Source organism: Triplophysa rosa, linkage group LG2 (assembly GCF_024868665.1).
Source record: "Triplophysa rosa linkage group LG2, Trosa_1v2, whole genome shotgun sequence".
Taxonomy (NCBI): domain Eukaryota; kingdom Metazoa; phylum Chordata; class Actinopteri; order Cypriniformes; family Nemacheilidae; genus Triplophysa; species Triplophysa rosa.
Genome location: NC_079891.1, coordinates 3536681 through 3825038, shown reverse-complemented (window position 1 = coordinate 3825038; position 288358 = coordinate 3536681). Strand labels below are relative to the sequence as shown.

At 37.8% G+C, this 288358-nt stretch overlaps 19 protein-coding genes and 1 long non-coding RNA gene across 33 annotated transcripts in view; 11 read left to right on the top strand and 9 right to left on the bottom strand.

Annotated features, from left to right (window-relative positions):
- Window positions 1-4754, top strand: part of LOC130547395 (uncharacterized) — a 7176-nt gene extending 2422 nt beyond the window's left edge. For 3 of the 4 annotated variants that reach the window (XM_057323337.1, XM_057323355.1, XM_057323330.1), the window contains 2 exons: window positions 368-589; window positions 671-4754. In XM_057323337.1, coding sequence (XP_057179320.1) covers window positions 368-589; window positions 671-2136 — 1688 coding nt within the window. In that variant the 3' untranslated portion in view covers window positions 2137-4754. The remainder of the gene's footprint in view (window positions 1-367; window positions 590-670) is intronic. The other variant, XM_057323345.1, reaches the window with a different exon arrangement.
- kcnt1b (potassium sodium-activated channel subfamily T member 1b) lies at window positions 2870-63574 on the bottom strand. Its single transcript, XM_057323317.1, is given in 35 exon segments — window positions 2870-5130; window positions 7578-7662; window positions 7988-7999; window positions 8580-8609; window positions 10106-10168; window positions 11851-12142; window positions 13412-13540; window positions 14048-14131; window positions 15146-15247; window positions 15532-15643; window positions 15718-15852; window positions 16030-16101; window positions 16859-17031; window positions 17445-17550; window positions 18369-18582; window positions 19288-19308; window positions 20582-20817; window positions 21444-21593; window positions 22940-23048; window positions 23466-23574; window positions 23817-23880; window positions 26749-26885; window positions 26969-27133; window positions 27955-28135; window positions 30480-30574; window positions 32014-32097; window positions 32551-32625; window positions 33298-33357; window positions 34279-34327; window positions 34464-34556; window positions 35488-35590; window positions 35889-35968; window positions 61269-61436; window positions 62048-62093; window positions 63067-63574. Coding segments are annotated over 35 exon segments (3783 nt in total). The 5' UTR covers window positions 63098-63574; the 3' UTR covers window positions 2870-5012.
- An 849-nt stretch (window positions 63575-64423) lies between these two features.
- Window positions 64424-71682, bottom strand: si:ch73-29c22.1 (kelch-like protein 20). Its single transcript, XM_057320715.1, has 8 exons — window positions 71000-71682; window positions 70549-70703; window positions 69173-69356; window positions 67217-67360; window positions 66602-66735; window positions 65395-65606; window positions 65106-65212; window positions 64424-64999 (listed from the first exon to the last, which is right to left on the bottom strand). Exons 1-8 carry the CDS (start codon window positions 71020-71022, stop codon window positions 64975-64977), a joined length of 984 nt encoding a protein of 327 aa, XP_057176698.1. The 5' UTR covers window positions 71023-71682; the 3' UTR covers window positions 64424-64974.
- A 27665-nt stretch (window positions 71683-99347) lies between these two features.
- col27a1b (collagen, type XXVII, alpha 1b) lies at window positions 99348-171541 on the top strand. 2 transcript variants are annotated; one of them, XM_057325030.1, is made up of 61 exons: window positions 99348-99781; window positions 101142-101212; window positions 105136-106382; window positions 111034-111087; window positions 115886-115939; window positions 118364-118417; window positions 123688-123741; window positions 133330-133374; window positions 134105-134158; window positions 136020-136064; window positions 136922-136975; window positions 137488-137532; window positions 139624-139677; window positions 141979-142023; window positions 142576-142629; window positions 143422-143466; window positions 143920-143973; window positions 144112-144165; window positions 144279-144332; window positions 144559-144612; window positions 146653-146706; window positions 147625-147669; window positions 148683-148736; window positions 149094-149138; window positions 149226-149279; window positions 150033-150086; window positions 150774-150827; window positions 151544-151597; window positions 155641-155694; window positions 157673-157717; window positions 158026-158070; window positions 158156-158209; window positions 158622-158675; window positions 160337-160390; window positions 160699-160752; window positions 160849-160902; window positions 161232-161339; window positions 161604-161657; window positions 161786-161893; window positions 162190-162243; window positions 162409-162462; window positions 162789-162845; window positions 162955-163008; window positions 163266-163319; window positions 163423-163476; window positions 163628-163681; window positions 163766-163873; window positions 163965-164072; window positions 164201-164308; window positions 166230-166283; window positions 166839-166901; window positions 166978-167031; window positions 167118-167153; window positions 167378-167395; window positions 167498-167533; window positions 167637-167663; window positions 167872-167937; window positions 169345-169513; window positions 169723-169832; window positions 170226-170444; window positions 170690-171541. In XM_057325030.1, the coding sequence occupies exons 1-61, from the start codon at window positions 99690-99692 to the stop codon at window positions 170834-170836; spliced, it is 5085 nt and encodes a 1694-aa protein (XP_057181013.1). In that variant the 5' UTR covers window positions 99348-99689; the 3' UTR covers window positions 170837-171541. The 2 variants fall into 2 exon arrangements, with proteins under 2 accessions (XP_057181013.1, XP_057181019.1); XM_057325036.1 differs by lacking the exons at window positions 170226-170444; window positions 170690-171541 and having other exon boundaries at window positions 166961-167031.
- Window positions 171542-173517: 1976 nt separating this feature from the next.
- Window positions 173518-176776, bottom strand: cfap157 (cilia and flagella associated protein 157). The gene is made up of 8 exons (XM_057325048.1): window positions 176502-176776; window positions 175858-176129; window positions 175269-175422; window positions 174653-174920; window positions 174412-174542; window positions 173998-174148; window positions 173755-173924; window positions 173518-173677 (listed from the first exon to the last, which is right to left on the bottom strand). Exons 1-8 carry the CDS (start codon window positions 176717-176719, stop codon window positions 173530-173532), a joined length of 1512 nt encoding a protein of 503 aa, XP_057181031.1. The 5' UTR covers window positions 176720-176776; the 3' UTR covers window positions 173518-173529.
- Window positions 176777-177305: 529 nt separating this feature from the next.
- On the top strand, window positions 177306-183633 carry sh2d3cb (SH2 domain containing 3Cb). 2 transcript variants are annotated; one of them, XM_057357829.1, is made up of 11 exons: window positions 177306-177509; window positions 178834-178873; window positions 179524-179652; window positions 179817-180250; window positions 181078-181154; window positions 181246-181697; window positions 181967-182082; window positions 182163-182334; window positions 182435-182546; window positions 182630-182839; window positions 183082-183633. In XM_057357829.1, exons 2-11 carry the CDS (start codon window positions 178847-178849, stop codon window positions 183243-183245), a joined length of 1893 nt encoding a protein of 630 aa, XP_057213812.1. In that variant the 5' UTR covers window positions 177306-177509; window positions 178834-178846; the 3' UTR covers window positions 183246-183633. The 2 variants fall into 2 exon arrangements, with proteins under 2 accessions (XP_057213812.1, XP_057213804.1); XM_057357821.1 differs by lacking the exon at window positions 177306-177509 and adding an exon at window positions 177729-177979.
- Window positions 183634-184194: 561 nt separating this feature from the next.
- Window positions 184195-187071, top strand: tor2a (torsin family 2, member A). Its single transcript, XM_057320087.1, has 5 exons — window positions 184195-184366; window positions 184814-185079; window positions 185263-185438; window positions 185534-185661; window positions 185870-187071. Exons 1-5 carry the CDS (start codon window positions 184219-184221, stop codon window positions 186112-186114), a joined length of 963 nt encoding a protein of 320 aa, XP_057176070.1. The 5' UTR covers window positions 184195-184218; the 3' UTR covers window positions 186115-187071.
- A 5110-nt stretch (window positions 187072-192181) lies between these two features.
- Window positions 192182-195298, bottom strand: ptrh1 (peptidyl-tRNA hydrolase 1 homolog). 2 transcript variants are annotated; one of them, XM_057322730.1, is made up of 6 exons: window positions 195014-195298; window positions 194644-194902; window positions 194023-194242; window positions 193767-193866; window positions 193632-193677; window positions 192182-193552 (listed from the first exon to the last, which is right to left on the bottom strand). In XM_057322730.1, the coding sequence occupies exons 2-6, from the start codon at window positions 194818-194820 to the stop codon at window positions 193292-193294; spliced, it is 804 nt and encodes a 267-aa protein (XP_057178713.1). In that variant the 5' UTR covers window positions 194821-194902; window positions 195014-195298; the 3' UTR covers window positions 192182-193291. The 2 variants fall into 2 exon arrangements, with proteins under 2 accessions (XP_057178713.1, XP_057178705.1); XM_057322722.1 differs by having other exon boundaries at window positions 194644-195298.
- Window positions 195299-195696: 398 nt separating this feature from the next.
- On the top strand, window positions 195697-201609 carry inpp5e (inositol polyphosphate-5-phosphatase E). The gene is made up of 11 exons (XM_057322699.1): window positions 195697-195805; window positions 196189-197063; window positions 197851-197974; window positions 198052-198149; window positions 198235-198359; window positions 198631-198750; window positions 198849-198956; window positions 199041-199196; window positions 199287-199402; window positions 199489-199625; window positions 199788-201609. The coding sequence occupies exons 2-11, from the start codon at window positions 196249-196251 to the stop codon at window positions 199921-199923; spliced, it is 1935 nt and encodes a 644-aa protein (XP_057178682.1). The 5' UTR covers window positions 195697-195805; window positions 196189-196248; the 3' UTR covers window positions 199924-201609.
- Window positions 201610-201716: 107 nt separating this feature from the next.
- On the bottom strand, window positions 201717-206149 carry pmpca (peptidase, mitochondrial processing subunit alpha). The gene is made up of 13 exons (XM_057322710.1): window positions 206069-206149; window positions 205287-205489; window positions 205125-205204; window positions 204948-205030; window positions 204685-204779; window positions 204500-204600; window positions 203794-204057; window positions 203619-203711; window positions 203409-203527; window positions 203218-203308; window positions 203075-203137; window positions 202851-202995; window positions 201717-202437 (listed from the first exon to the last, which is right to left on the bottom strand). The coding sequence occupies exons 1-13, from the start codon at window positions 206128-206130 to the stop codon at window positions 202268-202270; spliced, it is 1569 nt and encodes a 522-aa protein (XP_057178693.1). The 5' UTR covers window positions 206131-206149; the 3' UTR covers window positions 201717-202267.
- Window positions 206150-207019: 870 nt separating this feature from the next.
- LOC130550700 (uncharacterized) lies at window positions 207020-208193 on the top strand. Its single transcript, XR_008962475.1, has 3 exons — window positions 207020-207241; window positions 207396-207449; window positions 207611-208193. It is a non-coding gene; the product is annotated as an uncharacterized LOC130550700 (long non-coding RNA).
- Window positions 208194-208374: 181 nt separating this feature from the next.
- On the top strand, window positions 208375-226267 carry LOC130568277 (hemicentin-1). 3 transcript variants are annotated; one of them, XM_057357029.1, is made up of 19 exons: window positions 208375-209723; window positions 212267-212448; window positions 213494-213645; window positions 216707-216860; window positions 216998-217187; window positions 217286-217380; window positions 217460-217646; window positions 220081-220178; window positions 220480-220633; window positions 220708-220826; window positions 220989-221180; window positions 221745-221858; window positions 221959-222011; window positions 222309-222429; window positions 222535-223036; window positions 223127-223287; window positions 223361-223430; window positions 223528-223717; window positions 224757-226267. In XM_057357029.1, exons 2-19 carry the CDS (start codon window positions 212334-212336, stop codon window positions 225180-225182), a joined length of 3093 nt encoding a protein of 1030 aa, XP_057213012.1. In that variant the 5' UTR covers window positions 208375-209723; window positions 212267-212333; the 3' UTR covers window positions 225183-226267. The 3 variants fall into 3 exon arrangements, with proteins under 3 accessions (XP_057213012.1, XP_057213025.1, XP_057213018.1); XM_057357042.1 differs by lacking the exon at window positions 216707-216860; XM_057357035.1 differs by lacking the exon at window positions 223361-223430 and having other exon boundaries at window positions 224757-225053.
- Window positions 226268-226433: 166 nt separating this feature from the next.
- Window positions 226434-237961, bottom strand: ptgs1 (prostaglandin-endoperoxide synthase 1). The gene is made up of 11 exons (XM_057357055.1): window positions 237762-237961; window positions 237580-237669; window positions 235940-236056; window positions 235248-235388; window positions 232840-232983; window positions 232498-232679; window positions 231541-231624; window positions 229816-230062; window positions 229226-229512; window positions 228527-228674; window positions 226434-227751 (listed from the first exon to the last, which is right to left on the bottom strand). The coding sequence occupies exons 1-11, from the start codon at window positions 237766-237768 to the stop codon at window positions 227408-227410; spliced, it is 1791 nt and encodes a 596-aa protein (XP_057213038.1). The 5' UTR covers window positions 237769-237961; the 3' UTR covers window positions 226434-227407.
- Window positions 237962-239486: 1525 nt separating this feature from the next.
- lhx6b (LIM homeobox 6b) lies at window positions 239487-246415 on the top strand. Its single transcript, XM_057320279.1, has 8 exons — window positions 239487-239519; window positions 240610-240702; window positions 240862-240983; window positions 241873-242084; window positions 242225-242319; window positions 242541-242636; window positions 242856-242985; window positions 246329-246415. Exons 1-8 carry the CDS (start codon window positions 239487-239489, stop codon window positions 246361-246363), a joined length of 816 nt encoding a protein of 271 aa, XP_057176262.1. The 3' UTR covers window positions 246364-246415.
- Window positions 246416-246425: 10 nt separating this feature from the next.
- krt1-c5 (keratin, type 1, gene c5) lies at window positions 246426-251230 on the top strand. 3 transcript variants are annotated; one of them, XM_057323514.1, is made up of 10 exons: window positions 246426-246508; window positions 246882-247303; window positions 247440-247522; window positions 247619-247775; window positions 248032-248196; window positions 248327-248452; window positions 249336-249553; window positions 249632-249657; window positions 249744-249852; window positions 250193-251230. In XM_057323514.1, the coding sequence occupies exons 2-10, from the start codon at window positions 246908-246910 to the stop codon at window positions 250233-250235; spliced, it is 1323 nt and encodes a 440-aa protein (XP_057179497.1). In that variant the 5' UTR covers window positions 246426-246508; window positions 246882-246907; the 3' UTR covers window positions 250236-251230. The 3 variants fall into 3 exon arrangements, with proteins under 3 accessions (XP_057179497.1, XP_057179506.1, XP_057179490.1); XM_057323507.1 differs by having other exon boundaries at window positions 246428-246508; window positions 249741-249852; XM_057323523.1 differs by lacking the exon at window positions 250193-251230 and having other exon boundaries at window positions 246427-246508; window positions 249744-249979.
- Window positions 251231-254477: 3247 nt separating this feature from the next.
- On the top strand, window positions 254478-256849 carry zbtb26 (zinc finger and BTB domain containing 26). The gene is made up of 2 exons (XM_057323534.1): window positions 254478-254589; window positions 255598-256849. The coding sequence occupies exon 2, from the start codon at window positions 255604-255606 to the stop codon at window positions 256843-256845; it is 1242 nt and encodes a 413-aa protein (XP_057179517.1). The 5' UTR covers window positions 254478-254589; window positions 255598-255603; the 3' UTR covers window positions 256846-256849.
- A 67-nt stretch (window positions 256850-256916) lies between these two features.
- Window positions 256917-259530, bottom strand: zgc:101858 (uncharacterized protein LOC449555 homolog). 2 transcript variants are annotated; one of them, XM_057323557.1, is made up of 8 exons: window positions 259229-259530; window positions 258924-259079; window positions 258668-258846; window positions 258258-258351; window positions 258075-258144; window positions 257962-257998; window positions 257820-257883; window positions 256917-257723 (listed from the first exon to the last, which is right to left on the bottom strand). In XM_057323557.1, exons 1-8 carry the CDS (start codon window positions 259250-259252, stop codon window positions 257565-257567), a joined length of 783 nt encoding a protein of 260 aa, XP_057179540.1. In that variant the 5' UTR covers window positions 259253-259530; the 3' UTR covers window positions 256917-257564. The 2 variants fall into 2 exon arrangements, with proteins under 2 accessions (XP_057179540.1, XP_057179531.1); XM_057323548.1 differs by having other exon boundaries at window positions 256919-257723; window positions 258924-259094.
- A 102-nt stretch (window positions 259531-259632) lies between these two features.
- On the bottom strand, window positions 259633-261163 carry ppil3 (peptidylprolyl isomerase (cyclophilin)-like 3). The gene is made up of 6 exons (XM_057323570.1): window positions 261051-261163; window positions 260749-260823; window positions 260524-260617; window positions 260338-260405; window positions 260069-260187; window positions 259633-259863 (listed from the first exon to the last, which is right to left on the bottom strand). The coding sequence occupies exons 1-6, from the start codon at window positions 261051-261053 to the stop codon at window positions 259737-259739; spliced, it is 486 nt and encodes a 161-aa protein (XP_057179553.1). The 5' UTR covers window positions 261054-261163; the 3' UTR covers window positions 259633-259736.
- A 658-nt stretch (window positions 261164-261821) lies between these two features.
- Window positions 261822-271730, bottom strand: lrrc8ab (leucine rich repeat containing 8 VRAC subunit Ab). Of its 3 annotated transcripts, XM_057319632.1 has the most exons (5): window positions 271716-271730; window positions 269226-269278; window positions 266322-266616; window positions 263994-266115; window positions 261822-263910 (listed from the first exon to the last, which is right to left on the bottom strand). In XM_057319632.1, exons 4-5 carry the CDS (start codon window positions 266106-266108, stop codon window positions 263635-263637), a joined length of 2391 nt encoding a protein of 796 aa, XP_057175615.1. In that variant the 5' UTR covers window positions 266109-266115; window positions 266322-266616; window positions 269226-269278; window positions 271716-271730; the 3' UTR covers window positions 261822-263634. The 3 variants fall into 3 exon arrangements, with proteins under 3 accessions (XP_057175615.1, XP_057175632.1, XP_057175623.1); XM_057319649.1 differs by lacking the exon at window positions 271716-271730 and having other exon boundaries at window positions 266544-266616; window positions 269226-269528; XM_057319640.1 differs by lacking the exon at window positions 271716-271730 and having other exon boundaries at window positions 266322-266612; window positions 269226-269528.
- Window positions 271731-272669: 939 nt separating this feature from the next.
- lix1 (limb and CNS expressed 1) lies at window positions 272670-280416 on the top strand. Its single transcript, XM_057319662.1, has 6 exons — window positions 272670-273261; window positions 275015-275178; window positions 276504-276644; window positions 277131-277226; window positions 278598-278675; window positions 279179-280416. The coding sequence occupies exons 1-6, from the start codon at window positions 273219-273221 to the stop codon at window positions 279560-279562; spliced, it is 906 nt and encodes a 301-aa protein (XP_057175645.1). The 5' UTR covers window positions 272670-273218; the 3' UTR covers window positions 279563-280416.
- The last annotated feature ends 7942 nt before the right edge of the window (window positions 280417-288358 follow it).

Below are 288358 nucleotides of genomic sequence, written 5' to 3'. Positions count from 1 at the left end.
ATTAATCGTTTGACAGCCGTATTCTATACTAAAGCTTTATTGTATCTTTGTATAAGGAAAAGAGACCAACTATCCCATTTAAGTTCGTACAATTGATCCTATAAAGTAGCTTTTAAAATACCATTCTCGCTTTGTTAAACCTACTTTTACCAGGCTTTATAAAACTGAAGACAAGATGAATAAGCTGAAAACGGAATAAAATGGTTTCTTGCATAATGTTATTTCTAAACACGTCCACAATGGACATTCTGCTAAAACTCTATCAAAGTAAAAGATGACAACAGCATTTTTATTTTGGGTGAACCATCCATTTAACTTCGAACAAACCCTTTTAAATGTCTAATAGCACGTTTATAAATACATTCAGGTCTGCAGAATGCCTCTCTGTTGGAGAATGAGATGATGGTGTCCTGCAGAAGCCCTCCGGAGTTGAAAGATAAACCTGTTTGGCAGGTGCCAGAGTGTAACATCCAAACAACTGAACATCCCACCACTACGAACCCCGTCACCGGCCGCCCCGCCACCGGAGGGCCTACCAGTACAACCAAATCACTTCCAATGAAACCTTCCACTTTAATCAGTTTAATTGGTAGGTGCCATTGATTCAATGCTTGTTTTTACTCCTCACCTGCATTCAATAATGTTGATAACGGTTGCTCTTCTTAACCAGTGGTACTTTGTGCCCTGGTACTTGTCATCTGTGTCCTTTCAGTGTTGTATCATCGGAAACGAGAGAGGAAACATCTACAAGCCATTAAACCTTCTCCAGCGACCACAGAGAGAGAAACAACAAAGAACAACAGAGGAGGAGTTCAATCTAAAATTCTTGAACCAACAGAAACCACCACAACACAGATGTTCCCGAGGTCACACCAGACCAGAGCTGCAGATGAGATGATGTCCCAGATTAATTACATTTATTCTTCAGGGATCTATCAATGCAGAGAACCCATTAAGCGCGTCAGCTCCGCAGGTCCAATTCTCTGCATGACGGAGACGTTTTGGAAAGAGATGGAGACAGACGCGGACACTGAAAAAGTCCGCACAATGAAGCAAGATGAGTATTACGATGGATGCGTGAGATCAGAACATCGGGAGGAAAATGTGAGAGGGAATGCTGGTGTGTGTGACGGGGTGGAGCATAAGAATGATGGACAAATGAGAATAGAGTTGGATGAGCAAAACACAAGCTTGAAGGATGAGGTCAGTAACGCCACGGAGAAGCTGGGGTCACGTGACGATGGACTAGATAAAGAAACTGATGAGACTAAAGCTGGAACAAGTATGGACAGTGAGGTGAATACTTATGAGGAACGACTTGATTGTGACTTAATAGAAGGTGCAGAAGCAAACCGAGCTATTCCACATGGAGAACGTAGCACTGACCAGGTTATGGAGAACGCGGAGAACTTACCTTACCTCACCATCGGTGCAGATCTAGAAAAGCAGACCTCTGTGGTTGAACGAAACACCGCTCCAGACGGGAACAGATCAGGACCTTTACGATCCATTCGACGTGTTCTTACCTGGCCCCCGACTGCAGTTCAATGGAAGAAGCAGTGGGTACAAAACCAGCACGTGCTCAATGTCTTTCCCAAACTTATATTTGTAACCGGTTACATGCCGTTTCAGCACAGCGTTTATCCCACAACCCTCCCCATTGCCCCACAGTTCAACGCTCTCGAGTTTTTACCAGAAAACGCACTCCCACGAGATGATGTTATTGATGGAGACACTCGCTGGGGAAACGTTAAGTCCTGCACTCGGAAAATCCTACATTTCAATGCCCAGGAGTCCTCCTTGTCTGGGAATACATCACCAGGGATGGATGTCAGAACCATATCAACAGCGGAAACTCGGAGGTCAGACTTATTTTCCCAAAACTCACCTATTGATGAGAGTGATGCCCGCTCTCAACTGTTCACCGTCCTTCATCCATCATCTGGTGGCAGCGATTCAGGAGAGAAGATAAACAATGCAGATGATGTGAAGAAAACTCCGAGCATTGCGAAAAAGAGACGGCGTGACCTGAAAAGGTCAGAATTGAGAAAGCAGTCCAGGCGAGATGAGAACGCAGCGAGGGCTCAGAAGAACGATCAGACGGTCCAGAAGAATGATACCAGACCTCATGTTTGAGATTCTCCAAAAGACGCCAGTCTGGAGCACACATCCATAGGCCTGTTACGCGAGGTGGTGGAAAATCATGGGCGTTGGACCCGGGCGAGGTGGAGACAAACACAAATAAATAAAGATAAACTCAAACAGCAACGCCAGTCGACGGTTGTTGAGAGTCGCTAGATGGTGGCTGTGTATTTCATATTCTTTGATATATCTGTGTGCAAGACATTAAAAAATGAAATTATGTAACATATGGTATGATGATCTATGGCTACTGTAATAACAAGCAATTATTCAAATTCGTCATTTACTGTAATGGGGAAATCTGTTGATCCTGTAATTACAAAATAAAGCTCTTAATTTATAAACTGGGATTTAAAATAAAACACAAAAATATATATAGAATGAAAAAGAAATAATATTGTCCAGTTTCCCAAACTAGGAAGTGTTAAAGAAATATCTGTACCGGTGTACTTTTATAAAAGTCTTTATAAAGTAGTTTTTTCACGTGGGCCACCACAAAAATTGCTAATCATGTTCTGGTAAAGTTAGGATAATATAGTTTATCAATACTGCATACTATTTACATATGACATCTTCCTGCAGTAAAAATCACAACTACGCTTTTATTCGAATCATTTAATATTTTGATACAGCCTCGTTGCAATACCGCTAACGGCCACCGGGGGCAGCGGCAAGCACGAACACATTCATTGATTAATATCCATTTGTAAATAATAATACAGCCACATCGTTTCTGGCTGCATGCAGCATTTATTCATTCTAACACGTTCGTACAGAAATTGTACAAAATTTAGAAGTCTGTGAAATATTCAGCAGATCAGCACAATCCAAAAAACAGGAGCCAGCAAATGTAAACATGAATCTCTGACACATTTGGCAAGATTAGGACATGCATGGTCCGAGTTTTTTCCGTCACTACTGGAGAGAAAACAAACGAAACACTTGTAAAGTACGACAGCTGTGATCAGCTGATAAATACATCTGTATTAAATACTAGGGAACTAGTAAAAAATAGAAGATATCTGCAGGCTGTCATTTTAACATGCAAATCTTTTTCAATATGATGCATGGAAAATGATTAAATGTTATTAAACCAAAAACATTCCCAAGGCAGTTTGCATGAGAAAGGTTGATAGAAAATGTAGGCCAACAGCTTCTGTTTTCTACTGACAGACTGGTGAACTCATAATACTGCTATAAAATAAATAAACGGATATGCTAAAACAAGGCAGAAAACACAATAATGAAATAAACGCAATAGCTACAAAGATTTCCAATTGTATCACATCATTAACCATCTACCCCCTTCCCTTTTACAGTATATATGCAACATTACAGTCGTTTCTGTGAGTGGAAATCCATGTTTTCTGTTCTATTATACAGATGAATAAAAATGTATATAGGCCTAATAAATAAATAAAAACAATTGTCAGCTCTACATAATAAACATCAACTCCTTATACACGTTCACATAAAAAATGACATAATGGAATACATCTTACAAGCAGGCAAAAAAAAGTAGCAAACAAAAGATTTGCTAAATCTGTGTCAGACACCAGAAAGTCCCCTGAAGTCACAAAACTGTTTTCATATCACCTTTCAACATGGCTCTAATTGTAACTAAAGGCTTGTTTTTTTTACGTAATACTGTATATTAATTGTGTGTGTGTGTGCGCGTGCGTGCGTGCGTGTTAAAGGGTTACGGTGTACTGCTCTATCAAGAGAGCTTAGTGCAAAAGTGGCAAATTCAAATAATTTATATTGTAGTAAATATTTCATAAATGATCGGTAGCATAATGTTGAAATTGACAAAATGAACAAAAATTGAAACTGAACAAAAAACAGATAATTGAATATGATTCAAAATGCTGTTGATACAGCAATAAAACAAACAAATGAAAAACACTTGTTAGACAATTCAAACACATAAAATCTATATTACATATCCTAATATTTACTATTGTATAACTCACACACTCAAGTCATAATTCATGAGTTTCAGATCAATACTGTACAATAGCATTTAAACAACGTTCATTCAATACTTCTGATGCTTGTGCGTTACCTTCATGGATGATGTGTTTGCCTTAAAATATTCCTTACTTTTTTGCAATAAAAAGCATGTTAAATGTTACGGCAAAGGACATGATCACAGCTGAGATCATGTGATGGATCAACAATATGTTTAAACAGTTGCAGTTTGGGAATACCAATAAATAAACAATATCCTTTGTGCTTTAAGGACAAATCACGACAAAATACTGTGAATACTTAAGAGGTCACTGCATGAGCATGTAAAAGAATACGTGGTTAACTTATATGTACAAATATACTGTATATATACTATGTGCTCTGTTCAAAATATAGCACTGATGTAAACTAGTTCTGTGTGTTACAGGGCTTTGACATCACCAGCGTTCTGGTCCAATCAGATGAACTGACTGACGTGACTGTGTTTGTTTTCTTCTGTCCGTAGCTGCGCACATGAATACTGCGTTACGTAATGCTCTGTGATGTATATACTGCCCTACTGTATATATCCAAAGTGCTTGGACGTTGTGTTTGGTCCAGAGTGACTCATAACAACCCAATCTTACACAGTCTTAAATATATATATAAAAAAAACGTAATAACCAGCCATGTTCAGAAAAGTCTGAAATGGTAGATTGTGTCTTTGTAAAAAAGAGGAATCTGTAAAGAGTTAAGGTTTGGAAGGGCAGCTTGTGTTGGCACGCGAGTGCTGACAGTCAGTCGGGTTGGTTGGTTGGTTTGGCTGTGTCTCCTGGCATCGTTCATGCAGACTGTCCTGTAGCAGCGAGGGGGGCGTGGGGGACAGAGAGGAGCGGTGTGTATGACAGGACTTCCGGTTCTTACAGATGAGTCTCATCCCGTGTCTCTGATCCGGAATCCTGCCGTAGTTTCCCTCCAGCCGGTGCTCCCGATAGATTCTCAGGAACATGTGCCAGCGGATCAGAGCGAATGATGTAGCTACAGTGAGGTACAATAAATGAATGCTGTGCGGTTACAAACCAGGCGGCTCAACACAGATAACACATATAGCTATGGAAAAGATTAAAGGGACAGTCCACCCAAAACTGACAATTCTGTCATCATTTACTCACACTTTCAACCCTGTATAACTTCTGCAGAACACAAAAGACGATATTCTGAAAATGTTGGTAAACACGTTTTTGTGTCCATTCAACAGAAGGGATTTCGGTTACCAACATTATTCAAAAGATATGCTATTGTGTTCTGCAGAAGAAAGGAAGCCATGCAGGTTTGAAATGACAAGAGGATGAGTAAATGACGACAGAATTTTCATTTTGGGTGAACTATCACTTTAAGAGACAACCCATCAAACAAAACCAGGAGTGGCACGTGAAAGACTAACAAAAAAAAACAAATACGATTTTTTAAACTCTTCACAAAAACAATATTTTGGAGTTTAAAATGAATATGAACTTGTCTTTGCATGATTCGAGGTCTGAAAACACAATACAAAAATGATTTCTTTGCATTTTTGTCTCGTTTTCCAGTCTACAATATCTAAAAATTCGTAAATTAAGTCTTAAATTCTTAAATCAAGATTTTATTCAATAGCAAAATGGCCTATGACAATAAGTCTTGTGTTCTGAAGAAAATAAATTAATAAAAAAATAATTAAGTTCTCAAAATAATATGTTTTTGAAAACAAAAATAAATATATGCATGTATAGACAGTTTCATCGGACGCGCACACCGGGACAAAGCTTGGTATCGCAGTCTAAATTCAAAATATTGGAGTTTAGCCAAGTAAAGGTGGTTCTCGGTTTCTTTTGCTTGTTATCAGAAATAATCTACAGGCACTCTATTGTTTGTGAATGTGTATCAGAATTTAAGGGCAGTCCACTAATGCGCAGAAACGTTTGTTTATGTTGTCACTTTGAAACCGTCCATGTGTCTAAATATTAGTGGTGTCAATCGATCAAAAAAATTAATCGGATCAATCAAATATTATGTGATTAATCACAATTAATCGCACATAACATTAATGTTTTTAAATATACTTTTACAATCTAACAATTTCACATTTAATCTCCAAATTAATGTAGAAACAACAGATTTCGTTAACAGCATCAATTTATGAATGAAAGCCAACATTCTGATATTAGTACTGCAACTGATGTCTACATTAAATTGATCATTTTTTCTTTATGTTAACATTAATTATAGCCGTTCAACATTGAAATACAGTATAATTGAGATCTATCATGTCTAATAGGTAGGACATATACAGAAGTTCTCAAACACTTTACAGTCTTTAATGCTAAATTGTAAATTAAATACAGAATTAAAGCTCCAGAACACATAGATTTCCCTCTTTTCTTTTGGTCTTTTATTACATTAGTAACAGGAGTCACAGCAGCAGGTTTAAGAACGCGGCCCCTTTAAGAGCTGCCGCTCTACGCACATCTGACGCCCTTTCCCATTTTCACAACTCCTTGCATTCAATTAGGATTTTATTTAGCACGTTGAAATCTGTGCTTACGAAAATACTGTTTCTGTTCAGTCATGCACGAAAGAGAACTTAATACTGGTGCATCTGACAGATTCTGACAGAGATTCACTAATGCAGCCTTTAGCCCGTGACTGTATACAACAGACTGGACGCTGTCACGTTGCGTTTTGCCGCGTCCCACAGCAAGAAGCTGTCTATATATACTGAACGCGTCGAAGCATCTGTTTCAAATCGTGCTTAAATGGTTTAAAGGCCTTTACATGAACGAGAGCGTGATTATATAATGTAACGCTTAGACAAAGGATGACAAAATAAACGGATGCTGCGTTAATTGCGTTAAAATTTTTATATATATATTAACGAATTTTGTTAATCTGAAAAATACACGTTAACTTCAACAACCCTAATAAATATAAAAATATGTAAAAAAATATTTTTAAAAAGGCTATGTATTATTACATTTTTCTTAACCCACATTGGCAGATATTTTTGCTTATTTTAAGCATAAACTCGCTTTTTATTATAACTTTATTTTGATTCTCAAGTAAATGTATCTTAAATTTAAGAATTTTTAGATATTTGATACTAAGCAAGAAATTCATTCTTTGCAGGGCACTGCATGTTTTTTGAGCAGTTTGTCTAGTTTTATTTATTGCAATAAATACAAATAAAAACTATATTTTTATTTGGAATTTGGGAGAAATAATGATAATTATTTGTAAAAACCTACGTATAAATCGCTAATCAAAATGAAACACAATTTTAACAAAAGAAAATTTTGTATATTAACTTTGCTGTAGTTGTAAAATAATAAAATGTGTAATAACTTTCTTGTGGCCCGGTCTTCTATTGTTTGGATGAAACAAACGGTTCTGCCCCAGACTCATCCCATTGGTTGTAAAAGAACAGCAGAAACATTATCTCTGACACTTACACAACATCATTGAGCTCTAGAATAGTGTCCGGAGGCGGGTTTATCAGCACATATGACAACGTGTTCTGATTGTCATTCATTTCATCTGTAAAACAAACAAAACAAAATGTCACTGCCACACTTCATCTAAATACACACGTAACAAAAAATGAAAACAATCTCTCTGTACCTACAACACATAATGAAAACTACTTCGTACGGTTGACTATCCAGAGCAGATGAAGCAATAGCAAAATATATTAACACTTTCAAAATGAAAAAAGTTGTGTGTGTCCCCGCAGTGTTATGGATTTTGTTGGCTGGGTTTCTGGGTTTCTTTGTTGCATTTTACCTGCTTGTAAATGACTGAGAAGTGTGAACCTTTGGCAGTTCAAGACTGGGCCAAAGTGCCTGTGGTTCTCCAAACCCACCTGTTTGAGCCACTTAAAGTGCCAGCGGGCCAGGTAAAAAAGAGAGAAGTGCTAACCGTTACTGACAGGGCATGGCTGCATTGACGGAACGCCCATGCAACCGCAAGCACTCCCCATGCGCGGACGCATGCAGACAAGGTCCGCATCCACCCTCGCATTCTGTCTCTCAATCCATCCATCGACCGTCCAACCGTCCGTCGCATAATAATCACACTTTATCCATGAACGTTGCTAGGTTGCCATGCCAACACACAGCCCGAAGTCAGCAAACAGTACAACCAACACACACAGATAGAGGCATGCTTAGAGTTTCCGACAGGCCTGACAAGCCAAGGCTCGACCAATCAGAGTGAAGCAAAAAGCATTAGTAATGTGGAATTGGGAGAACTCGATGCCTAAATTCGAACGAATCGTTTATACCGGCGTGACGTAAAAAGTGTCCCACTATCACCCCCAGATTTACAATACCCAAAGACCTCTGGACCCTTCCGACAAATACCGAATGCTTTCTACTTCACTCTGACCAAACATCCTGGAATCAAAATCCCTCACTCATCATGTCTTATATCAATGCTCGGATGCCAGCGAGTACCTGCAGTACCCCCTGTTACGCAAGAACCCTCTTCAGTTCGTATCGGAGGAGAAAAACACAACTACATCACTAATAGAACGACATCAGATTTCACATACAGATTGTGAAACTCTAAAGTGTTAGTTCACCTGAAAATGAAAGTTTGCTGATAATTCTCCTCAGGCCATCCAAGACGCAGGTGACATGGGTTCATCAACAAAACCGTAAAGAAGATTTGTAGCTCAAACTGTAACGTTAGTCCTTGGTGATTCATAAAATGTTCAAAAAGGATATACGGGCAACAAAAAAGCAAGATGATATATTGAAGATTCGTGAAGCGACTCGAGCGTGAATCGATCGCTCTTTGCAGGAAACGGTTATTTACAACATTAAGCGTCGTATGCGTCAGTGATGCGCCAGGATCGAAGGGTGGGTTTCAAACATTTTTTGCACTCTTGAAAGACAGCGTGCAAAACACAAAGAATCGTCTCAAATAAAGAGAAAAGAATTGTTTTTGATTACTTCATTCGCAAAACGGCTATATTACGAGAAAAACGTAATATAGCCGGGGGAGTGACCAGACTCAAACGGGAGGGCCAGTTCTCCTCTGGCATATTAATGTAACACTGCTGAATCAATAACGTAAGATGTGAGATTCTATGGCAATAAGTCAAAAGATAACTTGTGGAAATAGGTCTGTCGTAGCTGATTACCAGTAATTATGTTATTAATCATGCCCAGGGATTCATTTTGCGTTGCCCGTATCTGCTTTTTAGACTCTCAAACACACCTTAAGACCTGGGCCCGGATCGCAAGAAACCCCTTAAGATAAGAAAACCTTCATGACAATACTGTGACAATTAGAATGAAGGGTTTTCTTAACAGGGGGCTCTTGCAACTGGACTGGCATTTTATGAATCTCCAAGCACCAAGGTTCCATCCAAAAATCTTCAAAAAAACTACCACTGATTTTGGACGGCCTGAGAGTTATTAAATTAACAGCAAATTGTTATTTTCGAGTGAACTTACGCTTTAACAATGTTTTTGCAAAAACAGGACAAAATAATGAGCGATTATCTGAATGTGTGATAATACTGAGTGGGGTGAAAAAACAAAACATTCTCATTTTCATTTTGTCCAGCGTCATATTGCAAAAAGCCAGCAGTTTCCCAAGGTCCGTTTTTAATCCAATTAAAAGTTGTGGGACAATGAGACCCATGGGATTTAAACAAGCTTACACAGATCATGTGTTCTGAAAAAAGTTGAAAAAGCAGACCTCAGACATTTTCAAGAACTTGCTGGACTGCAAATATCCGCCTAAATGAAAAGAAAATGAAACGAAATCCAGTCATCAGAAATCATCCAGCGTATCCTATTAACTACAGACTGCTGATGCTGTTTCAATGCCACTGGACAATCTGAAGAATGGAACGTTCCATCTCTTTCACTCTTGAGAACATCATGATAAGCAGTTTCATTCATCTCAATATTCTCTGGACATGGAATGCCTTCAGGATTACAAGAACAGTGTTGTTGGGTGGATTTACCTTGCAAATATCCTAGATTTACACGGTTCATCACATCGCTCGCGGTTAAATTAGCTACGTCCTCTATAGCGAGAGTGGGAAAGGCCAAAGTAGAAAGAGACAAAAAAGTAAAGATCAAGCAAGGTCAAGCGAGTGGCAGAGAAAGCAGAACTTTTATAAAGAGAAAGGTCAGCATAAAAAAAACACATTCTCAACTTATTATTAACAATGAATCATTTATAGAGATTATGGCTAGTTACATGAACGTTAACCTTTTTAAGAGAGCGTTAGAAACAGAGAACTGTGCTTTGTCTAAAGATTCGATAAATATACAGTTATTCTAGAGATGATGACTTTAGTGATACTGTTATTAGAGCAGTGGTTCTCAAACTTTTTTGTTGTAAGGTACCCCAAATAAAGATTTATAATCTTAAACTTAAAATTTTAATTAAACCAAGTAAATATTCAGTTATACAATGCTAAAACATCAATTCTTTTGGTTGGTGGTGTTGTTTTTCTGATGTTTGATTGCACAAAATGTATGATAAATATCTATATTTCTAAAATGCCACAAAATCTGTGGCCCCCCTGGAACCATCTTGGGGCCCCCCAGGAGGCCACGGCCCCCAGTTTGAGAACCACTGTATTAGAGAATGATTTTTTTCGCAACAAAGAGGATAGTAGAGAGTTAAGTTAGTATGGAAAGGTTAGTAGGAAGTAAGAGGCAAAACGTGAAAATCAACATGTATAATGATGAGGAATGGCTACTGCACAAGAACAATAACAGCAGCTAAGCTCCTCCTCCACCTATCTTTCAACAATACTCATCATGACCATATACACCCCACCCCACCCCACCTGTGGAAACCAACACAATCTCACGGCAAAACCGTAAGTATTTTACGATGGGGCTAATTTTGGCTAATTCGTATGAATTCATTCGATCTCATTCGTGCATTTTAGTACGATTTTGTTCCACGCCAGTGACGTTAGGGGCGGGGTTAGGGGTGGGGCTTCAGTATTGCTTTTAGTAATCATACGTTTTTGTACGATTCACAACGTCCGAATCCATATGAATAAAAAATTTTAAAAATTAATTTTTACATACAGTAGTAGTGTAATCATCAGAGGTCATGGGTTTTTTAGGATAAAAAAAGAAATAAAATAAAAACATGACTAAGAAATAATGTATTTAAAGGCTTTGCACAAACTTTGTTAACAGTGCATGCTGCCATCCAAAAACACAATCCAAAACTTTTTAAGTTAAAAAAATAATATATATATATTTTTAAATAAATATTGCATGAATAAGCAGTGTTGAAAAATGTCTCCATACCCTACTTGTTTTTTGTCATATATCATTATTATTATTCACCTTTTATGTTTGTCACTGGGTTTTGCACAAATCGAACAGTTAAAATGTTTTTAGTATATAATTATAAAAAATCAGTTTTTTCCATTTTCTGAAAAACAGTGAATTTGGACATCACCGATAAACATGAAAACATACAGTAGGGTATTTTTGTTTTTCCCATCTGTCATGTATTTCCTATTAATCCCTGATGTTTCTGCAGAATATTTATTGGAAAAAGTGGACAAAAGGAAATGATATTATAAAGGAAATGATAAAGACTATGAGGAAATATTAATGTACATTCACAATGTCCTCAAAACACACCGATATCAGGGGTTGATGGTCACAAATGATGGAACCTTAAGAATTTACACCAACGTCAATATCGACTTTCCTTCTGTGTAAAGCTTACCATATCCCACAGTGGGCAGCCCCAGATGCTTCATGCGGTTCTTCACCAGCTCTGACAGCTCTTGTCTCTCGGATCGGCAGTAAATATTTAGCCGCTGTTGATTAATGCGTTCGGCTCGACTGGGCGGTTTGGTGTTTTTCCTGCTCAGCCGTCTCGCCCACTGCATGCTCTTCTTGCGTAGGAGCGGGTGCTCGGATTGGTCGCTCCCCGTGGAGTTTCTGTGGGCGGTTTTCTCCTTCCAGGATTCCCCGCGGTCACGCGTGTCCTCGCAATCCTCCACGGACACCTGAGACTGTCGACATGGCAACAGGTTGTCAATCGATTATGAGTGTTGAAAAGGTTTCAGCTACTTTTATTAGTAACATTTTTACTAATAAAGGGAGGAAAACGATTACTAAGTGCAGCTTTAAAGGTCAGTTGAAGTTGAAGGTTTGTTTGTGTTTCTTAAATTGCAAGATAAGATTCATATGGAGAATCAAAAGCGTTTTCAAGGCCACTGATCAAGACTGCAGTCATACTGTAAATGTCAAGGTTTCCTTTCTTTAGGTTTAAAATGCTTTGAAATAGGAAAATGACTTGGGTTTTGTTCAGACAGGCAAAACCAATTTGATTTTTTTGCCGAACATGATGGAAAATGTTGTTGTTGCCTTTGCTTTTTTTCACAAGGACACAAACAAGCAATGTATATACAGCCACAGAAAAATTAAGAGACCATTCCATATTGTGGCCAACTGTTGATGATGAATATGATGAGTGAATATGAAAGTTTTTTTCTTTGCAGTATTTAAGTCTGAAAAAATATAGAGCATCTCTTCTGTTATTTTGACCTGTTTCTCCAGTTTTCATTTTCTGCAAATAAATGCAAATAGAAATAGAACATTTGGGAGAAATATTGTTAGTAGTGCACACAGTGAAACAAAAATGATCATTTTACCTAAACACATACAACTCAGAAAAACTAAAAATGGTTTCTACATTTTTTTCTGTGGCTATATCAAATATTGATCTATTTGCACAACGGTTTATATCACTAGCAAAACGACTGATTGCAGTGTGAGCAAAGCCGGTTGTGCACCTTTACAAAATAAATCTATAAAAGTTCATAAATGTAAAGATTCTAAAATCTAAAAAAACTTATAAAACAAGCTTTTGAAAATAACCAGCATGACATATGATGATAGACAAAATAAATAATGGACAGACATTCCATAAAACATAATCAAACACACGATGCAAACAAAACCAAAGCTTTCAAATAATGTGGCATAGAAATGGGGCAAAGTCAACATTCTTACCTGTCTGCAAACCTCCTTAAACTGGACAAAGCCATTAATGTGAATGATCAGAATGAGAAATGATTAGCACAAGAACTGCACGAGCAAAATCACAAAACATCTAATACGACAGCCAGCGAAGCCACGATATAGACTTCAACACGGCACAGGAGCAGAGAAAGACAAAGTGACAGATTGTATCTGCTGTGCAAGCGTCTGAAGTCAGATGGGCCGTATAAAATGAGCGATGTCCGAACTTTCAGATCTTCTGTCTAACCTCATCTTACCTCTGAGGTGGAGAACATGTGAGATTCAGTGCGGTATATCCCGATGGGAATTTCTGCGCTGGATGAGCACAGTTTCTGAAACAGTCTCCCGTACGTCCGGATCCATAAGTCTTCTTCTGTTACTTTCATCTGTTTCAAAAGAGTTTCATGCTTCATTTATATACAGACTCTTTTGTGAATCTATAGAATAAAGTGTCTTGTTTTAGCCCAAAATTGACTTGTTTTTGGGGGGGAAGGGAATGTATAAAAAAAGTAAAGAAAAAATAATGGTGCTAAATTGTTTTAATTTATCATCCATCCATTCTCTATACTATATTTTACTCTTATAATAATTCTATTTTTATTATATACCGTATTACTTCTTTTTTTCAAATATTATTTTTATTGTTTGGCGAAATGTGACACAATAATCACATATGATCACATATTACTGTGCTTTTAAAACATGTAATCATATTTTTACACCATCTGCTTAATTCTAACACTACTGTTAGCACAGATAAAGTGTGTGGGTAGAGGAGGTCAAATAATCAGATTTATGCGCCTAGTCTAAAACAATGACTGCGTATGTGAAATGATGCTACAAAACAGACAATTTGAGTGTGTGTGGGTGTGTATGTTTATGGTCACACTTACAGCACAGAGGTAGCCAGAACCTGGCGTGGTGTCTAGACCCAACAAGAGCCTTGTGATGAGAATCATATAGTCCTTCACAAAAGACTAGAAGAGAAATAGAAGAGATAAAAGTCACAATCACACATATGATCTTCAGACTGTTTCATCCAGAATCAATGAAACATACTGTAAATGTTACGCGTAAGAGTGTCTGTTTCTATTTATCTCATTGTAGATGACTGTCTTTCTTTATCCAATTATTAGTAATAACTAATATCTATTATTGAGAATATTAAGCAACAAATTATTACAAAAAAAAACATAATGCTTTGTTGTAATAATATTACATTTACATTTATGCATTTGTCAGACGCTTTTATCCAAAGCGACTTACATTGCATTGTATTATAATATATAATAGTATAATATATTAGTAGTATAATAATATTACAATATATACACTACAATAGCAATATATTTGAGTAAATGCAAAGTGATAAAAACTTTATTTACCTTAATAATAATATAAAATACAATTTCATTTACATGTATTCATATATTTTTTATCTTCATATAAATATATATTTATATTAATTAATATTTTTATTTATATATCAAAATTAAAATAAATTCATAAAACTTTGGTGACATTTTTTCTTTGATTGTTATACCGAACATTTGTCATTTATAATGAAGCATTTGTATTAATGGCAATAAAAAAACTTCTTTTATAATAATAATAATAATAATAATAATAAACATTTACATATTTATTTAAAATGAACACATACTGAAAAACTTCAGTTCAAACTTCAAACTGTAATTCAAAATGAAAAAAAATCGAATGATTAAATATTACTTGTGTTTTTTAATGACCATTATTGATATACAATATATACATATATATGCATTTTTAAATGCATAAAGGTATTCATGGGAATTACTGATCAAAAGCTACATTGTTTATTTGGTGTTAAAACATTAAAAATGTTGTGTTTCTGAATATATTTCTATAATTATGTGTGTGCATATACATCAGAGTGCCACAAGGAGGCGCATGACTTCTCTTCATTTCTCGGAACAGAATGTGCAGAAATGGGATGTGATCTATAATCTCACTTGGTAGAGGAGAGTATCCAGCATACTGATACTAAACACTCTTCCGGCAGCAAACGGGAGGCGGAACATGAATGCCAGATTAGAGCCCTTATCTCTCTCTATCTGGAAAAAAAGGGAACACAGACCAAACATAGATTGATGCTTCCATCCACGGCTGGTTAATTGAAACAGAACCATCTGGCAGTTTGTTATGCTGCATTATAGTTTCAATATTTTCAGCCTTCTGAAACATGCGCAAAAATAAATCATCTCGGCGTGGCTCGATGAATGATTCTTAATGGACCGTGTCATAATAAATGTTATCAAATTTGAAAGTTTTAAACTGTGTTAATGCAACAGGTTAGAGTGGTTACTTCTAAAATAAAAGAAAGGTGAAGATGGGAGACCTTTTCCAGTTTGGAGAGAGCCAGGGAGTAGCAATCTTTGGCACGGAACTGCATGAATCTCATGTTAGACGGATGAGTGAGCTCTGTGATGATGCTGAGACTGGGAAACAACCTATCAGAGGACAGAGAAGTCAAGAATGAATTTGACATCAGTTAATGCTGGAAAATAGATCTCTTGAGATGTACCTGAACATGGTCTGAACGTTCACGATGGTCTTAGCATCTGCCATGTAGTCTTCTTCTGCGCTCATTGTGCTCTCTTTATCCACCACCACCAGATTATCGGCGTAGATGATGCCAGACTGCAGCAGGTTGTCCAAACTGACAATACAGACAGACGGCTCAGAATCATCTCAAACTCAACACACATGTACGAGACCACTAGTGAAAATACTAATGCAATAAGTATTATGGTATTTAAATGTTTGTTTTAAAAAAATATTTCTAAATCCCTGATTTTCGCCTAAGACATTTGGACGTGTATAACAATACACTTACTTGTCGATGGTACCAGCCATGTAGTACACCATCGGGAAACAGCAGATGGCCTCTAGAAAATGATTATCAGGCCTGGAAAGAGACATTTGAGCAGTAATCCACCCACAGCTGCAAGTTTTTTAAAGGTTTGGCATTGGCAGAGCTACCTTACAAACATTTATTCCTAGTATAAAAGCTTGCTCATATGCAGGTAATTGTAAAATGGCTTTTGACACATCTCAGAGTTGCCATGGAAACGCTGAGAGAAGAAAGACAATTGCTTAAACAATTCTGCGTAATGAACAAAACACTTCTGAAACATTCCGAAAGCATTTAGAATTGGAGAGCAAGATGTAACACGTCACAAACTGTGGATGTTTATGTCCATCAATACATATTTTTATGTAGATGCGCCCGAAAATACTTTGAAGTTGTAAAATTAAAGAATGATTCTGCCTGGTGAAGAAATCCTGTCATTGTTCACTCACCCCCATGCCATCTCAGCTAAATTCAAGCAAAGATTTTAGAAATCGCCTTGCTGTATGTCAACATAATGCAAGTTGAGCGTGACTCAAAATGTTCACATGCCAGAAAACACATTATGCCATCATAACAATGAATCAATACATATTTTTATTTTTAAACCAATTTTTAATCAATTAAGAAAAAGCTTACAAATCTTTACTTGTCATCTACATCTAGGACTGAATGAGGGTGAATAAATGATGAGAGATTTTGGGGTGAACTGTTACTTTAAAAGTAGGAAACCATCACCCTGACAGCTGAGTTTGCAAACCCATCGGTCTAAAGAGTAACATGCTGTGAAAAAGCAATGCGGCAGCTCGCTCACGGATTATCCAACAGCAGCACGATGGGGTTCAGCTCCTTCCTCGGTCTGTAATAGGCTCGCAGCGGCACTATGAAGTTGTACAGGCCGTTTCCAGCTGTTTCAGCAGAAACGATGATCAACTTGTTCTTGAAGCCATACGCCTTGGCGTCCTCAAAACTGTTGTGCCGACAACCCTGAATGAAAATGGAAATAAAACTCTTGATAGATTTAAACAAATTAAAATAATGGGATATCACCTTTAAATATATTCGAAACATGGACGCTGACTTCACAGGGAAATGTTACGCAGAAATCAATTAAAGCAGCAATCTGTAATCTTTTCGGATACATGAAGGTACAACAAAGCGTATAGCAATGATTTTTAAATTAAGCTGTCATGTTGGATTTTGTAGGAAATGGCAGTTTGATCTCATCTGAATTACAAAAAGTTAACGTGCACTTTTATGTTTCAAACAGAGATGGCGATAGAGAGGCAAAAGTTACAGATTGCAGCTTTAAGATGTTTCTAGGACAATTTTTTACATAAAATATCATTTAAATCCATGCCAGTCTTTCATGGTGAAATAAAAGACGCAACATCACTGACCTTGTCAAGTCGCAGGCAACAAAACGGTGCCTTTTGTTGCAGAAGGTGGCAAAGTGTTGGGGAGCTTCCGATGTATGGTGAGTTGGGTGGATAGCCTTTAACACACCTTATAAACATAAGCATAAACACAATGTCAAATAGCTAACTAATAAATACAACACAAATACCCCTTTAATAACTGACCACCTCTTGTTCATTGAGCATGTTATATGGCACACATCACTAGAGGGCGCTATGAGCACTGCAATTCATTCTGTACACCAGAAAAAAGGTTCAAAGCCTCAGCAAGCACAATGAGACACAAGAACTGAACAGACGCCTGGGGTGAGAGAGAAATGCTGTTCTGTCAGAGCTTTGGCTATGGAAAGTCCTTATCAACTGCATTGTGTGCGTGTGTCCTGTTAAACCTTACAGTGTGGGGACCAAATGAAGATAGTAATACCAGTCATTTCTGACCTTGTATTGACATTTTTAGGTCCCCATGAGGTAAATAATGTTTAGATCAAATTGATCATTGGCTGTTGTACAACTGTGTGTGTGTGTGTGTGAGAGAGAGAGTCGAGAGAGAAAGAGATGGGCACAAAATAGAAATAACTAGTGGTGTCTAGCTATGGTGGCCGGTTGCCAGGGTGTTGCTAAGATTTTCTAAATGGGATTTTAGTGTGTTGCTATGTTTCTAGGGTTCTGTGAAAATCACTGATCGATTAATAAAGTAAAAGCACCCCCAGGGGAAAACCATACAAACCATTCCACCACACAGCTATTTTCAGTCCAGGTCATAAACACGCAGGTACAGTTGATGGGGAAAGACATAATCTAGCAGAATCGTGCAACTGGATCTTTTAACAAAAAATACCATTAAAACCACATTTAGATAAGATTCTTCATAATGATTCCGTATTTAATTGTCAAATAAAAAATTACTCTAATGCCAGGGCTCCCTCCTCATCTGATTGGTTGGTCTCATCTTCAGAGGGGTCACTGAGGAGGTCACAGGGGAGGATGGCAGAGGAGTCAGCGATCTCCAGCACGGGGGCGATGCTGGGTCTGCGACTCCCTGCTCCGTTTTCTGTGGGCAACGTCAGCTTACTGCGGTCAACGGGTGGGTCTGGATTCTGCAGGTCGATGGCCACAGTTCCTGTAATGCAGGACAAATGAAAAATCTTTTGAGTTTCTTTTGAGTTCAATTCGATCAGCAGAATAAAAAAGGTCAAATCTGAACCGTTGCCAGGTCTGAATGCTATTATTTCTGTTATTTATTTTGTTGCAATGGAAATGGCCAAAGAAATATTGCAGTGTGAAAAACGTTTTTTGGGATTCAGAATTTAGGTTAATTCCAGTCATTTTCCTACTTAGACGTACAGTATAAAATTAAATGAATGTTTAATCACTGAAGACTGAAGTTGACCTCAACCCTGATTTTCTGCGAATGATGAATAAACACTGATTTGCATTCATATCAAATCAGTGCTTGGCAACTAAAATCTTTAAGCACTGCATGGTTTCAATATTAAAATTATTTCTACTGTTATGCGCAAAATCTGGTTCCTCTGCGAAATGTAAAGGGAAATTGTGTAAAAAACGATGGAATAACAGGTCTTTATGTCAAAAAGGTAGCCAGGGGATCTTTTCATACATGCAAGTGCAGTTTCCAAGCAAAACTGGGAAAGAAATCGTCCATCTCCGCAAACGAGACTCGACCCGTGAGGTCTTTAAAGTAACAGGAATGAACGTGACAGAGGAAGGTTTCTGTAAATGTTAACATTTACACGGACATCGCCAGACAATGTCTTATGGTTTAACCGTGGCTCTGTCGCTAAGGAAACCACATGCTCACACTTACCATATGAAGCAGACTGATCAACTTCAACAAAGGAGAAACAATAAAAGATAAAGTATATCATGAGCATGACTTTTTGCGTGATATAATAGTTTGATAAAAGCAAATACTTTGTTCTCATAACAGCTTTGATAAAAGCAGACAATCTCCATATGGCAGCGCTACTTTAAAACCAACAACACTTGAAAGCTGACATGTGTAGTTTGTGGAGATGTAACGATTCACTCAGCTCACGATGCGATTTATTCACGATTTACTCACGATTTATTTTTACAAAATGAGTTGAAACAAATTAGAAATGAACAACTTCCCTTGCATTATTTCTTAAATGCTTCACGTTTCTTTGTATAATATTTTTTTTTATTTCAAATAACAAAACTAAACTGCAATTTTATAACAAATTAATAATAGAAAAAGTCTCTTTAATATAAACAAACTAATACTGTCTGTGCTTTTCTTGGATTTTTTTGCATTTAAGTAATATCAGCATGTCCACGTTTAGGTTTGCAGTGAACATGGCGGCCCCTGCTGTTCAAAAAATGTATTGCGATTCAGTTCACACTTCAACCGATTTGAATCGTCACACATTATTATCGATTTTCAACCGGCTCACGGCGAATCGTTACATCCCTAGTAGTTTGTTTCTTTTAGTAAAATAGATTTTGTCTATAGAACTATAAATAAGTACGGCAACACTGAACAGCAACTTCAGGCACAACCAATGCGCTGAATTTGGGGGCGGGGCTATCTGTCCAAACAACAGAAGGTGGTGGAGTTTTGAGATTTTGGGTGTTTTTAAAGGGATACTTCACCCTAAAATGAAAATTCTGTCATCATTTACTCACCTTCGAGTTGTTCCAAATCTGTATAAATGTCTTTGTTCTGATGAACACAGAGAAATATATTTCGAAGAATGCTTATAACCAGACAGATTTTGCCCCCCATTGACTACCATAGTAGGACTATGGTTTGCTGTCCTACATTCTTCAATTAGTCTTCTTTTGTGTTCAACAGAACAAAAAAAGATACATTAATTTTCCTAATATGGGAGTCAAGATCCGTCTGGTTACAAGCATTCTTCCAAATATCTTTCTCTGTGTTCATCAGAACATATAAATGTACACAGATTTGGAACAACTCAAAGGTGAGTAAATGACAGAATTTTCATTTTTGGGTGAAGTATCCCTTTAAGGTCACAACTACACCTCGTAAAGAAATCAGCATCTAGTCTTTCTTATCTATGCTTAAGGTATACATTATCCAGTACACTTCTAACAGACACTGCTTGTCTCCTCACCCATGCTTGCGATGATGCTTTGCACCGGGAGACGTGAGGGCGCGTCTTACACGCCGGTGGCCGAATTCCCTTTGCTGTGTTTCTCCTCCTGTTTGAAGATAAAGGCCGAGTTCTCTTCTTTAGTGATGTTGATGTAGTAACAAGTGTCTGTGGCAGACATGATGTGACGTGGACCGGGGTTCAGAAGGATGCTCTTGTTGTCTTCTCGCTTTGTACCGATTAAGCAGACGCCGTATCTAAAGACAACACGACTGTTTAAGTAAAAAAGTACGAAAGGCATGACCGAAGGATGTTGTCAAGGACGACACGAAAGGGAAATCTACTTAAGTATTGGCAATTTAAGTAAGAAGAAATGTATTAATTGTGGGTAAAGTATGTCAGAGAATGAACCCATACATACTATAATGGTCAACAAGTACATTTAGTCAATGGTTTTTTTAAAGAACCATCTCTTTTTTACCTTTTCATAATCTGAAGAAGCAGAAAGGTTCTTCGGATGTTAAAGGTTCTTTATGCAACAAAAAAGGTTCTTCTATGGCATCAAAGAACCTTTTGAAGCACCTTTATTTTTAAGAGTGTACATACTTCATTTAATTCTGTACATTGTGCCACGTATGCAATTTCGAAATTCAAAATTAAATGTCACATTTTGCATTTTTATATGGTTATAAAAATCTTAAAATGGATTGAAAATGTAAAAAATGACAATATTTCCTCTCAATAAAATCCTCTCATTATTTGAGAGAGGCTGCACTCCACTATGGTAAACTACTTTGGCTTATGGTAAACTAATGACTTACACGCCACATTCTGTCTAATAGTGAGTCATAAAGATGAGAGTCAACGTTTTCCAATTGCTCACTTTTTATGCGCATGGAAGGAGGCATAAGTGAAGCTCTTCCCGTCGTATTCGCCGAAGAACTTGCTGTCCATCATGCGGATGTGATAAACTTCATTGCCCGAGCAACGGCCGTAAGTTCTCTGCCACTGTTCTGGAGACATCTGCCCTTCTCTGCAACATCAGAGAAAAGTCACATGTATAGGATTATTTTGCAGAAAGATCAAATATCTCGCTCTGTCTTTGTTAGGCCTCAATTACACCGAGTATTACATAACAACGGCCTCAGGTGATCTTAAGTGGGCAGTGAGGAACACAGGTGCACACGGGGTCCGACGTCTTTGAAATTCTGAGCCGACCACTCAAAACACAGGAGGTGGTATACATCATGCCAAAACAAAAGAGTAAAAAGAATTTTATGGGTTTCAAAAACAACTGATTGTTTGAAAAATGTGAGGAAAACTACCGAAGAAATATTCATCAATACGTATTTACACGCTGACATAATATACACTATACAGTCATTACAACACACAGCCAGTCCTTTACTATTCACAAACATGCACTAAATAAGTGTAAATAATGTGGTGTAAAGTAATTCCAGTTAATCTGTGAGACTCCTGAAGCGAAATTATAAACTTGTGAGAGAGAAAAGATGAATACTGTGATCATATTTAGCAATTAATATGCATTAAAATAAACAAACACAGCAGTGCACTAAATCTAAACGTTAAACATTTAATCTCACTGGTTGACGCATGTCTCGTCACTATTTGTCATACGCGTGTTTCATTACCGGTCTCGCAAGAATCAATGATATTCTAAGTTATCGACGTGGTGCCATATTTACACTAAGAGCACTGATCTATTACTAAATATGTGTCAAATATTCATCGTTGTCTTTCACAAATGCATCGTTTCACGTCAGAACACATTTATTAACTCAATGGAGTCACTGGGATTATGGATCGTGATATTTGGATAATGGATGTTTGCCTTTTTTTGGGAGAGTCAACATTTTAGATCATATATAAAAAGATAAAGTAACAAAAGTTTTTTTTTTGTTTAATTGGGATGACATAAAGCACATTTGCGTGAACTTCTCCTTTAAACTGGGCCTTTTATTTCCAATTGGCTTATCCTGAACGTTCATTGGTGATTGACTTTGTCACAGGGTGTTTAACTTTGCTCTGAAATCCGCTGTAAAGTACTTATTTGTCAGTGACATAGGGACCATATAAATAAATAGGAGAGCCATTAATCTTTACCAAACCAGATAGCAAATAACCTTTGAGCAAATGCTTCCACAACGACGCAGACACACAACTGAGGAAACCCATAATCTGCATTAAAAAGAGACACTGATTGATTTGTCTTTAACCCAAACTCTGTTCTGATATAAAGCAGATGAGGAAACACACTCATGCACAGCACAATACACCACCAATGTATCCCGCGCATAATATTACTTCATACGTAAAATGTATAAATTGATTTAGGGACGTCTGAAAAGTACTCACTGTCCACGAGACGTGTGAACCAGAAGGGTCACCAATGTAGAGGTGGCGGGACACACACAGTTCAGGGCCAGCATGGCATACTTGAACTCCTCTTCACACACAACATGATCTAACAAACAAAACACACAAATGATCTATGTGACTATGGATGATCTGTCAAAAATGGTTAAAACTGTTTTCACAGTAGCTTAGTTCACCCAAAAATAGACAGTCCGCCATCATTTATTCACCATTATGTTGGACACAACCGTTATGACTTTGATTCATATGTGGAACACCGAAGAAGATATTTTGAGAAATGTCTCAGTGGGTTTGTGCCTGTACAATGGAAGCAAATGGGGGCCAATGTTGTTTGGTTACCAACATCCTCTTTTGTGTTCTGCAGAAGAAACTCGTACAGGTTTGGAAAGAATTCAAGAATTTTCATTTTGGGGTTACTGTCCCTTTAACAAAATCATGAGGCTAGGTTGCTAAGAACAGATGCGTTACTAACGTCAGTAAATCTCAGGGTGACAAAAAAACTCACCGGCAAATTTGACGTGGAATTTGTTCTCGGGTTTGAGAATCTGAACGTACAGAGGACAGTTCGGCGCGAAGTCCTTCACAGCCCACGCTCTCAGAATGGTCTGATGATCCTTTCACAAGAACACGCAACATTCTCTCATCTGATGATGATAACCTTCAACATGTATCTCGCCTATAATACTATTGCATATTAGGTTAGGCATATTTTTATATTCATGAAGCAGATGTTGCCGCTTGAATAAGTGCATTAAATGGATGCGATCTGGCACAAACAGTAATTCAAAGCAAATTACAGTGCATTCAAGGCCGACCGTATATTTGATCAGTTTAAAAGCATGGTGTTTGTATTTACAGCTGCCGTGCGGTCCACTTCGTTTCGGCTGCTGAGTATGAAGCACGCCTCTGCATCGTCCATCCTGCAAGACACACAACATCATTACACACCTGTGTCACTCAAACAGCAAACCTCATTGTGTTGCTGCGATGCCCTGAGGCTTGAAACTGTCATGCGAGTTTCTCCTGAAGCAGGGCGCGTGTGTTTTCTGTGTGTACTGTATGTGGTGGCAGGTCATTACTGCTGTGTTTTTAAGATGGACACAGTCAATAGTCAGGGTCAATTTCACGGTGTACTGACCCCAGGTCCAGAAGATAAGGCTAGTTGGTGTCTATACAAGTCTTAATTGTTAAAGGAGGAGTTCGCCTTCAAAATGAAAATTCTGTCATCGTTTACACACCCTCTTGTCATTTCAAACCTGTATGACTTTCTTTCTTCTGCAGAACACAAAAGAAGATATTTTAAAAAATGTCGGTAACAGAACAGCACAGCCCCCCATTCACTTCTATTGTAACCGATGCAAGTGAACGGGGGGCTGTTAACTACATTCTTCAAAATATCTTTTTTTGTGTTCTGCGGAAGAAAGAAAGTCATACAGGTTTGAAATGACAAGAGGGTCAGTAAATGATGACAGAATTTTCATTTTGAAGATGAACTATTCCTTTAATACAGCCGCAGAAAAAATTCAACGGCTATTCAAAAGTTTCATTTAATCAGCATTTCTAGATGTATTTTGGCCATTCCAACTCACTCAACTCAACTCATCTTTATTTATATACTGTAGCACCAATAAAAACAACAATTGTTGACCAAGGTGCTTGACAATCAGAAAGAAAAATAAATAAATAATAATAATAATAAAAAAATAATAAGAGAAGATACAACACAACATAACATAGATCCCAGCACACATCACATTCCAGTCCAGTGTCTGTTGAATTTCAACAAAATCAAACCTCAAAAGTGACATAAGATCATCCAACAGCAATATGAAAGACTGACAAGATGCATGAAATCCGACTATCACAAAAAAATAATTTTTGAACTTTTCCTAAATACATGTACAAATATTACTGTTGGATTGCTTAAAAGTGAATATGAACTTGTTTTCTTTGCAGTATTTGAGGTCTGAAAAAATCTTCTCCTTTATGTTGGCCTGTTTCTCCAGTTTTCATTTTCTGCAAATAAATGTTTTTATTTGAAATTTGGGAGAAATACTGTCAGTAGTTCACAAAATGAAACAAAATTTTTAATTTTTAATTCACCTAAACACATACCTAGAAATAGCAAATTCAGAAAAACTGAAAATAATTTCGAAATTGCCTCTTCATTTTTTCCACAGCTGTAAATGTAAATTAAAGGCAAGGTGAAATGTGAAGAAAGTTCTTAAAAGTGTCAGACATGTTCAATTTTACCGTGGTAATATGTAATACAGAATGAGGCCAGGGCTATGGGTTTGTTTCTCTAAGCCAATATCTGTAAATGCACATACTGAAAATCATCAAAAATTGCTCTTGTGACAATCTCCTGTATACATGATTATATAAATACACTTCCCCTTGTTTTTTAAAATGTATTATAATATATATTGTACATCCTGTGCTGTTAAATATGTGCTCTTTATTTCAGAGAAACTTTTCTATAATATATAAAAGATATTTAATATACAAAAGATTTTTTTTATTTAGCAGAAGCCTTTCAAGGTGATTTTAAAATGATGAAATATACAGGTGATGAATCACATTGCTTCCATAATATTAACAGTGCAGCAATACCACAGACACAAAACTACAAAACTATCTGCAAAACGGTAGAATAAAACAAGTATATATTTTAAATGCTCATAGAAAATGGCCTTTAAATAAATATGATGGATTAGGAGTCGTGTTTTCATAAACACAAACCAAACACTGAAGAAGCAAAGAAAGAAATATCTACCCGTGTGTCTGTTTATCTATCCATCTGTCTTTTTAATAGTGGCTTTAAAAAATACAAGCATCACATTTCTGCTTTTAGCCCTCTAGAATGTCCTGCCCTATTCATAATGTATTCCTTTAAGGCCCAAATATGCTGTGAACAGCAAATGTGGGTGAAAAACTGAACATGCATAATTCTACCAGCATTATGCATCGAGCTTTAAAATTTTCAAAAATAAGAGAGACTTTTTACAGAAAGTGCAATTCACCTTCAATTGTAGCCTTCCCGTTACAATTCTAGATATGGGAGAAATCCAGAATGTGCGTGGGTATAGTAAGATTACCATGGGATTTCAAATAAAGTTACATTACAAGAGGAAAGACATATTTGAATAAGTGACGGATGGGGTTTTGAGTAAGCACGAGGTTTGGCTCTGGTGGTGGAACTTGCTGGTTGGTTGTCTCTCTAAATTTTCACACAGACTAATGAACGAGTCCAGATTTTGCATTACAATCACTGATCAATGCCACTGGTTATATTTAAACCATCAAATGACATCATGCTTCAAAGTCATGCTAAGAGCAGATGTTCCTTCATTCATAAATTATGAAAACATGCATTAAAAGCATAACGAAATATGCTAATTTAATCACCTAAACCACACAGCATGCTATCAAACCAAGTCTTGTGTGACTCACAGGGCATTCAATGTATACATCTTTTGTTTTTATGCCTCCTGCAAATCAAACCTATGACTTTGGCATTGAACATATGGGGTCTCTTGTAAACAGAATAAACGAAAAAAGTCCCTGAGACTATTAAAGGAAATGGAATTGGTTGTCACGTGACCACAAGAACCAATGAGATTCAAAGCTGAGATTCGCATAGCCTGTGTTGTGTGTCCATCAATCTTTTATGTATACATCCAAACGTAACAAAATAAGCTTAAAATATGAATCGTTTTTACTCACAAATGTATTCTTTCGCTTCATAAGACATGTATTAGAGAAGTTAAGCATTATAAAACACATACTTGGCTCTCATCAGGTCCTGGTCCTTCAGCGCAGAGCCTTGGAGGTAGATCACTCTTTGGGACCACAACGGGATCTGCAGGATCCTCCGCACCTGAATGTCCATCTCAGTGGGACAGAGTATAACCACATAATAATCCTGCAAGACATTTCAGAATTGATTGTGTACCTCCATCACATACTAAAGTACATTACAGGCACTGATATTCGCATGCCGTGTACCTGCAGTCTCGGGTGCGCATAGAACTCATTGAGGAAATCCATAAGCAGGTCTATTTTGAGAGAAGTGACGCAGAGAACCACATGTTTCTCGGTCTGAGCTCGATGTCTGCTGTAGTTCCCACCTGACTTCTGTCTCTCCATCCATAGATATGCCAGCTCCTCAAACTGATGTACAATACAGTACAGTATTAACATAACGTTTCATATAACCATCTGAAAATATGACCTGAGCAAAATAAAAGTCCTTAATAATAGCTATAGACGGTTTCAACATACAACAGACTTTATGTGGCTCAAACTTAACTACCACTAGACCGCCACAATGAATCAGTTTTCATTTAATTTCATACAATTAATATACAATAAAATATGAATATAAATGAAATATAAAATATTTAGACCGGAATCTAAATAGGCCAGGCGCGTTTATGCTGTGAAACCATCTCTACTTCAGATCATAAGTTTAGGTTACTTGAATTGAAATGGAATGAAGTATGAATGAAGTATGCCTAAATGTTTAAAACTAGTTATAATTGTGCCAACATAATATTTGATTACAAATCTAAAATGGTCATCTTTTTTAATCTTCAATATTAAAAAAAGCTTTTGGATGATGAATAATAAAAAAACTATCCAATAAAGGGCCAGAATAGATGGAAAGTTCTTCAATGCTGTTTAAAAAGCATTTTAGGGTGACACCTCAAGAAACTGCTTGATAAAATGCTATTTCTAGGCAAAGCTACTTTTAAAATGCTAAAAATATACTGTATACGTTTTGATTTATTTTAAGTTTATTTTTGGTAACACAATTCCCATATATAGTTAGATTTGAGGTATTTCATAGTTTTGAGGAGTTTACTATTAGAGCATTCTAAAATGTGGAAAATAATAAAAAAATGAGTAAACTTCTGACTGGTAGTGTATTGTTCATACAAATGAATTAAATGATATTTCAGCTATACAGTAGTAATTGTTTTAATAGACACCTGCAGTGGCAGCACCACCAGCGCCACACAGATCATGATGACCACCAGTAACTGAGACGGCCAGATTTTGGGCGTAACATCCCCATAACCAACAGTGGAGAAAGTGACGATGCAGAAATATAAAGCGTCAAACAGCGTGAGACTCTTCCCAGCTCGCTCCAGGTGCTGAATCCCACAAGCCCTGCGGAGCGTTACGAAACAACTTCAGAAAACATTGTGAAAAAACATTTCAAAGCCGTTTCTACCCTAATTTCATTTTTACATTAATATGTTCCTAAATTTCTTAAATTGCTCTCTTATAAAAAAATATCATCACACACATTCTGGTTCTAAAGTCTATTCATGTCCATATATGCTAGTGTCAAGTACATATATAACTACATTAGGGCTGCAACTAACGATCATTTTTTATTGTCGACTAATAGCGATTATTTTTTCGATGAATCTAATCATGATTTTTGGATTACCTTGTTAATCCTTTGGCAAACTTTCCAATAAATAATAAGTTCTAGTATCATACTTCATACTTTTTACACTACATTTCATAAATGTTGTTGTTTTAACATTTGAATCCTTGATTACATTAAAATCACAATTTTCTTTAAATTAAGTATTTTTAATTTTAAAAGTCGAAAAAGACTGGATTTTTAATGTACTTAAGTACTGTATAAAAGGTAAAAAACATTTTAAAATGTGTTTATGTAATACTAGAGCACGGTATATGCTTTACAATGTAGCATGGTATTTTTCACCAAGAAAAACTGTATCATAATGTACATGAGTAAAAGTAAAATTACTACTATCTATCTCTGTTTATTGCACAAAAAATGACCACCGTATAACATTCTCCAATGCTAGACACAAAATGATCCAGAATCCAATGATACGCTTAAAGTATAAGTTTTGCAAAAGAAAAAGAAAATTTTTGCATAAATAAATAAATCTGCAAACAAAAATAATGAATTGCAAAAGAAAAATTAGGTAGTGAGAGAAAAAAATTAGTTTTGAAAACAAAAATAAAGTTTTGCAAAAACAAAATACAGTACTGAGAGATAAAATAAAGTTTTGCAAAGAGAAACTTCATCAGCAATGATTTTGCAGATCATCTTTTCCTTTGCAATACCTACTAATTCATTTGCACCGCCCCTTCAATTTTGCGTTTCAGCCAACTGTGCGCTTGCAACTCGTGCTGTGTCTGTAACCGCTCCCTCGCTCACTCCGTCACTATTCCCTATATAGCGTATGACATTTGAGTCCACTATATGGGGAAGAAGTGAATGAAAATGAGCGTAATATAACCTGAGTCTGACAGTACTGTCACGGACATTCGACATAATATATATTACACTTGTGTGGCTTCATGGATTGCTTAATAAAATTGTTAAGTTTTCTCCTTATTTGTCACGTTTTATATTACTTTTTAATAAAGAGAACAAAACAACTGTTTGCCACGTTTATTTACTTTAACGTTTATTACGTTTAATAAAATTATTTAATATATTTAAAATAAAGCACCAGTGTCTATAACATTCATTTAATCTGTTTATTCTCAAAAACACGAAAATAACCGTCAACAAGAACCAACACAAGTGTATAAACGTGCATTCGTGGCATTAACGGTCACTCTCCTCTGGCTGATTCTAATCAAGCGATCGTCGCGTGTTGCATCATGGGAAATAGTGAGTAAGCGTCGAATGTAAACTCAAAATCAGAGTGCATCGTGGGTAAAAAAGAGTGAACGAATGTAGGGAATGAAGTAGTTCACTCAGGTTTCGGACACCACTACAAAATGGCGGACACCCAATATAGTGCACGTACATACTTTCTCTTGAACTACTGATTATACACGCCCGAGAACAGAAACTGCCATTACAGCATATAAACGTAAATAATATGACGCATTTCACGCACGTTGCAGCCCTAAACTATATAAAAAAGTACTATAAGTGCTAAGAGTTACTCTAATTTGACCTGAGGAGGCCATTCTATTGACTCTTTTTATGGTAATAAAAAGGACATTTTTATTATATATTTACCATAATAAATATTTTATGGTAAAAAAAAAGTAATACATAGTACATTTTGTCTTATTTGTATACTTTAAAAAATGCATTTTGGTAACAATAATCCTGTTATAAGGCAAAATCTGGTTACTTTAGACCCCGCCCAGGTTTGGGGGGCCTCAGACTCCCCCCCCAAATAAATGCCCCGTTAACAATTAAACATTAAATATTTCTTGTTTGTATTATCTATTAAATAATGTTCTGTCAATTTCATCACGGAAAAATGCAAAAATGATGCATTGAGCTATGATTACATTACTAGAAAAATTGCCCATCCAGAATATCAATTGCTCCCCAGTCCAGCCAGCCTAGTATCAGGCCTGTTTCGGACTCACTTAGATGAACATGCCCTATAGCCAGGATGAGTTAATTCAGCAGATTCTGAGAGCTTTAGATCTGTCTTATTAAATCCTGTACAAGCCTGAAGGCCAGTCAGAGGTACAAGAGATAAAATAGCTTTACCCGGTGAAGACCAGACACAGCAGCGTACAGATCAGAACCAGGACTTGGTTAAACATGGCTGAATGTGTGCGCTGAATGGCACGGTGGAGATCATTCTAGGGGGAACAGAGACAATACATTTCTTTCTCTGAGAACGTGCTAAGGCGAGAACAAGAATAACGCATGTGGTCACACTTATGCCAAAGATTTTGAAAAAAAAAACAATGATGATAAATCTTTCTTATGCTATATTATATTTTATATATTATAATGTAAAATAATATTAAAAGTTTGTTTTCTAAATTCTGTGTCAACTTCAAGTGTGCAGGAAAGCATAAAATGTGGAGTAACCGTAAAAAAGCTCAACTGTTAAAAAAAAACCTTCCTTAAAGTGACAGTTCACCCAAAAATGAAATTTCTGTCACCCTATTTCAAACCTGTATGACTTTCTTTCCTCCGCAGAACACAAAAGAAGATATTTTGAAGAAAGTTGGTAACCGAATGGCACTGGCCCCCATTCACATCTATTGGACACAAAACCAATGCAAGTGAATGCAACATTCTTCAAAATAACTTATTTTGTGTTCTACAAAAGAAAGAAAGAAAGAGAAAGAAAGAAAGAAAGAAAGAAAGAAAGAAAGAAAGAAAGAAAGAAAGAAAGAAAGAAAGAAAGAAAGAAAGTCATACAGGTTTGAAATGACAAGAGGGTGAGTAATTGATGACAGACTTTTTATTTTTGGGTGAACGATCACTTTAACTACAAAACTTCATTTAACTTCACTGACTTCATTGTAAAACATTGGCTTGATTTAAATATGAAATGACTCTATTCCTCTAACCTTAACAACATAAACAAATGTAAATCATTAAGTATCAATAATTGTAATGCGCAACTAAATGCGAGTTACATGATAACTAAAGACATTAGTTATTTGATTGTTTTTTATTTGATTGCTTTTTTAATTGTATTATTTTTTCTTATTCTTATTTTGATGACTAGCTAATAAAAAATTGGTTTATAATTTATTTTTACAGAAGATAATATAGAAAGATAAAAATGCAGAAAAGTTAGAGTAAAAGCATTAAAAAAGTTGCTTTATAAGTCCATATACAATAGTTAGTTGCAGTTTTATATTAAAATTTCATTTTGTTATATTGCTAGGGTTTTAGCAATATCTCTTCATAAACAGACATTTTCCTGCCATGTCCTCTCTATTCATTTCATTTCAGAGGTTGAGAAATAAATGTTAAAGTTGTCTTTCACCATCATTTATCGACAGGGGTCCTGCTACTGTTCTGTAAGGGTTTAACACATCCCGACACTCTTATTTCAAGTAGTCTTTAGAAATGACACAAAAACAAACTACATACATCAACCGTGCTTAAAGATTGCACATAATTTAGGGACGCTGATGCCTCAATGCTCAGTATATAATACTATAGTACATTTACGTATACAACAATATACAGCGCTTTAATGCTATCTATACCGATATTTTATTGTCCTAGATATCCTGCAGTATGAGTTCATAAAAAAAATCCAAAAAGCACTTACAATCATGTTTTCAAGTGCTGATTTGGCAAGCCAACAGTTAAGAAACACAGGAACAAATATGTTCCTCAGTGGAGGCCAAAATATCTGCAAAAAAACAAGATATTCAGAGCAAAGCATCATTATATCTCCGTTCTCCATCTGCTCTGTGGAAAAAAACATCCTAAGGAAAAAAATAGAACATTTTCTCCAACCGTGAGGGTTTTTAACCAAATCACTGTTTTGCAAGAATGACTGACTAGAACTTTCTAACAGAAAGGCTCATTTGTCAAGTGTTATGAACCACCTTCATAGCATTTGCATTTGAAATTTCATGGGCACAGAAGTGATTAAACACGCACTTCCCACTTAGACCGATTGTTGGCATCACTTGACTAATTGTTACGTTTGTGTGATCATCCCGGGCTCTCAGAAGTGCCTTTCAGATGTCAATGGCTACTCATATAATTACGATCACTCTCAACAGTACTCGACAATTACCATCAATAATGGATAACGAACAACAAAAACCGCCAATGTGCTTCTGTAATGTTCACTTACTGTGATTATAAATGGCACTGTATTGATCATCTCGATGATGAAGGAGATTTGGAAAATCTGCTCCCAAATGTTCCCCTAGGAATGAGACATAAGCACTGTCATATGTTTCATCCCGTGATTTAAGTTTAAGATTGACTGTCTCTCTCAACTGTACTATAAATATTGCCATTATGTAGAAATGCAATTCTTCGGATATAAAAAGTAAGTGTGAAACATTGGACTAGTTATGCCCTTAAAGGGACAGTACACCCAAACTAATGAAACTTCTCTCATGATTTATTCACCCTCATGTCATTCCAAACTTGTGTTACTTTCTTTCTTCTGCAGAACACAAAAGAAGATATTTTCAAGAACGTTGGTAACCAAACAACGTCAGCCCTATTGACTTCCATTCTGTGGGCACAAAACCACAGAGACATTTCTCAAAATATCTCCTTTTTCGTTCCACAGAAGATAAAGTCATGTACTGTTTTTGAACAACATGAGGTGAATAAAAGATGAAAGAATAGATTTTTGGGTGAACTACCCCTTTACGATTTCTACAAGCATATGAGAGAAAGCTCAACATTATAAAGCTAGAATGGATTTATAGATGGCTGAGTGGATATAGTGTGTACTGTATAGTATACAGTACATGTAGAGTGCAAGTAAAGGCTCGGTGCATATGCACAGAATAAGTATGCAAATTGGAATTCAGTCTTTAATAATAATCAAGTTCAGATTTCATTTCAATAATAATGACGTTACCTTGTAACTGAGATACACCAGGAGCATCGCTTGCAAAAAGCTGATTAAGGCCACTGTCACCTGCGCAGAGAATAAGACACAAATCCAAACATGTTAGATCAACGGCAGAGTATATTGAATTTTCAGAATATCAGTTTTAAATCCTGTCAGATTCTCAATACAGAGTCAGAGAACAACATTCAATTATAAAGAAATGAATGTACATCTCAAGTTTTGTGTCACGTTCTCAACTTTATTCCCTTCTTCTTAACTGTCAAGATCAATATCAAGTACGAAACCTTCAGGGATGATTGTAACCACTTTTTAAAGGGACGTCTGCGCTCTCATTTTTATCTACTTAAAAATCTTTTCACCTAATTTTATTACTGTATAGGGTTATTGTTGGTTGTAATGTTTTTGGATATTAAAAAGTGGTTTACATACTTACTCTCTTGTCATTTCAAACCTACATGGGTTTTTTCTTCTGCAGACCACAGAAGAAAATATTTCGAAAAATGTTGGTAAAAGAAAACCGTCGGTCCCCATTGACATGCATTGGTTTTGTGTCCATACAATAGAAGTCAAAGGGGACCAATGGTTTTTGGGTACCAACATTCTTCAAAATAGCTTTTTTGTGTTTTGCAGAAGAAAGAAAGTCATGCAGGTTTAAAATGACAGGAGAGTGAGTAAACGATGACGTCATTTTCATTTTGGGGTGAACTATCCCTTTAAGAGCAACACTGTATAAATGATCGATTAAATGACCTAAAAATGTGCTTCATATTATTAACTGGTTTTATTGAAGTTCTCTATTCAAAAGTGATGTATTTTGCCTAAATCAACCTGACTACAGTAGGTTGTCATTTTTCCACATTCCTACTTTTTATAGTGTAGAGATTCAACGTTTATTGCAAAACTTAAAACCCGTCTCCTAAGACAGCGCACTATAAAACCCGTTCGCCTCTAAATGGAGGCTTTTTTCAAATTCATAAAGAAATCTACCTGTATCGCCCATACAGGAACTCTTCTGTTCACCCAGAATATTAACTCCCTATATGAAACAACATTCAATATCAATATATAGAAAAGCATGTGGATCAGAAAATGAGCATTATAAAATCACATTCACTACAGTATATAAAAATGACTAAGTCAGATTTAGTGATGAATCAGTGTATCAAAGGTACCAGTTGATTTGCGTGGGGTCTGCGCTCAGGTTTGATGTGTAGTTGGCGCAGGATTTGCTGCACAGGGGGTCTGTGATGTTTGTGCAGTGTTTCCTACAGTCATGATAACAGGGACGGTCAGTACAGCACATTCAAAAAATGTCAGCATGAGATGACTTTTATATTTTGATTGTTGTTAGTCGTGTCTCTCTCGCTTTAAGCTTCCGCACCAGCACACGTCACACTGTTTTATTGTCCCTGAATGCATTCATGGCTGGTATTGAGAGCGACTCTAATGGACACTTCAGATCGAATCTCCTTCGAGTGTCTGGGTCCCGAGAGACGCTCTTGGGCAATCTGATGTATGCTTGTGAGATATATTCGGTAATGGCCTTTGCTTTGGTGCGCTGCGGCTGCTGTTGCTGTCCGATCTCACGTTCATACTATTCTGTCCTTAACAAGTAATTCGGCCAGAAGTGAAACATTTTGTTCACAAGAGTGAGGCCAAAAAAGTTGAAAAAGTTCAACTTTACGCAAAGAGCAGCAAAGTAACGTAGAGACGAATGGAAGTGATGACATCGTCGCGTGATTCGTCTCCTGTGAGATATTGTGGTCGAGTTTTACTGTGAGCGATTTCACCGTTCTAAATGATTCGTCTCGGCCCACGTATGGCACTATAATACAAACTGATGCGTGTCGGAATCCGTTCTCAGCGAGTTTGATTCCAGCATTGATAATAGATGCATTACAGCCCGCAGTTTATATGCAACCGCACAATGTGAAAGAACTGATTGTCATCTTATTTTTTTTACCGGCAATGCGTTTCATCTGTGCCCTGATTTTCAAAAACCGCTTACAAGTGACTACAGCATTGCGACTTCTCTATGCGAAAATTCACAATGGTTTTACTATAGTAAAAGTGTAGTAACTAACAATGGCTGATTGATTACCATTTGTGCCCATATACGGTTTGCAAAACCATGGTTAATTTGTGGTTACCGTGCTTTAACAAAAGTAACTATGGTTCGAACTGGGTTTTGCTCACCGTGCACACGTGAGTGTAGTTGGGTCATCCAGTGAGACTCTGATGATATAGAGGAGGCATGTTAACAGCTTCAGCGAAAGGTTGAAGAGGCGGATTCGGAGACCTGCAATACATTCAATTATATATGGAGTTTCCTAGAAAATCTGTAGGGAAAATGCATTAGACATAATTCAGTGGTCAGGAAAAACCTGCAAACCTCTTATTATACTGTAAATACAAACAAGCGGTTAACGAAAAGTGAGCTGTTGCAATGATTTAATATGTGATAAGCAATGCGCGTCTTTTCCATGTGCACATGAGCCATAACAATCTTGAGTATATTTTATGTACCAATAATGGATCTTTTTTGTTGGTTCCATCGTGGTTGTAAGTTGTACAGAAGGTTAAATGGTTTTACTTACTTGACCTTTGGTTTTTGATGAAGAAAAGCTTCAATCTCTCCTTGAATTTGTTTTCGTTGACGTAAAATTCCACATGCACCCTGCGGAAAGAGATTTAAACCATGCTCAATAAAATGTATAAAGTTCTGTACAGTGTAGTTAATGTCCCAGAAGATATTTGGAGAGTTTATTTACACCTAAAAACAATTTTTCCTTTGTCCAATTTGACAATGAATTGATTGACTTTTTTCTATTGTCAATAAATTGCATCATCTAATATATACAGTATGTGCAATATTGTACATGTTGTGCAGATTGTTGTACATATGATTCTATATTTTGTAGGTTTAATAGAAGTGTGCGATGTTGTAAAATAAAACAGAGATCAGCTTCGTGCATATAACAAAGTGTACAATTACAAATGAGCATGTACGTGGCATCGTCGGACTATTGATCTTAAAGGTGCTTAGTTATAAAATGGCACTTTTGACCTGTCAGATATCACATAAATAATGCAGATGCACACAAATCAATCCCATAGTGCTTTTTATAATAACAGCAACCCGCCACTTGAGTCAGATTTTAATCTCATAAGTGTCTCATTCAGCGCTCATCAGTATGTTTGTGGACTCTTGTGACGGGCCTTCGCTGGTCCGCAGCTGAACAATCTAAAACATCTTCACACCTCATATCTCTGGTGTTATGCTTTAATCCGAAGCATGTAAAACTTTAAGCAGCTGATCTGAGTTTACTGCTAAAATGTTCCTCAACTCCCAGATCCATCTTAAAACGCAAGAGAGCGTTTCAAATCTAGGAGGACATCTGACAGGGGACATTAACGGTGACGCCTCGGATGAACTCTCGATAGACCTCCGTTTCTTCATCTGTGAGTATATGCTTCACTTAGAGCCATTTCTGCTGCTGCCACATTTGAATTTCTGTATAATATAAACACACTGCAACATTTGTCACGCTCAAATGAGAAGCACATTTGAATTCAGTCCAAACACATAATCTGCAGTCACACCCGCGCAAAGCTGTAAAATGACTAATAATCATGTTGATGCTCAACACTCATAATACAAATAATAAAAACTTGATTTTAACATTTTGGTGGTAATCCATTATAGAAATCTAAAAATGAATCTAAATGAATAAAAATCTAATAAAACATGGATATGACTCTTTTCTTCCGTGGAACACAAAAGAAGCTATTCTGAGAAATGTCTCGGTGGTTCTGTGTGCATACAATGGAAGTCAATGGTGACCAATGATGTCTGGTTACCGACATTTTTCAAAATATCTTCTTTTGTGTTCTTCAGAACAAAGAAAGTCATACAGGTTTGGAGTAACACGAGGATGAGTAAATGATGAAAGTATTTTTATTTTGGTGATAAACACTTGTAAAACTTCTTGATCCAAAATGTTTTATAATATATAACCCTGACAGAGTTTGTGACAGTCAAGCTTGCTTTTCAGACCTTGCTTCTAATTATTTCACAGTAATAAAAAATATTAGGTCATAAAACATGAATTATGCATGCCTTCGACAATAACACTTATAATTTCCTTTGAAATCATTGGGGTCCAGTCATTATCTGGAGTTTCATTGCTCTTTGCGTTACAAGCATCATACTAACAGCAGATGAGAGCTTCCCAAAGCCCTTTACATTTAGTGCAAGACATAATGTGCATCACAGCAGCAATTAAAACCCCCCTGTATCCAACAGAGAGAGAGAGCTATAGTTTCCTGCATCGCTTGCCCTGTCTCCATGGTGATGCCTTTAAAACGGCAGTGATGACAAATGTATAATCATTTTATAGGGATGAGTGCAGTTTTGCCAAAAGAAAAAAATATTCAGTCCAATTTTGTAAATAGTCCCAGACTGAATTTATTTTCATGTTCTGATGTTTGGATTTGCGCCACGGAAGATTGACGCCTACATACACACCTATATGGAAACAAACGCGCGCATACGTGCTCTCGAAAGTTCGTGTCCGCGAGCCTCCTCTGTGTCGGATATAATTGCTCTGCCTGACTGTCAAACTGTTTCTCACATTGGAAAAGACTGAAATGATAATTGCAGGGAAATCCATTACACCCAGACTTCGTGCCAACGCGTAACAATAGGGCTGGTCAATAATAGCCGAGCTGAAAGTTCTAAGTCTCTGTAAAAATCCTTATCCTTTGATTGGAACAGCCTCACTCATACCTCAATCCCACCCACGTACGCTAGCGCTCCAACAGACGAATACTGTGAGCTCTATTTATAGTGCATGCAGCCACTACTGCCTGTGTGCTCATGTCAGCCCACTTCATAGAGCAGTGGTTCTCAAACTAGGGGCCGTGGCCCCCTGGGGGGCCCCAAGATGGTTCCAGGGGGCCACCGTTTTTGTGGCATTTTATGAAATATAGAAATTTATCATATAATTTGTGCAATCAAACATCAAAAAGATATCATCAAAATTTATGTTTTCAGAATTGTTTAATTGATTATGTCTTTGCTTTAATTTAAATTCATAAGTCTTTATTTGGGGGGCCACAAAGCAATGCGACCCACACAAGGGTGGTCCTTACAACCAAAATGTTTGAGAACCACTGTCATAGAGCATTCTGATGGGAAGTAAGCGCGACAAACGGGAGGATATTTTGTGATTTTTGTGCCCATCTCTATTAATTCCTTTGTTTATTGACCATACACTCAAAACAAAACTACGGCACGTTTAAATGTAAGCCTCATTTTTCTCTTCAAGACTGGTCATAACTTCTTTAAATCAGTTACACAAAAAGATAGATTGGGCTAACTTAATTATGAAAAGTAAGACTAATTAGTCCTAACTGCTAGTCAGTGAGACTAGTTGTTAAGATGAGGTCTTAACTTAGCGGCTAAGTTTATGCAACTGGGCCCAGACTGCGAAGAAAATGTCACATGGAACTATAGTAGCCTACGAGAATGATTGCACGTCGGAATGTTAATTGAAGCGGAACTAAACATTTTAATGTGGAGAGGCGGTGGCAGGTATAAAAGTTAGCAATCGATAAGTTTGTGAATGAAAAGAAAACTGGAAATTCGGCACCAGCACACAAAGACAGACAGTGCACCTAAAGTTTACCATTTTATTTGGGCGATTGGGGCTAAAGCAGAAAAACTTTGAGAAACACTGCCTTTTGGTTACATGAAACAACAGAAGCCAAAATATATACTGTATATTTAAACCATTCTTTTTTTAATTCAAGACACATGCACATTACTGGTGTTACAATCAGCTCACAATCCCAAAAATAATTTGGAACGAAATTTGAAGAAATTGATCTCGTTCACATTGCTGTTGGATGACTTTGTCACTTCTGAGGTTTAATTTTGTTGAAATTCAGCAGACGCTGGACTGAAATGGACACAATACATCGCCGACCGAGAGCAAAGACGGACTACTTGTTGTCACATTAATGCTACACAGTATTTACGATACTTAGTATTTAATGCTAAACTTGCATAACATGACAGCAGTTTGAAGTTATAGCTGCACTCAGTTGCATTATGCCATTACTTTTTCCCCTCCTTATAACATTCCTCTGTTGTCTGATATCGGTAACAAAATGAGACAAAATAAGACCTTAAACCGTTTCAACAAATGAAACTTCCTAAATCACAACTAATAAGCTCCCCCTGTTATTCATAAACATTTACTCAGTAACTTTTAATCGAAGTCACTGAGTGCAGCTGGGACACGTCAGAGGGGACCTGGCCCTCCCGGCTGAGACTGGATCCTCCTGGGTTTTTTTTCACCATTTATTTATCATAGGAGTTTGGGTTCCTCGCCAATATTAGATCAGCTTTAAGGTTCATAAAATGCTTGCTTTATTAGAATGATCTCGCTTGTTTCCAAAACACCATGCACTGTTGTGTTTTACCTTTTTTGTGTTTTTATTTTTAATTTTCTCCTGTAAAGCTGCTTTGGAACAATGCACATTGTGAAAAGCACTATATAAATTGAACAATACATCTAAAATGCTGATTACATGAAAATGTGAAATCTTATTCATTTAATCTGTGGCTGTATATGAAGAGTTTGGTTCCGAAACGAGATTACTCTGTTTTTAAAATTGTTCAAAAATCATGTATTATGTTATCATGTTTTTATTGTGTTTTATTGTGTTAGTTAGCTGTTCTTTTTTGTTATTATGGTTTAAATCAACTGCATACCAACAAACCGACTGCAGTTGAATTGATATTAATTGGAATGCAATACAGAAAAACTTAATTTTTGAATTTTTTTTTTAAAACGGAGTTATCTCATTTTGGAACCATTTTGGCAGGTCACATGTTGGCAACTCAACAAATAGAGGGTATGCATGTGACATTACTTTCCCACGTGAACACGCCAAAACAAGCTACCTTGAGTGGCAAAACACAGCAAAATGGCTGCTTACAATATCAGGAAATGCAATTCCGCGCAACATCATGGAAACCTGGTTCCTTTGTAAGTCGTAAGGATCACCATCGAGTCCAAACGCTTTTAATTCCAGCAAATAATTGCGTGTTTTAGTCCCGGTTTCTTCGTTTTTCCTATTTACCACTCAAGTTAACGTGTCCCGGCATGTTCACGTGGCAAAGTGACATCAATGCATACCCTCTATAGGGAAAATTGCCATACTTCAGCTCTTCAATACATATATTCGCTTTTTTCCTCTCTTTTTCTTTTCGTCTCTCAGAAAAGCAAATCTCAGTAAAGTTGTTGGGTTTGATATCAATGACTTGTTACACTTTTAACATGCAGAAATGCAAATAACGTTTGAGAAGTAAGAAAGAAAACCATGAAGATTGGAAATCATGTTATCATTCTCTCGCTCTAAACGCTGGCGTTTCTCACACAATGCCTCTGAAATATCAATAAGAATCTCTGAAGAGCTGTGCCGTCACATCCATTCTGTCTCCAGTCTCAAACTTGACACTGGCAAAGAGAAAGTCACGAGTAACTGCTTCAAGAGTGACATTTAGAGGCTGGAGATTTGTTACAGAGCAAAATGTGCTTTAAAGAACTTTACTGTCTTCGTGTACACTCGCAACTAGACTTTCAACATGTGCAAATTCACATTGTAAATTCAAATGCTGGTTAATATCATCGAAAACATCACTCACATCTAAATGATAACAGCTCGATTAGATTCAGAAAAGATACAGAAAGACCTGCAGAACAACACATTGTCTCTCACAAGGGAAGCTATTAAGATCCTGGTACCGGTTCTAGTTTGATCTAAGACGTCTACTGCTCACTCCTGGTCAGATCCCCAATGTATTAATCAAAACCAGAACACAGTAGCCCGGCTAACATCATACCTTAACAAGATCTCACACCTCTCCCTCCAATGGAACATACTTTATATTGTACGAACGTTACGTCTGCTTGGATCAAGCTCAGAAGACTACCAAAACAACCCATTTGTATGTAAGATCTTTACATGCCTGCCATCTCTCACACATGTGAAGCGACAGCACTGTTTATACCAGTGGTTCTCAAACTGGGGGCCGTGGCCTCCTGGGGGTCCCTATTTTGTTTCTTGGGGGCCACAGATTTTGTGGCATTTTAGAAATATAGATATTTTTCATACATTTTGTGCAATCAAACATCAGAAAAACGACACCACCAACCAAAAGAATTGATGTTTTAGCATTGTTTAACTGAATATTTTCTTGGTTTAATTAACATTTTAATTTTAAGATTATAAGTCTTTATTTGGGGGGCCGCAAAGCAATGCACTCTACACAAATGGGGCCTTACAACAAACAAGTTTGAGAACCACTGGTTTATACAACGTACTAGCAGCCAACTAACAGTCTAATAAATGCTGTAAATGATGAGCCATAAAGAACCCGCTGTGAATTAAAGGCGTCAGTCCTCAGAGGTCACACACTTACTGCGCATTGGTGGAATCCATACTGTACTCCTCTGTGTACCTGGACGGGGCAGGACACGGGTGACATAACGGGAGAGAGACAATCTTTAAGAAAGGTCACATCATGTACATAACATTCACGTACAAAACACAGGAAAAGATCGACCTTTTTTGACAAGCTGTACAGTAGATGTGCAAGCTTCGTCAAATGTCGGTCACTGCAAAGCACGGTGCATTTCAGTCACAATGGGTTTGGCTTGACACTTTCAAGTGTACTACTACTTTTAGTACCTAAACACACAGCATAGATGCAAACCACAGAAAACGCAGGTTTGCTCTGTGTGGCCACCGTTGACATAATGATTGAAGGTGAATTATCATGTCAACCACATGCAGTTGGATGGTAATGGCATTTTCACGAACAACCCAAAGATCATAAATAAAAGGTGATGATGATGATTGATGTAAAAGAATATTGCTGTGTTTCGCAATTTATATTTTAACAACATGCACAGTTTGACCTTTCAATGCGCCCGTTTCATTTCATGAAGTTGAAGTCGCTTTGATCTATTTGGAGTTTTACCTAGAATATCGAAAGCATCACACACGCATGCATTCAACCATCTTCCTGTTCTGCCCTGTTCTCAACGTTCTGCAGAACGTCCTGTCTCGCAAACATCGCGCACATGAAACCACAGACTTGACGCGGCTCTGCGCAGAGCGATCGTAAGTAAAAACAGAGGGACAAAAATTCAACATATACTAGAAATCAATAACAACAAGATAAAAACAATCAGATTAAAACAAAAACGAGAAACAAGCAATTTCACTTAACAAATTATACATGTCACTGCGCTGTATGAACTGCATATTCTCTCTGAATTTACGGCCTTAATATTGACTGGATTGCATTATATATTCTCTCTGTGTGTGAAGAGGCGTAATATTTCACCTCAGGATTCAGGATTGTGAGTGAACACTGACTCAGCACAAACAATACACTGTATCAGATCAATTTAGCTGGACGGAAATTTATGTTGATAGTCCAAGGCAGGAGTCCATAACCTCAAATGACTCCAAATCCCAAAAGAATGCATTGCGTACAGTATATGTTCTAAAATGTCTTTATCCTTCATTCACCACATCAAAGAGCATTTTTAGGCGCCGCTATTTCTTATTTTGCTAATCACAAAAATATAAAATAATATTTGATCTTACATATACTTAACTATGAACTAGCAATACACAATATTGCACTTGGCGATTTCCCTTCTTCAGCTCACAACCGTCTCTTACATTAGATTTTCATTCAGTGCAATGTGCCCAATCACTAAACTCCATTTAACTGAACTCCATTTAATTTGGGACTATACATTATTCATTACACATCACACAAGCTAGAGAACATTAACCGAAAGTGGAAGTTCAGCTTTAGTTTGGAGGAAGCCTTTCAAATCCTTTTCAGCGTCTGAATGACACAAAACACAGAAATATGCTCTAGATCTAACTGAAGACTAGTACACATATGACAACAATAATAAACATAAAAACCAAACAAATATACTTTTTTTGTCATTTTAGATGAAAAAAGACAGTATATTTATTTTTTATTGTTTGGAACCATCATCATGAGCTCAACGATATCACCACGTACCAGTTCAGATATCATTGACAAAAGTGTTGTTAATTTATTAAAATGGGCTGTAAGGTCCGTTCTGGAAGTAGCTGACAGTAAATTAGCAAAATGCATCTCTACAACTGACACCAAAGAATAAGCCCAAAAGCCTTTTGCAGTTGTGTCTGCCAAAAAAGTGTCAGAACTTTGGACCTTAAACACCCACTCTATTCTGCAGGGAACTGCTCCGATTTACGTACTCAAAAAAAACCCAGCTTTAGAGATAGAAGATACTATCTCTAAACTATCTATCAACGTAAATGAGTCAGCAAGCTATTCAAATATTTGTGAATTAGATAAAGGCGTAGGAATCATCTACACCAGTGGTTCTCAAACTGGGGGCCGTGGCCCCCTAGGGGGCCCCAAGATGGATCCAGGGGGGCCACAGATTTTGTGGCATTTTATGAAATATAGAAATTTATCATAGATTTTATGCAATCAAACATCAGAAAAATGACACCACCAACCAAAAGAATTGAGGTTCCAGCATTGTATAACTGAATAAGTTTTTGGTTTAATTAAAATTCTAAGTTTAAGATTATACGTTTTTATATGGGGGGCCGCAAAGTGATGCACTTAACAAAAAGGGGGCCTTACAACGAAAAAGTTTTAGAACCACTGTTCTACACAGCACAACGTGGAGAAATGTGTAATGATTATACTGTATCCTATGAAGTGAAAGGACAATCTCCATCCCCATCCTAACACACATGTACAGATATCACAACATTCAAAACCCTTTAAGTGATCATAACACTATCAAAATCACACTAAAATTTGGAGTGTGTTTATAAATCCTTACAGAACAGCTCAAGATAAAAACAAGTCTGGCACTTTGTCCTGAAGTGTCATAAATGTGTTTTTGCTTGGACACAGGTAAAATTAGACCTCTGATGATATAAAGTCTTTGCACAATTTCTATTACAGCAAACAAACAATAACATTTCAAAATTAAGCAACCGACCCTAAAACCAACCTGAAACTTACATACACCAATATAATATAATATAGACGCATGCGCCTGGCCCGAAGTCTGGCTAATGGCTAACAACATTACTATTTATATTTAATTTAATTTATATTAATATTACTTTATAGTAATATTTTATTGTACAATAATTGTATTAAATAAGCAATTTGTTAATATCACTAAATAAACAATTTGTTGAATGGGTCATGCAACTTTGTCGTATTTAAGTTTAGCCAAGTACCGGTTCTTTTACTGGTAACCCAAAATAACACTGGCTAGACATACTTTTAACTTGCTAGCTAATGTCATTTACTTGTTTTTTCTTTTGCCTGTTTTCAGAAATAATCTACAGGGACTCTATGCTTTGCGGATGTGACGTCTATGTATAATATAGTTGTTGATTTATAAAACACATTTTACGCAAAATTATCAATTATAAAACAGTTCGTTCTGGTTTTTTGATTCTGATTGGTTGGTATTCCGAGCCGCTGAAAACTCCCAAAAACATCCAACTTACCACATTACATAAGTAGGACTGCGGTCTTGGCTTACAGTGATTTTCTAACAGCTTTAAGGGACTTTGAGGCGCTCCGCTTCGCACCTTAGCTGGTATAAAATCACAGTAAACCATGGCTGCTTGGGGCTTATTGCTTTATTTTACAATTATTCTATTTATGTAATCCCCAAAATGAGAACATTGTAAGTCTTGCTGTAAGTCTGCTCAAATAAAACACTGTGTGCAAAAAAAGAAAGCTGGTGTTTAGCCGTGTCCTGATTTCACTCGGCTGTTGAGACGGGTTTCAGTCTAATGCTACACCTACATACTGTAGAATACAAACGCCCGCACTGCAGCACAAGATCTCACAGCGCTCTCACAACCATCTCACCCTCGAACTAGATTCTGAGAGAAAGTGCCACACACCGATCTGTCATGATCTCCACACGATCTGTGTGCATTCTAATTGTGTGTCAATCAACTCATATTTTGTTTCACGGTGCTTTAATATTGCTAATAAAGAGCTCATGGATGATTCATTTGCAAGAAACGGTTTACTGAGTGCATCAATCGTCTGTTAGTCAAAGAGAGATCATTTATAATTGATGAATCAATGTCAGGCCAGTACAATGAAGCACAAATGCTGGATTTGTTTGTACATTTGCTGCCAGTTTTGCTGGGATAGGTCTGTCATTTGACAGCGTTGCAGGGATTTATGAAACACGTTACAATTATGAAACTTTCTAACATGACGAGAGGAAATGTGACTTTATACTAATCATCTCATAAGGAGAGACAGATAGGCAACCGATTTTCTCCCTCTCTCCTCCCTCCATCACTAAGTGCTAAAAGAGAAAGATCTGACAGGACAGAGAAATGTCCTTTGGGTGTAATCGCAGCGCGAGAGGGAGTGAAAGCGAGTCACCTCTTTTAAAAATATTTGAAGGACTCCCTTCAAATCGTGAAATCACAGGTGGCTATTTATAAAAAGGAATCTGCGTCAGTCATAAGCAAAGGTGCAGTTCCTGCTTTTAAAAAATCCTTTTGAAATCTAAAGTCATTTCCAGATTCAGACCGCAACACTGTGAACACAATCGCACACTTTCAATTCCAGAACCTTCCGAATAGCATACTAAAGACTTCACAAATAAAGGTGACTCAAAAGGTTCTTCGATGCCATAGAAAAACCTTTTTTGTCTAAATGGTTCCATGAAGAACCTTTAACATCCGAAGAACCTTTCTGTTTCACAAAAGATGCTTTGTGGTGAAAAAGGTTCTGAAAAGATAAGAGAGATGGCTCTTTAAAGAACCTTTGACTAAATGGTTCTTCGTGGAACCAAAAATGGTTCTTCTACGGCATTGCTGTGAAGAACCTTTTAAGCACTTTTATTATTAAGGGCCCTATTTTAACAATCTAAGCGCATGGTCTAAACTGCAAGGTGCAAGTGCACCTAGCGCGTGTCCGAATCCACTTTTGCTAGTTTAACGACTTGAAAAATGGTCGGACAGCTATTAGTTTTAAATGTGGCACTTTTACAGTCAACGGTTTTTCTAAACGTCTGTTCAATTCATGCTGTATGTTACATATGTCCAATGACATTTTGCCTTAACAGGCTGTAATACTGTATTTGTTATCTAACAAAAAGACAATGTGTTTAGTAGAATTTGTCTACAAATGTGAGGTATTTGATATCACAGTTGGTTGAATTATATTTAAAAATAATATTTACATTTAGAATAATACTTAAAAGCTGCAATTATTAATAATAACGGGGTAGAAATCAACACTATATGGACCAATTATATATCAGTATTAAAGATATTAAGGACTTTTTCAATTATACACATAAGGACCTGAATGTGACTTTACAGTTTGTTTTATGAGCAAGACTAATCAGCAATCTCTTTATTTTTATTATCTTTTATAATTGGACCTTTTCATCAGGCCTCACCAGTTTTCTCAGTACTGGACACCATGTGTGTAAAACAACACATTCCTAATCATTCTTCTGCCCCCTCTCCCCATTTATAGCCTGCTCTTGGCAACCAATGCCAAAAAAAGACTAACAATACATCTACTTTGAGCGGATCAATAGAGAGAGACAGAAGGATTGATATTCTTCATTCTTTTAAGCCCTGAAGGTCTATATACACACCGTGTTTAATTTATATGAGCTAGAAATGCTAATGACATGCCATCAGACCGTCTGAACCGTTTACCTTTTTCACAACGCAAATGCATTGACTGATTTGAAAAAGAATGACACATTTTAAGCTGTTCAAGTGACATCAAGACAATCAATAAACATTCTCTCTCTGTAATCTTAAAGGAATAGTTCACCCAAAAATGTCAATTTCCATCATTTACTCCCTCATACGAAGTATATGAGTTCCTTTCTTCACAAACAAAACCAATCATGTTATAAAATCCTGTAATGATATTTTATTTTATGGTACTCAAAACAAAAAAATCATATTGTTGTCACGTCTCGTGACTACACTGTAAAAAAATTCAAACTTTTTGAAACAGTTTTGAAACAGTTTTCCCCTGTAAAATTACAGGGTATAAGGATATATACTAAATTGTTTTCCCCATTTTTCTTGTAAATTTGCTGTCAGTTTGACCGTATTTCAAAAATAATCTGTAAAAATAAAATCTTGTTAAAAAACAGAAGTTTTCTGGGGCTCCAAAAATAACCTATAAAATAACGTTTTTCCCCGTAAAATTACATGTTTTCCCATTTTTCTTGTAAATTTGTGGTCATTTTCTGTAATTTTAAGTTTATTGACCATATTTCAAAAATACATTAAATTTTACGTGGAAAATCTGTAAAAAAGAACAGAAGAAGTCTGTAAAATTATGTTTACAGTTGTCATATGCATGTTTCATCACAAGATATGTAAGAACCAATGAGATATGAAGCAGGGCTGTCACGGTATCCGATTGGCAGTTATCGTGGCCAAAATCCCCAGTAGCGACATTTTCACGATATTGGATCATTTAAAAAAACGAATCAGTCAAGTATCTTTCATTTGGTTTATTTTGCGTTTTCTCCTTTTTCGGCCAACAAATGACACTTAAAATTTGAGTATAAGAATTAGAGAGAGAATCTCTAACCATTGTGGCTCTTAAGGCTGAATTATTTACGATATTACCATTGCCACGGTATCGATAATCGTGACTTTTAATATCACGGTTATACTGGAATATTGTGGCACGCCGCAAATCACAATTTCTCAATAAGCCACCACATTTTAAACTAGTGCTCGGATCCGCTTGTTCTCATTTCAATTTCAAACAATACGCTCAAATCGCAAAATGTATCGTTCAGAAGACATTATTCACCCGAGTATAAGAAGAAAACAAATGTTTGGATTATTTGTACACTCTTCAAACTCTGCACAGCTCTCCCTGCGCTCTTCCTGTATGCTCAGTTCAGCTGTGAACACAAATGTCTTTGTGCACCGTTATCACAATCACAATAGGTTGAATGAGCAGTTGGAGTGGATTGCATTAGAGGACATCAGTGAGTACACAGATATCCGAGCGACTCTGCAGAATGCTGCATTAGACCTGTGGAGTCTCCGCTCTCGAGTGAGATGAGAGCTGGGTGTGGACTGAGAATAAAGGATATCATTGTAAATGATTAATCGGTATCGCCAAACCATAATAAATAGGCGCACATACATATTTCATAGTGATTGGCACATAAACTGATGTAATAATTTATTCTGTCTGAATAATTTACAAGTCCTAAGAGTTTTACAGCCTCAAAAGTGTGCCCAGCAAAGGTTTACTTTATATTAACATTAGAAGATCATAAGGTCAAATTTATTTAACTGATGATTATGTCATCATTTCAAAGAAAGTTCAACCACTGCTAGACCTAATATGCAAAACTTGAAAATGAGATTTGAGGTTCATATTGCTTACCTCATTTGTAAGTCTCTTTGGATAAAAGCGTCTGCTAAATGACTAAATGTAAATGATATGTATGAATATGAAGGGCCACACAGAGCAATGGCACAACGAAAACACATTTCTATGCTTGTTTACTCGTTCTCAAATATCCAAAGGCAAGTCATTTGTTTATAAAAGCACAAAGTGATTTGCACAATGCACCGCATTTGACTGCCAAATACAATAAATCAGCAGAGGTTACTACTGGTCTGAAATGTTCAAAAAACGAACACCGGTGGTTTGCATTAGGACGTAGTGTAAAATCAATGATCTATACAAGTAAACCCACGTTTCATGCATTAATATGATTAAGAGCTTTTTAGATGATGGGATAAGCAGAGGTAAAAGACTTAAGCGAGCTGCAGCATCCTCCAGTCAGCCCTATTACATTATATACGCTTCACGTGGCTTTATGTAACCTTTGTGGCAGACACATATACAGTAACCACAAGCTGTACTCCTGTGTAATCTGATTAAATTCACATGGGTGAGAGACGGATGTCTTTCCTGTTATTGCCATAGCCTATTAGATTGTATTTATATGATCGAAACTAGCAAAGCCGTAAGAGAGCGTTGATGTAATTCACACAACATGCCTTCAACAAAATCTCTCAGCATGCTCCAAAATCTGCACTCACTTTTCGCATCAGTGCTCACGAATCTCTCACTTCTCACATGAATGCTTAAAAACCCCTCTCACCTTTCACATGCATGCTCCAAACACTACAATATATGGTTTATTGATGCTTTCATCAATAGTAAATCGATAGTCGGCACGTTCTCGTGAGGCGCGTGCTGGAGGATGCTGCAGTTTTGTTATCAAACAGTGTTCGCACATGCTGCTTGAAACGGGACTGCGGTACCTTTGGCCAGCATCGCTCTCCAACGAACCCATCGTCCGATCCGGCACCGCCGTATTAAGCCATATGTGCTCGAAGGATTTCCTCGCTTCGGTCTTCACGTCAGGGTCGATTTCGGACGGCGACTCGGTTCTTTTGGCACCGGCCATTCTCCACAGGGTTACAAGTTACTAACAGCAAATGCACAAGCGCTGTCAACGCGAGCCCATGGTTCACTTTTTTACCGCGCGTCGCGTTCGCGTAGTGCACCTGCTGCTGGACCTTGGTTCTTGACGCGGGCACGACGCGAATAAGCGCGGTTGCAGATGGAGAGACTCACGACTGACAGACCGAGGCGCGCTCAATACGTTTCTCCAGCCTACAGTCTCAACTGCGCAAGACGTGATCCTGCGCGCGCGAAGCGCATTACCACATCAAAACCAAGAGCTCGAGCTTACACGCGCGTTTAATGTTATTAAACAAAACAGCCTGTTAAAAGGATAAAAGTATAGATGAAAGCTGTAGGTAATGGATTGTACAGTATTATGAATTTCAATAAACACACCACCATTATCTGCATCTGGGTTTCTTACTGGTTCAAGTTAAAGAGCCATTTTTGTATCAATATACTGTATGCCTTGGGTCCCTCCTATAACTTAAGTATTTCATAATATAGCATCTACAAAGGTAACAATCATAACTTCATTTTCTCAGAAAAGTAATAGCGGTCCTCTTTTTGCCAATCTATGTTTTGTCCAGTGCAGGACGAATTAATAGTAAAGTAAAAGTAAAATACGCATTTACCCTTACATTTACTGCCATGGTAATAAACACAATATTATTTGGCAGTTTCAAGCAATGCTGTAGCAGATATTGCAGACCACACATTTAAACTGAGTCAATGAGGCATGTCAGATAGAAAGGAAAATAAGGACATTATCCTTTTAATACTATAGATTTTCACTTACTCAACAGTGATTTGCATTGCAGTATATTGTGGGATTTACTACGACATTCGTTATGTCAATAGTCCAATAATTGTCCACTGTTTGCTTGTAGGCTATTCAAACGCCCACACCTTCAGAGATGTATGTAAATTACAACAAAACATGTAAACAAGAAACATACAGTACAGCAGTGAGTCTTTAAATGTTCACAGATGTGGAGTACAGCCCCCTGTCGGCACTGAAGTGCACTAGCACATCTCTGTTCTCTAGTATGTGATGGCTGTTATGTAACATTAGATTATGAGAAGTGCAGACAGGAGATTCCACCAGTGAAACATCACAGTGACATCCTGTGGCCAGCAGAGGAGCTGCAGCCCACACTATCAATAAAAACAATAATAAAGGAAGCCTAAAACTGAAATAAAATAAATTAAATTAAACTGACATAACAGTAGAAAAAATAAATAACAAATGCACATAAAAAAATGTAACTAAAATGAATATGAACATGACTAAAAACATAAAATTATAAGCCAATTCAAAATAGTTATAAAACTTTAATAACAATAACAAAAAAATAAGCTAAAACAACTCTTACAGACAGTGTAAAAAATCAACTTAAAAACTTACATTTTTTAAGTTCAAATTGGTTTTACAAGTCACTTAAACTTAAATTATATTAAACTGACTTACAAATGCAGTTGAAATGAAACTAAGTTCATTAGAATATTTTAAATTCAAAAGACTTGTAAAGCCAATTTGATTTAACATAAAAATTTAAGTAAGCTTTTGAAATAAAACGTTGAAATATGTGAGATTTTTCCAGCTGTAACAAAGTGATGACAAAATGTTTTTAATAACCCTTTTTAACTTTTGGATCAAAGGTAAAATGTTCACAGCAAAAAATATTTTCTGATTCATATTTTTGTTAACACCAAATACATTAAAATCAGAAATATTTATAAACAAAAATATGTACTTAAAGCTTTTTTTATTTTATTATTTTATTTTATTTACTTTTACCAAGCAGAACTTGGATAAGGTAATAGCGTTGTTAATAGCGTCGAGAATACATTTTAATTTTAGGCTTATAATACTTATATATATTATAATTATTTACTATATTTATAACAAATAAATCACAAATTATCCGTATGAGCAAACAAATGTACCACAAATGTAAAATCTCTGAAGCCATAGTTTTTCTCATCCATCCAGAACAGCAGATGGAAGTCTCGAGCGTGAGGATGATATTCTGTCAGAACACATTACAACAGGACTGAGACCTACAGATTCCCACAGCAGCAGCTGAATCAGTGTTACAGCCCCACAGGGTTCAGTCAAATGAGAGCTCCAACCAGCAAAAACAACATCTCCTCACGCTGTTCTACAGCTTGCTCTGATATCGCATAGCCACAAAAATCATTTTCTTAACATCATAAAAGGCAAACATAAGAAAACACAATATTGTGCTCTTCATGCACAGCATTCGTAAAGAGTCTTTATGGTGTCTGTGTAAGATAATGAACTGTCAGGAGGTCTGGAGGGAGAATGTAACAGATGCATGATTCAGAATATTGCTCAGCATGCCACACAAGCTATGCATGATTGCTTTTCATTAAAGGCAAGACAGATAGAAAACTGGAAAACAAATGACGCAAGACATTTAAATAAGAGGATGCGCTGATGGATGAAATTCCTACAATTTCATGGCATGTTTCACAAGGCAATTAAGCATCATTCTGTGGACAGATCTGTTACAAAAGAAAAAAGCCTAAATAAATGATGTTTTAAAAATCAGATATGAAATAGTTGGGTAATAACTGATTATTTTTGCATGATTTTGTTTTTATTATTATGATTTTATTTTATTTTATATAGGACCAAAATATTTTTTAAATTAAAGGTAAAACATTTACAGCAAAAAGTTATTTTTGTTAAACATATTTATAATATTCATTTAACAAAAAAGCATCTATTTATGAACAAAACATGTATTTCAAGTTTTTTGTATTTTATTAGAAAGAAATCTTTTATGTTTTAAAAATCTGGGATTGTTTTATTTTATTATATTTTATTGAAGACTTTTGTCAAAGAAAGAAATATTTTGTATTAAAAATGTAAAGACCTTAAATGCCTAATCAGAGCAATTACTCTGGGATTAAATTCATTTCAACAACATCAATAAGAAAATGAAGATACAAACTGAGTTTTAAGTGAATATTAAACAGGAATGAAATGACATCTTGTTATTTAGTGCAGAAATGCTTGCCAGTAATTGCTATGCAATCATCACAATATTCCAAAAATACATATGAGATTTCTTGGCTAATCCCTTCACAGGCTCTCATTATTCATAAGGAGGATTGAATAATTAATCAGAGACCTGATATTGCACTGTTGTCTCCACATGAAGAAAAAATAAAGCAAACGGCCGCTTACACAACCAAGACAGACCAGCTATCACATTCATTAGCGTCTTTGCCGTTCAAAACAGCAAGCAAGGCAGGTGCACTGTTTAAACGGAGATAACTGGACACACAGAGGTCTCCCTAATACAAGTTGTCATGGCCACAACACACACTTGGTGACCACCACATGGTTTATTCATGGTCATGATATGTGATGTGTACACACAACTCCTATCTCAATCCCACAATATTACCCAATATTTAAGTGTTAAGTCAGAAGTTTGTGACTTTTCATTTTTCAGCTCAAACAGTGACAACTACAGTATAAATAATTGCTGCAAAAGCTTTAATTGAAGAGTGTAAACACCGTGGAGGCAATAAAACATAATACGGTAATAAAAAATATGATTGCTCTTTTCATCTGGAGTCAGCTATCCATTAGCATTCTTATTCATCTCAATGGCAGTGTCTTGGCTGGTGCATACAGCCGAGAATTACACTTCCTCCATCTTTGCTTTATGGGCACTTGGGTCCAGAGACGTTTTTACCCAATCTTGCCATCTCTCTGGTGGCTTCCTGTTCGATACGGAATCTAAATCCTGCACTGTAAAAAATGATTTGTTGTTTCAACTTAAAAAAATAAGTTACCTGGTTGCCTTCAAATTTTAAGTTAGTTCAACTTAAAAATATTAGTTCACTTAATGAATTTGTTGCAAACTCGTTGTGTTGACTAATATTTTTAAGTTGAACTAACTTAAAATTTGAAGGCAACCAGGTAACTTATTTTTTTAAGTTGAAACAACAAAAAAACAACAAATAATTTTTTACAGTGTGTTTGCTTTGAAAGCATCACTCTACATGGTTCACGATACACTTGACACCTAGAGATGTTTTTCGGTCTTCAGAGATGTGCTCACAGTAAAAGTGTAGTTATTATTTTTTGGCAGATTGATATTATTTGTATAACCATAGTTTTACAAAAAAAAGAAACATGGTTAAACTATTGTTCCTGTTTGTGGTTAATATTGGTTTACTACAAAAACAAAACTATGGTTACTGTGTGGTGACATTCTTTGCTGTTAGAACAATGGTCCTCTAAATATCCCTTTTAAATAGTTTTAATGGTTCTTATGTTTTACTAATGTGTCCATATTTCTTTATTCTCATAAGCATTTCGGTCAGTCGAGCTGAAATGGCACACTGCCGCTTTAATTATGTCCAAAACTGAAATGTCATCTGATGGACCTATTTAAACTCATTCACAGAGAGCAGATTTACTCAGACGTAAAGAGCAGTAACATGGAGGAACATCTCTGTGTAATAAGAGATGGCAGTTTAATAGAAGATTAAATGAAGCTCTTTTATTTGATGGTTTTGGGGAAATTGCTGGCGCTCTAATGAGAGACTCGAATCTCCACCTCTGCCAAACAGCACGTCTCCCGCACCGACTCTTCTGGCAAACGCCCGAGACATCTCTCTTCACGCCAGCCGAGCACTGTGACACACACAGAAACACATGTTCTCTCTCTACCTTCATTAAAGAAGCTTATTACGAAGCTCGCTGGAATACTCGATTCTGATTGGTCGATCGTTCCATACAGCAGTCTGATATTCTCCTATAGCAATTGCTCCCCTAAAGAGGAAAATTCTGTCATTATTTGTTCACCGTCATGTCATTTAAAACCTGTATGTTACTCTTTCTTCTGTGAAACACAAAAGAAGATATTTTGAGAAATGTATCAGTGGTTTTGTGTCAATACAATGGACATCAATGAGGGCCAATGTCGTTTGGTTAAAAACTTTCTTCAAAATATCTCCTTTTGTGTTCTGCAGAATAAGGGTGAATACATGATGAAAAAAACTATTTTTTTAAATCAATATATTATTACGTATTCGTGAGGCAAGTAGACATGCGGTCAGCAGGTTGTCAGTGTGATAGAAGATACTTCATTAAGTTTGGTTTTATTTTGCGATACCGACCTGCTGACTGTACATAATGGTGTGCTTTATTAATTCAACCGCCAGGGCTTTAACAATATCAACTCATTGAATTGGCATGTTGGAGCTGCATTTGCAGTCCTGCCAAAATCTTTTCATTTAGGTAAGAGCTTCTCTGCATAGCGGAATGGATCATTTAGAAAACCCATTTGAAACGATTGCATCTATAATAAACAAAAATGCATTTACAGTTGCTTCTAGTTGTGAAACTATTTTTGATCTATATCTGTGCGATAAATGACAATGACAAACTGTGAAATGCACAACTACATTGTTAATTATTAAAGGGACAGTTCACCCCCCCAAAAAAATGAAAATTCTTGCATCATTTATTCACCCTTATGTCATTCAAAACCTGTATATGAAAAAGAAGATATTTTGAGAAAATTCTCAGTGGTTTTGTCAATGGGGGGCCAATGTTGTTTAGCTACCATCATTCTTCAAAATATCTTCTTTTGTGTTCCGCCAGAAGAAAGAAAGTCATACAGGTTTGGAATGACATGAGGGTGAGTAAATGATGAGAACATTTTCATTTTCGGTGAACTATCCTTCTAAGCTAAGCAAAGACAAATCTAAACCTCATAAATGTGTACTGTACTGTACTGTAGCTCAATGTCCCACACTCTGGACACACAAGGCAAAACTGAATATAAAACGGATTGTGATTTACAAAAGAAAGAAACTTTACTGAACACAGTTCGCTGCAGCCAGTGGTTGTAGTGCGAGCGATGGATATTCTTATGATAAATAGATCTCGCCCACTCGCTGTGATACAGAGGCCGCTTTGGCCTTTAGTCTAGACTGCATCACAGGAGGAACAGCTGAAGAACTGCCCGGAACGCTCGCTTACCTTTCAATCACAAGCGTCGCATATTAGCACACTTGAAAAACGCCTCCACATTGACGCAGTAAGGCCGAAATGATTTAAACACCTCCAGACCCTACGTATGATATATCAAATACCGGTGTTACGCAACAATACATTTATACTGCCTGATTGACATTCTTATTGACCATTATACAACCAGGTCCTTGAATTTGATTGGTCGAGCCACAAATAACTGCATCACTGCTTGTGTGCGTTCCAGACCAAATACGTAAGCGAAGTAAGTCTATAAGGGAAGTTTATAGCGTTTAGTAGTACAAAGAACATGGGTTCAAATCCTAAAGATCACACATACTACATAAAATGTACCTTAAAAGTGACTTTGGACGGAAGAGTCTGTCAAATACATAAATGTAAAAAAAAACAATGTACCTTGATATGATCAGAACAAACACTTGCATATTACAAACAATATTTCTGATTTATTATGGTTTTGTAAATTCCCAGAATGCTTTGTGGCATGACTAAATGTATGTTGTTTTTATAGTTACTTTAATAGGCTTTCTGTTTTACTGTTTGCTGGCTTTATTTTACACAGTTGTTATTGTTTCTGTTGTTATTTATTGGGTGGTCTTTTTGCTTCATTAATGACCTGACAATAATGACATTTAGTGCCCTGCAGCTTCTTTTTTTTTTATAGAGGCAAATGATCAATTAAAACTTCATAATAAATAAAAACCGAAAAAGAAAGTAAGTTCTGATTTGGAAAACATTAGCAAATGCTAACAGACTTTTCATTTCAGTGTGAACTATTTCTTTTACAGTATGAAATTAGATTTTTACTTCCAGACTGATATTCTATACTGGAATTGTACATTTTGCTGGTGTTGAATAGGACAAAACCCTCACGTCAGCAACAAACTACAGTCTTATTTACCATCTGGAGCAAAGTCATCTAGCAATGCCTGGAAAACTCATAAAAACATCTGCTCTCCTATTGTCATTTTGGCATGAGAAAATGTCCTATGTTCCCTCCAACTCCCACACAGATAGGTACATATATACACTCATAAACAGATAACACACAACGCTGAAGCAATTCAGGCCGAAAGCCCTTACAGATAATCACAAGGACACACTAGCATGCATGTACACACAAACAGAGAAAACAGGCACGCTCACGCACACACATACAAAAATCATAATTGAAATGACAGCGGCATGTGGAGATTCCCATCTTCGCCCCCACACGAAAGCATTAGCCTCTGACTCGAACACACACACACCCTGTAATCTCTAATAATCACTGCGATCGGTACCAAACCGTGCTGTTACACTGACAGCCTGTGCGCCGTGAAGCACAGAGTACCCAATATATCCTCCCAAACACTAGGAATACACAGAGGAAATGGTAGCAAAAGGAAGACAACAGCGACAGAGCAATGGTTTGGGTTAAGATGTGTCTGTTGGTTGCCCACCTAAATCTAGCAAACTGATCTTATATTTACTCAAAAAACCTATCAAAGATTTAATTGGGATTAGCAATAAGTTACAAAATAAAGTTAAATAAATGTTGAGTATACCGCAGGGATGACGACGTATTTCGTATGCAAAACCCAGTAGCGAGTTAGCATTTTAGCACTTCTGGTTCCATCGCCCCAAAGTCAATGGGTTTTTTGAATGGGTTTTTGGTTAAATGTCTGAAATAAGGTCTGTGGTTAACAAAACCTTTAAATATTTTCACGTTTTGTTCTACGACATAAAACACACCAGTAATAACCCGCTCGTGATTTTTTAAAGCTTGGTTGCTAACAAGTTGCTGAAGTTGACTACAGTCATTGTCGCATAAAAATCTCACAAACACCGTAATGCAAAATGGGCACAGTTCTGAAAAATGCTGATGGGAAGTTGTGAATTCATTTATGGAGTCATCCGAGAGTTGCACAAGATGGCACCGGTGAGCTTTTGGAACGCCAGAGTCGGCAGAGTAATTTCCAGTCGCGTAACACTGTATGGGAAAGGGAGGATTTTTGGCCGGGAAATATGGGTGTTTTTAGGTAAAAAAGAAGAAATTAATGTACAAGCGAAATGACAGATCCTCTTTACATTGCTGAGCACTTCGTTAAGCCAAAACAACTCGATAGTTATACGACCGGAAATTAGTCTGCCGACTATGCCGTCGCTAAAGCTCGAGGGAACCAGTGCGGCGCTAATTTTCGTGTTGTACAAATATACGTAATACGTACAAAATTACGTCATCCCGGTGGCACTCTGTTAAGAAATGTTACTGTTATGCAATGATGTTTCACTGCATTTGCATAATCTAAAAACAAATGCTTTTTCTGACTTGTTTATAGAAATATGTCTAATATAAGAATATAGAATTTTAGAATGATGTTGCGTTAATGTTTTTTAGAGAAGTTCATGGTCCTGTGTTATAGACACTTTCTTTTCATTTTAAATGATTGGAGACATCCTGCAAAGTAATTAGCAAAATAGTAAATGTTTTTTATGCAGCTCAGTGGTAGAGCATGGCGCTAGCAACGCCATGGTCATGGGTTCGATCCCAGGGATTGCACATACTTAGAAACAAATGTATAGTATAATGCAATGTAAGTCGCTTTGGATAAAAGCGTCTGCCAAATGCCTAAATGTAAATGTAAATGTAAATTAGGAGTCTCATTTCTCTTTGCATAAGACAACTTAAATAAAAGGTGACACAGGTTACCCCACTTTCCCAGTGCACACTAGCGGAACAGCTTTCAGTGCTTTCATTTTAAAAAGAGCTCTAGTTATGATTTATTGAGTATAAATAATGTAGTGTCCTCATTAAACTGGCCTGGCCTGAACTGAAAAAAAAGAAAAAAATTCAGGTTAACAGTGAGCCACAAGGACGACTTGCAATCTCCACAATACATTACATTGAGTCTTACTGGACATATCAAACAAGAGTGCACCTTTTGCCCTGAACACCGTCGGACACTTAAACCTAGCTAATTATTCCTATAAGGATGTCGTGACTACCTGCTTAAACTAACTGAGTTATGCAACAGAAGCTACAGGGAGCAATATAAAAACAGGCAGAAGGATTTCATGAAAACAGATCAATGATTTGTGGCTTCATAACTGCAGCTGGATAATAGAGTACTTACCAGAGGGAAAACCGATACTGTGACCACAAGGAATACACAGAGACAAGCCCTAAAGACTGAGAGCAGTCATGTCTATTAAACGCTCACAATGCAATGATAATATATTTCTGAAGTCTTTTAGGAAACCATTGAAATCCCACTCAAAGCCAAAGTTTTGCATAAAATCCTCCAAACAAACCTTTAAAGTTCACCTGTATTCCACCTGCGATTTTTCTGCGTACACGAGCTGAGACAACAGCCCACAGCTATTTACATAAGTTACAATGGCCTTCTAATACCCAGGCAGTCTTGACTGTATGCCACAGCCTTGAATCCATCACAAAGGACTGAGTCATTGAGCAAGGCGCAGAAGAAACATTTAAATGCTTTTCAGCCTCCGACTTCAGCACCACAGTGAAGGACAGCTCCCCATCAACCCAACACACAGACCTAATGCCATTCTCACACAAGCACGATACACACGTACATATTCACAATATATGAAGATAGAATACAGCCACAGAAGAGACCATTTCAAAATTATGTTTTATTGATTATTTATAGGTATGTGTTTAGGTAAAATGATCATTTTTGTCTCATTCTGTGAACAACTAGCAATATCTCTCTCAAATTTCAAATAAAATATTGTTTCTATTTGAATTGATTTGCAGAACATAAAAACGGGAGAAACAGGTCAAAATAACAGAAACGATGCTCTGCTGTATATGAGGTTTGAAAAATTACTAAGAAAACAAGTTCGAATGAACTTTTAAGCAAGTCATATTTATACATGTAATTAGGAAAAGTTAAAAAAAAAAATTATCTGACAACCTGAATTTGTATCACAGTTTCATGTGTCTTGTCATGCTGTCAGTCTTTCACATTGCTGTTGGATGACTTTGTGTCTCTCCTGAGGTTTGATTTCGTTTAAATTCAGACACTGGACTGAAATGACCAGAATACATCTAGAAATGCTGATTGAATGAAAATTTGGAATGGTCTCTTATTTTTTTCTGCGCTGTATATATGGAACAATGTATGTATATATAGCAAAGGTTAGATAAGGGTATAATTTCCACATTTGTGGAATGATCTGCCCGCTGCTACAAGATCAGCAGATTCTGTATCCATCTTTAAGAATCGGCTGAAAACACATCTCTTCCGTCAGCACCTGACCGATTAGCTCTGACTTCTATCTCTTTTCTACGCTTTTCTAAAAAAAACCTTAGCTTTGTATACTGTGGTAGGCTATATGAGACCAGTTTTACTGCGCTTATGCTTTTTGTTGTCCTTATGTTGTTCCAATTGCTTCCATTGTTTACCTCATTTGTAAGTCGCTTTGGATAAAAGCGTCTGCTAAAGGACTAAATGTAAATGTAATTTGGACATGCAGCACTCACAGAATGCTGATATTTCTTATAACAGCACTAGGACTGTTTATTACTTGTCACTTATTTGTTTTGGGGCCTTAAAGAAACAGTCGATCTAAATATGACAATTCCCTCATCATGTCATCAGCCTCATTCCATCCCAGATGTACAATACATGACTTCCTTTCTTCAAATACCATCATGTCATATTCAACATGGCTCCAAAAAGCGACTTAATAAATTACTTCTGAAGTGAAACGATACGTTTGTGGAAAAAAAACTTTTATTGTTTTGAGCTTGTTTTGGGATGGCACGTGGGTGAATAAATTGAGAGAATTTCGAATTTGGGTGAACTGTTAAAGTCTTTGCAATGCTTTTGTAATAAAAAATACATAACTAAGCTTTTTCTAAACTACTAGTTACTACAACTTTTTTGTTGTTTACAGAACTGTATATTCTGAATTTTTTATAAAAGCAATCTGGCACTCCCAATCATGATGATGTAAATTTAGCACAGCTGTGATACTCGGCAGCACCGCTGTCTGTGTGATATTGCTCAAACAACTAAAGTGTACACTTTCTTGGGTAAAGTGTTTTCTTGGGTCACCTAGACCCAATGTGCCTCATCTTAATTGACCTAATTCCCTTGTATTAAATCAACCTAACCACATTACAACCGGGAAAGTAATTTAGGTCAAATCAGCTAAAAGCAGCCCCAGGATTTCACTTTTCACAGCAAATGCCAGCAGTACATCTTTCAGCTCTAAATTAAAAACCAATAGGATTAAACACCCTGTGAGCAAGGCTTAGCCTTGAGCACACGTTATATGAGTGCGTTAAGTTTGTATTGAGATAACACAGTTGCTTGGGCATGACGTTACCTGTCATCATTCTGAAACGACTGATCCCCGAGCAGCAGATCTCTAAAGCGGTATCGTGGGGGTAGAGGAGGCACCTCGGAGTCCACGTCGGCCATTTTCAGCGTGGAAATGTCCAGAATGACGCCGGTATTACTGCTGTTATTCCTCTGAACCGTCTCTGTAGGCAACCTGTAGAAACAGAAGTACCTACAATCATATATAATGCATTATGCATGTAAAAACACAATGCATGATTCATTAATAGTGTTCGGACTACAGCTATGGACTTGTAGGAGTGCGGAGCAGAATGTAATTTACATGTCTGGTATAATTACAAGGTCTGTGTTTACAATGAGAACTGATGAGCGGGCCTGGATGAAACCTAGGAACCTTTTTTGTCATATGCTCCGATTTTGGGAGATATGGAGCTTACTCTTTTTTTATAATTTACAAATTAGCCATATTTAATAAACCCGAATGAGGACAAGTGTTATTCCTCTGCATACACGCGTTCCACGTGAGCCTGCCTGGAACTGACGTGTCATTGCTGTTTACCTCCATTTTAATGCTTAAAAAATGAATTCAGAAATGCCAGAAAGAAGCCAATAAACATCATATCCGGCCATTCATTTTGTCTAATGACTTTCAGTAATCTAGCGCCATCATTACAATAATTAAATTTCCTGCACTGCACAATGCTCTACCAATACAAGCCTCTTATTTGCAGTGTAAATAATTTAAAAAAATTATGCTTGCTCTCTTTTCCAAAGGTATAAGAGTGGAAGTTTTAATTGGTTTACCTGTCAGCTGCAGTGGATGAGCGTCGGGATGGAGTCATGCTTGGCTCTGACAATTTGGAGAGAAATGAGGAGAAACTGTGAGCCTAAATAGTCTTACCAGGTTTACACTTTCATAAGAATCATATCAATTATTTATAACTCATAAAATACTTTCCAAGCTGTAACTTAGTTTTTATAACATCTTCAACGGTCTCCATCAATAACAGTCATCATGCTTACAGATAATTATAACCTTGATATATTCTATAATATTCTCCCTCTGCTTCTGTTGGTCCTCTCTGAGGTCCAGGAGTGTGTAATGACAGTAGTGAGGCACTGCATTCGTGTGCAAATCGGTGACGAGTGGGTGTAGGGTGATTTCAGTGGCCAAGGGGTAACATACAGTGCACAAATTTCACAGACTAAAATGAGCATTCTCAAGAACTGTACAGCGCTCAGACTTTAAAAATGTGTTAAGAAGGTTAAAAATGTGTATTATAACACTAAAAGACATGAACAGAAGAAATCACATTTTAACTGGAATCTGAAGACCGTAAAACTGGTAAATCAGGCAAACTAATGCTTGAAATACATTATGCTTAACATAACAACATCTATTATACTGTCTGTTGAATTATTATATTGTTATAATAAACCAAGTTTCAAGGGTCAGATCAAATAGAAATAGAACTGCACGTCGTCACTTTGTCCAGTGTGGTTGTTTCTATTATTTCCATAATGGTGAATTATCCTGTCAAGATGTTGTGTTACAGTACTGTGCGTATTTGATGCATGTTATTGCTGAAAGATACTAAAGATGTCATAAAAACCAAATCAACGTCTTTAAAAGAATAATTCAAGAGTTATGAATAAATCCATTGTTTAACGCATTTGCATAATGACATGTTTGGCATATTTTCAGTACCAGATCACAATACGAATATTATGTGCCCAAACCCAAAGTAATCTTCACGAAGCAATACAATAAACAGAAAAAGTACTAGCGCATTGCCCTGAAACCCAGTGACTCGTGACATTACCTGCTGGAGATCGGGTGCGCGGTCCCATCATTGTAAATAACGGCGTTGCTTGCGAGCGCAGCGCATCTTTAACCCAAAACCTCCGTGAAGTGTCCGTGAAGGACTTTCGATGGAAATGTCTTCCCGATGGCTACCTGCTCCATAGACACTTGCGATGAAGGGGCGGATATCGACCCTGACTAAACCCTCCTCTCAGAGAAACCCACAACAGAGTGCGATGGCAAACGCATCCCTGTTTTGTCGCTCGTAATTGAACTTTGCATCCATGAGATGATGATAATCTTGATTATTGTTTAAACACAATCACAATCATATGTTGTCCTCATTATACGTTTACCATATAGAAGTTAACCGGCAGACGGGACGCGCAACATAACCGTTGCGCGCGCAGAGAAAACGACAACTATTACGCACCGGGTGAGATGGAGAGACGTATCAGCTGTATTTGATTTGTATTTTTGAGGCTGTCACCTCTGCATCTGTTAGGTTAAGCCACTAAGCCATTCTAACAGCCGCCTTGTCTTCCAAAGCTTACATCGCCATCTCCTGGAGCAGCAGAAACAGACAATTTTACTATGCGCCTGTTATCCTATTGAGATTTGCCATGCACCATAAGAGATTAAATTAACAGATTTCATGCTGTGTGCTTCCTTGCAGTCCTAATCAATCTCTTCCTTAGGTCATAGTTTTACGTTTTACATGTGCCATATTTAATTTCAGACATATGTGAATTAAATAGAACAGGGTTTTATTTACTTTTCCATAAAACGATTCAAGCAAAATTATACATAATCGTTAAACCACAATAATGGGTTCTTTAACTTTTTTATTTCAAAATAAAGGTGCTTCTGTACAAAATGTTCTTCGTAGTGATGCCATTAGACGAACCATTTCAGTTCTCCAAAGAACCTTGCAGTTAAATGTACTTAAAAGAACCATTTCTTTCATAACTTTGTATACTCTGTAAGATATTTTTCCACTATAAATAACCTTTTGTGCAGCAGAAAGATTCTGTGTATGTTAAAGGTTCTTTATGGATCCTTTAAGTAATCTTTTTTTAAGAGTGTAGACAGGTATAATCAATATAAACATCAAATTATTTTTTTAATGGAAATACACATTTTTTCTCTTTAAGTAGAAAGTTGTATTTATTTTCTTGTCACTACATGCATGAAATATAAGTTTTTATTTTTTGGCAAAAAATCATACAATTCATAGGAAATCATAAATAATCACACCCAGAAAATAGTTATAACACCATCACTAAGATGACCGCAACCAGACATTTCTTACTTTCTTAAAGGTTTCTTGACTCCACATTAGGATGAAGAAAATATTCCTACCTTTAACCATTATAGAAATTCTAATGAATAATGCACAGTCGTACATTTGTAAATCACACAGATAAGGCTAGGTAATGTTATCACAGTAAAAAAAAAAACGTTTACATCTAACACATGCCAAAACTAATGATTTTATGTTCAATGTATGGATATGAATGCACTCTATATTTATGCTGGTTAAGTTCAGTTCACGTTGACTGGAGAGGTATTAGAAACTCCTTTCACTACAGTGTTTTTAAACAGCGCATCTTACTGTACTCTCAAATGCTCCAGCGGGACTATCCATTAGCATTGTCCATTATAAGTCACTTGGAATCTGTATCCATTTTGCATTGAAGTTTATGTTTGTAAACAGAACTTTATCTTCCCCACAGGATGTCATCTGTTAGCTACACCACTCACAGCTCATCATCAAATTTTACAACCTAACACAACTTACCGCCATCAGCGATAATACCTTCTAATTGTGACATTTATCTAGACAGCAAACCAAATTAAATAAAGTAGTTATTTAGAGCAAATCCTTATTCTGTGTTTTCAACAAGACAACCCCACCTCCAGTATGCTAGATCTTCACACACCCAAAGTGTCTTTAAAAGAAAACATGAAAATGGATTATTTATTTACTTTTCTGAATAGCAGGCTCAATAAATGGTTGGATGGTTGGAAAGAACAAGTTAACAGAAAAATACCCACCTCCAGGTATTTGAGTCTGGGTTATAAGCTTCGATTGTTCTAAGGGTTGACGTCCCATCTGAGCCCCCTACTGCCAGCAGAATGCCCCCAAATACGGCCAGTGAGACCTTCAGTCATGAAAGATGAAAACAACATTTGCCCGGTTAGCCAGAAGGCAAAATGACAGTAGATTGCAGTGTCAACAAACTGCAGTTTCAGCATGAAATTTAGCTGACAGTGTTTGGTTCTGACATCAAAAACGTCAACAGACGTTAATAGGTGCACTAAAATGTTATTAACAAGCTATTACTTGATAGCGTTTGTGTGTCATGCGTTTGACTGGTGTCCATCTGAGGGTGTCAGTATCAAACTTCTCTGCGGTGCTGAGCTCCAGAAGTAATTCATCTCTGCCGCCCGACACGTAGATCCGTCCTAGGTATACAGCGCAACCTGGCTGCTCTCTGGCAGTGCGCATGGGTACACACGGCTGCCACGTCCCTTCCAGAGGGTTAAAGCGCTCAACTGGTCCGAAAAATACAGACAGGCCTGTTATGCGTGATAACACTGGAAAGTGCCTTTTAAGGGATTTTTTCATATTTTCTGGCTGTCTTGGAATTTTTACTGACATTTGCATGAATTTGCATAAACTGGCAAATGGCATTTTACAAAAACATCTCAACATGACATTGTATGCGATATAACCTTTTGTAGGGACTAGAAAAGGTTTATTCACAACGTATCATATAAAAATAAAAATGTTAAATAAAAAGAGTAAATTAAAAAATAATCAAATAAAATAAATGTATAATTGTATTTATACTGTATAAATACATCATTTTAAACATATAATGTATTTTGAATAAATCTTTATCTCCGTTTTGTACCAGTCTGGCCTTTATGTATATATACTGTACATATATGTGTCCTTGTCTTGTTTTTTTCACTGAAAATTGCACAGATAAGCAAATATAACATTGTGAGAGGTTGTGAGAGCTCTCTTGACCCTTACTTCTCACAGACCAAAATGGGCATTAATGTATTCGAGTATAGCACTCATATTTTTATTCCGGTTCTCAGAAAATCTTTTTATAGCCATGGTCAGCGTTCATGTCTGAGTTTTTGTGCAATTGTGTGGGTGTGTGTTAGCTTTCAAGAGGGACTTCACGTCACTCTGATGAAAACACAACAAACCGAAGAACTCGAGCCAGTTGTTAAGTGCATTACAATGTTTTCAGCACATTTAATCAAAATAAAACCATTGCTTAATATATTTTGTCTTTAGAGACCAATAGCTTTTGTATGGCATCACTGGAGAAAATACCTAACTTTGGCATAGAGGTTGCTCTGACATGGGAGTTCACGTCTGGTTTGTGACCCTATTCCCTAATCGCATTTCTTTATGTAATTTAATTTTGTTGGCTATATAAAATGTTCAACATTTCTTTTAGCAGCGTAGCATTTTTATATATGCAATCCGCAAGGTATGAAACAGATCCTACACATCATCTTTCACCGACCTGAAGTCAATGGCACGTCTCCATCAGTGCCTCCCAGCACATATAAATACCCGTCCAGCACTGCGGCGGCCGCTCCAGAACGCTGCTGGTGCATCGGGGTCATCTTTGTCCAGGTGTCCATGACAGGGTCATACCTGGATGATACAAGATTTGTATAAAAACGGGTTTTATTCAAGGTACAATAAGTGTTGTATGCGTATAACTAACAATAAAATAGTCAGCCCTCTGATTATTTAATCTGTAAAGTGGCTGTATCATGATGATGATACATGTTTTACAGCAGATCAGGCCTGACATGTCTACATGTAGCAGCTGTGTAGTAAAAGGTTATTTTCGTTGACTAAAATTTCATTGAAATCAAATAAAATATTGACCTAAAAATTATTGTGAAAACTTAAGCTTAATGAAAAATTGAAATGTTGCCTAAAAATAAACAGATTTTAAGTGTGAGATTATAATAATAAACAAAATCTAAAATAAAACAAATAAAATGAATTAATCTTAAAAAAATAAACAAATCAATTACAAAATAACAAAAGCATATAGCCAAATTGCTAAAGCTTCTAAAAAACAAAAAAAGCTCACTTAAAATCTGAATAAAACTAAAATCAAGACCTCTCCACGATGTTGGTGCAGGTCATTCCGTCGAACCCCCCGAGGGCATACATGAAGCCATCCATCTCCACAACACACACACCACTGCGGGGGCTGCTGAGAGACGCCACCTCACTGCTCCACACATTTGTGTTTGGGTCATACCTGTCGAAGTGCCAGTTATTTTTTATTTCTTGTTACTTTCCTGTTTGTTTCAGTTCATCAGTTTTGTATAAAGCGCTATGGGGAGACAAGTTTAAATCTATTTTCTACAATTTTGTATACAGTATGTTCGAAAAATGCATCTTATACTGCAGGTTCATTGATTTGTAAAATGACGTCGTGATTCTGGTCTCAGAGCTGCTATGTTATGAGACAGCAGATGATCTTCATCCAGGAGCAATGCAGGATGTCGTTATCTGATAATCTGATCACACGCTCATCAAACCCAATGAACAACGGAAAAACCACACGCTGTTTGTGTGCATGTCTTATGGTGAATCATTTCTTACATCTCGTTTCTGTGTTTTCATGCTTTTATAACTTACATATGTTATGAGCAAGCTGGTGAAAGTCTGAATGATTTATTGTGGTTGACACACTGTCTATACACAGCCAAATGCCTCAGGTATAGCTTATTATTCCTAATAATAAAAGAATTCCTAAATTAAGATACATTTACATGAGAAGCAAAATGAAGTTTTGTTTTCTGAAAATAGTTATGAGATGCTTAAAGGTCCAGTCAGTAATATCTAGCAGCAAGGTTGCGAATTGCAACCAACCGCTCACTCCACCCCCCCCCCCCCTTTCGAAACACTACGAAGGCTGACAGAACATGGCGAATTCCATGCAAGGGGACCCGCGGTGTATGTAGATAGAAATAGCTCATTCTAAGGTAATAAAAACAAATCGCTTCATTGTGTAAGCTCTTCGTACACCTCTGAAGACATAGCTATGTATATTGTATTGCATTTCTATCAATAGATCATCCCAAAAATTACACACTGGACCTTTAAACAAATGGACAAATGGGTCACTTTCACTTTCTTAAAACAGACCAACAAAAAAATGCTAATGGAGCATTTAAAACGTAAACTTATTTTAAGTTTATTTTTCTTATTCCATATATTTTCAAATATTTTCTCTTGTTTTAAGCATGAACTTAATGATTTAAAAAAATGAAATGTATCTTTAGAATTTTTACACAAAAATGCCGGGTTATTTGTAACCCAGTGATTAGTCAAAAAGGGACAAAACCAGCCACTGGGATAAATTATGTTCATTTTCGACCCAACAATAGGTGAAAACAATACAGCATTAGGAAAGGTTTAATTAACCGATTGTGTTGATAAAATTCCTATTTAAACAAAATGCAGCTAAATAGCATTCCTATGTTTTTTTTAAATAGATACTAGGCTTTAAAACCAATAAAACCATTGCCAATGATTGAGTCAGAAGTAGGTGGTATTGGGATAAGTTACGTTCTAAATCAATAGAACATATTATTGGACAAAACGTTTACACGCCCATGACAGCGAGATCACATAATGTTTGCTCCATTTTAGAGGAAAGAAAAAGCCTTTTAAAGTGAATCCGAGCTATACATTTGATCCGTATGTGTGTTCCCTGAGAACCTATTATCAAGCAGAGGTGACAATACTCTGTGAAGGCAAACTAAATTACAGTATCTCAATAGACAAATGCTGAGATTAAGATCACAATATATCAAAGTGTAAAAATACTTCACCTTCACACCTTGCGTTCCAATAACCAGCAACAATGTCAAGACAATTCTGGGCTGATTTATGTTTCAAAGTCTGGTGACCTCCTTTATTCCTCTAAGGTTGTGTATCATTATTTTGCCCTCGCAGGACATGAGTTTTAGCTTTAGTTTGCAAGTATATATTCAACTTACGCATATGCGAAACGGAGCATAATGTGGACAGATACATACTGTATGTCAAAGCAGGTTCTTACTTTTCCACACTTCTCACACAGGTTACATCATCGCGTCCGCCCACGGTGAAGATCATTCCACCCAATGAGCAGACAGCGACACCTCCACGGCGCTTCGGCATTGGGGCCATCGCTCTCCATTCATTATAGAAAGAAGAAAACCGCTCGACGGCACATAACGGAGCTGTTTGGGTCCAGCCACCAACTGGAAACCAGAAAAGAGAGAAAACGGTCGTACACTGCACTCGGTCACAGCTGCATTTAATCGCATCTCGATTTTCATCAACGACATTAAATGCCATCATGCCCATAATGGAGCAATAACATTGACTTCATGAAAAGATACTCGTAAAAGGAGCCAAACAATAATAAAACAACTCCCTTAACAGAAATACAAAAGTATTTTTTCGAATACGATTAGGCATCGATTAGAATGTGTCCATTTGTTTTGTGGTTTGAGTCCTGCACGGGGAGAAGTGCACGTGGGGAGATGAATGTGAAGTCCAAGATCTCAATAAATATGACCAAAAGTAGTGAAAAAACGACAATGTTCCCATATCTTTCTTCAGCTTCTATTTTAGAGAATGACCTTTTGCACACGAGAATGTCCTATTGAACCTTGGCTCACAAATGCAAATCTCAAAGTATACAGCACAACTGCAAATGCGAAACAGATCCAAGATAAGTGCATCAGGTTAATAATGGAATTGTCAGCGCTAAGGTTGTGGAATTGATTCCTCAGACATACCCTGAACGCATCATAAGTCACTTTAAACAATAAAAAGCATCTCCAATGTGCAAAAATGGCATTTTCTGTCTACTTGGATTAAAGGGACAGTTCACCAAAAAATTAAAATTCTGTCAACATTTACTCATTCTCGAGTCCAAATCTGTATACATTTCTTTGTTCTGCTGAACTCAGGGATAGATATTTGGAAGAATGCTTTTAACCAAACAGTTCTTGGCCACCACATAGTGACAATGGTATAGTCAAAAGTGCCCCAGAACTGTTTGCTTTCCTTCATTCTTCTAAATATCTTCTTTTGTGTTAAACAGAACAAAGACATTTATGAAGCATTTTTTTGTTTGTTTCTTTGTCAGTTTATGTGAGATACCGTAAAGCCTTTTTACTATCTCTCCTAAATATGCTCTTTGTACAGAACAAAACATCTGTACATGTTTTAATGGAGTAACATCTTTAACATCTGTTGTGATTGACTACAGAAATGAAATTTCTAATGCACTCACAATGGATACCTCAAGACCGCCAATGCGAAATTTGGCAGATTTTCTGCTGTTTGTAGATACATAACAGAGATTTACATTTTCGAGTCTTTCTCATTGCACCCGATACAGAGATATCAAAAAATCGTGTGTAAAAACTAAAGGAAACTAACCAATGAATATTGCATCCATGAGTTGCTTTTCAGAAGAGAATTTAGTGAAGTGGCTGCAGGTGATGTGTGGGCGATGAACTGGCGTCTGTGGGCTTTTCTGATCCGACCTGTTCTTCATGCGCATGAGATCGGTCACCGCCTCTCCCATCGCTGCCCTGAGGATAGAAAACAACCCATTATTACAGCCATCGTGCAACTTTAAATAAAGCTTACTTGAATAGATTTTCAAGTGGTGGAAATGATTGTATACTAAAACCGCAATATAAATATATACTGTCCCTTATTCATTATATTTATTGTATACATGGCCGTCAATGTATTTCACTGAAATGTCATATTTTCAATGCTTTTTTAGAGGAATACATTTAACTCCTATCCCATTATTCAACAACATTATAATAATATTGCTTTAAAAGCAACATAAGCAACGTTTCGAAAGAGCAGAAATTACCCTTTTTCACAGTATATCCTCATATCTTCTGTCTTGCTCTACAGTATATCTGATGGAGATCTCTGTTTCTGTATCTGCAGTCAATGTCCTGGAGAGGTAGTGTATGTAGTTCTGGTTATGAGGTGTCTGTCCTTTGCATGGCCCCACGGATGATGTTTTGGCCTTTGGGTCAGCTGAAGACATGCTAGAGATGCACATCTTGTTTACAGGGAGCGAATCGTAAAAACTCAAGTCATCCGATAGTTTCTATGGAGCAGTCCAGAGACCCCAGGGAACATGGGGTTGCTTTCATAAAAACATGATTTGCACGTTTTAGCCTCTTTGTATGGAAAACAAGCATTTGCACATTTTTGATGCACATGTCCGAGTGTGTTCTCCCTTTGCTTAAACAGAATATGATGAGAGCATCTTATGAATACATTTTCATAAGAAAATGAACATCGTGCCACTCTGTCAACACATGCAAAACCATGTCATAAACATCTTCCTATTGTTTTGATTCCCTAACAGATAAAAGGAGATTAAAAGAAACCTTTAAAAGCAATACATCATGGCATAAAATACATAACCATTTCTGAATGAACATCACTTAAAGGGACAGTTCACCCCGAAATAAAACTTCTGTCATATCGAATTGTTCCAACTATTATGATATTTCGAAAAATGCTTGTAACCCAAACAGTTTTTTGTACACCATTGACCATAATAGGAAAAATGACAATGCCGGTATGGTCGAAAGTGCCCCAAAACTGTTTTCTTTCCTACATTCTTCAAAATATCTTGTTTAACAGAAAAATGAAATTTATAAAGCCATTTTTCCCACTATGGTGGCCAAGAACTGTTTGGTTACAAGCCTTCTTCCAAATATCTTTCTCTGTGTTCATACTGTATGTGGACTGTTCCTTTAAGTTTACAGGTGGAACAATGTACTCAACTCATGATTCCATAAAGTACATGATACTGAGTTCCTGATACTAAAGTACCACAATATTATGACCAAAATGTAAAAAATGAAACAGATTTTCAAATAACCTTAACTTTTCTGTACAATGTAGTAGAATCTAAATATGTAAATAAATATAAGTTGAATAGGTCTGTCACAAAAAAAGCTACATTTTACCATAAAATTTAAATAGAAATTAGTAAGCGAAACCATAAACATCTTGGCCATCTCGTGCATCCCCTTCTGCCCCCTGGTTATCTGATGTTCTCCGTGAGCATCGCGCCACACTCAGGTCTGCTGAGAGAAAGTGGCGCAAATCTAAAGAACCCGCTGACCTCAGTCTCTATCAGTCTCTCCTCTTTTCTTTCTCGGCTGATGTCTCCTCTGCAAAAACCCAGTACTACCAAGCTAAAATCAATAACTCGCCTGACTCTCTACTCTCTTTAAAACCTTCTCTGCTCTTCTTTGCCCGCCTGCCCCCTCACCTCCATCCGACTTAACAGCTGATGATTTTGTAAAAAAACGACCACCATCAGCAGTCAGTTCTCTGTGCCGCCGCCTCTTGATGACAGCCAAACCCCCGACACATGCGCGTTCCCCTCTTTCTCTCTCCTATCTCAAGATGATGTCTCCAAGGTCATGTCTTCTAACCACCCAACTACCTGCCTGCTAGATCCCATCCCCACTCATCTCCTCCAGGCCATCTCTCCATCGGTTGTTCCCGCTCTGACCCACATTATCAACTCGTCTCTCACCACTGGTACATTTCCCACAGTCTTCAAAGAGGCCCGTATTACCCCACTACTGAAGAAATCCACTCTTAATCCTGCACTGTTAGAGAACTACAGACCAGTATCACTCCTCCCCTTCATTGCTAAAACTCTTGAACGTGTGGTATGTAACCAGCTCTCATCCTTTCTCACCCAGAACAACCTCCTGTACATCAACCAGTCTGGTTTCAAGAGCGGTCATTCCACTGAGACTGCGCTGCTCTCTGTCATTGAAGCCCTGAGACTGGCAAGAGTCACCTCTAACTTATCCTACTGGATCTATCTGCTGCCTTTGACACCGTTAACCACCACATACTCCTGTCGACCCTCAAGGCTATGGGTGTCTCTGGAGTGGTGCTAAAATGGTTCAGGTCTTACCTCACAGGTAGGTCATTTGGAGTATCCTGGAGAGGAAAGGTCTCTGAGTCCCAACATCTCGACACAGGGGTGCCTCAGGGCTCAGTGCTTGGTCCGTTGCTATTTTCTATATACATGACATCCCTAGGCTGTGTCATTGAGAAACATGGCTTTTCCTATCACTGCTATGCGGATGATACACAACTCCACCTGTCATTTCAGCCTGACGATCTGACTGTCTCTGCATGCATTTCAGCATGCCTAGCTGACATTTTGCTCTGGATGAACGACCAGCACCTTAAAGAATCGCCATGGAGCTACAATAGATACGATTTATTTTCCGTATTGTGTTTTGCACAACATTTAGGTATACCCCGAGTCGATTTTTCAGATCGTCTCCATGCGTAATGTTTCTGGTCAACTGCAATGGTCAATTTTACGGCTGTTTTTTTATGTTTTCTAGTTTTAAATATATATGCTTATACACTCGACATTAGTTTTTCTCTCTGAAACTGACAACAATAGTACATGTCATTCCCAAATGTTTCTGATCACTTTATTTAATTTGTGATACATGACTACATTGTGCTGACATTTGTTGTCATTGTTGTGTTTTGCCGTGGGCCATGTGCTGATTCGTCACTTTCTGTTCTGACAGCATCACCACGTGTTCTTTCTCTGCAGGCACCTGCCTCGAATGCTTTGAGAAAATGTCTTCAATATGAGCCTGTCAGAGGAGTTATCACACATACAGCTAAAAATGGAAGTGTGTTGTATTGCTAATACCTACAAGTGTTACTGCTATTCAGATCCAAAAGAAAGAGTAAACTACTGTATATTGAGAAAGACAACCATAAACCAAATGAGAGATACGGTATGTACTCTCATGGGACATAGTGATCTTCCTGCTCAATTATGAAATAGATCATTTAGGTCTTTCCTGATTTACTACTGGGATTTAGAACATCACGGCATGCATATTGAGATTTCATGGGCTTCGTTGCATAACCAGACTGTCAGTAACACAACACTCTGGACGGCAATAAAATGATTCAACGTGTCCTATGAATGTTATTTCTCCTAAGACGCGTTTGGTTGCTAGGAAAGAGAAATCTGAATTAGAGTATCTTAAGAGTTGTGGAAATTGAATAATACGTTTCATGTGTGCCTTCGGTTATTTCTGTCCTGAAGTGAGTCTCTAGACGTCCATCAGCATCATTAACACCGTCTCGCGTGCTTCAGCTGACAGGTCGGCTTTTGGGCGTGTGACTGCCTATAAATTGGGTAAATCCCTATGGGGCCAAAGTAGCTTTATACTTTTAATCTTTATACAATAAATTGTGTTTACCAACAGAAATGATGTAATGCCTCTTTTCTAAAATAAGATCATAGGCATGGGGTCAAAGTTTGTACTTTTATTACAATATATAAGTGACCCATTCTTTATTCTGCAATTCAAGAGCAATACTAGAGCCATTGCAGTGCCTTTGAAAAAGTATTCATCCCCCTTCATTTTAGTCACATTTTGTATTTTACTGCATTATCTAAACTACTGTAAATGTATATTTTTTTACATTAAAAAAAACCAGCCGTAAAGGATAGAATGTGCTATACCCAGATGATTATTGGGTACTCATATGTGGACAGTACAGGTATAATGTAGACTATAAATGACACTTTATCCTCCTTTGACCACAAAGATTGTTATTAGGGTTTTGTTTAGTCTTTATCATGTTTTATTAGCATGGAAGCCCTTTTCTGTAGAGCATTGTGTTTGTTTTAAAGGAAATGTCTTGACCTTTATTGCATATACTGTATGTAAATACACTCTAAATAAATGTTGGGTTATTTCAAAATGAATCTGCCAATCTGTTTTACCCATTGTTGGATCAAATATAACCATATTCTAAATTAATTTAACCCAACTGTTTTAACCCACATTTTTTAGAGTGTAGTTGATATAACCATAGGATATCTGTTTATTCAACAACATCAAGGTCTTATTGGGTATTTTATGTCCTGTAACTGTCATTATTTTTCCTGAAATGTATATATTTTATGATGGTTCAACAATACTGTATATAAATCCAAAAGAATACAAAAAGTTTGGTTTGCGTCATAGAGGAAATGTTTCATATTTATTTATGATGTCTGTTTAATCCTATTGGTTGAGCTGCAAACGTGTCTTAATGCTCTCTTTCAGGGTCTAAATTTCTTAAGTTTTCAAATATTTAGCTTCCGTTTTAAGTTTTAATTCATTCATTTATTATTTTTGTGACAGACCTACTGAATTTGTATTCATTTACATACAAAAGGTTTAATTGAACCTTTCTATAAAGCGTATTAACTACAAAAGATATTCTTGAAAATTGTTTTATGTGTTTTGAAAATAAACATTTTATTTTAATTGCAGTTATTTTTTATATTCTATTTACTTTTTGTTTTCAAAATATTGTGATACTATTGTATTGTGAACCCTGCATTGTGTATTACATGGTAAAAAATAGTTTTTTTGCAGTAAAAAATGTCACATACAGTAGGACACTCCATTTCAATTCTCCATTTGCACATCATACCGTATATTTCTTCAAACCTACAGAACAGCTTCTTTTTTGCAAATAATCATCTTGCAGCATATTCCAAAACGCTGCATCTCTATGAGAGATGCATCCTACATTCATGCATCATTTCATCCTTGCAGCACAGTCATCACACATACTGAGTACGGGGCGTCTGAAATACCAGAGAACTGCAGGCCATGCCAAAGAGCTCAACAGCTGGCTCCGCCTCCCACCGATCAGACGGATAACACAAGCATGTGCCAAAAGACCCTGCATATGATTTCTACCCCCTGGGGGGCAGCTGACACAGATCCTTAAATCTCTCCACTGTTATTTTAGGATGCACGCCTCGTGGAGATAATTCACGTTTTGTGGATGAACTCGATCATTAGTCACATAATTGACACACAAGGTGAATGGAGTCCTGTCAGCACGACATCTTCGACAGCCTAAGCTAAAACATTAAGATTTTAAGTGACAGAGGCGAGTGGCAGAATTACTGGAACCAGGCAGTGACCGTATGACGAAGCAGAGACCACTCTGTGAGATAGATGAGATTGAATGAGTCATAATGATAACAGAGTGATTCACACAAGCACATCCATCAAGTCAAACAGACTTTCATCTTCAGCTGCCTCTTCCGAGCAACCTGAGGATGGAAATGTCAGCAGGCGGCTATTTTCACAGTCAATCTGTCAAACAGACAAACTGGTGAGTTGTTACATGCCTGAATTTATTAGTATAATCAAAAGGCCATTGGCGAGACCAAGAATAAGGGATAGCGGGGTTTTGTGCACAAATAGCAACAGAGATATCAATCTGCTAAACACGTACATAATAAAAAGTTCTTGTAATGGAATATGTTCTTTTGACTTTCAAACAACTAGATATTAATGTGATAAAAAGTGTATTTTGGACATTTTAAAATAACTACCGTCTATTACTGTAATACTACTATTATAAATATAAACTAGGCCTACTATTGATCAGCAAGCCAGACATGCAAACACTTGCACAACCGATGGTGTTTTTGGGGCAGGGCTTTCTATTGACCAGTGAAAGACAGTGTTTGTAAACGCTTTTCATAAAATTTCTAGACGGAATCATTTTTATTAGGTTAGTAAATGCAATAGACACCATCTATATTTGGCATTATGAAACAAGAGGTACCGGGGCCCGGTTGCATAAAGCACCTTAAGTTTTTCCCTTAAGTATGACACCTAAGGGGTGATTTTCCTTTACCAAAGACAATAGGAGAATAACTTAAGTAAAACTTAAGGTATACTTAAGGACACACTTAAGGGAAAATTACACTTAAGGTGCTTTATGCAACCGGGTCCAGGCATTTAATGACCACCAGATGATACCTCTTACTCCCCCGGTGGACAAATATCAATGTTATTCCGGGGAAAGAGGATCCCTCACATCATAAAGTCCATTTTGGTCCACGGTCGTATGGGTGAAACATCGGTCATGGAGTAAACCATGTCAGTGAATTTCCACTCCAGCTCGCTGAGACGTGGTCAGCTGCAGAGAGACAGCAAAACAATGACGTCAGTGACATCATCAGTTAGGACGGGAAACACTGAGCTTTCTTTAAAATGTACAAAAAAAAACAGAGATGCACCGATACAAAATTTCTTCACCGATACTGACTGCCGATTATTTAGACTGATATCAATAGCATGGCGGTTATATTACGTTTCTGAAGATTAAATTCATATTTCTTCCTTCGCAATGTTATTAATTCATATAATGAAAAAAATATCGCCGTTATCGTCCGATACCGATTATTGGCCGATATTTCGGCACATCTCTAAAAAAGGTCTTATTATGATCTTAAATTATTATATAAATTATGATGAAAAACTATGGTCTTAATCGTCTTCTTGTAACGAACTGATAACCCACGATTTTTAAGAAAATCTTAATAAATGTAATAAATAATATACTACATCATTTGTAAAATTTTGATGCCGTTTTAACTTAAATGTAATTAAATTGATTTCTCTACCTGCAGTTCCATAATTGTTAACCCTTTTTGAATCTTTAAGCAAGGACATAGAGCAAAAAATGTATAAATAAAAAATAATATTTGTCCTCAAATATTATGAGTTCAGAATTAAGATGAGTTTTCTCAAAACATTGCAAATATGACATTCTTGCAAACTGACAAATGTAGTTCTATGTGATAAAAACTCTTTAGGTTACTATTCTAACATTATTGTGCACACTGACGTACCGACCAGGATTAAAATCTAATGTACGTGTTCTGGTTTGAACTACGTTATGTAAACCAATGCAGAAATAGGCAGCATTGCAAGGACAGTTCAAACAATAAAAAACATAAAATATCTTTAAACAAAGTCGTTTTTTGGGGGGGGGTAGGGGATGAAAATACAAAAGGCTCAATGTTGTGTGTATTTCATTTCAGACACTTTAGGTTATTTAGCTACTTCGCTAAAATCCCATCCCTGCTTATCTCACACTTTTTTCTCTTTAATATTCACACAGTGTGTGAACTTGTTGTCCAATATTCCAAACTAATTAAGTTAACCTCTAATTGCTGTGTGATATGATCAAAATTATACCATACATAACATTACGCCATTACATAATTTGCTACAGGCGACGATTCGAGCTGAGAAAAACCTCATTGTCCTGAAAAATTAAACAATAAGATGAGTGTTACATTACATTCTTGACATCTGATGGCAAGGAAACTGGATCTTGGAGCTACAGTAACACAGCGACTATTCCACTACGTAGACGAGACTGAGAGTCTTGAGAGGCTTTTCCAGGTCATTGTCAACGACATTTAACTAACAGCTACATCAGCTAAAAACACTCGTTTCAACAGTCCGATATAAAACGAATATAAACGTCAGTTATGGTACATGTTGATAACTCATTACATCAGTTCTCTGTGTGTACAGTAAGTGAGAAAGCTACAGTAAGTGCCATGTGTTAGAGACAGCAGGGGACATGAGATGTTGAAGAACAGCCAGGTCCTCCGTCAGATGAAGACTGCTGATTCACAAAGAAAAATATGCACACCCAGATCAAAATAGTAGCTTGAAGGGGCTTCTTTGCATCATGACGGCTTGAAAAAAAATCCTAGAATGCTTCAACTATTGTTGAAAACAAAATGTAGGTCGTTAGGTCGCCTGTGAAAGAGATGTCTCCATTAAATGGGTCTTATTTAATTTTCTCGACAGAAATGATAATGTAATGCAGCACAAGCAGGTCAAGAAAATTTACAGAATGTGCCAGAAGCTGACCATTTAAAAAGAAGACGAGTCTCTAGCAGACTCTAGTGGTCACATTTGTTATTGCCATGATTTCACACAAAATGAAGCAGGGTTAACTCCATCTCTAACATTATTATGATTATAAATGAAAAAAGCATTCAAATAACCAACTAAAACTATTTCTTAGTGATATTTTTATAATGAATACGCATCTTTCTGGTTGTGTCAAGCTGTAGAATATTTTATTGGGTAGAAATTGTGAGTGAGGGGAAATTTATGAGGCAATTTTTTCAGCTATGGTAGTCAATGGTGACCAAGAACTGTTTGGTTACAAGCATTCTTCCAAATATCTTTGTGTGTTTAGCAGATTTGGAACAACTTGAGGGTGAGTAAATGATGACAGAATTTTTTATTTTTGTGAAAATCTGTTTCTTTAATGTTTCCTTGGTCATATTAGTCAGTGTCACTGAAGGACTAGGTTTGCTGCCAAGATACACTTAACTACTAGTAAAGTAAGTAATCCATGTACTGGTAATGCAGAATAAAGGTGGAGGTGGTATGCCGGAATAATTGTTATGGTTGTAAATTAAGCAGCTATATCCCTGGCCTAATCCAAAGAAAATATATTTTCCTAAACCTGTACATTAACTGTCAAGGTATTAATTCTTTAATATATGTAAAAAATATACAAAATTAATATTTTACCATATTACAATTTTGAAGATAGGAATTGCCGTTTTTCATATATTAAAAAATATAACTTTTCCAATAAATGGAAATGTATTATGTATTATTATGTATTGTGTATTATATTTTCCAGTATATTCCCATATTTCTTTTTGTTTTCGCTGGCGCAAAAGCAAATCGTACTAAAATGTGCTTTAGCCAACTCGTAAAATAGTTATCAGTTGTCATGAGATGGTCATTCTCTAAAGAAACATCCAGGCAAACTCAACAAGCGATTTTCAAACCAGTACACAGAACTGTTCATGGTAAGGCCGGTCCAGCTCCTTCAGCGATTGACAAGCTGTTATAGTGGGACTGGCAGGAAGCAAACAGCGCTCTGCCAAACACAATGAGAAACTTGGGCTTGTTTATGGACATAATGAGCGAAGCAGGCAGTCAGCAGCTGGCCCATCCAAAGGCTTTCCTAAGGTAATAGAGCATATCCATTCAATCCATTTACTGCAAGCACGAAGTGCATAAGAGGGCCTGGGGTCAACGTACAGTAACCACATTCAGACCGAAACATTGCCGTGAAAGAAGGCGACTGTAAAGGCAAAGCTGAGCTGAAGAGCATGAAAAGACCAGACCATAAAGCTGGTTTATTATGAACCGGTGCAAAGAGAGAGGCGTACCTTGTAGGATGAAACCATAGCTAAAGACAAGCACCTGTTTATTTTGATATCAAACATTTTGATCAAAAATCTAATTTCTTGAAATTGCAATTGCTTTTACAAAATGATTTCTTAAAATTGCAATCAAGAGTTACAAACATTTCCAAGTCTAAATGATGCGAGTTATGGTACTGTGTTCACATTAGACGTTAATGCATGTCAACAAGTGACTTATTTACTCTGTCACATCAAAAAGCCTATTTGTCACATTTTTAGAAATCTTTCAAGATGGAAAAAGACGAGACACCCGAGTCACGGCATGCTTATTTCGCTGTCCTTTACACGGCCCTTACAGTCAATGGAAGCCGACAGGTCACGGCCATTAAAAATGCATGAGACTGTAGTGTAGAGTGTTAAGGCTAGGCTTCAATCCACCCGAGTATCAGATGTCTCCTTGACGACAGAGAAGAATGAGGAATTGTCAGATAAATGAAAAACAATGTCGCTTCTCTACACAGATGACGCTGTGTCCAAATAAGGAAAATATCCGATAAGTCATTTTACTGGCCGAACCTTTGAAAAACTGTAATTATAATATAAATGCAAAGCCACATGAAATGTTAGGTTGTGTTTTGTTGTACGAGTAACATTGACAACTGGGGAAAACATTTGTATTAGGTGCGAATAAATGACAAATTTACATGTATGCACTTTTATCAGTGGGATTTGAACCCGTGACCGTGGTGTTGCAAGCACCATGAACATTCTTCCTGGACGCTTACCGTTATCTCTTTTAAACACATGTAAGGCTTTCGCCGGTGTATTATAGATGCTCTTGCATTATTTAAGCACCTGCACCTTGACTGTTGTCCTGTCTTCTGCTGTACGCTCGGAGCACCACATGTCTCGACTTCAGGTTGCACTACAACGGTGACTCATTGCACATTGTGGACGAACAGAACGATCCATTTAAATTGTATTAATTAAGGTGATATAGGGATCCATTTAAGAGAGAGCAACGATGGAGTCGTACCAGAAAGAGTCTATGAAACGCATCCGCAGACACAGTCAAAGTGTCCTTCAAGACATTAAAGGATTTAAAGATGAAAGCCGGGACATTAAAGTAAGAGTAAGTCACACTTGTGTACAAGTTAAAATGATGCTGTGCCTTTGAATACATTTTTAAAAATGATTAAGTAAATCGTAATATCTGTATACAATACATAATCTAAACAATACAAAATATCTATTGTTTTATTATTTGAAACCTAACATTTTTATTAAACTTTTGTCATGCTTAAAATGGCTTTATATGAAAAAGTGAATCTTATAATTTGTCATAAATACAAGAATATTAATATACGTGTATAACTTAAATTTTTAGATTTAGGTAAAACTCAATCGTTCTATATTTATTAGCAAACTGGAGGTCATCGAGGTGATAGAGCATTAACACCCACATACCATCATTCTCTGGACAGTATAACAACACATAAAAGAAATCTCATTCATTTGACTGGAAACGATGCTGTTGAAATCTACAAGGTAAAGAAACAGACCCAAACCACCAATAGGTGATTTAAACCAAACAAATATTCGCTGTTTCTCCCATGTTCCTCTAACTGAAATTCTTTGCTTTAATCCGTGCAAGCCGTCAAAGCCCAAGCAGTCAGTGATCAGAGAGGGGTTGAGTGACATTTACCTTCCTGCTATCGCCGGAAAGATGTCGAACCTGCAGGCGGCCCGAGCCAAACTGAGTCACTCATGTCCTTATCTGTTCACGAGCAGACGGCGCGGCTCCACCTCTTCCATCAACTCGCAAAGAGCTCCAGACTTCAGCAAGCAGGTGAGCTGTTCGAATCTGTCGAGAGATTAGAGCGTCACAGGAGCTTTGTGCACGAACCAGTGATGAGTTACGGCGTACGTTTGGGACAGGAGACAGTTTGTTCTTATAATGGAGAAAAAACTTTTCTCGTAAAGTATTTTTTACTATGTAAAGAACATGAATTGTGGCTTCCAGAGTTACCTGAAAGCACAAAAGGAGTCCAAGAAGTCAAATGTTACCGTGACGATGACGCACCTGGGACAGGGCCTTCCTGGAAGCGCTCCAGATGAGATGAAAGTCCTTCAGCAGATCTGTGGAGGAGAAAACATCTGTGTGTTTAAAGGATTTGTCCGACCTGGAGGTACAGCTCCGGATATACATCGTTTAAGACAGCAATAAAGTGGAGATCATATCATCTTTATGTTAAACATCATATGCAGTTTAACATCTAAGATTTACGTCTTTCGGTCATTTTACGGTCATTTACATTACCGTTGAAACTCTACTTACAGTAAACCAGTGGATGTCAACCTTTTTGACCCCATAGTCATACAACAATATTTAAAGGCCCACATTTCTACTAAATGTGATCCTGTCTGTAAAAAAAACAGCTGAAATACATAAAATCATTCTGTATCATTTAAAGAACATCCTGTGAAAATATCGCTTTGATATTTCTCTAATATTGACGGCAATATTGACAGGCCAAAGATTAAAATCAATGTTTAGGACATCAAGTTGTTTGAGCAAACGTAGTGTCAATTCAGTATTTAAAAGAATAACTTTTAGATTATAAATCTAAATTTAAATACTGCATCTCAAAATCTGTCATATAACTGACGGTTTTCAGTGATAAACACACATTACACGTCATTTTATGGCTATGACTACTTTAGCCTGGATTTCACAGACAGGGTCACAAAAATGAATTATTGAGTAGAAATATGCATACGTTATTATATGCTTGTTTTGCCTTATATGCATTAGGTACCCCAGTAGCAATACTTAAGTGTATTAATGTCTTTGCATTATATGAAAAGTATTATGAAGGATAAATAATAAACTACCAAACAACACCTCCACAGTTTACCAAGTCATTTTGAAAATGGCTAAGAGTGCAATTTGTTTGGAAAAATGTTCAAAATGTTCAGCATTTATTTGCTGATATTTTTCATCCATTTTTTGTGTGCACAGTGTAAAGTATTCTATATCGTCCAGTACTTAAAACCCATTTTATTTGTATTCATAAGCATGTTCATTCTGCCCAACAGAGCAGTTTCAGTTCACATCTCAGAGACATCTGGGTTTCCCCTTCAGCGCTTCCATCTTTGTGAATGGGATGATGGCAGCCAGGATCAGTTCGTGCTGCGAGTACCGATACGCCCCAGGCTTCCAGCAGGGCCGCAGGAGCTGCTTCAGACTGACCCGGCTGAACGGAGGAAAGCCCTGCTACAAGTAAAATACCGCAGCATACAACATCAAAATAAGATTTAAAGGACCATTGCGTGATTTTAGCGGCATCTAGCGGTGAGGTTGCGATTTGCAACCAACGGCTCACTCCACCCCTCCCTTTCGAAGCACTACGGAGGCTGAGAGAGGACTAAGATGTCGTCACCTTTTCCCTTCTTTGCCGAAGGAGATAACGTATTTACGAAATGCGCTGTGCAGAGCAGTTTGTCCGTTTAGGGTTACTGTAGAAACAACATGGTGAATTCCATGTAAGGGACCCCGCAGTGTGTAGACAGAAATAGCTCATTCTATGGTAATAAAACATAACGCTACATTATGTGAGGTCATCACATAACACCTCTGAAGACATAGTTATGTATATTATATTACATGTCTGTCAATAGATCCTCAAATTTACACACTGGTCCTTTAAAGCAGAAATGTTTGCCAACACTATATATAAAAGTGCATTTTCTCCTTTAACAGATGTGTGAACTCAAGGCATGGTATTGGCTTTCCAGCAATCAATAGTCCATCTCCAATCTTTCAGCGGACCATCAATTCTAATGAAGGTTAGACTTTTCTGCCTGCATTCTTTAAAGCAGTGGTTCTCAAACTTTTTCGTTGTAAGGCCCCCTTTGTGTAGCGTGCATCGCTTTGCGGCCCCCCAAATAAAGACTTATAATCTTAAATTTAACATTTTTATTTAAACAAAAACATATTCGGTTATATAATGCTGAAACATCAATTCTTTTGTCTGGTGGTCTTATTTTTCTGATGTTTGATTGCATAAAATCTATGATCAATTTCTATATTTCATAAAATGCCACAAAATCTGTGGCCCCCCTGGATCCATCTCGGGGCCCCCCCAGGGGCCACGGCCCCCAGTTTGAGAACTACTGCTTTAAAGTAATGATCGACAAAAAATAGACAGAGCAGATTGTCTCCTGAATTCACATTTTGGTCTCACAATGATCACGTATTCTGTGCAGGTGAGGAGTCCTGCTCCTCCCCTTTGTTTATGCCTCTGGGAATGGAAAGATCGGTGCAGAAAACAAGGAGGATTTCTAAAGAAGGAGGTGTTATGTCAACGGACAGTGACGACCTAAATTGTAGCGTGATGGAAACACGTCGACACAAACGGCATAAATCACAGCGCAGCCAGCGAGCAGACGGCAAGTGTTTGGAGGAAGGTTCTCAACCACAGAAAGATGCGGATAAACCTGAAGAGGAACCTGCTTTCAGCATCACCAAACAACAACCGCAAACGTCAGCAAACAAAGATAATTTAGTATCCGAAAATAAAACAAATGTGCCAGGTGAGTGCAGATCTTGGTTTAGTGAGTAACTAAGTAACTTTTTCTCTGTAAAAGCTTTGTCGTAAATCAGCAGGTTGTATGTTGTTTCATACTTTAGATGGCACTTTCAGGACTCTTGTATTTCTCAAGATTCATTGCAGGAAGGAAAAACTCTGAATAAGCACAATGGGGAGAAACAGACAGATCCTCGGACATCCAATGGAAAAAGCAGTAGCCAGGGAAGACTGAGGGACTTCTATGAGGAATGTGTTGAGTTGAGCACTGGTCTGGAATCAGGCCTAGACCAACAGAGGTGGTTCAAAGCAAACAGTGAGTGAAGAACTATGGCTCGTGGCTCACAGACAGGGCTTCCCCTGGGTCTTTTAGCCTCATTTAGATGAAGTCGATCATTTTACCATAAAGGTTATGACAAAAAGTAGTTTCTGCCGAGATATACAGAAGCCAGTTTTCCGTACGTTTTTTTAATCAGACATTGCTGCAGGAAAACATACGGGACATTTTTTAAATCCCGATTTGTGTTGTCGAGGTTACATATTTTGTAGGATGTTAAGATGAAAAGTGAAAAAGATGTGTTACCTCCTAGAGATTGAGAGAAACCGAATTAAAGGTCAGCTGACATCAGGACCTTCAGCCATTGGCTCGGCATCAGAGGTGGAACTGAGCGAAGAAAGTGACAGCGGGGACAACCATCCAAATACAAGAAAACCTAAAATGAATAACAAGAAAGGTTGGAGCTACCAAAATATCCATTTCCAATATCCATTTCCTATATAATTGATTTACAGTACATTCATTGTGCTTATAAAATTGCTTTTTTTATAAAGGCACACAAGATGACACATTTGGCAAAGAACAAGATTTACAGAAACAGGTGAGCTTCATCGTAAAAAATACAGTTGAAATACCAAATAATTGAATAGATATTTCAGATGCCACAGGTAACCACATTTGGTTGTAATATATCAGAAGCCTTCTGTTACTGGGTTCAGCTTCTGTTCGGCACCGTTTAGGAAAGGAAGTTACAATTTCATACTAAAAGAGAAAATGGTCACACTAAATCAATCCAGCTGCTCTCACTATTAAAAACAGTCCTATAGCCTTTCCATAAGACATACTGTACTTTACCCCACAGTCAGTCAATTTATTTAAAGGTTATATTACAAAGCTAATATTCCAATTTTCATTAATCAGTGATGATGTAGAAATACATACAATGTAAGTGAAATTGAATGTGAGAAATGTAATAGCCTGGGTCTTTTAGCCTGATTTAGATTAAGTTATTTTGAGTAATATATTACCAAGTTATATGGGAATGCACAACCAAAGGTTCATTGCTTCTTAAAATTTTTAAATAAAGGTTTTAAATGACGCCCTAGAAGAACCATTTAGCGGTATGGTTCCACTAACCTTTACCTTTTTGCTTTACAGAGGTTTCTTTTTAATGTACTTTACACTATGAAAAGGTCAAAAAAATGTTGTTAGAAGACCCTTTAACGAAAAGGTTATTTGAGGAACCAAAAATGGCACCTTTATTTTTGAAAGATTTTTTGATAATTTTTCATATTTTAGAATAATACAAAACTCATCAAAACTTTGAATCAACGCATGCAACTAAAGAAAAGTAACTAAAAACAAAACAATATTTCAGCATCTTTGGCCTAGAATTTGTAAAAATGTACTCTTGGCATTTTCTTAAAGGGATAGTTCACCCAAATATTTACTCATCCTAACGTCATTTCAAACCTTTAGGACTTTCTTTTTTCTGCAGAAGTCAAAAGAAGTACATTCTGCAGAACATTGGTAACCAAACAACATTGGCCTCCATTGACTTCCATTGTTATGAATACAAACCACAGAGACATTTCTCAAAATATCTTCTTTTGTGTTCCACTGAAGAGTCCCAAACAGGTATTTACCCACATGAGGGTCAATAAATGGCAGACATTTCAATTTTGGGTGAACTATCCCTTTAAGCAGCCTCATAAGGTCTCACACTGAGATGTTTTATAAATGTTTAAATAAGTTCCCATCTATTCTGGGTTCTTATCTTTTCAACTTAAAAAATAGTTTTTAAATAAAACTTGTTTTTTATTAAAAGAAATGATATGTTGGCACAAATATATTTTTGTGCCTGCAAATTAAACTATTTTTGGGACTATGAAAATCAAGTGGAGTGACCATAACACATTTGTTCAGTAGTGTATATATAAAATGACGAAATATTACACCGTGCTTATAAAGCATACCATATGTAGCATATCTACACGATCAGAAAAAAACTGCTGTCTTCAGATGGACGCTATGGCCAAGGTGCTGAACGATTCAGACGAGGTGGAGCAGTTGATCCTGAGGAACACGGGTCTGACCGATGAGCTGCTCGAGAGTTTAGCAGCAGCACTCAAGAGAAGTCCCTCCGAGGTCACAGTCATTAACTTAAACCTGAACCACATCGGACCCCCTGGAGTCCGTGTTTTACTGGACCTCCTGCAGGCCAAACCCCAGATCAAAGAACTACTGTAAGTTTCACGCTTGGGATCAGACCGTCTAAATATGTCTCAAACTCTTGAAGGCCGTCATAAATCACCCTGAATGATGATGCTCAATTTCTCCTTAGATTATTTGGAAACCAGCTTGGTGATCTTGGAGTGCAGAACCTGCTTAGTGGACTGGCTGAGCTTCAAGACACAACGGCAGCGTTGCACGGAAACTCTGAGCGGCTCGGCTTCTCTGCAGTTACCCTGGCGATCAAAGAGTTAGACTTGGGGGGAAACGGTATCGGAAGTGATGGCCTGAGGGTGCTGGCTACGTTCATGAGGCATCATTCCAGGCTTCGGTATCTTGGCCTGGCGCAAACATCATGCACAGACACGAAGGCCTGGATGGTCTTGTTTGAAGGCCTGAAAGTGAACGCTGAACTCACGCACATCATTTTAGACGAATGCAACCTCGGAGACCACGGTGTCAAGCTCTTTGCCGAGTCGCTGCGATTAAACGAGTCCCTGCGGAAGGTAGACTTGGACAATAATGGAGTTGGTGATGCTGGAGCAAATTGTCTTCTTGAGGCTTTGAGCTTTAGGGGTAAGTGTCCTCTCAAAGAACTCAGCATGGAAGGGAACTACGTCAGTACAGCACTAATGAGCAAGATACAGGCGGAGGTTGAATCCAGCAGGTCAGCTCCTGTTTAAACTCGGCTTCTTCAAAACAGAAGGAGAAAAACGCTGTGGCCCGAATGCCTGTGGCTTCCAATATTTGTAAATGAATGGCTTCATTTAGTGATTCATCTACTTAGGAGTTCAGCATAACAGTGGAGGCAAAACGTCTTGCAAAGTTAAAATATTTGCTTGGGCTCTTGAACGGTTCTTTAAAGCACAAGCCAACAGATTCTCCCACTCAGGTCTTTGAAGTCTGTGAATTTCCTGTGTATCTGCTGCAAAGTGAGATGTTCATTTTCGTTCAGGGTAGTTTGAGATTCTAAGACACCATTAATGATGTGTGATGTGCTATACCTGGACATTCTTTTTTATTCAGCGGTTGTCGCACCCATTAGAAAGAAAAATCACTTTTCAATGAGAAAAGTGACATCAACGAGATTAAATGGAAAGCAAATGGAAACGCTCAAGTCTCCTGTGTCGCAGATATTTCTCCCGAGAAAAAGACCCAGAAATCTCACTCCATGAGAGTTTTAGAAGAGATCTCAACAACTTGACAAACTAAGCTCCGATTTGTCAAGTCTGGAATCAAAAGTCAATATTATTGAAGATCTCAATATGAACTCAAACATTTCTCAAATTTAATTCAGATTATTTTATACGTTTACAATCTACATTCACAACTCTTAATTTTAACAATTGATACATTTTTATTTACATGATACAAAACCGAGACCTTCGTCAAATCTCCTGAGCTATGAAAGCGCAACCTCCGAGCGATAAAATTTTCCACTGGGCATTGAGATCTCAGTTTGATTTATTGTATTGGACTATAGGACTGTTATTTCTGTTATGTTCTGCCAATGTTGCGAATTAAAATTAAACAAGCCCCAAACAAATTCAATTCCTCGTCCCAGTTTTTGTATTCATACAGTACATGATAAAATTACTTCATGCATTTATAGCATAAGCGCAAACTGAAATAACTAATGTAAAAAGAAAATGCTTATTTGAGTATTTTTTATAAAATAAAAAAATTGGTTTAATGTGTCCATGTACAGTTTAAACCCACATTTGCCATCCGAGCAGAACATAAGCATTACTGTACATTTTTGAGGCAAATCCTCACAGCATAACCCAAAGAGGATTTAAAGAGGAGCAAATAAAGGAACCCAAAGTGGGCAATGTTTTTCATTAATATTTTGCTTGTAAATCTCTTCACATCCCAATAGCAATGATTTTTATGTCAACCTATGTATTTGCAAAACTCCTCGCACCCTTATAAAACTATAATAAGGTGCAACAACACCCAAAAATAAGTTGTATTATGTTTACTATTATTGTAATGTTATGTGGGCAAATGTCAACCTTTTTCATCATAAGGATAGGTCAGATGTCAATCAATTTTGTTGGTTTAAATACCCATGTGATGTCTCTCCTAAAGTCCCCGTGAACCGGAAGTTGCGATCGTTTTTACTTCTGTATTTCGATGCATTTCCAAGTGCAACGGAATGTTGAATTGAGAAAAATAGTGGCCGTGGCTTGAGTTTTTCACTGCAAATTGATTGGATGTATAAAAACAGCCGTTGCATTTTGAAATGGAACTTGCAGCAGACTGACAGTTGAAGGGGAGGAGTTCACGGATGCTCCTCCCAAACCGTCTAACTTATGTCATTTGAGATGGATAGTCAGTAAAAATTCAGATTTTAACTAAACATTATGAGGACACATACATTTTAAAAAGAGAATGACCCACACTGATACACTGTTTACAATAAACACTCCAAAATTTCATGAAAAAATAGGAATTTCACTGCGACTTATGTTATTAAAACATTTTTAAAGCAGTTTTCAATAGTCAGGTAAATTGTCCACATCCATAATGCATGAATTTTTCCCTCTTTTAAAATAGAAAACTTGTGCATAGACTGATAGTTTTTTGAACTCCTGATGATAGCATTCAGACCTAAGTAAACAGATAGTGGTAATAAATACATTCTCTGAAAATTTTTATTTCAAGTTTTGACTAAAAATGTCACATCCATAATGCTGGAATTGCTCATGTGCTTGTCTCATAGGTGAATGACAGGCATGGTTTTGGAGATTGCTCTGAAGAGAGCGTGTCAAAAGTTAGTTCGCTAATGCTAGCCTCTACAAAACTGCCTACCCTAGCTTTAAAATTCTGTCATTTTACCCTTGGAAAAAACGACAGAACTTATAGCATGATCAAGCTCCATCAACATATAATTCATACACAAGTTGGGAGTATTTTCCTGAGTACAATGCCTTGATTCATACACAAATAAATCAGTTCCAGACATTCCTGTTACACTGGCATGGCATTGTTCCATCAGTGGAGGACATTTTGAAAAAACCTTGATCAAATCTTTTCACAAAACTAATTTCTGCTGTAGGTTGTAACCGAGCCAGGAAGAAGCGCCAGTGTGCCCTTTGTGTTTTGTTTGGTAGGTCTTTTTCTTTCTGTGATAAGCTTCAAATCACGTCTACTGGAGTTGAGAGATAAATAAGCTCTAATCACTGATAAACTACAGTACATTCTCTCTCACAGAATAATAGACAAAAGCAAATTACATTCCATCTATAACATTTTCATGGCATTTAAAATTTAAGGTTCCAGATCCACCGAGGCACTTTTATGCGACTGAAAACGGCAAGTGCTGGCTGAAAACGGCGGTTGCGGGCGCATGAACTGGGTTTTTTTTCCAAGTAGAGGTGCATTGGTTACTATGATACGCCGAGCGTAAAAAAACGCTAAGTGCCGGCGCCGTGCCTGCAGAAAAGAACGCCAGCTGCTTGCCTTTTTTAATTAAAATTTCCGTTGAACCGAAAATGTTGGAAACAACTGAAAAAACACGCCGTACATGGGCAGAAATGGCTTGGTGACACTGGACACAGCCCCTTAGTCTGTGCCACAGACAGTTTTTATAGCTTGCATTAAAGGAGCAATGTGGAGATTTTAGCGGCATCTATCGATGAGGTTGCAAATTGCAACCATTGGCTCGCTCCACCCCTCCCTTTCAAAGCACTATGGCAGCTCACACAGGACAAAAATCTTGTCACATTTTTGCTTCTTTGCCGAAGGAGATGGTGTACTTTGTATTTACGAAACACTCTGTAGAGCAGTTTGTCCGTTTATGGCTACTGTAGAAACAACATTTGAACAACAAACGAATTCCATGCAAGGGGATCCGCGGTGTATGTAGACAGAAAAAGCTCATTCTAAGGTAATAAAACATAACGCTTCACTATGTAAGGTCTTTATAAATCTCTGAAAACATAGTTTTTATGCATAAATATTACACACAGCACCTTTAAGATGTATTAATAGCCATTTGGCCATACTTTAGATTAATAATGCAGATTAATAATGCAGAGTCAGATACGCCATTGGTAGATTGAAGGTTTCAAAACTTTGGCTCATATGATGCTATCAAAACAATGCTTGGTTGATATGATAACATTGTCTAAACCAAATCTTTTGAAAAGTCATTCATTTTGCAATTCCTTGCAGACATTTACTGTTCACCCAAAAATGAAAACTGCTATCCTTAATGATGTTTCAAACCCATATTATATTATATCAGCAGATATAAGAGCACTACCACACTCCTACTCGAGCGATATTGTATTAATATCGCAGTAATTTCTCATAGACATTCATGGATTAAAAGGAGAGCAAAAGGAAACTTTTGCTTAAGTCTGTTGTGTTTCAGATATTTCTCCTGAGAAAAAAATCTGTCTGCAATCAAAATCCAATATTTTAAAGATTTCAATATGAACTCAAACATTTGAAGAGTTCAGATGCAAATCCTTCTAAATCTGTCAGACGACTTTTGGTTTAAACAAGCATTTTTTATCAGACTCCTACATTTACTTTCAGTAATACCAGATATTTCAGACCAGGCAGAGTGTAGTATTTAGTGGGTTTTGGAGCAAAATTATTTGAGCAACGTATACCATGTGGAGAGCATTCACTCAACGTCATAATCTCATTTTTGATGGAGGTGGCTTTTGCATCCGAACTCTTCATTTCTCTTTACATTTCCAGATCCAAATCCAGACTATTTTACCTCTACAATCTACATTCATTTTTACTGCTATATAAACTTAATCACGTTTGTATTTTTTATCTCTTAAGCAGCTGAGATTACTGTAAATTGATGCTTAAATAAAACAAAACTGGAGGAATCCACTACTCCTGAGATATGAGAGAGCAACTTCTGAACAATACAGTAGGTACCTCATCATATATAAAAAAACTTAGACGTACCATTTATAATATAAACAATTCAACTAAAATGTCAAAAACGTTAAATTAATCTTGCTTCTGTGCCAAGCAGTATTAATATAAACTTTATATTACAAAAACTGAAAGAAGATCCTGCCTTCTGAGACATTCCTGGATTCAACAGCCTGATCCTAATAAAAAAATTAATCCGCTTTAAACAAAAGACCATTAGAAAAGCTTGTCAACCTTCGTGCCAGGAGACACATCCACAGCCAACATGGCAGGCAGCTTAAGGCTTTCTTATTTTTAAAACAAAGCTACTGCTTTGATTCAAGATAAGAAACGAAGTCGGATGGAAAAAATAGAAATTTGAATATGCAATTTTGAAAATATAAACTATACGAAAAGGAAATAGGTAAAGCTGTTTCTGCAGCTTATTGCATTGGTACAGCATTGCACTTGCTATTCAAAGGTCATGGGTTCGAATCCATGATCTTTGCATGGTGTAAAAGTAAAAAAGTGAACAAATGCTGGGCAGAAACCTTACAGTGGTTCTAGGCACGCATCTTTAAACAAATCATGGTTTAGGTCTTTTTGTGTCACATTTCTCCGCATGGCAGTTATGTTCAAGCACATGGAAAGTTGATCCACCCCATTTGTCAATGAACAGCTGTCTAAAAAAATAAAGGTGAAAAATCATTAACAGCATTAAATAAATCACAAAGGACGTTTGACAGAAACGCTGCTAAGAATGAGAAACATAGAGAGAAAATGTCTAAACAAACGCATTTATCTCTGGTCAAATTTTACATCATTTTTTTTAAAGCTCAGTTACTGCCATAGAGGTGATTGTAAAACCTTTCCAAATCAAAAATAAATCTATTCACATGTGCACTGCAAAGCTCATAGGAATTTGCCTGACAGCAGTTAGTCTGATAAATACACAATATTATATAATGTTATGATTGCAAACATCTGCTACAGGCCTCGTGGGACTGTATCAAGCACAGCAAATGGCCTTTTTAGTATTCTCGCGCTCTATCGGCTACTGAGCAAGTGCAGTTTCAACAGGAGTTTTGTTCAAATCTAAAGGGTATGTGGTTTACTGCGGCCAAATATAAACAAGACACTTGTTGTTTAGGACAGGTCACTGCCAAGCCTTAACTGATATCCAAACAAGACGAAATTACTCGAAAACAACATGAAACGCTCCAAAATGATAAACAGTGTGACTGCACAATGGCAAGCGCAACTACCTGCAAAGCTTCAAAAAATACAGATCAAAGTAAAACAAGTGGATGTACAGTATTTGCCGCTAATCGATCAATACATCATTGGATTGTGTAAATCATTTCTCTGGAAGCATCAGACAGGTTACCACTGCCAGACACTTCTATCATTCAGGGTTTAAAGCGGACTCGGTTGAAGATAAATGGAAAAATGTGAGATTTATCGGCATGGTGTTACTGGCTGGCACAGGTTCCAGCTGCCTAATTTCTAAAACGTCTGATTTTTGATAGATGCTGCGTATTTCTTTTTCCAGCAACAAGTCAACTAATCTGCGATTGAAATTCCTGGCAGAGATTCCCCAGACAGCTCAATTTACTGGAAAATATTTGTGTTGCAGAACAATGTTCTGATATTGAGTGTGGGTTATGCCTGGGTGAGTTTCACAATGATAAACTACTAAATTAGATTTTTCTCTAACAGTATAATAGAGAAAGAAAGATCACTTATGAAATCTAACCCATGCGCAATCGCTGTTACAGTAAATCTCTCATTCAAAGTTTCCTGGAGTAGACGGTAGTGTTAATGAGCCAAAACAATGAGCTTTCTTGAAATTTGAGTCTTTATCAGTCAGTAATATTTAGGTATTATGGAGGAATTTCATGATATGTCTATGTTTTTGATCATTATTCACTATGTATTGCTCTTCGTTTTAAACACATTTGTATGAGATTCAAAAAAGCACCCTGCACAGCTGTGTTTTTGATGTCTGGTAGTGTTTATGAAATCTGTGTACTTTTTCCGGCCCCAACCCTACAGTATGACCAAATCTGGGAATGTTCCGCCCCGTTACTATGACTACAATATGAGCAAGGCCACAGTTTTGCCAGAGTTAAAGACGAGAGAAGGAGGTGAAAAAGGGGAAACAGGTCATGATGACCATGACATAATTGTGGTGGGCGAGGATATATATAAAAAATTAACGAAGATTGGTTTACAACCTTCAGTTATGGATGAAAGAGGATGAGCCAAAAATGAAAGGGATAACAGGAAATTACCTAATTGGTAAAAAGTAAGGAACACCTCTTGACGTTTGGGCATAACTGTTGATGCAAAGCACTGTATTGTCAGATGTCTTCTAACTAACTGAGAAAATGCTAAATGACTTCGCATTTCATCATGAGATGCATCAAAGGAAAACCACAAGCAGTTTCGATCGGTTTCATTGTGGGTCTTGTTTGCTGTTTCACTCCGGTTTACTTTCTCAGTAAAATATTACTGCCATTGTAATGACTTTTGATTTATAAAAGGATCAATTCAATGCAAACTTAAATCAGATCAGAGGAGCATTTGTTTATACGTTAATGATTTGGCTGGTGGGACAATCAGGATGAGATTTACAACAATCAGAAGAATGATAAACAGCCAAACATACGTGTAATTGTAACCAGATTAATTTTTAAGAAAACACATTTAGCATTTTTCACCTACTGGAATGAGCAACTTGGATGTATTTAAATTAATGTTTTAGTTATTCCTCTAATTGCAGCCGAGAACAGACAGAAATAACTTTTTTTAACATTTAGCTTCCAGCAGTAATCTCTTTTCCATTTAAGAGGAAAGAGATTTGAAAGGCATTGATCTTGCACTAATCTTCTTTTTTGACTTTGGCCCAAATGTTCACCTTCTCAAGTAGGATCTATGCAAATACTTTACTATGGAAGCATATTGGTAGCAAATTTCAATTTGAAATGCAATACGCAAAATGGCAATGTAGTATGTAAAATGACAATGCATTTAAATATACATTTTAAACAACATTATGTGCAAGATTAGGTGCAAAATGAAAATTCAATATTATTTACATTTGTCAGTTCCTACATCAATTTTAATATGTAATTTAAATAGATATTTTAACGCTCTATGAGTTGCAAAATTAAAATGCATTCCCCGAAATGATTATATATGTTTAAGATAGCCAAGCAAAACTGTAGCAAAATTATCATTTAAATGTTATTTTCTCTAAATGCATTAACATTAACAGGTTGAACATGTGGGATTGCATTTTAATTTACACACAGCACGGTGAGTGTTGCAAAATTCAATGTGGACTTGAAAATGCATTTCGAACTGGCCACGCAATGACGTTGTATCGGGGAGGGGGGAGTGGCCAGCTCGAAATGCATTAATCAAGCATCGCTCGTTATGTGCATTGATGTGCGGCTGCAGACAGAGCTAATAAAAGTATTAAATTGCATGCACAAAAATTGGAGCACAAAGATACATATTACTTAAGTGTTTCTTAAGATTGTTACGTGTCTGTAGATGATAGAACTAGTAGCTACATTGCTAGAACATCTTGCAGAGAATTAACTGCCTTATTACGTGTATTCATCATTTATAGATTCAGATAGAACACATTCAGTATTTATAGATTGTTTTCTTTTTAGTCATAATATCTGCACACAGTTATTCAGAAATGGTCGTTTTGTGAGGCAACCTCTCACGTTGTGTGTAAATGAAAATGCAATCCCAAATGTTCAACCTGTTAATGTTAATGGATTTAGGGAAAATAACATTTCAATGATCATTTTGCTACAGTTTTGCTTGACCATCTTAAACATATAATCAATTCGTGGAATGAATTTTCATTTAAAAAATCTATTTAAATTACATATTAAAACTAGTGTATGAACTAAAAAATGTAAATGTAAATTATATTATTGAATATTGAATATATACCAAATTTTGCACATATGTTGTTTTAAATGTATATTTAAACACATAAATGCATTGTCATTTTACATAATGCATTGCCATTTTGCGTATTGGATTTTAAATTGAAATTTGCTACCAATATGCTTCCATAGTTTACATCCACAGATACCTGAAATGCCTTTCTCACAAGCAGCTCCTTCATAGGCCTTTCTGATTCAGCTGACATAACGTCCAGCATCGATTAGTCAAGTTCAAACTGTGAATCTGCACAGGAGGGGAGAAAGATGTATTTTAGTGACATTTAACACTATAATGTGAATACAAGTGTTATTAAAGCTTTATTTTGAAAGAGCTTCATTAGGCACATTTGGTACAATTATGCTATCCTTTGTAGTTCTAACCCAGTGAGGAACAGAAAACATCATTACTCTGAAGCAGACAAAGTTTTCAAATTTCCTGTTTACATATGTGGAAAATGTAAATACTCATGAGCTTTCTTATTGAATGCAGCTGTACAGGGTACTGCAAGTACAGTTCATAAAAGCCTAATGTTAGATCCTTCTCAAAGCGGCAGCCCAAGTCTTTTCCTATTAGATCATAACTGTAGATCAGATTTATAGTCTGAAAACTGTAAAACCATATAGTTTACTATAAACTACTATATACACAAACTATAAAACTGTTCATTCATCTGTTATCAAGTCACAGAATTCAGTAAACCCAAATTTCTCATTGCACTAATAGATGCCATCATTTGTTAAAAACTTTTTACTATGTATTCATGTGTTTCTGGAGGAAAACCCTCCCATTTCCAGCACAGTTTGAACTTATAAAATCATTTGACAAAAAAACAGCTGACTTACATTACTATCCTTCAGCCAAAAATAAAAAGTTATAGACACATCCTTTGGTGCCCTTTAAAATGGCAAAAATATTTAAATGTGCATCAAGTTTCACATTTACATGTTTGTCAATGGAGCTAATGTGTATGGTAACTTTGTAACAAATTCGACTCAACCTATATGCAATAAAGTCACTTTATCACCACAGAGTTCAAGGACTCCACTGTATTTAGATAAAATCATCAAAAAAGGATAACACCATATAATCATCAGGTAGTCTTCAGCCAAAAATACTCATAAAACATAAACATTTAAACATCTCTTCCATTATCTGGCTCGTGAGAGGTCACAATAGTAGTTGACAATTCATACAATCAACTTGAGTCCACATTCAATGTCCAATGTGGAGTGTCCTGAAAGTCCCAGAAAACAATCATAAAGCATCCAGTCTTCTCTCGGTTAGAAAAATATTCCTTCAATCAGAATCCCCGAAACAGAGAATGGAAAATCTTGGTTGTATTGGGCTTGAAAAATGAACCCTCCAACCAGCTCTAATGGCTCCCAACATGTGTAGCCCTTAACCTCCCCAAGCTAGGCTTTTTGGGCCTTCTCTCTCTTGTCCCCTATCAAAATAAGAGTCCTGGGCTATCTCTCAAAAAGGAGTCTATTCTGATTTAAGGGAAGGTCATACAATTACCACATTGGTATACAGACTGAAAAAAACATAATTTTGTATACTGAGCACAACTTTTATATTTGTTGCCCTGCTGTGTCATAATTTTATTTTCCAGTGAAAAGTGGTTCCCTAACTGAAGAAATATGCATACCCTCAGGAGTATGTGAGTTTTTTTAAAGATTAAAAACACATAAACAACGTCATCTTTCTTACAGGTAAAATGTTAAGGATAAAACAGTTTCAATAGAATGCCATGCTGCGTTTGGCCGTTGAATTGTATGCCAATGGCGCCACCATATCGCCATTTATGCACATTACTTCAATATTACATTAGAACATCTGTACAATCTTAAGCAAAAAGCCAAATAAACGCGTGACATGGGAGCGGAGTTTACGCAATTCCTTATGACACTTAATAATTTTCCAAGTCTAACTATCAGGATTAAAAGTTACTGACAAAAAATGTATGCACGCCGTGAGTTTCAGGACAGTCTTGACCTCCGCAATATGGCGGCGCTTTTGATAAATGCAGCAACAGGCGGCCACAGAGCTAAATTCGGCGCATGTGTCTATATGTCTGCCACACATGCACTATGCACCAATGTCTGCCCGCTGTAGCTTTGCGTGTGCGACAAAACTTTCTTTCTTCCCATCTTCACGCTCAACTTTCGTCATGAGTCATGACCTAAAACGCTCGCTAACTGCGATCTGAACTGACAAGCGGCTTTTTGAAAATGGTCTTGGTTAGTATTCTGACTTGGCAAATGGTTAACGTTATATTCAAAGAAACTATTGCCTTTCGGCACTATGTCTGTGAAAGTGAGTGTGAGTTCTCAACACTTACCAGCATAAAGATTAAACAAAGACGCAAAAACGATGCAGACTCTAAAATCTGAAATATGTGTGTTACTGTACTGCAGGGTACTACAGTATAGTGAAATATGCCATAGTCAGTCTTTTAAGGCAGTGGTTCTCAAACTTTTTCGTTGTAAGGCCCCCTTTGTGTAGCGTGCATCGCTTTGCGGCCCCCCAAATAAAGACTTATAATCTTAAATTTAACATTTTTATTTAAACAAAAACATATTCGGTTATAAAATGCTGAAACATCAATTCTTTTGTCTGGTGGTCTTATTTTTATGATGTTTGATTGCATAAAATCTATGATCAATTTCTATATTTCTTAAAATGCCACAAAATCTGTGGCCCCCTGGATCCATCTCGGGGCCCCCCCCAGGGGCCAGGGCCCCTAGTTTGAGAACTACTGTTTTAAGGAGTATAATTAGGATCATAACGTTAACGTTACATATTTTAAACCACAGATACAGAACATCCCAATGTGTATGAAATTTGCATTAAGCGTTTGGAGGCTATAACATGGATCAAAATGTCAATTTCCACTACATTTATACATTTGGCAGACGCTTTTATCCAAAGCTACTTACATTGCAAAAATTGCAACGGCATTTTTATAGATCATAAAGCCACCTCCTAAAGCTTTGTCTTTAAATTGCTTTTTTAAATAGCCTTAACATTGTAGTGTATGTTTTTTCTTTTCATTTTGTTTTAGTTTCACTATTTATGTGAGGGAAGGGAAAATAAACGAGTGTCTGGAAAGACACACCTTCCAATGAATCGCTGCGAAGTGTTTCTTCTCGCAAAGACAGCTGAGGGCGACAGAGGGAAATATGTTTCCAGTGTCCTTAAAACTTCAGCATGCTTAGCAAAAACTTGAGATGTACTCGGCAGTTTAACTAAGCGCCTGCCACTCACCTCAGAGAGTCATGTCTGTGCGCATCGGGCTTAACTTTCCAATTTTCAGCATCACCGCGTCTGTGGAAGTCAGATGGCGAAGTTTGCGTTGCGCGTCGCCGGTTTCCCTCTTTGGGAAGTTTTAGATTTGGGATTCGGGACACACTACGGCATGCGGTATTGTACAACACTGTTTCATTAAGCCTTTGACCAGCTATTAAGGGACATCCTGATATGGAAGTAATGCAGCAACTGTGCCATGTGTTGAATGCACCAAACACCACGGAGGAGAAATGAAGTAAGCGCGATGGAGCCGGACAATGCCCCGATCTCCAAACTCAAAGCAGCTGGAGTCGGGGGGTGAGTAGCAGTTCCTCTCTCCGGTGTCATAACAATAGATAGATTTCAGAGAAGAGTTAAATAGGTCATAAATTATGCTGTCAGTTCAGTTATTTAAGAAAGAAGGGATGAAGAGGGCTCCGTTATTATGTCCATTCTGGGCTTTTAGGAAACGTAATGAATGAATGGGACGCGCAAAACACCCTTATTTGTTTTATTTGATTGTTGAATTTTGTGTTGTGTTTACATTGTTTTACAGTAAACAATGTTTTGCAGGTCGTTTTCTTTGGGTATTAGTTTTAAATGAAGTAACTGTTGACCATTGGTGCTTGTTCTGAGTCTATAATAGATACGAATCAGCGTTTTCTTTGACAGGATGTGTGTTGTTTATGTGCTGGTGGTAGTAAAATTGTTCATGTATATTAAACGTGGACTTTACAAACGACACTTATTATTATTGTGCAGAAATTAGATTATTCAGAAATCTGTCTTTCTTTGTGCTCACTGTATGATGGTCGGTGGTGGGGGAACTTTTGAACATTCTTGTATCTATAACTATAGGGAATGCTGACTAAAATAAAATGGCATACAGTATTCAGATATGACATCCCCATCTTCAGTGTCATTACATGGGGTCGGAAAATGAATGTATAACTGAACACCAGAGTCAAGACTAGAGATCCCATGAAGTGTGAGTGTGATAGGAGGACTACCATTTGTGCTATTTATACAGAATTTACAAAACGAAAGAGTGCAAGACATTACTGCACGCTTTTCTGTATATGAGTTGATCAGACCTCTTATAAAGATCTCAGCATTCCCAGTCCTGCAATATCACTTTCTATACGGAGCAGCATCCCAATGTTTTGGCAGGCGGGCAGATGATAAGCTCTGACTGCCCACTGAGCAGATCCAGCTGTTGGGGTTTATAGTAAAGACTGCTGCGACCTCGGGCTGCTGGGGCGCTGCTTTTGGAAAGAGACCAGACTGGTAATTGAGATAAATGTGGTGATGCTGTAGTGTAGAATGGAACAATGTGATCCCAATACTCTGTTTTATTTCAGTACCTGAGAGCCATGGTTAAAAAGCGTAGCCCACACTGCTATTAGCATCCTACAGTAATGCACTATATATGAGTCTTCTGAGACACATTTACAGAACGCTTACATTAGATACATTACATTAGAAGTTGGAAAAAAAGAGACATGTTTATACATTCCTTTATCGAATTCTAGGGGATGAAAACCTGGTGCTGTCTGACAGAAATGTCCTTAAGTCCAAAGTTCAACCTTACTTGTCTTTTCTAATGGATAAGGGAGAGCTGTGAGTTTGTTTTGTTAAGGTGTATGCAGCCTGTCTAAGTGTCATTTTGTTTTTACAGGAGAGCTGTGTTTCTCTTTATGGTCCTGTACTGTACCTGCTGTCTGGGGTTTGCACAATCACAGTCTGAAGGTAAGACTGAAACATTTTTAAACCATTTCTTCATTAACAGATATTCACGTTGAAGTATATTTTAATCTGATGAGTGAGCAAAATGTCTTTTGAATTGACATCTATGCTGTAATCCTATAAGCTAAACGAATGCACGGCTATTTGAAGGTCTAGACCTCACACTGCCATGCAGTGAAGTTTGAGGAAACTTGACAAGATTTGGATAAACAGACCTCTAATGTTACAGCTCATTGGAGCTTTCCATGAGTCAGAGGTGAGACAAGCTACCGGCTCTACACAAGTAGTTTGTCTCATTTTGCTAGTATCGTCTGACTCTATTTGACTTTTGTGAAGCAGTTGCTTTAACAATTTCAATGTGCCAGCCGTTTATCCAAAACTCATCTGTGTCAATGTCTGATTGGAAGTCACAAATTGGGTCTGTGTAGATTTATGTACAGTAGTTCCATTTCGTTTAACGGATAGGATGGAAAATTTGAATTGAGGTTTGGTGCTTGTATAGCTTCATATTAAAACTGCAAGTGAATTGAAACTTAAACATGACACAGAACGCCCATGTGATTTTTCATACAAAATTGACTTTGTAAAAAAGATGTTTTATTTAACAGCATGAACTCATTGGTTTCATATCAAAGGTGTGTCTGGAACTCTCACATTTCTTCAGTACATGTCGTGGGAGGCTTGTATCATCCATCTATTTCAAGGCAACATGTGCAGTGCATCTATTCACTCATTCATGAACATGTGCAGTAACATCTGCATCACGAAATGAAACAGTCATTATGTTTCGAACATGCCATGAAAGATGCTTTTGTTTTTGACTGTATGTTTTTTCCGTACAGTATGTGACAGCAAGCTGTCTGTGTTTTCAGAATATTCATCTCTTGACTTGTGATCAGGTCTCTGTGAGGTATCTAGTGAGGTTCTGGGATTCTTTTTTAACCTTTGCACTTATTTTTAGTTTAAAATCTGATTTCCAGTGCATGGCGTTCCAAACTAACATTTATTGTGACATTCGTTTCAAGGGCAACAGGATTTTCTTTTGAAGAATTATAGTCTTTCTTTTTGTCTTAGCTTGGTTTTGCCAAAGGTTTACATGGCGTACGGTTTCAAGTGCATATTCTCTTTTACCTCAACCATGGCATTTGTAGCCCTTGCTTTTAATCTTACACTGTGGCCAAACAGGAATGATGCAAAGCAATTTTTCTTACCACACCGAAAGTGAAAATGTGCCATCTTGACATGAATCGCTTTGAACATATCTGCTTTTGTTCAGATTTCAAAATGGGTAAGACTAGAACCCAAGCGACAACATGCAATACAGCACAATTTCTCAATCATTTGAATACTATTTCATCAGTGTTGTGCTGGATAGCCCCACCTTCAGAGAAATCCCATTGGTCCAGAATCCCGATTGCCATTAAAGTACATAAATCAAGTTTCTTCTGATTGGCTGTGATTGTGTTCATGTACATCAGGTGGAGTTTTCTAATGTAAAAGTTTGTTTCAGCATTTGTGATCTGATATGATTCTCACGATTTGATATATTCAGAGATGTTTGGCCAGTTTGTTAGTAACTCTGTATTAGTTTAGCTACAATACTACAGCAGACATACTTCTCGCTCTCGGCAAGCCAGTCCAATCTGCTGAGCATTATCTGTGAGTTAAGTGATGGATGATTTGAGGGAGGAAAGTCCACACACGTATCCCATTTACATGTGGTTTTCATTTACTTCTCAGAGGGTATATTTTGTAACTGCCGCAGGTTTAAGCTTGGTTTTGTTTATATGGGATGTATTGGGGTTAGATTTGGTTTTGTGATGCATGCCCTCATTTGTTTTATATTCCAAACACATTACTTAATATTCACAGCTGACAGCCCTAAGACAAAGAATGTTACCATTACTTCAATTTGTAAGAATAAAAAATGGCTGTGATGGACTGGCTATCTGTCCAGGGTGTCCCTTGTTTGTGGGTCAAGATGCAAGCGGATTCAGAGGATGGATAAAAAATGGCAATTACATTTCATCCAGAAATTGGAGCTTTTGACAGTAAGAAATGCGTATTAAATTCACGGGAACCACCTCCCCATGTCCAATGAGTACTCTACTAAATGAGACTATAGACATCACTAATTTTCCATCTGAAAAATAATTGAATATTAAATTGAAGTCAGCATGCATTGTCTTGCTTGTCATTTCAAGGCAGATTTACAGATGTACAGTACTTGAAGTCTTAATGTTTTTGATCTCTTTAGGGCCCTAGTGAGCAAGTTTACAGGAATCTGCTAAATGTTTTGAAGCTCCTGGTGAGATCAGCTTCGAAAGGAACAGAACTCTGCTGGGGTGCATATCCTCTCCTAACAACAAATGAATGTCCATATGACAGTAATATATAGCTGTATACAGGGTTTTTCCTGGCTCAAAATGAGGCAGAGGTGGTGCCATCCTGATCTTGTACACACACAAGTAGGCCTACCACCTTTAAGTGGCTTAACCAAAGTGACTTCGAGTTTGACTTATTAAAAGTTCTAATAAAATTAGATAAAAATGACAATTATTAAGTTATATAAAACATTACTTTTATTCAACCAAACATAAATGTTTTTTTATCAGTTACATTTTTTTATACTTTTTTAGCCCACAATAGCCAACTGAATAACCAGTCTTTCTAAATGAGCAAAGCTTATTCACATCTTGCATTCTCCGTGGTTCATTTTAAATGATTCAAGGATCTCTTATATACGCTAGTGACTGAAAAGTTCAATAGTTTAAATGAATCGGTTCAAATGAGTCATTTGCGTGCGAGTCGTTCTGAACGCAATGCGCATTCATACTGGCGAACTCGCTGTGTACAGTATACGCTGATTCAACGATCCAACTGCACAGCTAAAGACATTACAATGATGTACGTCATGTTATTTGAAGAAATTTCAAGAAATTAAACGTACTTGGATGCAAAACATATAGCCGTGAAACACAGGCTGGCTCTTGTTCTGCAACTCTTTTTAGCACCTCAGTGTGCTGATAACGAAACAGCGCCTCCACTGTGGCGTAATGTCGCAACTGCAGTTACAAATGACAGTCTGATAAATGCACGCAGCATTTCTTGTGAAGAGTCACAACATAATTTTGGCGAGAGCCTGAGGCGGCACGACATTTGACGGAGGCGGCCGCCTCCAATTTCTCTATGCAGGAAAAACCCTGGTATAGGAATAACACAAGTCATGTGTTCAGATCAAGGAATGAATTATAAAAACAATGGATAGACAACTTGAGTTTAATAAAATAGCAATTGTGGGGATAGAATGTTTGGCAGTCTTTGCAGGATATGTAAATGATGTGTTAGTGTTATAAGATTATTATTCTGCAGTTTGCTGGTTTATTTATGCTGTCATTGTTGTTTTGTATGTCTATTTATTTCTGTGATGTGTGATAAGAGCTCATCCTTTAGAGTGGAGTGCTTAATTTTTACTGGCTTATGCCTAAATCCTTATAATAAACTGCTTAACCCGGCATCAGGCATTTACAGGGTTAAAAACTCTTGGCTGTGTAAATCCATTTCTACTTCAAGCTCCCTGTATTTCACCCTTTTGATGAATTTGTAGCCGAGTTGATGAATCTGTAAAAGTCAACAGTTGTCTAGAATAAGCCGACATAATGTGTAATAATATCACTTGAGTATTTAATGATATAAAGTGTCGGACCAGATGAAACGGTAACATGTTCTACATATGCATCTGTTAATGATCAGTTCCTTTAATGATCTGAAAGTCTGAGATTGTGAGAAGCAGCTGCAATCCTTCTGTTGGCCACGACAACCTATCGCATCCATTTCACTCCTAATTGCTTTCTTTGGCACATTATGTGTGTATAATGATTACAGCAATGATTTTGTGGCGACTGATTTCTTTTTTCTCTCCGTAGATGTGGATGTCCTGCAAAGGCTGGGATTGCTCGGCAAAAGACCTTTATTTGGAACACGCTCCACACCTCAAGGTGTCATATCATTTAAATCCGGAGTTATCCTAACGCAGAGGGCGCGAATCAACGTCCCGGTAAAATCCATCGTACCTGCGTCGTTGGGCACGACATTTACGCTCATCCTCAGCGTGTGTTCTCATCGCATTAACAGCGCTTTTCTCTTCACCATTGCGACGAAGAGAAAAAGACTGCAGCTGGGAGTTCAATTCATCCCGGGGAAAGTTTTAGTTCATTTGGGCCAGAACACTGTATATTTCAGTTACGATGTCCACAATGGCCAGTGGCACAACATGGCTTTGGAAATCCAAGCCGACAGTGTTACGTTATATACTTCTTGCGGGAAGACGAGCATACATGCAAATTTGCATTTTAAAAACGAGGAGACGCTGGATCCGGAGGGCTCGTTTCGTTTGGGAAAAATGAGCCAGAACTCTGTGCAGTTCGAAGGAGCCGTATGCCAGTTTGATATACATCCTTCTGCAAAGGCAGCTCATAATTATTGTAAGTACATTAAGAAACAATGCAGGGATGCTGATACCTATCGGCCAAACCTTCCTCCACTTCTTCCGCTGTTGCCTTTGGATCCTAACGTGTCTGTCACCATTCCGACACCGATCGTCAGATCAAACCCACTCGACAGACACTTTAGCCCTAGTTTACAAATCAGTCATGAAACTTCGCAAGGCCCAAACACATCCGCTTTAACATCATCCGACCCTGTTACTGTCCTGTCTGTACCCAACACAGTGCCACCAACGTTAGCCCAGCCCACACTGCAGGCCATGGCATTAACTGTCACGGCCACCCTTGCAAGTGAAACAACACCAAAGCAAACTCAACAAAGCAGATCTAAAAAGAACCTCCTGAGGCCGACTATAAATGAGAAAGTGTTACAACACAATGCAACGGATGTTACCATCAAACCAACCAGGAATAAAATGGATTTCCCGACTTCTGCAGGAACGAAACCTGAACATTTAAGCACATTTAGGACGTCGGACGTGACAACACTTCCATCACAGAGATCGCCACCGCAGGTGACCTTCCCCGAAGCCAGACCCACGTCTTTCACTCCTGTCACCCCTGCAGCTACAGACGGTCTCCAAACCTTTGACCTGGAACCAACCGAGTACTCCCTCTTGGCTGGGGCACCTGGGGCACCTGGTCTCAAAGGAGAACCTGGACCTCCGGTAGGTCATAGAAGTTTATGATATTTATGTAGAAGAGTGTGTGCTGTGTTTGAATGAAATGATGTTTAAGGGCTTTTCTGTAACCTTCTGTTTGGAAGTGCTTGGTTTCTTAATCTAGTTTGTGATTTCATTCTTATTGTAATAATTCAGGTTTTTTTCTTGACATTCTGGTTTGAAATACTCTGGCACACAGAAGGTCTTGTTCAGTCCCTTAGTGGTTCTGAGGTATTGACAGGTCAGTGACAGATTCTTTAGAGAAAGTTCAGGATGAATGAAGCGATAGTGAAGATTGGGTCAAAGGTAGTAGAAACCGACACTGACCTGTTGACGTGTCCAAAACGAATGTGTAACAGACAAACCGACACTTTCCAATGAAACACAAGTTGCGATTTTTTACTTTTTACTGTGTAATGCTACAAACTGTTCACTCAATAAAAAGAATATTACTTTAAAGGGATAGTTCAGGCTAGGGGTGTCACAATATACCGATATTGACAATAACCGTGATACTAAAAACTAAGATTATCAATACTGTGTTACACCGTGTCTACACCGGACGCGACTGGCGCAGCACTACGCGATTGTCACACCGCGCTGCATCCAGTGTGGACAAAATAAAAAATTATAATGGGTTCTAATGCGTTCTTTTGTAGCATTGTGCCGCACAGCATCAGGTATACACTGCGTTCCAAATTATTATGCAAATTGGATTTAAGTGTCGTAAACATTTAATTTTATATTGTTCAATTAAACTTATGGATGGTATTGTGTCTCAGTGCTCTTTGGATCACTGAAATCAATCTCAGACACCTGTGATAAGTAGTTTGCCAGGTGAGCCCAATTAAAGGAAAACTACTTAAGAAGGACGTTCCACATTATTAAGCAGGCCACAGGTTTCAAGCAATATGGGAAAGAAAAAGGATCTGTCTGCTGCCGAAAAGCGTCAAATAGTGCAATGTCTTGGACAAGGTATGAAAACATTAGATATTTCACGAAAACTTAAGCGAGATCATCGTACTGTGAAGAGATTTGTGGCTGATTCAGAGCACAGAAGGGTTCGTGCAGATAAAGGCAGAATGAGGAAGGTTTCTTCCAGACAAATTCATCGGATTAAGAGAGCAGCTGCAAAAATGCCATTGCAAAGCAGCAAACAGGTATTTGAAGCTGCTGGTGCCTCGGGAGTCCCGAAAACCTCAAGGTGTAGGATCCTCCAGATGCTTGCAGTTGTGCATAAACCTACTATTCGGCCACCCCTAACCAATGCTCACAAGCAGAAACGGTTGCAGTGGGCCCACACATACATGAAGACTAATTTTCAAACAGTCTTGTTTACTGATGAGTGCCGTGCAACCCTGGATGGTCCAGATGGATGGAGTAGTGGATGGTTGGTGGATGGCCACCATGTCCCAACAAGGCTGCGACGTCAGCAAGGAGGTGGCGGAGTCATGTTTTGGGCTGGAATCATGGGGAGACAGCTGGTGGGCCCCTTTAGGGTCCCTGAAGGTGTGAAAATGAACTCTGCAAGGTATGTAGAGTTTCTGACTGAGCACTTTCTTCCATGGTACAAAAAGAAGAACCATGCCTTCCGTAGCAAAATCATCTTCATGCATGACAATGCACCATCTCATGCTGCAAAGAATACCTCTGTGTCATTGGCTGCTATGGGCATAAAAGGAGAGAAACTCATGGTGTGGCCACCATCCTCCCCTGACCTCAACCCTATTGAGAACCTTTGGAGCATCCTCAAGCGAAAGATCTATGATGGTGGGAGGCAGTTAGCATCAAAACAGCAGCTCTGGGAGGCTATTCTGACATCCTGCAAAGAAATTCAATCAGAAACTATCCAAAAACTCACAAGTTCAATGGATGCAAGAATTGTGAAGGTGATATCAAAGAAGGGGTCCTATGTTAACATGTAACTTGCCCTGTTAGGATGTTTTTGATTGAAATAGCTTTTGATTTCAGTAAATATGACCTCCTAATGCTGCAAATTCAACAAATGACCATTTTCAGTTTTTTACAACCTATGAAATGTTTTCAAACTCTGTTGTGCATAATAATTTGGAACAGTGCATTTTGAGTTTTTCATTTTTTAAATAAATACTGTTGTCAGTGGGAGGTTTGTTCAATAAAATTCCAAATGTACCCTAACTGTTGATTACTTGAAAATTATACTGACTGTCATTTGCATCGACAAATTAGGAAAACCAGAGAAAGATATCATTTGCATAATAATTTGGAACGCAGTGTAGACACAGTGTTAATTGTACAGATATTGTAAACTATTCAGCATGCATTCAAAATGTTACAGTGGTTACAAACTCTCTCCCTCTGCATCCATACACTTGTATTATGAGTGTGATTCACTGATGGCATCACTTATTTAAAAAAAAAAACATTGTGATAATATAGTTATCGTAATTTTTGTGGCTACAATAACACGAAAATCTGATATCGTGACAGCTTCAGGCAAAAATTTAAATTAATTTACTCGCCCTCATTTCAAACCTGTATGACTTTCTTCTGAAGAACACAAAATATATTTGAAAGAATATTGGTAACCAAACAACATTGGCCCCCATTGACTTCCACTGTATGGACACAAAACCACTGAGACATTTCTCAAAATATCTTCTTTTGTGTTCCACAAAAACACAGTCATACAGATTTTAAATGACATTTGGGTGAATAAATGATGATTTTTTTGGCGGGGTTCTGTTCCATCAAGCTACTGAAATGATCTGTTTATTTTTAGTTAAATGTTATTTTAGCAGATTTCTTTTACTGGATTCTTTTAGACAGGGTTGGATTTGCTCGCTCTTGCTGAGCCAGCTTATAAAACCATAACAGCAAGGTGTTCAGACCACTCGCACTCCATGGTATGTCGATCATTTTCTTTCCGTTTTGAACAACGTCTTATGGTGGCCAGATGGCAAGTGAGCTTTGATTATTTTGAAGAATTGTGAAACGTGAATTATTGGCCATGTGTTCTCTGGTTCTACATTCTGCTTTGGCCTCGGCATCTGCTTTTCTGTGTTATAGTTAAGTGCTGCGTGTAACTTTACATTAATATGGATTCCTGTTCGTTTGGTTTTCATGACGTCTTAAGTGCATGATATACCACACACCACCACAGCTTTAACTGCTTAGAAGACCCTTTCAGACGAAGACTGTTGGTTGGAGGCTGGAAAATAGCATCATCAATGTTGTCTTTGAGCGTTTGGTGGTCTTGGTTTTAAGCCTAGTGTATAAAAATCCTTTGAAAGGGCATTACCGGCTGCTGGGGTTTAGGCTGTGGGATGCTTTTTCCTCGTAGTTAAGATGTGAGGTCAAAGGGCACAGGATGAGAGCGTTCACAATTCCTAACCTGTCAAGATAAGTTTATATGTCTCATCCTATTGGCAAATACTTGTCTTGATTTTAGCAAGAAACTCACTTAATTTTGTTTGAAATATGAATGAAAATGTACGTTTTGGTGAATAAGTGGAACATTTTTCCGGCAGATTTTTGACGTAAACTGAGATTTGTTATATGTAGCCTGTCAGCAGTATATACTGCAGTATACAGTGAACTACCGATCTCATTTCCAAAAACAAATGTGCTGTTCAGTATGTCTGTCACAAAGAAAGCACCGTGAGCACTTTCTGAAAATCCCCAAAGGATCTTCTATAAAAGGCCTTGTTTTTTCCTTTCACAATCTTTTATTCTTTCTTGGAGGCATAGGGAGAAAGAAGGATTGCTCTTATTCAGAAAAAAATGCCACGTGGAAGATAAATGGAAGGGTCTCTCTGTCCCTTCCTCTCTCTTTATATTTTTCTGCGGTTGAGCGTTACTGTAATCTCATTTACAGTAAATCAAGCAAAACATCTACAAGTTTATTATGTTCATTGATCTTATTCCATGGAATCCTGTTGTTAATGATAATGTTATCATGATGGTTTCAAGCCTAGAAATGACTAGAAACATGAAAGTACAAACATTATATCAGAAGTGTTCTCAGAATGAGAATATGAGATCCTGCCAGGGCTACAGGTGTTTCGAAATGTTGCCAGGAATTGTCTCGTGGAATTTATTTGTAAGCAACTAGACTTTCCATTAATTGACTTTCCATTTATTGAATGTTGGCAACAGATGAATATGCCACTTGGATGAGCGCTATAACATCCTTCCTAAGTAAAAGGTAAACTCTTTGCAACTAAATTATATTAAACAATGAAGTGGATGATTGAAGTCCCTCACATAGAGATATTATAAAAAACTAAGTAATGTTTACTTGTTTGATATAATTCTTGGTAGATGCACAGGAAATTCTGGATGTAATGTAGAACTGGTGTGCTCTTGTGCGGAAACACAAAACTATAAAATGACCTCTCAGCTTAGTTAATGCATATGTGTAAATGTCAATAGCCACTGCTCCTTTTTAACCATCCATTGTAAAACTAAACATATGTTGATGCCCGTCTCTTTGTGAAAGAAGATTTTTAAACATTAGGTTGAGGTGCACATTACATTGACAAGGGTTCAGTGCCTCCATGCAATAGGGAATGAGATTACTGTTGTGTTTAAAAGGTTATTCAGTGTCAGCAGGTAAATATTTAACACTAAATGGCCTTGCATTTTGTTACAATTTTACCTCTTTTATTTCTTTCAGGGACCTCCAGGGCCTCCTGGCAAGCCCGGATTACATGGGAAAAGAGGGCCCAGGGTAAGCCTTTTAGAATCTATCACTTATTTTGTCATGTCAGTGTTGCTTAGCCTTGATCTACAGGATCTACAGTAAGCTTGTTTTGACTTCAGTCCAGTGACTTGGATCATTCTGATATTTTTCTGCATGTTACATTTTAAAGGATATTTGGTTGTCCAAGCATTGTACAAAAATTAAATACGTTGTACAATATGGGCATGTTAACTTTTTAAGTTACTCCCCACATTGGCAGAGCAGTTTCTTAATTTCTTGTTTTCCTCCCTTTCAATATTTTATCATTTCATGCCCACTTGTTTTGTTTTTCAGGAGGCCTAAATATAGTAAAAGTATAGACGGTTTCAGCGGCAACAACGTAATCGAATGTTATGTTGCCCAAACTTAACTTCTGGAAGACCTCCGCAAAGAATCAATAACAACAGTCCCTGTAGAGTAGATTATTTTATTGCAATTAATATAAATGAAAATATTCATATAAATTAAATATAATATAAATTGTTTTATTATATAGACCAGTAAACAAACCGGAAGTTAACTTCGGGCCAGGTGTGTGCATCCGATGAAACCGTCTATTGTTATAGCGGGAAAGAAATGTGTCCATATCTTACCCATTTGCAAAGGTTACCTAATAATAATCATGTATAATATGACTGTCAGATACGGTAAATGTCACTTTGACGTTGTTTAACTTACACACCTAAGGAGCATAAACTGACCTGCAGTTTTATGTTTCTTATAGATTTACATTTAGTCATTTAGCAGACACTTTTATCCAAAGCGACTTACAAATGAGGCATAACAATGAAAGCAATTCGAGCAAAAAAAGGGCAGCAGTGCATACTGTAAGTGCTATAGAACTGGTCTCAGTTAACCTAATACAGTGCACAAAGCTATATAAACACATACATTTACATATAGACAATACCTTTACACTACACACATATATATATATATTAGAATGAATAGAAAATATAGAAGAGGAAAGAAGAGAAAAATAGTTAGTATTATTGTGTCCGGTTGATGATAAAAGAGATGTGTCCTTAGCTGATTCTTAAAGATGGCAATATTGGGGCAAAATGCATGCATTGCAGCTTTAGTATGGCTGAAAAAAAATCATTCCTCTCAGAAACACTACTTGTCAGATATTAGAGGACGTAACTGTTTTATAATGTATTTAAAATCACACGGTAAAAACATAGCTGCCTAATTGTCTTTTTAACAACACTGAATTATTTTTTCTGTCTTAATTTTATTGCAAATGGTGACATAAAAATTGTTAGTACTTTCTAGAAATCCTAGTTTGCAATTAGGAGTAAGATAAAGTGAGTCAGACAATGGGATTGCCGTATCAGTTGGTCTGTGATTCAAAGAGACTTCCTCGAGTGAACGTCTATAGAGGTTTTGTGTACAAGATACCTGCTGTGGCCTAGGAGACTGCCCTTTGGTGAGGCCCCTGAGGGCTGGACTGTGGGAACCCAATCTGTTCGACTGAAGAAAGCAGTCTTTGTGGTCATCTTATTAAAGGCATTTAAAGCCCCACTGACTTTTAAGCTATCTAAAGACGCTTGGGATCCCACACCATAGGTCAAGAAGTACAAAAGACTATGATATTGGCTGAATAGCTTAGAAGTCTTAATTTGTGCATGATATGTTTGCAGTTTGAGTATGTTACAATCATTGTTGATACAGTATGTGAAGCTCACTGAGGTTCACTTAAAGTTATAATTCACAGCAGAGATCATTCAGACCCTCCAGATGTTTTTTAAAGTTTCATGGAGGGGTTAAAGTTAGGGTTTATTGTCATTATTCATATGATATTATTGTGTTTAAATGAACACAATCAGTTCTGTGGTTTCTCAAAGTTGTAAGAATTTGGTCTGCTTAATGACTATGTGGTCTGGCGAAGTCTGTTATAGTCATTTATTATACGGCGCTCTGGAATACTTCATTCTGATTGGCCAGTTGCGACATTCCAAGGGTTGTTATTCCCAGATAACAACCTCTCAAAACGAATAACACACGGTAACCTGATGCAGCAAATCATTTTGACAGGTTTTTTTTGACAAATTAAATATAAATGTGTCTTTTAATAACATATATAACATTAGATTTACAAATGATTAAACCAAAGTGCCTGTTCACGACATTTGAACGTCGTTTCTTCCTTAAAACCGAAAGTAAACTTTTTTTTTTCTTGCGGAAGCCATACGTTAAGTTCCGGCCTCATACGTTAGCGGCCCACCGGGAAAACTCCCGGAACGCCAGATGGCCAGTCCGCCCCTAGTTCTTTTAGCATTTTATGTGCATGTTCATCTAACAACAGTCAAGTTCAGTACAGCAGATTTACTGGGTCACTTTAGCCTTTGGACTGATGTTTTCATTTCATCTGGACTATGTCAGTTACTAAATGACTAATTACTAATTTGCAATTAAGATGACACGCTTATCCAAATAACATTTTAGTAAAGGAATTACTGGGAAAATCCTTTTAGAACAACCCATGGGTAAAGTACTGTAGAGGTATGAGTCACCAGGGAATTGGGGAATGAACTACCTCATTGAGTTTTTTATTGAGTGTTTGGTTTTTGCGGAAGCAGCAAGTGGTGGGGTGGTAGAGTTTTGTCTGGTGTGATGTTGATGAAGTGTCAGGAGGTCAAGCCGGCTCACCACGTCTGCTTGCTCGGGGGTACAAAAGTGATAGTTATGAAAACATGCGTCAGTGCGATTTTCTGGTTCGATGTCTTGCTTAGTTCTCAAGTCAATAGAATGAAACTGTAGTTCAGATGTTTTTTGTTATAGTGCTTTGTTATTTGCTAATGGTTGGATGTTTTGGTTATTAATTGTTTTAAAACAAAAATAAAAACTATTGTCTTCAAAACTGACTATGGCACAACAAATTATAATCCGAATTGTGTCTCGTTTAAAAATACGCTTTCGGGTCACAAGGTCTGTCCTGGTTATCTGATGTGAATCACGGCCTCATAAATGACATACACAAGTTCTCCAAGTATCAACAGAGTAAAATTTCCCTTATTGTCACCCCACACATCGGCTCAGCTCAGACCGACTTTTTCCATGCTGACTTTCTCAAAGTTCACTTTAAACATGTTTCGTCTTCGTCGGAAGGCCAAACCAGGCAAAGATATTCCCGTAGGTTTCCCTTAAGAGGCCTCCTTTCAGACAGGTCAGGGAACCCTGCCATAAGTCAGCCGTTCTCAAATATATGAGGCGGAATGTGACGGCCCACCACACGTGTCTGCCCACACGGGTGCCGAGCCCAAAGTGAGGCAGAGAGATTAACCCATATGTAACTTAATATGGGTTCTCGAGATCTTCCTCTCACAATTTCCTCTGATCTCCAACTGCCGCCACATGTGCAGAACCTGTGCAAACATTAAAAACGAGGTGGAAATCTGTACACGAGCTTCTTGTAAGCATCTCCATATGGCCTGTTTGGGTGAAGGTCAGCGAATAAGAACCCCTCTCACGGCCGACCCCGGATGGATCACATATAAATTAAACTACAACTTGACAAGTAGGATTAGCGCTTTTGTTTTGGAATCTCCAGTAGATAAGACAGGCAACCATATTGCACGTCGTGAAACGTGGGGTGGCCCCCGAAATGCCGCCCATTTAAAATGTGGCTTGTGCCGGTTGTTGTTTAAAATCACTTCCATTTTGTCTGCTTGGCTAACATAGCGTGGAAATCAGCGTCTAGGGAGTTTTTCTGCTTTCTTTCTTCACTCAGGCCTCCTGGTTGCTGCTGGAAAAGTGAGCTAATGAAGAAAATCACATCCATATGCTATATGCCAAAAGCTTATGCCAGAAGTACCTTTTAAAACACAATGTGTTCTTGTTAAGTGGAGGGTGATTTTCTGACTACATGCTTTGGACATGCTGGATTACTTATGGTGCTTATTGTAAGCGCCAAAATAATAAGAAATATAAGTGGTTTTCAAACATTTATGTCTTTCCTAAATTGGACTAAGCTGCAGCGTTCAGATTATGACCAGGGCTCGTATGTATGAAGCCACTGAGAGTAAAATTTTACTCGCAAGTGTGTCAAAATTATAAGAGTTATGTAATTTTACTCTTATTCTTACACTTAAGAATAGGTAGCACAAGTGTAAAACGTCTGTTATCATCTTTAAAAAACACAAATGCAGATCATCACATGAATAGACTGGTTAACAACAAAGGACATTAATGTTATATACAAATGGATCAATTAGGACCATATACTTTTTAGTTTACCCATTTTGTATTGTTATGAGTTGTCCATTTTTTACTATACAATAGTAATATATTTGTCCACATACTGTAAAAATACTGTAGTAGCCTATATTATAGTATTTACTAGGCCTATAGTAAACTGCTGTAAAATTCCTAGATAATATAGTGTTTTTGAACCTAACTACAGTAATATTAAAGTATACTACAGTTGATCAATTTACAACAAGAATACCACAATTTTCTATATCAAATACTATAGAACACTACAGTATTTTTTCATTTGAGCATTTTTATTTTAACCTGTGTTCTATTTTGACGGGTCGTCGTGAAGGTGCTCCCACAATAGACACTTGAGTTTAGTGTGTGTAGTTCAGTGACGATAGTTTTTCGACAGACAAGATCATGATCCTCGCGATTCTGTTAAAAGTGGATTGAGGATGCCTTCAAGATCAATCGCCATTTTGGTCTCGGAAAAAGGAAAAACAATAATGTGGGTCAAGGCTTGTAACCTGGCTTAAGTGTCCTGCAGTGAAACAGCAAATTTAAATGAGCCTGTGTTGTGTTGTAGGGTCCTCCTGGTCCACATGGAAAACCAGGACTTCCAGGCCCTCCCGGACCGAAGGTATGTACCATTAAATCCAGTCCTGTGCATATGTGGATGCTGGTGTTTTGCACGTTATGACCAAGCGACAACCTTCTGATCTCTCTCGTGAAGCCAACACAGAAGTGACTTAAACTCAATTCATCGACTGGCCGCTAGAGACTGGCTCCAAAACAGAGCAGATTCTCATTGAGCCCCATGTTAGAATGGGCAACTTTACAGTAGAACATGTTTCACAGCCTGGTACAGCATTTTTTTACCCTTCATGACAACTGTGAGTACATTAAGCCTTAAAATTCTGCAAATTAGGTGCGTGGCCACTTGAGTGACAAGTGGTTTCAGCAACCAGGCGCCTCAGCTCCAGCCACGCCCCGCCTCTTTGCCCATTTTCGATTATTCTGGGAGTGACGCGCTGCTAAGATGGCGACGGCTGGCTCCGCCCACTTTAAGCTTCAAAACAGCTCCTCAAAAACCTACGGGTGACATCACAGACACTACGTCCATATTTTATACAGTCTACTATGGTTATGACCAATTATAAATTAAATTAATATGCATTATCTATTTAATGTAATTGAAGTTGACATATTTGTAAAAGCTGTCTAAATTACAAAGCAAATGTAAATTACAAAGCAAATGATGATATACATGGGCGTTCTGTACCGTAAGAAAGCTCCGCACATAAAATGCAAATCTGGAACTGATTAGTGAGTTTGCCCATCCAAAGAAATCAATACACGCATGCAGAATGAGCTTTGTGAACTCAGTGACATACATGCTGCAAATAACACTTATCTATATTCTTGCACATGGAGAAAGTTTATTTCTGTGATGTCAGAGGTAGGTACAGTAGTCTACATGGCTTATTTGGTACCCAAGAGAACATCAGATAACTCTTCTGTTTGTATTTGCTTGGTGTTAATAAGAAGAGAAACAATAGAAGCTGAATTGTGCTGAATATTGGGGGTAAGAAGCAGATGACGAACGAGTTTGATGAGATCATTGACCCATTTTCTTCCATTTACAGTACGCTTTTCTGTGTTATCACATCTGGCTGTTTGTGGCATTTTTACAACAGACGAGCAGAACAAAGATATGAAGTCAAGTCCAAGTCTAAACTCTCGGTTACACTTTATTTTACAGTGCCCGTGTTACAGTGTAATTATACATTTAAGTACTGAGTAATAAAAAGCAACTACATGTACTTACTATAGGGTTAGGGTTAGGATTAGGGTTTGGGTCAGGGTTAGTTACATGTAATTATGCATAATTTATAGTAAATACTAAATACATGTAACATGCGTAACAAGGGCACCGTAAAATAAAGTGTTACCAAACTCTCTACTCATTTTAGGTGCCAAATGGAACAAAGATGAGTGCGAGATAGACTCGCAGCGTTCACTCTTTCAGTATGTGTTTATTGTGGGATTCCTAGTGGTTAAAACAATGATCTGTTCATTTTCAGGGATATAAATCATCCATGGACCCCAAAGTGAGATTAAGATTAGATCGAATACAATCTTTTGTCGATTTAATTTAGAAATGCTTTAAGTGTAGTCTGAAATTAATGGGGCAAATTCAATAAGCAGTTTAGCACAGTTCACCATTTTATATTAATGATATGTATTAATTTGTGTATATTATATTAATTGTGGCAGTAATAACTTAACTGAAGATCAAATACTTGACAAGAGCGTTATAGTTGGCTATACTGTATATTCTGAGGCAGTTTTGCACAGTCACAGCAAATTACTGTATTCCACGCCTAGGGATGCTTAGATTGATTGGCATGGGATGGGACGATAAACACATTCTATGACTTGATATCTTTGTTTTTAATAAATACATCTGACAAACGCTTGTATTCAAAGCACCTTACAGTGGATCAGTCTGTACATTCCTTGAGAATTGAACCCATCACTTCTCCATTGCCAGCTCCATGCTTTACCAGTTAAACTATATTTGTATCTCAACCGCCTCATCCCATTGCCTGAAAAGGCAGAAGAATGTAAGAAGTTAACCCCAGTGTCACTGCAGACTCTTACTGTAAACTTGTTCTCGTAAGTGAACATGGGTCACTCTCTTGTGTAAATAACACTGCTTGGCTTTCAGAGCCTACATTAATCTCAGCCATATAAACTATATTAAAACATTCAGAGAGGATGCCTGTTACTATCAGAATACCTCTCTAGTGCTTTCCAGCTTGTCTTGTGTTTCGTTTGTAATACAGTATTTAAATTAGTCACAGTGGCCAAAGTTGCAGTGATGTCACTGTAGGTCGTCTTAAAGGTTTTCTGAAAGTCTTTTATAAGGAGCATGCATCTGTTTAACATTCATTAACGCTTCATATAATCTAAACAACTACTGCATGGATTTTATCAGGTCATTGCAACTGTTTATTTTTTATGTTCTGTGCACTCAGTTTCATGTGTGTGTATGTTATAGGGAAAAAAGGGAGACCTGGGAATTTCACCGGGCAGAACGCCAAGTGGAATAAAAGTGGGTCACCATTTCTTTTATCATATGTGTATTATTTGCCATTACATTCTTGAATATATTTCTATTTTTAAGATGTAATGTGTAACTAAAAACAATATATACATAGCAAGTACATTAAAAATTATAAACGGGCTCATATTACCCTGATTCACATCTGTATGCTTATAAAAATTATTTATAAGTTGAGTTGTGTGGAGCAATTTCATAGTAAATTCTACTTTTTAATTTTGCTTCAACTGAGGTAAAGATAAGTGCATAAGAATCCTGCAGTTTTATATTTCAAACATAGATGGCGATAGAGACAAATATTTATCGATTGCTGCATTAAAGGTTCAGTGTGTGATTTTAGCAGCATCTTGTGGTGAGGTTGCGAATTGCAACCAACGGCTCACTCCACCGCACACCTCTCCCTTTCGAAGCACTAAGGTGGCTGACACAGGACAAAGATGTCGTCATGTTTTCTCTTTTTTTGCCGAAGGAAATAACGTATTTACAAAACGCGCTCTATAGAGCAGTTTGTCCGTTTAGGGCTTCTGTAGAAACGTTAGGTTACTTATGTAACCCTGGTTCTCTTTCAAACATTTGCTCGGTATCTCACTATGGGACTCAGGCGTGACAGATCCTGGAAGCACCAATAACACCACGTCTGTCAGTTGACAGACCAATCGCGACAGTGATGCAGGAGTCCCGCCTCCCTGCTATATATACCACTGCCGGTGGTCCCCAATTCATTCTCCACATATCTCTTCTCCGTGCAACTGCAAGGAGGGAAGTGTGGTGAGATACCTCACTCATGTTATCAGAGAACCGGGGTTACGTAAGTAACCTAATATGCTCTTTCAAACATTCGCTCGGTATCTCACTATGGGATATAGACAACTTCCGTATTGCAGATATGTTGTCCAAAGCAGGCCTGTCAACCAACATTTTTTTTACACACTCAGGACGGAATGAGCCAATGAAGGCTCTGTGACATCCAGTCTGTAAAACCGAACAAAAGTGTGAGGCGAAGCCCAACTCGCTGCCTCACATATGTCCTGAACTGACACGCCTTTAAACAGTGCCCATGAAGCAGACATGCCTCTGGTGGAATGAGCTCTCAGTCTGTCGGGAGGATGAAGACCCACGCTATTATAACTTAATATAATAGCTTCCACTACCCAGTGTGACAGGCATGACGTGAAATAGGTTTGCCCTTATAAGACTCAGCCCATGACACAAATAACTGATTACTCTTCCTTAGTGCCTTCGTTCTATCCACATAGTGACCCAATGCACAGACAGGGCACAAACAATGAAGCCGTTCACCTTCTGATGAAGAAAAAGGCGGTGGATGAAAAGCCATTTAATGCACTTGCCTACAGGCGAGCACTGACTCGCTCACTTTAGGCACAAAAGCGGGGTTAGTTTTTAGAGTTACTCTCGAGTAATTCGTAGCAAACAGCATGCAGGAGGTATGAACCGACAACGCATGAAGTTCACTAACCCGCTTCGGGGTCGACAGAGCCAAAAGTAAAGCAACCTTTAACGAAAGGAGCTTTAAATCAATACTCTCTATGGCCTCGAAAGGGGGCTGAGAGACAGATCCCATGGCGGAATCAGCGGCTTGTAAACCCTGTACAGACGCCGCGCACCTCTCATAAACCTGCATACGAGCGGGTGCTGACCTGCAGTTTTTCCGTTAATCCCCACATGACACGCAGATATCGCGGCAAGGTACACTTTTACCGTAGAAAAAGATCTGCCCTTGTCTAAATGCTCCTGCAGAAAGCATAACACATCCGCAACCGAGCATAGGAAAGGAACCCTGTGTCTGTGCGTGCACCATTGCTCAAACACGTTCCATTTCCGATCGTACGCAGAGCGCGTTGAAGCTGCTCTAGCGTTCTGAATTTTTTCAATTACTCTAGGAGGTAGCTCCGCAACACTTAAGTTCAGCCTTTTCACGGGCCAGGCCCAGAGATCCACTCTGTCTGGGGCTGGATGAAAAATCTCCCCTCACGCTTGTGAGAGGAGGTCCCTGCGCAACGGGAGAGGCCATGGCTGTCCGCATAGGAGTTGAATTATCTCTGCTAGCCATAATTTCCCTGGCCAGTTCGGGGCGATCAGAATTACTGAGTGACCGTGGTTTCTTACCCTTCTTAAGGTTGGCATGATCAGACTCAGCGGTGTCAGCGCCGCTTCGACACACTTTCTGAACACTCTCGGGGATAATGAAAGCCTGAAAGGAACTTAAAACGGCTGTGCCCTGAACTTTCTGTGTGACGGATATAATGTATGCCTATGTGGAAATATGCATCCTTAAAATCGACTGACGTAAACCAGTCTTTGGGACGAATAAAGTGAGACAGCATTCGTAGCGTTAGCATCTTGAACTTGTATTTTCTGAGGTCTTTGTTGAGGCTCCGCAAATCTAGAATGGGACGGAGACCTCCCCCTCATTTGGGAATTACAAAATAACGGGAGAAAAAACCGTGATGGCTGTTCTCCTGTGGCACAACCCGAATTGTTTTTTTGCTCAGTAAAGAGGCTATTTCTTCCTTTAAAATCTGAGCTGACTCCCCTTCTGCTGTTGACATTAACACTCCGTTGAAAGGAGGTGGTTTTACAGCAAACTGCAGTCGATACCCCGTTCTATTGTGGATAAAACCCAAGGGTGTTCTGCGCATGCGCGCCAACTCTCTGCTTGAGCAGCGAGCAGACCGCTGCAGCCCTCGCTCACTGATGATGCTGGGGATTGCAACTCTGGTAAGGATATTTTCGTGTGTAATTTTGAATGTATACAACATATTTATTTTTGTTTTGTGAACACACTTGTGCAAACTGTCCTCCTCTCTTTTGCAAAACTCCACAAGTGGAGAGGGGAGAAACAACGTGGGGGGCACTGGGTGAACTGGTGCCAACACTCCAACATGTGAACTTTCTTCCACAAAACTCCCTGCCTGGGTCACACCGCCGACGCTTCTTCACTGGTGGGGGGGAGCAAGACTCCTGGGCTGTAAAGAGGGGCACTACAGGAAGTCCGTGAGTGCTGTGGGCTCTCTTCTGACTGGGACACAGAACACTGGTTAGGTCGCCTCTTCTTCCCTCCGTGAGGGTGGGCTGGGCGATGTTTCGCTGCTGCTTCTGCAAATGAGGCCTTACCTCAGGGCTGAGGCTGTTTTGAATGAGCCTCCCCCTGCTTTATCTGCTGGGGGGGTGAGATCCTAGGGATTCTAAATCCTGGTTGCCGCCCTCTAGAAGCAGAGGAAAAACCCAGACGAGTGGGCTGGGGGGGTCGAGCAGTGGACTTCCTGGGAAGGCACGTGTCAAAAGCTTCCCCATCCTTTTTCTGTGAGTCGCACTGCTGCCGCATCTTAGCCACTGCAGCCCCGACGAGGGCTTTTGGCTCCACTGGGGCATCGAGAAATTCTGCCTTATCCCTCTCTGACAGGCCAGATAGGCCCAGCCACAGGGCTCTTTCGCCGCAGCTCTGTACTGCTCCCCGAGATGAGAGTAGGTTGAGGTCTACAATGAAACAGATCTCCGGGCGATCCAGCATCGATTTGCCTTCCCATCTCCTCCATGAGCTCCGCTTGGCACGCTGTGAGCAGTGTGGTGGCATTTAAAGCTCTGACAGCCAAAGCAGAGGTGCGGTAAAGGGAAGCCGACTTTCTGTCCGACCAGGAAGTGAAGGAGAGGCCGAAGATAGAGCTGCGCGGCGATTGGGGTGGAGGTGGCTTGCCACTGACACTTCCACCGGGGGGGGGGGGGATGGTGTTGGACATCCCCAGCTCCTCCATGTTGTGCACATCCAGCCTGGAGAAACCTTTAACAGGCACCCTTTGAGAAAAGGGTTTGTCCGAAAAACGCTGCATCTCTGAGACACATGCTGGGACGGCTGGAATCATGACGGCAGCCTCTTACCATCATAGAGATCTCTCTCAGTGCCCTGAGCTACCTGTTGCGATGGCCAGTTGATTGACAACTTTTCGGCTGCCCTCCTGCACATTTCGATAAGGTCCAGTTCCCCTGGCATGGGGGTGGGAGACTTGCCTGACGCACTGCCCCATCTGGCAGAAAAATCTGGTGGGAGGATGGCATCCTCCTCTTCATTTTCCAAATCCTCTCCCAAAAGACGAGCAATCGCCTCATCGTCCTCCTCCTCCTCATCCTCTTTATCCCTCGCCAAGGGGTCTGATTCAAAGAGGGGTGGGAGTTCGGGAGAGATTTCATCCATTAAGTCTCCCCATGTGCACCGTTGCTGAGCACCCTTGTCCAACCCCGCTGGCAGGGCGCGGAAAGATTTGGGTCCCCTTTCGCGCGGCCGCAACTCGCACTCTAAAACCCTCGACGGGAATTTAGAGCAGTGCGGGCAGCACTCAGGAATTTGCAAGCACGGCTTGTGCGTGTCTAACTCCCAAAAACGCTATGCACAAGGGATGCGAGTCCTTAGAAGAAATCATGGACCCGCATGCACACAGGCGCGAGGGACTTTTCCCTTTCGCCGTGCCATCGGATGTACCCGCAGTCGCCATGACAGAGACGCGAACACCACTCCGGATAATAATGTGGCTGGATCGGCTGATCCGTATACCACTAAAACAAAAGAAAGAATGTGAAAACCCGCCTCGACACGCTGGAAAAGAGAAATCGGCAGAATCCACAGAGAAAAATTCACCTTAACAGCGAATATTTCCCAGTAAGAGAAAAAAACAGCCGCGTTCGGCGACGTACCTGTTAACGACTCGTATACGAACAGTTAAGCGACTACTCCTTGCGGAAATCTGCTGAGGATAGCTTCCAAAATGATCTTCACGGGGAAGAAAACGAGAATGGAGTGGGAACCACCGGCAGTGGCATATATACCGGCAGAGGCAGGACTCCCGCATCACTGTCGCGATTGGTCTGTCAACTGACAGACGTGGTGTTATTGGTGCTTCCAGAATCTGTCACGCCTGAGGCGTTCCCATAGTGAGATACCGAGCGAATGTTTGAAAGAGAACAACATGGCGGATTCCATAAAAGGGGACCCACGGTGCATGTAGATAGAAATAGGTAATTCTAAGCTAAGGTAATAAAAACATAACGCTTCATTATGTAAGGTCTTTATACACCTCTGAACACATAGTTATGTATATTATATCAATAGATCCTCCTTAATATCACACATTGCACATTTAAATGGAAGCGCATGCATTAATATGTTAGAATATGCTTTTTGTCTGAATATTTAGCCAGAATAACCAAAAAAAAGCATGCCAAGTAATTTCTACTTTCCTTACTTATAGGGGGACCCTGGAATATTAGGACTACCTGGACTTATTGGTCAAGCTGGTCGGAAGGTAAGATGCAGTTTTTTTTATTCCTCAACAATTGGGGACCAGCCCAAGAGGATCACCTCAAAGAAGGCTTGGAGTTGTTCGGCACACTTAATGTATAACACGTTTACTAGTGTGAAAACAGTCACAGTGTTTCTCCAGCAACATTATTTCTGAATGTGCTGAATGATGAAGTAATCTGTCAATAACTCCTCACATTCAATTCCCATCCTTTTCCACATGCGGGTACAATACATACAGCAAATGGGAAACAGGTTTTTGTGTCAAGCCTCATAAGGTTTTGTGAAATCCCCTTGGAAAGGGTTCTTTAAGAAGAAAACCTTACAGAAGGTTCAAGCGATCTCCTTGCTGAATTTACTTCTTGCTTTTCTGGAGTACAGCCAGATGCTCAACACTGCAGTGGGTAGCCAGCACATGACCTCATTTTACACCCATTCCAAAAGATGGCCTTCGAAGGCAACTGTCTTGAGAAAATGGTGCGTTTACCTCCTTGTAGTATATGCTTTTTATTTAAAAAACCGATTGTAGGTAAAATGAGGTAAATGGGTACCAAATCAAACGAACAAGCAGTGTAGACTTCATGTTTTATTTTTAGTAAACACAGTATACAAATACTGCAAAATTGAGATGGCTGTTATGGTTATGCCAGGACATTTTAAAACAGACCGTCCCCATGCTTACACATTCTGCCTGGCCAAAGACCTTCACACTCGCTTACACTTTTTCTAGATGGAAAAATTTGCTGTTAAGCTTCTTTGGGAATTTCACAGAGGTGGAGCGACATTTTCATTGCATTGGTATATTCAAGTTAAAGGGTTAGTTCGCTCAGGAATGAAAATTCTGTCGTCATTTGCTCACCATCTTGTCATTTCAAACTTGTATGACTTCCTTCCTTCTGCAGAACAATGTTGGTAACAGAAAACCATTGGTCCCCATTGACTTGCATAGGTTATGTGTCCATACAATAGAAGTTAATTGGTACCGCCGTTGCACGGTTACCAACATCCTTTAAAGTATCATTTTTTTCCCTTTAAGGTCATTGAGAATTGAATGCAGTCATACAGCACAGAGTCTCATATAAATGTCCAATATTACATCTGCAGTTCTGCGTATATTTAACAATGAATCAGTATATGGTTAAGACTGTTTGTTTGAAAGCCTGGATAAGAAATGACTCCCCGAAACATTGTAAAGCGATGGAATTACCTGGCGTCTTCTGCACGTCCATGTGTTTCCAATCCCACGGCCACAGATGGAAAACAATATTAAAAGCTGGTGGAAAAATAGTTGCAGACGCTACATTTGCTAAATTGCAGCTGGCAGCCAACCAGAAGGTTATTCCATCCGTGGGCTGTGGCCAGAGACAAAACCTTGTAACCAAGAAGACAAATGCACTCAGATGTATTAGAACGTGACTTATGTAAGTAGCGGTGACACATTGGGGCAGGTAACCATCGGTTTGGTCTGAATGATGCTTTTAATTACAGCATGTCTTCCACGCTCACAATCTATGGGACAGCAGATGTGAACTCTGGCACGGCTAGGTGGTGTGTTGTAATAGGACGAACATAAGCTCCACCTCTCGCTGAAGTTCACCGTTGGCAACAAACACATGCCATATGTGTCATTTGGTCATTGCAATAATTGTATAGGCACATAGTGATAGTAAATCAGGCCATAACTATAAGGATATACATGAAAGCTTTGCTGTCTTAGCATGAGCCACCGCGTGCCATGTATCTGTTAGTACTAAAGCGATTTCTGTAAAACTGACCCCACATCAGTCAGTAAGAGCTCAAGATTCCTTTTCTGTTAGTCATATTCCCACACTCGGCTGCTCTGCACTCAGTTGCCTTTGCTGAAGTTCACAGTCATGGTTGTGAGGACAGATCGTGACCCAGTTTTCGGGATCGAGCAAAACATTAAGGCCACATTTACGCTAGATATCAACATTCGTCTCGGGTGATTCGATCGCAAGTGGTCAGGCGAGATGTGTTATCGCTTGCAGCTGACATTTGCTTGGGTATCAAATGAATCTCCTGAGATGATTGAATGTTTTCAATGAATTCATGACTATGTACATTACTTTACGTAACATTTTGTCTCCCCACTTGTCCTGACTCACAACGGCAAGCTAATAATAATGGTTTCCTGGGAAATGTCAGTTTGACATCATTTTACTTAAGATAAGTATGTAAAGTTAACATGCAGTTTTATGTTTAAATAGACACAGAAGTTACGGACTGCAGCTTAACTGTAATTGATCTTCACAATGTTTATAAATTTGTTGTTCCCACATGAGCTGTGTCTTGACTACAAAAATATTTTTTTATTTTGGGAATGGAATTTTTTTACTTAGTCCAGTAGGCAGCCACCTTTCACCAGCTGACCATTTCATGCCACATGTTTGAGCAATCGAAGCAATTTAGTCGAACATCAGCAAACCCTTTTTATCACCACATCTGTTAGCTATCCTGATATCAGCCTCGTTGATGTTCTCGTTTTTACGCTTCATTTTCTGCTAATCCCTGTCACGAATGTACTGAATGAGATCAAAAAACGGCCAAAAAAACATTGTAAGAGCAGCTTTTACTCAGCCAGATGGAGGTGAATGGACTTTTGGCACTGGGTGCGAAATGAAACCAGAACAGGCTGTGCTTTTTGGAACCCGAAGCGTCCATTCATAGTCACCTGGAATGAGTGTGAAAATCCATTTCAGCAACATTTTCTTGAAGTGACACTGAAGTGTCAAAAGACGTTTAGGGCAAATGGATATACTCTATTTTGTAGCTGAGGGTCATTTAGAAAAGAATGATAATGAAGATGTACTTGTCCTACTAGAATTGTACAGCTGGAGGAATTAGGTCCAAGAAGTTTTATCCCGGTTTCCCAGGCGGTTTAAGGATAGTACCAGACTAAAAGTAATGTGTGACCTGTCTTAACTGAATATAACTTGCCCAGCAATATCTTAAAATACACTGACCAAAATTTTTCGGACCCCCCCAATACAGTAAAACTGCACATTTTAGAGTGGCCTTTTATTGTGGCCAGCCTAAGGCACACCTGTGCAATAATCATGCTGTCTAATCAGCATCTTGATATGCCACACCTGTGAGGTGGATGGATTATCTTGGTAAAGGAGAAGTGCTCATTAACACCGATTTAGACAGATTTGTGAACAATATTTGAGAGAAATAGGCCTTTTGTGTACATAGAAAAAGTCTTAGATCTTTGAGTGTAGCTCATGAAAAGCGTTTATAATTTTGGTCAGTGTATATCAGTGCCATTGTTTTGTCTCGAGCTGCACACCAGTAATGTATTCTTCTAAGGTATTTTTATAAAAGCGACATAAATATCTTAATTTAACTAAGGCATAGTCCTGGCTTAAGCTAAACCGTATCTGTGAAACTGGGCCAACGTGCATTACCTTTAAGTCTAAATTGTGTTGGCTGACAGCTCATTTCTTGGCTTATTTTGTGGAGTAGTATTCAGATCATCACTGAATAAATAAAGAATTAATATCACAGTGTTGAGAAAGTTTAGTACTGCATTGGTTTTGTATTTAGACTGTGTACTGTCATGACTGTGCGTGAACAGAGACTGCGGAGACTCAATTGCGGGAAATTAATAGGTCTTTATTGAAAAGTTTCCACAAGAATCCACCAAGAGACACTGGCCTCGGAGCCACGTGAGTCCACGGGGAGAGGACTCGACCCGACGGCACTCACGGAAGAATCTGAAGTAGTCCCAGTCCGGGAGATTCTGTCCCTCGAAGGGAGGAACGCACGGTGGGGAGAGCCCTCGACCCGCCGGCCGATTCTTGCCGAGAGAGGTGGTCGCTGGTGAAGCGATAGCCAGAGTGAAGAGAGCAGGATGGTCCGGGATGCCAACGGGAACTATGGGAAAACAGAGCTTGAGAACAAGGGAACTAGGCACTGGAGACTTGGACTAAAGGAATAATACCAGAGAGTTTAACTAGAGACTACCCCGAACTGAGACGGGAAAACAAGAAAACTAAGATAATACTATGACTAGACTAGGTCACGCCTGCAACAACGACTGCAACAAAGAACGGTCTGACACAAGACGAGAGGACAAGAGGGATTAAATAGAGAAAACCTAAGAGGCGGGAATAAACTGCAAGTGGAACATAATGAGGGACCAGGGGAAGCTACTGATCAGGAACGAGCTACAGGGGTGAGAGAATGATGAGGTGATGGGAAACCGGTGAGGGGAAAGCCTGGCAGGGAGACACGGGGTCGGGGCGAGTGACGCAGACACCGAACACGTGTGGAGCTGTCAAACGGCACAGAATTTTTGGCATGTACATACAGTATATGTAGTCTAAAAACCAAAAAGCCATGACATGAAATCAGATTTTTACAAACTTAATCCAAACCACATCTGTTTATAGTTTGAAATCTGATTAACGGAAAGAATTTCAGTCTAAACAGTCAAGACCGGATTTCAAGTTTTTCATTTTCATCATTTGGGACACAGTAGCTGTGTCTGAATTCGCCCACTATCTCCTATATAGTGCACTATATCGGGTGTCCGCCATTTTGTAGTGTTGTCCGAATTCTGAGTAAACAACTCATTCCCTACATTTTTACCCACAATGCATACTGATTTTGAGTGTACATCCGATGTGTGTACATCCAAATTTGACCATTGCTCAGCTCTCGTGGCATCATGGGATAGATTATTGTCCATCCAATGCACACTCACAAATCTCGGCGGAAGCAGTAGACCATCTACTGTTTTTTGCATACTGAGGTTTCGGACATACTATTCATGACTCGTTTTCGTCTACTATATAGTATGGAAGTAGGTGATTTCATACGCAGGGTATGCATCCATTACTACAATGTAAAATGTAAATAGGTGAACATGTCCATGAATGTGTAAAACACTTATTTCACGCTTATGTCACCAAGTGAGTTTTGTACCAATCACAGTAAACATCAGCACAATCTCCAGTGTTTGTACTGAGCGCTGCTTTCAGGTGGTTGAAAAGAAATCACAGAATAGAAAGCATATTTACAAGACATACATACGTGTATAGAGAATGTGAAGCTGACGTCACGTCCTATGTTGCATGTTGCAGTGGCGCCGCCATCTTGGGAGGATAATACTCCACTGCTGTTATAGTTTTGATATGTACCGTTTCTTGTTTTGGTTAGACATGTGGAGAAATCAAAATTGAAAGAACCATGGGCTTTTCTTGAACAACTCTGCTTAATGATATTGCAGTTTTTAACACAGAAAGACTGACCTACCATAGTTATATTTCCTAATCAAACAAGAAAAACAAAACACTGCATTGAACGCACTAGCAGCCATCCTCCCAAGATGGCGCAACATTCAACGTGGCGTCACATCGATTAACAAGCTCTATAGGCTTTCTGTAAACTTTCTTTAGCTTGCACATCTGGGATTTATGTTTGCTTTGTTTATTCGTGGCATAAGCACCAATGGCAACACATGCTTTTTTTCATGCCGATGAAAACTGGCCATATTTTCTTTTTTTCTTTCTTGCTGTACTCATGGGACTTCCCTCCCCTTATGTAATATTTTCCATATATTTGGTGAGAGGAAGGGCATTGTTCATTGTGCTCTGCAGCGGAGCGCTCAGTTCTAGCATGGAGATCACAAACTTGTGTGTATGTATTTAACCTGTCTTTGATCTCTCATGCCAGTGGAGACCATAGTGATTTGTTTTCTGTGGCTGTTTTCTGGGTTTTGAAAAGAAATTTGTCTTAGCAGCCACAAAAAAAATTCCACTATTGATGGAATATTTGCTTGACACAGAAGCTGTACTTTAAGCTAAACTTCCGAATGCTTTTGCATCACATAACAAAGTATCAAACTAAGTATTTTAACGAAATATAACACAACTTTTAAGCACATTTTCAAAAAATAATGTTCCTTACATGCTGTTTTTAATTGATAAAACAATTAATTCACTCCTAGTAAACGTAATGAAGTATAGTCATTCTGCCAGGGAATCTGTGTGACACGTGTACTTAATATTGCCCACTTGGTTAAAAGCGATTGGAAAGTGTCTCATAAAAGTAAAGTTAGTTTTGTGAGCAAGTCTGGAGTCACTTATTTGCAGATACCATTTTGATTTTCTAATTCAAATTCTAATTGTTTAATGCAGTGTGACTTAAAGGTCCGGTTGAACGTGCAGTTTCTGCCAATCTCATGTTAATCTTGAGTACCTAAAGAGTAGTATTGCATTCTTCGTAACTTGAAGAGTATTTCGTTTGATCACATTTATGAAAGACAGATACAGCTGTACGATTATTTCCATAAACAATTACTGGTGTGGGGGGAGGATCTAAATCATGAGCACACAATACATCATCGCATTATCCCTGCATAACTATTGATTCACTACAAGTTCGGGTTGTTTACATTATGCACGTACGCACCGATTGCCAACAAAACACAGACATATGACTTAGTTTCACTTACCGCGTGCACGGTTCATGTCTGGCATCTTTTAGCGCTGGGACCGCTCCATCTATCAGTTTCAAATGATCTTGAGATCCATTTATATCCACTGTTTATATAACATCCATCACTGAAATGCAGTGAATAAACAAACACACCTCAACTTCTCTCACTATCGCAAGAGTAACAAGCTGTAGGCCCACATCGCAGCCAATCTTGACTGAGCGCAGCCAATCTTGATTGTAGGCGGGTCTTCCTATCGCTCGTCGGTTGACGTGTGGGTGGGCTGTTTCTTTCGCCTTGCTGTGGGTGTTCTGCTCCGGGAGAATTGCCCAATAAGGGACTAAGAAAAGTTGTTATGTAACGGTTTTTCATGTTCGAAAAAAACTTTCCGAAACCTATACGAACCTTGGGGGAGTGTATAGAGCACAGAAATACTACGTAGTACGTCCAACTAATTTTTTTGATAAGTTGACCATGTTAAGCATGAGAAACCAGCACGTTTAACAGTGTAAAGAAGTCAGAATGCATGAAACGGTGTTAAATCACCCCTTTAAGTGTCAAAATACTTTTATGCTACTGTAAACATAAATAATGTTCCTATTAAGCAGACATGTCTATGGCAGCTGTTTCATTTAGCGATACGTGAAGGTATGACAACACATGGCCTCAATAAAGACTTCATGTGCTGTCTTTCCCTCACGCATGTGCTTGCATGCAAAAGACACAATGGTCAAATAATTTTGTTTATTAAGGAAAAAACTGTCTCAGTCATTTACATTTATACATTTGGCAGACGCTTTTATCCAAATCGACTTGTAGTATGTTCTAGGTGTACGGTTGATAATTTTGTGTGTTTCCTGGTAATTGAACCTTGATGTTGCAAGCCCAGATGAGCTAAAGAAATCTGAATCATGTTACATACTCGTACTCAAGACATACATTTCATTTGAGGAGTAACAGCTGGCTGCAAGAATGCCCTTAGGTTAAGAAAAGCGCTTTGGTACAGTACTCTCATTATTACAATTTAGGGGTTTCTGAATGTAAGGGTTTTCTTGCAACTAAGCCCAGAACCTTGTCATAAGAAAATCTCATGTCTTTTTTCGAGTTCTCGTCAGTAGAAGTTTTCTGTCTGTTATTGTGATCCCAAAGGTTACTGCCTAATGTTGAGCCAAGACACATAATACCTCATAACTTTTCACTCACCGTGAAGGTGTCGGGAATGTCTTCATTACATTTATGATTTCTTTAAATGTGCATAGAAGAAAGAGTTTTTGTCGTGGTTTTCAGGGCCATGACTAAAATTTACATTTTTATGAGTCGGCCCACTTGTTGTTATACTGTGAAGGACAATAGTGCCCCCCTCAGGAGCGGATTAAGGTGGCCAGGGCTCCTAGGCTGCTTTTTGTGTGAGGGCCCCCCTTAGGTGGCTTTCAGGTGCCTTTCACGCTTACAGTTTAGTTCGGAACGGGGCACGGTTTGCATGAAAAATTGCTAATGTGAAATCTGTCATGCGAACTCGGGTGCGCACCAGCATACCAAACCCTGCACATGGTTACAATTTAAACAAATGTAAGAGATGATAGCTTTGGTAATTTACCTTGGATTCAAACAAGAGTGAGCATGCATTGTATTTGCGCATTGCGAATGGAATCAGAGCGGCAAATGAATGGTTTCCTGAAAATAGTCTGTTTGCAAGCAGCAGAAAGCTGTCTGCATGCAACGAACTGACAGCAAGACCAAGTGTCGTTTATTCTGCTGCGCATAATAGCACCAAGTGAATAAAAAACACAATACAGTATATTGACCCGTGTTCTGTTTACTGTCATGCGCTGTGCACGTTTGTGATGGCGTAGGATGAACGCAAATGCACCAGGTTCGATAGAATCAAGTTGAGTGTGAAACCAAACCAGTGTTGCCAGATTGAGCGGGTGTCCGCCCAATTGGGCTTCTTTTGAATGGGTTAAACCGGAGAAAAATGCATTGGGCAGGCGGACAAAATTTGGGCTGCGTATGAAATTAAAATCCCGCTCAAGCAGCTTGCGCTTTTATTTAGTCAAGTTATTTCAAAACGTTCGAAAATAATGTGTAGTGCAGTCATAAACACATTATTCCTTAACACAGCCCTTATCGGTTCCTTAATTGATCACCCAACCTGGCAACACTGAACCAAACAAACACTGCGGAGGGCGGAGGGCGCCGGGAACAATCACACTCGGGTTCGGACCACAGCAAACACGCCCAGTCTGAAAACCTCCTTAATCATTATGCTTTACTGGAAAAATGTATATAGTGCGATACATGGTCCACACGCAAATAGTAAAGTAAACTGACATACACACACATTGAGACAGCAAATACAACAGTGTTTCCTCAGCAGACACCAGGAGCTAGAGCGCAAGCTCCCACCGCTTTGGTAAAAAGAGAAAGCGGCAAGGCTCGCGTTGTCCATCCAGTTTAATACAAGTAAATTTATACGCGAAATATTAACGGCCCCTAAAACACCTCGGTGGATCTTTACTGAGACACAAGAAGAGAGAGACATATGATGCACATTTAAATATGTCATTAAAGCAGAAGTTGTTCAGTTCGGTTCCATACACACTGCATAAATGTGCACACATTAGTGAACCGTGCGTCTACAAAATGGCATTAAACACTTAAAATATAGCAATATGCACCAATGTCGTTTTGACTTTTACTAAACTGTCCACACTTCTTATTAGTTACAAATGCAACAAGGGTATGAGCATCTTACCTCTACATTCTTGCACGTAAGGATTTTTATATATTTTTTATAAATCCTTACTTTCCACCTCTGTGCATCAAATGCATTTTATCATATTGAAGAACGATGACATTGTAATGACAACTTACAGTAAGCCTGTGGTCATTTAATACTGTAGCTTTTTGCCGGAAATCGTTAAGTTCTTTTAAAGTGACTCAAGTTGCAGGACATTATATATTTTGTTTTCTTTTTATGTGGGAAACTCCCCAGGATGTGATTAAGCACATGTTTGAGGTTTTACACCCTACGGGCATGTTACCCTTACCTCCTATACTTCGACACGACTACAAACTGGAGTTTACAACCTTTCATGACACACTATCTCTCTCTTTCCTTCTGCATAGGGACAAAAAGGCCACCCTGGTCCACCTGGCCACCCAGGAGATCAAGTGAGTTCACTCCATTAAATTAATAGTATCTGTACATTACATAAAATGACATAAAAAATATTCAAATGCCTGTTATAGCACACTTCTCTGAAATCAATATTTTTAAGCGCAAAAAAACAAACAGAATATGGGTTTACCTGTATCGTGTAACTTTGTGATAATGTGTAAAATACACCGGTGAGATTTATATTTAAAACTTTCATATAAAAGAAGCATTCATCCATCACATTTGAAGCATCGACTGATGAAAGCTTTTTGTTAAAAAGGTTTATGCATCTGTTTTGGCTGCGTCACTTGATGTGACCGTCTGAAATGGCCTCAAAACTATTTTTCTCACTCCATAAAAACACGCTGCATGTTCTCACCTATCAGCACATCAGTGGCGTTCTGGTTAAAGAGCACATTTCAATTTCACATTTAGATGTGTTGAGTTATAGAGTGTAGAATAAAAGTATTGTATAATGAATTCCTCATTGTCTCCATTTCGCTATACTGTGCCGGGCCACACAGCGTCTCTCCCATTTGTCATATTGACAACAATGGCAGTACATGAATAATACAGAACCTAATTGCAGACAGGCAATAACATGTTGTTCTAATAGACAGGCCTTTTACCCCCCTCTCTGTCTTTCCGTGGAGCTTTGGTCTTTCTTTTCTATAAGAACAGTGTCCAATGCTAATTATATTTTTATTGTAATGGATTCTTTCCTTCTTTATTCATTACCCACAGGGAGAAAGAGGACCTGATGGAAGCCCGGGTGCCAAAGGTTATCCTGGCAGGCAGGTGCAGTAAATCTTCTGTTGTGCTGCTGGCATCACAGATACATTTATAACGTGATAATTTCATAAGAAAATATGGGGCTAAAAGGATCAAGACTTGTGTTGGAGACTGAACGAGGTTTCAAAAATGACTACCTCTGTTTTAGACTCTCTGTTAGGATTTGTGACTATAAAAATGATGAACAAAATGGATATTGTATTATGCTACCATAAAAATAATCTTTTCTTTGGGTGCCAAAGCCGTAAATGATATTCAGTTGTTGGAAAAACAGTAAATGGAAAGAAGTTAGCTTCCAATCATGTCTTACAGTATACAGTGTAAGTTTATGAGGTGTATTTCATAATACCTACTAAAATACAGCCTTGGAAAAAATTAAGAGACCTTTTCAAAATAATTTTCAGTTTTTCTGAATTTACCATTTATAGGTATGTCTTTAGTTAAAATGGTCATTTGTGACCCTGGACCACAAACCAGTCTTAAGTAGCACGGGAATATTTGTAGAAATAGCCAAAAATACATTGTATGGGTCAAAATTATCTATTTTTCTTTTATGCCAAAAATCAGGATATTAAAGGAGTGGTATGTAATAATTTTACTGTATTAAATCAAAACAATACCTTAATATGTTTGTAGACATTTAAGAAACACGGCAAGTTCATATATTGGTTTAAACAATGCTATAGCCAGTTATTCCACGCTGAAATGTGCGTTCCGTGCCGCAATGTCTGTTTTTGTTTTGGTCCGTGTGACTCCGCCCACTGACGATTTGCCCACTAGTGTATTTTGTCAGCTCGGTTGCCAGTTGGTGACAATCACTGCATATTTCAGCAAACAAACGGTCTGGGTCTGAGCAGATTCCACCCTTTCCGGTACTATCACGTTGAAAACTTAGAAAGGATTACTATATTATTTTACAACTTACGACGAGTAACATACAATTTTATTACGGTTATTTAAACGAGACTGCAATATGGCCCGTAAATGTGACCTCCGGAGGACGCAACCTCTGAGACAAGCTGCTGATTGAGTGATATTTGCAAACAACAAAACCACTGCAAACGTATAAATTATCAGATAAACTTACAGTGTAAGAGTTTATGCTTTTCATTACACTCTTGTAAGTGTCTGGCAACTCCTGTGAGCGTGGAATCTGAGGAGGAGGAGGGGCGGGGAAAAACCCTTGCCATATTTTGAATTTGGACTGCGATACCAAGCTCAACCGCTAGGTGTCAATGTTACATACAGCTCCTTTAAGTCAAGGTTATGTTCTATGAAAATATCTTGTAAATGTCCTACCCTTAAATATATTAAAACTTTATTTTGTGAGTGGATCCAGCTAAATCGCAACCAAAAATGGCCTACAAACATCGCTCACTCCTGCCCTCTCTTTGGGAATTACCACTCAAGTTTGGTATCCATATAAAGCTTAAACTTTCCGCTTTCAGGTTCATCTATTCTCCACAACGTCATTACAGCGGTAAGCCAATAGAGAGTGTTAAAACAAACCTGTTTCTTCACAGATTAACAACTTCAAAGGCCATTTATTTTTGCGATTTAAAAAAAACTTGCACCCTCAGATCCCAGTTTTTCAAACTTTCAAAGTTGTATCTCGGCCAAATGTTGTCTTATCCTAACAAACCATATATCAATGAAAAGCTCCTTCTCAGCTTTCAAATGATGTGTAAATCAAAAGGGATTTTTCTCCCCTTTTTTGAGCGAATTTGCAAACGTGACATGAATAACATAAAATTCTAGTTATGTTGCCCCTGCAATTCTGTGTTTTGTCTTTTTTAAAAAGCTGTTATTTTTAAAGACGCTAAATTGTTTTTTATTAATTAAAAATATTTCGTTTGTGTGTTTGCAGGGTTTGCCAGGACCTATAGGAAACGTGGGACCGAAGGGAGCACAGGTAAGGGACACTGTTCACAGACATTTATTGTGGGAATTGTGTTTCATGTATCTATTACCGTCCGAATGCTTTGTGTTGTGTTATTTTCTGTTCATATTCTTGCCATTTAATGTTAGATTATTCTCCCTCACTTGTTTAGAAAGGTGAATGAGCTTTTATGGTCAGGAAGTTGCTCATTTATAATTGGGGAAGCTTGTTTTCCAGTTTGGTTTTATAGGACATTTGAGAGGCACCAGAAAAGGAAATAGTTGATTGTAGTTGCTTTCATTATAAAACCTCAGAACATCAGCTCTGGAAGTACCGTCAGCTGGATTTTACATTATAATTCCACCCTTTAGCTCTTGTAAAGTATATGCCAGCTATGTACACTACATCCTTTTTCCCTCTTGTTAAGGCGTTTTCTATTCTCTCCTCGGTGCCAGTGTCAATTTTAATGTACACAATAATAATTATTTTTGTATTTTTTAATTGTTTGCATGTATTTCCTATATGCTTTTATCCAAATGAGAGCATTTTTGTGGAATATTTTGTTATATTATTACATCATTGGGTGCATCATCTCATCATGTTCACATGTTTTTGTTCTCTTGTATGTTCAACCGTGTCATCCAAGCCCTAGCCGTCCTGCTGAATGCCAGTGTGATCCCTGCTGTGAGGGTATGTGCCCTTGGACTACATCGTGGAAGCCAGCACCATGCAGTCCATGGGCATATACACTTGCTTCAAGGCCTAGATCTTCACAGAGCGACCAGTGTCCTCACAAGACCTTTTCGACCTTTTCGCCTGCGATTTAGAAATGGCTATTTGGACCATGTTTTCTAAATCATGTCTGTTTGTCCCTTACACCTCCGTTTTAGGGCTTCATTGGAATGTCGGGCGTCTTCGGTCTCCCCGGTCCTGATGGAGAAAGAGTGAGTTTTCCTGTTGTTTCCGTTCGTGTGCATTAGAATGTCTGTTTAGTCGTCTTGGTTTTAGTTTCCCCTTGGAGAAAATGGTAAAGGATGAGAACTCCCACCGGTACACATGCTTTATAATGGTGGCTTGTGAATTCAAAACACATCCTTTGAACGCGAAGCCTGGTGAAAAGGGCCACACTCCTCTAAAACCACAGAGATCCCCCTTCAAAACAGTAGTTAGTCTTAGTTCTCACAATATTTGCTCAGTAACCTTGCGCCGGAGAATTCCGGCCTGCGGTGCCGTGTGGAAATAGGACTACAAGCCCCTGGGAGCTGGAATATGGCCCGCTGTGGATTAGCCAGATCGTGTCTCCTCTTTTCAGAGTCATGAGTGAACCTTTTGTGTCCAGATGAACGGAGAAGAAAGACCTTTCAACATCTACTGTGATTGTTTAATAACGCATTTGCTTTTCTCTCGTTTCTGTCTCTTGTACCTCGCTCTCCCTCTCTCTGCTGTCTCCTGTTAGGGTTTACCTGGCGTTCCTGGGAAGAAGGGCAAGATGGGTAGGCCGGTAAAGTTTTCTCTCACCATCCTCTCCAGACAACCTTCTGTGAATGATTTCTGTGATTTGTAACCCATTCACGCTGCTCAGAAAGTAAATGTTTGAGAGCAGTTTGCTTTGAGTTTATTGCTATCTGAAGTCGTAAAGCTTAAAGCAGCCGAAACGGATTCAAAAACCACTTTCGCTCGGCTTTTCCATTTCCTGGCAAGCTGACAGTATGTGCGCATGTACAGAAGCTTACACAAAGCATTGCTGTAAAAGAGCCAGACGATATGATTGTTCAAATCTGTCATATGATATAACACTTTATATTGGAATTGTCTGTAGAACTCAGTTATGTTTTATATTTTTTTACATTTTATTCTATTTTATTTTGAATGGGGAATAATAAGAAATTTATAAAAAAACAGGCTGGATGGACTGGGGAGAATATATTCTGGTTGGGCAATTTGGACTATAGACTATTTTCCTAGTAATTTACTCGTAGTTCATTTATTGCATAATTTTGATATTTTTCTGTGATTCATTTGACAGATTATTATTTAATAGATAATACATAAGAGAAATATGTCATTTTTGTTTATTGTCAGATGGACATTTTTACGGCCCAAGGAATATCTGGGGGGCACTGCCCTCTAGCCCCCCCAGACCCGGCCCTCCCACGTACTTTTTTACATTTGAACTTGCCTTCATTCCCCTTTATTATTTAAATTTACTTTTCAGTTACTTATGTGTTATTATTTTAATATATAAACCCTTTTCTGACAAAACAACATTATATTATAAACTATTACCTACCATAATTTTACTGTGATACTGTATATGATGAGAAGTTGTGTCTGTTCTGGTGTTGCGCAACATAATTGCCAAAGAGAAACAGAACTCAGTCATAACATTATCATGAGTCATAAATCCACTAATATTCTCCGTTTTCATTGTTCCTGACAAACTTGCCTGGCAACAGTAAGAGCTATCTTGTTTTCGTTCTGTGGAAAGAGGGTAAATGGTACTAAATCACCCTCACTTATTAAGTCTTTATTATTTTTTGACCCCAAATCAATCTCTATTTTCCCCATGACTTTGGCGCTGTGCGTCTACGTATGTTCTAAAGAATGTGAAAAACTTGAGTAGACTTAAGAAACTCTACAACCAGCAATTACGTAAATTTCTCTCCAAATCACAAACATGGTGCCAAGCACAGATCCATCTGTTTTTTATAAACATTTTCTATCTCTGCAAAGACTGCGCGTGGACGTATACATTCACCGTGTACTGCCTCTTGCCTCATGTTAGAGGATAAAAAAAGAACTCATGTGTTGACTTTGGCCCTCGGACAAGCACACGTTTAACACACAGCAGAGCGTGACGTCATAGCTCTTGTCTTATATAATGTAACAGTAGACAGAGGAGAAACAGCTCCGTCAGCGAATCCCTGGCGGTTCTCCTCTGGCTGCTGGCAGTGTGAGGAAACACTCAGGGATGGAATTTCCTGCAGGCCTCATGGCGATGAGAACCGAGCGTGTTCCTCTCACCACTACGCTCCGTCGAACGGCCTTTTACAAAACAGAATACGGTGTGGCGAGCCAATGCTGACTGTTTTTTTTTTTCTTTGTGTTATTTATTTCATTTATGGATGAGTTTTTTGTATAGCTTTTTAATCACTAAAATACTAAGGTCCATTCAGTTGCAGCACAAATGCAAATTCCTGGAAAGATTTGACCGTAAGCTGTCCCGTTAAAGGGATAGTTCACCCAAAAATGAAAAATCTTTCATCATTTACTGAACCTCATGTCATTCCAAACCTGTATGATTTTCTTGCTTCTGTAGAACACAGAAGAAGATATTTTGAAGAACGTTGGTAACCAAACAACATTGGACCCCGTTGACTTCCATTGTATGGACACAAAACTACTGACACATTTCTCAAAATATCTTTTTTGTGCTCCACAGAAAAAAATGTTTAGTTTTGGATAAAAAATATCAAAGTGTCAAAAATTGACACCAGACTTTCAATTTGCCACTGTTCAAATGGTACAAATCTAAATATAATTGATCTATGTTTTGCTCTGCTAAGCTTCTGTCTCCCACATCTGTGCTCAGGGCTTTCCGGGTGATTTGGGGGAACGAGGACCACCGGGACCCGACGGAAACCCCGTAAGTTGAGCTACAACCATGTGGCCCTTGGTTTTTTATGCTCATCATAGATGCCCTGGGTTATGTTTATAATCAGGTTTAGAATATTAGGAGAAAGGTCTCGCAAACCTCTGCATATGCCCTCTTACCGTCAGTGATGCGCACACACACACACGCTTATACAAGCTGACTAAGCCACTGAAACCTCCGCAGTCCAATAAATACCTTTTTGATTTCTGCCACCACAAAACACACGAGTCTTTTGGGAGTCCGATGTGCACCGCTGTGTGTTGATTCATGAAAAACTGATGATGAGGAAATCAGCTGTCACTACCAGGGTCTACAGAACAAATCTGCTGTTCTCATTACAGGGCTTGCTTCACTTCTGATCGTTTTACCACAGTCTTTTTCTCTAAAACACTCAATATTTGTCATTTTTCTGTTTCCATGTCCCAGCAAGACTTTTTGGTCAATAATTGTGATATATTAGTTTTGTTTTCAATGTAAATGGTCAGAACTTGTTGGTATAAGAGTTTGTCTATCTGTCTGTCCATCGATCTTTCTGTCATCTACCATCTACCTGTCTGTCTGTTCATCGGCTATCCTTCCATCTGTCTATGTTTGTCTATCTAACCTTCTAAACATCTGTCTATCTGTCGCTCTGTATATTTTTCTGCCCCTCTGTCTGTTTGAATATCTGTCTGTCTAACCATGTGTTTGTCTGGCGGACGGGCGACTTATGTACCCGCCCGATCCCTGCGCTCTGCAATCGAACAACGTCTTGTGGTGCCGTCCCACAAAGGGAAAAAATCACTCTCACGCACTTTCTCCGGATGTGTTCCACGACTCTGGAATGATCTCCCTCTTGCCACAAGATCAGCAGATTCTGTTGCGGTCTTTAAGAATCGGCTAAAACCACATCTCTTCCGTCAACATCTGACCCATTAGTACTTTGTTTTTCCCCCTACTTCTACGTCGCTTTGGATAAAAGCGTCTGCTAAATGACTAAATGTAAAGTAAATGTCTGTCTGTCTCTATCTGTCTGTCTGTCCGGCTTTCTGTCCATATACCCTTCCATCTGTCTGTCTGTCTGTCTCTGTTGAGCCATCTACTGTTTATCTGTCTGTCTGTATGTCGAGCGATCTACCTGTCATCTGGTCTATCCGTCTGTCTAATGTTCTGTCTGTCTGTCTATCTGTATGTTCTGTCTATCTCTCTATCTGACTTTTTGTCCATATACCCATCTTTCTGTGCATCCGTCTGTCTCTTTGCCTCTCTGTTCAGACCGTCTGTCTGCCTGCCTGTCTGTTTGTTGAGCGATTGTCCCATCAGTCTGTATGTTTGATTGTCTATCTGTCTATCTAATCATCTGTCTATCTATCCATCTACCCATCTGTATATATTTCTGTCTGTCTGTCTATCCATTTATCCATCTGTCTGTCTATCCGTCTATCTATCCGTCTATCTATCCGTCTATCTATCTATCTATCTATCTATCTATCTATCTATCTATCTATCTATCTATCTATCTATCTATCTATCTATCTATCCATCCATCCATCCATCCATCCATCCATCCATCCATCCATCCATCCATCCATCCATCCATCCATCCATCCATCCATCCATCCATCCATCCATCCATCCATCCATCCATCCATCCATCCATCCATCCATCCATCCATCCATCCATCCATCCATCCGTTTGTTGAGCCTTCTATCTATCTGCCTGTATGTCTGTCTGTCTGACTTATCCATCCATCCGTTTGTTGAGCCGTCTGTCTATCTGCCTGTATGTCTGTCTATCTGACTTTCACATAAGACTCAAAAATCAACTTGAGCAATTTTGAGTCTGTTGCACACAGCAAATACACAGTCGCATGAACTTTGTCAGCAAACATTGTGCTCTCGCACCATCTGTCACAAAAGCACACTGGAGCTGTCTGTCTGAGCGCCAAACCTCTCAAAACTCTTTAACCACACTGTAACCGTACCCATATCACACAGAGACTCCACACGCTTTTCTTCTCAATCCTTTCCCTTCATCAGCGATCACTCGGCAGGACCAGCCAACCCTGTAACAATCTATCTCCTGTCTTTCAAAGAACAAGCAGAGGGAAAATACACTGGGGATTCTTTTGGTGAGGGAGGAAGTAGGTACGGCAGGTAGCAGCCGTCCAGTCACGCCACACAACAAGCCCCTCTCTGTGTTCCCCCCCTGTGCTCGCTGAGGGGGAGATGAAGGCCACAGATTAGCCTGCCTATCAGAGAACAGAGGTTAAGGCTTTGTTATTCTCAATATCTGCTCTCTGCTTTTCACAGGGCGAGATGGGGTCTCCAGGTCCAGTTGGCATCCCAGGCCTTATTGTAAGTAAACCAGGTCCCTTTTTGTTCCCTCATGTTTAAATACGCTGTCCATATTCTGTTGTCATGTAAGTGTGATAGGCCGTGTTTATGAAACAGAACCACCTTTCTGTGTAAAGGCCCGTTCACATCAAGATTCACATGTGATGCATTATTTTTCAGTACACAGGACAAAATTCTAGATGGACAGGCAGTGATTTATTTTTCTAGAATTACTGTTAAAATACTGTGAGCCTGGGGACTGTAGTGTACATCGTGAGTTTGTAAAAGTTTTGTTTAAATGTGTAAAATTAATAAATAGTGTTCACAACTTAACAAGCGGATTGTTGCGGTGTGGACGCTCTTAAATTTAAAACAATATTCAAAATGTTTTATATTTATTTTCTTTAGTGTGAATGGGCCTTAAATCAATTATAAAGTCTACATCAATTGAATCATTGGATGTAATTTATCAATTACACAACAAATTGTGGTTTTACAGAAATGTATTTTGTTTGTGTATCATTGTGTGCAGTGAATAGTAGTTCATGCTTGTATATGTCTCTTTAATGACAGGGTGACATGGGCTCTTCTGGAATTGTGGGTCTTCCTGGAACAGTGGGACTGAAGGTGAATTATTTTTCAACACATTACCAAATTGATGTGGATTTATGAAATGTGTTTTGGAGATTAAGCCATTTAATTACAGTGTTTCTCAGTCGCTTTGGAGCATTTCTCGAATCATTCTTAAAATTAGCTAAATAATATGTGCATTTCTCAGAACAATTTGTACAAACTGCACAACATCATGGATTTCCTGCAAAAGTGTGTAACTTGTTCAAAATAATAAGAAACTAATTTTCTTATGTGCACAAGTGACAAGATGATGTGAAGGTTGAATAACTAGTTTTGAAAATTTCATTTCTGATCTGAGAAATGCTCCAAAGCGACTGAGAAAAACTGTAATCTAAAAAAATGCTGGGATGTTTTAACCCATGGTTGGGTGAAATATGCATACTTTCTAGGTTAATTTATACCAACATTTGGGTTGGGTTCGTCCATTTTTTTACCCAAACAACCCAAAATATAGTGTATAAATTATAAATATCGCTGTTGTCCTTCTGAAACCTTGTACCTCCATATTTCGTAATTTTCTTCATAAATCATTTTTATTAGTCACCCTTAATGTTTGTCACTGGGTTTTGCAAATATCTAACTCATAAAAAGTATTAAAAAGTGCAATCATTTAAAAAGTTTGGTGTTTTTGTTTAATTTCCTGGAAAACAGCAAATTTGGCCATACGAGGTTTCAGAAGGACAGGGACTATATGTATTTTTATTATTTCATTTTAATATAGCACCTTATAAACAATTGTGCCCATTATTTGTATAAACTTAAATCTTGTTGGTGTCGCACATGCAGGGCGTGCCAGGAAACCCAGGGGAACCAGGACTGAAAGGTGATAAGGTGATCTGAATACTCTTTATTAGCTTTTGTTTCTTCTCTATTTGATTGCAGCAGTAGATGACTTTAATGTTAAAATGTCTTAAACCAGCCAACGGTAATCTGGTCTTCCATTGTCAAAACAACTTGGAGCGTAATCAAGCTATACATTTTTATTAGTATGCGTGTTCCATGGGATTGAAATCCATAACCTTTGCACTGCCAACACCAAGTTTTACCAGCTGACCTGCACTTTTCCCAGCACCGTGCTTAAATGTTAGATTTTACCGCCAGGCACTTATTTTTCAAGGATTTGTTTTGGACTCCGATTCAAGTTTCTATGTCTACATAACCTCAGCCACATTGTAACATGACCATAGATATCTGCCGCACTTGATTTGACTAATGATGGAGATTAAACTCCTGCGGCATCCTGGCTTAAAGTAGCTTTTGACTTTGTGTCGTCTCTGTCGACAGGGTGAAGTCGGGTTGCCAGGCCAACTAGGAGAACCTGGATTTCAAGGTGACAAGGTATTTGATGGCTTTTCTCTTCCCTGTTTCTTCATCATCACAGTCCACAGTAAATCATGTGTGTGTGCGATTGTAGTATGTGTATGTTTATTCAAGCATACCAAGGAGAATTTTGTGATAATTCATTGGATTTTCCAGGGCATTCTAGGTTTACCCGGTTCACCAGGTATTCAAGGGAAGCCAGGGCCACAGGTTAATCCACAAGGCTTTTTTATTTATGATAGTTTGCCATTGCCATGATTTATTCTGGCCTTCTTGACAAAGAGCCGCATTAAAGCAAGCTGTCTGTCCCATCATTCTATTAGGGGAAGCGTGGTGATCCCGGGCCGGCTGGTTTGCAAGGTCCACCTGGTCCTGAGGTAATTGTGCTGTTTTTTAATCGTTCCTTCATTTTGTGTTTATTTAAAGCACTGCAGAGGGATGGCCATTCATCTGCGCTTGTTTATAAAGCTCACGCAGTTCTCTTATAACTCAGTGGTAGAGAGTAGCCGTGACAGGGGGAGTCTTTTTTAGATAAAGTGTAATGAATGTTATGAATGCCGCTAAGTTATGAAGACTGCATCTGATTGTCATTCCTTTTCTCAGGGTTTTCCAGGAGATATTGGAGCACCAGGACTGAACGGTGTCGAGGGCCTTAAGGTCTGAACCTTTTGTCTTTATTTATTTACCGATTGTCTTTAGGATTTAGATTTAGCTGTTTAAAGGAGTCATGTGACGCGATTTCGTGTTTTCCTGTGTCTTTGGTGTGTTACAAGTTGTTCATGCATACATTCAAATGTTGTATTTAAAAGCCGTTGTCGTTGAAACACGTCCCCACATTTCTATGTCAGTTCGTGAGAAGCGTTGAAGAACACCGCCCAAAATGTAACGAAAGAAGGCGTGTCTATTCCCGCTGTAGTGTTGTTGTTGCTGCCGCCATGTCGTGGAGACGCTGCGTTTCATTGCACATGAAAAACTACTTCGTTGGGTCTTCCAAACGAGGACACAATTAGAAATCGGTAGTTAAGTTTTATTTACAACACTGTTCCAAAACAGCACAACTCCAAAATCCAAGTGTGTGTAGCACAATAACACCTGCTTGTGCACAAAGGCTGTTTCTAAAAAGTGAGGCAGATCCACCTTTTAAGGACAGTCTGCCGCTTCTCACTCACAGCCTGTAAGTAAGTTTTCATTATTAAAGAAAATTTGCAACTGACTATTCAACGTAAGCTTTTTGTCGTTCCTTCGATCACAAATGCAGAAATGGTTTTATATTTACGAATCCTTGTACCCTCTGGCTGTTCTCCCCTACAGCGTGATGCTACACGAAAAAAGCCAATATAAGTCATTATATTCAGTAACTTTGTCCCCGCTGGACGCAACAAATGCCTCGTTATAATATGTTTTATTGACTTTGTCGGGTTGCGTCGAGACTCAGCGTCAAAGGCAGCTCAAGAGGTTAGCTATAGTTAGCTAATTGTTAAACGTAATAGTTTTTAAAACCTTACCGATCTGTTACGCTCTGGTGGAAAAGTTGTGCTGGCGAAGTTGATTAATCCGCTTGGTCAAATGCATTTTCGAGCTTGAACTCACACGGTACCGGTGACATTATCAGCTATCAATATGCTTTGATGGCTGATGTTCCGAATATGGTTAGGGGCGTTACATTTCCGCCACATGCTTGAGGTATTCGGCCAATCACAATGCACTTGGTAGCAGGCCAATCAGAGCACACAGCGCTTTTCACAACGATGAGCTTAGTTAAAGAGTACATAACATGAGATCATGAACATTACATTTCATGCAGTGTGTAACGTTGCCGTGTTTTAAAGTAAGCAGTCTGCCAAGTTGTAAATCCGAAGGTGAATGAATAACAAAGTTATTGGCTTGGAAAAAAGGGAGTCGACTCTGAATCACGCAAACGAGTCCTCCCTAGTCCGATTCGCGAACCGCTGCGGATTTACGTCACTACATATATAGTCCCCGCCTACGTTTTGCTAGGACTGCCTGCAAAAACTTCACTCTTCTCCCCAAAACACTGTAGCTCGTGAGCCTCATTCGCGGTAGACCAATCACAGCAGACTAGACCATTTGACCAATCCCATCAGACTAGGCTAGCAGAAAGGAGGGGATTAGACAGATGAATCGCGGAACAAATCATTTGAGAGTCAGTCAAGAAGTAAGGTAAGAATAACTGCCTATTATAACAAAATAATAGTGCTTTTACACCTTCTATATACATAAACTTATTGTTGGACACTCCATGAAACCAAAGTAGGACCTTAAAAATCCCTAGTTATGTACTCTTTAAAAATCGAGGCGTTTCAGAAAGGCGGAGCACAGAGGAGCAATAGTAATGCACGGTATGTGAAAACTAATGTTTTTTTTAACCGGAAACCGCATTAACACACTGTATTACACCAAATACACACAATAATGTTCGTTTTAGCCATCCAATATGACCCCTTTAAATAATGCCATTTTTTGTAACCATTCTCAAAATTGTTTTGTGGTGCAGGTTTATTAAGTGACTGTGTACTGACAGGTCTTTAAGGCAAAACAAGCAGTGCAGTCACGAACCAAACACTAGAGGGACTTGACATTGATAAAGACAAGTCAACTATACTTCATTGCTGCTATTGACCAGATCAGAATCGAGTATTTCAGTGTGCTAATGTCATATTTTTGAATGTCCTTCAGGGGACAGCAGGAGCGAGAGGGATTCCAGGTCCTAGAGGAGTTTCTGGCCCGGAGGTACAGTAAGACCTGCTGATGTCCTCATCACAACACCAACCCAGTATTTGTGTATACAGAAATATCATTTTCAGCAACAACATAATCCAAAATCCATTTATACAAAAATGTGTTTTGATTGTACTTGCCTGAAAGAGAATATTTTTCTCTCTCTCTCTCTCTCTCTCTCTCTCTCTCTCTCTCTCTCTCTCTCTCTCTCTCTGTTTTCCACAAAAGTGTTGTCAAAACAGATTTCAAGTGGTTCTCAAAATGACTTAAGATATTTTAAAATAAGTCAAAACAAACATTAAAATAGGCATAAAACTAAAAATCAAGGTATTTTTGTAACACTTTACAAAAGGGTGTATTTGTTTATTAGTTAATGCATTAGCCAACACAGACTAACAATGAACAATACTTGGTTGATTTAGCATTTGCTAACACATTTTCAAAATGAAACGTTTTAACTGTTAACATCAGTTAATGCACCATGAACTTGGCATTAAGAATTTACATTAACAATGATTATTCTGAAAAACTATATTGATCATTATAAATTCGTGTTAGCTAATGTGCAAACTTGTCGTCTCACCGATATTTCTTTAGTTATTTTTATTCTTTGTTCTTTATTCAAGTTTAGATATTTCTAGTTATACCAAGCGCTAGAATATTTTATTAAGTAGAAATTTTGAGTGGGAGTAGATTCATTTATTCCCCGCCAGTGTTTTTAGATTCAGAATGATGATACAAACATACACAGAGTATTTACTGCTTTTGGATCTGTATATGCTGTACTGTTTACAAGGTGGGTAGCAGTGCCACCTACTACATAATAGCGGAAACGCGGATTGCTGTAAAATCTTGTCTCTTTATTGGTGGGGAAAGAGTTAAAGATGCACGTTCTGTTCAGATTTATAATGAGCTTGTTTTGAACCACAGGGCGATCAGGGCCCAACCGGACCAGCCGGACCTCCGGGACTGGAGGTGAGCGCTCTCATAATACCTTTACGCTGGATATATGAACATAATACTGTGACATTGGCATAGTTTCCTGAAGCTGGAGGAGACCAGACTCTTTCAAGCAAAGCTACCCATGCTGCTTCACGTTTACAGTTATAAGCTTCATTCAGTGTTTTACATTTGAGATACATTTTGCTTTATGTGACATCTAATAAAATGCCATCACAGTGGTTGGAAGGATTTGGATAACTATTTAGTTTATGTGGGCCATCTGCACAGACCAAATGAGTGTAAACATCACATGCTGATGTGTGTTAGGTCAAACAAACTAAATTTCGTAATATACTTACATGCTTTCTCACAATTTTAGGAAGATTATCTTAGTTTGCCACATCACTAGATAAATGGCCAGTAATATACGTTGTAGACTGAAGTATTTATTGTAGTAACGAAAAGTTTGAAATGAATCCAAAGCTCATCCTGCAAACAGCTGCACACAGCGAGAAATGACGGCAGTTGAGCGATGACTCATAACACTGAGACTGTATGAAACTTTGCCAAAGGCACTTATGTTTACGCATGTGGCAGCCGCTTTTATCCAAAGCAACTTACAGTGCTTTTGAGTTATACGTTTTTTCATTTGTGCAATCCTTGTGAACCAAACCCATGACTTTTAGTGACACGCTTTACCAGTTGATCTACAGTACAGGCAGACAATAGTTTATTTATAATTTAATAGAAAGAGCTCATAGTTTGAGGCTAAAGTGTCCAAAGAGTTGTTTAGCTAATGATGGCAGAGTGGTCAGACATTAGCTAAGAGCCGGCCTGAGAAAATCCATCTAGTCTCCAACGTAAGCAACTCTGGAGGAGACCGATCCATTTCCGAGCGCTTATTTAATGAAGTTCCTCCCTCTGGGAGCTGATATGTCGCTGGATGGAGGACTTTGGCGTCAGGAGCGGGAGCTAATGAGATATCACAGAGGAGGTTTAGAGAACTGGGAGTTCAGTACTATTGGTCATTTCTGCTTTCTGTTCAGGGCAGACCGGGGAGGAAAGGTTTCCCTGGGAGTCCAGGGGAAGATGGAATGAAGGTAGGTAATTGGTGCCAAATAGTTCCGAAATGGTTTTGCTTTAGGGCACAAGACTTTACGGTGGACATTAAGTGCCATTTTCAATAAAAACGTTTCCTTAAAATCAGGCATTAGGCCAAACAAAATGTAATGTTAATAATATCACATTGTTTGAAATTAAACATTGATTCTTTTGTAAATGCATTAATAGTAAATGTTTTAGTATTAGCCATATTACTATGCGACATACATTTATGCCAAAATTGAACGTAAACATATTTCCATGCTTTAATTTGTCCATTGGAGATTGATTGAAAATTAGCGCCTGAATGAGTTGATGATTTAGTATAAATTATTAACCGTGTTGTCTTTCTGTAGGGTGAGCCCGGGACTACTGGAGGGGCTGGGATGCTTGGTGAGAGGGTAAACGATTTTTGCACATTAATGAGATATTTTTGTATATATTTTCTGCTGGTCAACTTTCAGCATTTTTTTTTTTATTTTCAACAGGGCCTTTTCGGATTCATTGGGCCTGTTGGAGAGACGGGGCTTGCTGGAGAAAAGGTCAGCCTTTATCAGCCATCTTTAATCTTGTTAAATTCAGATTAATCCTGACAATCCTTCAAATACTTCCTGATGTACGCAGGCATGTTTTGCAAATAATACTGTACATTATAACGAAGACCGGGGCAAGTTGTCACACAGTTTACAGCAGTACATACACTACCCGTCCCAGAAATAAGTCACCACCTGGATTTAACTAAGCAAATAGGTAAGAGCCTCCCATTGGATTGGAGGTCTAGGTTCAGCAACGTTATGTGCCCAAAGAATGAGGTCAGCTGACTACCTGAATATAATGAATGACCAGGTTATTCCATCAATGGGTTCTTTCTTCCCTGATGGCACGGGCATATTCCAAGATGACAATGCCAGGATTCATCAGGATCAAATTGTGAAAGAGTGGTTCAGGGAGCATGAGACATCATTTTCACACATGGATTGGCCACCACAGAGTCCAGACCTAAACCCCATTGAGAATCTTTGGGATGTGCTGGAGAAGACTTTGCGCAGCGGTCGGACTTTCCCATCATCAATACAAGATCTTGGCGAAAAATGAATGCAACTCTAGATGGGAAAAAAGGACATGTCAGCAAGAAACAGTCCTCGTGACATATTCCCTATCTGACTAGTCCACATCTCACCTGTTCGAAATCAAACCGATATTTGTGTTTTCTTGCGCAATGAACAGAATCATCTTAGGTTTTTGTTGTTGTCTTTTCTGTTGCTTTAGCTTTATTTGTGGTTCTTGTGTTTCAGGGGGATCGTGGTGAGATTGGGCTTCCAGGGCCACCTGGAGAAAATGGCTCAATGGTAGGCAACATGTCTAGACCTCGTCTCTGTCTTCAAGTCCATCAGGGTCTCTTATATCCACTTAACCTTTAGTCACAGAGTCACAGTAACCCTGCACAGAGCTACAAGGGTTGGCAAGTTGACTCGTGTGGGAAAATACTCAATCAGCCATTTTCCATTCATGAGATAATCAGAAATGTAACAGTCATTTCCTTTCAATGACATAAGGAAATCGTAGCCGTTTGCTGCGCCAAAAGTGGTTTGGGAACAATGTCAAAGTTAAAACCAAACTCAAGCCACTCTAAAGGCAAACCCAAGGGCAACATTTCTGTCTTTCCACAAAGGTTTGTCATCATTTCAACGGTTCCTACATGGTTCCAAACTCTCTGTATGTGTTTGGTGCCCATGACAATAAAACATTTGTAAATTGCAAGCAAAGCTTTTTAACACCTTGCAAGCAAACAACATTTTTTTTATAATATAATAAAAGTAATATCAGAACACCGTAATGTAGCCTATACAAGAGCCTATTTCCTTTTACTTCTCCAATATTAAAATGATTTCCTTTCCTTGTCCCTTTCAAATTCAAGTATGTTTCATAGTACAATGGGGAAGTCTTGTAACAAGTACAAACACACCAAACATGCTTTTAAAGATATTAAAGATTATTGCTTATAATAATGCGTCTAATAATGTTGTTTGTTTTAGGGACACCCAGGGGTTCCAGGTGAAAGAGGACCATCTGGACCACCAGGTACACCAGTAAGTTCATTTTATGTATCTAAAAATCCACTTTTTGTGGAATAAATTGTTCTTCTAAATCGAGTTCTGCATGGGGGACATAGTTCTAATTTAAGCTATACATCAGAGTAAAACCAAACATCTACACATCCCATGTTTACACTGTTTGTGTGTGATGTTTCAGCACATGATAAATCTTTGACGAGTGTAAACTTCCAAAAAACAATATATTTATGCCTTGTCGGCACTGATAGTCCTCTGTTTAGCATGTCACATATAGCACCAGTGCGCTCACGGCGACCCGGGTTCGATTCCTGACTCAAGAGTCCTTTGTTGAACCCTTCTCCCCTATCTCGGTCCATTGCTTTCCTGTTAGCTCTGTAATGCTCATTTATATGTAACTTTATGCATTTGGCAGACGCTTTTATCCAAATGAACTTGATACGTTTTAGCAATATGAATGAAATAAATGAAAAACCCCGACACTCTTCGTGTTCACACAAATGTTGACATCATGCTAGCATTGTCTGGAAATGTCTTCTGAAAGCACTCTGAGGAGGACGGAGAGTCAAACATAAACACTGGACTTTGAAGGGCACAGCTTTCACCCCCGAGTTGTAATCAGGTCAAGTGATGTTTGTTTGCCTGCCAAAGACTCAGGCTGAGTTTTCTAAGGGATGTCTCTCACGCTGCTTGTTACAGTATTCAGTTCTTGTCTTCTTTTCTGTGCTGTCCAGGGGCCTCCCGGTTCCAGGGGACTCGATGGCACCAGGGGACCCAAAGGCCAAAGGGTAATACACATGTTTTTGATTATCAGTAAGGTCCAGATGTGGGAAACAGATGAGATCTAAATGATTTCTCTTAGTCATCAATGGGATTAAATGGAGAGCAAATGTATAATTTCTCCTGAGAAAAGAGCAAGAAATCTCCATCTCCATTGAGTCTCCATCTCAACATCATCACAAACTGAGCTCAGATTAGTCAAGTCTGCAATAAATCAATATTATTGAAGATCTCAAAATGAACCCCAAAATCCCCTTTCCTCGGATTTGCCCAAATTCAGATTATTTTACCTCTACAATCTTCATTCATTTTACACCTCCATCCTCTTCGTGGATTTCAACAATTACAGTCTCGTTTTCTTTCTATTTTTCTTTCTCTTATGCATTTTTAGATGTTAAATTGGTACCTAAATGAAACACAACTTTGTTCTTTATTGAACTTTATTAAATCTTTTGAACTGTGAAAGAGAACAACGTTTGGGAAACACTGTTCATACTGCACAAATCTGATTAGTTTTTCCAAATTCTGTCTGTAGGACTCACTTCGGGGATGTTTGTTAAAATAGTGCAGTCAAATTAATCTGTGTGCGCATCAGTTGCCATAGTAACAACTTAAGCATCCGCAAGCAGTTAGAAACATGAGCAGTAGCTGGCATTGTGGAAATGAAGCATTGAAAGTTGGACATTTTTCCTCTATTCATTACTAATATTAAATAATAAGAATTACTCTGGTTTTAAACCACATGGATACAGTATGTGGTTTGGATCATGCTTGTGAAAAAGTCAAATATTCATGTGTTTTTATTTTGCTGTTCAGACTGCAAACAGGATTTTATTTTTGCTGACTTTCTGGGCAGACAAGTGAAATTACACGAACCATGGTCAGGATATTTATATCTGTCTTTTTTCTACCTCAGCTCAGCAGAAATCTCAAAACATTTGTGTATTTTTTAGGGCTGTCAACGTTAACGCGTTAACGCATGCGATTAATTTTTTCTAATTAACGCGTGAAAAATATTTAACGTAATTAACGCAGCATCCGTTTGTTTTGACATATTTGTCTAGCGTTACATTATGTAATCACGCTCGTATTCGTGTACAGGCTTTTAAACCACTTAAGCGCGATTTTAAACAGTTGCTTTGACGCGTTCAATGAAGATAGACAGCTTCTAAACTGTGGGACGCGGCAAAACGCAACGCGAGGTCCAGTCTGGTGTATACAGGCTGAAGGCTGCGTCGGTGAATCTCTTGTCAGACAGCGCATCCGTGTTAAGTTCTCTTTCGTGCTTGAATGGATAAAACCATACAAGATTACGTCAGAAAGCCCGTTTTGTCGAGCTTTTTCTTAAGCAAGACTTCAAAGTGTAAAATAAAATCTTAAATGAAAGCAAAGAGTTGTGAAAATGGGAGTGCGGTGACGGTTAGATCTGCGTACTGAGACAGCTCTTAAAGGGGCCACGCTCTTAAACGTGCTGCTCTGACTCCTGTCACTAATGTTAATCAAAGAACAAAATAAAAGAAGCTTTAATTTTGTAGCTTTAATGAGAATTCTTCTGCATTTAATTGATAATTTAGCATTAAAGACTGTAAAGTGTTTGAGAACTTCCTTCAATTTCTGTATATTTCATGATAGCTCTCAATTATATTGTTGAATGGCTATAATTAATGTTAAAATAATCAATTTAATAGAGACATCAGTTACAGTACTAATATCAAAATGTTTTCTTTCATTCATAAAATGACGCTGTTAAAGAAATATGTTGTTTCTACATCAATTTGAAGATTAAATGTGAAATTATTAAAATGTAAAAGTATATTTTAAAATATTATTGTTATGTGTGATTAATCGTGATTAATCACAGAAAATGTGTGATTAATCCGATTAATTTTTTTAATCGATTGACAGCACTAGTATTTTTGCAACCTCTCTAGATGAAATAAATACGTTAAAGGTCCAACTTGTCATTTTTTGGAGGATTGACAGAAATGCAATATAATATACATAACTATGTCTTCAGAGGTGTATAAAGACCTTACATAATGTAGCGTTATGTTTTTCTTACCTTAGAATGAGCTATTTCTATCTACATACACACACTGCGGGGTCCCTTGCATGGAATTCTCCATGTTGTTTCTACAGTAGCCCTAAACGGACAAACTGCTCTAAAGAGCGCGTTTCATAAATATGTTATCTCCTTCGGCAAAGAAGTGAAAACGTGACGTCATCTAAGTTCTGTGTCAGCCATCGTAGTGCTTCAAAAGGGAGGGGCGAAGGGTGGAATGAGCTGTTGGTTGCAGTTCGCAACATCACCGCTAGATGCCGCTAAATTTCATACACTGGACCTTTAACCGATTGTTTTCACATCAGTGTTTTAAAATTATTCATCATCACTGTTTCTTCTTAGTAGTTAAATCATTTTAGCATTCTACGCTTTAGTTTAGTAGCGGAGTTATTGTGTAATAGTGCTTCTGGCCAAATCTGTGATTAATGATAATGTCTACAGTACAAAACACAATGAATCTGGAGGAATCAACACATTGGAACAGACCCATCGCTTATTTAGAATAATACTACTTTGTCATTAAGACTGTTTATAGACGACTGTAAAAAATTAAATCCAGCTGCAGTTTGAATAGGGGTTCTTTAGAAGTGAAACAAAACAATCAATGAAGGAGTCCGTGCCACCCACGGGGATCCGCTCGGAATCAATGCGCGTCCCGGATGATAAGGGCCAGCAAGAGGACAGAGTGCCATCAGCTGCAGAGAACCTATACCAGAATTCTGTGAAACTCGTGTCTTAGTCATTCGGTTGTGAAATAGTGTTGGGTGTTACGCGTAATGGGAACATGTAGGCTTCTGGTGGGAAGTGAGGAGAAACTTGAGGATTGTGATGTCACTATTAAGATTTATGATCTCATGTGACGAGAACATCTGCTGAAAAACATGTCAGCCATTCTGGAACTTTTGCCACGCCCACTCTTTCCAAGGTCCCGCCCCTACAAAGAATAGAGTTAAAGTAGGAGAACAGGAGCATCTCAGTTGTCAAAATGGCATTTTTGCACAACAAACTATTACGTTTTAAATGATGAAATTGGACTATTTGCTTCCTGCTTTCCATATATGGGCAGCGTTGGGAAATGTGCAAAATGATTGACAGAAGATTGACAGTTTCAACCCACTAGTCCAATAGCATGTCATGTCATTCACAAACCTGTATGTGACTCTTTCTTCTGTGAAACACAAAAGAAGATATTTTGAGAAATGTCTCCATGGTTTTGTGTCCATACAATGGAAGTCAATGGGGGTCAGTGTTGTTTGGTTACCAACGTTCTTCAAAATATCTACTTTTGTGTTTTGCAGAAGAAAGAAAGTCATACAGGTTTGGAATTTTAATTATTACCTTTTAAGTCTGTTTCGACCTGATTTAGTCCAAATGTTGTGATTCGCTCCTTAAAGGTCAGAGGTTTCCCAACTGGCATGAGAGAACAGAGGTGTCAGTGTGCGGGGGAACCCCACCACATGTCTGTTCTTCAGCAGGAACCATGAAAATATCCCCGTTGATCACTGTTTCCAACTAGGAGACAAAGAAACCCGTCAAAGACATGAGAAAGCACACAGCTGCGCCTCCACGTTTGTCATGAAGCCCATGAATCAACACAATGGAAAATCACGACTGCTTTACATTTTGACTGAACTTCCATGATGAAAACACTTAATGTTTCACAGAAAGCTGTCGTTATTCAGGTTTTTTTTGTCCGTGTTGAGCTTGTGGCTAAAGTTTGACCATACAAACGACTCGGAAGGAGTTGTTACGTAACAGCATTTGTCATCTGGCTTTGTCAACCTTTGACTTTATGGCGTAATGTACGTCTGTTACAGTAGACAGTCGTTGTAAGCACTCTCATTCCTCTCACCCTGTGCATTACCCCAAAAAACTGGATATAATGTTTGTGCAAGTGGGCCCTCTGCTGTTCAAAGAAATATTGTTGCCATTGTCTGTGTATGTGCTCTGTGAATGCCAATCCCAACTCTGTGTGTTCTCATTCTGCAGGGTGCAAGAGGACCAGATGGAGCAGTTGGCGAAAAAGGGTTGATGGGAATCCAGGTAAAACGTTATATCAGATCCAATGTAGATCTATTTTCAGTCATGAAGTTGAATATGACATCAGACATGTCTTATGGGCTATTAATCTTAAAGGGATAGTTCACCCAAAATGAAAGTTCTGTCATCATTTACTCACCCTCTTGTCATTTCAAACCTTAATGACTTACGTTTTTCTGCAGAACACAAAAGAAGATATTTTGAAGAAAGTTGGTAACGAACAACAATGCCCCCCATTGACTTCTATTGTATGGACAGAAAACCAATGCAAGTGAATGGGTGCCCGTTAACAACATTCTTCAAAATATCTTCGTTTGTGTTCTGTGGAAAAAAGAAAGTCACACAGGTTTGAAATGACGAGAGGGTGAATAAATTATTTTTGGGTGAACAATCACTTTAATTTTATTCTTGTATAAACAGTTTAGGGCGTTTACAAAATTATATTATTGTTTTATGTTTATTGTTTTGACCAATTCATTGTTTTGGGGTGTCAACATCGACCCTTTAATGTTAAGTTTAACCTTGAGATATTTCACAAAGCATAATAGATCAAAAATGAATAAACATGATAAATAATAATTGTTTGTTGTTGAATGCAAAAATACATATTGGAGGAACATAATGCAGCTTATAGACCGTTCATTGGAATCGTGCGCGTCTGACCTCCAGTTAACTTCCGGTTTGTGTTTGCTATAGTGTCTAATAATACAATGTATAATACAGTGTCTAATAATAACTATTGTAACGAGGAAGGCGGGACGAGAGCCGTGAGGGAACGGTGCAAGGCCGGTGACGCGAGTGATAATGAGTGTCAGCTGCGCGTTGCACCGGTCTCGCATCTCTCACGGAGGAGCTACGCATAAAAGGACGAGCGACAGGAGTGTACAACGAGAGAGGACCAGGCCTGGACATTGTGTTAAGTTTTATTTATATTTTACTTTCGTTTTGTTGTTTGTTTGTTTTATTAAAGGTTTGTTTATAAACAACCGTCATTCGTCCTTTTATGCTTCCGTAGCTCCTCCGTGAGAGATGCGAGACCGGTGCAACGCGCAGCTGACACTCATTATCACTCGCGTCACCGGCCTCGCACCGTTCCCTCATGTCTCTCGTCCCGCCTTCCTCGTTACAACTATTTATATATATTTTAATTTATGTTAATATTAATTTATATTATTATTTTATTGTATAATAATTGCATTAAATAAACAATTTGTAAAAATGTTTTGTATGTTCATTTTATTAATAAACAATTTGTTGAATGGGTCCTGGGACCAGTTGGATAAACTGCTTAGACTAGTCTTAGAAGTTAGTCACCTAATTTTTCTCTTCAAGACTGGTCGTAACTTCTTTAAATCAGTTACACAAAAAGGTAGATTGGGCTAACTTAAATAAGACTAAAAAGTAAGACTAATTAGTCCTAACTAACTGCTAGTCAGTGAGACTAACTGTTGTTAAGACGAGGTCTTAATTTAGCGGCTAAATTTATGCAACTGGGCCCTGTAGTTTGGTCTCATTTAGACAAACTGTATGGTACAGTGATTGAGCTTGGTATTGCAGTCTAAAGTCAAAATATTAGAGAGACAAGTTTAGCGTTACGTAAGTAACGGTTCTTCTCGGTTTCGTTTGATTGTTATCAGAAATAATATACAGGCATTCTTCTATTGTACCGGAAGTTAAGTTGGGGTCACAAAAGTTTGTTTATGTTGTTAAGATGAAACCGTCTATATGAATAAAACATTGAAAACAAAACTGTGGTACTTTTGGAAGAGGAGGTATTTTTCCTCACCACAAAACAAATAACACGTGAAACACATAAAAATGGTCACACATCAAACAGCTCGGCACAAAACTTCCATGAAATGTCCAAAAGCTTTCCAAAATACATAGTTTTGGTTTGTATAAACCAGAGGCTAATTTGATAAGAAGCTGCAATGGAAAACATGCTTGTAACTCTTGTTTGGGTTCTGTCTGTTTTCTCCAGGGTCCCGATGGGCCACCAGGAAGAGAGGGTTTCCCTGGACCGATGGTATAATTATGATATTTTTGTTTGATTTCAGTATTTCAAAAGTTTTAATAAAAATGTAGACACTCAGCCTACAACACAGATAATGCTAAAAAAAACTTTTTTAAAGATCTAGCATATAGTTTGGACCAGTACTAGTATACCACATCACATTTAGACATCAGTCTGTATAGTTTGTATTGTGTGTTTCTGGGTTTGACTTACTTTATTGATATTGATAATAAATGTATATTTTCTACTGCATGTTGCTTTAATGTAATGAAAATGTAGAACTTTGTAATTCACTGAAATCATTTTCTTATCTGTATTAGGGTAAAATTGGTGAGACTGGTGAAGCTGGACCCAACGGATTTCCAGTGAGTAAATGAAGTAACTGTTCTCTATATATGCATTGAAACAGTTAAATGTACATAAATCTTTGAAAAATCGTTCTCGTTCCAGGGTGTTCAAGGACCAACTGGGACTCCCGGAGCAAAGGGGATTTTAGGTGAACCTGTAAGTATGTCCTCTGGTTAAGGTTAGCTAAAACAACGTCCACATGGCAGTCGGCTCTTCATTGGCACTGTCAAATGAGCTACAAGTCCTGGGTGAAGCATATCATTTCTTTGGAATAACGAGTGCTGTAAGATCATGAATTGATCAGCAGTGTCAGTTATTATTTCATGGGTTTTTTTAACATAACCATAAAGTCAAATCCAATTTTTGTAGACGTTAGTAGATATTATTCACTTTTCAACTGTAGTACCAGTGCGAGCCAGGGCTATATCACCAGCCTGGACGATTTGGCCTGATAATGGAAACTCTTTGTCCGATTTGAATGAATGTGTATTGATCTCAGCGTTCAGACATTCAGGTTTGTCCTGTGTTGCCTCTGTAGTTGACATGGCTGTCTTCTGTCTCCTAATAGGGTCTGTCAGGGCCTCCTGGAATATCAGGTCCATTGGGTGAGCTTGGAGCAGTGGTAAGATTTTTTCCATAATCTCCAGATGTATGCGTAGATTATACTGTGTGTTCTGTTAAGTGCCATAAGCAAGTTTCCTATTGTCTAAATAAATAAATACATCAATATTGTCTTTCGATATGTACTCACGGAACCATTGAAACGTCTTGGCAGTAGTGATTTTAAACCTACAACATTCAGTCAAGTAACAGTAACACAAAAAATAATCATAATAAAGATAATTCTGGTTTTACACAAATAATCATTTTAACAAAGGAATTAATTGTTTTTCTATTAAATTCCATTTTCTGCCGAAAATCTCATTACCGTAACGCGTTCAGTGTTGGGTAAATTACTCTGAAAAAGTAATTAATTACTAGCTACTAATTACATATTCAATAGTGTAATTAGATTACTGTACAAATCACTCTCTCCAAAAAGTAATTAGTTACTTATTACTTATTACTTTCTATATCCTACATCAACCTTGATTAGTTAAGTGATTCAAGGATAGGCATGAAAGGGCTCTTTTAATTCATTCAAATAAATAATATTAAACTACATAAAGTACTCTTATTAACTGACCAAAGTATTACAAATGTGAGAATTATACATTAAAGCAAGGATTTTAAAGTTAGACTTTGAATTTTGATGTCAATTCCACTATTGCACACACATGTATTACACAAAGTATTTAGTTTAATGACATCAGAAGTAACTGTAATTAAATTACAGAAAAAATAAGAGTAATCCCTTACTTTACTTTTTCAAGGGAACAGTAATTAAATTACAGTAACTAATTACTTAGTAACTAGTTACACCCAACACTGAACGCGTTACGTGATATGTCTGAGTTGTAACCGATATGTTGTCATTTCAAGGGAGTAAAATTTTAATATTCTGAAAAATAATTGAATGTTGTACGTGATGTTCTCCAATGACAAAAAAAGAAAAACAAACGGCCGGGATATTCATGTGGAATAACAATGAAAAATAGTGGAAAAAGAAGTATCCTCCGCAACATTTTACACAAGAACAGTTTTCACCTTTTCACACAACTTGTTTGGGCATCATGGCTTCTCTTTTTTAGTAAAACATGCTGTGGTATTGACATTTGTAGACTGTTACGGTAATGAGATGTTCATGGTTTTGTTTTGAAAACATAGTTCAAAAATGTGTTCAGGTTTTGGAATAAATAAACCTTGTCTTAGATGCCTAAAAGTATTTTTATCTTGGATTCCAACATTTTGTGAGAATCACCCACTTACTATGTTCAGTATAATTGACCTTACTGTATATCATTTATTGTGTTATAGACTGTAAGTGCATTTACTGTAAAATCAAGTGCAACCGTATTTCCCATCCCACATCTGCCATACTGTCCTCACTGATCTTCAAAAATACCATCATGCCCTCATTTATCTTATGCCAATTGACTTCTGCTCTCTGTATTCAATAAATACTCTCAGATGGTCCTGGCTTTGCTCGTAAGAATACTTTAATCAATTAAAAACAAACAAGAAACAGATTTCGTATCAAATCGTCCCTTTGTTTCTAATTAGCGGGTCATTACCGCCACATGTTTTCTGAATGAAGGATCATTTCTATGTGAACCGAAAACTATAGCAACGTTCAGAAATCTAAAAGTTTCATCCTCGTTTGTGTGTTGTTTTGTGGGACAGGGTCTGCCGGGAAAGGTTGGGGAGCAGGGCTTACCAGGTGAACCAGGAGAGAAGGTGAAGCATCTGTTGTGTTGTCTCATACGTGGTTCTGAATTCTGATTACATTATGTCCACAATGGACCAGTGATGTCATGCCCTACACTTTCATAGTAAGATTACATTGATAACATACGGATGTCTTATACAAAGCCCTTTCGGATTCAATCAAAGATCTTAGGGAGCACAAATTCGGATTAAAAATAATGTGTAGCCATCTATGCACTATGAGCCACTTTGGATATGTAACCATGACACCTTTCTGATCAGTTAACTTTTTATACTCTAAACGTTGTGATAATTGATTGTTGACCTTTTTATTTTAGGGTGCGATTGGATCTCCTGGGAATATGGGAGAACAAGGTCTTGTTGGACCTAGAGTACGTCACTTCACACAATGCTGTCAACAATATTTATTGTCAATAAATGTTATTGTTATGACAATAGTGCAGATTTTTAATAAAGCTTTTATTTAGGGAGACCCTGGTCTTGATGGGGAGGCTGGTCCGAGCGGTCCTGATGGTGCCAAGGTCAGAAATATGACAAACTTCTAATTCTTGTTTTTGGTGTAATTTATTGTGTTTATGTAGAATTATGTCTGTATTTCTACTTGGATGAATACTGACATTGTATTATTGCTAACACCTTAAAGCTGCCCTAACCAGCTTTAAAGCTTCAAGTGATAGCCCCACCCATAGACAGATCTGATTGGTCCAAAATTCTGCCCCACACTTTTGTATATCAAACACGAGATATGTTCTGATTGTGTGCAAATGCACAACCTTTAATGCTGCAAACAGATTGTGTTTGGGCTGATTTGGGCCCACATTGCAAGTCTCAATGGTGTCATTGTCTCTAGGGTGAAAAGGGCGATATCGGAATGGAGGGTGAAACGGGTGAAAGGGGAACCATCGGATTTAAAGGAGAGGAAGGACGTCCTGGAGATCCTGGCTTGACGGGCTTCAAGGTTTGTGTTGTATTCTGCTTTCATATGTCAGATCATTTTTCTAAGGTGTAAGGAAGAGTGTCAGAAGAGTTTTGGACACGATTCAGCTGTTTTGACTGGGAGACCAGCTGGCTACTATAGCTTGTTTGGTGTAAGCGTATTTTCATTTTTATGGCTGGTCAGAGCATTGTATTGGTTTTATTGAAGATGTTGGTGACACCAAAAAGAGAAACTATATGGCTCCTTGTGGTGGCTGTGCTTGATCAAAGCTTTATTTCATTTCAGGGCCCTGAGGGCAAACTTGGAAAAATTGGCGAGAGGGGAAAACCAGGCGAGAAGGTAATGCCAAAAGCCTAATTCAGTCATTCATAAATACCATCTTAGATATCAGTATATGTTGTAAATGAATAAAAAATGAATACATTTTTCAACATGAATAGTATAAATGATGCTATGACGTATTTCAGGGCAGCAAAGGTCATCAAGGTCACCTTGGCGAGACTGGACCAATTGGAGCGCAGGGCGTTGCGGGCTTCATCGGGCCAAAAGGAAGCAGAGGAACAACTGGATTCATGGTACATCTGTTGTTTTTATAGAGTCATTCTGCTCTTTAGAGAAATTATGTCTTTTGTTTGCAGCATCGTACTTTTGTTCTCAAAACATAAAAAACCATCCTTTGGATTGCCAAATACAGATCACATGTTATGGAAAGTCTTGCGTAACATCACCAGGAAGGATATCTTGAGAACCACAAAATGTAAAATGTGCACACTGCACAGTATATCAGATTTTAGTGTATGATTTTGTATTTTGAAGGGATGGTTATGATGCTCTCTAAAACGAACTCCCTTCTCACGGTTTTTATTTATAGGGTGCTCCTGGGAAAATGGGTCTGCCGGGAGAACCGGGTTTAGTGGGATATGAAGTAAGTATCATTATATGGATATGCCTTTTAAGACTAGATGGTACACTTAAAAACAACATCAAATGAAAACATCTGATAAACATTATAGGTTAATAACGCTTGTTAGGATCAATCTGTCTATGCTCAAACTCATACACTTTTTATCTATTACGTTTTTTGCTTTAGGGTCACCAAGGAACACAAGGTCCGTTGGGATCCCCAGGACCGAAAGGTGAAAAGGTAAAAAAACAAATAACTGTTTCAGAAACGTAGGAATTCCAACAAGGATGTTTCATTTTTACAAAGTATTTGCGTAATAAATAATTAACTGCATTTTATTTTACTAAGTAGAATTCTTCGTTTTAACTGTTGAATCTCATGCCAGCCATAAACTTCCGTTTATTGATGTTGTTTTAACTTGCACAACACATAGTCAGAGAAATACAAGCACTATTAGCTTTAACTAAATTAATAATAGATTTTCTTGTAATATAGGCCCTAAAATATCTTTTGGTGTCATTATACAATCAAAAATCAATACTCGAATACATTTCCGTCATCTTTAGGGTGAGCAAGGAGATGACGGGAAGATTGAAGGTCCACCTGGTCCACCAGGTGACATCGTGAGTCAGTCCGCTGGATTTTACTTCACGTGTTTTTTGCCTTGTGTTGTGCTGAATGTTGTTTTGGATGCCAGCCTGATCAATGTGTTTGGTTTTCACTGGGATTCAGGGGCCTGTCGGCAACAGAGGAGACCGAGGAGAACCGGGTGACCCTGGATACCCAGTGAGTTTGCATTGTTTTAGATACTGTAGCTTCCTTAAAGGGATAGTTCACCTTCAAAATCAAAATGATGTCATTATTTGCACGTCCTCTTGTCGTGTCAAACCTGTATGACTTTCTTTCTTCTGCAAAACACAAAAGAAGATATTTTGAAAAATGTTGGTAACAGAAAACCATAGAATTTTCACTATTCCTTTAAGCTTATTCAAATACTTGTTTTTAGAAAATGTCAAAGTAGATCATTGCTAAAATATCTTCAGGGTCATGAAGGTGTGCCAGGTGAAAGAGGAAAACAGGGTGCTCCTGGACTTCCTGTGAGTGAATCTGCCTAGAATTACTTTTTAAATTGACAATCAAGATTTATGTAATAAACTTCCTCCTAGATCTTTAACTTATATGTCCTGTATATAAAAACAGGGACATATTGGACCCAAAGGTTTCTCAGGCCCCAAGGGATCCAAAGGCAATAAAGTAGGAATTGAACCAATTCTTCATTTTATTTTTATTTTATTTGTCAAATATAATGGGAATGTATGGCTCCTATTTTCAAATACAATAATAATAATACATAATAATAATAATAAATGCCTATGTTATAAGTTGAATGATTGATTTTATTCAGGGTCCAAAAGGCAAAAACGGTCTTCGTGGTACATCTGGGGGTCGAGGGTCACCTGTAAGTAAGTTGAACTGAATTCAGTGACGTTTTGATAAAACACACAGCTGATTCTGACATGAAACTGATGTTTTCCTCTCTCAGGGTACCTTTGGTCTTCCTGGCCCTAGAGGAGTAATTGGTCGCGAGGGTCTTGAGGGCAATCCTGGGATAGATGGACCTCCAGGGAAAGATGGTGCTAAAGGAATGCCAGTAAGGCAGTGAATGAAATTCTCGATATTAAACCTCATAAGGCTTTTGTTATTTGTGATGTGTTCATTGTTTCATCTGTTGTAAACATTAGGGTGAGCACGGAACCGATGCCGAAGTTGGAATGCCAGGAAAACCAGGTCCTCGAGGTGAAACAGGTGCGCAAGGTTTGCCAGGAATTCAAGGATCTTTTGGGCCAAAGGTACCTCACTCTTGTGTTACATCATATACTTAGATAATGGCCTGTTCTTTGAGCGTGATGAGGTCACGATTATCTCCATCTGTGCCAATATTAGCTGGCTTCAGATCTTTTTCTATTTTGTGTTTTAGGGTGAAAGGGGCCTTCCTGGCCAAATCGGACCTCCAGGCAAGAGAGGATTTAATGGAGGGATGGGATTTCCTGGACAACGAGGTGAACGAGGGGTCAAAGGGCAACCTGTGAGTAATGTTTCTCTGTTGTGAGAATATTTTCTCAGATGTTTTACAGGAAATGGAAAAAACTCTGTACATTTGAAATGATTATATACTGTGTTGTCGAAGTTGACAAGCACATTTTAATACGTTTTAATGGTTATTTGCAAAACCCAGTGACAAACATAGAGGGAGACTAATAATAATGATTTATGGCAAAAATAAAAATCACGAAATATGGAGCTACAAGATTTCAGAAGGACCGCAGCGCTATAATGCAACCAAAAGAGTTTTTGTATTGTATAATAGCTTTTACTATTTTGTCAATGTAAAGGGACAGTTCGCCCAAAATTTTGATTCTTTCATCATTTATTCACCCTTATATTATTCTAAACCTGTTTGACCTGACAAAAGAAAATATTTTGAAGAATGTTGGCAGCCAAACAACATTGATCCCCATTGACTTGACCCCATTGGAAGACCCCATTGACTACCATAGTAGGAAAAATAGCTTTATAATTTTCTTTGTTCTGTAAGATATTAATATAGAATAAGATATTTTGAAGAATGTAGGACAGCAAACACTTCTAGGGCACTTTTGACTACCATTGTCATTTTTCCTACTATGGTAGTCAATGGGGTCCAAGAACTGTTTGGTTATAAGCATTCTTCCAAATATCTTTCTCTGTGTTCATCAGAACAAAGAAACTTATACAGATTTGGAACAACTAGAAAGTGAGTAATTCATGACAGAATTTTCATTTTTGGGTGAACTATCCCTTTGAAAGTGAGGGATAGCTTCAGCTTCTTCCCCCAGGCAATCTCCATCCTAAACAGATGACTGCTCCTTAAGAGCAATATTCCACTTCCACTGCTCCTATAGTGTGCACTATAGTGCCTTATTATATGTACATTTTATTTATACATGTATATAACACTACCTCTACTTACTACATTATCCATTTGCACAAGTATACATACAATCTGTTAATATGTATATTCTACTATATACTACCCTGTACAATGTCTCTTATATGTTATTATCCCCCATTTTCTGTACAATCTGTCTTTATTTTATATGTGCATATTTTAGAATCTTTTAGACTGTAAATCTTATTATATTGTATTGTCATTGTGTTGAATGTCTGTACTAGAAGCTTCCAACACCAAAGAAAATTCCTTGTGTGTGCAAGCACACTTGGCAATAAAGCTCTTCTGATTCTGATTTGCTGAATTATATCAACCGTTTAGAAATGTGCTTTAGACATTCTAGAGATGACGTTTCTGCAGAGTTCAGTTCCTCTCTCATCCCGAACATTTACTCCAGCTAATAAAGATGTTTGAGTTCATTTGAAGATGACAGGCGGAGCTGGAACTGAACTCTGCTGGAAGTGAGATCTCCAGGAGCCTGTCGGACGACCGCTGACTGAGCCGCATCTGTTTGCTTACATTCTCTCATCTGCTTTTCATTTCAATGTTACATGAACCATTTTTAGTTTTAGTTTGGTCTTTTTAACGATTAATGAATGACACAGACGTTCCTTAAAGGGATAGTTCACCCAAAAATGGAAATTCTAGAATTACCTCTAGTTGTTCCAAACCTGTATAATTGTTTTTGTTCTGTTGAACACAACAGAAGATATTTTGAGGAATGTAGGGACACAAACGGTTCTGGGGCACCTTTGACTCCCATTTTATTTTTTTCTACTGTGGTAGTCAATGGTGCCTCAGAACTGTCAGTTACTAACATTCTTCCCAAATTCTCTGTGTTCAACCGAACAAATACATTTATACAGGTTTGGAACAACTAGAGAATGAGTAATTCATGACAGACTTTTCATATTTGGGTGAACTATCCCTTTAAGCGCTAACTGGAGTCACATTCTGTTGTTTTTTTGTGGTGGAGCCGTGCTATTCGGTTACATTAACATGACTGATGTTTCCTTAGGGTGATGCTGGTGAACGAGGGCTTCCTGGAGTTTTTGGAATGTTTGGACCAAAGGTAAACTCAATTTCCTTATTCCCATTGTCCCCTTTATTCCCATTATCTACGTCCTAAATGATATGAAAAGTATCTTCAAAAGTAAAAAGAAAAGTGTTTAATGTTTATTACATCCAACAATGTGGAGATTTTAGCTGGATCTACTGGTGAGGTTGCGAATTGCACCAACGGCTCACTCCACCCCTCCCTTTTGAAGCACTACAGTGGCTGACACAGAACTAAGATGCCGTCACGTTTTCACTTCTTTCCCGAAGAAGCGTATTTTTGAAACACGTTCTGTAGAACGGTTTGTCCGTTTAGGGCTACCGTAGAAACAACATGGCGAATTCCATGCAAGGGACCCGCGGTGTGTAGATAGAAATAGAAATAGCTCATTCTAAGGTGATAAAAACATAACGCTACATTATGTAAGGTCTTTATACACCTCTGAAGACATAGTTATGTTTATTATATTGCATTTATGTTTATAGATCTTCCTAAATATCACACACAGCACCTTTAAGCAGTACCTGTTGACTCTAGCGTGATATTGAAAATCTATCTGCTATTTTTTAGGGTCCACCAGGAGACCTTGGGCCAGTGGGCATCCAGGGCCCGAAGGGTCCTCAGGGTTTAATGGTAAGTACCACTTTGAGAACCATTACTAAAGCAGATATGAGATGAATAAAGAGTTCTAGGTGTTTCTTATTTTAAGGGTATGCAAGGAGCCATCGGACCCGTCGGGATCATTGGGCCTAGCGGTAATCATGTACGTACCATTTCAATCCTTCATTTCACTAGCGACGGCTTGTGTCTACATGGTTGCATAACCTGCAAAAAATCTTTTGTGTACAGGGGCCGCAAGGAGACAAAGGAAGTAAAGGGGAAATGGTAAGTGTCGTTTTTGGAGAGCTTAACTTAAAATATTGTGCATGGGTTACAGCCAGTGTTAGACTGCCATGGGCGATGTCATTTCCTGCTTTATCTTCTCCGTTCACTGACGACATTACTGAGAGGAAAGCCACAATCAGATGAGCTGGAGAAGCAGTTTATTTGTTTTTTAAAGTGAGATTTGGATTTCCATTTAAAAATGTCGTTCTCCTTTTTTTAAACAGGGTGCTCAGGGACCAAGGGTGAGTTGCATTTAAAGTTCTTTTATTATTTTCTACATTTTTTTACTTTAATTTAGGTAAATAAAGTGTTATAACATAAATGTTCACTTCACCATCCATTAGGGACCTCCAGGTCCTCGCGGACCACCTGGACCTCCAGTAAGTGCATTTTAACAGCCACATGACCAGAATGTGTTACGATTATGAATGAACTGGCAGTACAACAACAATGTTTATTTTCTCAATTCTCGTTGGTTTATAGGGTCCTCCTGGTGTATCTCTTGCTCTTGTAAGTATGCATATTTTGTTATGTTTTATATATTGTCACAGTGTCCTAACCCGATGCAGTGTGAATCGATTAAAGATTTGTTTTTCTTAAACTGTTTATTTTTGTGGCCTATTAATTATGAAATCTCATTGGTCCTCTACAAATGTTCTTAGTACATCTCTTGAGGTGCTATCATGTGAACTAACTTTCTCTGTTTACATACATTTAGGAAAACGAGGCGCTTGGTGCTGCTTTGCATCTTATTGTTGATTCCCGCTCAGCATTTAGGTCTGAGGTATGGTGTCAAAGTCATGAATGATCATCTCACTAGCTGCGTTTCCATTACCCTTTAAAGGTGGGGTGGTTGATTTGGAAAGGTGCTAACTTTAGCCTGCTAGCACTGAAATTATAATCCCACCCTCTATGCGATTCGCCGTCCAAAGCCATGCCTCCTCCAAACACATGAATGTATTTCGTAAATCCACGTAACGAATTACAAACTAAATCCATTTAATTCTTCTCGAAGCATGTACAGTCCAAAAGAAAGAGAGCAACCATGGTATCGTCTTTCGGACCCTTTTCCTGCCGGAGCGGTCTCCATCGTGTAAAAGATGAACCGATGTTAATTCGAGTTTTTCCTCTTTCATGATCCAGATGTTTTTTCATTACTGCTTTTTCAAAAACTGACTTTCGTTTTGTAGATTTACTTGTTGTCGGTTCCGCTGCAAAGTTTGATTGTTGCTGATTGTCTGCCATTCTCCCTACATTGACACAGCGGACGTAAGCGCGCTGATGACGTATGATGTCTGCGTGAACAGGGTGCGCAGTGGTATACAAAATACATTGGCTGAAAATGTACACATGACCAGTCACAGCGTTCGGCCAGAACGTTTTGATTGGGCGAACGTTTTTTGGTCCTACGCCTTTCACAGACGATATATAATTATGAAAATATTATTTGACCACTATACTTCTTGATTGCTATCAGGATGTAAAGAGATTTCCAAGCAACATGACAAAAAAAATCTGGACAGGATCACCCACCCTGCCTTTAAAATGCGCAAATTGAAATAGCGCATTGAAAATATGGCCAATGGAAACACGTACATTTCGCAAAAACTCCCATGAATCGCAAAAAAGTTTTTGCCCTCGCATGAGGTGTTTTTTCAAACAATACGATAAAGGCATATTTCTCAAAACTGCAATGGAAACATTTTTTGTTGTATTTACAAGTCACGTGGCGTACAAAAAAGTTGCATTACCATTCGCGGTATGTTTTGGCAGAACATTTAGAAAGATAGGATGTAAGGGATTCACATTAAGTAATATCTTATTTGATGGCCCAAACGCAGGAAAACGAGTGAGTGCAGTATGGAGATTAATAGGAACAGTGAGGTAATATGAAAATATATAAGGAAATATAGACATTTCTCTTCACTCTTTCATCACAGTAGGTGGCACTATGCACTAAACTTGGTTTGCAACCTGCCATAAAACGTACAAAGAAGAAGTATGGCCAGAATGAAAGAAACAAAATACACTTTAATATCGATTAATGGAAACGCAGTCATTTCGCATTACTTTTTTAATCGACATTTAGAAAATATTGTGTAAATCTGTAATGGAAACCTGGCTTCTGTTAGTCACAGACAGTCTGCTGAATTATTAAAAGTTAAAGGCTTTGTTTTATTCCAATCCACAGTTTTATCAAGACACGGACCTTCCCATGTTGGACCAGGGAGCCGAGATCCTTAAGACCCTGCACTACCTCAGTACCCTCATCCACAGCATCAAGAACCCGTTGGGAACGCAGGAGAATCCGGCCAGGGTGTGTCGAGATCTGTTCGATTGCGAGCAAAGGTTGAATGACGGTGAGAGTGCTTGTGCATTGCAATACATTTTCCTGAGATGTTCTCTTTGTGCCAGTCATTGAAGCTGAATTATTTGATAACTGCCATTGGATAATAATAAAACTATTTTCTCATGTACAATAGCTGTTTTTTGTCCAAATGAAAACAGTTCAAATCTAAAGTCTGTACGGAGTCGCTGATTTTGCTTTTGTCTTGTTTCTTTACTTAAGGTTCTTATTGGATCGATCCTAATCTGGGCTGTTCCTCTGATAATATTGAGGTGACCTGTAACTTCACCAGTGGAGGACAGACCTGTCTTAAACCAGTAGCTGTTTCCAAGGTCTTTAAAGTTGACAAATGACCATAGAAATGTTGAATAGGCGTGCACTGAAATCTGCAGAAAATGACTTTTTCTGTTTTTTTATTCTAAGATACACAAAAGAATAAATTTTGTGGCTCTCAAAACATAACAGAATTTTTTTGTCCCAAAAAACAAAATTAATTTTAAATATGTAATATTATTATTGATAATATATAAATAATTATAATATCTATTTTAAATATTTAACATTTAATATGAATATATTTTTAAAGTTATTTTTAAAATAATAAACAAAGAAATGTGCTGATTCCATGCAAAACTGCCTTTTGTCTATAAACTATCGGAATCTAAATGCTAAATAATTTCATGCAGTTTCTAACTCCTTGATTATACTCTTATTTTCTCTGAAAGTTGGAGATGGGCGTGAGTCTGATCCAGATGAACTTCATCCATCTCCTGAGCTCTGAAGCCGTACAGATGATCACCATACACTGCCTGAACGTCCCCGTTTGGGCATCAGGGGATTCCAACACCCCCTCCTCCAGTGCAGTGTATTTTAAAGCCTGGAACGGACAGATCATCGAGTCGGGGGGCTTCATCGAGCCCGAGCCGATAAAGGATGAGTGTTGGGTATGCATGAAGTTTTTCTTTATATAAATTGCCACTATATAGCATCTCGACGTTTACTGCAGATACGATGAAGTTCTTTCCAAATGCTCTCTCACGTAAGTCAAATGTGTGGATAAATCTGGAGATTTCTAATATAAATTCATCACAAAATCATTACAAAATGTGATAAGCAGCTAATATAGAAATAAATTACGGAGAGCTACAATTAAGGATCGTGCCAAAACTTATCCTCTTTGTCGTCTCAGATCACAGATGGCCGATGGCATCAGACACAGTTTGTTTTCCGGACGCAGGACCCGAACCTGCTGCCCATTGTGGAGGTCTACAACCTGCCCGGCACTAAACCCGGCTCACATTACCACCTGGAGGTGGGACCGGTGTGCTTTTTATAACAAAGCAACAATGGAATCCCTAAATACACCTTCAATTGATTTTGGGGAATTACAGAGGCACTCTTTATGCGAGGCCCATGACATTGGCATAGATTATAAATGAACTCTCTTCTCAAGCCTAGACTGCAGACGTTATACACGAGAAATCTGGATCTGCTTTGGAGAAAATAAGACTCCTGCTAGCGGCTCTGGAGGACAGATGCTCTGTTCCTTTTTATTAAAAAACAAGGCCTGGATGTTTGTTTAGATGTGCTTATAAAACGTTTTTTGGGACTGTTAGAAGTCTTAATTTATTCATATAGTTGTTTTCTTGTTCCCCTGATTCATGTGGGGAAACTAAACGGAACAATGAGGACGTTTATTTGTGTCAAAGTACTTATTTTATATGTTATACATGATCATGTGTATTTATACGTGTGCAAATGTACATTTTCTGTAAAGTGCAATAGGGAATGAAGAATTGTTTTTAAGATGAATCTTTTATTTGGCTGTCATGTGTCAGTAAGGTTTAGGTTTGAAACAAGAAACATACTTCACCCAAGTATGTGAACACAAACGCTTGATTCGTACCCAAAGGTGTTGGGTACTTTCTCAACATTACCACAAAGGGGCGCTATTTTTCAGGTTAAAGACTTTCATAGCAGAGCTGCATTTAAAGGAAAAGTTCACCTCAAAATCTAAATTGTGTTATTTTTTACTCACCCACATGATGTTCAACATGTTTTAAAACCTCCCGGCGTCTTCGGAACACAAAGATATTTAGGTGACGTCCGAGAGATTTCCAGGCCTCCTCATAAACATCATGGTTATAGTTGTTGTCAAGGTCCAGAAAAGTACTAAAGACATCGTTAAATTGGTCCATCTGCTCATAGTGGCTCAATTGAATTTTTTTGAAGCGACGACAATACTTTATGTGCAAAAAACAAACCAAAATAAAGACTTGAATCGTTATATTCTCCTCTGTCTTGTCAGTCTATGGTGCGCGTTCACAAGAGCACTTCGACAAACTTTTCGAACTTTTCCTTTAAAGGGGATCTTGCTGAGCCTGTATGACAAGCCACCTGAATCATAATACTTTCAGTTTAATGATAAATATTTGAAGGAAACTTTATCTCCCAGTTAAGGTTATTCATACTTGCGTAAAGTATGTTTTTTGCCTTAGTCATTCAACACAATTCAGGTTCATTGCAGTGTGCATAGAGTTCAGATTTGCTGGAATTACACAGAAACACAAACATTTACGCATAAACCAGCGTAATGGAGGTGGATCCACACTTGAAAAAGAACATGTATTCATCTACCTCCCATATTTCATTTCTGTGTGTTTTGGGACAATTTTACAGAAATGGGTTCATGTTTAACTCTGTGGTTGAATTTCATTTAAAACCGTTTTAATCGTTAGATTTGAAGAATGTTTTTTTTTCATAAATTATAAGTGCCTTTTATACTTTTGAAAGGGAATGTTTTTATATACATCTAAAACAGACAAAAAGTTAGTTTTGCAGCCAAACATCCTTAATGTTGTAGTAAGCCTTGTTTGTACATATCTTTTCATTATAGCAGATTGACAGATATTCGCAAAGGGCAACGGTGCAAAAACTTATTTTTGATCACTCAATAAGACATAACTTACCCTTCATCACAGTTTTATTGGACAATTCCATCAAGTACAGTACACTACATTAGTTAAAATTGAAAAATATACATTAGGTATATTAAAGCCCTATGTGACTGCAGATGTTCAACACGCTCTGCTTTGTCACAATTACTCCGTTTTTGTATTTCTTTGAATGCTAAAAGCTGTGGTTTGAAATATTACAAACCTCCTGCTGTTGTTGATTGAAAATGAGAACGCTAGAATCGTTCGCTTCTTTTGTTTGTCATAAGCACCGGCTTTGATGTCATCTAAATATTTCTCTAGTTTTAACCAAAAAGAGTCATGTGTGGAATTTTTTCTGTTCAATTTTCAGGAGCCATCTTACCTTGCCAAAAGAGAGTTGTGAAATATTTCTGTTTCCGTGTGTACATTTGAGGTCTTTATTGTCATGTATGTTCTTTGATTTCTGAGCAGCATGTTGGATAAAGAAAGAATACGGTCTGTGAATATTCTATTGAATGTTGTTGGTTAAAATACCTCCATTTCTCAGCATAAACCAAAGAACTATCATGTCAGTGTTTTATCAGTTATAAACTGATTCAACAGAGCTTTTATTATGAAGGTTTACTAAAGAATTATTTGGCAATGTACATCTCTCATTTACCTCTGAATAAACAATGAATGATTGAAAATGTAGAATCAGTTGAAAGTAAATCTGTAATGTTACTTTTTGGGGTAAATTTTACAACAAAAGGCGGTGTCTTCTATTATAACATAAAACTTTTTAACATTTGGCAACTGTAAACAACATTCAAGAAACCTCGAAAATTGAGAATGACATGTTTGTCAGTCTGTCTGTATTTAATGCTATGATGTAATACTGCCATCTAGTGGCAAGATATGCTCACACTTTCTTTTATGAGGTACTGTAACCTTATAAAAGCTCAAGGCCATTTGTCTTTTTTTGCATACTCATCTCCTAAATATATAAGAGTGCAGTCAAATGATTCATCTATGACCATAAATCTCTTCATTTGTCTACGTTATAAACGATATAATTAAACAATACATTTGTATACGTACTATGGATGTACACTTATTTGTGTAGATTGTTGTAGACACACTTGGAGAGATGTCCCGTCTTGGATGAGGTGCTGTGTGTTTTCCGAGGGACCAATCCCAGATCTCCAGTTTTGAAGTGAGAAAGATGATTGGTGGATTTCTGCACGTGGAGTTCCCCCGCTCTGTGGTTGAAAATACAGAAGATTACATGAGTCAGGTAACCTTACAAGCACAAAATTATTGAAATAAGTAGACATACTTTTGAATGTTTTGAGATTTTGTAGGTTGGTCGCCGCATGGCACAAAATCAACAAGAGCCGGACCTTCTCCAACAGCGGCGGCCGTGTCCAGCACAGCCAAGAGCTTCTCCACCATCTGATTCCGTCGGATGATAACCCGAACCTCTGAGTCCTCGTTTTCAGGGACCTCCTGTAACCAAAATAAAGATTGTATTTTCCTGTCCTGGCACTAAATGATAACAACAGTTTATTTTGTCTGTTACCCTCAGGGCCTCTTTTAAAGCTACGGCTGCTTCCCGAAGAAGCTTTTTCAGCTGTCCACACAGTCTCCTCTCCTCCTCCAGATCTTTTCTCTGTCTCTTCACGTCAGCTTTGGTTTGTTGAAGCTCTTCTGTAAGTGTTGCATGATTCTGTCTGTAAGTATAGCAATGTTTATTATTATTTGCTTTAACCAAAAGGTCTGAATACGTTAACACACTTTTTCCGTCCCCTTTGAATTGAATAATATGTGAATATGAATAATATTATAACTTTGTCAAGTTAAATGATGCAAAGAGCCACGACGAAGGAAACCTTATTAAAAAGCAACAAATAAGCCATTTAGAGTAATTGTGTGAAATAAAAATGATGGAATATTCAAATTCATGGACACAGAAGTGATTGAATGACTTTCTAACCTAAGAACATGGAGCTCTGTGCTGACTGTTGAATGATGGTCCAGAAGCGTTTGGTGCTCCGTTTGAACTTTGCTGTGTTTCTCCAGTTCAGTCTGCATTTGCTTGCACTTTTCTGTTAACTGTTGAACCACCTTTCAGGAATTGAAAAAGAGTTCTGTTTCAGGATTTTATTGGGCGATAAAACAATAGATGATGACTGCACAAAAGGTCACAAAGGTCAATGTGAATAAAACAGATGAACCTTCTGATTTGTGACATTCTTCCTGGTTATCTCGTGCAGTAGCGGTTCCACGGTTTCATTTTCTATCTTGAGTTGCTTTTCTCGGGCCTTCAGAGCATCGTTCTCCTTCAGCAGTTCTTGGGTCTTGTCGGAGAGATGCTTGAGTTGGGCTGTGACAGACAGATTCTCCTGCAAGGCCCTCTTCGTCGTCTCCGGCATCTTCTGATCCGACTCCCGTCGGAATTCTGCTGCCACAGCAGCGATGTGTTCCAGCATTTCTTTCTTTAGCCTGTATAAAAGAAAAAGTCCTTCTTTTAAAAACACAATATCTAAAGACTAACTATAGCATAATGGTTGTTTTAAATGGCTGATTTCTTTCACAAAGCGAGTCTATGGATGGCGTTTTGAATGTCTATGCATGTCTTTTGAATTGAGTACTGTTTAAATATACCAAGCAACACATCCACTTTGTTTATTAAGTAAATGCGTCTTTGTAGAGTTCTTCTTTACATTGCAGTCATTCAATGCCAGATGGATGGACAGTCTATCGTGTGATATCATAGCGCCTAAAAAGTGCACGGCATATATAAATTTGATCATAAGGGCATGTAAATTGAAGATAAGTTCAAGAGCTCACCTGTCATTATCTAGCACAGCTTTTTTCTCCAGATTATAGATTTCTGTGTGGTGTTTCTCTTTTTGCTTTTGAAGTTGCTCTTCCAAAGCCCTGCGTTCAGCCATGAGCTTTTCTTTCTGCACAGAAAACTCTTCCAAAGACGCCAGTTTACCAGCTGGACACGCAAATGAACACATAAGAATTAGAGATCAGGGAAACATGGTGAAAGTATGTCAAGTATGAAAATGTAATGCTTTATATAGAATGTAATACTTTTTTATTTTCACAGAGTCATCTTTTAGTATTATAACTGTAGACAAATTGCACTTTATTATTACAGTAATGGCAAAAAATGTTTGGAAATCTATATTGAAACGGACTACAGCATTTAATAAAAATCAAGGTTTCTCAACCAGGGAGCCACAAAACTTCCTCTTCTCAAAATTACTTAAAATAATTCAAAATAAGACAAAACAAGCATCAAAAACAGCTAAAACAACTAGATTCAAGACATTTCTTTCTGATTTGATTGATCTTTTTTTGATGAAGCCTCTAATGTGGGTAAAAACCTCGTACAGTATTTCAATTGTGATAATTCAGAAGCTTGTACCGAGGGCCATATTCTCATATGTGAATTTGTCTTTATGTTCCTGAAGTTCGAGTCTAAGCAGGCTCAGCTGTAACTCAAAGGAGCCCCGCTCAGCCTCTTGATCCTGCTGGTGTTTTGATAATGTCTCTTTCAGATCAGCCACTTGATCCTCTTTTTTAGCCACTCTGCGTTTAAGATAGAGAACTATGTCTTTCTTCTCTTTCTCTACAGTATCAATCTCCACGTGCAAGTCTTTGGCTTGAACCTCCAGTTCGTCACATTTATGCTGGTATCTGCAAGAAAAGACACAGTCACTGTTCAATGTATTAAAGGGCAAGTGCTTCCTGTTGACACACCTACTAAGTATGTTACCTGGTTAATAATTTACAGTAAAATATGATCCGTAGTTTCCCTTTAGTTTACTAAAGGACACGAACACATGGCATGGAATAGTTTAACAGTACATTTATCTGTATTCTGAGGATGTGTTTTTATAATCTTACATCTCACAAAGTTAAGAGTAGAAGATACTGAAAGTTCAATCACAGTCATCATCTGTAGGTGAGTATCTATATGTTTTAATCTCTGATAAGCAAACTTTTTGACACAAAGCAAATAACATTGTCAATCAATGGTCGTGATTTTTTATCATGAGCATCTCTCACCTTTCCAGTCTCTCCTCCAAATCTCGTATTTGAGCTCGAAAAAAAGTTTTATCACTCTCTTGTAACTCTTCGGCGTTCTTCTTCTCAGATGCCGTGTTTTCCTTTTTAAGCGATTTATCGTCGCTCTTTTTTCCATTCTTTTTGGGAGGCATTAAACTTTTAGTTCCTTCTTCACTACACAGTCGAATGTTAAAAAAAACTTGTGTTCTTGTTGCCATGGAGATGTGTGCGCAGAGACGCGCGTGGAGGTGCGCCTTAAAAAATGGAAGAAATGACATTTCGTGTTCGACTGCACGCAGAGCTGCGCAGATCGGTCGAACGGTGTCAAAGTACCGCGAGAACGAATTCGAAAACACAGCACGTACGGCCCTCAAATCCTTCTCGCGATATTGTGACGTCATGCCGCTCAGTCTGCGCATCCTTTAATCGGTGAATCACAAAACCTACTAATATTGCACAAATCTGTTAAGACATTTCACTCAGTGTTCGATCAAACTAAGTTGCAACACTGACTAATTCTGTGCATTTCAACGCTTGTGATTTCCCGTAGGCTACTACGTAAGGTCAATTTTGTTTATTATTTTTGTTAAGAATCAAACGTAGTTTTATAAACGGCTTGGCTTTTAAGCCATGAAACCATAATAAAGAAGACATGGGAATTGTGCTCTCCATCTGCCACTCAGTAACTTGCGCAAGAAAACCCCTGAATGATTCTGCGAACTCTGCTTAAATCTCTCTAAACAAGTTGCGTACACACGTACGATGTAGACCTAACATAGCCTACTGATAAAGCTGGGGAGTTTGGGGCGGAGAAGAGAGATATATAAAGAAACGACGTCATCACGAGACACTGTCACATTGTAGCTCAGAATAATAGACGCGCTGGGAGTCAACAGTAGAGCAAACACAAGACAGACATCTGAGAGGTCCTTCTCATGTTAGTATCTGACTTTTGAGCTGATCCTAAACAGCTTACAAACATGGGGTTGACCTGCTCTGAGGGATAAGGTGAGATATTACAAAATATATTTGCATAGTGTTTGGTACTGTGTTCTGAACATGAAATGATAGAAATCATACGTACAAAAGCGACGCTTCAATCCAAAGTTAAATTACGGTGCATTCAAGTGTGGGATTTCATGGGATTCGAACCTACATCATTCATTGAGCTACAGGTTGCTACACTAGGATGCCGGTTGCTTTGTTATTTTCTTTCTCAGTAACTCTGTTTAGAGTGATTCATGGTGTTTGTTTGCGGCTGTCTGGAGAGAGAGAGAGGTTCGAGGAGGCGAGTCTTCATTATGTAACTTTGCTTTTGTTTTCTGCGCTCTGCTCTCCAGTTCCTGCGGTTCATTTGCGCTTGAGAAAACACATCATAGGAAACGCATCGAGCAGGCTATTTGTTATTCTTTATCCTGTACATTTTTGTGGAAACTGACCGCTAATGAGAAAACAATGACTTTGAGGATCCATACATGGTAGGAGGATGTTTTAAGTTATTGTCAGGTTGTTTCACAGTCATACGCACGTGGAAAAAAAATACCGTAACTAGTAAAGTGTAGTAAAATTTCAGAACCTTGTAAATATAAAATTATTTAGTACTACAGTTTGTCATTTTACTATCGTTGATACTACAGAATACTGTGGTAAAAGTTTAGTCATTGTTATAGTACAGTATACTACAATTTACTACAGTTTATCTTAGTAAATAATAAAGTGTAGTGCAGTTTTGTTCATTTGGGAATGGTTTTGGTACATGTTATATTGGACCTGGGGGGTCTTATGATGTTTTTTCTTACTGTTGTGAGAGTGTACAGCAAGATTTAGGAGAACGTAAATATTCGTACATTTATATAGAATATAAATATTCTAAGAATAAGAAAAATAGTTTTCAGTTTAAGTATGGATTGCATTATTGGGTTACCCGCGTGTGAACGCCATGTGTTCAGGAATGTGTTATTTTGTTTTTTCACATTTTTAAGCCAGAAGGCTGTGTCCTGTACAGAGCGTTAAATATTTGATTGTGAAACCAAAGGGAAGCAGTGTTGTAATCTCTGAGATATTCAGCCTGTCTGGCACGGGCTGTTTTTTGTTTGGGATGGACACAGCTGGCTGTTACTGGGAGTTGTTAGATGTGTGTTATGTGTTGTTGTTGTTGTAACGGCACCACTAATACACAAAGTAGTCAAGTAGGCACATATTGTATTCATCTGAAGAATTTGTTGAAGACATTTCATTTAGAATCAAGTGCAAATCTTTGCTTATCAACACACTGACTGTATACAAATAACAAGCACACCGGTCTAATGTTACTTTTTTAATGCTTTTACAGTCATCCAGATCCCATGGAAAACAGCAGTGTTTATGTAGAGGTAAGTTCGCCCATTATGCTATTTACATATTAACTTTGAAAACTTCGCAGGGTTGTTCAGATCTTGGCCATTCTTTTATGTATTTCCTTATAGGTGTTGCTGGTGACATTTCTTAACAAAGTTGTAGTCACAAAAGAAATCAGAGCGCTTAGCCATTAAACCGTAATTGAATTAAGATGGGTGACACAAAAGGGCTTGGACCGATGCCCGTGTCTTCTTCAGAATGGTTGAGGACAAACTTTGTTGCAGGCAACCAACTGGTGCCAAATGTTGCCGTTTATTTTACACCAACTGAACATTAGCGCCACTGGTAGTTCTGTGTTATCCTCTAGAATTAAAGCAGCCCTTTTCAGTTCCATTGCCATCTGTCTTTCTAAACAATACAGGACAGCAGTAAAGACATTTTCCCATAATCCAAGCTCACTTATATCAATTTTATTGCTCTAAACATCCAAACGCTCGGGCACTGGAGACTCCTCAGAGATTGTTGTTGCAATGATATATTGATCTTTTTAAAGCTCTAACACAATGATGTCACCTTAACAACAGACGTGAGTCACGGTTTGAAAAGAGTACAGAAGAAGCGCTACTTTTCGCAAGATGGTTCTCATGACTTCTCAAGAAATGCTCGACCTTATTTTACTTCCCAGTTTTCTCGAGAGACGTGCCTGCTGAGTTCCCCGTCAGAGAAACTGAAGAAGGAGTTGGAGGAAGAGTTGAAACTGAGCAGCAGTAACTTATCTAGTCATGCCTGGTACCACGGTCGTATACCTTGGGAGGTGAGGAGACCATCTTTCTTCTGGAACTAAAGCTAAACTATTGATTTAATTATTTTAGCCTTTGTGAAATGCTTGTTTCTAATTCCTGTTTTAATGCGTCTTTCTTCAACTCAAAATAATGAAATGTTCCAAATAGATTTATGACCTTGCATTGCCTCGCACAGGTGTCTGAGTCTCTTGTGCAACAGGATGGGGAATTTCTTGTCCGTGACTCCCTCACAAGCATCGGAGACTACGTCTTAACCTGCCGCTGGAACCAGAAAGCTCTCCATTTCCTCATCAGCAAAGTTCTGCTCAGATCTCACGACGGATATAGTCGAACGCAGTACATTCTGGAAGGGGAAACATTTGATTCAGTGCCGGCGTTAGTTCATTCCTATGTTGTAAATCCAAGGCCTCTGACAAAGCAGAGTGGCGCCTATGTGTACTCGCCAGTTAACAGGACACTTCCACTGAGATATCTCGAGGCCATGTTTGGGTTGCCAAGTGTGGAGAACAGTCCGGTAAACTCGCCCACCAGTAGGAGGGGAAGCCAGAAGATGAGGGAAAGTGTAACTGTGACAGAAGCTTTGGAAATTGAGCAGATACATCCACAGAGGTAAACCTTGTTCATTTACATTTTTCATCATAAAAGTTTGTTTGTGTTAAAGGTGAAGTGTGTCATTTCTGGTTCACTTGATGACACCAGAGGCGATCTGATAATAACTGCTTTTCCTAAACATTCCCTAGGCTTGTCATTGGTCAGATTATAAAATGTCCCGCCTCAAACAAGATTTGACAGCACTAATGTTTTGTGATATCTTAGTTTATAATATATTACACATTTCAGTCTTTCTGCTGCTTGAAGCTGAACAGTGATATAATATCTTTATTTATTTCAATATTTTTAATATGAGGGAATAAGACTTTAATAGTCTTAAATGTTTAATGTCATAAAATAATTTGCATTGCATTTTATTACTTATTTGACAATATTTTGATGTGTTTTTGACGGCTTAAAGTTAAAAAAACATATGATATAAAGTATTACACCTCTAAGTCTTTCTTTTGGAAATGAAGTTGAACAGTGATATATCTTTTTTATTTCATTATTTTAGTATCTGGGAATGCTCAATTCTAATTGGTCAATTGGCACTTTAGTCTTGCTTAAATGTTTAACATAATAAAATAAATATCAAATCAGTATTTTGCATTCGATAACTTATTTGGCATAAAAAACAGAGAAATGGCTTTTGATGTAATGTTAATGTTTTTCGTATAGTTTATTAAAATAGTAATATTATATAAAATATTACACACAATAATATCATTCTGGAGGTGTTATTGTATTGTACTGTACTCAATTTATCTTATATTTAATTTATATAAAAATTCATATTGTATTAATACATTTGATTTAATAAAAATATATTTTATATTATACAGCGATGTGGTGAGGAGTTTTGATGGCACTTTAGAGCAGCATCTTGTAGTATCCTCATCTCCAACTTTAATGAATACACGTAAGCATAATCATGGTTCCATAAAATGAAAAAATATGTTTTATCTATGAACGATTCATAAGTGTAATTGTCGTTTTGCTGTCATTTACAGTGGCCAGGCGACGACGTAGCCCATCAGAAAACAGAAAGTTTGTAATAGTCCCTTCCTCGCCTGTTCTGCAGAAGTCCAGTGATATCAGACTTTCTTCATCTCCTCCTGAGGACACTCTTATCTATTTGGAACCAACACTACATCTTCTATCCACCATGACGCATCAAAACATTAACAGAGACTCTGTTGATCCTCAAACTGATCCAGAAACAGTCCATGTGGCCACAGAGCTTCCCTCTATAGAACAAGAGATACAGGAGTATGAAGATGATTATCTTGTGCCTTTCACCATGGAAACAGTTTCCTGTTTCAGAGCGAGTACATACCAGTCGCCGCTGCTGCCCGCTGAAAATAAACCTTTAGAGACCCGACTACTTAAAAGAGTGAAGGATGCACTGTGTGATGTGGATGTTAAGACAATGGCAATGCATATCACCAAAGATGACTGCAAGGTATGATGGGTTTGATTTCAGCTTGTCTTTTCATGCATTTCATCGTTTACTCAAACCTATATAATATAAATACAATATAAACCTATTGACCCCCTTTGACTTCCATTGTATGGACATAAAACCACTGAGACGTTTCTCAAAATATCTTCTTTTATGCTTGGAATGACCTGAGAGTCAAAAAAAGATGACAGAATATTTATTATTTTGGGTGATGTTTCCCTTTATAAATGTAAAGATTTAACCGTAAACAGAAAAAATATATTTTTTAGGTTGCTCGTATCCTGGATATGTCTGATGATATGATGAAAAGCATGGGAGTGAGCTCAGGTATGGAGCTACTCACCCTCCCGCATGGACATCAGCTCCGTCAAGACCTGCTCGAAAGGTTTGTTACCCCCCAAAAATACTTAATTTGAAATGACATGAGCACAAAATCGAACTAAATAATTCTTTATCTCCCGTCAGGTTTCACACCATGTCCATCATGTTGGCTGTACAGGTGCTGGGATGCACTGGAAGTGCAAATGAGAGAGCCGCATTACTGCATAAAATCATCTGTCTAGCCTCTGAACTCAAGAGCAACCTCAGGAACATGTTTGGCTTTGCCGTAGTTATGAAATGTTTGGAAATCCCACAGGTACGGTGGAATTTGTGCCTACCTCCCAAAAATACAGTAGATGATGCGCATATGTTCAATAGTAATATGCTCTTATCAAAAACACAATTTTGCTTTTCAGATTACTCGTTTGAGAGACACATGGGCGGTTTTGCGACAGAAATACACCGACAGTGCTGTTCTTTATGAGAAAGCGCTTAGACCCTCAATGAGGTCGATGAATGATGGAGAAGGTATTTCTTCACACTTCTGTCTGTGATACTGAGTTCATATGCTGAGGTTTAAAAAGTGACATGTATTTCAAACTGTCTCGCAGATATAAGTGTAGCTGCAGAGACGACGCTGTTTCCCCACGTGCTCCCTCTGCTGTTTCTTCTTGAGAAGACGGATGTGACTCTTGAGGAGTCAGAGTCATGGGAAAGTGTTGACACTGGAGTGGCCATGATCTTGAGCCATCTGGATACGGCACGTACCATTGCACGCAATGGGACGATCTTCAGTGCTAATGCACAGGCCAAAATGCAGGGTAATGGCTTTATAGCCTAAACAGTTTCTATGGTTTCAGATTTTCAGGGATATTTAGAAGAGTTGCATTTATAAAGGCCTTTCCTGTTTATAGGATGTTAGATAGTATAGTTTCAAAAGTTAAAGAAAAAAACACAAAAGCCTTAAAGCTTACAGGCAGGCTAAAAGCCACAGAACAACCATTTGTTGTAAAGAGTCCATTTAGTATACCAAGCTGCTTAGTCATGATGTTTTTACGTGCAGGATTTCAGGAGGAAGCAGATGTTTGGGAGGTGTTCCACACCGAGTTTCAGATGCGTCTGCTGTGGGGAAGTCGAGGTGTGGAAAGAAATAAAGATGAACGTTTTGCAAAGTTTGATGAAGTCCTAACAGCTCTGTCTAACAGATTAGAGCTTTCAGCAACATGATATATTAGATAAGAATATGTCTGAAGGGGATGTATGTCTGCAACTGTACATAAACTCATTTTGCAGTTTTAACTTATTTGATTTTCAATGTTTTTGTATGTTCATTGCACACATACATTTTGAAGAGAGTTTAACTTTAATCATTGTAATATTGTAGCTAGCAAATCTGACGTATGTATTAAATTGCACTTTTATTGGTTAATAATCAACGAACAAATAGTGGGTAATATTTACTCATGGGTACAATTTCTTAATTGTTAATCTTTTATGCACAAACGTACACATATCTTTTATAAATAAATTCAGAGTTTGATCTTTTGCACTACATTTTCTACTACGTATGTTTAACAATTTCTGATACTTGTTTAACAATAAAAAAAATGTGTGTGTCATAAAACCCTGTAGTCATGTTTTCTGTGAATCTGACTAATCTAGCTCCTTGCAAGTCCCATGGCTTAGTATTACACAAACGTGTCCAGGTCACATTTCACCCTAAAAACAAAAGACAGAAACAAATGACATTTTGCATAATCACAATGAAGACTTATTTTGATTACATTTTAGTACTGACTAAATGATAATGCCTGAACTTTGATACCAGTCGCCACATCGTATTCAAGTAAGTCTTGTGTCATATCAATATCTATACACACATTGTTGTTCCCATTATATTATATAATTGTCTACTTAGCCACAAGAGAGAAAAGAGTTTTCTGTCTGTTGAATTTATGCAGGTTTTCTCCAATTTTAAGAAAAATGATGGTCATACAGGAACACAGTTGTTTATCTGTATAATTATTATATAAATAAAAGGCGCATATAATACTAGTAGTAGCCTAATTCTATACTAATCCAGCAGCAATATTAAACATATTTTTATATCGCAGAATATGTCGTGTAATTCTTGCTGAGGCCACACTGTCGCCCACTAGCGGTTGAGTCGTGTAGTTGCGCGTCCGCCGTCCGCCTCATCATGGAGCTGTGCTCGGAAGGAGTAGCTACCATGATATTTACACTTCTTTTAATTTATAACACCTCTTTAACTGCCAGTTTTGAGATTAAGTCTATTTTTTGTTCAATATCTGACAGCTGCGATTGTGACTTCAAACCAGACATTAAAGGTAAGGCGTTATCAATGGCCACCTCATCATCAGCTTCAGCTAACATTAGCTTCTGTTCTCTGTCCTGACTTGTTTTAAATTATGATCGTATCTATATGTCAAAGTTATTTGTAAATGTTTGTTTATGTTGTACTTTATCAGTGTTATAGTCCTCATTTGCTCTACATAACGTAAATATAGCATGCCAAGGTTACCTTATATGAATTGAGCAACAGCAAAAGTCATGCAACACAAGTTTCTGCTTTGTTTTGCCATTGCTTTCTTCTGCAGCTATTTCTCTTTGTTTTTTTTTTGTTTGTTTTTTTGAACACTTATTGACTTAATAAACAAATCGTTCATTATATCTGTTTAATAAAGTCCACAGTGTGAGTGAGAGCCGCGCATGCGCAGTGTCGCAGCTTAGAAACTGCGTTGCCATTCAGCCCATCTTCACGTCTTTTTTTGCAGGTTTAGAGTGGGACCTTTATAAAAACCTTTATGGTCAACATATGGCCCAGGACATTGTCTCGGAAGCAGTGGTGAGCTGTTTACAGAATGAAAACCCGGACAGACCACTGGTTCTGTCCTTTCACGGAGCATCTGGGACAGGGAAGAGTCTGGTCAGCTCTATGGTTGGTCGACATATCTATGGAACGGCTATGGGCAGTCCTTACATCCATCAGTATGTTCCCACATTACACTTTTCTTCAGCTGACCGGGTCCAACAATACAGGGTACCTTTAGTTTTTAATCACCACACTTCACACAAAAAGCTTTGCATGGAAATATTTACATAAATAGCATCAGTACGATGTTCTACACATTTTTTATACATAAGTCAAAAGTAAGGTGTTGACTACCGTATATATACTGTATATTTACTAGCTCTTTATTTCTAACTTTTTTTTTTTTTACAGTCAGATCTAAAGCAGTGGGTGGAGAGAAACCTAACAGCTTGCGCTCGCTCCATCTTTATCTTCGATGAGATGGAGAAGATGCCTCCTGGAGTGATTGACGTTTTAGAACCGCATTTAGGTCCGTTTCATGTACTTTTTCAGACAAACTACCGCAAGGCGATTTATATCTTCATAAGGTAATTCTAAATGACTATATGCTTATTATGGACAGACCATTATGATTCCACAGTGCTCATGATATGGGTTCTCGTGTCGTTGTTTGATATTTCAGCACTGTAGGTCAGGAAATTATTAACAAATTTGCGCTGGAAAGCCAACAAGCTGGAAGAGATCGAGAGGAAATTCGTCCTGAGGAGCTGGAGGAGGTTTTAGCTGATGCGGTGTACAACACCAGGAACAGTAAGTGTTGTGGGGCTTAACAATAATGTTGCCACAGTGTTTTATGTTCAGAAAAATTGCTTTAATGGCTAAATATTAAAATGGCATGAAAAACAAATAATGGCTCAAACTGGTTCATTTAGCAGTTATTCCCCTAGTACTTAACAAATGTGGCACAATTTTCATCTCCCAAATTAGTCGTAATTTGTAAATGTACTTTGTTTCCCAGGTGGGTTCTACCAGTCCAGAATAATTACAGAGAAACTCGTTACTCGTTTCGTGCCTTTTCTTCCCTTGCGGCGACGCCACGTCGAGCGCTGCGCCCAGCGAGAGCTCTGCCAGCGTGGGGAGTGTCATCGTACAGACGTGGTATCGTCAGTAGGGGGCGCCATGAATTACATGCCACAGGACAGCCCATACTTCTCCAGCACAGGCTGCAAATTAGTGCCAGCTAAAGTGAACCTGTTTCTTTGAGGGCCCGAAGGAATAAGCACATAAGACTTAAGGATTTTAAGAACAAGCAATATACGAAAGCCTTTTTGGTCATTGCTACAGAGACGAGACAACCTGAATTGTGTATTTGGGTCGATTCTGTCAATTGTATGCCATGTGGGTGAGTTCTGATGAAGAGAAATGAACAAAGTTTCGACAAATTACTTTTCCTCTGCTTTTTAATTACGCAAAAAGCTGATTTCACATCTCCAAGCTACGGAAACATACTCCGGCAAAACATTGACTTTTTATTGTTTCCAGTGTGCCGTTTTGTAATTATTTTAATAGGGGATATTTGTCAAATAATGAAACTGGGGATGTTTGTTTAACAAGTACTGTATTTCACATGCCAGCCACAGGGTGGCAGCAGTGCCTACTCTAAGGAAGGTGTTTGTTTTTTTAATTATATGTGTGTACATTATTTATAATAGCTTTTTCTTTTAGTATTTAAACAAGTTCAACCTGCGACCTCACAAAGTGGAATATATCCGCTTTTTATGAGGTACCACATCAAGATAATCATTCTTTTGTCTGAAAAGCTGTCCATATATAATTTAAAATAACTGAAATTGTTTAATTAATTTGTTTTTTATTTAAAATTCCTTCGCCGCCTTATTCATTTAATTGAAGTCACTACAGGAAAATCACAATTTGCAAACCGAGTTAAATGCAGATTTGTGCAAACTATAGGTTTAATTCAAGCAAATAACAATCAGTCATCAGACTTTATAAAGTACGTCACTTTGTGGTCATTGGTTTGATCATAAAGAGCATTAATATTAAGTGAATATGACTCGTATCAATTACAGTGTTATTATTGTTTACATTGTACAGTTTTGCACATTTATTTTAAAATAGTTTTCAATATGGTGTCAATAAATCATTGTTTTGATGCAGCTTTTTAAAAAGGAACTCTGATGAATCCATCAATCAGTTTGTCATAATGTTGTTTATATTTTTTATTTATTCTGAATCTTGTACAGAAATGAGGAAACCGTCTATCGATACACACTAAAATCAAGTTTCTTCTTTTTGACATTTGTATTTGTTCATCCACAACGCGTTTGAATATCATAAGCACTGAGCTGTTGCTCTTTCAATATTTCCAAATCCAAATATGGCCATTTCTCCCCCCTTACTGTGTGAACATGTAAGTGTGTTCAAAATGAACTGAATGGTACAAAGACCTCCTACTATCTTAAGAATCTGACAAACTCAAACTATATAGACCCATTAGTTAATCTCTGCTGGGGATGTTCCTCCTCTTGCCAAAGGATTTGAAATGTTTCTCAGCGGGAACATTTATTTGGCAGGTGTTAGGTCAAGGTGGTCTGTTGAAGGTTCACAAGACTGAGAGGTGGATATTAAACTGTTCAATTTTAGTGGATAATCTCTTAACGCCAAACTCGTCCCGCCATTTCACCTTAGTACAAAGCACTAATACCCACTTTGATGACTTCATCTTCTAAATCTCTGCATATCAGGAGGAAGTGTAGAGAACATTCTCGTTCACTTTAGGTGGCGTCAAGGACAGGACCGTTACAAAAAAGCAACCAGATAATGCCGGACTGACCTCCTCACATCGCCGGACCCCTTCTCCTTAGGTTGACCCCAGTGCTCCCGTTCACACGCTCCACGAAGCGGCTGTCCTTGGCTGGCCACTGGCCCCTTCATTCAAACACCTATCCATTCTGTCCCAAATCAGGATTAAAAAGGCACAACATCAACCCTCCCCCCCTCCACCGGTCCTGGCTGGCCTGGCCACAATGGCCCCCACCCCCTTCAACATCTGTGAGCTTCTCTCTGTCTACTCATTTTCTCACTAACCACCCCATTATTGGCCGGCTTTCACTTGTAAATGTGGCCAGCCACAGTGCTGATGAGGCTTTGATCCGCATGGCCAGGGTCAGGCTGGATTTTGCCCTGACTGAGGGGTGGGACGGAGGATGCGGCAGGCCTTGTGTGGGCCAGAAATGAAAAACAATCAGAGAATGTCCTTTTGAGGTGCATTCAGCTGAGACGCTTCGGCCAAAGCAACTTTGCTACTTTCTGGCTATATGCTCCAGCAGTTTGATGGATTTTTGTGCGCATTACAGAGAGAGGAATATGACTCAATTGTGCACTTGTTGTCTTAAGCCAATTTTAATTTACTGGAAACCAACAGTTTTATGCATGTTATTTCTGAAAGATTGTAACACTTCACAAGAGTCAATATTTCAGCCCTTGTGAGGTTATTTTTGGACTGTTTGTCTCCATCTCTGTTCTCACTCAAACAATGGGTTGGTTACTTCAGTAATGGGGTCTCCAGGACAACAGGTGAACAAAGGGCGAGAGAAGGGGGGAATGTGGGGAGAGGGGTGCAGGGGGCATTAGGGATGGCCTTGGCCTCCGTGTGGTCAGTGGGGGACATGGGCCTCTGGAGGATGTATTAGAAAATGTGTGTCAAAAATCTGTCTCTACTCGCAGGCAGAACATGATTGATAACTCTTTAACTTTCTGAGAATCCCAGCACTCAGATAGGTTGACACCGTCGCATTCTCCCTCGGAATGATGTATGGTCTCATTTGCTTCCACGTAACGATAAGTGCAAATTCCTCTAACGCAGCAGTAATAGTTTTTTATACCAACTTTGTGTCTCTTTTTGTATAACTGGAGACACAAAACGTTATGATGCATGGAGTGCACTCTCTGCAAAACTTTGGTCTTATCGGCGATTTATAGTTTTATAAGCATTTGGTCAAATATTTGTAACGTTTAGCAAATGTATATTTTATTACAATAGGTCCGGGATTTTTTCCAATGTTCTTTGCTTTTTTAAAACATGGTGAATACAGCTATCTATAACTTTTCTTTCATCTTTATTATAAGTAAAATTGTATTTATTTATTACACTTTGCTAAACCTTACAAAATAAACACTTGTTTGATCACGTTTTAGATGTTTAAAAGCATCCTAACTGCGTTTTTATCAACGTATTCATCGATTTTCTGAGTTTTATTTGATTTATTTAACAACCAGAAATAGAACCTTAATATAGGATCTCGTATACATAGGTGACATTTTCAAAAACTACAATAAAGTCGTATGCAAATAAGTGACAACTGTATTCTTTAATGCTGTATTTACGTTATAAAGGGTTGCTTTTAAAAGATCAAAAGATCTGACTTGTGTGTAGACTAATCTTATTTAATCCTATTGGATTACCACGACATTTCTTTGTTATCCGAAAATCTGTAGCGGACACCTCATACATTGAACATAACTGCTACAAAGTCCTGCCAGCTCAATTTTAAAAGTGTAACAACATAATCACAAATGAAATAATAAACAATCAATGAAATCTAATATACAATTTAGAAATTGAATGTAGTAGCCTACTTTGTTATAAAACGCAATTTATTTTTTTAACAAATGCATTAGGTACAGGGTGTCACATTTTTTTGCACAGATATAATTATACAAGTAAAATATTACAAACTAATTGTGTGTCTGCATTTTACTCAAATGGCAGATTGCCCACAGAAGTGTGGTGCTGTATTTGTGTGTGTGTGTGTGTGTGTGTGTGTGTTTCATTCTAAAATAGGCAAAACAAATTAAATAAATCCGAAAGCAACCTCTATCAGTAAAAAAAAAAAACCACAACAAATCATTTAAAATTCCTTCGTTAATTCATCATATTAACTTTACAATATGACAACAACGAAACAAACAACAACTCTAATCTGTTGATAAATGATCGATTTTAATGCAATGTTGATAAATAAACAAGCCAAATAATACATTGTATGGTTAAACATTATAAATACATTTGAAACAATCTACTTAAAAATAAGAAAGTTGAATAATAATTTTTAATATAAACTCGAGATGATCAGCAGTGGTGACGCGAGGGAACCTCCAGCAACAGATGTCCATGCACAATTCTCGACTTATCTCTTGACATTTAACAAGAATTGCGTTTGGACAATCAAGTGCTCGGGCTCAGATTTTCACAAACAGCAAAACTATGTGAATTCGTCCTGCATCCAGACGATTCGGGATCCATGCGTTTGTCCGTCCTCGTGTGTTTTTAGAGCGGGTAAAGGCCTTGAAACCAACCACATATAGGATTGGTCATGTTGTTCGCTTTCAATAAATCGGCACACTGATCTGCGATACAAATAACCACATTTTTCTCAATGCACTTTTTGTTAACGAGAGATAATAGCAGCAATTAATTTCGTTAACGAAATAAATGGCGAAACCTTCTAAAAGCCTTCTGCCTGTACACAACGTGTAGTGTTGCTTTTTATATTTGAATCTCACCAAAAACAAAATCATTTCCACAAACGTATTTGAACGTATTCGTTTTATGGTTGTTTAAATAATAATGGTCAAATTAAACCAGAATCAAATGGTTCCAACATTATTTCATTATTTCATGTGTTGCAGTGTAATAAAAATTACCTATCGTAATTGACTACAATATGTTCTCCTTTTCAAAAAGAAATAAGTAATCGGTCTGAATTTGCTGTGTAGATCTTAGGGAAGATTGTGCTGCACCATCACGAGGCACTTTCTTCACAAGACACCGATGCTAGTGCATTCGCTCGGCGGTTCGCCATTTCTGCACCTGTGAGATGCTCAGTTTTCACATCAAGTATGTAAGACCAAAAAATGACCCCCAAAAAATCCTGATGTGCGTCAAATTCCTCAAGGCGTCGTTCCTGCTTTACTCTCCGCTCTCCAACTTCATTTGGCGATAGCGCTCTGCTGGACCAATGCGCAGAATAAAACGCAGAAGGCATAAAGTTCTTCGGCGCATTTAAAATACGACGCGTGACCCTCAAAGTCCACGTTTGCGAGGCTGGAAACAAGACACGAAATCCTATATCGATCCAGGAGAACTCAAGCCAAAGGACTGCGCTGAATGGGGACCACAACAGACTGCGAGCATCCTTTCTGTCCAAAGGATGCAGAGGGTCCTGTGACAATTGCGCAGCTTCCTAAATAAACGGCGAGGGCGCGAGTGGGGTCGATGGTCGCTTGGTACGAGGTTTGAATAGCACACCACTGAGTGATAAATGGCCATTGTGGTGGGAAGGGGATGAGTATCCACTGACCAGCAGCTGCGCTAGGACCAGTAACCTCTTAAAGAAACAAGACTCTATTTTTTGCCCATTGCAATTACAATCCAGCAGTGTCTATACTGTGCCATTACGCATTGTGTCCTCGATGACGTCCCCTTTCTTTATGGGTTCTCAAAAGCCACTCGTGTAAGGGGTTACCTGGCACTTTATCACAAAGGAACTGTTTGTAAACAGTCAAGTAACGTGTTTATACAGGAGGACAATACAGAGTAACACTTGTTTATGTCAACTATTGAAAATGTGTGTAAGAGCCTTTCTAAAAGTGCTTGGAAAAGGGGAGGACACTGAACCTTGTATTCAGGTTACCAAATATATTTTGTCTTTTTGCATTTAAAACGAACAAATTCACTGACAGTGTTATCAGCGTTTGCATGGTATTTAATGTGTTACTAACCCCAGAGATACAAACAACAAATATAACACAGTGAAATGTATTCTACTGCAAAAATGACTGTCTTAGTATCAGATGTTTTACTTTAAATATTTTTGTAAAACAGGGAAGACCCCCTAGGAGGCCCAGGACATTATCCTGAATAAATTTGCACTTTTGTATTAGTTGTGTGTCCAACCATGCCAGTAACCTCTGACCTGAGAACTATTGTTTGAGATGTGAGTGGACTAAGCAATCCTGACCATTCAGAAACCCTGGGAATGGATTTTGTAAAGAAAGTCTCAAGAAAAGCATATTTGCCAGTGCAGTACAAAGCTGGAATGTTGAAAGATTGCCAATACTTCCAATACTTTCCCATGTCTTTTCATACACATGTAATAGATTATTGCTGTCTTAACTTTATAATCAAATTGGCTAGTGATGAATTGCTTTGGAGATGAGAAGGGATGAAACAGCAAAATATTTATGTCACATGAAAATCTCTTATTTTAACAATACAACTCTTATTGCATTCTCATATTGATCGATACATTTATTAACAGGCTATATATGATAACAGTTTTATACAACTATACATGTCTGAGACCTTTAGTGAAATGTTTCTATTTGCATTCTGATTTATCATATTTTCATTTTTTTTTAAGGATACAAATGATACTTTAATCAATACCCTCAAGACATCAATTGCTCATGCTAATATCCAAAACATATTAACCCAGGCACTTCATGCCTCCAATACATTCATTACTAAACTTAAAAAGCTCATAAAAAAGCCTCTCCAGTTCAAACAAGAAATATGTTCCCAGTGTCAGTTTTCTCAATAAGGGAAGATCATAGGCTTGAGTGTAATATGATGTGCGTAAAGATTTTTATTAAATGGAAAGTTTTCATATTTCATTAAGCTATGTTGTAAATTTCAGATTTTACTGAAAAATGTGCAAACTTGAAATCTAATCCAAATTTGATCCACATCTTTTGGTTGAAATGCAAATACATTTCCTTGTATTTGGTGTCTTCATTCTGTGTTATAATGTCCTCATGCACTCGAGTTGGCACAGACTCCAGGTTTTGTGTTCTTTAATAGAAGCATGAAACTTAACATCATGAATTAATTTATTAGAGACCTTAAAAGAATCGTAAACATTTCTATGTTCAAATGAGATTTTGAACCTGCAAAAGCATATTTAAGTAACTAAGATAGGTTTGAATATTGAATTTCTTCTGAATAGGGGAGGTAGCTTTATCTTTTAGCAGACATTTCAAACTTTAGCAGAGAACCCTGAAGATTACATCTGTGTTTGGAAACATCTGAATAATTATAATCACACGTTTTAAATTCATGGCAAAAAATACAATTTGCTTTAACCAAACAAAGCCCCACAATACTGAAAATAACACAAGATTAAAGTGAAATCCATGCTGATCATGTTTAAATCAAATAAATGCCTCATCTTAAATTTATTTATTATATATTTTATTTAACAATATTTTATTCGATTTTAGTAAATCGAATTTTTTTATATAATAACCTTATGTCTCTCACATATACAACGATTTGCAACCTAACAAAATTCAACTACTTAAAAAAAAGAGCAATTTTAAATATTATGGATTGTAAAAATCATACAGTATATCGACGTCATTTTTGATTCTGTACTGTTGTGTCATCTTGAGCTGGTGAATGTGTCCTTTCTTTTCTCTTTCGTGATGCTCTGCTTCCCTCTGCTGGGGAACTTTGGGATTGCGAGTCTGTAAGGTACATCAGCAAAACATCCAAACTCTGTTTCACGACAGAATCCAGTACTTTCTGCTCCTCTTGCGAGAAACGTCCCAAAACGTGACGGTCAACAGAAGTTTGACCAGATGGTCGCCCGATACCGATGCGCAACCGTGGCATCACCTGCCAGCCAAGTGTATTTTGTTAATACAAACGTATACATTTAACAGCAGTGTTGTTTTTATAACAAATGTTTACTTACATCAGTATGAAGACAATCCACGCATGACCTCACACCATTGTGACCCCTAAAAGTAAATGATTTAAAGAGAAGGTCAAATCAATGACAAATGACATCAGTGTAACAAGATTTTTCAAGCCAGCAAAACTCATTCACCTTGCGCTGCCACCCTGTTTAATGCCAAACTTCCCAAGTGGCTTGTCCAGCTCATCATGAATCAAGAGAATATGTTCAGGTTGAATTAAAAATTTGCTTGCTGGAGGAAAAAATGACACACAGGCTGTAAGCATATTAACATGTCTTAGTATGAAAAATAAAAATGAGCAGGGTCTTATAAATCTGTATCTATAATAAATAAGTTAACTTATTATAGGACAGCCATCACGTAAGCCCAATACAATGTATCTCGTACCCGCCTTCGCCACGCTAACCCCATTGACATTCATAAGCAACTTGGGCCGGAGCAGAACCAACTGGACGTCTTGATGTTCTGTTACAATGACCTCCCCTGACACCTGTCGGTCTGATCTCCAGCTGTCCGGTGTTCCCAGATGTTCAGCTATTCTTGTGAGGACCGCCATACCAACACTGTGTCGAGAACCATTCATTCCTGGATTTCCCAGTCCTACAACCTGAAACAAAATAGCAATCCAGTATTTCAGATTCAGTGTCTTGTTTCATATACATATATAGGCTTTGATTTGAAAGGACCAAAGGGTTTTCCTCTCAGAAACCCCCTCACCCATCTCAGGGACCCCCCCATGTTAAAAAAAGATAACTTACATTAGTATTATATTACTACATACTATTATAAGTTTAAAAAGTTAATTGGTAAAAATGTCAAAAGTTTCATATGTCTTTGCCATAAAACCCTGACTGAATAACCATAAGAATTAAACATAAAATAAAAATATAAAGTAAAGTATATAATTTAGTTACTATATATAGTTCTTTTGCCGTAAATTTTATGTGGAAATTCATTGATTATTTTTTTAAGAGATATTATCTTAAAAAGCCCACGTCATGTACATACCATCTTCCTTCTTTTGTTGCCAACTATTGCCTCACCAGCCATCTCCCGTGATGGAAGCGTTCTCACCGACACTCGATTTATAAGTTTTGTTATCATCCACCTTATGAAAGCCATTGGCTGTTTGAACGATTGAGTCAGAAGAGCCCAGACTTGCCTTTGCACTGTAGTGATGCTCATCGTGAGTCACTCATTATCGATGCAAATCCAGTTTACTATCCGTGTTACACATTTTCAAGCCGGTTTTCGTCATACGTCTGATCTAAAAATGGATATTACAGGGTTGATTATGACTCAAATAAAAGCTAAATCAATTCACATATAAAGCAAAATCGGAAGGATCTATGTGTTTACGAATCGATTTGTTTTTAACCTTCACGCGAGTCATCCAAATGGATCTGTTTATCACTTCTGTCTATGAACTACCCATGTGTCCAACTGCTGTGTTGCCAGATTGATAGGTTTCCACCTGGTTGAAGTCGCCATCCGACAGCGAAAATGAGCTCTTATATCGCCCATCCCACACATATTTATAATAAAATTGCGTTAAATTAATATATGAAATTGTGTATCTACATCTGGCAATTGGTTGGTACTGTATGAGTTAAAGAACGCCACAAGTATTTTTACGATCTGAAATTTGGCAACGCCAGGGTGACACACTTCAGAAGAGCGAGAACAACGTTTTTGGTCCTTTACAAACCTACAGCGCCATCTGTCGTTGGGGATGAAAATATTGGGTAAAATCAACAAAATACTGATTTTACAAATGTAAAAATGTTTTTTTTATTATATAATGTGAGATTAGTTTGGTTAGAGTTGCATCTTTGCATACAAATAAACAAACAAACAAATAAAATGTAAGGAACAACGGAAGTTTAGTCCTCACAAAGCCTTTTATACGATCACAATTTTGTGAATGATTTATCCTGAGGTTTTTCCTTTTTTTAAGTCACTAAACCACTGCACACCACGACATAAAAAGCATAAACGTTCTTAAAATTGACCAAAAAAAGTATTTAAATTGTGTGTTATTGGCTGTGTTTTCGCTAGATGGCGCGGTTGCATAACACACTGAGATGAACTGCGCGAGCTCCCTCTTGTGGGGTTGTTGGTTGCCTCGCGTTGCTAAGGAAGTCCAGTAAGTTTCTTCAGCGAGCTGAAGGTAACGGAAAATTGTTGTGCACTCAAAATATATATTACATTATTTATTGCATTTTAGATGCGTTTTACTTCATTTTCATATTTTGCTAAGGGATCAAACTAATCTGAATGTTGTGGTAGGTCAGATGTTGATTCATCGCTTAATTTAGCATCGCAACGAAAAACTGAAAAACTCGTGCGAATTTTCATCACAAATACCTCACCGACATTGTCATTTTCGGTTTCCCAACTCCAAATGTCTGCTTGGATGTGTTATTGTATTATATGAATGTGTTTGATAGACATATTGGTATTACTTAATGTTTCTTGAAAATATCAAATAAAATGAAATCCAAATAACGTTAATCTTTACGCTTAAGCATCATTTTCTCTCTGTCTCCACAGGATGTAACCATATGGGTACCATGGAGCTTGTTTACATCTAAAACCAAATCTGGCAATAGGATGAGTGAACATGGAGAAAGCATCATCCCATTTAACACCACTGATCTCAGGTCAGGAGAGCCAGCTTGCAAAGCACCCCTTACTGATCTCTATGTAGACTCCAGTATTAAGAACAAAGACAAGGAAGAGCTCAGCGACATCAAGAAGCCATACGATGAGCCCAGACTTCTTCAGGATGAACACAAGCTCAGTCCATTTCAGCCTCGGCCTCCCTCACTTCCAAAACCCTTGGGATTGGCGATGGGTGGAAGAAACTCATTTGACCAGAAGGTCAGAGGGAGACGACTGAGGAACAGCCAGGAGAGTCTCACAGACCCGGGTGAGACGGGCTCTTCCTCCGATTCTCTCAAAGAAGAAACCTCAACACCTGTGTCAAGCAGTCCGTTGGGTTTAAAGAACGGACAAAGCCTTACATCTGGACGTCCGCTCGATCTTCCGCCCATGGAGACGCAGGCACCATTCAGGAACTGGTCTGGTAGTCTCTCAGAGACTGACATGTCCCCACTTGAGCGTTATGATTCGAAAGAGCGCATGAAACCGTCCAGAATAGTTCTTTCTCCATTGCAGCCGACTGGCACGTTTCCTCCTCTGGATCAGAGCGTCGCTTCTGCGTCGCTGAGGGCAACTAATTGGATTGACAGGGATTGTTTGGATTACAGTGCAGTGGGGAGAAGGGGGCGGTCGGAGAGGCTTCAGAGGAACCTGAGCGACAGCCGGCTTTTCGAGACCATGGTGTCAGACAGTGCCTCCGTTCAGTCCATGAAGTCCAACTACAGCGTGCTGAACCCCATCAGACCCAGGGATGTGAGGAACAGGTGAGAACATTTTGAGTTTTCGTGTTGCTTGTACTGTTGCAACCCAATTGGATTTAAGTTTCACTTCAAGATCACACGATGTGTCGTCTTGGTTAACTGCTCCTCCAAGTGTGTTAAAGCCTATTTGCAATAAATTACTTATTTACCAGGACGCTACGGTCGGAATCGGAATGATTTAGTAGATTATAGGTGCAATTGCTGTAGACTTTTGCACAGACTTGAACAGCTTTAGCATTGAATGAGAGGAGATTAATGGATCAGTGATATGCTATTTCAGCGTCTGCAACTGGTGTAGAAGATCTTTCATTTAAATTCTGAAAATGCGTCTTTCCGTAACATGTACAAAACTATTGGATACAATTCATTAGAGGGTTTACCTGCAAAAATACACTGAAAGGGACAGACCACCCAAAGATGAAAATTCTTTCATGGTTTACTCATCCTCATGTCATTCTAAACCTGTATGACTTACTTTCTTCTGCAGAACGCAAGATATTCTGAAGAATGTTGGTACTAACCTCATTGGCCCTCATTGACTTCCATTGCATGGGCACAAAACCCCATTTCCCAAAATATATTTGTTCGTGTTCCACAGAAAGCTAAATAAAGTGATATGAGGGTGAATAAATAATGACAAACGTTTTAAAAATATTTTTTGTATCTTGTTGTCTTATATAATGACAGTTATAAACCCCTGTGGAACCCGAAATAAACAGAATACAGATGCTTGGGAACTTCCTCATTTCTTTGCTCTTGTCTAATATGTTTCTTAACATGTTTCTTCCAGGAGTTTTCTGGAGGGGAGTGTTCTGGGAAACGGTGCCTTACTCGGGGCAGAAGAGCTGGACCGCTACTTCCCAGAGAGACGGCTTGGCCTCTACATCGCCACATGGAACATGCAGGGAGAGAAGGTGTGGAAATACAGTGCCGTCCTGTCTTATGTTTACCTACGTGCCAGCGTAGCCTAAACTCTCCCTCTTGATCTCAGGAGCTGCCATACAACCTGGATGACCTGCTGCTTCCAACCGACACAGACTTCGCACAGGATATGTATGTAATTGGAGTTCAGGAAGGTTGCCCAGATAGGTAAGAATAGTCTGTTTCTTAACTTTTTCTATCAGTCGTTTTGATATATTCTTCACATGCACTCTTTTTATGTTCCTGTCAACAGGAGGGAGTGGGAGATCCGTCTACAGGAGACTCTCGGGCCATATTATGTGATGCTATACGCAGCAGCCCATGGTGTGCTTTATCTCACTGTTTTTGTACGAAGAGATCTCATATGGTTCTGTTCGGGTAAGGCTGGAACTGGCCGTTATATCATTTTTATGTACATTTTCATATGAAAGATGCTCCTTGTCAGATGTTGAAACAACGTTGATCAGATGTTTTTGCTACTTTTTTTATTCAGAATGTAAATCATTTTTTGTCCTCGTTTCGTCCCCGCTTTTAAAATTGTATTTATATAATCGCATAAGATAAAGACTTCAGACATGCCACTGGCCTAATAAAAGTTGTTTTTTTCTACATGAAAATGCCCCATTTTATGGTTTTTTTGCTACTACAGAGGTAGAACATGCCACAGTCACCACCCGCATTATATCTCAGATTAAAACTAAAGGAGCCGTTGGGATCTGCTTCACTTTCTTCGGGACGTCTTTCCTTTTCATCACATCCCATTTTACTTGTGAGTGCAATGTCGATGATCTCATTAAAAACCAACATGCCAATTATACCAACGAGATTTCAGTTTACAGACATAAACCTAATAATTCTTTGTTTCAGCTGGAGATTCTAAAGTTTATGAGAGAATCTTGGACTACAACAAGATCATGGAAGCTTTGGCCCTCCCTAGAAACCTCCCTGATACCAACCCATACCGCTCCACATCCTGTGAGTGCCATTGATCGTGCTTTCACAAGACAGTACCACTGCATTTCTTTTAATGAACACGATTTGCTCGTTCTTCGTTCTCAGCTGACGTCACGACCCGTTTTGATGAAGTCTTCTGGTTCGGAGATTTTAACTTCCGCTTGAATAAAGCCAGAGGAGAGGTCGAAGCCATTTTGAATCAAGATGCAGACATGAGCGTGCTGTTACAACATGATCAGCTGTCTAAAGAGATGAAGGAAGGCATGTTTTAACAAGATCCATCTTTATACAGTTTTCCATAAAGGCAAATGTGCATTAAGGCATTTTTTATCGTACTCCGTCAATTTGCAGGTTCCATTTTCAAAGGGTTTCAGGAAGCACAGATTCACTTTCCACCTACTTACAAGTTTGATATCGGTTGTGACGTCTATGACACCACCACAAAGCAGAGAACACCTTCATATACTGTAAGACAATTATGTAAAAACAGCTTTGTGTTCTCATTTATCACCGTATACCTTTCCGTAATGTCATTTTTCTGATATGTTGACAGGACCGAATTCTTTATCGAAATAGACAGGTGGAAGATATTAAAGCGGTCAAGTACACATCCTGCATGGCGATTAAGACTTCGGACCACCGGCCTGTCGTTGGCATGTTTCAGGTCAAGCTTCGTCCTGGTAGAGATAAGTAAGTTACCATTTATGAGAGATTTGAGATGTGGTCAGTTGTTTTTCAATAGTTGGGTCTTTATTCATTCATTTATAAAACAATAATCGTTACTCATTAGGTTAATATTAGCATAACATTCATTCAGGTTTCAATATTAACTCATTGTGCCATCGTTCCCAGCATTCCTTTGGGTGCCGGTCAGTTCGACAGAGGTCTGTACTTAGAGGGAATCAAGAGAAGAATCACCCGAGAGCTGAAGAAGAGAGAGGCAGCCATGAAAAACCAGAATAACAGCACTGTTTGCACAATATCCTGATTTGGGACCAGTGCGCTCAATAAAACCGCAGGTGCTAAAACTGTTCGTTTTAAATACCGAGTTACTGATGGGGAAAGCTGGACTTTCAGGACCAAAGGAGAACTCTGTGCTATAGATGTCACGGCTTTCATCTGCCTCTGGTGAAGTGCAATGTCAAGCTTTGATGCACAGTCCAGGGATTCCAAAAGAAGATGGAGCTTGAAAGTTTAGAAGCTAGCTTTGGATAATGTTTGTTTCAACAGGAAACGTTTTATAAATTATACTGACCAATGTAAATCAAGTTGACCTAACGCATACGTCCGCATTGTACTGTACATCCATCATTATTTTGTATTCTGATATGCTTCAACAGTGCTGCATTTGGTTTTAACTGATAGTGTTACATGACCACAAATTCTTAACATTTACTGATACCTTACGCACCTCACTTATCAGGTAGCCGATCATGTTCATTGTTTATCAGCTCCTGGGTGTGTTATACGAACAGTTACCTAATAATGTGCTAAACAGTAGATCTTTTTAATGGTACCTTTACTGCGGGATCATGTGGGAAACATCATCAGTTGTTTTATTTGACCAGAGGCATTGATAGGTGAAGCGATATCATGTGCTTGTAGAGAAACTACTTGATGAATTGGGTTGAAATGTGTGCATGGGAAGATCTGAAAGGGAGGCACAGACTATACTCGAGTTCATTGCCTTAACTTACTCGATGTAAGTCAGCTTTTTTGATGTCAGATGAGGTATCGGTATTGCTTGTGTCTGGATCTCAGCAACGGTGGAGTTACATCAAGTGGCGCATCCACGTACGTTTCAGTTGTTTGTGTACTGAAAGTGCCTGCGATCTCGCTCACAATTGCCTCAGTGACTTTAAATACATTGTTCTGTTTCAAACCAAATAATAGCCTGTACCAATAATTGTTTACATTGAGTAATACAAGAATTCTGACTCATACTCAAGTTGGTGTTATTTCAACACATGATCACAAACCTGTTGTTGAACATTTAAAATTTACAGACAACTCTGCAAGATGTAAACACTGGTCCAGAAGCACTTCGGTTTTACATTTTATTTAGTTATTATTAGTAATGTTTTAAATCTCACATATATAATTGCATCTTAAAGATATTTGTTTAACATTTTAAATTGGTTATAAATATTCTGTTGGTTGTATTTTGTTCAAACGTTTGTCACTGAAATGAAGTTCTTCACAACCAGGGTTGCTCGAAGAGGTCTATATGACAGTTACACATTGACAGAGACAAAAATATTATTTAAACGCGCAGTTTCTGCCAATCTCATATTTATCTTGAGTACCTATAGAGCAGTGTTGCATACTTCGTATCTTCGAAGAGTATTTAATTTGATCACTTTTATAAAAGATAGATACAGCTGTACGATTATTTCCGAAAACAAATGACCTCCTGGGACCTAACTAAGCGGGTCTTCCTATCGCTCGTCGGTTGACGTGTGGGCGTGCTTTTCCGGGAGAATTGCCCAATAAGGGACTAAGAAAAGTTGTTACGTAACGGTTTTTCATGTTCGGAAAAAAGCTTTTCAAAACCTATACGAACCTTGGGGGAGTGTATCGAGCACAGAAATACTATGTAACACGTCAAAGTCGTTTTTTGACAAGTTGACCATGTTAAGCGTGAGAGGCCAGCACGTTTAACATTGTAAATAAGTTAGAATGCATGAAACAGCGTTAAATTACCCCTTTAAATTCATAAGATCCTAGCGGAAAGAACAAAACTTTTACTTTTCCAGGGGAATACAAATGTTTTAGCTCATAGCAAATCAACCAACTTTTTTTATTATATGAATACTCTTCCATGGAAAGATAATAAATACTGGGTGTCTTAAGGGGTGATCCAACAAAAAAATGCAATGACACATGATGCTGCAAAAAAAACACCTTAAGTAGGTTTCCGAGGTTCAGAAGATGTACAGCTATTTAACTGTACAACATAAATAAATGAATTGTAGCATATGAATATTTCTGTGAAATACATATAAGACCCAGGATACAGTTTTCACCACTATTGTAAATAGCAAACATTTATTCTGTGTAAAATCAATTTAATATCTTTTAATATCCTGGGATATCCTTTTAAAGCTACCAAAATATGTGAATATCTCTGGTATATGTTCATCGAATGCCCACCGCAGCGCAGATATTTGTACATTATTCTACCGATTCACAATGCTGGAAATGTGTAAAATAACCAATTCTTTTCACATAAGATAAACCATTCTATACATGATGTAGCTGAAAATGTGGAGTTAAATTCTCCTCTTGTGGGTTCAGTCCTTATCCTCTAGATAGCGTGACTTGTGGGTCCACTATCGAAACAGGCGATATATGCGAGGCAGACGTCCATCTTTACTAGTCAGAGCAGCCTGGATGTCCTCATAAGAGGGAAGCTCTGTCAGATCTCCCAACGCAGCCACGGCTGGTTTCCTGCGTAGCATTTTTGTCGTGACCCTCTTGATGTCACTGGCTGTTACGTTACCTACAGCAACAGAGATGTAGTGTAAACTCTCATCTCATGTCCTTCAATATCATTCAAATCTGTTTGAGACTTCACAAGACAGAGCCAGTGAATGGCATTGCTAAGTATTCATTCCTTAAAGGGCCAGTTCACCCAAAAATGAAAATTCACATCAATTTCTTTGTTCTGCTTAACTCAAAAGAAGATATTCGGAAGAATGTCAGTAACCAAACAGTATTTATTTTCCCTACTATGGCAGTAAATGGGGGATGAGATCTGTTTGGTTATTCTTCCAAATAACTTCCCTTGTGGTTAGAAAAACAAAGAAACTTGTACAGATTTGGAACAACCTGAGGGTGAATAAATGATGACAGAATTTTTACTTTTTTGGCGAACTATTTCTTTAAGCCATTTAAGTAAATACCAGTACTTACTGATAAGGTCACAAAGCTCATGTGGCAGTTTTCTCCTCCCTGTTGCAAGTACTTGCCGACCTACGTCCTCAAAGACGACCGGCCGTGATTCTAAGTTCATCATGAGCATTGATTTCAGTTGTGTCTTGGCTCTCTCCAGCTCCATCTACACGAGAAAGAGAAGAAACTTTCTTAATGTCGCATCCCAGCATTAAACCGCACATAAAGAGGAAAAAGAGTCTTACTTCTCCTGCCGTTCCATTCATCTGAATAAACTCTCGTGTAATGATCTCCACCATTTCGCGCACCTAAACACACACTACTTTAAATAACTGTATTCGAGTTTTGACATGCTATAGGAATATTTCTCACGAAAATGAAGCTGTACCTGTCGAGGGTCTGCGCTTGCATGGATGCAAAGCAAACCGCTATCTTCATAGCTGTGATGGTAGGAGGTAGCGTTGTACATCCAGTGATGCCTTTACAAAAAAATAAAAACTGCTAAAAACATCCTTGCTCATGCAACCATTTTTAAGCACTAGCAATCCTAGAATTGAAAAACAAGTGATTATGGCGCACCTGTTGAGCACATTAAGGTATAGACGGGTGAACATGCCTTTTCCTGGACCCCCGGCCGAAAAGGACCCGCCTCCCCCCATCATCATATTGAGGACGGCGATGGGGATGAAATCATCCTCCTATCAGTCGCAAACAAAAAAGCCACATATGAAATCAACATTCAGATAACTACTGTGAAATTCAATTGCTTTAAAATGTTCTACAACCAACCAGGAAAGAGCAGCTCTCCAGGCCGATCATGATGTGTGTCAGTTCTGGTATAGGGGTAGGGCCCAAGCTGACATCAGACATGTCCTTCACCGCCTGACATTAGACAAGCAGTTTATCTTAAGACATCTTCAAAATACCAGACAATGTGTGCGTCGGCCTCTCGCGCTTCGCTCACCTTCACGATGCCTCCTGTGTACTGGGCTACAGACCGGTCGATGTTGGCAAGTGTGCTCCCACCCCATACCGGTTTAACATTGAGCAGATACTTCCTGGCACACTGAACGAGTTGCTCGTGTTCGATCCCGACCCCCGCCAGCACCATCCGTTCTGGGCAGTAATAGCTCTGTAGGTACTTATGAAGCAGCTTTCTGTCAATCTTCTCAATGTTATCAGCAGGACAGAAGCGAGAGAGACCCACGGTGTTGCCTCTGTATGCTGCCTAACAGCGGAAAGACAATATGACATGATGTACTGATCAACAGCTAAATAAACATGGGATGGTAGAGATGTTTTCAGATTTTGATATGGTTTGTTCTATGATTTATTCATATTCGCAACCGAGCGGGAAGGAATTTTTACATAATTTACACGAGAGACATGGATTCCCACAATAATACAGAACGTTTCTTTTACTTTCTGGGTAATTTCACAACGTTTTACAGTAAAATAGAATCAAGCCGAAGTGCTTATAAAGGCTATTCCACAACAGCTGCAATCGTGACTCATCAACCAATCAGATTTTGGAGACAGAAGTGTCAGTTTCATACCGAATTGTTTTACTAATTTACATCTTCAAGTATGTCAGACTTGAGAACAATATTATATTTTGATGTATCCTCATCAAATACCTAAAAGAACGATGTAAAAGAAGTCCCACTTACAGCATGAATCATCTCTGTTAATAATGGCTCCGGATCGGGTCTCATGTTCAGATCCTCTAATTCAAAGCGAACAGCCATTCTGGTCATCTCAATCTCCTCATCTGCAGAATCACAGAATCATATAATCTCTAAATGTTTTTAAGATTCATTGACGGAGCCCTTCGACAGGGTTGCAGGGTGCTCACCTAATAAACGGGGCTGAAGCACAGCATCTGCCAACAGGTTCACTACAGTATCCAGACCCTTCACTTCAGCCGATACCGCATACATTGTCGTGTCTCTTCAAATAGCAACAACAAATCAGCATAATAATATAAAACGCTAAGAGATCCGTATGAATAACAGCAAAGACAATTCAAATTCACTGTATGTGTGGTAAATAAGCTTAAAGATGCGTATAGGAATAAATATGTCTACTTCGGACTAAAAGTTTGATGAATTGTATAACCTGGATGTTTGGCAGTCACATATGCCTCCATGTTTCTCGAGTGTGAGGAGAATTTCATCCTTACTTCCAAACTGGGCTGTAGACTTAATAGTGAACAATGAATCAGTTCATGAAACAAATTTTTCAAAAACAATATAGACATCGATACATTTGAAAAATATCAAGAAATTGACTTACAGAAAATGCAAGCTTTTCCAAAAAGTGTGCAATTCCACTGGGATATTTCGCTTCGTGGCGTGAGCCTGAGTTTACTAAAACTAAAAAACAAACAAACAAGGCAGTTAACCAGACGTTTAAGGATTAACCCATAAATATATACACATCGTGGAGTATACTTACTTCCAACTGTGCAAAATTGACCAAATTTGTTCTGAGACGCAACTTTAAGTCCGTTTTCTAAGGTGGTGATTTTTGTCTCGTGTGTCTCGTGACCGTCCACAGATGCAAAGACAGGTTTAGGGATGCCGGGTAACGGTGTGGACAGAGATATGTTGGGATACGAACCGCCACTGCTGTACTGTCTACATACTGCAATGCCACACCTGTACGTGATGTCAAATAAACATCAATCACAACATAAACCATTCTAATGGACTTATTTGTGTTGGTTTTAATGGAAACTACCAGAGTAGAGACCCACAATTACTGTTATAATGTTTTGGGTCTTATTACTGGGATGCTGTCTGGCGGACAGGAACCAATCGAGTCCTACATAAATAAGACCTAACATAAAGGAAGTTTTTTATGGTAAATGAGCTGATAGCTCTGATAGCTTACGTTCTTTTCGCAGATTATTGTCACTGCTTATAACTCAATTAAACCAGATGTATATGCCATGTCATGCATTTATAACGTAACAATTAAAAGCTATAGAAAACGTTGTTTTGCCACTTGTAACTGTAAAATCAGCAGTTTATTTTACGTATACCTGTCAAAATAGTGAAGTCACTGATGCGCGTGGGCAAGCACCGCGAGAGTTTGTTTAATTTTATCACGTGCACATTACCGCTAAAACAAAAGACATTAAAAGCTACATAGATTTTATAAAACGTAACGTAATTTCTTATCAAATCGGGGCAATCATCGTTCGTTGGACATTTACATAAAAATATAGATCGTACCTCTGAACACGGCTCCAGCCTCTCAATCTTGACATGTGAGCAGCCATGTTGGATTTGACCATGGCATGAACATCACCCGGAAGTAATTATCAAAAACTTCCGCTTGCATGTTATTATGCTCTTTTTTTATTCAAATTATTTTCCAGATACATAGATATGTAAACATTTATAAACATAAATATATAAATGAATGCATAAACGATCTTCTCTTATCAAATTCATAAAAAGTGAGAAAAAAGGTAGGATAAAAAGAAAAGAAAATGGAAAAAAATAAATTACAATAGACCATAATCATATGAAAACATTAAACAATGTAAACAAAATGAACAATGGGCATTCAGTTGCAGGAATTTGAAAAGCTTCAAAATTCTAATTGTTTTTGCAATTTTCTTATTGTGTAGACATGTTTGATGTCGGACAGGATGTTATATAAGATGTTTTTTTATAAGTTACCTTTGCTTTTTTACGAATATAAAACTTTGTCAAAATAATAAAAAGATGAATAATGTTATTCTGTTCTTCAGAAAAGCATGGGTTTTGTAAGCAAATATCGTGATATTGAGAGAGACCATCAAGTTTTAAATTGCACAAATGCTTTTGTTATAAAATAAAAAGGAACATTTTTATATTGGAAATGTATAATATTGTCTGTGTAGTATAATTCTTTTAAAATGTATTTCTTTATATTTGAATAGTTTGTAAACATATAGACAAACTATAATAGTATAATTACAACCTATTTTACTATTATTCATAATGTGGAAAAAATATTAAGTTAAGTCAGCGATATATTTTGTGATCAGTGATATACTAGGAAAATACTGAAATAATGCTTGTTTCAATGTGTTTTCACCTTTTTTCCAACCAAAACAAATGGGGCACAATAATTGGATTGATTCCTAAATGCATCAGTTCTATCAGCTCTTTTTGTCATTGGGTGTGTGAAGAACACCAGAATCAGTTGACTGAATTACATTTAAAGAATGATGCTTTCGACACATTTGACTCTTTTTTTGTTGACCATGTCTTTGATTCCAGAAATAAACATTTCGTATGAGCTTCAAGATACAATTCACACTCTCAGGGAGGAGAACGCATACCTTCAACACAAACTGAAAAATCTCACCCAAGCACTGCGGGACATGAGAAAACGGATGCTGGATCACTCACATGGTAAGAATAAATGTATATACAGCATACTGTATATGTGTCATACACATTCTGCTTTTCCCAATAAATTTCATGAATTTGAAACTATTGAAAATATATCTCACAATATGACTCGTAGTGAAAGTGTCTGCAATGTTGTTTTTTGTTAATTCCAAAGAATCTGCTGTGGATGGTGACCAGCTGCATGCCTGGAATGAATGGATTCAAAACGGTAATAAATATTTTGCTTTATTATGAGGATTACAAGTTCTTATAATATTAAGAATTTATATCACTAATTCGTATTTGCTATTGATTTCTGACATACAGCACTGTTAATAGTGACTTTTATTGTTAAAATGGTCATATGCAATACTGTGTCATGTTTTTCAGGTCTCAACACAGAGACTCATCTCATGTTAGAACAAGCTTTCTGTGTACCAGATCTTCACAACAGTGCGGTTTCCCTGAGCAAATTCATTTTGTTCTATCAGGTTTCTTATGGGTTGGGTTGCTTCTTATCTAGATACTGATATCATTTATCTTTTAACACGTTTAAACCTGTAGACAACTAATATTGCCTAAGCCTGTATTTTAAATTCCTTTTTTACCTGGAAATATGTTTTGAGTGATTACAAATGACGAAAAACAACCGACATCCAAAGATATCATAAAGGAAGAGCTCTCGCTTGCTGAATGATGTGTGGACTGTGGAGGTGTAGAAAATCTCTAGGTGTTTACAAAAATTTACCTGTAAACTTTAGTGAGCAATGTCCAAAACCCCCATGTCACTCTCTGCATGTAGGTTTCTTTATAGAGATATGTCAATATGAGTCAGGTTGCTTTTCTTTAAAAAAATCAATACATTAATTAATTTGAACTGAAATATGTCACGAAACATTCTGACCTTAGTTTCAACTTAAAGGGATAGTTTACCCAAAAAGGAAAGTTCTGTCTGTATACATTTACTCATCCTCTTGTCATTTCAAACCTGTATGACTTTCTTTCTTCTGCAGAACACAAAAGAAGATATTTTGAAGAATGTTGGTAACCAAACAACGGTGGTACTCATTGACTTGCATGTTTTTGCGTCTATACAATAGACGTCAATGAATACTGTGATTGTTTGGTTACCAACATTCCTATAAATATCTTCTTTCGTGTTCTGCAGAAGAAGGTCATACAGGTTTGAAATAACAAAAGTAAATGGTTACAGAATTTTCATTTTTGGGTGAATTATCATTGCAAATAGAAATGCTGGCCACATAGACATTTATAAAGACTGATAGTAAAAATCAACACTATTTTTGCATTGCAATGGTGGAGCTGTGTCGGGAAATCCGGGCACAATCACAGCCTGTCAGAATTACTGTAAAAAATGAATAATAACCTCATAAAAAAAATCATGTTTCATTCTATAGCAAGTATTACTTTCAAAATAAACTTTCTTTCTGTTTGAGAATGTAAATAAAGAATCACAGCTTAAATGTTTTCTCTGCCGGTTCTGTTCAATGCATCAAGCTCAGATTTTTGTCTGCTAATGACTGTAGCAACACGAAATGATTTCGAGCCATTTCTCACTATAGACTTTGTGTGTTTGATGTTCTACACCACAAATTTCACATCAGCCAACCTAACCGGCCTTTGTTCAGTTAATTAAAATCACTCTCTTGCATAGATTAGAAATCAGCCTATTTGTACTTTAATTTACATCGATTGTGCTGAATTGATAAAAGAAATAAAGTCGATTTACATTTGCAAAGACTTACTAGATGTTGGCTAAAACAAGACCATGGTTAATAGTAACCTATTTTAATTTTCATCTAAACATTTCATTCAGAATGTTCACAACTGTAAAAAAGAATACGTTGGGTTTTGTAATCCAACTCATTGTGTTTTTACACAATGGCTTTATAGTCATATATGATTAATTGGCCTTGATCGAAAACACATTTGAGTTTTAAAATGTTGTCTATCCTTGGTACATTTTTTAAAATCAGCTTTAACTATCGCTGTACAATGTACAACACTGTTTAAATCAGCTCATTTTATGTAAAAAAAAAAAAAAATGTCACATGCAACCAAGCGCACGTACAGGTGTGAAATGATTTGTGCCAAGGTGTATAACAAATGCTATTAGACTTGTGGACACCTTTTATGAATAACCATTACACGGATTTGGAAAACAATTGTTCTCGTTTTTTTTTCTCAAACAGCATGTTTTAGTGTTTTTTTTATTTGTGGCCTCTTTCATTTTGCACAGTGTGGAAATGGGGTCTGAACACATGCAGAGTGGTGCTTTAGTTCTCTCATATTGTTCCTGCTGTGGAGGGTGTGCGGTGGTCTCAGAGCCCATCTGTGTGTATGTGTATGTGTGCAGGTATATGCGTGTCTGTTGCTCCATCATTAGATCAAGCGTGTTGCATTGATAAACCAGAGGAGAGTATTGAAAGCGCTCACTGACAGAGATGCTGCACATGAGGCTTGGCACTTCTGCTCTACGTGGGTAAGTACAGTTTTTTTTTGTAAATGTTTATAAAAAGCTTTATATATTATTTCAAAGTTGATTAAAAGCAATTTAATTGTTTGTACATAAATTGCAAGCACTACACTGATGTTTAATTGATGAACCTAAAAAATTGCTTGATGAACAGTTCAATTTAATGGTTTTATTCAAGTAAAATATATGTCAAATATGGACAGAATTAACCAAATTAAATTAGTTATAATTGCTGCTGTCCTTCTGAAACCTTGTATGATTTTTATTTTCTTGCTATAAATCATTATTATTAGTCAACCTTTGTGTTTGTCACTGGGTTTTACAAATATCTAACCATTATAAAGTATTACAAAGCGCTTGTCAACTTTGACAACACAGTATGTAATAATTTCAAAAGTACAGTGTTTTTCCATTCCTGAAAAACAGCAAATTTGGACATTCAGAAACTTGAACTTCAAAACTTGCGGACCGTTATAGCAACAGCATGCTATTAATTGTATATTAGTGCATTAATTCAACCATTTTCAATGAATCATTTTATTATTAAGTCATCTGTTGGTTTATGTAGCATTGATGTATATATAGACTAACATGTATGTATATATATATATATATATATGTAGACTAACATATTGCAACAAAATGAGCTCTGCTATTATGCTGTGACATCAAAAATGTCAATCACACACTAAGGGCCTGAAAAGATTATTACTTGAAAAATATGATATTTTATGCTATATTTCATACATTTGATCTTATCATTATCATTAAAAAACAGTTTACAATATAAAACTCCCATTAGTTAGTAAGCTTAAGTGAATAACAAGGAATTTATGAAATCTATCAGATACGTTTTTTAATAACAAACACCAGATCTGTCCACCTTCGTATGACTAATAGCAAACAAATTAAACTGCTTCTCTATAGAGTGCTTAAACTGCGTTTTCGCAGGTAGCAAATATTCAACACCTTAATGAATTGCTAAACTGCTTCTTCATTTAATGGGGTGTTGTTTGGCTAAAGCAAACACACCCCCGGCTTCTGGCATTAGTTCCCATTAGCTCTCCCACCCGCTGTCTATGGCCCATGCCAGATGAGTCATATGCTTGAAGTACTCATTCATGTCCTCCTAATACATTACAATGTGGTCTACACTAGAGGCCAGAGACTTGTAACATTTGTAACATTTCACTTTGATGGATATGAGCCTATAGTATATAAATGTATGTGTGTACAGTATAGGTTTATGATATTTAGAAGGTCTGAGCGGACGCATGCACCTGGCCCGAAGTAAACTTCTGTTCTGGTTATAATATAATTGGTTATATTATAACCAGAACAGAAATATAATATAATTTTATATTTAATTTATATGAATATTAATTTATATTACTATTTTATTGTAAAATAATTTGATTCAATTCGATTACATTTCTTTGCAGAGATCTACCGGAAGTTTAAGTTTGGAGAGAACGTAACTGCAGAATCGTTATATGGTGGCTATTCATACTTAGGCATTTGTTCATAAAAAGTTTCTGGAAATATTAACGTTCATGTCCATAAATATTATGTGTTGTAAAAATAGTTTAAAGTTTGTTTACGGTTCACATAAGGTTGGCAAGGGCTAGTTGCCATCGATTACTTTCGGAAATTAGGTCAATACCCGAAATCTGAGTTTTCTTTTCACGGTTGCCCACATTCGCTCACTGATTAGGTTGTCTGTATCATTGCGTTTGCTTCCCTGATTCGTTAAGCCCCTGTCACATGAGTCATTATGCTACCTTGACAAATGCTACATTGTCAGAAAATGTTACAAAAGCTGGGGCGGTACCCTTTTAAAAAGTACACTATTGCACCTAAAGAGTGCATCTTAGTACCTCAAAGGTACATATTGGAACCAAATGTATACATACGTATACCTAAATTGTACATAAAGGGTACTGGTCCAGTGACAGCTTTTGTACCTTTCTTTTTTGAAAGTAATTTTTCTTAAATTCTAAATAAGGGTTTCTTGATATAATACTCAGTAGAGGACAAATATAAACATATGAACAGCATCTTATCATATCATCATTCATGGCCATATCAGGAATTACACTATGACCACCCTATATGGACACAGTGCCAATGAAAGCTCATGTGATCAGGTAGAAACCTTTCGTCACAAGCCTTCTAACTGATCCTTTAAGTACAAAGCGGTCCTGCTCTTTTCATGTCAGCATCAGTAAATGGAGGGCTTGCTGCTGTGTGTTGTAAAGTGGCCGGTCCATTGAAGAGAGTAAAGAGGTCTGTAGTGTACAAAGTGTTCCTGTGATGACAATAACAATGAAACACAACTAAAAGAGGAATATGCAGCTGCAAATGTTGCGACTGAGAGTTTGTGGTTTGACTTATCTCACACCTGTAAATGAAACCTACAGTATAGCACAAGAATGTGTGTTGTAAAAAGTTGCCACACTTTTAACTCCAGTTATTATTTTTCATGGTGACACCTCCCCTATTTAATCCCACAATTATGTTTTATATCAAAATATGTATTTGTTTTAAAGTGCATGAATGCATTTGGTCAGATGAGGAATGATGCTATGGACTATTATCATCATATGAACGGCACAGATGAAGAGGGTTAGCATGTCTCGTCCTGTATGGAGTTCAGTACAGATGCCCTGTTTCCTCTGGTTCTTACTTCTGTCCTGTTCTGTCAAAATGAGCTCTTCTGCATCTGAGTTAGGTGAGTAGAAACAGTGGTGCGTTTTGCAAGCATGTTTTTGCGATTTTATTGGATATTATACCGGCTTATTGAAGTGGGCCATGTAAATGCACGTGTGCCATGCAAATGCTTCATACACTTGCATAATTTGACAAAGGGCTTGTCAAAACATTGTGCTGCTCTACACGTAACCTAGCAACGGCGGACTTCAAACTACCCCTGCTTCCTCAAAGTGGGATGTCCATCTGAAATGAGATTTAGGATAAAAGACACGCTGAAATTGATGGAGATGACTTTTAATACTACCCCTGCAAATACTAATACAACATAATATTTTTTGACATATTTTACTGTATTTATTTATAATATTTTTGCTTAATTTGCAAATGTTTTTACAACAATGCAGGACATAGGAAAAGCGCTATAGGCTATATAAATAAAATGACATTGAATTTATGCTACACGTGAAATGACAAATTTTGTTTCGGTTTTATATTCTTAGATATGTAAAAAAAAACTTTAAATACAGATATAATCAAATCTAATATATTTGATATATCTGACTTTTTATGTAAAATGCAAAAAAACATTGTTAATAGAAATTTTTGGAAATGTTTTACGCTGTAAAATACTGTATATATTTTCAAGTATTCTTGTGATAACATGAAAAATAGCTGTTTTTAATCATTTAAACAATAGGATTAAAATATGATTGAAACTATACCTAAATATTTTAGGTTACACCTCTAAAATGATCTTTACATTAGGCAGGTACTTAGCTCTTTACGGTAACAGCTACAAATTTTCAGTGTACAACAGATTACATTATTAAAACATTATGTTCCATTTATGTTCATTTTCTCACATTTTTACAACCTTTCGTGAAAGCTATATTGCTCATTTATGCTGAATAATGCAAATGGACACTGGAAAGCATGTAGGCAAGCAGATTTGTCTCAAAATGTTTGAAGTATTTTAACAGGAAATGAGGGTTGGAAGTTACACATAGGACAGGAGGAATGTCTGTCAGGTCTCAAGTGTGTTATTTGTATGTGTGTGCTTCTAGGTTTGGAGGACGTGTTCTTTCACCCCCAGTCCCTGAGCACTGAAGAAGGTCATGATGTTTTCTTTCAATGCGTTTCTGGTGATAGTTTTCCTCCTGCACAGATTTCATGGTTAAAGAATGGCCGAGTTCTCACCATAGGAAACCAGATTCAGGTATACAAAAACCGCACATGGTTGACTGTTAAAGGGATAGGTCACCGAAAAAGGAAAATTCTGACATCATTGCTCACCCTCAAATTGTTCCAAACTTGTATAAAGTTTGTTGTTCTGCTGAAAACAAAGAAATATATTTGGAAGAATCAGGGCCGGCCCAAGCCTTTACGGGGCCCTAAGCAGAATTTTATTTGGGGTCCCCCTGTGCCAACAATAAAGTCGACTATTATCAATGTTTGATTATTTGCACGCACACTTTAAACCTAACACACCCAATTCTATTAGTTGTAGATGTGTTTGGGATGTAGGAATGTCATAAAAAAAAACATAAACCTTGGATTATTGTGATTGTCAAAACATTTGATCATTTCATTACTTCCAATTTTAGGTGAACTGTCCCTTTAAATTTTGAGCACAGACCATACAAAGGTTGTGGAATTTATTGTTCAATGCATTTAACTATTTGCAAAGATTTGATTTTAAAAATCTTTTTTTAGTTTAACCACAACCTATAAACCCCCTTTTGAAGCCACACAGCCCTTGAGGATGATTTAATCTTTTTTTATTTTGTGTATTTACTTGATAACCATAAAATTAATTTACAATATGCACACAATTATTCTTAACCTTATCCCAAATAAAACGCTGAATTGACAGATAATTTTAAATTACATGAATCACGTAAATTACACATTTTGTCGTTTGCATCAGTGAATACTGTCGGATGTTGAACATTTCTATGGTTAAACACTAAACAGTTGTCAAATATTGAATGTTTTTAGTCACTTACAGTATGTTGTGTGTTGCACAGCACTGCGATTTTTAAAGTCCCAGTGAAATTTTAAATGACAATTCTTATTTTTTCATGAAATATTGCAGCGTTTATAGTAAATAGCTTATCAATGTGGGTCATTTTCTTTTTAATGTTAAAATCTGAAAATGCACTTCCGCCCTGAAATAACTATATCTCAAATTACGTAAATTAGACGGCTTGGTCGGAGCATCAGTTAACTCCTCCCCTTCAACTGTCACTCTGCTGCCCGCTTCATTTCAAAATCAATCCCTGCCTTCCAATCAGCATACTATCCGTCCTAATAGTATTCGAAAGTAGAATTAGTATGTCCCAAATCGTAGTCTGTTGAAAATAGTATTCCAAAGATTCCCGGATGGTCTACTTCCGGTAGAAATTCGAAGTGCAGAATGATGCACACTCCAACGGCTGATATTACCCACAACTCACTGCGAGTAGGCGGAGTTTAGTGAGGCTCCCCTGAATTAATAAATTATATAACTGATGCGTCACTAAATTAACAAATGTAAGTATACAGTAAACAAACAAAATAATGAATGAATAAATACCTTAATGGAAAGAAGAGCTGTATTTTGATGTGTGTGACAGTTATTGGCCACAATGTTGTCTAGGCAACAACGGCCACTTCCGCTTCCTGTTAGTATGTCCCAGTGTGTGCATCTATTTTGGCATGCGCTCAAAAGTACCTACTATTCCAACACAAAAACAGAACCTACTCTATTGGGCATATTATAAGTAGGCGAATTGGAACGCAGGGATAGCAACAGCTGTTTTTACACATCCAATTAATTCGCAGTGAAAAACGCAAGCCACGCTCACTAATTTTCTCCTTTGAAATTCCTTTTCACTCGGAAATGTGTCAGAATACGGAAGTAAAAACGATCGCAACTTCCAGTTCACAGGGACTTTAAAGTCACCATTGCTGCGTCCGAAATCGCATACTGTGACAGTATGTACTGAATTTAAATAAGTACCTACCTATCGGCCGTTAAAACAGTACGTTCTATATAGTATGAGTGGGTGTAGTATGAATACATTTCGGACATACTGCGTCCGCCATGTTTTATGGTCATGCGACCCGTATGCTCTTTGACCTTTGACGTTAACATCAACCTGAGCGTTTATAAAAACATAATTTAGTCACGAAAAATTTATTTTTGGCACTTACATTAAAAACGGACGTCCGCCTTAAAAGTTTTCCGCTATATTTATTTGATTTACTTTTGAAATTTGACCGTTGCTCAGCTCCCGTGGGATAGAAAAGTGTCCATCCGATCCACACTCATGAATCTCGGCGGAAGTAGACCATCCGGGTATTTCTCGCCTACTGGTTTTTGCACACTGAGGTTTCGGACATACTACTCATGACTCATACTCATTTTCGCCTACTATAGTATGGAAGTAGGCGATTTTGGACGCAGCAGACGGAAGTTGCGATTGACTTTCTTTTCCGTATCCGTATCGTGATGTATATCAGAGTGAAACGGCTTCTGAAATTAGAAAAAAAATGTATGGAGCTTTTGTTTAAATTTTGACACACAAAACAGAAAAAATACGGGTTACGGGCCCGGCCCTACATGAGAAAATGGACGTGTGTTGTGAATATATCACAAAAAAGTGTTGGGGGCCCCCTAGTGGCGGCGAGGCCCTAAGCAGCCACTTAGTTCGTTTATGGGGAGGGCCAGCTCTGGGAAGAATGTTTGTAATGAAACAGTTCTGGGGCACTATTGAGTATCATAGGGGGAAAAACATGGTAGTCAAAAGTGCCCCAGAACTATTACAAGCATTCTTCCATATATCTTCTTTTGTGTTCAACAGAACAAAGAAATGAATACAGGTTTGGAACATCAAACAGATCTCATCCCCCAATGCCTCCCATTGTATTTATTTTCCCTTGGCAATAAATGGGGGAAGAGATCTGTTTGGTTACTGAATTCTTCCAAATATCTTCCTTTGTGTTCAGCAGAACAAAGAAATTCATTTTTGGGTGATCTATCCCTTTAAGAACTGGCAGCCTCAGTCACCATTCACTTTCATTGCATCTTCACTGCATATTGTAGAATGCAAGTTTATGGTGACTGGGGGTGCGCTTAACATTCTGCTTAATATCTCTTTCGGTGTTCCATGAACAAGAGAAGTCGTATGAATTTGAAATAACACGAAAGATAGTGTTGGGTCATGAAGTAAGGAAAACTGTTTAGATCATTTTGAAAAGCTCTTCATATGTTAAACCCTAAAAATCACCACCAGGGGCAGTATGGTGGAGGGAGCCAAAGGAAGACATCGGGCACTTTGCACATGGCTAACGTCACCAAAGCAGACCAAGGAATTTATGTCTGCATTACCCACAATCCCCTGCTAAACATAACTAAAAAAAGTCATGCAGCAACTCTGACAGTATATGGTGAGATATACTGTAGTTCTTTGACAAAATGTTTTGTAAAGCACATCTCATTTTTATACATACATACAATCACATGTCTTTCTTCTCACCGCCTGGATAAACTGAAATGAATTCTGTCTTTATTTCTGCCTGCACAGGTTCCAGCATGAACGTAAAGATCGTTGAAGGTCCACAGAACATCACTGTAGCTGTTGAAATGGAAGCGGTTCTGCATTGTGTTGTTGAAGGCTTTCCCATTCCCACAGTACAGTGGTTTAAAGACGGACATCCAATACTCAATACCTCTAGATGGAGTCTACAGAAGGATGGACAGCTGCTGGTTTTTCAGTGAGATTTCTATCGTGGTTACAAACTTTTAAGGGCTCTCTCTGCACATGAAGCACTATTCTGTCCATAAAACAAAAATGGTTTTTCTTCTCTCTTAGGAGAGTTTTGTCAGAAGACGAAGGGTTTTATTTCTGTGAAGCTAGCAATAAGAAGGAGAACGTGATTTCACAACCAGCCTACCTCCTTCCTGCAGGTACTGCACCTTTGTGTCTGATGAATCTACTCAAATTCAAAGCACATTTTACATAACGTTTCATCTCCCTGTCACACAGTTATGGACTGGTCCTTAAATCTGGAATCAGTCAAGATAACAGTCAGGAAGGGGGATTCTGCGATACTTTTCTGTAGACCTCCACAATCCAGACCCCAAACACAAGTGACCTGGTATAAAAACAACCAGCCACTCCATCCGGGACTTCACCACACAACTGATCCTAACGGAGACCTGCGCATCCACAGGTGAAGACTTGAATTGTGTTCACACACAGCTAGTTAAAATGGTTTAACCTAACCCTAAACCACACTCTAACCCTAATAAACCTTTTGCCAGAGGTGTATTAATAGGACTTGAGTATTTTACTCTCAGGGATCAAGTATATCTTTACTTTTTTACTAGTGTTTTTACTTCGGAAATATTTTACTTCCATACATTATAAAGCATGGCATATATCATACTTTTTACTCGACTACATTTGAAAAATACCTTGCAATTTTTACATTTAAAAAAGTACATTAAAAGTCAATGTACTTTCTTACTTTTACGCAAGTAATTTACACAATAATCATTTTACTTCAGTAAAAGTAAGATAGTAGATTTTAGGCTACTTAAGTATTAAAGGTAAAAACATGTAAAAAATTTGAGAAATATAGTGGAGTAAACTATATATATATATATATACAGTATATATATATATATATATATATATATTGATATATACATATACTGTATATATACATATATATATATATATATACATACACACATATATATAACCTAATACTGAAGAGTATACTTCCAAAATGATATAACTCCGATTTGAAAATTTGGCATATTTTTTTAACTGCAGTTGGTTTGTTTTGATTTAAGCCATAATAACTAAAAAAATACAGTTTACACAATAAAACATAATAAAAACATGATAACATAATAAAAAACATCATTTAAAAAAAATTTAAATAACGGAGTTATCTCATTTTGGAAACAAACTCTTCATATATATATATATATATATATATATACACTCACCTAAAGGATTATTAGGAACACCTGTTCAATTTCTCATTAATGCAATTATCTAATCAACCAATCACATGGCAGTTGCTTCAATGCATTTAGGGGTGTGGTCCTGGTCAAGACAATCTCCTGAACTCCAAACTGAATGTCAGAATGGGAAAGAAAGGTGATTTAAGCAATTTTGAGCGTGGCATGGTTGTTGGTGCCAGACGGGCCGGTCTGAGTATTTCACAATCTGCTCAGTTACTGGGATTTTCACGCACAACCATTTCTAGGGTTTACAAAGAATGGTGTGAAAAGGGAAAAACATCCAGTATGCGGCAGTCCTGTGGGCGAAAATGCCTTGTTGATGCTAGAGGTCAGAGGAGAATGGGCCGACTGATTCAAGCTGATAGAAGAGCAACTTTGACTGAAATAACCACTCGTTACAACCGAGGTATGCAGCAAAGCATTTGTGAAGCCACAACACGCACAACCTTGAGGCAGATGGGCTACAACAGCAGAAGACCCCACCGGGTACCACTCATCTCCACTACAAATAGGAAAAAGAGGCTACAATTTGCACGAGCTCACCAAAATTGGACAGTTGAAGACTGGAAAAATGTTGCCTGGTCTGATGAGTCTCGATTTCTGTTGAGACATTCAAATGGTAGAGTCAGAATTTGGCGTAAACAGAATGAGAACATGGATCCATCATGCCTTGTTACCACTGTGCAGGCTGGTGGTGGTGGTGTAATGGTGTGGGGGATGTTTTCTTGGCACACTTTAGGCCCCTTAGTGCCAATTGGGCATCGTTTAAATGCCACGGCCTACCTGAGCATTGTTTCTGACCATGTCCATCCCTTTATGACCACCATGTACCCATCCTCTAATGGCTACTTCCAGCAGGATAATGCACCATGTCACAAAGCTCGAATCATTTCAAATTGGTTTCTTGAACATGACAATGAGTTCACTGTACTAGAATGGCCCCCACAGTCACCAGATCTCAACCCGATAGAACATCTTTGGGATGTGGTGGAACGGGAGCTTCGTGCCCTGGATGTGCATCCCACAAATCTCCATCAACTGCAAGATGCTATCCTATCAATATGGGCCAACATTTCTAAAGAATGCTTTCAGCACCTTGTTGAATCAATGCCACGTAGAATTAAGGCAGTTCTGAAGGCGAAAGGGGGTCAAACACCGTATTAGTATGGTGTTCCTAATAATCCTTTAGGTGAGTGTATATATATATATATATATATATATATATATGCTTCATTATGTAGTGAAGTAAAAATTTTCCCAAAGTAGAAACACTCGATAAAGATACTCGATAAATGTACTTGAGTAAAATACTCAAGTACTATACACCTCTGCCTTTTGCATGTCTATAATTTTGAAAACTTTATTTATTATATGAAGAGTTTGGTTCCAAAAAGAGATAACTCCGTTTTTATGTTATCATGTTTTATTTTTTATTGTGTTTTATTGTGTTTATTTTGGAGTTATTATGGCTTAAATCAAAACAAACCAACTGCTGTTTGATTGATATTAATGGGAATGCACAATAAAAAAACATGATTTTTGAAAAAAAGTGTAAACAGAGTTATCTCATTTTGGAACCAAACTCTTCATATTTTTATAGTGTTTCAAATGAGGCTTGTTGTGTTTCAGTGTGCAAGAAACAGATACGGGATATTATTTCTGCAGAGCATCTAATTCTCATGTCAAAAGGGCTCTCGCCTCAAAAAAAATCTTTCTGGGTGTTCTTGGTAAGAAATGATTACATTGTCTTAACATGCACTAGATCACCATAGGAATAGGAACGTTCGATTTTTTGTGAATGACAGTAAATCAAATATATAAGTACAAGATGATGTATATATATATATATATATATATTTACATCATCTTACATGTTTGTGTACAAGATTAGAATAAAAATGTTCACTTCACTTTCTCATTAATAATATCATTTGACGTCCGTATTCTCACAAAATCTGGAATGAAAAATAGGTTTGACTGCTCATGTGTCACACTTCATGTTTGGTTATTCTTTACGTATCTTTTTAGAACCTCCATCCGTGACTATCTGGCCGAAGTTGGTGACGTCTCCTGTAGGAGGTGAGGTTAAAGTTCACTGTCAGGTGTCAGGACACCCTGCTCCTATAATAAAGTGGTCAAAACAGGGCCAGTCGGTACAAACCGGTGGCAAAATAATCATGGGGTAAGTTCTGCATGAACAGTTTATTAACAGACACTTATGGTTAATGTTCACCGTGCTTGTTATTTCATTCCCAGGGTAAGAAACAGCACTCTCTACATTTCATCAGTCAGAGTTTATGATGAAGGTCTGTACACATGCTCCGCATCCAACACAGCGGGTCATGATGAGAAAACCATGACTCTTCATGTTGCTGGTAAATCACACTTTACAAAATATAATAGAGCTATACTTTTTCTAAATAAAAAGTACAGTATACAATAATACCATGGGTTTGGACACGATAATATATATTTTAAATAATCTGGTTTACCATAAAAGTACTGGATTTACAAACCGATTTTCCTCTTGGTTTCAGAGAAACCTGTCATCGTTTCATTTATTGCATCAGTCACTGTCTCAGAAGGATCTCGTGTTAGTCTACCCTGTCGAGCCGTTGGAGATTTTCCTGTCAAATATACTTGGATCCGAGCTGCCTTGATCCGAGAAACACTTGAACTGTCTCATCCAACCGCTCCTACATCACTCCCACTACAGATACACATTGATGGTTTGTTAAGAAATTCTTGTGTTAACATTATATTTACATTTATGCTTTTGGCTAACATTTTTATTCAAAGAATCGAACCCATGACCTTTGCACAGAGTTAATATAGTTTAGATTTATTTCATTTTTATTAATATTTTAAAATTGCTTTTGTCATTTTATTGTTTATTTGTTTATTTTTTATGTTGCTATATACAATTAATTTTATTATTATAATTTTAGTGCTTTAAATTTATTTCAGTTTATTGCTGAGGTGGCATTAAAATTTTTGCTATTTTATTTGATTTAAAAAAAACAAAAATGCTTTTTAAGTAAACTAAAATTACCTTGCCTTCGCGCAATTTTGTGGCAGTTGAGCAACAGGAACTATTTTTCCTCCTTAGTATCAATTATTTTTTGTAGTTGAACAGTCATTTTTACATCAAATAAATCATTTCTATAAAGTTAGTGCTGAACAATATCCAGCGTACTCCGCGCTGAAATGAAGGTTTTGCATTATTGCACGTTTTAATGTGAAAATATATGTAGCCTATAGGCTATATTTTAAAGTAATGTTTAATTTCACAGATAATGGGACACTGGTCATCTCCAGCATCCATCGAGCCGATGCAGGAGAATATCACTGCACTGCAGAAAATGGAGTCGGTCAGGATATGCGACATACCATCATCACTGTGACTGGTGAGCCAATGAGACTTTATCATGTCTCATGCAGTAAATATACATCACTCTGTTTGTAAATCCTGGATTAATTTAATTCACCTAATCCTTTATTTTCAAGATGAATCTGATGTCTTGCCTAATAAGGAAGCGCTGAGTGAAAACAAGCCCACTGTGAGTGATGCAATATGGAGAGAAATTTGTCAGTGATGTTGGTCTCTTAAAGAGACAGTTCACCCAAAATGATTGATTTTCTCATCATGAGTGGCAGCCTCAGTCACCATTTACCATTCCAAACTCAGTCTTGTATTCAATTTAAGGAAAAACTTTTGACATGACAATGGCTAGATTATGACTTGTGTTTTGGGGGCGAACTGACCCTCTAATATTTCTACTGTGTTTGATTTGCATTCATTTTTAAGTATTTTGAATGGCCTACTGGTTTGTTTACATGACTCATGACTCTTGTAGGTTTCCGAGAGTGCGCAAGAGCTTTTTACGAACGGCGGTCGCTATGATTCAAAGATTCCAAGCTACACAGAGACAAATAAACCCACTCAACACGCAACTGAAGATTACACAAAGATATCATGTAAGTCCACGGTAAACATTAAGAAACATCCCCTTGTTTCTTATCTTTCTTTCTCGCGAAATAAAACATAGTTGTTCTTATTGTAAATCTCTGTCTTTGATCCAGCTTTAAATGGTTTTATGGAGGACTCGCCAACACGTACTCATTCTGCCCAAGATATGACCCAGTTTGTCTCTCTTGAGTCAGCTGGCATAAGCAAAGGAAGTAATGAGCGCATAAGAGGATCCATAGAAACACAAAAACCAACAGCTATGCCCACCAACCCTACGTCATTTCTCAAACTAAAAGATACACAACCACACATCCAACCAACACAACAGCTAACTGAATCTCCAGTAACGAACCCAAACACAACTGATCAGTCACCATCAGACTCATATGCCTTTACCCAATTTAAAAACATTCAGAGCCAGACGTCAGGTTTAACTCTTCTGGATGTGGACAACTTCACCGCCTTAACCTTTGTGGAAAAACACCATAACCAGAGCCAAATAACCGAGCAATCTGAAGAAACCAAGTCGTCAGCGACAAACAATACAGACCTTGTTGAGTCTCTGAAGAAAAATACTTCTCAAGCCCCTATGAGGACCACTGACAATAATGCAAGGTAATAGGACATTTGGACAGGCCTACCAACATGGCTTGTAAGGCTTTGTAATGGTTTGGTAATGGTTACATAATCTGATGCCTGTTTTAGGGAGAAGGTGAAATCTCAGACGTGGTGGCCTGTGATTGAAAAACATGACATTCCTATTGTGGTTGGAGTCTGCGTTTCCCTGGCGTTTATTTTCGTTGCCATGGCCTTTTACTCTTTGGTTCAGAAAAAGGATCCGGCAGCTTTTCCTACTGGGAGAGCAGGTGAGATGTTGTTCATTATTCTCAGATAAACCTGTCAAATTGGTCATTGTGGAATGAAATAGTTTTTTCTTAGCTTTGAGGGGCATCTGTGGGCCATGCAGACATGGGGAACGTCTTGCCATAGAAGGGACTTACGATAACAAGTTAGTTGAGTCCACAAGTAAATCAAACAATGCGCCTGTCTTGTCTTCGCATGCCAACTGAATAGAAGTTCTTGTAACGGTATGATGGCATTTTCAGGGCATTTGAGGATGATAATTTGGTGGCTGTTATTGAGCAAAGCCCCAACACATCAGAGACCAGAGCACTTCCACCAGAATCCAGCCCGCCTGTCCTGCCCATGGAACCGTCCTCCAGTGATGATCAACAATCTGGCCAAGATCTCCCAGTTATTGTGGAGACACATCCAGAGCCTAGAGAAGAGGACCAGGTCAGTACAAAGCCCTGGTTATGGCCATTTTCCAACGGTTGGGTTTGTCCGTGGGTTGAAACATCCAGCGCTTTTAAGAACGCGCCTTTCCTTTCTGTCAGTCAATGTTTGTTTATTTTTACATTGCATTTCCATTTTATCCAAAGAAATGTACATCCAAGCTAAAAGTGTTAGCCATTCTTTTCTTGAAACGAACCCATACTGCTACTTTTTTTGAAAAAAAAAACAAGTTTATTCAAGCATGCTTTTAGTACTCTTCTTTTAAACTAAAATAAAGTACACTAAAGTCTCTGTTATATTCTCAAAATTATACTTAAAATTACACTTAACTACACTTGACTTACACTGACAGAAAATGTTTGGCCTGCACTTGAACTTAATTATACTTTTAAGTATATCTAGCAAAAGATGCAAGATCTAAGTATACTTGGCTTGTAGTTATGTGTACTTTTTTGATTGAGAGGCCTATTATTTTTTTCTCTTATTTCAATACTTTCACTAGTAGTTTACTACACTTATAAAGTTGACTTTTTAAATTAAAAATGTGCTGCAAGTATTGAAACAGTAAACTAAAATCAGTATATCTACAGTAAAAGTATGTTCACTTGTTTTATACTTGCAGTGGTTGTAAACTAGTTGAGTACTAGTTTACTACTTAACTTAATTATAGATTAAAATGTGGGCCAATTTAGTTCCAAGTAGTATTGAAATACTACACTTACTACTAGTACATTGATACTTTATTGATATACTTACTACATAAAGTATCCTTAAAATATACTTGAATTTATGTATACTTGATCAAATTAACTTGAAGTATATTTATTTTTGTAAAGGTATAACTTACTTTAAACTACAGCGAGCATATTTTTTCTTGGGGTCAAATCATCCTCAGAGATCATACTAGAGCTTCCGTACTATCCAACTAATGGGTTTTGATTCCTAACGGCAAACCTAAAGGATCTATAGTCACATCTTAAAAAAAAAAACAGATCACATCAAATAACAAATTTTCTGTTTAACCTCTATATTAAATCAGCTGGAGACTATATTTGAGGAAGGGATGGCCACTCCCTCACCGCATTCTGACATTCAGCTGCAGTGCATGGATGACTGGAGAAGCAGTGAGTTTGAAGCCGGTCAGGACGCCCCCTCGCCTCCTCCACCCAATCCCCCACCCGCCCATGAGGAGGGCCTGCGCTCCTCTCTGACCCTCCAGACCAGCGAGCCCTGCTCGACTCCCGTGCGTCACAGCATTAACATCTCCCACGGGCTCTCTCCCCTCCTGCTGTCTCACTGCGTGTCCCTGGGCATGACGTCCGTCGCCGTTGATGTTCACTTTTACCCATCATCCCCCTCGGCGGCCACTCATACTTCGTGTTCTGGCTTAGGAGCCCCGGGCCAGCAGATCAACACCAGACTGGAGCATGAATTAACCGCACCATCTACCAGCCACAGTAAATAGACAAAACAAAGCAGTGAGAAAGCTTGTTTTTTTAATGCTATACGGTCAGTTATTTTAGGGATGGTGCTCTTTTGCTCTTATTTTTTCTTAGAATATTCAGATACGTCAAACAATGGCATTGTTGAAATGTTTATATTAAAATCTTCAATAATTTCGAGGTCAGTTTGTGACATTGTTTAGGTTTCTCCTGAAACTAATGGAGATATTTGTGAAATTTCTGGATCTTTTTCTTAGATGAGATATGCAGGAGACTTCAGCAAAAGTTTACATATGCTCTCCATTTAATCTCGTTGATGTGTAAGAAAAATAATGAAGGTAACAAAGGTTCTTTTTTATGGCATCTTCAGTGGAACACAAGATGCTAATTGTGTATTAAAACAGTGCAAACATCATCTAATTAATATTCATGAGAAAGTTTTCTTTTGTGGCCACGCCCCCAGTTTTTACATTTTAGCTACACTCCTGATGATATTGATTAATATTTTTCAGGTTCATTGACAAAAATGCAACAAAAAAGCAGGCACATTCAACTTGAAAAGGGTGATCAACCAAAACAAATCATATCTGAAAAATTTATGAAAAGTCGGCATACCAGAGCTCCAAAAATATTTCAATAATTAAGATTTTTTTTATAAAAAGTGTAACGTTCTGCGCGTGCGTGCTTGAAATGTTACACGTTTCTGAAAGGCCATTCAATTTTTTTGAAGTCAGGTTAATAGACACAAACTACTTTCTGCTTATGCCAAGGAATGTATAATAGTTCATATACTGTATATGTGTATTTCTAAACATTAGATTTAGTTATTTTTAAAGCAGATAATTTTGCTAGAAAATCGGCCAAGATATTATGTAAAAAAATGTTGTAAATGCAATGAGATGTAAATGTAAATGGTTCTATTGTGCACAACAACTCGACTGTTACTTCTGCATGTGCCAAAGGTTAAGAAAATTTGGAAGAAAATATTCACTATTTATTTATTTATTTATGTCCTGTTCTGTAAAGCAATCCACTCAGTTGGCTTTTACAAAGAAGTAAATATAACCAATTAATACAATAACTGTAGTCTCTTGTTGGCTTTTTCTCTCACTCACAAGTTCATATTATGGAAATCCCTTATTTATTTTAAACCGTTTACATTCTGTTATAACCAAACAAACACCAAGCATACATCTTTCCTAATAGAAAGCTAAAAAACATCAGTTTTATCTATATAAATTGTTTTAATGTGCACAAAATGTGTATTTTATTACAATATGTAAAACAACAGATGGCACAGTAATCCTTCTAAACTTTTCATTCAAACATTTGAAAAATTTTTGATAACTAATTTTTGAAAAATTTACGTTATCAGCAATATTTCACTTAAAGATCCCTTCAGCTGTACGATGTAACACTTCATACATTGGATGATGTTTTTTAAACCATCTATGCTGTAATATTGAGCAGACAATCGGAAAGTAATGCTGTCAGTATAAATGAAGAGTTTGGTTCCAAAACTTTCAAAAATCATGTATTTTTATTGTGCATTCCAATTAATATCAAACTGCAGTTGGTTTGTTTTGATTTAAGCCATAATAACTCTAAAAATACAGCTAACTAACACGTTTTAAATAAAAAACATGAGTTTTGAAGTGATCTCATTTTGGAAACAAACTCTTCAAATGTTTTCTTTTAAAGACATTCACGGTCTCGTTTATTCATACCAAAACACACAGCAGTGATTAACAAAAAATACTGACGATAAAGAAACTGGTTGATAATGTATCAAAAGTTCATTGTTTATTTCAACTGTGCTTTAAAAACCCATATAAAAAGATAATTAAATTGGTGAAATGGACGGAATATCATAAGATTGTGTATTAAAGCTGAACGTGTTGTATTTGGCAACACAAGTAAGGCTGTAAAGAATACTGATCAACAAAAAAATAGATGTGTGAATTTAGAAATATACTGCCTTACTACTTATTCATTTCTGATTTACTAGACTATTCGTTCTGTTCAGTTATTGTACTAAAATTATGCATCTGTGTTCAAACAAGTCAAATATGAATGAATATATATATGAAATAGAACTATGAAGTGCATTTCTATGAATGTGAGAAAGCATAATGTTTTCGACTGTGCTCTGATCTCCCAAAGTCAGTGTATGAAAACTGCAGATTCCATACCTACAATCTCTGACCTATAACACTTTTAACAGTTACTTCGCTTGATGCACATTGTGCTAAAGTTCTTCTTGAGATCTCTGCTTCTCATAATCTGTTGGAGGAATGTGGAACGAGACATACGGACACCATTTCGTATTCAGGCAAACCAGTCTCTTCAAAGAGGCAGAGTTCACTATATCAAAACCCGTCTTACCCCCAAACGTACTGGGTTTCCAGTAGTCAGGGGAGCATATGGGATTTCCCAATAGGCCTTTTAGGGAAAACGGGGCACCCATTTCCACCATGCTTTCGCCAAATATCACACTCGGTCGCGTCTTCTCCAGCATGAGACCGGGGTAGAACTCCAGGGCATCGATGTCACCATACAGCTCTTCAAGTTTCTTGGCTACCTCCTCCTCACCTGTAAAGCCATCAAACATCAATAGTACACACCTGCAATGTAACCATCAATACACCTGATGTGTGTTAATGGGGATTTATGAGGATGACATTTTGTCAACGATTTGAGAAGGTAACTAACACTGTTAATAGCTAAACAACTTTGAGCAGTGTAAAATAAAAAGACACATAAAATGTTTTTGCTATATTATAGTTTTTGTTATGTAGTTATTGAAGTGTAAAACTGTTTCAATAAATGCTATAATATAAATAAAATAAAAATGTTATGTTATAAATAGGGCTGTGAAGTTTGTGTTTACATACTAAACAGTATTTTGTGCATATTTATAAACATACACATGCATGCATATATTTAAGAAAAACTTAAAATATAAAAATTAATAAACATTTATATATAATAATAATTACTGGTAAATATAAATAAATACATATATTATAATATTTTGTATATAGTATATACATGTATGTGTATGTGTTTATAAATACAAAATTAATATGCACAGCACACAGACATACTGTATATTATGTAAACACAAACTTTTATTCTAGATGCGATTAATCGCTTGACAGCCCTGGTTATGAATGAAATAAAATGATGGAAAAATAAGTAATGTAAAAATGTTTCATGTTATACTGTAAATAATAAATAAATAAAAATGTTATATGTTTTAATACAGTTTTTAAATAAATAAAATTAATAAAAATGCTTTAATTCAATCAGATATTTGACATTGACATTAGATATTAATTAATACGTTTTTTATATAATATGATACCTGTAAAATCTGAGAAGGACGTGTAAGGTCTCAGATTAAATCTCTTGCGATATTCGTTGAAGGATTGAAGCCGAAGTTCTCTTGATTCTTTGATTGCACCTTCTGCTACATGCAATACCACTTTATTAATATTCTGACCACCTCCGATCTGTTCCAACACAAACAGATTTGTAATTTATTAACAAAACCAAATGAGTCAGAGTAACCACAGGAACAAATGGAATATAGGATGACGAGGCAGAGGGTGAAATTAGGAATAGTAAAAGTTAAAGGAGACCAATGTTCAAATGCTCAAAATATCTCATTTTGTGTTTTGCAGAAGAAAGATGATATAGAATGACATGAGGGTGAAATTAAGAAAATTGTCATTTTTGGGCGAACTATCCTTTTCAGCATATATTTGTTTGCCCAATGGAACCATACACGCTTTACAAATAATATTACATTTTTACATTGTTCACACTACACTTTATTTAAGTTTATATTTAACTTAAAAAGGGCCACACTGTATCTAAACATTTTTCTGTAACGCCTATGGGAGCAAATCTGCAGAATTCAGGATTGCCTTTTACCCCAAAGGCGTTTTAACCTCCTAACGGAAACAATCTGGACGCAACCTCATTACAAAACTGTTCAGAGTTTTCCGAACAGATGCTGAAGTCATTTAGTTCTTCCACAAATCCGTCACAAGGTCATTACCTGTCCTGCGGGTTGGGTTGAGAAGGCCTCGACTAGCTTCTCCACCCCATAGTGAGTGAGGATAGAGGTGTTGAATAGGAACTGAGAGTATTGGATATCATCTCCGTCGATGTGGAAGCTGTCGGGCATGAGTGGGTGCCAGTGATACAGCTGGTTGAACTCCACGGCGATGCGGTTTTGATACTGAAACTGAGAGGTGAAGAGCAGCGAAGGGTCGAACTTCAGCTTTAGCAGGTAACCGCTCAGGTGCTGGACGTAATCCTCGATCACAATACGAATGGTCTCACCTGGAGTTAAAGATCACAATCTTTAATACCTATTAATAATAATTGTAATACCTCTGAAAAACGTCCCAGTCCCTATTTACTGGTGAGCCATATAAGACAGAAAGCCATATGGGTTTGGAACAACAGGGTGGGTAAAATTCCAAATTCTTTCATCATTTACACACCCTCATGTCATTTCAAACCTGTATGACTTTCTTTCTTCGGTAGAACACGGAAGATATTTTAAAGATTGTTGGTAGCAACATTGACCCCATTGTATGAATACGAAACCACTGAGACGTTTCTCTAATATGAAAGTTTCACCTATAATAATAAGTCTGGCTGTCTGAAAGAGCTGCTCATCTCCCCAGCTGGGATGTTCTTTCTTCAGGATGTCACACACGCGGTTGTGCTCGCGCAGCCACAAGGTGGCGAACATGCTGAGACCGGGCAGCAGTCCAAACACTTCCTGTCCTATAGCCAGCTGCTGGTCCAGAGGGACGGAGGGCGGGTAGCTCATTTTCACCTGCGTGTCTTCCACTTTGGGGGGGTACATCTCACCGTTTACCACCTACATTCGAGCCAAACAGAAAAAAAACAAAGATAAGCCAGAGGAGGGGATGTTTTATTATTGCTTTATACTGCCAGTCTATTATTTGGAAAGTCATTAAAACTTTTGAATAACACAAGTATTGGAATCGGGAATGCTTTTTAAACCGGATCTAGGAAGTTCCCATGCATACTGTGCACTTGTTGTCACAAAATCACGAGAAACATTAATTCAGTAAAGTTTATACAAGCGTTCCTCACAGAAAAGTTTATTCAAGCGTGCTAGTAGTATGCTTCTTTTAAGTATACTTGTCTTATAAACTTACATGCTCAAGTTTACATAGTAACAAGTCAGCTTTGGGGTGGAAGAGCTCAGAATAAACTAAAGTCTGATATTCTTTGTGCACTTTATTATTACAATTTACTTGAAATTGTAATATAAATACCTTTAATAAGCTATATTAAATAGGAACATAGTAGAATTCTTAGTGCATAGTGTATAAATAGTATAAATAGTAAACTATGGCCGGTTTCCCATTACATGGAACAGCTTAAGCAAGGACTATGCCTTAGTTATACTTAGTATTTATGTAGCTTTTATCAAAATTCTTTAGAAGAATACATTACTCGTGTGCATCTTGAGACACTGATATATTTGAAGATATTTCTGGGCATGTTATATTCAGTTAAGACAGGCAACACATTCATTTTAGTCTGGGACTAGCCTTAAGCCTTGTCTGTGAAACCGGGCCTATATACTGATGTTAAATTCACTGAGAGTATACTTCAAAGTGCTGCTTTTATTAACTAAAATGTGTATTGCACAAGTATACACATCATTTCAGTTGTAGTATAGTTGCAGTACAAATTAAAAATGTAATTGTAAGTGTAGTTCAGTATACTAAAAGCGTCCTTTTATACGCTAAAAATGGGTCAATTTAGTCCCAAGTATGTATACTACTATACTTATAGTAGTTAAATTACTAATATTTATATAAGTATATAAAAACACAAAAACTGCCATAAAACAGACAGCAACATTTCCACAGTGACTTAGTGATTGTGCCGAAAGACTAAACAATGCATGACGTATGACATCACTTTACACAAACCACATGTTTACGCTACAATGTCACAATCAGCTGGTAATGATCTGATGTTATACACACAGTATTCAGAGTCTCTCAACAGTCAGAAGGGACTGTTCATAGCTGTAAAATGAGGTCATTGGAAATGAACATGAATGCTTTTAACACAGATAGGCTCTCATTCATGAAACAAAGCAGAACGATCTCTTTGTAAACATCTGCAAAACTACTCTTGAAGTACATCTGCAAAAGTGAGGACTATAGTACATCTATTAGGAATTGAAAGTAATTTGAGAAGCCCTTTTGAGAAAGATGCTAAAAAACCAAAATGACAGATCACGTTGACTCCGAGACATGCTCGGCCTAGCACAGCCCCCCGATTCCACAACATGCCTGACATGCTGAATGGTACCTGGTACTTGAGTTTCCCGTCTTTGTGAAGTCTGAGGTCTAGCTGCCGATCAAGCGTGTCTCCATAAATGTGTCCAGCATCCACCTAGTTTTCAACGTGCAATGAAAACTATACATTGAGTTTATAAATACAGAACATTGGATTAAGCTGAATACAGTATTGAAGTATAGCGTCTTTGCAAACCACACGGTGGATTTGAAAAAAGAACTATAATCATTAAAGTGTCGTGAAACTCAACAACTCACATTTTTTCGCACATCACTTAAGACAGTCAAAGAACTCAAACATTTTAATTAGCAAGTGGAAACTTGTTCATTTTGTGCATCTTCATTTCATTCGTATAAATATCTGGCTAAATATTTTTACTCCATGTAGGTGATTGAAAAAAATGTAATTACTAGGATTCCTGCTCTCAGCATCTCTATCGACCTCACCAGTTTGTGTGTTTACATTACCGGTGAATTATTGATTTGCATTTACAAGCTTAACTTCCTTTTTTAAGCAATTTCCTCTCTTTCCACACTCTACCCACCCACATCATCACAGCATTGAACATTTTTACTATCATAAGTGTGAGAAAAAACCCGCTGAAACATGGGCGTTTCATGACACTTCATGAGAATTCAAGAAACTTCTGCTAGCAATTGAAAATGCATCAAGACTTCACATAGCTAATGTTGGAATAAACAGTATAGCGCTATAGGGGTTGGCAGTGTTTTTTAAACCCCCTTCAGTTCTTTTAATATTATGCAACAAGAGTCAAAAATAAAATTGTTGTGCTTCCTGAATACGTAATTAAGTCTTTAATAGACATGAACTTGCCGGCCAAGAGAAACACCTTATCACCTCTTTCAAGACTTAGCAAAACCATTTTTCTTATACATGCATGTAGGTCTGTCAGATATTTGATTTGCTGAAGTTGAAGCGAAGATAACATGGGTCATTTGAAAGACTCACCCCGTGACTCAGTGCTTTGGTGAAACCGAGACCCACGCGGTTGTGAGTTCTAAAGAACTGGTGCGTGAAGTGCTGAGCGAAGAAGGCAAACATTAGGTTTGATCCCTGAGGGTCTGGCCTGAAATTCCGTCTCAACATGAACCTTTCTACCAGCAGCCTGGGTTCTGGAAGCTCCATTTTTCCTAGACAGAGAGATTTTACGCATTAAAAGTTATTTCCTGACTTCCTTACTGCTTTGCTTGAAGCATTTTAATATGGGGGGTTCAATTTTTTTTTTTTCATTAAACATGTCTCCTTTGGATAAAAGAGGTGAACTCTTATCACTAACAATCTAAGTCTTACCTTTGGTTCCCATTGGTGTGGGGCAGTCCTCAGGGACAGGAGGCAGAATTCTAGTGTAAAAGGTGATGTTGGAATATGATTCCCAGTTCAGGTAGTCATATCTGGAGTTGTATGTTGGAGGGCTTGGGATTAAATTGGCTCTTACTGTGATGGGAGAGAATATTCCAAAAATGCATCATATCAGTTACACTTAAAAATAACTTTTCAGTTTCAGTTTTTTTCAATATTCACACATTTTAAAGAATGAAGGCCCATTCATACCGAGATGATAACTGTAAAGCTACAAGTACACTGTCATTTTTTTTTACCAATTTCAGCTGCCTAACACAATAAAACACAATAAAACATGATAATAAACATAATAAAAAACATGATTTTTGATATTTTGTATCTCATTTTGGAACAAAACTCTTCATATATATATAATTGCTTCTATTGTTTCCCCCTACTTTGTAAGGTGTTTTGGATAAAAGCGTCTGCTTAATGACTAAATGTAAATGTTAATGTAATTGTTTTATTGTTCATCAGCTTGAAAAAATTACTCTTAACATGATCCTAACAATAACATTATATGTGTAGTCTAGACTTGGCTATTCTATTTCATTTGTACTGATCTAAAAAACTATATCTTTTCTGTATAAAACTGTTCTTGGTGTGAATGAGTCTTTTGCATTTTTATCTGTATACCTATGGTTATTGAATTTCAAGTTACATAGAAAAAGAATATTGGGCAACAGGTTTGAGAAATCCAAGACTTGGGTGTCTGTAGTACAGGTATGATAGGACAATATAAAGTGGCCTTATTCCGACCACGCTGTAACAATATCTCAATGGTAACAATATTCCTCAATATTCAGTTCTTTGGCTCACGCGGGAGAATGTTTTGGCCCGCATGCTGCATTAAGGACGTGAGGAATTTGGGGCCTCTGGCAGAAGGAATGAACGCCATGGCAACAAGCGTCTGGAGTCACTGGAATGGTAGTGCACTTACTGTAAACACACAAATGATTGCAGGAGATGAGCCTGGCCTTCGCTGACCCCCGGCCTATTTCTACATCTATGAAAAAACATTTTGCCAACTGCATAATGAGAGGAAGTGATAAAAAAAGGGTGGCAATTCAAAAAAGGGCCAATCAAAACACAGCGGTGACTGAAAAAATAAGAAAAGGATGACGGGATAACAAACACTCCCTTTACAGGAACACAAGCAAGCATGCCAAAATCCATTAAGAGCCATAAAACCTAGCTGAGATACAACACAGTAAGTTAGCCATTACATCCAAACACATGTGAAACTATTATAAACAATCTTTAAGCATTTATGCTAAAAAAACAAAAGGTCAAGCAGAATTTCTGTCCACAATGCACGTGTGTGGTCTGTTGCTGACAGTGAACAGCAAAGTCCACTGAAGACGATTTACGTTCAGTTTGAAAGGCCCCCCTCCCACCTCTTCAATTGTCTGGAAGCAAATGCTCAGCCAAATGACTTCAATATGTCGGTGTGCTTTGTGAGTACACCTTCCTTCTTTTTCTCCCAAATAGAAGCTGTTTTGAAAGATTAATGAGTCTTATAATTACGTTTGGCATTTGCCATTTTATCCAAAACAGCTTAAGAGTGTTTAGTAAGACATAAAGGTATTTGTTTGTATACGTACATTACATTTGGCATATGTTTTATCCAAAGTGACTTACAGTGCATTCAAGGTATGCATTTTTTCTAATCAGTATGTATGTTTACTTGGAATTGAACCCGTGACCTTAGCTTTGCTGGCCCCATCAACTGAACTAGCATTATTTCATATTATATTGATCATTTGTAGACTTTGTCTGTAGGGCTGTGTAAAAATTTAAAATTGTTATATTTTATGCTGCTCTGATGCCACAAACTAAAGGACTTAATATTATAATGATGTGTTAAAAAATAAATGACCAATAATAATCAAAAGTCATTATTATTGATCTCATCAAACAGTTCTCATCAATTTTATCCAAATCCAGATTATTTTACCTATACAATCCTAATGTACAGTACAATCTCTCAATCATGCATTTTATCAATTGTCTCATTAGTTTCTTTTTTAAGAAACATCTGAGACTACGTTAATACTTAAGACACAAAAATGGCAGCTCCAAAAAGTCTCCTGAGCTATGAAAGCGCACTAAGCAATAAACATTTCTGAGCCAAGAGATTTTCCTCTGGGCTTGGCCATTATTCATTTACTGTACATTTAGCACAACTTCAAGACTCATTAGTCAAACTTGAATTTAAACCTTGGATTAACCAATCCCTGGATAGCTGTCAAGGATGGATAAATAAAATTAAAGTTAATGTCCTAACATTCATAGGCAAATGATCCTACATCTGAGCAACAGGATACCATTCAACTTGTGTTTGTATCAAAACATACCTGTAAGAACTTTATGCATGAGCCAATCTCTCAGGACCGTCCTGTTGATGATTGCCCACAGCCATTGAAAGTGTGTGAGGATGTAGTGGACGACACTAGGACTGGGTCTCAGAAGGCGATAGACTCTTGACCAGAACTCGGCTACGGAAGAGACGAAATATGTGTGAAAGAGATAAGGCGCCACATATGGGAGGCATGAGTATGATTTATTAAAAAAAGTATTTACACATTAGGTTGAAAGTAGAATTTAATTCAATGTGAAATGAGGGTACGTGGTGCAAAGCTCTTTCATACCAAAAGCTCATTTTTACCTGCCAGGTTGTGTTGCAACAGCGCACATGTTCAGACTTTTTATTGTGCCTGGTCACTTTTGCCAAAATGTTAAGAGAGACAGGAAAGAGTGTGTGTGAGAGAGACTGACTTATAAGAAAAAGTTTGTAGGAAAGTGAGTTTTTTTGCTCAGCCTTTGTTTCTGACCGGAATAGTTTGGCACAGCTGTCGGACTGTGTCTATAGAGAAATTTACCTCCAAAAATGAATTTATAGAGTATATTAAGGTTTGAAGGTAGAATAGCATTATGAAAAGACAATACAATTAAATGTATTATTAAATTTTTTTTTTTATTAAATTATTTATCCACAGCACAGCCATGAAACACAGGAGCTCACATATGAAAGACTTTAGATACGTACGTATAGTGCAATTTTCTCCATAGTAGCCCGTTCTGGTGCAGTCACACTCATATCTGTCAAGTCCATATCGAACACAAACCCCCCGGTTTTGACAAGGATAATAGCAACAAGGATTCACTACAGAAAACAAAGATAATGCAGTTATATTAAGTTTTTACTTCCATGCAGCACTTCACACATATTTAATACAGATCGATTGACATTTGACAGAGGCTTTTAGCCGAAGCACTTGACAGTACATTAAAGGACATCCTTTGGGGGATCAAACCTAAACTTGAACTTTAGTGGCATGCTCTACCACTCTAGTTGAGCTACATAAACACAAAGATGCATTTAAATGTAATATTTCCGCAGATACTTTTATTTAAAGTGATGAGCATCTCAACACCCCTTCATTTCATTAAAGCTCTAACACCGTGTCTATATCGGACGTGACCGACGCGGCGCGGCGCGGCAAGACAAAAGACACTGGAAACGCATTAGAATTCATTATAATTTAAAATGTTGTCCACACTGGATGCGGCGCGCCAGTCGCATCCGATGTAGACACGGCGTAAGCCACTTAGAAAAACAAATACATTGCAAAAAAAATGATGATATATGAAAAAGCACTGTTGGGCCAAATACAAGATGAAGATTATAATAGTATGATGATGATCATTAATGTTTCTTTCAGACCCGTTCCTGTCAGCTGACAAGACAAGGGACATGATCCGTCACCATCATATAGAGGTCCATGGGTGGTTTAACAACGCTTCTACATCAAAATGCATTCCCACACATAATTCAGAGTTACAGTAAATAAGAGTCAGCAATGCTTCCTCTGATAAGGCCTATTCATAAACCCACCAGCACACATCACATCTTTACACATGGCTGTCAGGGGCATGACCCACTGCTTCCTTTGACAACAATATGACAGACACAACCCAAAACAATAAGAAATTGTGAATGAAATGCGGTTGCTGTGCACAAATTGTGCAGCAGATAACAACCCTTGCCTTCTCCCACAAGCTGGAATGGAGACTGACGTACTTAAAACAGAAGCCCCCACGGTGTATATTTCTTAATCCATGAAGCAACGGCATGCACCATGTAGTTTATTCATTAAATAAACTAAAATATGTAAACAGATGAAGACAAAGGACAAGGATAACATACACACCTCCCTAACCAAGATCAGACTTGTTGAGAGCAGCTCACACATACCTATGTGAGGTCATAAAGAAAAGGACACGCTAGAAACCGCAATGAATTATGTGACACTGCATCAACTTGTGGTGGTGAGCTTAGACAATTTTTAATAATACACGAATGCACACAGCATAAGTAATTGATATGTATATTTAGTGAACTTTTGGAAAGAAACCTTGACTTCAGGCACATGTGGATGGATAAAAGTCATTTTGGCTAAAGCTTTAATAAATAGCTATATAAATGACTTAAACCACTTCCATAAAAATTAGCATATATAGTCATTTATAAATATTCTAAATCTACACAGTAACCCTTGAGAAAAAAATTGGCAACAGGCTAAACAAAACAAATGAAAATTACACCAGTTTGCCAACCTACATATACACAATAATAAAAAATATTATCGTTTTTTATTTGGATAAAGGATTAATGGAGATACTTACCCATGTTTGATGAAGGTGGACTTTCTACATTAAGACATAACGAGATACTCAGCAGCAGGGTAAACGAACACTTCAGTAAAAAGCTAAACACTACCAAGGAAAAAGATAATGTACATGGATTATATTAAACATCATATAAGACTGGACCGTAACCGTAACGTTACAGGAAGTTTACTTCTTACCTTTCATTGCAGTTTCACATGAAACACAAAATATAATCCATAAAAAAATAAATACAAAACTACAATTTAAACGATCAAAATTGCACGGAACTCCAAAGTGGTGTTATAGAAGGAAGTAAATCCAAAATAATAATGCCATTTCGTATTCTGTACATATCGCAGAGCTGCGTGCAGAAGCTCGTGCAGACGTGCTCAGCCACGAACTGATGAGAAAAAAACGCTCGAGAGGAGTTTTTTGAGAGGAGAAACAGCGCATGACTCTACCCCTTAATAACAATAAAAATCGCTGTGTGGAAGTACAGATGCTCCCCTGCTGGATAACTTGTGAACAACAGAGAAAAAAGCATTTTGTGCAAAGCCACCTTGAGTTTAAACCCAACTACGATTGACAGCGAATCTAAAGTGGCATAAACAACCTGATTGAGAATCCCTAACATTCACCCGATCTTGTTTTTTTATTTATTTCATTCATCTAACCATATCTTAAGAGGTTGTTGTTCTTTGCTTATAATAAAAGTAAACGGTATAAATGCATAGTGTTTTTTGTTTATGTAGGGTACATATATGTAGGGTATATACGGTAAAGACTTTTTATGGGGGGAAAATATTTCTAAATCCTGCCTTATAATTTCCTGTTTTGTTGGTGCATTGAATGCCTGTTTTTTCTTTTCTTTCTTTGTTTAAATAAGGTCAGTATGGTGGCTAATGGTCTATGATACTTGGTGCACTTGAAGTCTTTCTCTTGAAGTCTGATTCTTGCCTTTTATCTTATTTTCGGTTCCTGTTTTTGCATCCTGCCTTGCATTTGTCTTTGGATTTTTTTATTAAACTTTTAAAGCGAACAGTCTGCATAGAGTCCAAAGAGATATTCAACATTTTAAATTTTAAAAACGTCCTCATTCCTAACATTCTCACTGTAAATTAAATAATGACTTCTAGCAGTTCACAAAAGTGATAAGACCCTTAAGTAGAATGCTTTTCCACCTTATCTTTAACATTTACAATCTCAGTCTGCTCTCTCACACCCTTCTGCACCTGGGGGTGGAATCTCATTAAATGACCCTCTTGTAAACTAGACCCACACCTCTCTCCCTCACAGAATAGAACACATCTACACAACCATCAGCAAAAGAGATTTTAATCTTAATTTGAGTTTCTTTCAAACAAAATATATTAGCTTTTGTAATACATTAAAAGCTAATGTATTGTTTCAACAGAGACTCAAATGCATCAAAATCCATTTCTTAATTCCTTCAACGGCCTACATCATGCATGGCTGCAGTTCTATTGAGAAAGTGTCAGCTCTGTATGAAGCTATCAACATAAATTACACCCTGAACATAGTGCTCTTGAATTCTAGACTTAGCGTTTATAAAAACATTCCAGGGCTGCTACACAGCTAAACATACACAGACGCATCTGTTTGTGAGTAACTTATCAACAGAACTATTGTAAACATTTTCTGACTATCATTTTGCTATACACTCTAAAAAACGCAGGGTTATTTTCAACCCTTGGTTATGTCAAAAAGAGACGAGCTCTAAATTAACCCAGAAATGTTCATATTTGGGTTGATACAACTCAGCAAAAGTTAATACCCCAAAGGTTGGGTTTTCTATTTTGGGGGGGTTTCCAACCATGGGTTGATTATAACCCATATTGCTTTCTCTTCTTAATAGTTGTCATTTGTCATTTAGAAAACACTTTTAAATCTTTGGAAAAAACATGCGTTTGTTTACCCAAAAGAAAGGAGCAAAGGTAATTGAAAATATTTTTAGACTTCAATTAATGAAAGTCCTTTGTTTTTATATACACTGCCGGTCTAAAATTAGATGTCAGCTTGAGTTTTAAATCATGAAATTGATTTGATTGGCAATTATAAACTGTGTCTCGTTAAGAGAAAAACAATAATAATGCCTTTGGTTAAACTGGATGGATAATAAACAACAGCCAACAAATCCTTTTAGTTTAATTTCCCAGGATTTTACTAACTAAAATCCTGACTGTTTATCAGCGCCCCACCTAGTGGATAAATCACTAAATTGCACACTATATCAAACTAGCCCTAACTAACCCTCTCAGAAAACATTTGATATATTTTTTAGAAAGGGGGAAATACATGGTTTACCAGGACCACGAACACAAAATCTGGCTTTCTTAAAACTGAATCACAAGACATTTTGTGGACCATTGCTAAGTATTATGTATTTGAACCAAGTATTTAAATACAGTATGTGCTTAAAGATGTGGCTACCTTAAAGAAAGCATTAAAGCGTTGAGGGGAAAAAAACGTAAACTTTTTTGTTTGGCATGTCTAGTGCTGGCAATGCCACAAGATTACTCTGAAAAACCTGCCTATATTGAATTTCCCATATATGTCCTTGAATTATGGCCTTAGATCGCCTTTGATTGACAGTTTAAATTTGCACTTCATCTCCAATCACAAGCGTTTCAAGTCATCCCAATTATATGGACTCTTATCTTATTGTATGGCACATAGTAATCATTCTTAAGGTCTCCGATGTTAATACCATGAGCTAATCGATCATTCTCTTATAATTGGGCCTGGTTTGATATAAGTACTCAGTACCTGTCTGAAATGGCATCGCTTGGTGACTGATTGTAAATTTTGACATCTCGATTCATTGCACCGCGCACCGTTACGCACAGAAATGGTAGGTTGTTGCATATAATATAAATAGTCACATAGACCTGCTTGTATTTTTTATTAGCAAAATAACAGCTACATAGTTACAAAAATGCTATTCAACCTTAGTTACAAAGTATTAAAATATATATATACATATTTCCAAAGTCAGCTTTGAACGGGCATTGTCGGGGTTTGAAGGAAGAAGGGTCACTGAGGAGATCGCCGCTGTCATTTCGGTTATTCACGTGCGCGCGCTGTGCGCGGGAAATTCTGGACCGTCACTTGCTGAAGGTGCGTATGGGCGAGTGAAATATAGCCAGATTAAAATGGAATAGATGATAAAAACGACATTTTTAATGTACAAGCAATATTGCGATAATAATGGATACGTGTAAACAATAAAATACTGTTTTAACAGTCATTTAAAACTTGATATGTTTCTTCTGTCAGGTGCATGGATTAACCTGGCATTTAAAGTGTTTGAAGTGTTCGGTGTGTGCGATGTTTTTGGGTCACCACAACAGCTGCTTCTTCAGAAATAAAGAGATTTTCTGTAAAACGGATTATACAAGGTAAATCTCGATGCTATATTCCTACTTCAGTGTAGATTTAGGCATATAAAAGTCTTCGCCATTTCAGATAACTTTCATAATATGAATGCGGAGCTGGCTGGCAGTCTGATCGTTTAACACAGGGTATTCTGCATTTATTAAGATACTTCAGTAAAAATATATGAAAGTAAACTTTTTTGCAAACTTTTGCAATTAAGCATGCTACTTACTGTGCTTGATATTGGAGCCAAGTAGCCTGCTTTTGTTTTAGGCTAATGTAGTTAGCCTAGCTCCTAGAGATTATCCAAAATTTAGGATGCAGTTTTGGAAAACTTTTATTTAACCTTCAAAATGAGAATTCTGTCATTATTTACATGCTCTCTTGTCCTTTCAAACCTGTATGACTTCATCCTGCAGAGCACAACAGATATTTTGAAAAATGTTGATATCAGAAAACCCATACCAACATTTTTCAAAATATCTTTTTTGTGTTTTGCAGAAGAAAGAAAACCACACAGGTTTAAAACAGGGTGAGTAAATGATGACAGAATTTCGTTTTGAAGTTGAACTATTTCTTCAAAGACCTATTACAAATTTAGTATTCATGGTTGTGCTTGGAGTGTAAACTGAAGCTTAGCTTTGAGAAGAATTTAAAGAGGCTAGGGGAATAACACACCACCACATGAGCAAAGAGCCAGGAGAATGGCTACAAAATATTATTACACAAAAATATCATCAAAAAAATAACAACTGAAAAAACTGCGGTTAATGTGTGCTTTATTTTCTGTGAACAATTTGTATTTCTATACTTACTATTCAAATACAACCCATAATCTCTACATGCTGTAGTTTAATTCAATGATGTTATTTGCCATGATGTACAGTATGTTGTACCACATATTTTTTTCAGTGCTTTTGCCATAAAATGTGCTCGATGTCGACATACGGTCAGTGCGAATGACTGGGTTCGGCGGGCAGGAAAGGATATATACCATCTCGCCTGCTTCGCATGTATGTCTTGTAAAAGGCAGCTGTCTACAGGCGAAGAGTTTGGCTTGGTGGAGAACCAAGTTCTCTGTCGCCTTCACTACGACATAATGCTACAGCGTGTGTCAGACAATGGTAAAATTGTTTCTCTCTCATCTCATATCTTTTGCAGTTATTATTAGCAGATTTTACTAACAGCTACTTTACAGAAATGAACATTTTAAGTATATTTTACATATGACATCTGAAGTGATAAACTATTTACTTTATAACAGGGGGTGTAGCACATTTGGGGAGAAATGTACCGATGGACTGCATCCCAAAAACAGCGAAAAGACCTCGTACATCCTTCACTTCAGAGCAGCTTCAGGTACCTGCTTAGTCACGGTCATTTTTATTTAAAATAGATCATTTTAATGCTTATGCTTATTGACCTTTTCTTTATAGATGGTAAGATATCAAAAAAAATAATGGCAGTGATAATAACAATAATAATAATTATTGATAGAAAATTACAAATTATAAATAGATAGAATTGGCCAAAATTTTTGTACATGCATCTGCAAAAAAGGCTGTGTCTGATATATGCAGGTTATGCAGACTCAGTTTATCCGAGACAAGAACCCGGATGCACAAACCCTGCAGAGGCTGGCAGATGTGACTGGACTGAGCAGAAGAGTTATACAGGTACATAACAGCTTGCTTAAGTTATGATACTCATTTACATAACCATTTAAATATTTGGCAGATGCTTTCGTGTGTGATCCCTTTACCCTGCTAACACAATAGTTTAGTTTGAAATATGGATTTAAAGACTCAGTATAAAATATTCTAAAATAATCAAGGCCATTTCATTTTAACCATTAAGTTCTCATTAATATTCTATATTATTTAATTCTAATTTAGGTTTGGTTCCAAAACTGTAGAGCCAGACAGAAGAAGAGGAACCCAGTTCATGATATAATTCCTCCACTGGACAGTTGCCAGACTTCTGAAATGCCGCTGCTGTCAGATAACCTTCTCTTCTTGCCCTCAGGTAGACTCGAGACTCACTGAGACAAATGTGTCCACAGTGCCCTCTGTTTCATTCTCTTTACTCTGTTCCTTTACTCTGAGATGTATGTTTTTTGTGTGTGTGTGCTAAGTACAGTAACTGAAGTGGTAACTGTTATTAATTTTTGACAAAATTTACAAAAAGCTTAACTGGGTTAAAACTTTGATTACCAATTTGTAATTGTAATTGTAATTATATCAATTGTTATTTGTGTTTATTTAAGTATACAAGCAACCGTTTAAATAAGGCATTATATGATGAAATGTTACCTGTCTTCAAAAGATTTTAAAAGCACAAACTACTAGAAAAGGTGGTCTTTGTAAAAACAGTAAACATCTGTATTTACATTTTCATTCATAATGAGTAAGGCCGTGTTCACACTTGACTTCTTTTTTTGAAGCTGCTAGCATTTGTTTTACATTATAATCCTATGGAGTAAACTGGGTTTTCAAAAAAAGTCCTGAGCGCTTTTTTAAACGCCAGTGCCAGCGTCTTTTTCTGCAGCTCAGAGCGTCTTTTGAGGTTGAAAAAAGTTCAACTTTTCTGAAAAAAAACGCATTACTTCAAGCACCTTTTTCACAGCTAACCAATGACAGAGACCTGTCAACATGCGAGGAACGTGATTGGCCGAGAAGGCTAAAGCTCGAAAAAATAAAATGGCGGCCGAAACGCCCATTGGAACATAGTTTGTATAAATGTAAGTTTAATTTTCACTTTCAATAGCGAGAAATTAGTATTGTAGTTTTTAAATATGTGATTGGTGGTTATTGCAAAGACGCTCTCTGTTTATAATTCAAATAGACTTCTGTTACGCTGCCTATGAAGCCTGTCTGCCTTCCTGCACAAATGCTATCTTTGAACATTGCCGGCTGCTATTTGTAACCACAACGCTGCGAGCGTTTTCTTTTACTAAAAAGGTGCCATTGTCAACGTTTTCTTGTCAAAAAAGAAGTCAAGTGTGAACACGGCCTTAATCCTGACATTGGTGGTTTGCCTCTTTCCCCCCCTAAAAAAATTAGAAAGATTAAAAACACTGAAACAGTCACAAGGCTTTGCTAAAAGCCACTTACTGAAAAAGAAAGTTAAGTTTGACATGCTTCTTCCCCTAAAATGCACATTCTTATCAAACGCAATTATCTGTTACAGTTCATCTAATGACCTGTTATAATTCAGTCATCACTGTTCTTCATCCATTGAAATTGTGTCAGAGGTGAAAGGGCTCTAATTTTGACTGTGTGTGTTTAATTACAACTACAATTGAATGTCCAATCAAATAATGACCATAATCATTCAGTGAGCAATTTACCAGTGACCACTGAATACTTAAGATGCATTGATCCACTGCTCTGTCCATTAACGTCAACGAGTCTTGGATACAGTGTTCTATTGATTTGAACACACTTATGTTCGCAGCTTTAAAATAAGTCACCACCAAAAATGAAACTTAAATGGCTTGTTATTTGGGCAATTTCTATATATAATACCCCTACACTGTTTATCTTGCTCTATTCACACCAAGTGATCAATTCAGTCAAAAACTAATCTCTCATAGGGTCGCCGTCTGTACCTAACAGATCTCTGATTCACAACAATATTAATACAGATGTCATCTACAAGAGCTTACTTTTAACATTCACTTAAACTAGGGAATAAAAGAATTGCATCAAAACGAACCTGTTGTTTTTTTACATTTTCTACTGTCTACTTTTATTTTGACATGTAAAAATAGTTTGGTGTAGTGTGTGGACAGTGCCCTGGGAAAATTGCATTGTAGCTTTCCTCTTTTGTCTGGCTCTAGTTTCATTCTTATCAATTTACAGTATATTGTCTCAAGTTCAACACAGTATTCTATTTGTTCAACTCATTTACTAACATCTTTAACTGCTACAATCAATCATTTCTGAGTGCACAGCCCTTAAAACGAAAGGTTTCCGACTGTAAAGGTCACTATTCTTCAGCGAAACAATAACTGTCAAGATAGCAAGCGTCAGATTTCTTCTGATCTCTCTGTCACAAAACAATCAATAGCAAACATCATGGCACACCAAACAATGTGTAGCCAATGTATAGCGTACTCTCAGCCAAATGTAACATAGTTTTAACAATTATAAAAGACACATAGCTCACTTTTTGCACTTTACATTCTTTCAGACTATTGGACAAATACAAGTACGTATATTGTATGAATACACGGTATAATTTGGCATCTAATGTCAGCATATAGTCACAGTTAAATTGCTCATGAGGGTTTAATCATTTTTAGTTTCAGCTTTGATACGTGACTGTGTATGGATAAATAAATGCATAATTTTATTTGAGTCCACATGATGGAGCTCAATCTATAAAGGTGTGAGATTAGCGTCTACATACATGCAAACACATTTGTTGTAGAAGTACCAACTGTTAAACTATTGTATTTCTTTACAAGTAATATTGAATTATTTCTTATTTTGTTACAATTTCAGCATTTATTGGTCAAATGCATAAAGCAGAGATTAAACAACATTTTAAATAAATCTATAAAAATACTGTGGTAGTGCTGTGGTAAAGTAATGTATCAGATTGTAATGTTGTGGTACTTTTATCAAATATTAAATCATTACTATATGTATTGTATTTACATAACACAAGGTGCTTCAAAAAATGATCATGGTACATGTCCAAAAAACATGTTAGTAGCTAGTTTTGGAAAAGCACTATAAACGGTTTATTCTCTCTACAATAATTATGAACTTATTTTCTACTTATTTTTTATAATAGTAGTGATAATATTAACAATATCTTGACAATAGATTTTTTTGGCCAGAAATAACCACAGTGTCAAGCAGGTGGTTAGGTCAACCTCATCTCTAAACAATTTCTCAGGGGTTTTGCCTTTCTGCTCTCTCTCTCGCGCTCCTCATTGTTCGAGCTTCTCTCTGCCTATAGTAAAGCTTTGGAGGACCATCTCCATGTGAAGCCCGGCTCTCACATTACTGCTCATTGTGCACTCCCTGAATGGTGTCGGTGTACAGAAATGGGCTTTGTCTAAAGCAAATCAGGTTACCTATAAGATTTAGAAAAAATGGGGTAATGATCATAACAGTACATCCTGTCCCATAGTGGATATGAAGTCACCTCCATTGTGAACAGTAATTATCAGTCTTATTACCTGTAAATTCCTTTGGTAAAGATTTCACAAACTTAAAGAAAAGCATCATGATGAAAATATTATCTTCTACTTCAATTTCTACTTTATTTCAGTGTTAATTTTCACTCAAGTGAAAAATAGCTCAGTCTGTGCATAGTGCCTTGGGAAAACTGTATTGTGTTTTATCGGTTTCAGTCAGGAAATACCCATTGACCTGTGGAGCAATGTGATTGGCCAGTCACAGATTTCCATAGCCAACAGCTTTTTAGGAGCAGTCCCAGCTCAAATACTTATCTCACCTGAACACGCCACATATACACGCCACCAGATCCTCCTAGGACAAAACAATATATAGGAGATTCTCATCTGATCAGTGTAAGTACTCATTTTCAAATCTGCAATATTTATTCTTCTTAATTTGCATACAAATGAATTGTTAATTGCATATAAATGCCTTTATCAATTATATCCATTTTTTAACAATATTGCATACAAATGCATACTATTATTATATTGTCACCATATTAAGCAAAACATGAAACATCATCCATTAATACAAAATATACAAAATAATACAAAAGGTCGTAAACTGGATGTCAAAAACTAAAAAATGCAATAGCCAGTGTTAATCTGAGCTATACTGTAAATCAGAAAAAATATTATTCGATGGCATTGAAGAACGTTTTGACCCCGAATGAAACATAAGCGCACTCTAACTGACAAACAACATCTATATTTCTCTCATCAGCTTTTTTGTCTAGTTTTGCGAGCATCATGACCTCCAGCTTCTCCACTCATAGCTACTCTCTGGGACGGCAGCCCTCTTTCTCCAGCATGTCCATGCGGGACAGTGGGGTTCGGGGCCGGTCAAAAGTCCCTGTGTCCCTCTCCTCAGCCAGCACGCTGTCCCTGTCTCGATCCACCTCTCTGGGAAACGGCCTAAACATCCTCAGCAACCTCTCGCTGAATGGTTTGGGAGTAGGCGCTAGCGAGAAGGAAACCATGCAAGGTCTAAACGATCGACTGGGCAGCTACCTGGAGAAGGTGCGCTCCCTGGAGAAGTCCAACGCTGACCTGGAGATGAAGATCAAACAGATGATGACCGATCGAACACCCAAGGGTCATGACATCGAGGGAATGATGGCTCAAGCGTACGCAATTGGACAAGAGGTTGGTGGTAATCTCAATGTCACGTGATCCACGCTTCTTTGTCATTGCTGAGGTTACACGTGTCAAAGTTGAAAGAATGTCTTGTTAAGTAGTGTCATTATATGAGAGCGCTGACATCACATCTGGGTTTCTCTAGGTGAGAAAGAAGACCTTGGAGAACGCACGTATAATGCTGGAGATTGATAACGCTAAACTTGCAGCAGATGATTTTAGGGTCAAGTGAGTTTTGCTCTTTTTATTTCATGTCTATGAATGCGATGTGATGTTTTTGTACTTGTAGGTATTGGTGGTATACTTTGTTGTGTTTATAAACAGATGGGAGGCAGAAGCCACTCTTTGTCAGTCAGTTGAGAGAGACTGCCACGCTCTGAGACGAGCTAAATCCGATCATGATCAGATCATCGCCACCCTCAGAGGAGACCTGGAAAGTCTGAAAGAGGAGCTCTATTTCTTGAAGAAGAATCACGATGAGGTAATATGTAGACACACACACACTATATACAGTATATATATATACATGTACAGACTATAGTTCAAACATTTAAGTATTTCTGATCTATTTCAAACTTTTCATGTCGTATGTTTAACTATCTACAATATCTCGGTCACCATTTGTCTGCAGATGCCACTTGGTTTGATTTGTTGATATCTAATGCAATTCATTTCATACATACACGTTCAAATACGTCTTATCAAACACTGATTCCATCCCGTCTGTCTACATGTAGGAGATGAGCGCACTGAAGACCCGTCTAGCCAACGAGCAAGTGAACGTAGAGGTGGATGTGGCACAGGGGCCGGACCTGGGAGCCATCATGGCAGAGCTGAGGGCACAGTATGAGGGCATTGCACGGAAGAACAAAGAGGACGCTGAGATGTGGTACCTGAAGAAGGTCAGTCCACAGCCAGCACAACTGACCGATCTATTTTTAGATTCTCGATTTCGAGGCAAATACAGGTGTGTTTGAATGAATGTGTATTCTGCGATACAATCAACACGGCTGATGTGTACACATGTGACAGCTGGAGACCGTGCAGTCGGAGGTGAAGGAGAGCAATGAAGCTCTGCGATGTGCTCAGAGCGAGCTGAATGAAAGACGACGCTTTATGCAGGCGCTGGAGGTGGAGCTGGACAGTCTGCGGAAACAGGTGACGCCAATTCTCACTGCTAAAGTCACGATTGTAAAAATACTGAATTAAACAAATTCGATTTCCCAATGTCTTTATACCTTTATACTTTGATTATTATTATAAATCAATTAAAATGTAATTAATCACATGACATGATTATTAATCAGAATTAATCATATTAATATTTGCTAAGAAAATCCCCCCAAATAAGAGAATTCAAATGACAAAATGTGTTTTGTGTATTGTGGACAAGCATTATTCAGCCCTAAAACCAGTTTTTTATGTCAGGTTGTCATCTGTCCAAAATAGATTTTTAAAGACCTTTTAATTTTTAAATACATTTATATACATGTTTTTTTATATTACATATATTACATCTACAATCATTTTTTTTGACAACAAATGTTCAGACGTGTCAAGGCCATTGCTTCAGCACAGGAAACCAGAATTCCCTCCATCTGCTGTTCTTCCTCATTTAAACAGACACCACATGTCAACATGTACAGTCATAAATAATCCGTAATCACATGTGATACCATAAGTGATGACAATCTAAAAACACACACATCCCATGGGCTGAACAGGTGATAAAGGCTTTTCAGTGGGTTGTTCAAATAATTGTTCACACATAGGTCAAAAGTTTAGGGACATGTACTCATTCTTTATTCATATTTTCCCCATATTCTACAGTAATAGTAAACTCATCAAAATGATGGAAAAACACAAATGGGAATTATGTTGCAACTAAAAAAATGTGTTTTAGCATCTTCAGTGAAAAATATTTTCTTGTTATTTAATGTTTTCAGTTGCTCATTTCTTATGGGCTTGGCTTTCTTAAGTGCTTCAAAAATCACATATTCGTTCTTTCTTTCTGAATAATAAACCTTATGGCTCACCTCAGGTCAGTGTTCTTGAGGGAAACCTTGAAGAGACGAATCAGAAGTACACCGCTGAGATCGAACGACTCCAGGGCACACTCACACAACTGGAGGACGAACTCTCGCAACTGCGTCTGGACATGCAAAGAATCAAAACCGATTATGAGCAGTTACTGAGAATCAAACAGAATCTGGAGCTGGAAATCGCAACTTACAGAAGACTGCTGGATGGAGAGGAAGTGTAAGAAGAATCTTGATTCTATTGAAGCATCTGTAACATAAGCAATCATTTATTACATGTTTCATTTTCGTTTTTTAGAATGAGAGAGAAGCCGCCTCCTAAAAGTAAGTCAGCTGTAAACAGACAGAGCTGATACTTTTAATATTAATATGAAATTTGTTCAAATATGTTTTTTGTCTTTTTGAAGAAGATCCTGAAGTCAGAACCAGGAAGATTGTCAAGGTGGTAACCCAGACCATGGTAAATGGAAAGGTCGTGGATGAATCAAGTGAGGTGGAACAGATAGAAGAACGAAAAAAGTGAGTTGGGCTCACAAGTGACACTGATCATAGTCCACATTGTTGTGGTTTGTATTCATGGGTACATGAGATGTATCAAAAGACTGTTACCAGTGAGCTGTTCCATTTGCCAAGAAGTAAATAAACATTCAAATTATTAAAAAGAAGTGACGTGTCATTTGTATTGATTGTCCATTGGTCAGCAGCAACAATTTAATAAATAAATCCATAAATTTGTTTTGCCTTTTTATTAGCCAGAAGGGAACAAATAATTCCTACATACATTCTTATAAATATCTGGATGTCTCTATTATTTTGTCACTGCTTGTGGTCTGATATTGTTTCTTCTTCACTTCTCCAGGTCTGATTCTATAAGGCGAGTCGCAATAGAGCGGGTCATTTAAGAATAGCACAATAGTGAAACACAACACATACGATACTAGCGGGTATCCTGAAGTACTAGTTTTACAGGCAGTAGAAAAATGATATGTAGCTTCGGATGGGGATGTACACCTGTCGGGTCACAGTGGCCACGGTGGTGTGTGAGAGACTGTGCCAAAGGACGAAATCAAGACCACCTCACCTTGAGAACCACTCTGACACAACTGTGTAGTTTCAAATGTCATGCTTTTGTGAGAGTTTCTAAACAAAACACCTATTATTCCTCCATAGTTCTGGTAAACAAGTAACAATTTAGATGGCTAATCTTTTACATAGACATCCCTGTCTGTATCTTGCATTTAATTTGTAGACTTTGGGCTTCGATACATTCCAGTCTGAAGAGAATTTTAACACATCTAATGTGATGGAAACGAATCAAATATGAAGTATCTATCAGTAAGTACACAACATTTCGCTTAAAGGCATCTATCAAATCATCTTGATCTTTAGAAAACTGTATATTAACCCCTACGGAAACCTTTGTACAGTTGATGGAAAACCCATTAGTCATGTAATACAAGGCAGCGACAATAAGACACAAGTGCATCTAGTGTCTCCAAATGTATTGTTTAGTCTGTTATCCCTATGAGATTTTGATACATTAGATGCTGTTTGCTCTCTGAAACTGCAGAGTAGGTCTTCCCCATCATTGTCTGAGAACTGTTGCCGTTATGATTGTAACAAATGCCATTACACGCTACAGCCTACACTTTGGGCAATATAACGGACAATAAAAGTTGCACTAGCCTCCAACATAGCGTAAGTGTAATAGGTGCCAACTCTGTGCCTTTGGCAATTGAGGTGGGTTTCTTTGACATTGCTACTTAAGATATGTTTAATTTACTCAACATCTTTCTAAAACACTCAGTCTCACCTTTAACACATTTTTCCTCTTCAACACTACACTCATAGGCCTTTTTAGTGTCTCATTCATTGATACTCATTCATTGTTATTGACACCTGCTGAAATAAAAAATTAAGTTATATGATGTATATGGTCTATATAATTTAGTATAATTATGCTAGCCTAGACAAGGATATAAATAAACAAGGGTTCTACAAAACATTTACAAAATTACCATTTAGTAATAGGCATTCAAAGTCGTTCACTTCCTATAATATATAGATTTCAAGACACTATTGTGTACTTCTACTGACCAGTCTTTAATCAGAACATAAAGTTAATAAAAAATAAATGTATGTAGAAACCCCCCTTTTTTGAGATTTAGGCAACCTACATATATTTGTAAATACGTTCTTGTAAAATGCTCCAATAACAAGTTTTAAAACACTTAAGCTATAGCATACCACAAAAATAAACTGTCAAGCTGAATTTACGCTATCCATCTCCAAGAAAAAAGTACCAAAATTGAATTAACAACAGTAAAAGCGAAATCTTCCTGTGTGTTGAAATCTTTCAGTTGGAGAGAAAAGACCGAAAAGAAGCTTTTTTGGCAGTTAGCATTTTTATTACAACAGTTTAGCGCCGTTTCCGCGCTGAAGCCACACTCGTTTTACACGTATTTGGCGCCACCTATTGTTGCGGGTGCCGGGGTGCAATATCGACGTGTATTTTGTTAAATATATTTCCAGAAAACAACCGTTTTATACACGTTACATAACAATACGGCAACTAACACATGATCTTTGGTCAGTGGACAGACCCTATGACATCACAACAATAGAATGATCCCCGCAGAGATAAAAGGCCTTCACAAACTCTTTCAGCTCATTCGTACCGGATTCAGCACAAGACAAGTAAGTTATCATCAGACGCGAAGTAAATTATCATCAGACGCGGATTAAATTATCATCAGACGCGAAGTAAGTCATGTTTTCCCACATAATGAGGTTGTTTCCAGTTGGCACCGTGTGCTTCGGTAAAATGATTGACACATTTAATTTACGAGGTCACAGATTTGAGAAAGAAAAACGACAACCTAAGTGGCTTCCATATATGCGAGGCCTTAAATCCGATATCGCCTTAAGAGAAAACGCTCTCTTTCAACAACGATGTGAGAGATGGGCTCCATATCTGCATACGCCGTCTCTAAAATCAAAGCTTGAACATTTGCTTGCTACTTCTGAGCTAACGTTAGCACCTAAAATATTGAAGCCGCGGACACGCTTGACTTTCCGCGTCCGTGTCCGTGTCGCGCCTTTAAACCCGACCTCGCCTTAAGAGAAAAAGCCATGTTCAACAACGATGTAACAGTTGGTCTCCATATCTTAGGTAGTCTGTATGAAAATAGAAGGTTGAACATTTGCTTGCTTCTTCTGAGCAACCGTTAGCACCTAACACATGTACGCGCGAGACATTTAACCCGACCTCGCCTTAAGAGAAAAGGCCCTGTTTCAACAACGATGTAATAGTTGGTCTCCATATCTTAGGTAGTCTGTAATAGTTGGTCTCCATATCTTAGGTAACAGTTAGTCTGTATGAAAATAGAAGGTTGAACATTTGCTTGTAAAAATCGTAATGTATCGTACTATCTTAGAGATATCTTCATATATGTGCGTTATAAAAAGTCCCTATTATGTGCAATGTGCATTTAAAAGCATACATAAGTCCATAACATAAGTTAATGTCCTCCAATATGTGAGGGGGTGGTGGTGGGCCAAAAAGTGCACTTCATTTATGTGCACTAAGAATGGCACACATAAAATGTGCATTACAAAAAGTGCACATGATGTTAATGTCCTCCGATATGTGAGGGGGTGGTGGTGGGCCAAAACGTGCACTTCATTTATGTGCACTAAGAATGGCACACATAAAATGTGCATGACAAAAAGTGCACATGATGTTAATGTCCTCCAATATGTGAGGGGGTGGTGGTGGGCCAAAACGTGCACTTCATTTAGATAGTCTTAGATAGATGTCCTTGGATAGATAGTGCCAGTGTTGTTTATGCTGCAAAATACTATGGGGCGGTTTCCCGGACAGGGATGATCTTAAATCAAGACTAGTAATTTTTTCCTTCTTTCTTCTTTTATTAATATAATGCTAACATAGAAAGTGATTTACATGTGCTAAACATATAGTGTGTGACAATTTAATATAGTGTGTGACTATTTACATGTGTTAAAGATATGTCAGTGTAAGTTGTTTTTGATCAAGCAAGACACCTCTAACATTAGATAGTTAGTCAGGGATTATAGGCTTAAGCCCTGTCCGAGAAACCACCCCTAAATGTTTAATGTCAGCCACTACAAACATTGCTAAAGTTCAATATAAATTTGACCATATTTGTGGACTTCATCTGAATTAAAAGTATATACATCTTTATTTTGTTCATTCATTATTCTCCTGAATTAGAGACATGTTTATAATAAAGTGTGGGAAAAGTGATGAGAATAAATGTTTTTTCATTGACAAACTGTTTCCTGTTCCTCTTAGACATTAAAAATACAAACGCAAGGTTTTTTAAGTTTCACTTGTCTTCTTCAAGATGAAAAAGGTATTTGGCCAGTCAATACCAAGACCATGCACACTGTGAGAGAACTAAAGACACAAGTGGAATTAACAGAAAACCATAGAAACGGATGTAGGATTTATTAATGATTAATATAGCAATGATTAACTAAATGAACAGACCACATGTGAACGACTAAAATACTATAAACAAATAAAAAGTCCCGGATAAAACCAAAGGTAATGTGTTATTAAATAACCAAAAGAACAAATAAAACCAAAGGAATTTATTAAAACCAAATCCAATATTGACTCTCCTTCCATTTTACTTCCTCTAAGGGGATACGCTCTATTTTTTTTGCAATGTTTGTATTTATGTGTGATAAAGATCTCTAATTTAATTTGAAATAAAAAGTTTGTCAGGAGAAGTCCATAGTGCTATTAGAGTAATTAGAACAAATACTGTGTACCTGCTTTAAATAATTTAATTTGGGAGCATTTCTAATGAAAAACAGCCAACCACATTTCTTGTCTAGAATAAAAACGACATTATTTGAAGGTGAAAAATGACTAGACAAGCTGGCATAGCTTACAGTAGGAGCACTTCATTTAATACTTTAAACTGAACGGAATACCTTTTACCACCTTAATTTGGATAACGTAGCGCATTTCAGTATAATTAATGACGAGATCAGAAATAAATAAAAAATACATCATGACGTCTTGTTTTCACAATGAACCACATGTATTTGTGTCCTGCCCCTTTAAATTTCGCCGACCAATCGCGTGTGGTGACTATTGTAGCTCATAGCACAACCTCTTCCGCCACACGCTAAAAACACAGTCGCCTGCAGTCGCTTTATTACTTACATCTCCAAGACAACGTATTAAAAAATCCATTAAAGGTATGTTTTAAATAAACTCTTTTTTTTACCTTGCTCTTGTTTTCGTCTTCATTTAACCGGTATTCATTACTGTCCTTCATCCGCTGCTTGTGTTGCTACACACTATACAGGCCTGTGCCAACATTTCACCATCTCAATCTGTTATCACAGAATATAAAATTAATTTTAAGCAGCGTATCATTTATATAGAAGTATGTCGTTAAACACGCGTTTATAAATAGCAAAATACAGACAGGCACGTTAGTTGTATTGATTCGTAGATAACGTTACCCTTATAGAAATTATCCATTGCTTTATTATAGTATTACTGGCTATCACTGATCGATATTCTTACAGTTGTGTTACTACAGATATCATGGTTAAAATATGATTACTATAGTGTGACCAGTGTTGGGTAAATTACTCTGAAAAAGTAATTAATTGCTAGTTACTAATTACATATTCAATAGTGTTATTAGATTACTGTACAAATTACTCTCTCCAAAAAGTATTTAATTACTTATTACTAATTACTTTCTATATCCTACTTCAATCTTAATTAGAATTGATTCAAGGATGGACATGAGATGGCTTATTTAATTCATTCAAATAATAATGAATAACTACTTAAATTATTCTTTTTAACTGACCAAAGTATACAAATGTGAAAAGGATTAATTAAAGCATACATTTTAAAGTTAGACTTATAAATTTGATGTCATTTCCACTATTGAATATATATTACACAGTATTTAGTTCAATTACATCATAAGAACCTGTCATTAAATGACAGAAAAAATAAGAGTAATCCCTTACTTTACTTTTTCAAGGGAAAAGTAATTACGTTACAGTAACTAATTACTTAGTAACTAGTTACACGCAACACTGAGTGTGACCATGGTAAATTTGTGGTTACTGTAGTTTTACAACAAATACCATAGTTCAACTATGTATTAGTTACCTTTTATGAGGGTACAAACGTGAATATCAAAATATTTTCAATAAATTGCACATTACCTTTATTTGTAGTATATCATGGCCCAGGACGGGGTGATTCTGCAGTTCAACTTTCCCACGTTTGGGGACTCCATGCTTCAAAAGATGAATGCTCTTCGAAGAGACCGACGCTTCTGTGATGTCATCGTGCGCATCAACGATGTAGAAGTACCCGGACACAAAGTGGTGTTTGCTGCCGGCTCCCCATTCCTAAGAGACCAGTTTTTCCTTCAGGACTCGAATGAAATACAAATATCCACACAACAAGATGCAGAAGTTGGACAGAGACTTCTTCTCTCCTGCTACACCGGGACACTCGAGTTTCCCGAGCTGGAATTAGTACACTATTTAACGGTCGCCAGTTTCCTACAGATGGGACATATCGTAGAGCAGTGCACTGAAGCTTTAAATAAATTCATTAAACCACACGAGGTCAAAGATGAACGGGCATCGTCCCGGCAGCCTTCGGACTTCAATGCGCAGCGTGATGCGCCTCTCGTGGAGACAGTATGTGATGATGATGATAATGATGATGAGGTGGTCAATGAAGGGGAAGATGAGTTTGATGAAGATGACGATGTAATCATAGAGCCAAAATCTCAGCCAGCGTTTAGAAACACTCAGAGAAGGAGTAGAGAAGAGGATAGTCCCATTAGCATCATTAAGGTGGAGTCGATTGAAGACCGGATGCAAGACGTCCCTGATAACTTCCAACGCTCATCCCGTTCTCCGGCACTGCGCTCACCGGAGCCACAACATTCCCTGATTAACTCTACAGTTGAAACACGCCCCACCGAGACCGCCGCTAACCCTGTGACTGAATATCCGGTGTCCCCACCGGGACCCAGCGGATCCGGGAAGGGGAATCTTTGGGGGTGCTCGCGAAATGGCGAAAAAGGCATGCAGTGGTTCCACCAGTGCCCGAAATGTGCCCGTGTATTCCGCCAACTAGAAAACTACGCTAATCATTTGAAGATGCACAAGTTGTTCATGTGCCTCTTGTGTGGAAAGACGTTTACCCAGAAAGGCAACCTGCATCGGCACATGCGCGTCCATGCTGGCATCAAGCCCTTCCAGTGTAAGATATGTGGAAAGACTTTCACTCAGAAGTGTTCGCTGCTAGACCATCTGAACCTTCACAGCGGGGACAAACCGCACCGTTGTAACTACTGTGACATGGTGTTCGCACATAAACCAGTTCTCCGCAAACACCTCAAGCAGATTCACGGCAAGAACAGTTTCGACAATGCCAATGAAGGCAATCTGATAGAAGGACTATGAAAGTCTAAACCATTTATATTTGAAGAGATAGTTCACCCCAAAATGTAAATTTTGTCATCATTTATTCAACCTCATGTCATTCAGGATCTGTTTATTCTGTGAAATATGAAAGCAGATATTTTAAAACTTTTTAAGCCATTTTATGTCCATACAATGGAAGTCAATGGGGTCTCTTTATTATACAAGATGTAAAACAAGATTTACAAGATTTAAAACTCTGGAAACTGTAAATAAGATGCGCTCATACATGTACAAATTTAAAGTCAGGTTTACTGTCATATTTTCACATTTAAGGCTGAAGGATATACACTATAGTATTGAGTTTCCTCTGAATGCTGCTGGGGCATTATTTGTATCATATCTTTTGTAAAGATTATAATATACTGTTGCAGTATATCTGAACAGACCATGTTTCAGTTTTGAAATGCTAACTGTATGAATGGATGCTATGGTAATATTTCCAACTGTATACTTTACAACTGTTATTGAACACTGTGTTTAACACTTCTGTCTGTATTAAATGTCGCCATAAATCCCTCTGTGTAAACAACTTTGCGAACATTGCTGCGACACTGTAGTAAATAATGTCAGATACAAAATTAAAAGTGCTTTCTTTGCGAATGTTTATGTGGTACATTAGAAAACACATGATGCAAAGATTAGTTTATTTTGCTTTTACAGACACACTACAGTGAAAACTGTAGCATGGCACCAAAACATTACCGTGGACACATAGCATGTCGACCTCCGTCCACTGGAAGGTTGACACCTGTTATAAAGGTTGCAGCATCAGAGGCCAGGAAGGCAATAGCGTTAGCCACCTCCTCTACTTCACCCGGTCTGCCGAGAGCGTGGGTCAGTTTGCACTTCTCGAGAAACTGGAAGCAAGGACACATGACATGTTACTAAAGGCCCTTTTTAGTATTATAAACATGCATCAAAGTGAAAATATGCAGTCATCCTTTACAGTGTACCTGAGTATATTGATCTTCATCCAGTCCTGCACGCTTGTGAACTTCTGTTACAATAACCCCCGGACTGTAAACCGTTTAAATTTAATCATTTCATGTCACGTTAAAATAGTGTACATTGTGTAAAAAAATAACAGAAGCTTACCATACGGAGTTGACGCGTACTTGCTTTGGTGCCAACTCTAAAATGAAAATAATTTGGTCAAGAAAACTGTCAATGTTAAGAATCACCACTGTATTCAAAAGATATCATCTCACCGAGAGCAACACAGCATGTAAACTGGTCAATGGCTGATTTCGACATACAATAGGCAAGTACACCAGGAAACTACAGAAGAGAAAAAAAAACATGTTTACCGTTTATCACCCAGGGTCATCACAAAAGAAAGTTTTTATGCTGTGTTTATACGGGTTGTTGCAACTGAATGAATTTATACTCACTGATCGTTGTCCATTGACACTGGACACATTTACAATGGAGCCTTTAGTTTTGATGAGATGTGGCACACACAGACGAGTCAAATGATACACAGATCTGAAAAATAAAAGAAACACAATCCTTAACTTAAAGGGACAGTTCATCCAAAAATAAAAATGTGTTCCTCATTTACCCAACCTGTATGATTTGCTTTTCTTCTGTAGAACACAAAATAACATATTTTGAAGAATGTTTGTAACCAAACAACATTGGCCCCTATTGAGACATTTCTCAAAATATCTTTTGTGTTCCAGAGAAGAAAGGTTTTGATGACATGATTGTAAATAAATGATAAGAGAATTTAGATTTTTGGGGGAACTATGGCTTAAATATCTACTGAAATCACATCAAGTCTCATTGTGTTCATTTTTACCTGACATTCACAGCCATGACCTTATCATACTGGGCCATATCAGTAGTCTCTATGCTGCCCATAGCCAAGATCCCTGCACTGTTAATAAGGACATCCAGCTTTCCAAAGTGCGCAATGGTCTCTTCAACTGTCTTCTTTACAGTATCCTCGTCAGTTAAGTCTCCTGGCACTAGTAAAGGCTAAAGAAATTGACACGGGTGAATCTGTATGGAAACATTCTGCTAATATCTACTGACACCTGTTATGTTTGCTTTACTTTCACTGCGCCACACTCTTCGCATTCTCGTGCGATTTTGCTGAGATTCTCGACGTCCCGTCCATTCAGTGCCAGCCGGGCACCGAGTTTAGCGAACAGCAACGTCGTTCCAGCTCCTATCCCTGAACTTGCACCTGTGATCAGAGCGACTTTATCCTTCAGGGAGGAAACCTAAAACATGGACGCATCACGTTTACCTTTATGTGTCCTTTGCCATTCATAAGCGATAACGGCGGTGATCGTTCCGAAAAGTAACACGACAATTTTAGATTTGTATACATACTTTTAGATGAGCCTCAACCTACTTTGAATGCATCTGGAGCTGCCATGTCGATTCTGATGATGTTTAAAGTTCACAGTCGCTCAACTTTTATCCTCCTCTCACGTGTTACCATAAGCAAGTGACGTCACGTTGACTGTACGGATAGAGGTGGCAAATATCGCTTGAACTGTAATTTTTTTTTTTTTTTGAAAGATTGAATATTTGTATTTTTAACAAATAGCATGGTTATATATTATTGATTATACTAGCATTTTTACCTTTATTTCCGGGTCAATAGCGTCATAATTTCAAAATAGTAGCCCACATTTTTATCTTTCTAAATTATAAATCGCAGACAGCAGAAAACTGTAGTTAAAGGTAGTTAATTGGTAATATTCGAACATTTTTGTAATACGAGTTTATAAGAAAAAACAATGAGGCAGTGTGTACAAATGTATGAAATAGCATGTAATTGGCAAAATTACATTACACAAAATATATATTTACAGCATAAGACATTATTCATCGCGAATGCGTCACAATAAAATCAATCAACCAGCAAATGGGTTGGCATGAATAGTAATATCCTTAATACGGACATCATCAAGAGGCCGGAACGTCTTTTCGTTGACGGGGAGTTTCTCTAATTCATCCAGAGTTTCTAGCCCATCTATGATTCTGTAAAAGGATGAGTTACTGTTATTTTGAAATTAATTAAATTTTATTGATACAGTTAACAGCAAAATACATAAAAGCATTAAAATATATTTTAACAACGAATTTATTCTCTTATCTATTAAAAGCACACATTTATAAATGAATAAACAAAAATGGAAAATTCAAATTATATAAAACTTGATTAATACATTACCAGATAACTTACTTTCCAAAAACAGTGTACTTCATGTCCAGGTGAGGCTGTTTTGCATAAGAGACGAAGAACTGTGATGCATTTGTGTTTGGTCCGTTATTTGCCATGGAGACCACACCCCGGACATTGTGCTACAGATTTAAAGCATTAAAAGGGTTATTTACCATGTGTCCAAAACAAAATCCAGACAATTAAGACAAAGACAAGCTGGTTAATACATGATCAATACAATACAACAATATAATTCTACACAAAGATAATGTCACTGCAACAATACATACTTTCAGGTGCTCACTGAATTCATCTTCAAACTTCCGTCCCCAAATACTGGTTCCCCCTTTGCCTGTACCTGGAGCAAAAACATCCTTAATTAAATAAATCTGGACTAGAGATGGTTTTTGTATTATAAATCTACATTTACATAGGATTTTAGGTGAGAACACGTAAAGAAATATAAGATTGGTTACCTGTCGGGTCTCCAGTCTGAACCATAAAGCCCTTGATGTTTCGATGGAAAATACATCCAGTGTAAAACCCACCAGCGCACAATGCAAGAAAGTTCTATGGAAATTGAAATCACTATTAGTGTGTAAACAAAGCTGTATATCTTTACAAATACTAAAAAGATAGGTAGGCCTACTGGTATGTATGGGATATAAAAATAAACAAATTCTTCAGAAAACGTATCGTACTTCACTGCTTTTCGGTGCCTTCTCGCAGAACAACTCTATTTTTAATTCACCAAGGTCTGTATGCAGAGTAACAGCCTGTGATAAAGAAAGATCAGCTCAGTATCATTCAGAAAACAAATATACTTCATAACATCGCAGAAATTATTTCAAATAATTTAACTTCTCTCTGAAAAACACTAGTTACTACACTCGTGCCAGACAGGAAATTTAATGTGGCTACACCGTTTACACACATGCTCACACTTGCAAAGATAAAACAGGAAGCCAAATCAGAAACGGTTAAGAATAAAAAAAATTCTTACCATCTTCTAAAATGAAAGGTTTTTGTCAAAAAGTAATGCGTTGATAAGAACGCCACAGTCAAGCATCGCAAGAAAGCAGGAAAATCGCCTTCAGCGTGTTTCATTGTAAAACGTCCGACGTCATTTACGCTCAAAACTTTAGTTCCGGGAGGTCACGATTCCATACATTTAAAAATGATGTAAGAATATAAACTTAGAAAATATTGCCCAAGACACAGGACTAGTGTTACTGTGTGTGTAGTTTTGCACTCGGTTTTAGGCAAAACCAAATAACGACAGTAATAATAAAGCTGATTAAACAGACATTTCAATTCAGCTGTTATTAAATAAATATTAATTATAAAACAATACAACCAAGCTACTAAAACATTTTCAGCTATTTTATTGACACAAAGGAAAACGAGTGTTTTATTCACTTTGTATGGCTTCATGTTGTGGCATTTAATTCATTTCCACATTAACTACTTGGCAAAAACAAACAACATAATAATACATACATCAAGTTGTCAACCATAAATATACCAAATGGTTACAAACATTAACACTGGAAGAAAGCCATTAGGTAACATTTGTTTTAAATAAATAAAAAAATCCCGCGACAAAAACTTGTCTGAGCTGCAAATATACAAAGTTGAACTTACCTGAGTAGCCTTCTGTTAAGTTCTGAATAGTAGCTTGAGTTTCCAATGTGAATAGATGGGGGGAAATGTTTCTTCCCTAAAATGTTTCAGACTTGAGGTAATATGGATAAACCACAAGCAACAAGCTACGTTTAAAAAACTATTAACAGTAACACCTTTGTCAATCTGAAAATGCCAAATGAAATGACAAGACATAACAGCAAGGTTAATTCTACCATAAGTAAATAACTGACATATACAGAATGAACCTCTATCCAACACTGAGAGTTATAATTCCATGTAAATGTCACACATACTGTACAGAACCGCACTGCATACATATACAAAACTTAACGAAATACTTCTGATTGTCTTGTGAACAGTGATGTCATGAGAATAAGGAACAGTAAACATTAAGTGCAAAGTTGGGGGTACTAGCTTAATTTTACAATGTTAATGTTTACACGTCTTTCAACTAAATAAATGTTTAAAAGCATCCATTTTTCAAGGCATTTCAAAGTGAGCAGACTGATGAAAATAAGGTGCTGTATTTGTAAGGAGTAATATAATGAAGGTCTAGTTTGCCTTCTTGGAAAAACAATTTTGTAATACCAATGTGCATCTGCTTAATACAAAAGAAATACACATAGATAGATCCCACTATCTCTTGGTGTACATTTTCAATGTTCTTTTTTGCTTCAGTGAATAAAAACGGCAAACATGCAAACCCCATAAAACATTCTCACTTAATCTGTTAGCACACAATATTGTCGAAACAGATAAAAAGGAGTAGGCTATACCAAACTCCCTTAATATTACTGGGTGAAAGGGACACTGAATATTGAATTTCCAAATGTTTAACATCTAATGGATAATATGATTCATGCTAGATATGACTTGAATTGTACATAGTAAATGTGTCAAAAAGGCTACACAGCATATTATTGTGCTGGGTCTAGTGTTACATTTCTCTTGAAAACGTATTACCATCACAATCAATGCAGAGCACTTTAAACACAAGAATACATTTTTTAAAATATTTGCTCAATAATATAAAAGTACAAAAGCAGTTAACAGAATATTATAGCGGTAAACATTAAACACTAATGAGGTCTTAATAGTACAGATAACACTAATGCTGTGTCCCAATTCGCATACTATCCGTCCTAAATAGTATTCCAAAATAGAATTAGTATGTCCCAAATCATAGTATGCTGAAATGAGTATACTCAAAATACCCGGATGGTCTACTGTTTCCGGTGAAAATTCGAAGTGTGAATCCATGAACACTTAACGACTGATATTACCCACAACTCACCGTTTAGTGACGCTACACAGCATTAATAAAATTAAATAAAAGATGCTCCGCTAAATTAATAAATGTAAGTATACATTAAACATTACATACAAAATAATAAATGAATAAATACTTAAATGCAAGGAAGAGCTGTAATTTGATGTCCGTGACAGTTAAGGATCACAGTGTCATCTAGGCAACAACGGCCACTTCCGTTTCGCGTTAGTATGTCCCAATGCATGCATACAGTTTTGCTGCGCACTAAAATGTATATACTTTCCATAACAAAAACAGTACATACTTTAAAAGCCATTGTATAAATAGGCGAATTGGGACGCAGCGTAACACAGGTATAAAATGCAGTGAAAATGTTTACAATACCATAATATAATTGTGTTTATTCAATAAGGCATAAATGAACAGCACCATCATTTAAATGTAATATTTGGTCTGCTCACTCACCCTCAGAAATGCCATTGCTGCCTGTGTTACTCAACGTTCCTTCTGTATCACTGAAACATGACATCACATAAATGTCAAACACTGTCCTCCAGCATAAAGGGGATGACAACCTTGCGCACATGTCTATTGCTTGGATAAACACCGTCAGCGACATCTGTGCCCGCTATCAAAAACTGAAGTGCTTACAGGTTAGTGTGTCTGGTTCTCAAGCAGCTTCTTTCTCAGTTCTCCACAGTTGCTCTTTGACCTCTGGGGGAAACGTGTTGAAGATACTCTCCTCCACAATCAGACTGCTCTTCTTTAGCAGTCTGCACTCTCCGAGTTCAACGGGGAGACACTCCAGCCTGTTGCCCCTCAGTTCTAGCTGGGTCAGATTGGTGAGCTCCCCAAACCGAGAGGGCAGAGACTGCAAACAGTTGTTTCCGAGGTTGAGCGTGCGCAGCTTCTTACACTGAAACAACTCGGGGGGAAGAACTTCAATCTAGAAAAAAACACGTATGAGAAAACATAAAAGTGAAATTAGGGTAATAGTTCTATGACAATAGGACGTTCATTCGAACTTACCCTGTTGGCAGTAACAGCGAGGTACTGAAGGTTCTGGAGACTTCCTATTTCCGACGGGATGCTTGTTAGATTGTTATGGCTCAGATCAAGAAACCTAAGCTTCCGGCAGAAGAACAGCTGATTCGGTATCTTCTCGATCTTGTTGCGGTTCAAATAAAGGCGCTCCAGGTTGGTCAGCGTACCTATCTGGAACGGTATATAAGCAATCTGATTATACCACATCTTCAGACAAACAAGTCGATGAAGATGCTGAAAACTAATGATCTCATCGATAGTCTTGAGGTTGTTGTCCTTAAGATCAATCTCCTGCAAGTTGTGCAAGCTGAAGATGGAATGCGGTATACGTTCCAGATCACAGCGGACCAGCTCCAGCTCGGTCAGGTTCACCATCTTCTTCAAGCTGTTGAGCACCATCAACTTTGTTCCTTCGTTGTTGATGGACAACTTCTGGAGGTGCATCCCGACATCCGTGACCACCTGGGGCAACTTGGTGAGGTTGCTTTTCAGCCTCAAAACCTTAAGTCGCTTCAACTCTCGTAGGCCGTCGATGACGATGTAGCGATTGTTGTCAGCGCTGAGGTTACCGGTAAGATGCAGTTCGCTGAGGTTCTTCAAGCTGTAGATCCATAGAGGTATTTCCTTGATGTCTGTAAATTTGATGTGCAACGATTTCAGGTTCTCTCTTAGAAACGCCAAAGCCGGAGCTTCTATTCTGGCCGGCGTATGGTACAGCCACATCTCCCTGAGGTTAGTAAGCTGGGCAATGATTGGCGGGATGGTGACATCGTGGATGAGCTCGAGTTTTAGGACCTCCAGCTCTACTAAGTCAAAAACCGTGTCTGGAATTCCACTAAGCATGAACAGATGCAACTCTAACTTCTCCTGGGAGTTTTTGGTAACCCTCTGCCGAAGTTTCTCCAAAGTCCATTCGTTGTTAAGATTCAGCTGGCGAAGTTTGTTCTCGCTCACCTCCGAGAGGAAAACCGCAAATCGTTTGGAATAAAGAGGATCGTATTGATCGATCATGTGCAGCATGAAGGCGAAGTCGTTCTTCACGTCCGGGATGTCGCTGTAGCTGCTCTCCTCTCTGATGGACTCAAAAGAATACTTCTTGAGAGAACGCCGAAGCATCCAGCTGAGGGTATACACACAGATCATCCCATACACAACCACCAGGCTAATGTAAAAGCACGCTAAGATTTTAAACAGAGTGGCCAGGGGATGTGCGCAATTGTACATGTGATAACCCGTGAGGTTTTCGATATCCACACTGCAGTCAACGCTGAATTGAATTTTGTGGACGTAGTATCCCGTGTAGGAGATGATGAGGATAAACTTGACAACTTTGATGATAGTTTGTCGTATGTAGAGTCTGTAGACTATGTCTCCCTCTTCAACATGAATTCGAAACTTCTTCACCTTCTCAAACAACGCCTTGGCCTGTTCGCCTTCCTTTTTGTCCAGTACACCGGTCTCAGAGTGGTCCACGATTCCCTGTTCGAAACGAAACCTGGTTGTTGACAGCATGGGAGCGCTCGCCTCCACGTCCTCGCTGACGTACGAAGCCTTCTTGTCGAAGGAGCCGTTCATTTTCCCGAAAGCTTTGGGGTCGCTCTCCTCCACCACCGTTTCGGACAGAGCTCGCGTGGTCCATGGCGAGTCGAAGCACTTCAGAAGAATGGACACGAAGTGTTCCAGTTTCGAGCTGGTCCATGGGAATTTGAACCAGAAGTTACTGCAAGCGAGGAAGATGAGCGTGTGAAGCAGCACCAAATAGGGAAAATATTTTGCAAACCAGTGGAGCTTGTTTTCGTAGCACACAGCATCGACGTAGTTATACTGGTGTCGGTCGAGGTCATACCGTATCCCTTGAGGTTCCAGGGTCAGGGGCACTGAACCCGAGGAGTTGAAATACTTTCTACAGGTCTCATTAACCACCCATTTGCAGGGCAGGCAGATCATCTTGTCCTGTGTGACCTGAAGTGTGCCTCCGAATACGGCGATCATTAGCATGACCACTGATATATAGTCCGTGAACACATCCCACCACGGCTTTAAAATGCGATACGCAGGTTGCGTGTCCACAAAATAGCGCAGCTCGGTAATAGGGATCATGATTCACCTGCAAGGAAATGAAAGCGCATTATAAGTGAATGTACAGTATATTAGCTCATTTGGCTCGCTTTAGACTGGAACGAGTGCATCTCATTTAAAATGTTTTTCCATGCAAGAACAAAACAAGTACACATTTCAACACAGTCTCGCTCATACAATCCAAATCTATTTTTTATATATATACCAACAGACTGAGAATAAAAAATGCTTTACCAAAGTCCAGCACAGCTGTCTTCTCTGGCTGCGGCTGCTACAAAAGAGGACTCCGCCAAAGGAACACTTTGGCTTTCTTGTCATCTATTATTAGCCATTTCCGATAATAACACTGAAGAATTGTCTCCTCTGGCTATGGTGAGTCCGTGACCCCAGGGTTCAAATCCTGTTTGTCTAAGGCAGGGCAGTGTCTGAAGTACTGTCTCCTCCGTTGGGTCTTACCTAACAGTCATGTCCATTCAGGAACTGGCACTCATCGCAGTTCATTTTGTTGCCAGGATGGGACGCACTCTTCCTGCCGTGATAAAGTATACAATACAATGTCTAATATTTGTATTCTGTATTTTCTTTGAGCCATTTTCAAAGCAGTTCAATGTTACATCTTTCTCGAGGGAAAAGGTTGAAAACTTGTTTCCTTCATTTATTTGAAATATTTAAGCCTCATGACATATTTCAGATTGTATACCCTAGGAAAATTCAACACACCGCAAAAAATGAATTTCATAGTTAGTATATACAGACTGTATATATAAACATCCATTAATCAAAATACATTTCCTTCAATCGGAGCCGATAGCCTTGTGGTTAGTGCTCCGACATATGGCACTGTTGCGCTCCGGGCGACCCGAGTTCGAGTCCCGGCTCGTGGTCCTTAACCCGATCCCACCCACCCTCTCACCCACTTTGTTTCCTGTCCTCTCATTGTACTGTACTATAAATAAAGGCAAAAAACGCCAAAAATTAATCTTAAAAAAAAAAAAAACATTTCATTCAAAAGCAAAATGATTTTGGGTTGTTTTCTGAAAAACAAAAGTAAAAAAATTAAAAGGGTCATATGGCACGAATACATGTTTTTCTGTGTCTTTTGTGTGTTATAAGTTGCCCATGCATGTATTAGACACGTAAAATTGCAAAAATTAAAGTGTGGGAACAAAAGATGCATTCTATCTAAAAGCGAATGCTCACCCGGACCTGCCTGAAACGCCTCGTGTAACCACACCCCCACAAATCCACGTCAGTTCGTGGTATGATTTGACTAAGACCGCCCAAATGTAAACGCAAGTAAGGTGGGCGTACCTGTCAGTACAATTGGTTTGGCAACTGATGTTCCAAATATGGTAAGAGGCGTTACATTTCCGTCACACGCTTGCAGTATTCGACCAATCACTACGCACTGGTTAACTGGCCAATCATAGCACACCTCGCTTTTCAGAGCCATGAGCTTTGTAAAAAATCTGCGCGTTTCAGAGAGGCGGGGCAAAGAGGAGATACAAACATGCAGGGTATGTGGAAATACAGCGTTTTTTTAACCTTAAATTGTGTATACACTAGGGCTGCACGATAATTTATCGCGATACCACTAAATCCTATTGAAATCAAGCTATGCATTTTGTCGATATGCAATGTGTAGATTTTTTTCTTTTAATGTGTAGCTTGTCCGTGAAGCACGTCTCTGGGATCAGTAGGAAATGCTGCTCGGTCTAAAAGCAGTGCGAGTTTGAGTCGCTTATAATGTGCATTTGAAAAAGCAACACCGTCAAACATGATCATTATAAATATACTTTATTATCATCAAAATACCTAATGAGGCTTGAGTAACAGTGATAAAAAGATGTCCATATGCATTTCCTAGATTCTAGAAGGTGTTATGGTCTTCTTCTGCAGTGCGTATTTGGAGTTTCCGCACGAGAGCGCCCTCTGGCTTTCGGATGCAGCAGCATTTTCCCGTACTTCACTCAAAAGCTGTGCATAAATCACGTGATATTTATCGGCGGTTTATCGCAACAGCCCTAGTATACACATTGCATTACATCTAAAACAAACGATAATATTCCTTTAAGCCGTGTCATATGACCCCTTTAAGTCAGTCTATGCTTAAAAGAGCAATCGGTTAAAAAGCTCCCAGTTGGGTAAGAAGAATACACCGAAAAACACATTAGGACACATTTTATCTCTTTACTAACTACGTAGTTCAAGTTGAGCTTTTATAACCCCATGGCCAGATATTGATGCTTGTTTTAAGCATAACATTGCTTAATTGTTTCTTTCAGAATAATATCATAGGTCACTTTACTTCTCAAGTAAATGTATCTTGATATTGTAATTTTTAAACTTTGTACCGGAAAACAAGACTACCAAGTCAGATATTCATTTTTGCAGTGAATGGTTTCATTATATTAAAAGTGTAGTAGCCATGTTTTTGTTGTACTGAATACTGTTTGACCATGGTTTTACAACCAACACAAACTATGGTTCCTATGGCAAAACCATGGTTAATTTGTGGTTACTATGGTATAACTTTAGTAACCAGGTTTATTGTTTCTATTTATAGCAGAAACATGGATAATATTTGCAAGGGCTTGGAAATATAAACTATGGTTGTTAAAGTAAAAGTATATAGGCCTACCCTTATATATAAGCAAATGATATGCAAATTTGGATTGCAATAGTTTTACTACAGATAAATATGTAATGGATAATATGATTATTATAGTGAGACAATAAAACAATACTAAGTTGCTATTACATTAAACTATGGTTACTGTAGTAAACCCATTATAATTTTGTCATGGATAGACGAGAGGATTGGATGATAAATCAAAACAGTAAAATGATAAAGATGTGGACCGATTACTAAGCAACTGGATTAATCCAGTTTATCTGAGATGTCCACCACCACAGAGATATCAACTCACCAGTTACCCTGAAAAAAGCGCATGTATGTAGAACAATAGCCATCAAACAAACAAAGAGGAACAGTACAGTTCGTGTTGATCTGAATAATGAAACAAGCCGCTCTGTATGTGTTGTTGTTTATAGTTTACGGTTTGTCTCTGTATAACGGGACAGTGTGTGTTTGTTGTGTTCGTAAAGGGAAAGTGTGTAACAAGAGAGTGTACTCACCAGCTGTGTGTGTATGTGTGCTGTCACCGCTCCATGTGTCTATCCACCAACAGCTGAGATGAGAATAAAGAACACCGAGAGAGAAAAACACGGCAAAATCTCTGCTGCAGGGATCAGATGAATATTTAATACTCGGATCAGCACACTAGAGGGCAGTGATAACTCAGGTTTGGGGTTTTGCATTTTTGTCCGTTCATTACTGCCCCCAGTGGACCGGAGGAAGTGGCTGCTGAATCGTGTATCAGCGTCGCTGCCATATTGGAAAGGGCAAGATTCACTTTTAAAAGCGAACGGAGGAGGTGAGGTGTTTATGAATAAAAAGCGCAAGGCAAGTTTATTTAATACACAAAGTTCATTGAAAGTGCTTTACAAAGAGAAAAAAGAAAAACAATGAATACAAATAATAGTAACAATAAAAATGCTTTTAAAAGCAATTTAAAATCACAATAAAAACTAAATATAAAAAAAAAGGAAAATACAAATAAAATACATAAAAATAAAATGTAAAAATGAAAATAAAAAGGGAATACATCTTATTTTTCAAAATAATACAAACAACTTTTGCATTGTCTATAGCGTGAGTTTTCATATGAATTCCTTATGACAGTAAATAATTTTTAACTCATATATTATTTAATCAGAAAATATATTGTTTTTGTAATACGCAAAGTTAAAAAAAAATCGAAATCGAAATAGCCTATAGCTTTCCAAATCACACAGCTCACAGACAAAATGTTCATGCTCTGCCTTTTATAAGTCACTTTAGAAAAAAGCGTCTGCAAATGAATTAATGTAAATCAAAGACAACCCCCAAGGCACCTGGGTCAACGCCATTAGATCAAAATTAAATTGACTACCAAAAAAACCCTGAAAGTCATTCTTAATGATAACAGTAACTTTTATGCTTATATTATTTTCCATTTATTGCGTATACTACACCATAATTTTGCGTGTACTAGCCACGGCTACAAGACCTGCCACACACAGCTGGCCTTTGTATTCTTAATAAACTCCTGGGTAGAAACTGCACTTTGCACTGATCCAGGGACAGAATCTGGCTATGTAGGTTAACTCCATACGTCACAAGCGAAGCAGCTAATCTGTTTTCAGATCAGCAGCTAGCAGGAGATTCCCACCAGCACCTCCATCGTGAACCAGTGCCAGGAGAAGGCAGGCTTCCATGTGTCACCGTTTACATTTCCCACAGCGGGAGGCTTAAACAAGGGCCACTTCATGCAGGAAGGCTGCAGGTTATGTCAACAAAGCCCCAAACTCTGCTCGGCCCAAAGCTGATTTCCAAGTAACATTGTTTAATGTAAGAGATGTGTAGTATAGACCTAAATCTCTGATTGTCTCTCTTTTTATTTTGCCGCCAATGAGTTTTTTACAATGCGAAAATAACTAAACACAATTCTATGAACTTGTGTTGTTTTTTGTGCAATTTCAGAGTCAACATTGAGATGGTCTTTTGTATCTTTTTAATTATTTCCTGTACAGATCTTTAGAAAGACATAGAAAGCCACATAAAGGAAAGGAAAGTTTATGGCTTTGAAAACATACAAACGCACTTTTAAAAAGTGACTCAACCCCACGCAATCTGTTTTTCAGATTGACTTTCACATCCCTGATTAGTTTTGATCTGACAGCTGCAAGCTTAAAGCTTTTCAGCGAGCTCGGTGGTTCCCCACACCAGGTGGTCTTTTCATCCCAGTGAAAACCTCACAACTATTCATCATTAGGGGTAAATACGATTATTTAAAACGCTGTTTAATATAGTCTTTATACAGTTTTAATATAGTAGTTTCACAAAACAACATCCAGCCGGCTTTGGGTGGAATAAATCAATCAAAACATATACAGTATATCACTCAATGTCTTGTAATTTCAGCTCCAAAGCCATCTCTCTCTCGGTGTCGAACCCCCCCCACCTCCGTCCTGTGATGCCGTGATTGTCATTTATGCTAAACACCTCTCTCTATTCCCAAGGCAGTTTCATAATAGAGCTTGACTCTGAATGGAGGCCTTATTCCCAAGAGTGAAAGACACAAGAAAGTTGAAAAAGGGGTATTGGACTCAGTGAAAAATGTGGTTTAGGCAATGATGTAAAGTGAATTCAGCTTCGAGCAAAGAGGAAGTGGGCTTATGGATGCTAAGTGTAGAAGAGGGAATAGAGTGAGCTTTTAGTTCACCAGACTGAGTGAAGCATTCAGACGGATGCTATCCACCACTTGGATTTGTTCAGGAAACAATTCAGAAGAGCACCATTGAAATGTTTTCTCATAGCATAGTAACCATTCCTGAGGCTATATCACGTTCTTAAAAACATGTAATTGGGTTTGACAACAGTTCAGTAAAGTGGTCAATAACAGGGTATAAGTACAACATGAAAATATAAATCACGTGCCAAAGATTATTTTTTTTAAATGAATTCTTGCATTAAAGGGATAGTTTCCCAAAACTGAAAATTCTTTCATCATTTAGCCTACTCACCCATTTCACACCTGCATGACTTTCTTTTTTCTGCGGAACACAAAAAAAGATATTTTGAAAAATGTTGGTAACCAAACAACACTGGACCCCATTGACTTCCATTATAAATACAAAACTACTACTATCTTCTTCTGTATTCCACAGAAAATGGAATCCCCTTAAATACAAAATTTTTGAAGTGGCATCTGCAAATAAATGACACTAGACCTTCTGTAATTTTTGGTGTACTAGAATTATTTTACTTGTCTAGCCATTTTTGCAACAACGTTGCTGAACATTACATATACATCACATGACATAAAATTAGCAAGTTGTTGCACTTTTAATTTCTTCTGTACAATTTATATATATTATATACATATAAATGAGATAACTCCGTTTCTAAAAATGTTCAAAAATCATGTTTTTTATTATGTTTTATTGTGTTAGTTAGCTGTATTTTTGAGTAATGGCTTAAATCAAAACAAACCAACTGTTGATTGATATTAATTGGAATGCAAAATAAAAAAAAGTGATTTTCGAACCCAACTCTTCAATATATATATATATACATACAGTATATATATATAATACATTTATTTTCTACTGTGAATATTTTGGGATTTTGCATCACTTACAGCACATCATTTCCTTTCCCAACCTCAACTGTTTGGCCTATTTTTCGTCGCTGTCCTTCCAAAAACTCAGATGTCCAAATTCACAGTTTTTCAGGGAATGGAAAAAAAACACTGTACTTCTCTAATGGTTAAATATTGTGTTGTCAAAGTTGACAAGCACTTTTTAATTTAATTTAATTTACTTTTTATATACAGTGACAAAAATAAAATAAAAAATGATGGAGGTTTCCGAAGGACAGTCGTAATATAGTAATTATACTTATGCCGTTTCTTAAATATCATTTAAAAGACTAACTTCTGCTACATGTTTTGCTTGCACCTGCTTCGCATAAACATGCCTTGGTTTAGAATATAAATTCCCAACAATTTCAAAATCCTGTTACGATCAAATTGCCATTAAAGTGGTCAATTATGCAGTCAGAACTTGTCTGCTGTCCATCTTGTGAGTTTCTGTAGTCACTCGACCGCTGCATGCGTAAACTGTGTTGTGAAGGAAGGCTAAGGCATGCTGTGAATGAATGGAGACGGGGGCTGCATTCCTGGGCCGGGGCTTAGTGGACTCAGTTGAGTGGGTGTGTGCAGTAGGTTGTGAGAGTGTGTATGTGCTGTGTGCCCGTGTGAATATAAGGGAATGCGGCACAACGGCAACCACACAGCTAATTAGTTCAACCCCTGACAAAAGGTGGGCCAGCCACTGAAGAGAACCCCCGGGGCGAGCGTAACGGGCTCCATAGATCGTTCCCGAGGCTGGAGAGGAGACGGGTGATAGGGGATATCGTGCTCACCCTTTCTGGAGCTTAAGTGATGTTTATTAAGTTTGCACTTCTTCAGAGCATGTAAGATCTGGACGTGGTTTACAGGACGTTTGGGAACAGAATTGGAGATAATGTCGGGACCGGAGTCTGACGAAGACAAAACCTTCAAAGACTGTGAGTAAAAGTGTTTAATAGATTGTGGATCTTCATGTCTTTAAAAGGAGAAATTCAGCATCTCCAAAACATGTCCAGAAATGTTCAGCTGTGAATTTGTTTCTATCAAAGCTCACTCATAAAAACACAAAGTTTTGTTTGGTAAGTAAGACGACTCATGTGCCAAAAAAGTGGGCGCTCACATAGATTCAGACAGGGTGGTGCTCACTGCTCACAGCAGCTGACTCTTTAAAACAAACAAAATATTCACGCTGTGAAAACAACCCACATACATAGTATTTCTGCAAAAATATATCTACGGTTCCCTTTCTCAATATTATTGCTGACCCCTTTTGAAGGAACGTGATTAAATCAAGACTGCACAAACAGCGGCGTAACTGTGGGTGTGAAACACTGTAAACACACCGCACGCTCTGAGCTGTAGGGACGGACCCGTGGGCACCTGTTTGTTTTTGCTAAATCTGTTCCATGTGCTGATGTTTGGACAGCCATCATACAGTACTGATGTTACCGTGGATGATGGTATTTGAGTGGAAAGATGAAGGTAAACAGCAAATCCAGAATAAAGGTAATGACTTGATGATGAAGTAAATATAAGTCATTAAGTAATGAGAACAAATAAACAGAAAATAGCATGTATGAGTGTAAAACACAACTCTTAAAAATAAAGATTCATTCTTTGTCGGGCTGTATGGTTACATAAAGAGCATTAACAGAGCATTGACAGAACCGTTCTGTTGCACAAAACTTTCTTTGAAGTGAAAAAACTTTTGACAAAAAGGTTCTTTTAAGGCATTGCTTTTTAGCACCTGTTTTAAGGGGGAAAGGGGGAAAACAGTCTGTCAAACACTCAGTAAGAACAAAACAGCCTTGAGAATTCATGGCCATATTTTGACATCTCTCACCAAATAAAGATCATGCAAGATAGCTGCAATTGAACTAAAAAGGAACTTTCAGCGAGACAAGCCATTGACCATTTGTTGACCAAAACTGTGGTTTTGTGATTTCTCTCAGAGAAATATCAAATAAACTTTAATAATCAGAGGAAAATATTATTGCTCAGATGTTGCTCTTTCATAACTCAGGAGATTTGACGGAGTTCTCAGTTGTGTTTCATTTAAGTATCAACTTAGTCTCAGATGTTTCTAAAATTGCTTGAGCTCATATTATTGAGATCTCTATTATTGACTTTTGATTGTAGACTTAACAAATCTCAGTTTGACACATTGTTGAGATCTATCAGATATATCATGAGAAATAAGTGGCAAACAAGTCCATTTGCTCTCCATTTAATTTCCCCAGAGGAAAGAAAAGATTTGATCTGTTATTTTTCGTTCTCATGGGTGAACAAACCTTGTAAAGAATTCCTTGTGGCCCCTTAAAATCCTGTCAGCTGGACACCTCACAGAACACTATAATGTATATAGGTTCAATGTTTATAACATCTAAGAGTCTAAGTGGTTACACGAGAGGTTTTTGACTGCTGTGTTTATTGAAATTGTGCCCGGTCATCAAACAAAATTCAGTTCAGAGAGTGTCAAAACCAAACCGTCCTGATATAATTTTACAACATCCTAAATCACCTAACAAGTTACTGCAATGGATAAATCACCGTTTAATATAGTTATAGTGTTGAGAGATGAGAGTCATTTGGCTTTTTAAAATCTCTCTTAGCATTCACACATTCCTATAACAAGCATTTTGTCCATCTGTTGTTGGCTTTTTTAATCATTACTTCTGTTTGTCCTCTCAGTGAATGTTGTGGGGATGCTGCACAAGTTCTGGGAGCAGAAACAAGTGAAAGATGTGATGATGGACACAGAAAATTTGGTGGTCTATGAGTCCACCCCCTCACCCAGCCATCCATACATATGCTACGTCACTTTACCAGGAGGTAGCTGCTTTGGAAACTTTAAGGTAATTTCAAAACATTCTGAAATTAATTGAATGTAATTCAATTTTTATTTTTCAAAAGTTTCTTTCTAGTACAAATTAAGCCCCTTTAAATGCAATGAAAATGTGAAAAACATTATTGAGTTGTGACACACAAACGCTCATATACATCTGGTAATTCTGGAAAGTTGTACTATTTGAAAAATAAACTCTTAATTATGGAATGTAATATAATTGCCTGAGATGAACAAGTTGTTAACTTGAAAAAAAAGTTGTTTCCATTAAAATTGTGAAAAAAAAACGTAAGCTAAAAAAATACAGTAGTGGCCAAAAGTAATGTCCAACGTTGAAAATTTGACTCTTTATTCAAACATATTATTAACAATGTAATACAATGTTTTATGTGTGTTGTGTAGTTGTGTTTGGATTGTAAACTGACGCTGACAAAAAATGACAGACAAAACTGACAAAAGATTACACACAACACAGCAAAGACCCGCAGGAGAATGATGAACAAAATATTTTATTTTTTGGTTTATTTCCTGTCAGCTTTTTTTATTGTTTATAAATTAGAATAAATGTCATATTCTAAATAAACTTTACCAAACAATTTTTCTCAAATAAATACTTCAATCAAGTTCAGTATTTTCTCCATACCTTACTCCTCATCTTTTGATGTTTTACAGTATAGTTATCTAACCTGATGGGACTTTAAAACCAAATAATGGACGAAAATGCCCAAATATAAGCATCACTCTTGACCACTGTACATGCAAAGCCACGCAATAAAAATCTGTATAGTTATTGCAACACATGTTGACTTTCCGTGACAACATGCTTTAATATTTAATAAGCTGAAAAGTCATCACTCTTTAAAACGATAAAAATTTTTGATCAGTTTTTGTAAAACACAGACACACAATGACACTGAATATTTAATCCACAGTGTATCTCAAATAGCGAAAAATTGATCAGATCAAAGTCAGCGCTCTTTTGTGTTTTAACTGCTTTGCTCCTATAACTGTTTTCATTCCAGCATGTCTGCACATATATTAATTGTATTACACATTAAGGGTTTTCATAAATATTACCAATTCAGAAATGATTCTTGGCGCTGTTAACCTCTATCTTTCTCTGGTCGTGTTTAGGTAGCATAGACATAATCCCATGACGTGGTTTGATGTGACTCGCTTTTGAGAATTTATTTAACGTCACGCATAATCAGAGTGTTTATGCTATCATGAAAAATTCCTAATGATTATCCAATCAGCGCAGCTCATCATATTTCATGATTATTTTATCAACATTTCATGATTACGAGAAATGGATAGCCTCTCTCTCTCTCGCAGTATTGTTACAGTAAAGCAGAGGCCAGACGTGATGCAGCTCGTATCGCCCTGATGAACTCCACGTTTAATGAGTTGCCCTGTCGTCGTATCTCTCCCGACTTCATATCACGCAGTGTGAAGGAGGCAGTCAGCACCACCAGCGTGAGTATTATTATATTGATCTGTATTAACAAATTGTTGAATTTCACACTCATTCGATTTTAAAGGATGGAAGTTATTGAAATAGGCCACCCACTACAGATACATGTCCATACTTTGGCTTCATCACACATGCTTTACCTTGACCATAAATACAGAGCCAAGAAGCTATTTGAATGATAAATTGGCTTTGTACCAAAAATAAAACCTTGAAAGAGAAAACGAATGTCGCCCTCCTTCACCCTAAACCTCGCTGCCAAGATTTTCACAGTTTGTGGGAATGTGGGTGTGCATGTGTAGGTGTGCATGTGTGGTCTCGCTTCACTCTCATGTCATTTATCCTCCTCAGTCTTGGCGTTTTCTCCTCCAACAATAAAGACAAGATTCCCTGACTGAAAAACAAAGCAAAGGGGTGTCTAATGAAACCCAGACCACCCTCTGTATTTGTGTCTGGCCGGCTTGAGTAATGACGCGTCTTGTGTTTGGCAGGGTAACATCGCGGACGCCTCTGACCCTGGTACCAGTGTAGGAGCCTATTGCCTCATGCTGGAGTTGAACACCGGGAGAACCATGCTGGAATTTCAGGTTGAGAAAAGTCTTTATGCAACCCTGATGAAAAGACCGGCTTAGACCGGCATTCATTCTTTTGAACGCAGGTTCAAGCAGGTTTACGGTGGTATGGCCTTTGTACGATAGCGAAACGTAGCTGTTGAAGCTTGTTGACCAAAGAAATCTTGGTTAAGAAACCTGACGAGGAGACTAATACAACAGCATCCCATGCTGGGGACCAGCTGTATAAACTTCACTTTGCTGGTGAACAGCAGGTTTTTTCAGCAGGAAGAAACCGTCTGAGATTTTCAGCATTTAGGTTTTTTAAATGTGATGTCATATATTTCTTATAGTCACATTGATGTTTGTGCTTCATTCGACCTTTATGAAAAATATGTTTATTCAAGTGTCCTTTTAGCTTAAAAATAAGAAAAAATACTTTCAGTCTACTTTTTATGTACAGTCCAAAAAAATGCTGGGTTATAAATGAACTGTGTTGCTTTAACCCAAAATGCTGGGTTGTTGGGTCAAATAGAAACATTTTCCGAACAGTTCGGTTTTTCCCTTTTTGATCCAATGCTGGGTTAAAAATAACCAACCATTTTAGAGTGTAGCTGCGAACCAGCTGTGTTCTTAAAGTTTATACTGTTAACTTGAAGTACACATTAAATCACACTTTTATAAAAAGCAGGCCAGTCTAATCCCAAGTAGTATACTAACACTATATGCTTGATCTTTGGTACACTTCATTTAAATTTGATTCAGTTTACTAGCATACTTTTTTATTGTTTTGGAAGGGCAAAGTTTTTCTGAATTGAGCAAAATGTATAGCCTATATAAAGTGCTAAATGATGCCATAAAAGAACAATTTTTGGCTGAATGGTTCCACAAAGGACCTTTAACATCCAGAGAACCTTTTGTTGAGAACCTTCTGTTGCACAAAAAGTTTTTTTTTTTTGCAAAAGTAAGAAAGAAATGGTTCTTATAAAAACATTTGAGTAAATGGTATACTTGGGTCACCAAAAATGGTTCTTCTATGGCATTGCACCTTTGTGGTATGAATGATTCCTGGAGCAAATGCATGTAACCAAAAAGAGATCTTAAAATGAGTCAGTTACTCACTTTACTCGCGCTGAGGCTGTTTTTCACACCGTCTGCACGAATCCTCTGTATGACATCAGCCTGACGTGAAGGAGAAACTGTAAAGCAACAAAACATCTGTTTAGAACTAGCACTTGTGTTAAATGACCACAGCGTCAAGCCTAAAAATAACCATGGACGTGATCATTTCACAATTCATTTACACATTTATACACATCTACACAAACTGTTGATCTCTCGGTTTTAATGAACGTCAAGTGACTAAAATGTGACAAAATTAACTCGTCTCTCTCTTTTTTGGTCAAGGAAATAATGACAGTTTTTCAGCTTTTGCACTGGAATGGGTCTCTGAAGGCTTTTCGGGAGATGAGATGTAGCCGACAGGTAAGAATAAATACTGTGGCATACTTTAATATTTACTTCAGTAAACTGTAGTAAAATTCCTAGATGCTAGTGTTTGTATTATAGTAAAAAATAACTATATTACAGTACTGTATTCATTATAGTTAATGTTACAGAATACTATGTGAAGTTATAAATAAACAAAGTGCATTTTAACATACTACAGTACACTTTAGTTTACTATAGTAAATACAATACTACAGCATTTTCAAATGTGTTTTGCTTTTGGGTGGTGGTCCAAAGTGTCTATATTCAATAACTGAATATTCTGTCTTTTTTCATTTTCAACTTTTTCCAGTATCTGTCTATTGAAAAGTTAAAATCTACATGCACAATTTGATCATCATTCATTCAAGTTTTGGTTACACACATATAGGTTTACGGACTTATTACATCACATCCCTTATAATAAGAGATACTGTATTACTTGCAAATAAAACTGAACAACACCTTAAAGTTCTCTTGATTTCTTGTGTCTTCAACAGGAGGTGATCCTCTATTATTCACAGCAGCGTCTGAACGAGCTCACACGCAGTCACATGGCTCTGGACTGGTTGCAGAAGGAGCGTCAGTCTCCCGGTCTGCTCTCTCAGGAGCTGCAGCTGGCCATGAAGGAGCTCGGGGAGGCCCGGCGAGCCGGCAGGGAGCTCCGCTTCTACAAAGAGAAGAAAGAGATCCTGAGCTTGGCTCTCAGTCACGCTAACGCTGAGGATCTGGAAGGATACCAGAGTGAGGAGATGTGCTGGAGAGAAGAGACTGAGTATGAGCATCAGGAGGAGAGTATGGTGGATGGCGAGCACAGACAGTTTTACCCTCAGGGGAGTGTGAGTGATGAAGAATCAAATGTATATACTGTACAATTTAATTAGGATTTGTTTATAGGTGTTTTAATGTAGTATAAGATTTTCACCATGCTGATAACACAACTACAAAATCTAATAGGTTCTGTTACAAATTCCATTATGAACCATCAGATGTTTACAACTAAAACCATTAGTATTATTTGATGGCGTTCTATTGGTTCATACAACATGCCACCAGACCCACAAAGACCATTATATATAGGCCTACTGTACATTTTCCATTTTAACCATCACATCCGTTAGAATTACTGTCATGGTTTCTGTTTTTTAATACATAAAGGCATGACGTTTTACTAATCAAAAGAAATAAATATTTTAGTCACATGTCGGTTTAGGTTCTCCAATGAAATGTAAGAAATCTGTCAGACAATCTGCCTAACATAGCGCTGCATTCGTTTGTCATGCACTTACCGTCCACCAGAGGGCGGTGTTTCTGTACTTTTGTAACGAGCTCTCGCTCCTGATTGGAGTGGACAAAGCGCTAACAGCTCTGTCATTATTCATTATGTAGCTGTGAATAGGTCTTTTTTTTAAACAAATGCACACACGCTCCTAATCAGCTCCTATTTAAAATATGCTTTGTGAAATCAGGGCTTTGCCAAAGCAATTGTGAATAAATGTTGAGTCTATTTGCAATGTGTTGAGTTAATTGGTACATGGAGGCTGCGACTGATGGCCATACAAATTGCTTCTTTGTGAAGACTAAAATGTGTTTTGCACAATGTTTCCTTTTTTAAGGACTAACATCATATCTAAAAAATAAGACATCGTTCCATACTTTTCTCTATTATAACAAGCAAACGAAATACAAGTTTTAGCTCTCATTTGCATGTGTTGGCTATAACAGCCTCCACTCTCAACAAGGGTCATTAAATCCTCCACCTCTTTCTTTTCGAGCAAACGCGTGAAACTAGGCCATAATACATCTTGTTTTTCTCAACTCAACATTTTTTTCCGACACAGTGGTTGCTAGGAGACTATTGAACCTAAACTAAGAAATCTTGAGCTACAGCAATGATGGGTATGTGTCCTCATAAAGCGCTCTTACTGGCAATTGATAACGTTATATAAAATGCTAATTTGCCCCCTTTCTAATCTTCTTCCACTGGGCTGGAAGTTTGTTTTGATTTCCCTTCGCGGCTCAGAAAGAAGATATCCCTTTAGTGACAAAAGATCCTCGCAGGAGGAGATTTTGGCGTTTTATGGGTTTTAGCATCAGATGTGTCTGATCCATACTTTGAAGTCATCTACTCATCTGCGGATCCTACACAATCTCCGTCTGTGTTTAAAAAAAAAGTGTTATATTATATCCTGAATCATTTTCATTATGAATGATTTTGCATAAATTGTCTAATTAAACAACAAGACTGTAATTTGCAGCTTTCACACTTTCCTCCCATGGCCATTTGCATTTCTTTTCACTCTTTGAGGTATGATATAGCTAGTCGACCTACAGTGGAGGAAAAGAGTGAAATAATGATGTTTCTGGCCGTTTTAGAGAGTACATGGTACTCTTGGGAGGCTCAGCAATTTTCCTCATTCAGACTGTGGCAGACCTGAAGTCATTGGTGTGGCTGCCTTTAATTTAGCCTACTATGAAAAAAAAACCCATTCACTTTCAAATTGAAAAGCGTGACATTCTAGACTTTCTTTTCCTTCTCAGGACAATGAGATGTAAATGACATCATTCCGCTCTTAGAAGCTGAGAGGAAACGACAATGAGATGGAGCGCATTAGAGTAATTTCACACAATGGCTGACCAAAGGAGGCAGAAATCATATTTCCTGTTTCAATATTGAATTAATAACTTGATGGAACATTCGGTTTCAACATGTCACGAAAACCATTTGGAAAGCATGTTTCTCAGGTCCACCACTAATCATTTTAAGAGAACTTTGCGGAGAATTGAAATAAAACTCATTTGCATTGTGAGCTAAAGAAATGATTGGCTTGAGTTTGCAATGCTGAGGGGTCACAGAGCCTTCATTTTTCTTTGCGAGTAAATCTCACGAAACCGATCATAAAATGTCAGGATGTTCCACCTAGGAATCATAAATAAAGAGAATTAAGAGACCACTTTTATCTTTCACATAAGAAAACACATTCATAAGACACATATTTCATTATTATTTTGAAAACAAAAATGGTACCCTTCCCAGATTCTTGTTTAATTTAAAGGATGAACCTCATTACTATAATACATGCAGTATCATTTTTTCGCTGTATAACACGAAAACAATACCGTAAAACTAAAACTTTATTATCTTTAGCATCCCTGAACCACAAATCTGCCAGGTGCTATTATCCAAATCGACTGAAAGTGCATTCAAGGTCTATATATTTTATCAATATGTGTTCCCTGGGAGATGAACACCTTTCCGTTGCTAACACAAGGCTTTACCAAATGAGCTATTGAACACTTTTCAGGAGAAAGAATTTGGAAGGAAAAAGTGCACAAAAACAACTTATTTTTTTATGGAGTGAAACATGACCTGTACATTTGACTTGACAGTTAGTGTGAGACTAGCTTTGTTCTGTCCTTCACACGACAAAAGAATCCACCATGATGATTGAAAATGAAAAACAACAAATGAGAGGCGCTGTGCTATTTGTCTCCTCTCGGCTGCGAACACACCTTTCCGTTTTCACACACACACACACACACACACACACACACACACACGCACGCACGCACGCACGCACGCACGCACGCACACACCCGACTGCAATCTCCATCTGACGCTGCAATCCGCTCAAAATTGACGTGGATGGTAGTGCTGTTTCTGCAGAGCCTGCAGTGCTGTCTGAAATCCCAGGAGAGCTCTGCTACGGTACCGTGCCGCGCAGATAGACAGACCGTTCTTTAGGTTCATAATTCTGCATCTTGTTAACCTTGCGTGGAGGCACCTGTCAGGGCGTCTGTGCAGCAGCATGCTGAGCGAAACCAGGCGCAGCGTGAACGCCATGTGGCCCTTGTTTCCTCCGACGTGTGTCCCAGCTCACCCACTCGCCTGATCTTCAACCAGCAAAGGACATCTCACCCTTTCGGTTCTCATTAAACCAACAGCAACTCTACTTTCATTTAAAGGGACAGTTCACCCAAAAAATGAAAATTCTTCTGTCATTTCCTTGCCCTCATGTCATTCCGAACCTGTTTGCCGAACCCAAAAGATGGGCGTCCATTGACTTCCATTGTACGGACAAAAAAACGCTTCTCACGAAAAGACATTTCTCAAAATATCACATACATATCAAGAGTCATATACAGGTTCTGAATGACATGAGGATGAATAATAATTGGTGAACTGTTCCTTTAAATAGACACTTTTGTTATTCCAAATGAGTGCTTGGTTTCTTATTGCGTAGAATAAAAAGAGGAATGAAAAAGAATGTTCACGTTGCTTTTCTTCTATACAGTGAAAGACAGTGGGAACCCTAAATGGATATGGTCACCATTTGCTTTCATTGTACGGAAAAAATAACCGGTGCATTCAACTCCCTCCTTGCTTGTTCCGAGCAAGAATAAAGCAACTTGATGCCGAGTAAATGATGACAGATTTGTCATTTTTTGTGTGAACTATCCCTTTAAGCTCATTCAATTCAAGCTAGCCTTTTCAAACATTCAGCGGTTTGTTGAACAAATGGCTCGGGTTTTCCATCAGACCTGTCTGTCTCTTTGCTGCCGGCCTGAATGACACTGCCAGAAACTGATGCCAAAGCCAGAAAGAAACGTGATGAGTGATGGTACGAACGAAATAGCTCTGTGTGTGTCTGCGCCAGTGTGTGTGTGGACATCTGTGGAGAAATTGTGAGGCAGATGGAACTGTCAGCTTGTCCTCTATGCACAGTTGAGCCCCTGAAGCCTCGTGCAGACATTTGCTTTATTGCAGCAGTGAGCGCAAATGCTCCGTTCTTCCCAACGCAATCCCATCCACCCCAGACAAACCGAGTGAAGAAACACGCAGAAATAGAAACCCAGCGTGAGATTTACTCACACCGCTCGCTGTCTGACAAGCATGCCAAGACAACCACGAAGGAGGTACGAAGATGGTATGAATAACCACCAGCTTCAGAAACAAACTCGCAGGTAGAAAAAAGGTGTTTTACAGATCGAAGTCGAATACACCTAAAAAGAAAGAAGGAAGGTTTTGGTGGAATATCTCCAATTAGCTTTTCATTCGGGAACATTCGGGTACACTTAAATAGAATGGATAAAGCGGGAGAATCGGTTTGATGAGAAAGAAATTAGATATAATTTGCTTCTTCATTGTCTCTAATGAATTAAAAATGGATATTTGCTTTGGATAATTGCAATTGACAAAAGCTAAGGACACAAACCTCAGAATAAAGGTACACTAGCCATGAAAAACTATAAACACGAACACGGAGGGTCACATTCAAAATATTTTCACTGTGTTGTGTCCTCATTTGCAAGCATGTTTTTTGAGTCACTATGTCAATAAACGGTGGATTTAAACAATGTTGTGTATATACATAAATATAAATGTATTTATTAAAACATCCAATGGAGACCACGCTTTGAGTAAAAAAGAAAGCAGCTTTAAAGAAAAAGTTGGCAAAAATCAGCTCTTAAAATAAAAAATGTGTATCTTCCCACCTTGATGACTCTAACAGCACCAAGAACTGTCTGCTTAAAACGTCACCAAGGTGGGAAGATAAAAAGCTTATTTTTGGAGCTGGGGTGTGATGACTTTCGAAAACGTATAACTTCATTAAAATAACAAAAAGTGAATGAATATGTATTTTTGCTTTTAAAAGAGGAACTGTACAGAAATCACTTAAATGAATTGCATACATTTTCTTTCTAGACAACATGCCCCAGAAGAGGGCATAAGTTGGCATACTGCTGTTCAACATGATGTATTTATAGGCCGTTCGGTCAAATGAAAACTGTAAAACAATTATGAAACACTAAACAATGAATGAATTGTGTGACTTGTTCCAACAAAAAATGGGCCAGGCTGCTCTGAACTGACATACAAAATACACTAAATTACATAAATGACAATTAAAGGTATAGTTTGCCCCAAAATAAAACTCCTTTCATTATTTTCTCACCCTTCTGACATTCCAAACTAGTATATGCCTCGTTCTTCTGTAAACTACAAAAGAAGATTGTTTGAGAAATGTCTCAGTGGTTTGGTGTTCATACAATGGAAGTCAATGGGGGCCAATATTGTTACCGACGTTCTTCAAAATATCTTCTTTTGTGTTCTGCCGAAGAAAGAAAGCCATACAGGTTGAGAATGACATGAGGGTGAGTAAATGGTGAATTTTCATTTTTGGGTGAATCTCTTCAACGGAAAGTATGCCGGTGTGGTTTTATTGTGCCCAACAGCTATGAAACACATTATGATGATATCGGAATTCAAAAAGGTTATTCTAATGTAACAGTTTCAACTAGATATATAAAAAACTCAAATAAAAGACATGCATTTACATCATGGGATATGTGATTCAGAACCCCATCACAAGCCCTGGTCACCCAACAACATCAACAAAATGAATTCAGTATTGAACAATTCATGTTCACAGTTTAACACATCTTTATCTGAATTTCCTGTTAAAATATTTTCGAACCACACACTGAACGGACGCGTCTGTCAGTCGAACATCGCAGTCTGTTGCACAGATGCGACGTGCCACAGGATGTCCTGAGACATTACCACATTCTCTGTGAGAGCTCAACACTAATGCTGAAGGATAACAGGGGAATTACCACCTTGGACACTTCAGCTCTCCCTCTCTCTCTGTCTCTATATATCTCTGTCGCTCTTTTCACCTTTCACTCTTCTAGACAGCGGGATCAGAGTGTCTGACACAGACGGGTTGTGCCAATGACAAAATGCCTCGTCCCCAAATTACATTTCCAAAAGAGGAAAACACAAAGTCATGTGTAGGTCAGATAGATTAGCGCCGGGATCGTGAGAGCTCTGGGTAGGTAATTGAACACGGCAATTTCTGTTGAGACAGAAAACAACAGTTTGATGAAATTGGATTTCAAAAACAAATGGAAGTGAAAATAAGATTTAGATGACAAAACAAGTAAAGAATTTTAGGGACTTTATAGACCCGCCAGAAATATAATATTGTGTGAAAAGAAAACATTCTGCAGAGGTTTTATCCACTGTGTTGCTATAGGTGCAAACATAATGTGCATCTAAATCGCAATATGAGCCAGCCGTCGAGCTGACAGCACATCACAGTTGTATTTCAATCCGCTGAACTATCTTTATCCTGAGAAGAGAGTACTGTATTGATCGGTGAGATGAGCAAACAGGACGAGAAGTCCCTCAGGGAAAGAGTGTTGCTAAGTGCTCACTGCTCAGCGGTCGGTGCAACAGCGCTGCACTTACAACAACAGTCGGAAAATGTATTAATATGATAGCAAAACTGTAAAAGAAATGAAATGACTAAAAATATGACTTTTTTCACTTTTCACTTTACTTTTAAGTTTAACTATGTAAGGCGTAACTTGCGCCATACAATGTTATGTTGACAGTCTTTTTAGTAGGACTACATGTTTAGTGTTTAAATGATAATCATGACTATTTTGCTCAAAATATATATTCATATATAAAAAAAATTACGATTATTTATAATGAGTATTCTGTAAATTCAGATTATTCTCATGCAGCGGAACAAATTGTTTGCAAGAGAAGGCAAAATATTCTCTGGGGAACGCGAGTGTGCTCAAAATTTTTACAGCAAAAGGCTTTTAAATATATTTCATATAACAATTTGTTCTGAATAGTATAGGGCTGTCAAACGATTAATCGTGATTAATCGCATCCAGAATAAAGGTTTGTGTCTACATAACATATGTCTATGTACTGTGCATATTCATTTTGTATTTATAAATACAAACACATACACAAGTATACATATTTAGGAAATATTTACATGTATTTATTTATATTTACCAATAATATACAAATTCATAAATGTTCAAAGTGATGTAACTAGATTATTACTTTTGGAAGAAGATACCTGTTATTTCACGTCACGGTGGAAGCTCATTACGTAAGGCCTCTTGTAAGTCAGGTCAGTATCTCTCCGTGATTTCTGTGCTACAAGAATGCTTATGCAATACCCTGAAACACAGAGCTCTAACTGTATAAGAGCTTTATATAGAGAGAACAAAGCTTGTAGTTAAATGTTTTGAACATCATAAACTCAAATGGAAGCCATGTAGCATTTAATCCAATCTGAACAACTGCATTTTCCTCTGGAACTTTAAAAAGCTTTGGCTGTTGAGGTGTTTTCATGTAATCAGTCAATGTGTAATATGGTTGGGTAGAGTACTTAATCCCATGAAAAATGTTTAGCATACATTTTTTATTTAGTCCAGCTTTTCAGTGACTGAAATACATGTTTTGCTGATTCGGAAAATATTTTATACTCTACCTTTGCCTTTATGTTTTACTGGAGAAATGTCAAAATATCAATAAAACAAGATTTTCAATAAATGTTGAAATCTTGAATTGCCCTTTGGCAAGCATAAACCTGAATTTTGTTGAGTCTTTGCTTTAAGCTAGAAAAAGCAATTTGACATTTTGGTATGAAAAAATAGATTCATGACACAGATATAGATAAGCATGAAAATAGGTTTTCTGAAAACAAAACGTCACATTCTATGCATTTGCTTCTTAAAGGGATAGTTCACCCAAAACTTTAAATTCTGTCATCATTTATTCACCCACAAATTGTTCCAAACCTCTATAATTATCTTTGTTCTGCTTAACACAAAGGAAGATATTTGGAAGAATGTCAGTAACCGAGCAGATCTCGTACTATGACCCCCATAGTATTTATTTTCCCTACTATGGCAGTAGAATGGGGGACGACATCTGACATTCTTCCAAATATCTTACGTTGTGTTTAGCACAACAAAGAAGTTTCTACAGGTTTGGAACAATCTGAGGGTGAGTAAATGATGACACATTTTTCATTTTTGGGTGAACTATCACTTTAAGTAAATCTAAGTTGTCATCATACTGATATCACAAATGTCAATACTTGGTGGTTGAAATACTTGTGCGAAGTCTCTCCTAAAGCATTCTTTAAATATTTTTAAAGCTTTATTTTCCATAGTCAAATAAGTGATGCTTTTTTCAGAATGATCATATCAGTTTATTTCACAATGAATCATTGTCTGCCATCAAACTGTTTCTCCTGAACAATTTAATTTAATTTAATATTCCATTGTCTTTCTCTCTTTGACAGAATGCACAATGTTCCACAATGTTCAAACATCTTTGAAGTTCCCCATGCTCTTCCCTTGTGATGTAAGTTCTTAAATAATTTCTTCCTTCGTGATCCTGAAATAGTATCCATCAAAAAAACCAGTCATCTTGGATTCAGCTGCTGAGTTATGAATGAGTGGGATTCTTATGAGAGCACGCAGGATAAGAGCAACCCGCATCATGAACATCCATCATATGATAATTAGACATCTAAATACCTTTGGGCACAGGTGTTATGCAGATTCTTGATCTTCAACAGAAAGAATTATATCGTTTCCCTCTCTCATCTAATACTTTTTTTGATATTCCTTCAACTCCAGAAAAAAATCCTAATTAGATGAAAGTAAGAATAAACTAAATTGCTTCAGTAAGTTTAGGTATGATCGGCACTCTCCGATTAAAGAGGCGCCGGGACATCAATGCCGATTACTCAAAGATGGGATTACGAGTCCTCGGGCTGAACCTTTTAGGTGATGATGGTACTGGAGAATTCCCGAATTGATAAGGTTTTTGGATCTTCGGTGGTGTCTTTGTA

Excerpts from the sequence above, each read along its gene's own strand:
- si:ch73-29c22.1 (XM_057320715.1), bottom strand. The coding sequence starts at position 71,022 with ATGAGGATATACTGTGAAAAAGG. Across the intron at positions 67,361-69,172 it reads TGTGTGAGAAGTGTGGAAAA|GTATGACCCAAACACAAATG; the intron begins GTAAGAACCTGC and ends GCACTTCGACAG. Across the intron at positions 66,736-67,216 it reads TGCACCAACATCGTGGAGAG|GTATGACCCTGTCATGGACA; the intron begins GTCTTGATTTTA and ends TGTATCATCCAG.
- col27a1b (XM_057325030.1), top strand. The coding sequence starts at position 99,690 with ATGCACCAAACACCACGGAGGAGAAATGAAGTAAGCGCGATGGAGCCG. Across the intron at positions 158,676-160,336 it reads TGGGTGAGCTTGGAGCAGTG|GGTCTGCCGGGAAAGGTTGG; the intron begins GTAAGATTTTTT and ends TTTGTGGGACAG. Across the intron at positions 163,009-163,265 it reads CGGGTGACCCTGGATACCCA|GGTCATGAAGGTGTGCCAGG; the intron begins GTGAGTTTGCAT and ends AAATATCTTCAG.
- cfap157 (XM_057325048.1), bottom strand. The coding sequence starts at position 176,719 with ATGGCAACAAGAACACAAGTTTTTTTTAACATTCGACTGTGTAGTGAA. Across the intron at positions 174,543-174,652 it reads AGAATGTCACAAATCAGAAG|GTGGTTCAACAGTTAACAGA; the intron begins GTTCATCTGTTT and ends AATTCCTGAAAG. Across the intron at positions 174,149-174,411 it reads ACAGAGCTCCATGTTCTTAG|ACAGAATCATGCAACACTTA; the intron begins GTTAGAAAGTCA and ends CTATACTTACAG.
- sh2d3cb (XM_057357821.1), top strand. The coding sequence starts at position 177,957 with ATGACTTTGAGGATCCATACATG. Across the intron at positions 178,874-179,523 it reads ACAGCAGTGTTTATGTAGAG|TTTTCTCGAGAGACGTGCCT; the intron begins GTAAGTTCGCCC and ends TTTACTTCCCAG. Across the intron at positions 181,698-181,966 it reads TCACCAAAGATGACTGCAAG|GTTGCTCGTATCCTGGATAT; the intron begins GTATGATGGGTT and ends TATATTTTTTAG.
- tor2a (XM_057320087.1), top strand. The coding sequence starts at position 184,219 with ATGGAGCTGTGCTCGGAAGGAGTAGCTACCATGATATTTACACTTCTT. Across the intron at positions 185,080-185,262 it reads ACCGGGTCCAACAATACAGG|TCAGATCTAAAGCAGTGGGT; the intron begins GTACCTTTAGTT and ends TTTTTTTTACAG. Across the intron at positions 185,662-185,869 it reads GGTGTACAACACCAGGAACA|GTGGGTTCTACCAGTCCAGA; the intron begins GTAAGTGTTGTG and ends TTTGTTTCCCAG.
- ptrh1 (XM_057322722.1), bottom strand. The coding sequence starts at position 194,820 with ATGAGCATCACTACAGTGCAAAGGCAAGTCTGGGCTCTTCTGACTCAA. Across the intron at positions 194,243-194,643 it reads GCAACAAAAGAAGGAAGATG|GTTGTAGGACTGGGAAATCC; the intron begins GTATGTACATGA and ends ATTTTGTTTCAG. Across the intron at positions 193,867-194,022 it reads GGTTAGCGTGGCGAAGGCGG|CAAGCAAATTTTTAATTCAA; the intron begins GTACGAGATACA and ends TTTTTCCTCCAG.
- inpp5e (XM_057322699.1), top strand. The coding sequence starts at position 196,249 with ATGAGTGAACATGGAGAAAGCATCATCCCATTTAACACCACTGATCTC. Across the intron at positions 197,064-197,850 it reads CCCAGGGATGTGAGGAACAG|GAGTTTTCTGGAGGGGAGTG; the intron begins GTGAGAACATTT and ends TGTTTCTTCCAG. Across the intron at positions 199,197-199,286 it reads GTCTAAAGAGATGAAGGAAG|GTTCCATTTTCAAAGGGTTT; the intron begins GCATGTTTTAAC and ends GTCAATTTGCAG.
- pmpca (XM_057322710.1), bottom strand. The coding sequence starts at position 206,130 with ATGGTCAAATCCAACATGGCTGCTCACATGTCAAGATTGAGAGGCTGG. Across the intron at positions 204,058-204,499 it reads TAACAGAGATGATTCATGCT|GCAGCATACAGAGGCAACAC; the intron begins GTAAGTGGGACT and ends TTCCGCTGTTAG. Across the intron at positions 203,138-203,217 it reads CAAGCGCAGACCCTCGACAG|GTGCGCGAAATGGTGGAGAT; the intron begins GTACAGCTTCAT and ends GTGTGTGTTTAG.
- LOC130568277 (XM_057357029.1), top strand. The coding sequence starts at position 212,334 with ATGAAGAGGGTTAGCATGTCTCGTCCTGTATGGAGTTCAGTACAGATG. Across the intron at positions 220,634-220,707 it reads GGTGGCAAAATAATCATGGG|GGTAAGAAACAGCACTCTCT; the intron begins GTAAGTTCTGCA and ends TTTCATTCCCAG. Across the intron at positions 223,431-223,527 it reads GAAGGGACTTACGATAACAA|GGCATTTGAGGATGATAATT; the intron begins GTTAGTTGAGTC and ends TGGCATTTTCAG.
- ptgs1 (XM_057357055.1), bottom strand. Across the intron at positions 232,680-232,839 it reads CACACCAATGGGAACCAAAG|GAAAAATGGAGCTTCCAGAA; the intron begins GTAAGACTTAGA and ends CTCTCTGTCTAG. Across the intron at positions 228,675-229,225 it reads CAACCCAACCCGCAGGACAG|ATCGGAGGTGGTCAGAATAT; the intron begins GTAATGACCTTG and ends GTGTTGGAACAG.
- lhx6b (XM_057320279.1), top strand. The coding sequence starts at position 239,487 with ATGCGTTTGTTTACCCAAAAGAAAGGAGCAAAG. Across the intron at positions 240,703-240,861 it reads TGGACCGTCACTTGCTGAAG|GTGCATGGATTAACCTGGCA; the intron begins GTGCGTATGGGC and ends TTCTTCTGTCAG. Across the intron at positions 242,320-242,540 it reads TCACTTCAGAGCAGCTTCAG|GTTATGCAGACTCAGTTTAT; the intron begins GTACCTGCTTAG and ends TGATATATGCAG.
- krt1-c5 (XM_057323507.1), top strand. The coding sequence starts at position 246,908 with ATGACCTCCAGCTTCTCCACTCATAGCTACTCTCTGGGACGGCAGCCC. Across the intron at positions 247,304-247,439 it reads CGTACGCAATTGGACAAGAG|GTGAGAAAGAAGACCTTGGA; the intron begins GTTGGTGGTAAT and ends GGGTTTCTCTAG. Across the intron at positions 248,197-248,326 it reads AGATGTGGTACCTGAAGAAG|CTGGAGACCGTGCAGTCGGA; the intron begins GTCAGTCCACAG and ends CACATGTGACAG.
- zbtb26 (XM_057323534.1), top strand. The coding sequence starts at position 255,604 with ATGGCCCAGGACGGGGTGATTCTGCAGTTCAACTTTCCCACGTTTGGG.
- zgc:101858 (XM_057323548.1), bottom strand. The coding sequence starts at position 259,252 with ATGGCAGCTCCAGATGCATTCAAA. Across the intron at positions 258,847-258,923 it reads AAGAGTGTGGCGCAGTGAAA|CCTTTACTAGTGCCAGGAGA; the intron begins GTAAAGCAAACA and ends CAATTTCTTTAG. Across the intron at positions 257,999-258,074 it reads TACATGCTGTGTTGCTCTCG|AGTTGGCACCAAAGCAAGTA; the intron begins GTGAGATGATAT and ends TTTTCATTTTAG.
- ppil3 (XM_057323570.1), bottom strand. Across the intron at positions 260,618-260,748 it reads AGGCACCGAAAAGCAGTGAA|AACTTTCTTGCATTGTGCGC; the intron begins GTACGATACGTT and ends CAATTTCCATAG. Across the intron at positions 260,188-260,337 it reads AATTCAGTGAGCACCTGAAA|CACAATGTCCGGGGTGTGGT; the intron begins GTATGTATTGTT and ends TTAAATCTGTAG.
- lrrc8ab (XM_057319632.1), bottom strand. The coding sequence starts at position 266,108 with ATGATCCCTATTACCGAGCTGCGCTATTTTGTGGACACGCAACCTGCG. Across the intron at positions 263,911-263,993 it reads TCGCTGTTACTGCCAACAGG|ATTGAAGTTCTTCCCCCCGA; the intron begins GTAAGTTCGAAT and ends GTTTTTTTCTAG.
- lix1 (XM_057319662.1), top strand. The coding sequence starts at position 273,219 with ATGTCGGGACCGGAGTCTGACGAAGACAAAACCTTCAAAGACT. Across the intron at positions 273,262-275,014 it reads AGACAAAACCTTCAAAGACT|TGAATGTTGTGGGGATGCTG; the intron begins GTGAGTAAAAGT and ends TTGTCCTCTCAG. Across the intron at positions 276,645-277,130 it reads AGGCAGTCAGCACCACCAGC|GGTAACATCGCGGACGCCTC; the intron begins GTGAGTATTATT and ends TGTGTTTGGCAG.